The sequence below is a fragment of the Carcharhinus amblyrhynchos genome, chromosome 6 (genome assembly GCF_965287045.1).
Source record: "Carcharhinus amblyrhynchos chromosome 6, sCarAmb.v2.hapA, whole genome shotgun sequence".
Taxonomy (NCBI): Eukaryota; Metazoa; Chordata; class Chondrichthyes; order Carcharhiniformes; family Carcharhinidae; genus Carcharhinus; species Carcharhinus amblyrhynchos.
The window spans coordinates 91,918,337-92,179,791 of record NC_137329.1 but is presented as its reverse complement, the minus strand read 5'-3'; the positions used below and the strand labels follow the sequence as shown (position 1 = coordinate 92,179,791).

The window sequence follows — 261,455 nt, the reverse complement described above, 5'->3', positions numbered from 1 at the left end:
ACAGAGTACAAAACACTGATCCAGAGTACTAAACAGACTGAGTACTAAACACACTGATCCACAGAGTACTAAACACACAAAGCATTAAACACATGGAGCACTAAACACTCACCCCAAGTACTAAACACACAATACTAAACATACTGATCCAGAGTACTGAGTACCAAACACACTGATCCACAAAGTACTAAACACACTGATCCACAGACTACTAAACACACAGAGCACTAAACACACTGATCCACAGTGTAGCCAAAATGGGCTAGCTAAAATGGTGTTTTGTAAAGCACTCTGGGACAATTGGGCAAGAAGCTAAACCAACAGGCTAGTTTAAAGACAGACAGAGACAAACAGGCTGCAACCCTGACGACTGAATAAACAGGATATGGGTCATCTCCAGGATGAAAGAGACTTTCTGGTCACACTGGGTTGTGTGCCAGACATAGGGGCACCATGAACCCTTATTTAGGAGGAAGGTAAGTGACCTATGTGCCTCCAGCACCTACAGACATGGCTGCTGGGATCGGTGTGGGAGCACCTGATTGGACCCTTATAATCAGGGTCGTCAAGTCCTGATCGATTGATTGGCAATGGCCAAAAAGGGGCGTGAAACCAAACGGGGCATAAAGGGTGCTGCGCAACCAGGAATCTCTTTCTTTCTCTGACCCCATGAGCAAGCTACAACAATGGTGAACAGCGCCAGCACGAGGAGAGCCACCACACGAAGGAAGGAAAACCAGAGTCAGAGTACCAGACCAAGGGACCAGACTACACAGATGACTACCAAGACCAGCACACAGATAAAGGCCAATATCTGCTTGGGTACTTGCCAGTCACACAAAGTTAAGTAAAGATCTCATATTGGACTCAAAATTCTAGTATTTTCTGTAAGATAACTTATTGTTGGTCGGGTGGGTCATTATTGATTGTGGGTTTAAATAAATATTGGTTATACTAATAAGACGTCTACTCAAAGTTATTTGCCCACCATATAAGGGTTAAAACAGACTGAGCGGCAGGCAACAACAGAGTACTAAACACACTGATCCACAGAATACTAAATGCACTAAACACATTGATCCACAGAGTACTAAACGCACTGATCACTAAACACAGATCCACAGAGTACTAAACACACTGATCATTAAACACACTGAATGTTAAACTCACTGACAGAATACTAATACCACTGAGTACTAAATATACTGAGAATTAAACACACTGATCCACAGAGTACTAACAAAGTACTAAACACACCGAGTACTAAACCACAGAATATTAAATATTGATCCATACTGTATACTAAAATACTGACCTGCAGTGCACTAAAAGTACTGAACCATGCTGAATAACAAAATATTCATACACTGAGTACTAAAATACTGAGCCACACTGAGTACTCAAATACTGATCCACACACAGAGTACTAAAATATTGATCCAGCATACTGAGTACTGAAATATTGAACCACACACTGAATACTAAAATATTGATCCACGCAGAGTACAAAAATATTGAACAACAGAATACTAAACGTACTGATCCACACTGAATGCTAAAAAGACTGATCCATACTGAGGAGTTAAAAAAGTAGCAATAATAATAGAAAGGGCAAATAAAAGAAACATGCCTGACAGTGATGAATTTGAAAAGAAAAGAATCCCACTGAATCCCTACAGTGCAGGAGGAGGCCATTTGGCCCATCAAGTCTGTACTGCCTCTCCGAAAGAGCATCGCAAAATGAGAGTTACACACAAAAAGTTGAGTTTTTGACAGGTAGAAAGAAAGGCATATTGGGTGCATAAAAAGGGGCTGAGGTGCCTTATAGACCCCGATAATCACATTTTGATTTGACGTGTCTTAAGTTTCCTTTGTACCTTTTGTTTCTGTTCGGGCCGTTCCCCCTCCTTTCGGGGAGCTGCCCCCTTTTTCTTTGTCTGAACGTAATTTAAGTTTGTTTACTTGGTTTGACCCGAAAGATCATGACAAAGATGGTCAAATATTGTTTGAAAGGACACCAAAATGACAAGAGAAACAATGGTAGTTGGAAGGAATGCATTAGAATAAATTAGAATGAAGATTGAAGTGGATAGAATCACACTGGAACAAGTAATAATCATTGGTTCAAAATAGACAAACTTACCAAAAGATGGTAGATGCATTTGTTGCAAGTTCAGAAGGAAAAAGATAGCCAGAAGAAATGTCACGAAGATGAAGACTATATTATCAAGAAAACATCAAGAAAAATTCAAGCTTGTAACAAGGAAAAACATTATAAGATGCTATCATTTTCCTGTATGCCTCAGAAGGATATAAGAAAGTAGAAGTATAGGAAACATGGATGTTAAAATGTATGGTTAACATTTATAATGTTGCACAGTTATGATATTACAAATTTTAGTAAAATGACTGGAGGTCATAATTTAAAGAGAAAGCTTAGTCAGATTTTAAAGATTGTTCTTTAGATAGCTCCAGGCTACTAGATAAGAAGTGTGGATTTCAATTATCTTTCCCTAGCTCCCAAAACACTCGATCCATTCCACGGATGTATACATTTAAAATTTAATGAGTGTTCCAAAAGGGGAACCAGAAACTCGTAGACTCAATGGCTTTACCTCCAAACACAAAAGATAATTACTGGTAGGCAGCTATAGGGTGTGAACAATTTTGACTCTTTGCAGGCGGTAAAGAGGCTTCAGATAACTGGACTGGAATTATCACTTGCCTTACATGGATAGGGACTAAGCATTGTCATACAGATAATATGATAAGGGTGGCTATCCTATTTTACCCACAGTTTTCGCTGAGCAGAAACTGGTGGCCGGGTTCTGCGCACGAAGACGGACTTGTCTGGGATCTTGGGTTCATGTCACAATTTGCCTGGAGTTGCAAAATCTCACTAACTGTCCTGGCTGGAGACAATACACATCTCTTTAATCTGTGCTTAACCCTCTCTCCATTCACAATGTCTGTACCTTTAAGACTTGATTATCTATAAAGACTCACATTCCAACCATTATTTTGTAAATTGAGTTTGTGTCTTTATATGCCCTGTTTGTGAACAGAACTCCCACTCACCTGATGAAGGTGCGGTGCTCCGAAAGCTAGTGGCTTGTGATACCAAATAAACCTGTTGGACTTAACCTGGTGTTGTGAGACATCTTACTGTGCCTACCTATAAAAGGCATTGAAAAGGGCAGGAAAAAGACATATTCACAGAGAACCATCTAAAAGAAAAGGCTTCAACCCGGTGAAGTACTGAGAAAGGGATCTAAAAGCAGCTACTGGTCTAAATACCACACCTGCAAAACAGAAATGAGGAACCTTCTTTTCTCTTTATAAGCCCTGATTCCATCTATTACGCTCATCTGCTAAAGCAACCTACAGAAATTCAACAGTGGAAGCCCATCTCAGCTGTACAGACAATTCTACAACCTCACGACCTTCACTTCAGACAACACAACAACTCAACTTTAAAACATATTAGGTCTGCATTGAATACAGATTTATCTGTTCCTATTTTTATAAGCATCATTTATTTTCATTAGTAACTAATCTTTGTGTGCATGTTTTAGCAACTTTCTCTTTTCTTAGGTAATTTCCAGAATAAAAGAGTGAAATAAATCATTTTTTTAGCAACTGCTTTTAAATATCTTTCTCTGCCTCTCCCTAGGTTCAAGCCTTCCCTTTTAGATGGTTTTCTTTGGCTCCCCCTTTTTCCTGCCCTATTCAATGCTTCTTGTAGGTAAGGCAAGATAGCCACTCTTATATTACATGTACAACAATACTGAATCCTTATCCATGTGAAGCAAGTGATAATTCCAGTCATCCAAAGTCTCTTTACCCTGTAAAGGGTCAAGGTTCTTCATACCCTACTGTTGCCTATCAGTAATTATCTTTGTGTTTGCTGCTGGGTTATTAAAATAAATTATTTATTACAAGGGTAAAATCCAAATACATTGTTCACAGGCAACTTTCAGATATAGACCATAAGGCGAATAAAGACATGTTTGAAATTGTAAGAGCAAAACCAACCCTGAAATGTGGCATCCAGAAAAAAAAATGTCAATGTTTCAGCCATTTGATCAAAGCTGAAAAGTTACACAAAATTCTTCTAGAAGTTAAAGTGGGGAGGCAACAGAAAGTGAGGTCGACCTGGGTGCAGTTGGATGATGGACACCACAGAGCGATTGCAGATGAGTGACAATGGATGTGTTAAGGATGGCATAAAACAGACGAGCATGATGTAACAAGATAGCAGACTTCCTCGTAGGAATAACTAATTAGCAACAGCAACTGTTTAGTTAAATGCACTGAGAAGCTTAAAATTTCTTTAAAATTGTAGGCCTAAATTCTTATGATCACCAAACAATTAATTTTAAACTATGAAATGTAACATTAGAGATAATCTAGTTTTTATTATGATCCAGACCTTCAGAGCACTGTCCGTGCTGTCATCCCACTTACTCCCTGCATTGGACATCTCTAATGCCTCCCAAAGATACAGAAGGCCAACACACCCAGTCGTCCCATCGTATCAGGCAATGGGACCCTGTGTGAGAACCTCTCTGGCTACATTGAAGACATCCTGAAACCCACTGTACAAAGAACCCCCAGCTTCTGTCGTGACACTATGGACTTCCTGCAGAAACTCAGCACACATGAAGCAGTTGAACCAGGAGCACTCTCTGTCACAACGGATGTTTCGGCCCTCTACACCGACATCCCCCACGACGACGGCATTGCTGCAACTGCCAATCTCCAGGTGCAATTCTACAACTCATCCGCTTCATCCTGGACAACAATGTCTTCACCTTCAATAACCAGGTCGTCATCCAGACACACAGAACAGCTATGGGGACCAAATTTGCACCTCAGTATGCCAACATCTTCATGCACAGGTTTGAACAAGACCTCTTCACGCACAGGACCTTCAACCGATCTATGTACTGGATACATCGATGACATTTTTTTTTGGACTCATGGTGAACAATCACTGAAACAACTATATGATGACATCAACAAGTTCCATCCCACCATCAGACTCACCATGGACTACTCTCCAGAATCGGTTGCATTCTTGGACACACGCATCTCCATCAAGGACGGTCACTTCAGCACCTCACCGTACCGCAAGCCCACAGATAACCTCACAATGCTCCACTTCTACAGCTTTCACCCTAAACACGTTAAAAAGCCGTCCTCTATGGACAAGCCATCCATATACACAGGGTCTGCTCAGAGGAGGAGGATTGCAACAGACACCTACAGATGCTGAAAGACGCCCTCATAAGAACAGGATATGGCGCTCAACTCATCGATCGACTATTCCGATGCGCCGCAGCGAAAAACCGCACCAACTTCCTCAGAAGACAAAAACGGGACACGGTGGACAGGGTATCCTTTATCATCCAGTACTTTCTCAGAAGCTAGACATCTTCTCCCGAGCCTTCAACATGTCATCGCTGAAGACGAACGTCTTGCCAAGGCCATCCTCACTCCCACTTCTTGCCTTCAAACAACTGCACAACCTCAAACAGACCATTGTCCGCAGCAAAGTATTCACCCTTCAGAAGAACAGTGACCACAACACCACACAACCCTGCCACAGCAACCTCTGCAATACGTGCCAGATCATCAACATGGATGTCATTATCTGATGTGAGAACACCATCCACCACAGTACATATACTTGCGACTCAGCTGATGTCATCTACTTGATACGTTGCAGGAAAGGATGTCCTGAGGCAATGGTACACTGGGGAGACCATGCAGATGTTACGACAATGGATGAATGAACACCAATCGACAATCTCCAGGTGGGAGTGTTCCCTTCCTGTTGGGGAACACTTCAGCAGTCACGAGCATTCAGCCTCTGATCTTTGGGTAAGCATTCTCCAAGACAGCTTTCATGACACATGACAACACAGAATCACTGAACAGAGACTGATAGCCAAGTTCCGCACACAAGTACGGCCTCAACCGGGATCTTGGGTTCATGTTACACTATCTGTAACCCCCACAACTTGCCTGGGCTTGCAAAATCTCACGAAGTGTCCTGATTGGAGACAATACACATCTCTTTAACCTGTGCTTAACTCTCTCTCCACTCACATTGTCTGTACCTTTAAGACCTGATTACCTGTAAAGACTCACATTCCAATCATTATTCTGCAAATTGAGTTTGTGTCTTTATATGCCCTGTTTGTGAACACAACTTCCACTCACCTGATGAAGAGGCAGTCCTCCAAAAGCTTACGCTATCAAATAAACCTGTTGGACTTTAACCTTGTGTTGTGAGACTTCTTACTGTGCAATCCATTTAAGACAGGAAAGATCAAAGTTTAATAAGCAATTATAATAAGCAATTTGTATTTTCTAACTTCATATTTGTATGAAATTGAACAACAGAGGTGTGTTTTAGTTAAGCCATAAATCGTGAATAGCAGAAGGAAGGAAATTGTCCTCATGTAATCCATAATACTTCTTGTATATGCAAAGTACTAAGAACAGTATAGTAAGAATAAGGGATAGGGCAATAAAGCCTTTGGACAAATGATAATGCTGCAGGAAGTTAAGGCAAAAAGGAGGACCTTAATTGATTCTTCAGGATACTTCTCCTATTGGACAGAAATGCAGCATGCCTGAAAGTAGGAAAAGGCAGAAAAGTAATGGTGCTGCTGACCTTGACTGTCATGGAATAATTATCTGTACATAGCACATATTTCAGCACCTTGCTACCCAATCAGGAACTGGAGGAATCAATTCTCCATCACTTTTGCAAGGCGGGACCTGCAGGTACAGTTCATTGTGGCGTCATAGTATAGCCAATTTGCTGAATGTACCTCTACCAACTAGAAGACAAGGGCAGCAGATGCAAGGGAACACCTGCAAGTTCCCCTTGAAATCACACACTATCCTGTCTTGAAACTATATTGCTGTTTCTTCATTGTTGCTGAGTCAACATTCTGGAACTCTTTTCCTGACAGCACTGGGTGTACCTCCACCAATGGGTTACAGCAGTTCAAATAGGCAGCTCATCACCCCTTCCCATGGGCAAATAGGGATGATAAATAAACGCTAGCCTAAGCCACATCCTGTGAACAAATACGTAAAAGAAAAATTGGCTTTAAGAGCTGTTGATCTCTCTTGTATCAATCCAGTCACACAAAACGTTATTCGGAATGGTTTAATGCGACCCTCTACACTAAGATTAGCCAGAGTTTCATGATTGAACTAAAGCATTAAATTTGCAGTTCTGCTGTTTGGTTAGCAGAATGAGGCTGTACCCTGCGGCAAGAATATAACTGGAATTGATACAATGCCATTTTCTCTCAGGACTGCAATATTTTGTGAATCTCCACGAACACACAGTCCAGTGACTGTGGACAGAAAATACCTTCTCAGAACCACCTGAATGGCAAAAATGATAAGCTGATTCATTTCATGACCCAGCTGCTGCAGGTTCATAGCCACCTCAATCCTAAGGTAGTCACAAATATTACCAGACAAGAACTTTACTTGTAAGAATGCAATGTTAAACTGGACAGTATGTTAGGCACACAATGGAACCTGTTATACAAAATCATTTGACAGATGTAGCAAAGATACATTTCATATGTGGGGAAGGAAATTTGATGTTGACCATGACAAATCATCTTTCCTAATTCCTTCTGCAGTTTTTGGCAGTTGACCATGCCATCACCTCCCCGCCAATGCCTAGCTGGGTAGAATTTCCCTAGTTTGGTTTTATTTGCACCTGTCCAATTGTAATCACCTGCAATAGTTTCTCTTAAGAACATAAGAAATAGGAGCAGGAGTAGGCCAACTAGCCCTTTGAGCCTGCCCCGCCATTCAATAAGATCATGGCTGATCTGTTGTGGCTCAGTTCCACATTCCCGCCTTCTCCCCATAACCCTTAATCCCCTCTCTTATCAAAAACCCATCAACCCGCGTCTTAAAAATATTTAGCGAGGTAGCCTCCACCACTTCAACGGGCAGAGAATTCCAGGGATTCACCACCCTTTGAGTGAAGAAGTTCCTCCTCAACTCCGTTCTAAACTGCCCCCCCTTTATCTTGAGGCTGTGCCCCCTAGTCCTACTATCCTTTCTGAGCGGGAAGAGTCTCTCCACCTCCATCCTATCCATCCTATTCATCATCTTATACGTCTCAATGAGATCTCCCCTCATTCTTCTAAACTCTAACGAGTACAAGCCTAGTTTATTCAGCCTCTCCTCATAGCTCAACCCCTTCAACTCCAGCATCAGCCAAGTAAAACCTCCTCTGCACTCCCTCCAAGGCCAAAATATCCTTGCGTAAGTACGGTACCCAAAACTGCACACAGTACTCCAGCTGCGGCCTCACCAATGCCCTATACAGCCGCAGCAAGACCTCCCTACTTTTATATTCAATCCCCCTCGCTATGAAGGCCAGCATCCCATTAGCCTTCCTGACCACCTGCTGCACCTGCAAGCTGGGTTTTTGCGACTCATGCACAAGGACCCCGAGGTCCCTCTGCACCGTCGCCTGCTGCAGTTTTTCGCCACGTAAGTAATAATCCTTCCTACCATTATTCCTACCAAAGTGGACCACCTCTCTTCCTACTTGTTACCTTAGGAATTGTCCAAAGGTCTACTTGTGGCTGTCCTCTCTTTCTCATTTCCATATTCACTTGGCAATATCATCCAAACACATTTCAGATTCCATGTGTATGTTGATGATGCCCAGCTCTATCTCACTATTGTTTCCATGGATTGCTTTCCTATCCCTGATTCATCACACTGCTTGGCTGACATCCAATATTGGATGAGCAGAAAGCTCCCCCAACTAAATATTGGGAAGTCTGAAGCTACTGTCTTTGGCCCCTGTCACAAATTTCATTCTATGTTTAAAGTTTAATTATTTATTAATCACAAGTAAGGTTTATACTAACACTGCAATGAAGTTACTGTGAAATTCCTCTAGTCACCAACTTCAGCACCTGTTCAGGTCAATGCACCTAACCAGCACATCTTTCAGAATGTAGGAGGAAACCAGAGCACCCAGAGGAAACCCACGCAGACACGGGGAGAGTGTACAAAGACAGCATACCCAAGTTGGGTATTGAACCCAGGTCCCTGGCACTGTGAAGCAGCAGTAGTAACCATTGTGCTACCGTGCCTATGTGCTCCACTTCCTTCACTGGCAGCCATCTTAACCTGAGTAAGACCATTTGTAATCTTGGTGTTGAGCTTTCGGTCACATATCGGCACCAAGACTACCAACATCCATCTCCATAACATCGTCTCTAACCCTGCCTCAGCTCATTTGCCACTGAAACTCCCATCCATCCTCTTGATACCTCAATAGACATGTCTGTTCCAATGTTCATGAAGGTAGCCTCTCATCTTCTGCTCATCTGAAACTTTGCTCCCTGTATATTAACTTACTCCAAATCTCATTCATTCACCCATCATCAGTGATTCAATTGTTCCATGTTCACCAATGCCTCAATTTTAAAATCTTCGTCCACATTTTCAAATCCTTTCATAACCTTGTCCCTTTCTATTTTCATTGTCTGCTCCAGCCATTGCTCCTTCCAGTTCTGGCTCTTGTGCATCTCTAGTTTTAATTGCCCCATCACTGGAGGCTATTTCAGCTGCCTTGGCCTTACCTCTAATTCCCTCCCTAAATTCACCAGCTATCTCTCCCTGTTTTAAGATGTTCCTTACAACCTTATCAGGTTTTGGGTCAACTGGCTTGGTATTCCCTTGTTTCTCGGAGTCAAATATTTCTACATTGATGTCGCTCATGAAGGCCCTTGGGGTGTTTCAATTGTATGCTGTTTGAATTTCCACAATGTTAACATATTTACCATGTTATAATATAGCATATCTCATCAGCAGACAGATGAGGTGTAGACAGATGATTAAGCAATTTAGGTAAAGTATATTTGAGTGTGAAGATGCTGTAGAAAAGGCAATTATAGATAGATGAGGAAATTATCTTTTTAAATGCAATTCTGGCTGTAATCAGCAAAGATGCTTTTACAATGGGACCTTCAGGCTTCTTCTCTTAGAATTCTTGTTATAGTTGGTCTATTCTGAGTTACTGATTTAAATTTGATTTCAGATCAAGAGGGATAAATAATCAGTTTCAAAAAATAACTAATTAAATAGTATACAAGACTAGTGTATTTATCTATTGATATTTATAGTGGAAATCTAGCACCAGGGACAGTAAAGCTAATTATAACCTAAATATATAAGCATTTATTTGTAAATAAATTTATTAGTGATATAAATCTCAGTCAGCGGGGTTAAGTGCTTCACTTATGAGATCCGTGAGTCTTCAAGCGTTCTAGACGACTACACCTGCAGGAAGTATACCCAATTGCAGCTCCACACAGACTGCATGGATCGGCTGGAGCAGCAGTTGGATGCACTTAGGAGAATGAAAGTGGGAGAAAGCATCATAGATGGGAGCTTTAGAGACGTGGTCACACCCAAGGTGCAGGCAGATAGATGGGTGACTGCCAGAGAGGGCAGGCAGTCAGTGCAGGAAGCCCCTGTGGTTAACCCCTGTGGTATACCATTTTGGATACTGTTGGGAGGGATGGCCTATCAGGGGAAAACAGCAGAAGCCAGGGCAGTGGCACCACCGCTGGCTCCCTTGTTTAGCAGGGAGCATCAAGGCACAGAAGAGCAACAGTTGTAGGGGACTCTATAGGCAGGGGTGCAGACAGGCATTTCTGTGGCTGGGAAATAGACTCCAGGATGGTATGTTACCTCCCTGGTTCCAGGGCCAAGGATGTCTCTGAACGGGCATGGGACATTCTGAAAGGGGAGGTGAGCACCCAGACGTTGCGGTACACATTGATATTAACAACATAGGCAGGAAGAGTGATAAGGTCCTGCAAGGGGACTTCAGGGTGTTAGGTAGTAAGTTGAAAGCAGATGACCTCTAGGGTTGTAATCTCAAGATTAATTCCTGTGTTACATGCCAATAAGGCTAGGAATAGGAAGATAATGCAACTAAACATATGGTTAAAGAGCTGGCATAGGAGGGAGGGGTTCAAATATCTTGATCATTGGGATCTCATCCAGGACAGGTGAAATCTGTACAAGAAAGGTGGGTTACACCTAAACTGGAGGGGCACTAATATCCTGGAAGTAGATCTGCTAGAGTCACTCGGAAAGGTTTAAATCAATATAGTAGGGAGGGGGGAGGTAGGTGGTGGTGGGAACCAGAGCAGGAGGTCAGCAAGAGAAATAACTGATGGAGAGCTACAGACTAAAACCTGTAAGATTAAGAGGAAGAGCAGGCAGGAAGTAGTTGTTGAGCACAGCGGGACTGGAGGTCTGAGTGCATTTGTTTCAATGCAAGGATTATAACAGGTAAGACGGATGAATTTAGAGCTTGGATTAGTACTTGGAACTATGATGATGTTATTACAGAGACCTGGTTGAAAAAGGGACAGGATTGGCAGCTGAACATTCCAGGATTTAGATGCTTCAGGCAGGATATAAAAAGGATGGGGGTGTGGCATTACTGATTAAGGAGAACATCACAGCTATTTTGAGGGAGCACACCTTGGAGGGTTCACACAGCGAGACTATTTGGGTAGAGCTCAGGAACAGGAAGGATGCAGTCACAATGTTGGGGATTCATTACTAGCCTCCCAACAGCCAGCGGGAGTTGGAGGAGCACATACGCACAAAGATTTTGGAAAGATGCAAAACTAACAGGGTTGTTGTAGTGTGTAATTTTAACTTTCCCTATATTGACTGGGACTCACTTACTGCTAGGGCCTTGGGTGGGGCAGAACTTATAAGGCACAGAACTTATAAGGAGCATCCAGGGTGGTTTCTTGAAATAGTATGTGAATAGCCAACTCAGGAAGGAGCCACATTACACCTGGTATTGGGGAATGATGCCAGCCAGGTGATCGAAGTTTTAGTAAGAGAGCATTTTGGGAACAGTGATTATAATTCTGTAAGTTTTAAGGTGCCTGTGGATAAGGATGAGTGATCCTCAGACGAAGGTGTTAAATTGGGGGAAGACTAACTGCAACAACATTAGGCAAGATCTGGAGAGTTCAGATTAGGGGAGACTGCTTAAGGATAAACCAACATCCAACATATGGGATTCTTTCAAATGTCAGTTGATTGGAATTCAAGGCCAGTATGTACTTGTGAGGATGAAGCATAAGTGTGGCAAGTATCAGGAACCCTGGATAACAAGGGATATTATAGGCCTCGCCAAAAAGCAAAAGGAAGCATCTGTAAGGTCTAAAAGGCTTAGGACAGATGAAGCCCTTCAAAAACATAAAAACGTAGGAAGGAACTTGAAGGAGGAGTTAGGAGGACTAAAGAGAGTTATGAAAAGTCCTTGGCAAACAGGCTTAAGGAAAATCCTAAGCCATTTTCTATATATGTAAAGAGGGTAGCCAGGGAAAGGATTGGTCCATTCAAGAATAGTGGAGGGATGCTATGCTTGGAACAAAAGGATATGTGTGAGATACTAAATGAATACTTTGCCTTAGTATTCACCAAAGAGAGGGACTTGATTAATGAAGAGCCAAGGGTAGGGTGTATAGACATTCTGGGTCATGTCAATATTAAGAGGAGATGTTGGGCATCTTAAAAAGCATTAGAGTTGATAAGGCCCCTGGGCCTGATGGGATCTACCCCAGAATATTAAGGGAGGAAATTACCGGGGCCTTGACAGAAATCTTTGTATCCTCATTGACTAACATGAAGTTCCAAAAGACTGGAGGATAGCCAATAGTGTTCCATTGTTTCAGAAGGGCAGCAGGGATAATCTAGGAAAATACAGGTCGGTGAGACATTATTGGAAAAGATTCTTAGGATTTACTCACACTTGGAAACGAATGGACCTATTAGTGATAACATAGAATCCCTACACTGCAGGAGGAGGCATTTGACCATTGAGTCTGCATCAAACACAATTCCACCCAGGCGGTATCCCTGTAACTCCACACATTTACCCTAGCTAGTACCCCTGATGCTAAGGGACAATTTAGCATGGCCAATCAACATCTTTGAACGGTGGGAGGAAACTGGAGCACCTAGAAGAAACCCACACAGACACAGGAAAAACATACAAACTCCACACAGGAAACCGACAAGGGAATGTGCAAATTTCACCTTAGGCTGGAATCAAACCAGTAACCCTGGTGCTGTTAGGTTGCAGTGCTAACCCCTGTGCCGCCCATTTTGACATGATTTTGTGAAGTGGAGGTCATGCCTCACCAACTTAATTGAGTTTTTCGAGGAAGTGACGAAGATGATAGATGAGGGAAAGGCAATGGATTTTGTGTACACGAACTTGAGTAATGCCTTTGACAAGGTACCTTACGGCAAACTGGTGCAAAAAGTGGAGTCACATGAGATCAGAGGAGAACTGGCAAAATGGATAGATAACTGGCTTGGCCATAAAAGACAGGGTGTAGCAATAGAGAGGTGCTTTTCTGAATGGAAGGCTGTGACTAATAGTATTCCACAGGGATCAGGTCTGGGGCCTATGTTGTTCATGGTATATATAAATGATTTGGAAGAAAACGCAGCTGGTCTGATTAGTAAGTTCTCAGTGGCCTAGTACTTCATGTCGGTGTGTGTGCTTGATCCTGGACCGATAGACGGGCTCCACAACAGCTCAGTGACTAGCACTGCTAGCTGTGCAGATACATGGATTTGGGCCTGTGTCTGTGGGAGTTTGCGCATTCTCCCTGTGGTTGCGTGGGTTTCCTCCGGGCACTCCGGTTTCCTCCCACACCCCAAAGATGTACTCTTAGGCTAATTGGTTTCCACCAAATTGACACTATTTCTTCCCTGAATCTGACTGAGTAGGGTCCCATTCGTAGACATGCAGGGTAGAATAGGTGTAGGGCGATGCGGCGGCGCGGGCTCGTTGGGCCGAAGGGCCTGTTTCCCGTGCTGGGTTGTTCTTTGTTCTTTGTACAAATTGGTGGAGTTGCAGCTAGTGAAGAGGATTGTCAGAGGATACAGCATGGTATAGACCGGTTGGAGACTTGGGCAGGGAAATGGCAGATGAAGTTAGTAAACTCCATTTTGGAAGGTCCAATGCATGTCGGAATTATACACTAAATGGTAAAACCTTTAGGAGTATTGACAGGCAGAGTGTTCTGGGTGTACATATCCTCTGATCACAAAGTGGCAACGCAGGTCAATAAGGTAGTCAAGAAAGCATATGGCATGCTTGCCTTCAACAGTTGGGGCACTGAGTATAAAAATTGGCAGGTCATGCTGCAGCTGTACAGAACCTTATTTAGGCCTCATTTGGAATATTGTGTACAATTCTGGTTGCCACAATTCCAGAAGGATGTGGTGACCAGATGCTTTGGAAAGGGTACAGAAGATTATCAGGATGTTGCCTGGTCTGGCAGGATTAGCTTTGAGAGGTTAGATAAACTCGGTTTGTTCTCACTGGAACAATGGAGGTTGAGGGGTGACCTGATAGAGGTTTACATTATGAGTGGCAAGTGGATAGTCAGATGCTCTCTCTTGGGGTAGATAGGCTTAAGATACGTGCGGAAATGTTTAGAGGAGATGTGCGACAGTGGTGAAGAGGGTGGTGAACGTCTGAAACATGCTGCCCAGGGAGGTGGTGGGGCAGGTACGAAAGCAGCATTGAAGGGGCAACTGGACAAATACATGAAAAGATGGGAATGGTAGGATACCATCTCCGTAAGTGCATATGATTTTAGTTTAGACAGACATCATGATCGGTGCAGTTTTGAAGAACTGAACAGCCCATTCTTGTGCTGCTCTTTGTTTACCTTTCTCATCTGCAATCGAACATTGCATAATTATGCAATACGTAACGGGACAGTCCAAGAAACTTTGGCTGGTCAGTATCATAAAATATTTTCTGATTTGTCAAGGAATCTGAAAGGATCCTTTAACACGCTTATGGTATATTCGATGACTAAGGTAGCTCATGTAAACCTAATTATCCATGTTCTCAACAGGGCACATAAAGCTTTCATAAAGGTGCCAACTAGACACTGTTCCATAACGTAGTCTTTGGCCAGAATTCTCCGATCTCTGCTGCCAGCAAGAACAGAGTTTGACACTTAGCCAAATTTCCGTTCACAGCAGCATGACCAGATAATCCTAGCTGCGAGAGGGGTTGGAGAATTCTAGCCTTGTTTCTTCAAAACCAACATTACACTTCCCATTCTGAGGCAAATGAGATAGTGTAGATTATGTTTAAGGTAAAAACATAATGACTTTTAGAGAAGACCTGTATGATTGTGTAAGAGTGGTCAGTTCCAGAATACATAGTTATTATGTACAAGAGTTCAGTGGGGAATATGGCCTAATGATATGCTGGATCTAATCCTGGAATAATTGCACCTTCTGTTATCAGACATACTTAGTCCATGGGGAATGAGACTGTATTGCTTACTCTGGCAGAAAAGTCAGCTGCATTTGTGTAGCCTAGAATGAGTTCTACCAATCCCAATAAAACATACAATTTACTTTGTTTTTATAGTACTTTGAACCACAAATCATGTTCAATACAGCACCTAGAAATTGGATGTTTTATTAGTGCAATGTAGAAAAATGCAAGAATAGTGCAGATAATGCTTTTATAAGAAGCTTCACGTACAACAGTTTGTTTCCCAGTGTGTGTTTTCTGAAATGGAAGCCCAACTGGAAAGGAGCATAGTTTATTACAAAATGCAAAGCAAAACCACTACTGTGGTGTAAACATATTAATCCCTCCCAGAGACCATTGTTCAACAGGCCCAATCCTGAGCCTTCCTTATAAAGGCTGAGCTCCAGCTGGGCAGGCCACTGCCTGTTTCCAGTGAACCTCATTCTCAACGAGCCCCACAGGGAGATCAGTGATTCCCCCTCAACCTCGTAGGGGATATCATACTATCCATGCCTATATTCCCAGTCTGTTACATCAATTCCTATATACGTACATCCAGGGTGGAACCAGGAGAAAAAAAATCTACATTTTAATGGATATACAACACAGAAGTAGTCCATTCAGCTCAATCAGCCCATACTGGTATTTGTGTTCTACTCAAGCCTCCACCAGTCTCACCTAACACTGTCAGCACAATTACTTTCTTCTTCATATAATGATATAACTATCCCTTAATGCATCCATTCATTTCAATTTATTCCTCATGATAGCAAGATCCACATTCTTTGGCTAAAGAAGTTTCTAAATTTCCAATTCGATTTTGGTAACTATTTTATCTTAATGGCAACATTCTTCCGGTGTATAACAATTTTTAAATATTTTTAATGAAGTCACCCCTCTGCTTTGCTTTTCAAAATAAATATAACTCATTCATCCTGGTAAATTGTATCACCCTGTACCCTGTATCACCCTTGTAGATCTTTTTGTAATTTCTCCAGTGCCCCTTTTTTTTAAACATACGACAATCAGCATAGCCTATACTACTCCAGGGGTGGTCTAAACAGAATTTACTACAAATTTAACATGTTTTAAATCTATCTAGAAAGAGACTTGAGTGCTAATTTTCTTCCTTTATGACCCAGTTAGCCTGTAAAATTGATTTGTGTCCAATCTCAAATCCATGGCAGTGTGTAAAGTTTATTCATAAGTCACAAGTAAGGCTTATATTAACACTGCAATGAAGTTACTGTGAAATTTCCCTAATCACCACACTCCAGCACCTGTTCAGATCAATGCAACAACCAGAATGAGGGGGGAAACCGGAGCATCCAGAAGAAATCCACGCAGGCAGAGAGAAGGTGCAAATTCCACAGTGACCCAAGCCATGAATCGAACCCATGTCTCTGGCACTGTGAAGCAACAGTGTTAACCACTGTGTCACCCAAGTGTGCAGTGTACGCTGTTCTGAACAAAGCTTTGACTTTAAGTTGACATTCACCATCTGACAACTATTATCTCCATTTAACAGCTTTGAAAATCATTGTTTACTCATTCAAAGAGCAGTTATCTTTAAAGCAGGTTTTTAAAAATTATTTCATGGAAGAGGGCTTTGCTGGCTAGGCGAGCATTTATTGCCCATACCAAATTGCCCTTGTGAAGATGGCGGTGCTTTCTTGAACTGCTGTAATTCATATGTTGCAGGAACATCCATAGTACTGTGCAGACAGTGAAGGAAAAGTGATATAATTTCAAATCAAGATAGCGTGTGACTTAAAGATAACTTGAAGCTGATAATGCTTGAAGCAAATATCCATGCATCTGCTGCCTTTGTCTTTCTAGGTGGTGGCAATTACAAATTTGGAAGGTGCTGTTAATAGAACCTGGGTGAAATGCTGCAGTACATCTTGTAGATGGTACGCACTGCTGCTACTGTGTGTCAGTGGTGGAAGGAGTGAATGTTAAAGGTGCTGGATGTGGTACCATTCAAGTAGGCAATTTTGTCCTGGATGATGTTGAGCTTCTTGAATGTTGGAGCTGTACTCATTAAGGCAAATGGAGTGTATTCTAGTACAATCCTTGTAGAAGATACTCAAGACTGAAGATTCGTCATAAATGGCTTGACTGGAGGGAACATGAAAGATTAGACCTGTAATGAATTACAATAAATTCAATCATTCAACTCAGCAGTACTTTATAAAAATGGATAATTCAGAAACCAGATATTTCACAGTGACATTTTTTTTAACCAACTTGCTCATTCATTAGGAACATAAGAACATAAGAAATAGGAGCAGGAGTAGGCCAACTAGCCCTTCGAGCCTGCCCCGCCATTCAATAAGATCATGGCTGATCTGTCGTGGCTCAGTTCCACATTCCCGCCCTCTCCCCATAACCCTTAATCCCCTCTCTCATCAAAAACCCATCAACCCGCGTCTTAAAAATATTTAGCGAGGCAGCCTCCACCACTTCAACGGGCAGAGAACTCCAGAGATTCACCACCCTTTGAGTGAAGAAGTTCCTCCTCAACTCTGTTCTAAACTGCCCCCCCTTTATCTTGAGGCTATGCCCCCTAGTCCTACTATCCTTTCTGAGCAGGAAGAGTCTCTCCACCTCTATCCTATCCATCCTATTCATCATCTTATACGTCTCAATGAGATCTCCCCTCATTCTTCTAAACTCTAACGAGTACAAGCCTAATCTATTCAGCCTCTCCTCATAGCTCAACCCCCTCAACTCCGACATCAGCCTAGTAAACCTCCTCTGCGCTCCCTCCAAGGCTAAAATGTCCTTGCGTAAGTATGGCGCCCAAAACTGCGCACAGTACTCCAGCTGCGGCCTCACCAATGCCCTATACAGCCGCAGCAAGACCTCCCTACTTTTATATTCAATCCCCCTCGCAATGAAGGCCAGCATCCCATTCGCCTTCCTGACCACCTGCTGCACCTGCAAGCTGGGTTTTTGCGACTCATGCACAAGGACCCCGAGGTCCCTCTGCACCGTCGCCTGCTGCAGTTTTTCTCCACGTAAGTAATAATCCTTCCTACCATTATTCCTACCAAAGTGGACCACCTCGCACTTGCCAACATTAAATTCCATTTGCCATTTCCTGGCCCATTCGCCCAGCCTATCTAGATCCTTCTGTAGACTCTCCCCACCAAGCTTCTAAGAATGTAACTGTTAATACCACGTTGTATTCAATTCTCTTTTGTAACAGAATTAAGCACGTGGAAGTGCCTGCTTAATCGCAATATCCCATCAGCTAGGAACCAGGTGCTAGAAAGGATGAAAAATAACTGAGTTTTTGATTTTCTTCTGGATTTGCCTCGCCTATACCAAGGTGGAACGAGGTCCTTTTGCCTGCTCTAACAAAAGAATCATCAGCTGATGAATTAATCCAACTTTCACGTCTTCATAGATGCTGCCTGGGTACAGGAACATTGTGCTGGTGCACCAACGAGAAAGAAAATTTGAATTCTAATCTCAGTAGCAAGATAAAATTAAGGAGGTTTCAAAAATGTGAAATTCACAGTATCCCAGGAGCAGGACCAGGCATTCAGGGGCCAATCTGGTGAAGCTGCAGTACAGGCCTAGATGCCTGCTGAAAAGCTGGAGTATGGTACACAGAATAAAATGATCACATAAGCAGTGGATCAGGTCAAAGCCCTATATATAATTTACCATATTACTGCTGTCTCCATCATTTTCTGCTTTCTCTTTAGTGACTCACGCTGGGGTATAGTTTCACAAATATGGCAGCTACCCTTATGTATAATGTGTCGATAATCAAACTATTTGTCTGCAGCCAGCAAATACATGACTCTTGTTCTTACTCCATCAATCTCTCCAATTGACACAACTTTGGTATTCTATTTGATTCTAAACTGAGTTTTCAATCTGTCATTTGTCCTCCCACCAAAGCAATCACCTTTCATTTCTTGAATATTGCCTTTTGTACAATTCTATAACAGTTTGAAATTTTTAATCCCAAGACTTAATTTCTCCAATATTCATCTCATCAGTATCCTGAATTTGGGATTAGAATTCATGTCTCTGGATCATTAGTAGAGGCCTCTGAATTATTAGATCAGCAACATAATTGCTGTGCTATCATTCCCCATCAGTTATATTCAGTATTAAAATATTACTGAACTGTTGCTAAAGAGAACATTGCTGTAAACGTGTTGCTATGTTTAAAAAAAGGGAAAGTATAGCTGAGTTCACAATCATTTCTAAGATACTTTTCAGCATTTTGTACAGTCTTAATTAGGTAAAGAATAAAAAAAATGACATGCTCAAGTTACCAACCATTTCTGAATGATTCCAGTTTATTATGATTGTAGTCTACTTTATTCCAATAAAGTTATCTACTTACCTGGCATTAACACAGTTCCTCCATCCACTTCCAACATTGGGGATTGTCCAGCTTTGCATTTTAAAATCACAAGTCGACATCACTGTTACTACGTATAACTTCTAGTTTAATTTTCAGTGAAGATTGATTGGAAGGTTTTACAGAACAAAAAATTACCAAAAAAACTTATTTGTTGATTTAATTGGCGTACAATTCACCCATGCTTAGAGTGATTACAACCCACTCTTATGTCCCCTCTCCATATATTATATATATATTACATAATAATTTGAATCAGAATATTTTATGACATTGATAGAACAAAGTATCAACAAAATTTATCTTATTCACGTTTTTAAACAGTCCTTAGATTGAATAAGCAATGCAATTGAAAGCATTCTCTTTTCCAATTATCTTCATTCAAGTTGAAATTTTATATGTACAAATGCCTATGTAGTTTTTTCTTTAAATAATTCCAACAGTAAATTTAGTGTGGATCTTCAAATCTTTCAAAAGCTCTTCAATTGAGGAACTTGCTGAAGGTCGTACTAGCAAATGAAATAAATGGAACATTGATGTGTATTCTCTTCAAATGTTCACCATTTACAGGCAGTTTGTCTCCAAACCTAACCCCATTCTGAATATTACAGCATGTCCAAAATACATGGAAACCTACTTTCTGGAATCATATTAAAATCAACAAATTTTAGGAAACAGAGTGTTTGAATCTTAAGGCTGCACTTAAGGCTGAAATTGAGCTTTGAAGAAATAGGCAACATTGTAGTATGTAACTAAATACATATCCCAGTGTTTCCCTGACATGCTAATTATATGCAGTTGGCTGTATGAGGTTTTGCCTTCACATTAAAGCAGCACATGTTCTTGCATAAGGGTGAGGGATAAGTGATTGAATGGATGTGCACTTGGGGAAGAAATTAAAGCACAGCATGACCTCATACTTTCATACATCATATTATCTCATGCATATAAAAGAGATTTCTACTGAGCAGGACCTGCAAGAGAGCTGAATTCTATAAAGCTAATCAATGGATAAATATTGCGAGACCCACCTTTAAAAATAAAGTAAAAATCTGGTAACAACAAATATGTCATTTGTTTTTAAAATGAAAAGATATCAGGGGTATTACTTAAATAATATACAAAGAGTGAAATAGGTCAAGGATAAACATTTAAAATTAGTATTCAGCAGTCACACAAGGCAAGTTATTAAATCAATTTTTACAATCCTTTTGTCAATGCAACTGAAGCTGCCATAGCTATGGGCCGTAGATAATATTTAAAACGGTGAAGCTTCAGCTAAGAACTTCAAAATACAATACAGGAACCTGCTAAAATGCACATTTTTCACTCCAATGAATAGTAGATTCATCTCATCAAAGCAAAGCATTACCAGAAGTAATCATAATGCTCAATGTAATGAATATGTACATTCTCTACACCAATTCACCATTTTCATTTTTGTCATTTTTATTTAAGTTGATGTAACTGTATATTTAAATGTGAAACTGCTGTAGCATTTTCTTTGTTTCATTCTGCATCACGGGATTACTTCAACATAATTGGCAGGATACAAGCCAACTTGTCCATTCTCCAGTCGCCCCTTACACCAGCCCTGCTCATCTTCATCTTCTACCTTTGTCAGTTCATCACCTTTTACAAAAAGACAAGTGTGTTAGTCAGGATCAAGCAATGCACTTAAAGCAATCTTAAAAGGAAAACAAAGGACAATTCTTAAAACTAAAATAATATTCATCAAAATTGCAATTTCAATCATTAAGCAATGAATGCAAAGTTCAATTCTATTAATAATGTAACACACATCATAGTACAAATTATTTTAAATGTTTAACAGTAACCTATTAGAAATATTGCACAGGGAGTTTCTTACTTTGGTAGAAATAAGTAACTGTTTGGAATTGTTCACAGACTCAGCTCCTTTCTATTCAAAGGACTTGCATAATTTTATCTAGCTGATTTTTAACAAAGTATTAATTATAGAACAACCTCCACAAAAATCTATAGCAAATATATTTTGTTACAACATGTCATGAAGAAACTTTTGTCAAAACATTAATAAAATTCAGTGCATTCTGCCCTTTTACGAGAAAGCAATTTAAGGCTTTTGAAGTCCTGATGAAAGGTTATTGACCTGAAACGTTAGCTCTGTTTCTATGTTTAAAGTTTATTTATTAGTCACAAGTAAGACTTTCATTAACACTGCAATGAAGTTACTGTGAAATTCCCCTATTTGCCACATTCCAGTGCCTGTCTGAAGCAATGCACCTAACCAACATGTCTTTCAAACTGTGGGAGGAAACTGGAGCGCCCAGAGGAAACCCACACAGACATGGGGAAAAGGTGCAAACTCCACTCGGATAGTGACCCAAGCCGGGAATCGAACCTAGGTCTCTGGTGCTGTGAGGCAGCAATGTTAACTACTGCGCCGCCGTGCTGCCCCTGGCGGAGTATTTCTAGAATTTTCTGTTCCTCATTCAAGGTTTTTGTGGTGTGACTATAGTTTGTTAAAAAGATAGCTAATTACTGGCTTATGTGAAACTGGAGAAGACTTTCTCAGGTCATTATATATAGTGATTGTATTAATGTGTAGCCAAATGGGCCATCTAAAATGACATTTTGTAAAGCACTCTGGGACATCTGGGCAAGAAACTAAACCGACAGGCTGCAGTTTAAAGACAGAGACAAACAGGCTGCAACCTTGACGAGTGAATAAACAGGATATGGGTCATCTCCAGGATGAAAGCGACTTTATAATCACACTGGCTTGTTTCACACTTTCTGGTCACACTGGGTTGTGTACCTGACATAAGGGCACTGCGAACCCTTATTTAGGAGGGAAGTATGTGACCTGTGCCTCCAGCACCTATAGACATGGCTGGAGGTCACGCCCAGAGATCGGTGTGGGAGCACCTGATTGGCCTCTTATCAATCAGGGTGATCAAGTCCTGATCGACTGATTGGCAATGGCCAAAAAGGGGCGTGAAACCAAACGGGGCATGAAGGGTGCTGCGCAACCAGGAATCTCTCTCTCTTTCTGACCCCATGAACAAGCTACAACAATGGTGAACAGCGCCAGCACGAGGAGAGCCACCACACCCGAGAAGGAAGGAAAACCAGAATCAGAGTGCCAGACCAGACCAAAGAACCAGACTACGCAGACGACTACCAAGACCAGCACACAGATAAAGGTCAATAACTGCTTGGGTACTTGCCAGTCACACAAAGTCAAGGTCTCGCATTGGACTTGAACTTTAGTATTTTCCTGTAAGATAACTTATTGTTGGTTGGGTGGGTGATTATTGATTGTGTGGGTTTAAATAAATATTGGTTGTACTAACAAGATGTCTACTCATAGTTATTTGTCCACCGTATAAGGGTTAAAACAGGCTGTGCGGCATGCTACAGATGATTATTTCCTCTGGTCAGTAATACTTGTGAAAATCAACTCTAAATAAAAAGCTGCTTTCTGCTCAGCAAAATGAAGCAATGTCATGAATTTAGCATAATTCTCAATGAATATTTATTGACCAAAACCTTGAGTTGGCTACACAGTGACAAAAACAGATCATAAATTTCATTCTCAATTTATAAGATCTTAGTCTCTGTGAAATTAGTTGTGGTGGGGGCTGGTTGTGGCGAACAGAAAGAGGACCTGACCTGGCAGACCTGCTGAGTTTTTCAAGCATTCTCAGTTCTTGTTCCACAATAATGTGTTCATTCTGGAGAAATCAAGTGGAAATTATTCCTCCTAAAAATGTCTATCACACAGGCATTGCACAAATTTTAACAACTTGTAATAAATTAGCATTGTTCTAACTAAACTGAACTGAGAAACTACCTATGCCCTTGGTTACAAAAAGGTGTATCATACAGAGAAATTGCAAAAAAAGTAATGGGCAGAAAGAAGAGAATTTACATCAAATATACAATCTGCAATATTTTCAACTGGTGTGGCCATATGTAGAATAAAGTAAATAATGCAATCTTCAGGGTCATTCAATAAGGAATTTATTTCAAAGGTGGAAATAGGATGCGTTTTTCCCAAAAGGACAATTGAAGAAATCCATTTTAGTGAAATTAATATGATGTTTTTTTCCTATCCTCTTGCCTCCCAATCTTTAGATTCTCATGTCTTCATACACTTTTAAGTGTTAACTGCTGCGCTTTGAACAGTATTCACAAAAACTTGAGATAAATAGAACATAGAACAGTACAGGCTCTTCAGCCCTTGATGTCGTGCCAAGCTTTGTCCAAAAGCAAGATCGAGCTATCCCATTCCCCATCATTCTGGTGTGCTCCATGTGCCTATCCAATAACCACTTGAAAGTTCCTAAAGTATCCAACTCCACTATCATAGCAGTCTCCAAACACTCTGAGCAAGGAATCTTACCTCAGACATCCCTCCGAAATCTCCAATCATGAACCTTATAGTTATGCCCCCTAGCAACAGCTACATCCACCCAAGGAAACTGTCTCTGAACGTCCACTCTATCTATCCCCCTCATCATCTTATAAACCTCTATTAAATCACCTCTCAACCTCCTCCGCTCTAAAGAGAAAAGTCCTAGTTCCCTCAGTCTTTCCTCATAAGACCTACCCTCCAAACCAGGCAGTATCCTGGTAAATCTCCTCTGCACTCTCTCCAATACTTCCACATCCTTCTTATAACAAGGTGACCAGAACTGCACACAATATTCCAAATGCGGTCTCACCAAGGTCCTGTACAGTTGCAGCATAACCCCACGGCTCTTAAACTCAAACCCTCTGTTAATAAACGCTAACACACTATAGGCCTTCTTCACAGCTCTATCCACTTGAGTGGCAACCTTCAGAGATCTGTGGATATGAACCCCAAGATTTCTGTTCCTCCACATTCCTCAGAACCCTGCCATCGTCCCTGTAATCTGCATTCAAATTTGTCCTACCAAAATGAATCACCTCGCCCTTAGCAGGGTTAAGCTCCATCTGCCACTTTTTGGCCCAGCTCTGCATCTTATCAATGTCTCTTTGCAGCCTACAATAGCCCTTCATCTCATCCACTACTCCACCAATTTTGGTGTCTTCAGCAAATTTACTGACCCACCCTTCAGCCCCCTCCTCCAAGTCATTGGTACAACTAACAGAGGACCCAGCACTGATCCCTGTGGTACACCGCTGCTAATTGGTCTCCAGTCCGAAAATTTTCCTTTCTCTGTCTTCTATGAGATAGCCACTTACTTATCCAATTGGCCAAATATCCCTCTATCCCACACCTCCTTACTTTCTTCATGAGCCTACTATGGGGAACCTTATCAAACGCCTTACTAAAATTCATGTATATGACATCAACTGCTCTACCTTCATCTACACACTTAGTTAGCTCCTCAAAGAATTCAATCAAATTTGAGAGGCATGACTTACGCTTCACCAATCCGTGCTGACTATCCCAGATTAAGCTGCATCTTTCCAAATGGTCATAAATCCTATCCCTCAGGACCTTTTCCATTAACTTACTGACCACCAAAGAAAGACTAACCGGCCTATAATTACCAGGGTCATTCCTATTTCCTTTCTTGAACAGAGGAACAACATTCGCCACTCTCCAGTTCTTTGGCACTGTCCCCGTGGACACTGAGGACCCAAAGATCAAAGCCAAAGGCTCTGCAATCTGATCCCTTGCCTCTCAAAGAATCCTAGGATACATCCATCTGGCCCAGGGACTTATCAAATGTTCAGTAATAGTAGTTTTATCCAAAAGAATATCTTATCTATTAATTATTCTAAGCTACTTGAATGATACTATGTCTCCAATGCATCTTAGTTTATTCCTTAATAAGGGAGAACTGTATTTTTGGTTTGAGCTATTAAACATTGATTTAAAAATGAGCAAGTATTTATATATTTCATTAATCATTTCCCAGAAAGAAAATAAAAGGGTGATCCATACACTAAACTGTTCTTCCATAAGTAAATAGTTTTTATTCATTCATGGGATGTGGGCACCACTGGCAAGATTAATTTATTGTTCATCCCCAAATACCCTTGAGAAGTGGTAGTGAGCCACTTTCTTGAACTGCTTCAGTTTGTCTGGCAAAGTTACATCCACAGTGATGTTAGGAAGTGAGTTCCTGGATTTTTTACCCAGTGACAATGACAAATGGTGATATAGTTCCAATGCAGAATAATGTGCAACTTGAAGGGAAATCTGCATGTGGCAGTACTTGTACGAGCCTGCTGCCTTTATTCTCATAGATGCTAGAAGTCAAGGGTTTGCAAGGTGTTGTTGATGAAATCAGTTGTTGCAGTGCCCTTGTCCACTAAAGTCACAGCGGCCCAGTCTCAGCAGTGAAGGGACTGAAAGTTTAAAGTAAAGTTTATTTATTAGTCACAAGTAAGGCTTATGTTAACACCGCAATGAAGTTACTGTGAAATTCCCTCAGTCGCCACATTCCGGTGCCTGTTCAGGTCAATGCACCTAACCAGTATGTCTTTCAGACTGTGGGAAGAAACCGGAGCACCCAGAGGAAACCTACGCAGACACGGGCAGATGTGCAATCTCCACACAGTGACCCAAGCTGGGAATCAAACCTGGGACCCTGGCGCTGAGAGACTAACCATTGTGCCATCATGCCACCCATGGTGGTGCATGGGGTGTTAATCAAGCCTGGATGGTATCAAGTTAAGTGTTTTTGCTGCTGCATTTATCCAAACAAGCGGACAGTATTCTGTCACATGCTTTGTAGTTGGTGAAAAGGCTCCGGAGAGTTAGGCGATGAGTTACTTGCCAGAGAATTCCCAACTTCTGACTTGCTCTTGCAGCTAAGGTATTTATTTGGTAAGTTCATTATAAGTTTCTGATCAATAGCCACCACATGACGTTGATGGTGGATTACTCAGCATAGATAATGCTGTTGAATGTCATTGTCAAATTTTATGCCTTGATCTGAAAGGCAGTATCTCTCACCTCACATCTCGAATTCAGTTCTTCACGTTTGGACTAATGAAGTCTGGAGCTCAGTGGTCCTGGTGGAATCCAAAATAAGAAGTGATGAGCAGGTCATTGCTACGCAAGTGTCACTGAATGGACTCCCAGCCATTTGCTGATGATTGAGCGCAGGCTGATGGAAAGCAAACTGGCCAGATGGAATTTGCCCTGCTTTTTGTGGACTAGCCATACTGACAACTTTCCACTTTGTTGCAGTGTTTCAACTGTATTTTAACAGCTAAGAACGTGGCTAGTTCTGGAGCACAAATCCTCAATGCCACAGCTAGATATTGTCAGGCCCATAACATTTGCTGTATCCACTATCTTCAGCCATTTCCTGATATCATGTGGAGTGAATTGAATTAGCTGAAGTCTAGATTATTAGATGAGGCCAAGAATAATCATCTACTTGGCACCTCTGACTGAAGATAATTGTAACTGTTTCTGCCTTGCCTTTTGCACTTGCATACTGTGTTCCCCTCATTGAGGATGGGGATGTTTGTGGAAATTCTTCTTTTACTTAATTGTTTAATTGTCCGGCACACATTGGAAAGCAGAGTTTTGATTTGATTGTGGGTTGTTTAGTGCTCATAGGCCTATGTTGGAGCAGGTTGGCACCTCATTTTTCAGTATACCAGTTGCTGCTCCTGGCATGCTTATTTACAGTTGCTCTATAACCTAGGTTGGTCCCTTGGCTTGATGTTAATGATACAGTAATGTATATGCTAAGTCACAAATTTACTGATTGTGATCGAATACAATTCTGCTGCTGATGCTGGCCACAGCATCTCATGGATGTCTAGATTTGAGCTGCTAACTCTTTTCAGAATCTATTCCATTTAGCACATTGTAGCACATCCACATGGTGGATGTCTTCTCAGTGTGAAGACAGGACTTCACCTCCAAAAGAATGGTGCTTTGGTCATTCCTACTAGTATGTTCAGGACAGTTACATCTATGACAGATATATTGGTGAGGGTGTAGTCAGGTTGGCTTTCCCACCACCAAAGGGAAATTGTGTTTGAAAATTTATTAGATCTTCCTGAGGATGTAACAAGCAGGTTAGATAAAGAAGAACCAGTAGATTGGATTTCCAAAAGGTATTTTATAAGATGCCACATAAAAAGAACAAATTCATACTGTTGGGGCAATATATTAGCACAGGCAGAGGATTGGCTAATTAAGACAAAACTGAGTCAGGATAAGAGGATAACTTTCAAACCGGTGGAGTGCTTCATGGATCAGTGGTGGGACCTCAATTATTTATGATCTATAGTAATGGCTTGGATGATGGGACCGGCTGTTTTGTAGCCAAATTTGCTGATGATACAAAGATAGGCAGGCAAGCAATTTGTGGGGAGGATACAAAGAGTCTGCAAAGAGACCTAGTTAGTCTAAGTGAGTGAGCAAAACGTTTGACAGATGGAGTATAATGCTGGCAGGAAGAATAGAAAAGCAGAATATTATTTAAAGGGGGATTGCAGAATACTGCAGTTAAAAGGGATATGAGTGTCCTTGTTTATGAATCACAAAACTTCAGCATGCATATAGAGAAAGTAATTAAGAAGGCAAATTGAATATTGGCTTTTATTGCAATGGGGATGACATATAAAAGTAGGAGGTCTTGCTACAAACTGCTCAGTGTATTAGAATGCATCTAAAGTACTGGACGTAGTATTGGTCTCCTCACTTAAGGACGAACATAATTACATTACAAGCAATTTAAAGGCGGCTCACTTGGCTGATTCCAGGGATGAAGGGATTAGTTTACGAGGAAAGGTTGAAAGATGCAGCCTATACTCTTTAGGGTTTAGAATAACGAGGGGGGATCTTGAAACATAAAAGATTTGAGGGACTTGATAAGGTACATGCCAAAACAATACTTTCCCATGTGAGGGAATCTAGAACCAGAGGCACAATTTAAAAATAAGGGGCTTCCATTTAAAGTGGAGAAGAGCAGAACTTTTTCTCCGATGATCCCCAGACAGCAGTGGAGACAGGGTCATTGAATATATCCAAGGCTGAGTTGGACAGATTTTTGATATACAAAGGAGTCGAGTGTTATGAGATCTAGGAGGAAAGTGGAGTTAAGTCAGATTAGCAATAATTTTATTGAATGGCAGAGCAGGCTTGAGGGACATAATGGTCTCCTCTGGCTTCTATTTCTTAAGTCCAGCTGCCAGGGGACTACGATGGCAACTCTATCATCCAGAACTCAGCCAACTCAATCTGTAGTCATGCTAATGAGGCACTCCTGGAGATGAACAGTGAAGTCCTCAGGGCTACTATACAGTGTTCTTGCTACCCTCAGTGCTTCTTCCAAGTGTGACCCACATGGTCACTGATGGTACTGATTCTTCACCTGAGGGTGGGAGGTAGACGGTAATCAGCAGGAGAGTTCTTTGCCTATGTTTGGCTTCATGTCATAAAACTTCTGAGGGTCCAGAATCCTTTCCAAATGTATACCATTGTGCTGTCACCTCTGGTGAGTCTATCCCGCTACTGGGATATGACATCCCCAGGAATAGTGATGCAGTAATCTAGGACATTGACTAGAAGGTATGATTCTGTGACAGGCTATTGCTAAGTCAAGCTGTTGCTAACTAGTCTGAGACAGTTCTCCAATTTTGGCATAATTTCCCAGATTTGAAAGAGGAGTTCTTTGATCGGACTGGATGTGCCTTTGTTGGGTGGTATACCCAGACTGTTCTTATCTTGACTGAGCGAGAGCATTATCCCCAGTGTCCTGGCCAACATTTACACCATGATCAGCATCATCTTAAATATAAATAAATGGTCATTATCAAGAGGATAATCAGGAGCAATGTAGGCTCTTTGAAAACTATAATGATGATGTTGTCAATAAAAAATAAGGAAATAGCAGACATATTGGGGTGGCACAGTGGTTAACCTTTTGGCACTAGGGACCGAGGTTCAATTCAAGCCTTGAGTAACCATCTGTCTGGAGTTTGCACATTCTCCCCGTATCCTCATGGGTTTCCTCTGGATGCTCCGGTTTCCTCCCACAGTCCAAAGATGTGCAGATTAGGTGGAATGACAATGCTAAATTGTCCAAAGATGTATGGGGTAATTATGTGGGGTCATGGGGATAGGGCCTGGATAAGATGCTGTGTCGGAGAGTCGGTGCTGACTCGATGGGCCAAATGGCCTCCTTCTGCATTGGAGGTATTCTATTTTTCTATTCTAAATTGCTGTTTGTAATAGCTGCATGCAACTTGATTTGTAATGTAGGAAGTGCACACAGTGACCACACTCCCAAAGTACCTCACTGACTATATCGTATTTGGGACGTCCTGAAGTTGTGAAAGGCACTATATAAATGCTGATCTTTCTGGAATGTGTCTGTTCACTATGCACTTTCTGAATGATTGAAGACTTTAGATTTTCATAATTGCCAATCAGCATCAAAACAGAACCAATTACAAAATACATGTATATATAATTGCATACGTTAGTTCCTTTCCCAAACTTGTTGCCTTGAAAAAAAATTCTTTATGTAATTGAGATATTACAGAGCCCTAAGTTTTTATTTTTATGCCTGCATTAAAGGGGAACTGCTGGACCAACATAAAGTAAAGATGTTTCATTTTTGTCTGTGATACTCAAGTTCAATTTCATTAAACTCATGATAATTGTAAACTAAGCAGAATTCTGAATCAGTGCAGGCTTATTATGAAACTCAGTAATATGGTCAAATTCAACATAATGTTTGAAAGGAAAAAATGCAAAATAGCTATGAGGGTTCTAGTTTTTGACAAGGCTTCCTGCAATGGGATGTGACAGAGGCTGTTCATTGAAAACAATGCAAAGTAAAATGACACAAGATCAGTGTTAGATTGTTGAAAAAATAATTCAATGTGATTTGGTTTTTATATCTCTAAGGGGCAAAAGTTTTACTTGCCAAACTGACAAAACAAATAAGAGTTACAACACAGGAGTAATGAAAAGTAACCTGCAAGGGATATCAAAGTCAACAAAATATTTTTATAATTGTATTTGGAAAAAGAGGATGGTCAGGAGCAATGGAGGCTCCTTGAAAATTATATGATGTTGTCAATAGAAATAATAGCAGATACATTAGTGTAGATTTTCCATTCCTGCCCACTGTGGAAATCGTCACGGGTGGGATGAAAAAATTGACAGATCATTGAAAGGTCTGTTGACCTTGGGTGGGAAATTCCAGTCTCGGGATGGGCAGGATCAGGAAATCCTACCCACTGAATAATTACTTTGCAGCAATAACTGTACAGGAAGATGCCAATATGCCAGATTTCACAAGGAAACTAATATTGCATCAGGGATAGGGACTCATCAAAATTAAAGTAAACAAAGTAATATTAATGAAGGAATTAATGGCACTAAAGAGTGATAAATCCAAGGAGTCTGTTCACATTTTAAAGGAAGTCAGCGAAAACACTGTCGATGCCCCAACTACAATCTTCCAAAATTGTCTCGATTTGGAAACTATTCTTTTAAATTGGAAAATTGTGCATGTGACCCTACTATTTCAAAGAGGCAACAGAGGAAAACATTAAAATTATACACCAGTTAGCTATTTCAGAAAGGTAACAAAGAAAAAACAAGATGATCTGCTGTCATCAAGTTGCTGATGTCTGTAATTTATAGATGAATTCCACCCAAAGAGTGGTGTGCCGGTGGAATTCTTTACCACAGGGAGTAGTTGATGCCGAAACATCGACAGTATTCAAGAGGCAGCTAGATATAGCACATGGGGTGAATGGGATCGAAGGTTATGGGGAAGAGACAGGATTAGACTATTGAGTTGGACAATCAGCCATGATCATGATGAATGGCAGAACAGGCGCAAAAGGCCAGATGGCCACCTTCTGCTCCTAACTTCTATGTTTTATTTATAGGTGGTCAGGCACCTTGAAGGCTTTCAGCTAATCAGAAACAGCTAGTATGGATCTTGTGAAAGGTAGCTTATGTTTAAAAAATATGATACAGTTTTATTTTGAACAGGTGACCAAAGCAATACAGAGGAAAAGTCTACGGATGTTATTTATATGGACCTTCTGAAGGTCTTTGATAAAGGCCCCCATAAGAAATCATTAGCTGCAGCTGAAGCGCCAGGAATTGAAGGCAGATTATATATTGACTCAGAAAAGTAGAGTGGCAGAAGACAGAGAATTGGAATAGTAGGCATGTTCTAAAATTGGTTGTATGTGACCAGTGGTGTCTAGCATGGATCTGTGTTGAGGCCTCAATCATTCCATGTAGTTATTAACAAATTATATAGAATCCTTACAGTGCAGGAAGCCACTTGGTCCATCACATCTGCATTCACTCTCCAAAAGAGCATCACTTTGGAATATATAACGAATCTCAGGACCACGACAACTATCTGCAATTGCTGTAAAATACTTTCAGTTCACTAACGTCCTTCAGGGAAGGAACTCTGCTGTCTTTACCAGGTATGGCCTACATGTCACTCCAGATCCACAGTAACGTGGCTGGCTTTTAATTGATTTCTAAAATGGTTTAGCAAGGCACTCAGTTCAAGAGGCAATCAGGGTTGGACAACAAATGTTGGCCTGACCAGTGACATCCAGTTCCCATGAACAAAAAAAACCCCAATATCCACTATTTAATTCTGCATCCTTAACCTTGACAAAATAAATGCAACATCCCTGAAGTGAAAGTAAAAGTGTAAAAACAGAACTGGAACAAATTTAATAATGAATTTAAGATGGCAGAAGAACAGTGGTCAGTACAACAAAAGGTCCATTGTCATACTTTTGCCCAGATTCACGTGGTGAATGCACCTAAACTAACTCTCTGTTGAAATACAGAAAGTTCAAGCTCCTACATAATAAAATTATAAAATACTGCAGTGCAAAGGAGCTCAATGAGTCTTCACTGACTCTTTTGAAGAGCAATTCAGTTGGTCCTAATCCTCTTCTTTTCTCTTTCAAATATTTATCTAATTCCCTATAGAAAGCTACTATTGAATTTATTTCCACTACCCTGCCAGGTAGTGCATTCCAAATCCTGACCAGGACGATTTTTTCATGTCACCTCCAGTTTTTATGGCATTCACCTTATATCTGGGCCCTCCAGTTACCAACCCTTAAAACGTCAGAAACAGTTTCTCTTAATTTTTGCATCTGAATCCTTCATGATCCGAAACACATTTATCAAATCTTAGCCTTAGCCTTCTTTGCGCTAAGGACAACAACCTCCAGCTTCACCACTTCATCAACTAACGTAACAGTAATCCCGCAACTCTGGACTCTTCTAATTAATTTTTTCTGTACATTGTCCAAAGTACTTGCTTCCTCAAATGTGGTGCACAAGTTTTAACGCATCCTCCAGTTGTGGCTGAACTTGTTTTATATTGGTTGAGCATAACCTCCTGGCTTTTGTATTCTATGCCTCTATTTATATAATCCAGAATTTCACCTTCAACAGGAAGTCTGCTGACTCTCTTTCCACTCTCTTTCCTCTCAACTCTGATGGAGTCATCTTGACTCAAAACTCTCTCCACAAATGCTGTCAGACCTGCTGAGATTTTCCAGCATTTTTTCTGTTTTGTTTCAGATTCTAACATCCACAGTATTTTGCGTTTATCTTGGTGTTTAAAGTTGTTCCATTTAGGTTCTATTTATAATTCCATTGTCTCTCCTTATTTCTCCTACCAAAATGCATCATCTCACACATTTCTAAATTTGGTGTCATTTGCACATCTGAAATTGTGCTTTGTACCTCCAAGCCCAAGTCATGAATATATCTCAACAATTGCTGTGGTCCTAAAATTGAACCTAGGGAAACACTACTCAATATCCTCCTCTAGTCCAAAAAGACAACCAATCTACTTTCTATCCTTTAGCTAATTTTCTATTTTTTTAGTCAATTTTGCATTCTACAGGCTTCAACTTTGCTAGCAAGTTTGGTCTATGATACTTTATCAAATACCTTTTGAAGTTCATGTTCTTGTAGTTCATGTTTTCTTTGAACTTTGAAGTTCATGTTTTCTGTTACCTCATCAAAAAAACTCAATCGAATTAGTCAAACACGATTTCCCCTCAGCAAATCCATGCTCGCTCTCCTTTATAAGTCTATATTTACAGTCCTCAAGTTAAGGTGCTAAACTGGAGGAAGGCTAATTACAACAATATTAGGCAGGAACTGAAGAATTTAGATTCAGGGCAGATGTTTAAGGGCAAATCTGGCATCTGAGAGGCTTTCAAGTGTAAGTTGATAGGGATGCAGGACCGGCACATTCCTGTAAGGATGAAGGATAAGTATGGCAAGTTTTGGGAGCCTTGGATAATGAGAGATATTGTGAGCCTAATTAAAGAGAAAAAGGAAGCATTTGTCATTGCTGGGAATACACGAAGCAAGTGTGGAATACAAGGAAAGTAGAAAGAAACATAAGCAAGGAGTAAGAAGGGCTAAAAAAATCATTAGCCAGCAGGATTAAGGAAAATCCCAAGGCTTTTTATATACATATAAAAAACAAGAGAATAGCAAGGGAAAGGGTTGACCCACTCAAGGGCAGGGGAGGGAATCTATGCATGGAACCAGAGGAAATGGGTGAGGTATTAAGCGAGTACTTTTGTGTCAGTACTCACCAAAGAGAAAGACTTGAATGATGAAACTGGGAAAGCATGTGTAGGTAGTTTGAGTCATGTTGAGATCAAAAAGGTGGTGGTATTGGGGTTCTTAAGAAACATTAAGGTAGACAAGTCCCCAGGGCCTGACGGGATAGAACACAGAAAGAACATAGAAAAACTACAGCACAAACAGGCCCTTTGGTCCACAAGTTGCACCGATCATATCACTACCTACTAGGCTTACCTATAACCCTCAATCCTGTTAAGTCCCATGTACTCATCCAGAAGTCTCTATCGAATTTGCCTCCACCACCACTGACGGCAGCTGATTCCATGCACCCACCACCTTGAGTGAAAAACTTACCCCTGACATCTCCTCTGCACCTACTCCCCAGCACCCTAAACCTGTGCCCTCTTGTGGCAGCCATTTCAGCCCTGGGAAAAAGCCTCTGAGAATTCACCCAATCAATACCTCTCAACATCTTATACACCTCTATCAGGTCATCTCTCCAAAGAAAAAGACCGAGTTCTCTCAACCTATCCTCATAAGGCATGCCACCCAATCCAGGCAACATCCTTGTAAATCTCCTCTGCACCCTTTCAATGGCTTCCACATCCTTCTGTAATGAGGCGACCAGAACTGAGCACAGTACTCCAAGTGGGGTCTGACTAGGGTCTTTTAAAGCTGCAGCATTATCTCCCAACTTCTAAACTCAATTCCTCAATTGATGAAGGCCAGTACACCATATGCCTTCTTAACCACATCCTCTACCTGCGAGGCCTATTTAAGAGTCCTATGGACCTGGACCCCAAAGTCCTTCTGATCTTCCACACTGCTAAGAGTCTTACCCTTAATATTATATTCTTTCATCCCATTTGAGCTGCCAAAATGTACAACCACACGTTTATCCGGGTTGAATTCCATCTGCCACTTCTCCACCCAGTCTTGCATCCTATCTGTGTCACACTGCAATTTCTGACATCCCTCCAAACTATCCACAACACTTCTGACCTTCGTGTCATCGGCAAACTTACCAACCCATTCTCCACTTCCTTATCCAGGTCATTTATAAAAATCACAAACAGCAAGGGTCCCAGAACAGATCTCTGGGACACTCCACTGGTGACTGACCTCCATGCAGAAAAAGACCCATTTACAACCACTCTCTGCCTTCTGTGGGCAAGCCAGTTGTGGATCCACAAAGCAATGTCCCCTTGGATCCCATGCCCCCTCACTGTCTCAATAAGTCTTGCATGGGGGACCTTATCGAACGCCTTGCTGAAATCCATATAAACCACATCTACCGCTCTTCCTTCGTCAATGTGTTTAGTCACATTTTCAAAAAACTCAACCAGGCTCATAAGGCACGATCTGCCTTTGACAAAGCTGTGGTGACTACTTTTGATCATATTATACTTCTCTAAATGTTCATACATCCTGTCTCTCAGAATCTTCTCCATCAACTTACCAACCACTGAGATTAGACTCACCGGTCGATAATTTCCTGGGCTATCTCTATTCCCCTTCTTGAATATAGGAATATACCCCAAAATACTGGGGTATTCCAATATTTTGGGATATGCCCCAAAATACTGAGAGGCAAGGGAGGAAATTGCTGGGGCCTGGAGGGAAATCTTTGTATCCTCACTGGCTGCAGGGGAAGTCCCAGAGGATTAGAGAATAGCCAATGCTGTTCCTTTGTTTAAGAAGGGTGAGCAAGAATAATCCAAGTAATTACAGGCCAGTGACCCTTACGTCAGTGGTAGGGAAATTAATTCTTCGAGACAGGATTTACTCCCACTTGGAGATAAGTGGGCATATTAGTAAGAGGCAACATAGTTTTGTGAAGGGGAAGTCATGTCTCATTAACTTGATCAAGTTTTTCAAGGAAATGACAAAGATGACTGATGAGGATAGGGCAGTGGATGTTGTCTATATGGACTTCAGTAAGGCCTTTGATAAGGTCCCCCATGGCAGATTGATGCAGAAGGTGAAGTCGCATGGGATCAGAGATGAGCTGGCAAGATGGATACAGAACTGGCTCAGTCATAGAATGATGTGGATGTGCCGGCATTGGACTGGGGTAAACACAGTAAAAAGTCTGACAACACCAGGTTTTAGTCCAACCGATTTATTTGATAGTAAACGCACAAGCTTGTGCGTTTACTATCAAATAAATCGGTTGGACTAAAACCTGGTGTTGTCAGACTTTTTACTGTGTTCAGTCGTAGAAGACAGAGGATAGCAGTGTAAGGGTGTGCTTCTGAATGGAGGGCTGTGACAAGTGGTGTTCCTCAGGAATCAGTGTTGGGACTGTTGCTATTTGCGGATAGTGATGAGGACCATCAGAGGATACAGCAGGATATAGATCGATTGGAGACTTGGGCAGAGAGATGGCAGATGGAATTTAATCCAGACAAATATGAGGTAATGCATTTTGGAAGTCCAATACAGATAGGAAATATACAATAAATGGCAGAATCCTTACGAGTATGACAGACAGAGATATCTGGGTGTACAGGTACACAGCTCACGGAAAGTGGCAACACAGGTGGAGAAGGTAGTCAAGAAGGCATACAGCATGTTTGCCTTCCTCGGCTGGGCCAACGAGTTTAAAAATTGGTAAGTCGTGTTGCAGCTTTACAGAACCTTAGTTAAGCCACCCATGGAATATATTCTAGTTGCCACACTATCAGAAGGATGTGGAGGCTTTGGAGAGGTTACAGAAAAAATTTACCAGAATATTGCCTGGAATGGAGGGCATTAGCTATGAGGAGAGGCTGGAGAAACTTGGTTTGTTCTCACTGGAACAACAAAGATTGAGGGGCAACCTGATAGAAGTCTACAAGAGTATGAGGGGCATGGACAGAATGGATAGTCAGAAGCTTTTTCCCAGGGTGGAAGTCAATAAAAGGGGGCATAGGTTTAAGGTGCAAGGTTTAAAGGAGATATATGAGGCAAGATTTTTTTTTACACAGTGGGCGGCAGGTGCCTGGAACTCGCCTCCGGGGGAGGTAGTGGAAGCAGAGACGATAATGAGTTTCAAGGGGCAACTGTACCAATACAAGAATAGGATTGGAATAGAGGGATATGATCCCCAGAAGGGTAAGGGGTTTTAGTTCAGTCAGGCAGCATGGTCAGTGCAGGCTTGGAGGGTCGTAGGGCCTGTTCCTGTGTTGTAATTCTTTTTGTTCTTTGTATTTGTTCAAGTGGTGTTAATTTTCTCTTGCATTATTGTCGCTATAGGCTTATTAACCATCAACATGAGATTTACTGGCTTATGATTGACAGGAATATCCTTCTCTTCTTTTTGAGCAAGGATGTAACATTTGCAGTTCTCCAGTCCACTGGTACTCCACCTGCGTCGAAGGAAGATCATCAACAGCACCACTGCAAAATCCATCTTCCTTCCCTCATCAACCTAGGTGCATTCCTCTTGCCAGGTGACCTACCACTTAAGTACTGCCAGCCTTTTCAGTATCTCAATTTTTATCTTATCCAATATCTTGACAACCTTCCGCTTTTGCAAAGGCATATGGGGGACAGGATTTTCCAGCCGCGCTTGCCCCAAAACTGGAAAATCCCACCCGAAATCAAGGGACCTTTGCATAGTCCGCCCCCTGCCTGCTACGATTCCTGTGGCAGGTGGGATGGGAAAGTTCCCTCCTTGATCTGAACCCGAGAGAGTTATTTGCTGATTAAGGTGGCGTGCTTTTAAATTAAACCAAACATCCCTGGCAATTAAAAAAAAGGCAACCATCTTTTGAAATTGAGCATTCTTTTCACTATAAGCTAACTGAAAACATGAACTACCTTAATAATGCCTACCTATGACATGCAGTTCCATCTACTAGGATCCTGGAATAAAACTAGATTCAAGTTTAAAATACATGGATACTTACCCGCTTTAAAACTAAGCTCATCATGTTCTTGTCCTTCATAATCATACAATGCTCGCACTCTGACTTCTGATCCTGAATGATCCTCATCAAAAGGATTATCACCATTTGTTTCATTGCTGGTGAATGGATTGTTTGTTTCATCATCTGACCATTCTGTGGTGTAGTTTTGGTTCTTTTCTTGGCTGCTGACACTGAGATCCAAAATATAAAAAAATTAGTTACTATACTTGGCAATTAAATCATCAGGAGGATGTACATTTCTCAAACCAACTGAAACTGACTATTTTCTGACCTAATTTTCATCTCAAAACACACGGATTACAACTCAAACTGAACAGTGCATTATAAGAGCACAGGGTAATTGGCACTCTAACATCAGCAGTGGAAAAGTCCAGAGTAATCACTGAGCAATTCCCCACACAGTCATCCATCTAATCTCTGCCATAATTATGGGAACTCAGATCATGATGGGAAGGTGAGGGGCAAATAAAGAAGAGCAAGAAAGTAAGGAAATCACTCTAGTCACTTTCATATACTTTTGAACAACTGGTTGCAAGGACTAGCAGTAGGCCACTAGTCTTCATGTCTCCATTCCCAGTGATGGGCTACCACCAACAATCGTTACAAGTCCACTGACTCCCACAGCTACCTCAACTACAGCTCCTCACATGCTGTTTCCTGTAAAGACTGCATCCCATTCTTCCAGTTTCTCCATCGTTCTCATGATTCCACCTTTGAAAATGGGGCTTCTGATATGTCTGCATTTTTCTTGAACTGAGATTCAACCTTCTGATGAAGCATGTTTCAGCCCCCAGGAATTGAGTTCAACAACTTAAAACTGTGACGCTTCTCCTCAATCTTAATTTTTTTTTAACATCCCAATCATTTTTTCTTCCAATACAAAATCCTTCCCCACAATCTGTCACTTGTTCTTAAGTTTTGCTATATCTTTGTTGCAATCTCTACCAGCTCCCACTGATCCCTAACCTTACACTCTGATCCACCTCCTCTTATACAGTATATGATCCAATACATTTCCCTCTCTTTTATTCTGAAGAGGTGTCATATGGGCTGAAAATGTTAACTTTATCTTCTGTCCCTCCGGATGCTGCCAGACCTGCTTTCAAACCTGCAGCTTTTCCAACATTGTTTTTGTTTCAGTTTCCAGCATCTGCAATATCTTGCTTTTATTTAAGACATTATTCATTCTTGACTTTTCAGCTTTAGTGATGAGTATAACAACAGCTTTAATTCTTTTCCTCTCCTCCCACCAAACTGACTGAAATTTGCAAAAAGAATGAAAATTCCAGACGTTTTAAAAATTTCAATATGCAAACACACACCAAGTATTCACATTCGATAACGTGATAGATTGCACTAACTGAGAAGAGCCACAGGAAAGAATAAGATAACCATTGTTGAAATGGCAAGTAGTCCAACAAAGTTAGAAAAAAAAAAGCTGGTAAGTATAAAGATGACAACTCTCAGTTAAACATTTGTCTCAAAGACAGAAGGAAGGGATATATTTAGAGCAGCATCAATCATAGTGCACAAATCCATGCATTTGTCAGTACGCTGACTTTGTGGAACCTAGAATAAGGAAGTGTTAAGCAGCAGCATAAAAGTGTGAAGCTCATCAAAAACAATCTTTCACCAACTTTTTGGTTATTGTGTTCTCCTTCTCATCAACAGGTTTGCCATTCTCCTCTTCCTCAAATGGGTTACAACTGGAACGTATCGAATTAGTAGTACTCCGGGTAAAAAGACTGCCATTTGGGAAATAATATCATTAAGAGCAAGCTCTTTTCACAATAAAATTCGAACAATAACGTATTCCATTAGCTAACACACATATGTCAGTTATGTCACTGACCAGCTTCATAAATTACATTTGTTAAATACCATTATTGTGACTTGACTAAAGGCAAATAGATTCACCTGAACAACACAGGGCATTCTGTAATAACAGAAAAAATTTATTCCTACAAAATTAGATCCTGAAACTTAAATTCACACAAACCACCTTTTAAAAATTCTAAAAAGGGTGGAATTTTACACTAGTGGATTTTATGCCTCCACCACAATGGGGATGTAAAATTCCACTCCAACTTTGGTAGTAAAAGTTGGCATTCTGGGATCAAAACTTTCATGTGCAGCTGCATCACAAATTTTAGTCAAACTTCTGCAATTACTTAATCCAGAACTTCTGCACTAAGTAAAACTGTAATATCACTTGGTAGTGACATAACATAAATTTTCCAAGACCTTACTACATGGTCTTGTTCATAATGGGAAACTTACAGGGAGTTTTTGAGAGTGCTGCATGTGACTTTTCAAACCACACAGTATATGGAAATTCACTGGTGGTGAGGGACCTCCACCCTCTAAGTATGATTCAGGCACTAGTGGCAAGGTTGCACAAGTCACAAAAATGTGCATTATTTGCAAATTGGTCTTGATCGTAAAGTCAAACTGTATAAGGGGACTTCTGAAATGATAGATTTGAGAAGCCGCTGATTTTAATCACTGACCAATAATAATTTGCTGCAAAATTAAACAGAGCTATAAAAAATGTAATTATAGAATCATAGAACCCTACAGTACAGAGAGAGGCCCTTTGGCCCGAGTCTACACTGACCACAATCCCACCCAGGCCAGACCCCCATATCCCTACATATTTTACCCGCTAATCCCTCTAACCTATGCATCTCAGGACACTAAGGGGCAATTTCAGCATTGCCAATCGACTTAACCCGCACATCTTTGGACTGTGGGAGGGAACCGGAGCACCCGGAGGAAACCTGCGCAGACACGAGGAGAATGTGCAAACTCCACACAGACAGTGACCCAAGCTGGGAATCGAACCCAGATCCCTGGAGCTGTGAAGCAGCAGTGCTACCCACTGTGCTACCGTGTCATCTGTTGTAATTGAAGTATTTAGTGCAAATTATACAGAGGTGAATTTCAAAGTTACCAATAAAATAGACAATTCATGACTGAAGCATTAATCTTTTTGGTTCATTACTTCACAAAGTCATCTAGTTCTGCCTAAATCTGTTGAGAAGAACTGCAATAATTGCCTTAAAAAGTATCCAGTCTTCTGTATAAAATTCTCAAATCATAAGCACTATATAATTTGATACAAGGGAATTATTTACAATAAGCAAAAATTCATATGTATTTAGTTAGTACAAAGCTGCATAGTTTGCATTACCAGGTACAAATTCTTTGTTATTCCTCTCCTGTGAAATTGGAGACTGCAGAAACTTTGATGCTCTTACCTGTTGTATGTAGGTGGTTGGGACGCTTGATCTCCTGTCTGACTGATACTAGTCAATGTCACTCCATCCCCAGTCTTTTTAGGCTTTTCCCTTCTACTTAGTGTGCGATTGAGGTCGGCACACCATTCCTGTTTAATTATAGATATGAGTGCATAAAAAATAAAGAATTTTCTGGCCACAATGTTGTTTTGTTAAATTAAACATTTTCAAAATGATAAGAACTATGGCCATTTTATAGGTATAGCAAAGACTTCGTGTACTGTTTTTAAATGATGGGGTTCAGTTTCCATTACTCTGTATTACAAGCAAGAGAATTGAAAGTTTATGTTCAATGTGGCTACAGAATGCTATTTCTAACCCATTTCTTCCCTTCACCCCTCCAATCTAATCTTAAAGGTTTTCTTCAACTACTAACCTCCTGGAAGTGAATTCCACATCCTCACAACTTTCAATGTAAAGAAGTTCCTCCTGTCATCTATCCAAATCCCTTGCATTTAATCTTATATCAATGGGCAATCATTCTCGACCCTTGAGCTACTGGAAATGTCTGCATCTATCTGCCTTATCACATCCTTTCATAATTTGACACACCATATTAATATGTAGTCAAATTTTTCATAGCAATCAGAATCTAAAATAGTAAACAACTGCTAAGCACTATTTTTGAAAATATATTGCTGCATTTTTAACAACTGCACCCTAGCTTTTGGAGTTTTTGAGTTAAAAGTTTAACTCATAATAAAACACACATCCTCCCAGAAGGGAAAAAATAATTAGACCAGTCTTCTTGTTTCCACCTTTTACTGTTTTTTTCTTTCTGGGCTCATATTGCCATCAAAATTGAGACAGTTTTTGGGTTCCCACATTGCTCACATACAGCCGAAGACAAAACTTCCGATACACTCATTATTGACCATCGGCCTACCTCGAAATTTTTTCTTGGAGGTCTTCAAAAATATTGTTGTCACCCACCTCAGTTTATTTCTCTCTGTTCAGAACAATTTCCACTCTGCTCACAGCACTGAGACTAAAGTCACGAATGACATCCTCCGTGGCCGAGACATTGGTGTGTTAACCCACCTATCCTCTTCTACTTTCCTTGCAAATTTCAATATAGCCAATTATGCTATTCCTCTATACACTTCTTCTGTACAGCCTTCACATGTTCCAGTATTATCTGTCTGAATACAGCCAGCTTATTTCCAGCAAGGACTTCCCTGCCTGTCCTTTCATTAGTATGGATTGAGTTTTCACTCTCTTCTTCCTCATTCACAATATTCAGTAATGTCCCCAGCTGGCAAAGGATCAGCTTCCTGTTCACACTAAGATCTACCATTTCCTTTGACTCACAATCGCCTCTGTGCTGTCCGATGTCCTGTCTGAGCCATGTCATAAATAAATAAAATTCCAATTTCAGCTCCTGCCATAAACACAATTCCCTTGTCACTATTTCCTTCACCGGTCACCTGATCAGGCTAGATCATGTGCATCTTGTTTCACCCAAGTTTCAAACCCCATATCATGTCCATCAACAAGACCACTTAAATACACATTCACCTGTTCTGCTGTTGAAATCTTTATCCAGTGTTATCATCACTAGATTCAATTTTCTCAGTATCATTATTGCCAGCTTCTCAAACTGCATTCCTTCAGAGATTCTAACTCAGTTGATTGTGACCTGACTCACTCAGCTGAAACTCTTGTCTGGGGTGAGATTTTGGCTTCCTACCCACTAACCAATTGAATTAATCTAAATTCTGATTTTCAAATCATCCACAGCCTTGTCCAATTTCCCCAGCCTTACATTCCTTACTGCACCCTTCAACTGGTGAATTTCCACTGGTGACAGCCTTCAGCCTTCTTGGACCTAAAGTTTGGAACTCCTTCCCTCAGCCTTTCAACATCTTTCTACATCTTAAACTCAATTAAAATGCACCTTTTCAGTTAGGGTTTTGGTCACCTCTCCCAATGTCAAATCATTGCTCAGCTTTTCCCTTTTATTTTTGCCTTGCTGTGCTAAGCACCTTGGGACATTCTTCTGTCTATGGTCCCACCATAAACACTAGGAGGCACCACAGTCAAATTTGAGGCTGAAAGTGAACAAGTCACTATCAGCTTAAACAGTCTTCACTTGACCTCAATCACCAATTGCTGACAGGTTTTCCTACAATGTGCTTTTTAAAAAATAGACATACTCCTTTCCCTATGCTCCCTTTTAGGACTGCTAAAAGCCAAATTAGAAGAAGGGTCTTTCAAAACAGCATACAAAGAGCAGCTAAGAAAGAAACAGGGCAATGGTGTGTCAACTCGTAGCATTCTCACCTCTGGCTCACAAGGTTGCACTGTTCAAGCTACACACTTCCTTGTGTACAGTCTCAATGCAGAACTGCTGGAGCTTCCATCTTTTGGATGAGATTTAAATTAAGAAAAGCCCCACCACCTACCACTTCTGGGGCATTAAAAGATCCTACAAAAAATTTTGAAGAGTAAGGGTTTTGCCTGGTAATTTGGAGAGCACTTCAGCTTCATCCTATTGGCCATTTATTCACAAACTGTCTGTGGGAACTTTGCTGGTCAACAAGTTGTCTGCGTAACTAGTTGAATGATACTTCAAATTAGGCCACGATTGTAAACCACGTTAGGATGGAATGAGGAAACACTAAGTGCTGTATGAATGCATGCACATTGTTCCTTCAAGTGGGCTGTTTTTGCCTTTCACATTATTTTTCTGCTTCCCAGTGAAGAAACTACAGCTCGAGAGAATAGCCTCATTCAGGGGATGCATTCTGAACACTCAATCATTCTCTAAAGAAGATCTTTCAACAACTTGTGTGGTCTGTATTCAGCAGATCAGTGAACATAAGTAAACTGATTAAACACCGGCGTTATTTGAACCATGATAGAACATTCTCTCGTTTATAATATGAAATTTGCAAACCTGACAGGTTAAAGACTTACTTCATCCTGTTAAATGTTAGCCAGAAAAAGGAAAAAAAAGGTTAAAAAATGTATTACCTAGTCTATTGTTAAATAACTCTTGAAAATGTCAGTATATAGTATGCCAAGATGTTAGAATAAAGTTCAATTCATTAAATTTGATAATTGGCTTTTAAATAAAATTAAAGTACATGACATTTTTGAAAGAACCTGAACTCTTCAAACAGCACAAAGGTTTTAAAGATTAATTAAAATTGTTATCCTGGGTCTTGCAACAGTGACTACACTTCAAAAGTACTTAATTGACTGTAACACATTTTAGCAAGGTGTGATAGAAATGCAGTTTTTTTTGTAGGTGTATTGTATCTGGATTGTCAACAGGGCATTGGTAGGGTGCCCATAACAGACAGACAAATTGGGTCATAGAATGCAGAGTCAAGGTAGAATAGACTGCTTGTTGATGTCAAGCAGAAGGCAGAAAGTGGGAGTAAAGGGTAGTTATTCAGAGTGGCAGAAGGTGGGAAGTGGTATTTTACGAGGCTAAGTGTTGGTATCATTACTTTTCACAATTTATATTAACAATTTGAACTTTGGAATCAGAAACATAATTTCTAAATTTGCAGATGACATAAGTTGGAGGGAATAGTCAGTACTGAGGAGGACTAAAACATATTAGAGGAAAACATCAATAAACTTGCAGAATGGGCAAATAATTTGCAAATGAAGTTCAACGCAGATAAATGTGAGGTAGTATATTTTGCAATAATAGGGAGATAATTTACTGTATAAAAAGGGCGAGTCTAGGTGGGGTAGAGGAACATGGATCTCGAAACAGATATACATAAATCATTAAAAGTTGACCAAAGCCGTAATAAAAAAACTTTCATTTCCACTCTGGTTATACACAAAAGCAGAGACGTGGGACTAAGTACGAATGTTCCTTTACAGAGCCAGTGCCGGTACTCGCCCAGTCTGAATGACCTCCTTCTGAGTTGTAAGTTTCCAAGATTCTAAACAGAACAGTTTTACCACTAAAAGCCTGGTGATCTTCCACATAAACTATTGCACAGCATTTTATACAGACTAGCAATTCAGACTTGAGAAACATGCAATTATATGCAAGCATGCCTTTGAATAATTTTGAAGCATGCACACCATAACATCAATTGCAGTCTTAGACTTATCAAGGCAGCATGCGTTTGCAAAAGGAATTAGAAAAATGTATAAATCATATCTGAAAAATGCACAGAAAATGTCAAAACACACATGGAGCTCTTACATTTACTTCCAGCTGCAGTTGTATTCAAACTTAGCGTGTCTGCTGTATTGTAGTGACTGAGGACAGATTCAAAATTTCGTAGGATTTACAGCAGGGGTCTCAACCTTTTTCTTCTGAAAATCCCCCTCCCATGTTACAAAAAATCCAGAGACCCTTCTGTGACAAGTGTTTCTTAATAAAAATATTCTCTCAATATTGCTCCCACTATGATTTGCAACTGCTATTTTCCCAATATTACAAAAAAACTGGCTTCTTATACCTTTCCCACTTGCTGTTAATCTGCACACGAGCCCCAGTCACCTGAACGCAGTGTCTCTCTTCTTTTCGCAAACTCCAACTACTTAACTACCCGGTCCAGGTACGCCAGCCAGTCTCAGTTCTTGGTTTGATTGACAGCCAAATAACTATTTCCCCCCATACCACCATTTTCTTAATAACGGATAAACAAATAAAAATGGAACAAACATTGTCTCACTTTAATATCAAATAGCACATAGCAGTTTTCAGATCAATGTTTTATTCCTAGCGAGTCTGGGAAAATCCTGAACAGTTGAAATTCTAGCTGGGGAGGCAACACTGGGAAATGAGCAATCAGGTCTGCTTGAAACACTCCCTTTGAAATGAAAATAAAAACCGCTAACACTTGAGGGATATGCTTGCAGAAGAATGAACGAACTAAGGCTTCATAGGGCAAGAAGCGCCCTTGTAACCACAGAACACATGAAGACAGCAGGAGAGAAAATGGGGGCAAATTAATGCAGCATTTTAAAATGTGTTTGCACACAGTTTGCTGATAGTGTGTCAATCCTAATAGCTCTGTAACACTGACACATTCTGCTTTTTTCCCTCCACAAAGGCTTACTCACTGTTTGATACCATCAACTCCCCCTCTCTTTGCAGTTACCACTTATTGCCTTGTCCTGTTTTAACTGCACAAATAAAGAAATATAGAAAATAGGAAAGGGAGGCGGCGCGGCCATTTGGCGCTTCAAGCCTGCCATTCATTAGGATCATGGCTGATCATCCAATTCATTAGCCTGGTTGCTAGATGAAAACAATTTGAATATAACTGGTCACTATGATGAAAATAAATTAATGCAAATGATATGCAAAATCTGGGGCTGATACACAGATAGAAATCATAAAAGCAGAAATGTCATTTCGGCATAATTGGCCAGCATTCCTAACCTGTCCATTAAAGATTCACAATACTAAAATTTAAATTGGAATATGTCATTCTATTCCTCACATGCATTATTTGAAGTGCAGTGATATATGACAAATCATTCCCTAACCCCTCAAACAATAGGGACATCATTCAAAAAAAGGTCACTTTGGATTTAACAACTGCAATTTATGATAGTTGATAATCCCTCCGGGTACCATTTGCTTAGCATATTGGAATACTATGTTGAATGTATAGAATTTGTTAGTTTATAACATCAACTGGTCAAAGTCATATTGCTTGGATCATTTTCAAAGAAATTGCATACATTTTATTTTGGCTCTCTCCACAGAAACGTTTGGAAATTTTTTTTAGAAAGGTAGCGTCAATTATTTTGGCATAATTCTACTCAGATATTGAATTGAACATAATTGTTTCAAATAAATGTCCATTGATTTGAAACAGATGCATATCAGAAAAAATGCTCAAAAACTCAGTAAACATGTCTATCTTCACTATTTTTCCCATGACCTACATTATCCTCTATCATTGATAGTAAACAAAACATGCCAGAGATACAAACCTAACCAGTAAAACCTGGTGACTGCAGAACTTAGCTCAAATAACAAGACCAAAACACTGGCCTGCACGGTATGAAAGTTGACACAATCACAGCACTTGGGTAATTTACAAAAATCCTACAATAGTGACCTGTATGTAGAAAACTGTCAAAATAACTCTACTTGCATTCAAATTAACAAGGCTGTGGCCATGCAGCGACACAATATATAACTTTAACAGCATTTAATAGCAGTCACAAATTAATGAAAAGTTAATCTAAGGAGCAACTTCTGTTGCATGATGCCAGACATGAACGCAAAGATTCAGATGAACCACAATAACTTTGTAAAATTACCTTCCATGTAGGAAAATATGCCAAGACAATTCATAGGGGTGTAATCAAACACCAATTCAAAGGAGGGGATTTTAGAATAGTTGACCAAAGACTTGGTTGAAGAGGTAGGTGTTAAGAAGGGTTTTAAAGGAGGAAGAGATGGAAACGTTTTAAGGGGAGAATTCCAGAATTTAGGGCCTGTGTGGCTGAAGGCATGCCCACCAGGAACGCTATAAAGGGGGTGGAGGATGTACAAGAGACCAAAATTGGAGGAAGGCAGGGTATTTGGAGAGTCATAGCCTGAAGGTGGTGATGGAAATAGGAAGAAACAAGGCTATCATGGGATTGTACACGAGGGTGACAACTTTAAAATCATGTTATTGGTGGACCAGAAGCCAGTAATTAAGCCAAGGATGGATGGGGGAAATGAGATGAACATAAGAACAAACAAGGAATAGGCTATTCAACTCTTGAACCTGCTCCACCATTTAACAAGATCATGGCTAATCTGACAGTAACTCAAAGCTATTTTAACCACCTACCCCAGATAGCCTATCTTACTTACCAAGAATCTGCCTTAAAAATATTGAAAGATTCTGGAACTCTTTTCCAGAGAAAAGAGTTCCAGAAAGCAAAGACTCTCAACCCTCAGAAAAAAATTCACCTCATCTCCATTTTAAATTGTGATCCCTTATTTTTAAACAGTGACCCCTACTCCTAGATTCTCCTACAAAAGGAAATAACCTCTTCACATCCACCCTGTCAAGACCCCTCAGGATTCTGTATGTTGCGAGCAAATATGTTTCTAAACTCCAGTGGATACAAGCCTAGCTTGTCTAATCTTTCTTCTTAAGACAATGTGCCCATTCCAGGTATTAATCTGGTAAACCTTCTCTGAACAGCTTCTAGCGCATTAACGTCTTTCCTTTAATAAGATGACCAATACTATACACAGTACTCCAAATGTTATCTCACTCGCACTCTGCATGACTGAAGCATTACTTCCCTACTTCTGTATTCATGTTCCCTCGCAACAACTAATACATTCTATTAGCTTTCCTAATTACTTGTTATACATGCCTTTGTGATTCATGCATTAAGACACCCTGATCCCTCTGCATGAGTTCTGCAATTTCTCACCATTTAGATAACTTGCTTCTCTCTTATTCTTCCTGTCAAAATGGACTATTTTATGTTTTCCCACCTTAACCTACATTTTCCATATCATTGTCCACTCATTTAACCTACTTATTTCTGTAGCCTCTTTATGGCCTTATCATTGCCAAATTTGTGGCAGGTAATCATTCCATCCATTTCTTCGTTAAAGTTATTTATATAAATTGTAAAATCTGAGGTCCTAGCACTGATCCCTGCGGCACACAACACATTACATCTTGCTAACCTGGAAAGAGACCCATTTATGTCTACCCTCAGCTTCCTGTTGGCTAGCCAATCTTTTATCCATGCCAATATGTTAACCCCTATAGCAGGTGCTTTTATTTCCTGCAATAAGCTTTGATTAGCCCTTAACAGATGCCTTCTGGAAACGTCAGTACATCCACTGGTTTGCCCTTTGTTCACAGCACGCTACTTCTTCAAAAAAACTCCAATAAGTTGGTTAAACATGATTTCCCTTTCTCAAAATTATGTTGACTCTGCCTGGTTACCTTGAACTTATCCAAGTATCCTGTTAAAGGTTCTTTAATAATAGCTTCTAACATGACCTGATGCAAGTAGGATGAGATGAAGGGTATAAAATGAGTGACAGCATGGATAGCACTGGTATAGTTGAACCTAAGCCTACAGAATCCAGGATTAGGGTTTCAGCCACCAAAATGCTGGTAGATTGAAAGGAAAGTAATGTTAGAGTTGTAAATAGGCAGTCTTTATGATGGAGGGGATATGGATTTGAAACATACATAGAACACCACAGCACAACCAGGCCCTTCAGCCCACAAGTTGCGCCGATCATATCCATACCTACCAGGCCTATCTATAACTCTCAATCCCATTAAATCCCACGTACTCATCCAGAAGTCTCTTGAGACACCAGTGAGTTCGCCTCTACCACCACCGACGGCAGCCGATTCCACTCACTCACCACCCTCTGAGTGAAAAACTTACCCCTGACATCTCCTTTGTACCTTCTCCCCAGCACCTTAAACCTGTGTCCTCTCGCAGCAACCATTTCAGCCCTGGGAAATAGCCTCTGAGAATCCACGCTGTCTATACCTCTCAACATCTTATAAACCTCTATCAGGTCGTCTCTCAACCTTCGTCTCTCCAGGGAGGAGACCTAGCTCCCTCAACCTATCCTCATAAGGCATGCCTCCCAATCCAGGCAACATCCTTGTAAATCTCCTCTGCACCCTCTCAATAGCTTCCACATCTTTCTTGTAATGAGGTGACCAGAACTGCCCACAGTACTCCAAGTGGGGTCTGACAAGGGTCTTATAAAGTTGCATTACCTCCCAATTCCTAAACTCAATCCCTCGACTAATGAAGGCTAGCACACCACACGCCTTCTTGACCACATCCTCCACCTGCGAGGCCGATTTAAGAGTCCTATGGACCTGGACCCCAAGGTCCTTCTGCTCCTCATCACTGCTCAGAGTGATATTGTACTCCTTCATCCCATTGGACCTGCCAAAATGGACCACTACACATTTATCCAGGTTGAAGTCCATCTGCCACTTCTCCACCCAGTCTTGCATCCTATCTATGTCTCGCTGCAACTCCAGACTATCCACAACACCACCAACCTTTGTGTCATTGGCAACCTTACTAACCCATCCCTCCACTTCCTCATCCAGGTCATTTATGAAAATGACAAACAGCAAGGGTCCTAGAACAGATCCCTGGGGCACTCCACTGGTGACTGGCCTCCATGCAGAAAAAGACCCATCCACAACCACTCACTGCCTTCTGCAGGCAAGCCAGTTCCGGATCCACAAGGCAACAGCCCCTTGGATCCTATGCCCTCTCACCTTTTCAAGAACTCTTGCGTGAGGGACCTTATCAAAGGTCCTATAAGTGGACCTTATCCACTTATAGTGTCAAATGAGACTGCAAGGTTCCAAATAGTCTGGTTCAGCTTGACAAAATGGCAAGGGGACAAAGTTGGTGAACAAAGACAGTGGCTTTTGTCTTTTTCATTTTTATCTGGAGTGTACTGCAGCTATTTCAGTTGGACAAGAAGTTTGATAACATGGAGCTTGTGGAATCTGATGATGTTTTCAGATTGTGTTGCTGAAGCAAATTAGAGCAGAAATAGAAGGGGCCAAGATACATCTTGAAGGAACGCCAAAGGTAATGTCAAAAAGTCAATGATCTGAAATAAGCTGTGACAGTAAGTCTTCTACTTACTCACTAATGAATTATTTATTGATTCAGTCTAAATTTTATTTGTAATTAAGTTTTTTGGGCATACTTCATTCATTATTAACAAAATATTATGTTCAAATTATGACACAATGTTACTGAATTCTGATAATGACACAATAATGGGGTCAGTTAAGCACAAGTACAATTCGGTTGTAATGAAGTGACTATCATAAGAAATTAGAAACGTGCATAACAAATTGAAAAATCAAATATTTAATTTAAAAACTAATTATTTCTTATCAGGAAATAACTGCCATTAGAATGAATACCCTGTTGAGAATGCTGAACGACTGAAATAATTTTATTTCATCCAGTTAACTCACAGCAAGAAATGGAAGAGAAATAGACAAAACATGTACTCTAGCATTCAACTATAAGTATTATTAGGTGAAAGTAAACAAATTTGATGAAGTGGTAAATTTCTAACTGTGATATTGCAGTCAATTCAGATAACATACCTCAAATTGTGGCCAGTTCATGGGCATTCCTGGACCATGTGCACATCTGAACCATTTAAGATCCTCCTTGGGGTCTGCTGACTTAATAGAATGTTCCAGCTCTTGGTATATAGTGCTATAACTGTGGGGAAAAAAACCAAAGCTAATATCTGACAAAGGAATGGGTATTTATTAAATTCTCATCAGTCATTAGAAATCAAAGATTTTGTCTCTTCAGTATGGTAATATGCTACAATATTTGTGCAAATGTGATTCTCCCACCACCACCTCACTGTGCTGTTTGTAGAGCACATAATTCAAAATATATTTGTAAAAAGCTACTTTTATAGATCAAGACACTCAAGAATTAACAAATGGTTGTTCCTTTGTTAAAACCACAGAAAGATACAATGGTTTCCAGCAAGAAATAGCAAACAAGTGTTTTTTTTAAGCTGCAGGAAAATATATAATGGTTTCCAGTTTTAAAAACATCCACAGGCTTCTGCAGGTTCTGACTCGAGAAAATTCACCAAAAAGCAGAAACCTTCACAACTTCTGCAAGTCCAAATTATAAAATGAAACAAAATAATTACAAATACAAACATTTTTATAACTAGACAGATCTTTCAATGGAATTAAGCTGCCTGTAAATTCAGACATGAAATTAACTCAATTCAAATCACGGCTGATCATGCCAATGCACTCCCGCCCGGGGGCTTCCTGTCAGCGTAGAGTGACATCAATGGGAATTGCCATTAATAGCAGCAGAACCAGAGAATCTCACCACTAGCAAACAACATGCCACCTCCCGCCAGCAGGAAACACGCGGCTGGGAGGCTGGCAAATCTTGCCCAATACCTCTGTTTGGATGTGATCTGGACACAATAGTTGTAAAGTCTTGGTTTTAAATTGTCTCTGTTCCATCATTTTATAACCTTGAGTACCTCGTGCAAAGTGGCTTTTTTGAATAATTCTTCATAGTTCATCATGCAGCTTTAGCTTTATGCAAAAGACTAACTAATGGGTCAAATTTAAATGTATATGGACACTTGAAAAGATAAATAGTTAACAGTGGAGTAAATATCATTTCCATCATTGTAAATCAAAATTAATTTTATACATTTGGCCACTTTTGGCAATGTTGGAGGCAGTGAGAAACAGTAGACAACAATGAAGTGAAAGGAACCCCAATGCAATGGCATGAAAAAATGACTTATTGGTAGAGCATCAGAACCTGCTTGCTGGCTGACATAATGGCTTTGCACTTACATAAGAACATAAGAAATAGGAGCAGCAGTAGGCCATCCAGCCCTTCGAGCCTGCCCCGCCATTCAATAAGATCATGGCTGATCTGTCATGGCTCAGTTCCACATTCCCGCCCTCTCCCCATAACCCTTAATCCCCTCGCTTATCAAAAACCCATCAACCCGCGTCTTAAAAATATTTGGCGAGGCTGCCTCCACCACCTCAACGGGCAGAGAATTCCAGAGATTCACCACCCTTTGAGTGAAGAAGTTCCTCCTCAACTCCGTTCTAAACCGCACCCCCTTTATCTTGAGGCTGTGTCCCCTAGTCCTACTATCCTTTCTGAGCGGGAAGAGCCTCTCCACCTCTATCCTATCCATCCCATTCATCATCTTATACGTCTCAATGAGATCTCCCCTCATTCTTCTAAACTCTAACGAGTACAAGCCTAGTTTATTCAGCCTCTCCTCATAGCTCAACCCCCTCAACTCCGGTATCAGCCTAGTAAACCTCCTCTGCACTCCCTCCAAGGCCAAAATATCCTTGCGTAAGTACGGCGCCCAAAACTGCACACAGTACTCCAGCTGCGGCCTCACGAATGCCCTATACAGCCGCAGCAAGATCTCCCTACTTTTATATTCAATCCCCCTCGCTATGAAGGCCAGCATCCCATTTGCCTTCCTGACCACCTGCTGCACCTGCAGGCTGGGTTTTTGTGACTCATGCACAAGGACCCTGAGGTCCCTCTGCACCATTGCCTACTGCAGTTTTTCACCCCGTAAGTAATAGTCCTTCCCATGCGGTAGACACAGTGCCCAAATGCAATACATATTAGGGTACTCAAAAGATAACAGGAAAGCACCATTCTGCACAGACAGCAATAGGTTCAACACTTTAAACTACTTGCAACTCAAACAAGAAAAAAAGCACACTTCAAAAGGAATGTACTAGCTGTCTAATATTTACCCTTCAACCAACATTAGATTTCAATCAACATTGCTAAAATACTATCCACTCATTCATCCCTTCCGTTACTGTGGGATTTTGGTATGTGCAAAATGGCTGCCACATTTATCTACTTTACAACAGTAAAAGACACTGCAAAAGATATCAGTTTTGACACGTTGAGAATGTGAATGGAACTACAAAATAACAGGTATTTTTTTTAAATAGCTATAAAACATTATCTACTACCATGACTGAATTTTGCATAACACAAGGAATTTCCTGTTCCATATTTATTGTTTGCCCATGCCATGCCTCATTAAACCTTTATCATCTTCACTGCACCTCATGCTTGCCGACACCTCAATAGGGCACACCTCCAAGCAATAGCCATTCAGGCCATGAAGTCATTGTAAATAAAGTGAGCTGCATGAAATGCAATCATTTATTGAAAACTAGGTGGGAGTTGGCTGTGTGTGTTTGTCATTCAGAATGCATTCCCTTAACTGTTGTACAACATTCATAATATTGTAACATTTTTGGACTGTCTCTTGAACTTTGGGTAAAATGGAGTAGTAAAAGGGGCTCCTTTCTGTTCTAAATCCTGCTTGACAACAGTGGCTTTGTTGCTATAAGGGCTGAATTGATTTACTGGGAAGAAAATTAAGATGCTCACACCTGTAGACGAAGGCAAGGATGGCTGAATTGACTGCTAGTCTCCAAGTCACAGGGACGTGTTAGAAAGCTCACATTTTCAAAATGGTTACACTTTAAATTATCTATTAATTTCAAGATACAATGGAGGTTGGGGTTTGGGGGGTGCGGTGGTGGTTTGTAGGCAGCCCACAGAGGTGGGGTAGAATAGCCGGCTGCTCAGAGATGGACGGGAGGTTGCACAGACTGTTCCAGGCTCGAGGAAGCAGCTTAAGTAGTACAACAATAAAGACTATAATCCCAGGGTTACTACTGTAGCTACATGCTAGACTGTGCAGGGACAATTAGGTTAGAGAGGTGAATGCATGCATATTTTCTCTAGTGCTTATTTTAGGCTGACTCTCCAGTTCAATTCTGAGACAGCGCTGCACAGTGAAGTAAACAAAATATTTATATTCTCAAGATGGGGATCAATGTCCAGGGCATCACCTGAAGATCAAAAGGGCAGGTGAGGTCCTGTTTAAACGTCTCTCTCAATCAGCATTACAAAAATGTTTAATTTGTCACTTATCAGCCTGGTGTTATTGGGATCTTGCCATAAATAAATTGGCCCTTACATTTCCTTGTAAAAAAAAATTTACACACAAAAAGTATTTCATTGGCTGTAAAGTGTCTTGGGACATCCTAGGGTTGTGTACAGCCCTACATAAAAACAAGCATTTCTTCTGTAAATTTTATGTCATTTAAAATGTTGAATACAATTGTGTCCGAACCTATTTTAAGTAGTGCAAATATTCAGTGTTCAGTTCAACTTGCTTCACAGCACACATTACATTATTCTTTACCTGGTAGCAGAAAGGTCAAGATGTTGCTTCACCTCCAATAGGACCTCTCGAAAGAATTCTAGTCGCTTATTTTCAAAAAGCTGACACTGTTCAAAGACTTGCTCCATGTTTTCGATATATTGTGGCGTGGACTTATTCAGTTCATCTAGATTTTTCTCATACTTTTCCTTTGTCTAAACAATGAAAAAACCTTTAGTGAAATCCACTTCAGGGGATGTGCCATCTTCCAAACAGCATAATTCATGAAACACACAAGAAAGAATTGCAAAGTATTCTTACATGCAACAGTTCATTTCCATTATAGTAAACCAACCCTTTTGCTTTCAGCATTTAACATCTGAGATGAAAGTAAGTGGATGGCAATCTTCAATTCCTAACAGAGTCTCAATTTTTCACGTCTGTTTTGTAGCTATTCTTTTCAATATCATTTTGGGTAAGTATGGTTGCAACAAATAGATTGAGAAGGACAAAAGGGCAAAAAAGGACATTATTTCTTTTGCTCTAAGAGGCAAGCCAGGTAAGGAGTGCTGAGAAAACGTTACAAGCTTATGAATTAGGAACGGGAATAAGTTACTCGGCCCTACGAGCCTGCTCTGCCATTCAATAAGATCATGGCTGATCTGTTTTCAGCCTCAACTCCACATTCTTGCTTATCCCCAATAATCTTTCACTTCTTTGTTGATTAAGAACGTATTGACCTTTGCCTTAAAACATATTCAGGGACTCTGTCTTTCGAGAAACTGAGTTCCAAAGACTTCGCCCTCAGAAAAGATTTATCCTCATTTTCGGTCCGTTCAGGATAATTTTTTTTTTAAAACAGTACTAGTTTTTCCACAAAAGGAAACATCCTCTCCATTCCCAGTCTGTCAAGATCCCTCAGGATTTTATATGTTTCAATCAAGCCGCCTCTTCCTTTTCTGCAGACACGAACCTAGTTTGTCCATTCTTTCCTCACAAGACAACCTGCCCTTTCCAAGTATTCATTTAGCAAACCTTCTCTGAACTGCTTCCAACACATTACATCTTAAATGAAAACAATACTGTACATAGTATTCAACAATGTCCCAGGTAACTGAAGCATAACATTCCTACTTCTGCATTCAATTGCCCTCCCAATAAATGATAACATTTTATTTGCTTTCACAATCACTTAATGTACCTACATACTAGCCTTTTGCGATTCTTGCAAGACATTCAAGGCACCCAGATCCTTCTGCATCTGAGCTCTACAAACTTTCACCATTTAGATAATATGCTTTTTTATTTTTCCTGCCAAAATGAACAATTTTACACTTTCTCACGGTATATTCCATTTGCCAGCTTTTTGTCCAATCACCTAACCTATATACATCTCTGTGTAGTCTTATGTCCTCTTCACGTCTTACTACTCTAGTTACCGTTGTTCCATCAGCAAATTTAGCAACCATATCTTCAATCCTTCATCCAAGTCATTTACATAAATTGTAAAAAGTTGAGGCCCGGGCACTGATCCCTGTGGCACATTATGTGCTACCAACCAGAAAAAGGCCTATTTACTTATGTCAACCCTCTGTTTCCTGTTAGCTAGCCCAGTTTCAACAATACCCAATATATCACTCCGTATGGCTTGAACTTTTATTTTTCACAATTACTTACACTTTCAATGTGGCAACTTATCAAATTCCTTCCGGAAATCAAAGGACAGTACATTCCCTTTATCTACTGCACTTTACTTCCTCAAAGAACTCTGATAAATTGGTTAAACATGATTTCCCACTCAAAGCAATGTTGACTCTGCTTGATTAACCTGAATTTTTCTTAGTATTCTATCATTTCTACAGGGTGAAAAAGTTTTTAAAGAAGTAAAGAAACAACTTCTTTACCAAACTCACAGGCATGCATTCAGTTTCAAAGTTGCTCTCATTTGTTGTTAGACACTGAAAGGCCAGAGCCCCAAAACCGTCAAAGCCTTTGCTTCCTCCAACATGAAGGAGTTACGATTCATCAGTTTTGAGAGTGAGGGTGTTAGGTACAATAAGAGGGGATTTCTTGGATCTTGCTTAACCTGAAACCATGAGACTTCATGCAGTCTCGAATCAAGTTGGAATCTCAGAGTTAAGCCTGCCAGATTGACCGTAGAACCAGGATTTTCCAGCTATGTCTTTGATGGGCATTTTCCAGGCAGGACAGGAAAATTCGGAGAGCTGTTAGAAGTCAATCGTTCTCCAAATTTTCCTATCCTGTCTGCAATGATACCTGCTGGTGGTATGACAGGAAAATCCTGGTCCATATAACTGTTTTTCTCCCCAGGAGGTGAGCATTTTCTGCTTCAGAGGGGATAAACCCAGGGAGGATTATAGAGGGTTCTGGGTTATAATGATATTTGACTTGTTTAGCGAACAGTTTATTCAACCTCAACATCAGCATTTCAGGTACTATTGAGGGAGACTCTGTACAGTTAACTGGGATGGGATTGTCTGCATCTAATCTGTACCCAACATTTAGGTCATATTAAGTGGGTCAATCTGATACTTTTCTTTACAATGGTGTTCTGTCTTGATTTTCGTTAACTGAAGGGCTTGTTAGGCCACTTCACAGTCAACGGCGCATTATGAGATTGCAGTAATAAGCTCTAGGCTTGTTCAGGATGGGAGCTTTCCTTCCCTGAGGAAAATTAATGAATAAGTGGAGTTTGTAAACAATCCAATAGATGGTTATTTCACTTGGTGCTAACTCATGAACTACACATTTTACTGAATTTAATTACACAACATATGGAACAATGTCTGTGTAAAAATGCAGCAAGAGAAAGCTCTTAATACATTCCTGTGAGCACTATTTTCTAAATGACACCAATGCCTAAATGTTACTGAAGAGAATGCTGACTTGACTGGATTGGGATTGTATGACTGTGGCTCCTGATTCATTGGGCTATAACTTCCTCGGAGTGGCAATCAGCGATGGAATGTCATTCCATGCTAACTTACTTACACTTAAAGTCATTAAGTGCTTGTCACATCTGACCTTCCTGATTCAGGCCGAATGATAACAACAGGCCAGGGAAATAACACGCAAGCGAGTGGAATCTGGGGGTGTGTGTGTACAGGGTGCATGTGTAGAAGAGAGTCGGACAACAGGTGGTGTGGGTCAATGGGGGCTCACAAATCCCATATAGCTGTGCAAGAGGGGGCATGGGGAATAATGGCGTTGAAGGGGTGCTTAGTCGCTGTGGGCTGATCCCTTTGGAGATCAGGGATATGTGCAGTGTTCTAATTTCTAGCCTTGTATTCATCATCACTTTCTGCACAAATATTAGCAGAAGGTTCAAAGCCAAAGAGAATCATGTAATTGTCGCACATTTTATGGTATGTAGTGAAAGCTAATTCTTTTACCCTACTTCAAATAGAATTACTAGACTTCACATGGATAGAAATTCTAGTTTTCCCATTGTTTACCTTCTATTATCACCAAGACTGTAAACTAATACAAATTATCAAGTGATTTCAGCATTCAATGCAATTATTGAATGTAATACTAAATGAAGTCTCCACCAACAGATAAATTTAAACTTGCTGGATTATGTACATGCAAAGTGAAACAAGGGACTATGACACTGCTTTGTAAACTATCTTCAGTGTGACCCATTTTAACTCAGCATCTCATTCTGAAGAGCAACCAAGGATGGGCAGCAAACGTCCACAGCACATGAAGGAATGTATTTTAAAAAACTCTCACGGACTAATAGGACACTAAACACCAGCAAAACAGCAATAAAGCAGTTTACTAACATTTGGTATTTAATTAGTGTACTGTATAATATGAAAATCTGTGTTTTTAAAGTACTTCATAAAAATATTATTTTATATAATCTACTAGTTTTCAGCCTAGCTTTCACCCATCAACTGGCCCTGCCAAACCCTACTCATACTCAAGCACCACTGTTCTTTAAAGTTTAAAGTGTCACAAGTAAGCTTACATGAACAATGCAATGAAGTTACTGTGAAGATCCCCTAGTCGCAACACTCTGGCACCTGTTTGGGTACACTGAGGGAGAATTTAGAATGGCCAACGCGCATAAACAGTACGTCTTTCAGACTAGGGGAGGAAACCACAGCATCTGGAGGAAACTCACGCAGGTAAAAGGGAGAAGTTGCAGACTCCACACAGATAGTAACCCAAGCCAGGAAATGAACCTGGGCCCCTGGTGCTGTGGGGCAGCAATGCTAACCACTGTGCCATCATGCTGCTAAGACCTGGGCTCCACCAAGTGGCCAGTAGTAGAGTGCGCTCTCCCTATGGGATGAGTGGTGACTCCCCCAAGCCTGCTCCCCACTTAATCACTGGCAGAGATTTTGCAGGCTTTGAGATTCTCTCTTTCTGCCTTATGGTCACATTGAAAATGGCAGTGGTCGGGAGGAGCCAGAGGGTAAAAAGAAATTAAAAGGGCAGTACTCCATTTAGTTAGAAGTCAAAATTAAAGTCAAATAGTGGAATTTCTCAACTCTGAAGTCTCAGCCAATTGAGGATAGTATTCCTGCTTTCCTCTCAGTGATCTATATTTTCTTTCGAGTACATCTTAAATACCAAAATATTACTCTGCAATTTGGCATATCCATCCATTGCACAACAGTATGATCTATGGAATGCAAATGGTTGTGTATTCTACTGTGTTATGCAATTTGTCACCTTGGGATAGTTTGAGTACATAAAATAGTAGCATATTATTACCTTTTGAACATCCTGCTTGGACTTTTCTACTTTATCCTGCACTTTCTTCAGCTGTTCTGGATTTACATTTGAATCAGCTTTGCTGTTTGATTCCCTGGATATTGCTATTTTTTCTTCTTTACAAGCTAGATGATAGGCCTTCTTGGCAGCTTCCACCTCAAAAAAGCAAAAAAGTTGTTTAGTTAATTATCAATTAAACTTTCCTTTTAAAAATAAAACAAGCAAGATACAGCTTGTGAATTACCACATGTAAAACTCTGGCCATAAAAGGACATTTTTGGCAAAACTGGGTAAGAATTTGTAACACTGATCAAATAACAAATAAAATTTTATGGCAATTGTTTTCAATATGAGATTTATTCTTATAGAATTCTTGAACGGTTTACCTTTATCGGCAATTTACTGCTAGAATGACATGGAATTTACTGAAGCAAAACAAGGGCTTCCTCTCACTCCGTTTACTTCTTCTCATCCTATGAACACACTTCCTTTTTTGGTTTGCGGAATTTTTCTTTTAAACATCTTTTTCCTACATTTTTGGAGGCATTCATACAATAAATTACAGTGTTGATGAAAGTGGTTTCACTCTGCACTGGAGTAAGCCAGGATCAGAAAATATCACTTTCCTTTCAGAGCCTTTGTGCCAGTATATTCGCCTTTGTGCTAATCTTAAATTTATAGGGCATAACTGTATGATAGATTTCTCTGCATCTCTTCTGGCAGAAAGAATGGACAAGAAACTCATTAGTGGTCCTCTGTCAATTTCCCTCAAACAGTTTCATCTGAAGATAAATCACATGATTCTTCCTCACTCTGTGTCCAGATTGAAGACAGAACTTTGGTTTTCCTCTCCTTTTGTTGTCTTCACTCCGAACCTAGAAATTCACTTCAAATGTGTTTCTCAGAATGCATTTGAAAATGTTTGTGAAATGCTAATTATAGTCCAATTTTGACAAACCATTTGTTACTTCCTACCTCCTTCAATTTCTTGGCCCAGGGCTTCTGTGCCTTACGGAATCCATCATCTGCCTCCTTTGTTTCTTTGAAGTTTGCCATCATTTGTTTGTGGTAGGCCTCTTTCTGCCAGTTCTTGATTTTTTCAAAGTCTTCACTCATCAATGCACACTTGACCTCTAGGTGCAACTCACTGACCTTTTCTGCCTCAGTCATTAACGATAACCACGCTTTCTCTAAAGTTCCGTACTGTGGTCCTGCAATATCATACGTCAACAGATATAAAAAGGTTCAAGCAGATGTATGAATTATATTGGCTATTCTAAGCAATTCCCCAAAATATTACATTATCCACACAACTTCAATTTTACTTAATACAAAATTATATTTCTATTAAATAATGCAAAAAGGATGATTTGAACAGAAAGGACAAAAATATAATTTGGACAAAGCTCAACTGTACTCGGGCCTCCAATTATCGTGAGGTGGCAACAGGAGACACAGTTGATTACATTGGAAATGCAGCCTCCACATGGTTTATGGAAAAATCCTTAAAGTATCCGTTTAGATTAGTGTACTGGTTTGAGTCAGGAGCTCTCATTGTATTATGAAATTAAACAACTGTTCTCTACCCTGAGCATCAATCCCAGGTATCAACTACTTATAAAGTTAGAATTGGGTAAGACTTGATCAAGTGAGGTAGACAACATTCATTTTTAGAATATAAATACAAGTTACTGCAAAAGACTATTTTCTTTACCATGAGCAGAGGTGACAGTGTTTAAAATGCAAGTGGGATATTTGCTGCAAATTTTGTGAGAGCTTTAAAGATTGTTACCTATGCTCCAATTTCTTTCATGCACATTGGCCACCTGCATCATCAATCTCCACACAGCTTGTGTGAATGGCACTCGGAACCAGGAGTTGCATGGTAGAGGTTAACAAAAACTCTTCCAAGTTTCCATTTCCAATTTGGCATTTTAATGGGACATTAAAAACTCCTCATCATGAGGAGATCAAACCTACATAATACAATGCTAATGACACAGCATACGTTGGTCCTCTGTGCTCACGAGATAGGAATTAGGAGAAGTTTTTTGTTTCATTCATGGGGCATGGGTGTTGCTGGTTGGCCAGCATTTATTGCCCATCCCTGGTTGCCCTTGAGAAGGTGCTGGTGAGCTGCCTTATTGAATCGCTGCAGTCCATGTGCTAAGGGTTGACCCACAATGCCTTTGGGGGGTGGATTCCAGAATTTTTACCCAGCGACTGTGAAGGAGAGTGATATATTTCCAAGTCAGGATGATTTGGAGGGGAATTTGCAGGTGCAATGTTCCCACATATCTGCTGCTCTTGTCCTTCTAGATGGAAGTAGTCGTGGGTTTTTAAGATGCTGTGGGCAGGGCTTAGCGCGCCCAAAACTATCAGAGTACTGAACCGTGCATGCGCAGTTAGAAAAAATTTGAAAAAGCATGCCCGTTCAAGGTCTCAATGCACCAGCACAATCAGATGGCATAATAGAACACAATTGTTTATTTTTCTTCTTCCTGTTAATATGATGTGTTTTAGAGTAACCTGATGGAGATATATTAATATAGCTGAATATGGGTTGGATCACCACAAAGATTGTATTTTTAGTAAAGATGTCCAGCCCTCCACTGCGGGGAACTGGATTTAAAAATCACAAAGTAAAAAAACAATTTGAGAAGCTTTCTGGCCTGGTGCAATTGGTGAAATCTTTCTAATTTGACCTTGGGTGTAGCCAGCTTGTGAGCAGGATCAGAATCAGGCAAATTGAACCAATGGAAAAGATTATGGAAAACAGAAAAAGTTTAAGAATCTCCAATCTTTTGCATAGTTTCAACATATTTAAAAGTGGATAACACTGAATGCTGGTTAGGTATATTGACCATGCTAAATTCTCTCACAGTGTACTCGAACAGGCACCTGAGAGTGGCGCTACGGTATCTTCACAGTAATTTCACTGCAGTGTTAATGTAAACCTGCTTGTGACATTAATAAACAAACTTAAAAAAAAGTTTCAAATACTAAATATAACCAAAAAATATGTAATATATAGCTTTAATTGACAATAAAGCCTTTTCAAAACAATTTAATATGAATAATAATAAGGCAAAAACTTAACCTTTACCTTTCTCTAATATCTGTTTCCACTTTTTGGCCCATTCTGTAAGTTGTTGAGCATAACTCTTCTCTATCCGAGCACGGTCATGGAGGCAACTCATGAGGTCATTACAGAGTCTGTGGCCATCGTCAAAGCGCTTTACTGTGCGCTTATAATTTCCAACCTATACAAAGCAAGGAATAATAGTTTAATAGTACTTGGTAAAAAATTATTGGTGTTAGGTGGCTAACTGCAACGAAAATTAAACAGTCAACTGCACCACATTAGCATGAAGTGTTAAACTTTGGCTCAGTGGTAGCATTCTTGCCTTTGACTCAAAGTTGAAAGATCATATACCTATCCTCCACCCACTCCACGTAGTGTATAGAAGTGAGTGCTGCACACTTGCATGCACCATCTTTTGGATGAGACATTAAACCAAGACCTCAGTTTGTCTTCTCAAGTGGACAATGTAGATACAATGAATCTATGTTGAAGTAGTATTGGGCAGACTTCTCTCTGGTTTTCTGGCCAATGTTTAACCCTCAATCAGCATCTCCAAAATAAAACAGATGCAACAACATAGGCTAATTAGGGTATTACAGTTGATGGGATGCATTTGGATTTGCAAAAGCATTTGATAAGAGTACCACATTATAGTCCTGCCAGCTAGAAACCCATGGAATTAGAGAGATAGTGGCAGCAGGGATACAAAGTTAAATGAATAACAAGAAACAAAAACTGGTGGTAAACAGTTGTTTTTCAGACTGGGGGAAGATGGAGATCTCCAGAGATCAATAAATACTGGGGCCACTGTTGTTCCTCATTTATGCGTGTGCAAGTTATAATGTGGACAAATTACAAGTTGAATAGGATAGTAATAGACTACAAGATGACATAGGTTGATGGAATGGGCAGACACATAGCAGTTGAAATTTAGTTTTAGTGGGAAAACTAAGGAGAGGCATTAATGTAAAGGGTGCAATTCTAAAGGGGATGCAGAAATAAAGGCACTTGGGGTGTACATGCATAAACTTTAGAGAGTGGTGGGACAAGTTGGAAACAGCTAGTTAATGAGGCATTTGGGAACATGAGCTTTATAAATAGATGCATTGAGTACAAAAACAAGGAAGTTATGCAGAATCTTTACAAAGCACTGTGCCAACCTCAACTGTAGTACCATCCCAACTTTGGGCACTGCACATTAGGAAGGACATGAAGGCTTTGGTGAGGGTGCAGAAAGATTTAGGAGAAGGATAGATTGGAGATGCGTGGGTTGGAGAAGTAAGCTCCTCAGAGAAGGTTGAGAGGACATTTGCTTAAGCTAATCAAAATCATGAAGGATCGAGACAGAGTGGATAGAGAGAAACTATTCCCAGTGGCAGAAGGGCCAAGGATGAGAGGACACCAATAAAAACATAGAACCCCTACAGTTCAGAGCCATTAGCATAACCGAATTATCACTGCCTTAAGCAATTTACATTTTCCAAATATTTTTAAAATATACAACCAACAGAAAACGTTCTAATTTATTGTCATGTTTTCATGTCATTACCATTTTTCTAGCATGTTTTGTAACAATTCAATGATTCTATATAAAAAAAATGCAAAATATTTTGGTGGATTAAAGGTGACGAGCTATGCAAATATAGCAAACACTACTAATTACTGTAACTATTCTCCCTATTCCCAAGAAATTAGAAACAGAGGTAATTAGTTGGTACAACTGTTCTGAATTGCCAACTAGTGATTTGTACCAAATACTAGGCAGGCAGGGTCAGGATTGGTTGTGTTGCCTCCCCCTCCATTGCTGAATAGCATGTCAGGCTCTCAGATGAAAAATGGCCCTTAAGGTGCGGTACTAGACTAACGCTAGCAATAGTGGAGTTTGGTTCATTTAAAAGAGCATTCAACCATCTAAACACAAAATATACAAGAGGAGGAGCTGGTGACTCCATGTAATATTTAATGAAAATATTCTGAAGCTGCTCAAAATATGCTCTGGCTGGATTAGCATTCACAAGAGCAACAAAGGATGGCATTTTAGGTGTGACCCTTCAAAAAAAAATTCAGGAGGAGGAAATGTTAATAAGTTAAATGTTAAACTTTCTTCCTTTGTCAATTGCTATTTAATTGACACTGTAATTTCTACAGTAACAACTTTTGCTTTTGTCTCCCATATTTCCAATGCTTCTTTTTCTGCAATTTCAGCAGCCAGAAGGACAAATCGGATTCAAATCTTCATGATCTCACGGTCCTCAAAGCAAATCAGAGCTTCTAAGAAAGCAATCTGCAAAGCTCCAGTTTACAAGTAACTGTGTGCTGAAAAATATCACCTCACGTTACCTTAGTTTATCAAGTTTTGCAGCTTAGGACATCTTCACTCTAGCCATTGCATCTCAGCTGATTTTCTGAAAATGTTATTCCTTATCCATTCCCTGTAGCCTTTTGAGTTGACACCTCCAGATGCTGAAAGATACCCTCATAAGAATAGCATATGGCGCTCCACTCAATCAACAGTTCTGATGTGCCACAGCAAAAAACGGCACCAACGTCCTCAGAAGACAAACACGGGACACATGGGCAGAGTACCCTTCGTTGTCCAGTACTTCCCTGGAGCAGAGAAGCTACGACATCTTCTCCGGAGCCTTCAACATGCCATCGATGAAGACGAACATCTCGCCAAGGCCATCCCCACACCCCCACTTCTTGCCTTCAAACAACTGCACAACCTCAAACAGTTCATTGTCGCAGTAAACTACCCAGCCTTCAGGAGAACGGTGACCACGACACCATACAACCCTGCCACAGCAACCTCTGCAAGACATGGATCATCGACATGGATGCCATCATCTCACGTGAGAACACCATCCACCAAGTACACAGTACATACTCTTGCAACTCGGCCAATGTTGTCTACCTGAAAGCTGCAGGAAAGGATGTCCCAAAGAATGGTACACTGGGGAGACCATGCAGATGCTACAACAGCAGATGAATGAACACCGCTCGACAATCACCAGGCAAGAGTGTTCTCTTCCTGTTGGGGAACACTTCAGCAGTCATGGGCATTCAGCCTCTGATCTCTGGGAAAACATTCTGCCAAGGCTGCCTTCACAACACACGACAATGCAGAATCGCTAAGTAGAAACTGATAACCAAGCTCCGCACACTAGGACGGCCTCAACCAGGTTCTTGGGTTCATGTCACACTATCTGTAACCCCCACGGCTTACCTGAGCTTGCAAAATCTCACTAACTGTCCTGGCTGGAAACAATACACACCTCTTTAACCTATGCTTAACCCTCCCTCCACTCACATTGTCTGCATCTTCAAGACTTGATTATTTGTAAAGAATAGCATTCCAATCATTATTTTGTAAATTGTGTGTGTCTTTATATGCCCTGTTTGTGAACAGAACTCCCAGTTACCCGATGAAGGAGCAGCGCTCTGAAAGCTTGTGCCTTATGCTACCAATAAACCTGCTGGACTTTGACCTGGTGTCGTGGGACTTCTTACTGTGCCTTTTGAGTTAATATTTCAGTTAGAACTAATTCTACCAAGTTTCCAAAACCTGAATATTTCTTTTCTTGTGTTCTGATGTGGATGGATTTGTTGTGCATTTCTAACATTTTCTACTCTCATCTAAGAAGCATAATTATGGGGATAGGACCATAATGATCCAAGACTACAAAAAAGCACACTGTGCAAACATGGTTTCACTTGCTTGATCTTAAATGAGGTCTTTGCTTATCTTTCAAAGTTAATGACACTGCCCCAACTATTAAAGCTTCCCTAAAGCTGTGCCAAACAGCAATGATTTTTGTTCATTGGTGTACTACTTCCAGATGATACAAGCTGCAAGACAAATTTAGCTCTTTATAATAGTGATTAAAACATGCAGGCTAATGTTCCTAATTCCCCGCAAAGTGGTGAAAAACACTATATTTTATAGTAATATGTATGTTTTTCAACACTGTTGCAAAACAATTAATGCCATAAGCATCACATTTACAGTGCTTTGTATTTACAGAATGGAGTATTCCAAAATGTTAGCATTGTGCCAAAACTTCTTTTCAAAATATCACTGCAGCTAAATGACACTAAACCTGTTGGTTTTTAATGAGATCGATTGATACAGAGCAAGAGTTCGGGAAATTTACATGATATTTTCCTGTATGTTTTCTCTGTATGTGCGGGTAATTACTTAAACATTGTATTCAATATCAGATGTAATTGGTGACTGAGACCTTGATCAGATAATATTAAATGAAATACGCTCCAGCAGCAGGGATGCAACTACTAGAAATGCATATACCACTTAAAAAGGTCCGAGCTGTACCTCTGGCAATACTACATCATTAAAAACTTTCCATGTACTCTTCAGAAGATGAAAGTGTTGACGTTTCCTCCAATCGAGTTTTCCGTTTTCTTCTTCTATTCAGCCAAAAGCCAAAATGATACTTTGTTATGTTTCAAAGTATTGAATAGAAACCAAGTAAACTTATGCAAACATATTTAGCAATGAGATTCATTAATAATTTGTTACTTTAATTTTCACAAGAAACCTACCATATATACTTCATAATGGTCGATCTCATGTGAACATCAATCCCTGACTTTTGTACAAAAAAAAGTAACACTGTAGTTTTCATCTGCTTGTTACCAAGTCAAACTCACCCTGATGCAAACCTATTCATTAATAGAATCATAGAATAGTACACTAAAGGAGGCTGTTTCGTTCCTCGTGTCTGCTCAGTTCCTCCTGCCTGCACTTCTCATGTCCTCACTGGTGCACATTGTGTTACTGAAAGTGCCATGCTTTGTGGGGGGTGGAGTGTCAAGAACAAGGGGCCACAATTTTAAGATACGGGCTAGGCCATTTAGGACTGAGATGAGGAGAAACATACTCACTCAGAGCATAGTGAGCATGTGGAATTCTCTGCCAGGTAAGGCTTTGGAGGCCAAGTTTCAGAACATATTTAAGAAGAAAATAGATTTCTAGACATAAAGATATCAAGGGATGTGGGGAGAGCATAGGAGTGTGATGTTGAGTTAGAGGACCAACCAAGATCATAGTGAATGGTGAAGCAGGCTCGAAGAGACAAATGGCCTATGCCAGCTGCTATTTTCTGTGTTTCTAATATGGCAACATGGTGTCCAGAAGGAATGACAGATAAACAGCCCAGTTCAGGCATAAAGGTGAGATTGCTCAGCAGACAAAGACCCTTACAGTGGCTACAGAATCCAAGACATCAGAGAAAAATGTTGGGAGATTGGAGGAAACCGTCGACACTTCATGACACATAAAACGGCTATTTGGAAGCTCCTTGCACAGCTGTAACATCTCAATACTGTACACACCATCTTCTCCCCACTACTCAAGAACAACAAATTTGATGATTGAAGCTAAACTGCATGCATAAGAACATAAGAACATAAGAAATAGGAGCAGGAGTAGGCCATCTAGCCCTTCGAGCCTGCCCCGCCATTCAATAAGATCATGGCTGATCTGTCGTGGCTCAGTTCCACTTTCCTGCCCTCTCCCCATAACCCTTAATCCCCTCGCTTATCAAAAACCCATCAACCCGCTTCTTAAAAATATTTAGCGAGGCAGCCTCCACCACTTCAACTGGCAGAGAATTCCAGAGATTCACCACCCTTTGAGTGAAGAAGTTCCTCCTCAACTCCGTTCTAAACCACCTCCCCTTTATCTTGAGGCTGTGCCCCCTAGTCCTACTGCCTTTTTTGAGCGGGAAGACTCTCTCCACCTCTATCCTATCCATCCCATTCATCATCTTATACGTCTCAATGAGATCTCCCCTCATTCTTCTAAACTCTAACGAGTACAAGCCCAGTTTATTCAGCCTCTCCTCATAGCTCAATCCCCTCAACTCCGGTATCAGCCTAGTAAACCTCCTCTGCACTCCCTCCAGGGCTAAAATATCCTTGCGCAGGTGCGGCGCCCAAAACTGCACACAGTACTCCAGCTGCGGCCTCACCAATGCCCTATACAGCTGCAGCAAGACCTCCCTACTTTTATATTCAATCCCCCTCGCTGTGAAGGCCAGCATCCCATTCGCCTTCCTGACCACCTGCTGCACCTGCAAGCTGGGTTTTTGCAACTCATGCACAAGGACCCCGAGGTCCCTCTGCACCGTCGCCTGCTGCAGTTTTTCGCCACGTAAGTAATAGTCCTTCCTACCATTCTTCCTACCAAAGTGGACCACCTCACACTTGCCAACATTCAATTCCATTTGCCATTTCCTGGCCCATTCACCCAGCCTATCTAGATCCTTCTGCAGACTCTCCACACCCTCCGCACAATTTGCCTTTCCCCCAATCTTGGTGTCATCAGCAAATTTCGACACCCTGCACTCGGTTCCCTCCTCCAGATCATCTATATAAATGGTAAATAGCTGAGGCCCCAGCACCGACCCCTGGGGCACCCCACTAGTCACCAACCGCCAATCCGAATAGCACCCATTGACCCCCACTCTCTGCCTCCTATTTGACAACCAATCCTCTATCCACGCTAACACCCTACCCCCAACTCCATGTCCCCTGACCTTCTGCAATAACCTCTTGAGGTACCTTGTCAAACGCCTTCTGAAAAATCCAGAAAGACCACATCCACCGGCTCTCCTCTATCCACTGCCCTAGACACATCCTCATAGAACTCCAGTAAATTTGTCAGACACGACTTCCCTTTAATGAAACCGTGTTGCGTCCGCCCTATCAAGCAATTCCCTTCAAGATGCCTCGCAATTTCCTCCTTAATGACGGATTCTAACATTTTACCTACCACAGACGTTAAACTAACCGGCCTATAATTCCCCGCCTTTTGCCTGGCACCCTTCTTAAACAACGGCGTAACATTAGCCGTTTTCCAATCTTCCGGCACTTCCCCGGAATCCAGCGACGTCTGGAAAATAACCACCAAGGCATCCACTATAACCTCCGCCATTTCTTTCAGAACCCTCGGATGCATTCCATCCGGTCCTGGGGACTTGTCCACAATCAGCCCCTCCAGTCTGTCGAGCACCACCTCTCTAGTAACAGTAATGTCATTAAGACCCTCCATTCCTACCACCTTTCCATCGCTAACACCCGGCAAATTATTCACGTCCTCCTCCGTGAAGACAGAAACAAAAAAGTTATTCAAGACCTTAGCCATATCCCCATCCCCTACCACTAGCTCCCCATTCTCATCCTCTAAAGGACCAACGTTCACCCTAGCCAGCCTCTTCCTTTTTATATATTTATAAAAACTCTTGCTATCCTTTTTTATATTAAGTGCTAGCCCAGCCTCATAGCTTCTCCTACCCTCCTTTATCAACTTCTTTCAACAGCATCATGAACGCAGGTGATGACTTTCTAAGTTTTTAAACATTATTGATCTGCTTGCTGTTCTTCATGTACAAGTAAACTTGTGCTATATCGTGCTTTACAATATTTTGACAATGAAAAGCAACCTAATGAACAATAGAGATGACTTGAGAAAGCAATGACATTAGAATTAGTCGGATCCAGGATGGAACATAAGGAAGATAGCAGTTCAAACATACCTCCCAGAAGCTATCACTGGGTGCTTCATTCACAACTGAATCATCATATGACATGATTGTACTCAAGTGTTGCAGAGTTGGCAGTCAGCGATCTTCCAAAGCTAAAATAATAGTGGAAATATAATTATTAGTTGAAACATCACGTAAAATAACACCATAACTAATTTTCTAGCAGATTTGACAGATTTTTAGATTTTCTTGGCAAAATTTGAACTATTTAAGCAGAAAGTAAACAAATTGAGCAGCTTCCTGCTGTCAGTCATAGACCTTTACAGCACAGAAAGGGACCCTTCAGCCCACTGGCAGCTGGCACAGCCACCAACAGGATTAGAACAGAATTATCTATTCTAATCCCATTTTACAGCATTTAGCCCATAGCCTTGCATTTCAAGTACTCATCTAAATACTTCTTAAATGTTGAGAGGGTTCTCAGGGTGGCACAACGTTTAGCACCGCTCCCTCACAGTGCCAGGGACCCAGGTTTGATTCCCAGCTTAGGTCGCCGTCTGTGTGGAGTCTGCACATTCTCCCTGTGTCTGCATGGGTTTCCTTGGGTGCTCCAGTTTCCTCCCACAGTCCTAAAGATGTGCTGGTGAGGTGCATTGGCCATGTTTAATTCTCCCTCGGTGTCCCCGAACAGGCGCTATAGTGTGATGACGAAGGGATTTACAGTAATTTCATTGCTGTGTAAGCCCACTTGTGACAATAATAAATAAACTTCAAAAACTTTAAACTCTTTTCCCTTTCAGGCAGTGAGTTCCAGATTCCCACCATCCTCTGCATGAAAAAGATTTCTCTCATCACCTATAAGCTTCCTGCCCCTTAAATTAAATCTATGCCCTCTGGTTATTGATCTCTTTGCTAAAGGGAAAGTTCCTTCTTATCCACCTGATTTATGTCCCTCAATTTTATACACCTCATTCAGGTCCCTCTCAGCCTTCAGTGCTCCTAACCCCAACCTATCCAATCTCTCTTGATTGCTGAAATACTCCAGCCCAGGGAACATCCTGGTGAATCTCCTCTGCACCTTCTCTAGTGCAATCAATTCCTTCCTAGTGTGACAACCAGAACTGTACACAGTACTCCAGCTGTAGCCTAACCAGTGTTTTATACAGCTCTATCATAACCTCCCTGCTCTTATATTCATAGCCTTGGTTAATAAAGCCAAGAATCCCAAATACTCTCAATCACCTTATCTATCTGCCCTGCTGTCTCCAGAGATCACGCACCAAGCTCCTTCTAATCCTCTGCATTTACTAGGGTCCAACCATTCATTGTATATTTCCTAAAATTGTAAGCCTTCCCAAAATGCATTACCTCACAGTTTTCGTGGTTAAATTCTATTTGTCACTGTTCTGCCGATCTAATCAGCCAATCTATATCATTCCATAATCTAAGGATTTGCTCCTCACTATTCACCACATCACCAATCTTTGTGTAATTTGTGAACTTACTTATTTCCAACATTCACATCCCAATCATCAATGTACACTACAAACAAGGAGGGACCCAGCACCGATCCCTGCGTAACACCACTGGACACAGGCTTCCAGTCACAAAAACAACCTTCAACCATCACTCTCTGCCTCTTACCACAAAACCAATTTTGGATCCAGTTTGCCAAATTGCCCTGGATCCCATGGAATCTTACCTTCATCAGCCTCCAATTCAGGACTTTGTCAAAAGTCTTACTGAAGTCAATACAGAGTACCTCAACTGCACTATCCTCACTACCCTACAAACCTAACCATCTCCACGAAACATTTAGCCAAATTTATAACACATTATCTCCTTTTGACAAAACAATGCTGATTATCCTTGATCAATCCTTCCTTCCATGGGTGAGATTAATTCTGTCCCTCAGAATTTTTCCAATAGTTTCACTGCCACTAAAGTTTGACTCACTGACCTGTAATTTCCTGATTTTCCTACATCCTACATCTCTTCTAGCCCAGTCAGCAATGCCCACATCTCGAACAAAAATTGTTAAAAACTCTCAGCATTTTATCTCAAACTACAAGTTCCTGAATCATATTTTCTTAATGGAAAAACCCTGCAGTATTTGTTATGCCTGTGCTGTGACTAGTATTTACAGCATTGAAATCTGCAACATGCCCTAGAAATATGTGTACACATCATAGTTGATAATAGCATGAGAATCTGCAGGGAAACGTGATCCCAATCTCCAATTTAGATCAAGCTGCAGCAGGTTTATAAGAACCTGGACCTGTACAATGTGCAACCAACACTTCAGCATATCATAAAACTGATTATTTATAAGCCACATTCACTTTCACTAACCATTTCCTGAATCACAATGTTTTCACTTTTATGCCAGTATTGCAGTCCAACCTCTGTTTTGGTCAGAAAGAAATTATTTGCCTTAAATTGCCAAAACTATTCCCTTGCCTTGCCGGCCAATAATCTAAAACAGTAGTCATGTGGTAACACAGATAATTATATTGCAGTACTTAATTCCTGACTTTACAAGACATGTTCCAAATTGGTTGCCACCCTGTCCATGAACAGGAAAACACAGCAATTCCCCATCATCAAAATGGCTAACCAAGAATGAGAGAAGTTATGCTGCCATCATGTCCCCTCACATTAAGGAGGGAATTTAAAATCATGCTCCCTACCAGCAGTTCAATGTGCTATTTGAAATCTAGCCACCCAACTAAGCAATTAGTGAAGCCTGCTTTAGTTCACATTTCACACCCCAACACATCAAGATGAGGGCTGAATGTTTACCTTTGCCACAGTCCCCAATAGGGTGTCTAATGGAACTTCAATAACAGCTGTGGATGTACTGGAGGTTTTCAAATATGGAGTACTGGAAAAGATGGTTTCAGGCTGGGAAATGACAACATGCAGAGAAATGGGAGGTTAGAGTTTGCAAGGGTGGCGAGGTCAAGGATTTCTTTTCCAAAGGAGAGGTGATGAAAGTAAATTTCGAAGAGAGAGGGACAATACTTGGAGAGAAAGAACATGAACAAAAGTGGCTGTTGTGGGGACCAGGAGGTGAAGTTCGGCAATCAGCAGTTTAGTGGGGATAGGATCAAAGCAGCAAGAGGTGGGTCTCATGGACAGGATGAGCCCAGAAAACACATGAGGGGAGACAGGACAGAAACACAAGGAGGACGAGAGGTCAGGACTAAGAAAGGAGGGAGCTTGAGGGGAAACATGGCCCTGCAGACTTGGAGGGGGAATGCAAGAGGGGCAGCTGATCAGATGGTCTTGACAAAAAGGTCCCTGCACTTACTGTCGGAGGTGATGTGAACATGTAAGTTAGGAGCAGAAGCAAGCCCCTCAAGCTTGCTCTGCCATTAAGATCATAAGTGATCTGATTGTGGAGGAGAAAGCAGAAAGAGTTAAAAGACAAAAGAAATCACTATTTTTACTAATTAATTTTTTTTGAGGTGAATGATACTTTTAAAAATGTCAGGCAAGAGCAGATATATTCTACGATGCATTACCTTTCTTCCACAATTTGTTTCAGAGTTACAGCTGACATCTTTATTCTAACTTCTAATTGCATATTATAAATTCAGTAAGATGCACTGAGGAACACTGTCCTCCTCCCACCATCTAGCCCCTCCCTGGACCCCCATTGGATACCTCACACCCACATTTACCCCCGACACACCCCTTCCCCTCCCAACCGATCCACCCCTGACACACCCCTTCCCCTCCCAACCGATCCACCCCGACACACCCCTTCCCCTCCCAACCGATCCACCCTCACACACTCCTACTCCAATCAATCAATCCCCACACAATCCTTCCCCATCCCATCGATCAACCCCTACAATACCCTTCTCCCTCAACCGATCAGCGCCCAAACCCCCCACTGCATGACTGACCCCCCCGATCAACAGCCCCCCCTCCTGCCCCCACAAAGCAATCAACCCTACAACTCCTCCCTGCCCCCACCCCCCCAATCCGGGGAGTAATTTCTTCTCTTTCAGGTATGGCCATTTTACCATGGCTGTATTGTCTTGCAACTAGTTCAACAGCTTTTCAGATGCTCAGTTGGAATCTCTTATGGTGTTCCTCTGCTCAGGATAACTTCTGCTGGAACTTTTAAAAGCAGGTATAAACATGGCTGCCTTCACTATGTCACCTATAGAAGTTCAAAGAACCCTCCCAACTAAGATGTACATCCTGTGTTGCTGCCTTTCATATTCTGAAGCATTTTGAGATGCAGTACCATCACAATTCACTGAAAGGTTGATAAGGTGTATTTCACATTCGTTTAACAACCACCAAACTTTGATGTAATTGTTCATATTTTACTTGGGTATTTGGAGTTTCAGGAAATGTCCAGATCCAATATGGCCAAAATCACAATGTGTTGTCAGCCACCTTAAGAACTGCTGTAACCATTTTACAAAATACAGCCTTAAATTTTTTTTACCACCTTCATTCCTCTACTGGGCATGATAACATTTACTTTTAAAACATCAAATCCAATAGTTCTAGCCTAACAGTTTTTAACTAGATGATTCTGCTGTTTACATAGCAAACCTAGCTCTAGTCTTTTTAACACTTCAGTAATCACATACTAATGTTTTGGGCCTTCACAAATTTTTAACAGGAGCTGGGACTACGCAGTTCGAAATAAATTGCTATCATGTGGCCTTCAATCAAAGTTGTATTTATAGACAACTGGTTAACTGCCAAATCATTAGGTATGCTGAGCCAGCAACTACATTCAAATGTCGTAAAGGTAGATCTACATAATAGAGGCTTAAGCAAAATTTAACATATGGAATAAAAGGAAGTATTAGCTTCAATACTACTTCACCAGTTAATTTGTTTTGGTGTTGTTTGTGGAATAATTTAACATGAGAATACTCTTGGTTTCAAATTGTACCATAAGAAAGATGTTTTACCCAGGGCTTTCGGGTCTTCAGCGATAACGTGAGAACAGAATCTCTTAAGAATAATTCAGATCTTGCATCAGAGTGAATTGAGAGCAGATGATGTTCATTGTCACTTAAGAGCTGGTTTTTGCCCAGAGAGGAGATGCCTCTGGACAGAGAAAGGATTCAGAAGGGAAGATAGGAAACTGGTATTTGTACTGAACTATAGTAGAGTTGTGAAGCACAGAATGTCTTCTGCAGTCTGATTCAGTAAATTGATACTCACCTGTTTTAACACTTGGTTTAAGACAGGGTTGGTTAAATGGTAAGAAATGATGGACGAGTACAAGGAGATGCGATTGAAACATTTAGAAAAAGAACTGAATAATATAGACAGTGGATTATTAAAGATATAGAGTGTTAAGAATTAGCCCAGGCCTTAAGGGATTATCTTATGAACAAAGTCACGAACAACTGGACATATTTTCATTGGAGAAAAGGAGCCAAGGGGAAACACAGGACAGATTTTCAAAATAAATGAGATATATGCACAAAGGGGGAAAAAAAATCAATTATTCACTAGGGCAAGAGGTTAGAGGATACAAATTCACAAGTCATAAACTAAACTAGGAATTAGAAGCAGTCTTTCTCTTTCCTCCTGCTCTCTCACACCTCCCCCAACTGTAGCCCAATAAATATCCCCTGAAAAGTACTATGGATTGAGAAAATATTACATGCTTGATTTCCCTCTCGAGAATGGGGGTACATTGTTCCCTAAATCAATAGCGATATGGGACGGCACAGTGACACAGTGGTTAGCGCTGCTGCTACCTCACAGCGCCAGGGGCCCTAGTTCGATTCCCGGCTTGGGTCACTGTGTGGAGTTTGCACATTCTCTGTGTCCTGTATGGGTTTCCTCCGGGTGCTCTGGTTTCCTCCCACCATCCAAAGGTGTACACGTTAGGTGAATTCTCCCTCTGTGTACCCGAGAGAGAGGCGGGGGGTGGGGGACAAAAATATGAATTCTTCAAACATGTGTTTCTTGTGAAGGCGGCTATTTACGTTGATGGCTTACCTTGAGTCATTCTTCATCCAATGACACTAAGGTCTCAGTTGCCTCAAATCTCTAGTTTGTAATTTTTATTAATGATCTGGATGAGGGTATAGTTGGGTGGATTAGTAAGTTTGCTGATGACACCAAAGTCGGAGGTGTAGTAGATAGTGATGAAGGGTGTCATAGTTTGCAGGAAGACTTAGACAGGTTGCAGAGCTGGGCCGAGAGGTGGCGGATGGAGTTTAATGCGGAGAAGTGTGAGGTAATTCACTTTGGTAGGAATAACAGATGAGTCGAGTATAGGGCTAACGGGAGGACTTTGAATAGTGTGGATGAGCAGAGGGATCTAGGTGTATGTGTACATAGATCCCTGAAAGTTGGGAGTCAAGTAGATAAGGTTGTTAAGAAGGCATACGGTGTCTTGGCGTTTATTGGTAGGGGGATTGAATTTAGGAGTCGCAGCGTCATGTTGCAACTGTACACAACTCTGGTGCGGCCGCACTTGGAGTACTGTGTGCAGTTCTGGTCCCCACATTACAGGAAGGATGTGGAGGCTTTGGAGAGGGTGCAGAGGAGGTTTACCAGGATGTTGCCTGGTATGGAGGGGAGGTCCTATGAGGAGAGGCTGAGGGATTTGGGGTTGTTTTCGCTGGAAAGAAGGCGGCTAAGAGGGGATCTTATTGAAACATATAAGATGATTAGAGGTTTAGATAGGGTGGATAGTAATAGCCTTTTTCCTCTGATGGAGAAATCTAGCACGAGGGGGCATGGCTTTAAATTAAGGGGTGGTAGTTATAGGACGGATGTCAGGGGTAGGTTCTTTACCCAGAGCGTGGTGAGGGATTGGAATGCCCTGCCTGCTGCAGTTGTAAATGCGCCTAGTTTGGGGGCGTTTAAGAGATCCGTGGATAGGTTTATGGACGAGAAGGGATTGGTTTAGGTTAGTGGGTCATTGTTTTGTAACTGGTCGGCGCAACATCGTGGGCCGAAGGGCCTGTTCTGCACTGTAATGTTCTATGTTCTAGTGGAACTTAGGATGTATGATGACCCCTGTCTGCTTAATCCCTAAACTAACATTCATACCATGTTTTCTTTCCTTGTTCAGAAACCTTCACCTCTCCACAAAGCCCATGTAACATTCAAGTTATGAATCTTCAACTGGGAAATGAATCATTCATCAACCTTCTCACAATTGCAGATCAGATAACAAAAAACTTTTTATCCTACAGGTTGCCTATCGCCTTTGTTTCCCTATCCCTCTCCACATTTTTTAATCTGTCCTTTAGCATTACTGCTGCAGTCAGTGCTGGTCTAAAGATTTTTCTCAGCTTCAAATATGCTGTCCTACATTCCATATATACCTCCACTATGTTAGATGCAAGGGCTAATTAAAAGTTAATTTCCATTCCCATAAATACTTCTGTTAGCTTTCAAAAATATTGAACACCGGCATTCCAATCCAATTAGAAATGGATACTTTTTGTGTGGAAACACCTCTTCAATAACATGGTCAAATTCCTTATCTGTTGAATCGTGAATTAAGTGAAATGCCCACATCTGGCTATTTCCTGACAACACCAGAGAGGAGCTTCCATATTAAAAAATACACCAAACAGTGATTCATGCTTCAAAATATAATCAAATTAATTTGACTTGTTAATATGCAAACTCTGCAAACAATTTGCAAAATGCAATACATTTCTAGTTAAGTGATTCTGCATTGTTGATGTATCAAGTTTCCTGAATGCTCACTTTTAAGTTTCCCCTTCTAAAATCATTTAGTTACCGTGGAACAACTGCTGAAAATTACCTTTTACATCTGCAAAATATTTTCACTCTCTCTGCATATTTTAAACTGCTGAAACCACTTCACTTACTATTTGGCCCTGAGATTCACGACAATAATTTATAACGAAAAACCTTTCAATAATATCCTTAACAGTTTCAAAACACAACAGGCTGGCCTTCAAATAGATTTTATTTTTTTCTCCCTTTATTGCCAGTTTTCCTGGAGTAATTGAAAGCTGAGTTTCGAATTCATGAATTGCAATGCACATTAACATTGCAGTTTGCACACTGTGCAAAATCCAAATACTCCATTGTCTTGCAGCCATTTTGACCGCTCCTATTAATTCACTTAATAGTGAATTAATAGTGAATTCACTTAATAGTGAATTAATGGAGGGGGAGAGGGGGTTCCGATATGAAGAGAAAGCTTGGGAAGTCATTTGGAGTTCTATGGCTCTGGAAGTTTGGGAAATCCTGTCCTAAAGTACCTCACATCTTAGAGTACTTGAAAAGAGACTATAGAGAAATATTAAACAGAATGTACAAGAGATAAATTGGTGAGTGATCCAAAGGAGTAGCTGCCAGAGGGACAGGAAGAAGAATTGAATGATTATAGACCTTCCCAACTATTTAGACTTGAACAAAGGCGACAAATGACATTCGACACCATTAGCTACTGTAGTCTTCTACAATGTTATTTAAATCACATGTACAAACTGTATTCAATTATAAAGATATTAAATAGCAGAGTCACAATTTGATCTAAAGATGCAGTCCCTGTAACATGCCAAGTACAAGTTGACTGCATCACATGAAAGGTTCTGTTCACAACCAAGAACAGATGATTTAGCTCTGCTTATGTGGAAATAATTTCCAGAATATTTAAGTTCAACAGTTTTCAAGGGAAAACAAACTATTGTTGATTGGATATGCTCATATCCCAGATATCAATAGTAGAATCTCCAGTTCAGTTAAACAAGGTAATCTACACAAATATAAATTAAAAGAATGAAGTCAAGTGTTATAATAAAAAAAAGTAACTCAATCCACAGCCAATTATGGCTGATTTTCTACTTCAATTCCACTTTCCTCTCCCAATACATGCTGCCCCTTTAAATTACCATGCATGTGGACTGCATAAAAATCATCTAACAGGGTTCGCACTTAAGGAAATGATTTGTGCACTCAAAAACAAAGGAACATTGCTTGTGAGGCGGCCCAAAATGGGGGATGACAAAAGTAATTGCCAATAACTTTAACAAGGAATTCAAGATAAAGTTCGTCACTCAAGCTGGTTACAATGTGGAAGTCACTATACACATTGTTGAGGCACATTGCATGAATGCACTTAAGAGGATGCTAGACAAGTACATGAGGGAAAAAGTAACATTAGTATACGTTGATGGGGTTAGTCCAAGCAGGATGGAAGGAGGCTTGAGTGGAGCATTAACACCAGCACAGACCAACTAGAAAAATGGACCTGTGTTGTAACTTTTAGGTAATTCTACGTAATTTCTGCAAGTATATAAACAATCTAGATTTTGCAATCCTGAATAGAACACAGTCCTAAAGGGCTTCAAGTGGGGAACCACCCCAAGTGCTGGTCAGCGTATGAAATGTAGCCAACTTATTTTATGATTCACTTAACAATTTAATTAAGGTCCACTATCATCTCACCTGCATCTGTCTTTAATGGGCCCATTTGTCACTATCTCTTAACATATTTACAAAACCTCCTACTCCCTCTACTAGTTTCAAGCTTTCCCCTTCGTTCCTAACTCTTCCTGTTTCCTCCATGTATAACCACTTACTCCAAGCTAGTTTCTCATGGGGATTTTTCATTGCAGTGTTAAGGTAAGCCTCCTTGTGACACTAATAAATAAACTTGAAAAGTTATTACCTTTCATAGAACATTACAACACAGTACAGGCCCTTCAGCCCTTGAAGATTGGTTTCACAGGTTGTGAAACCAACAAACCTACACTATTCCAATATCATCCATATGTTTATCCAATGACCATTTAAATGCCCTTAAAATTGGCGAGTCCACTACTGTTGGAGGCAGGGCATTCAATGCCCTGAGCAAAGAGCTGAACTCTGACATCTGTTCTATATCTATCACCCCTCAATTTAAAGTTATGTCCCCTCATGCTAGCCATCACCACCCAAGGAAAAAGGCTCTCACTGTCCACCCTGTCTAATCCTTTGATCATCATGTATGCCTCTATTAAGTCACCTCTTACCCTTCTTCTCTCTAATAAAAACAGCGTCAAGTCCCTCAGCCTTTCCTCATAAGACCTTCCCATCATACCAGGGTAAACCTCCTCTGCACCCTTTCCAATGCTTCCACATCTTTCCTATAATGCAGCAACCACAAGTGTACGCAATACTCCAAGTGCGGCCGTACCAGCATTTTGTACAACTGCAACATGACCTCATGGCTCCGGAACTCAATCCCTCTACCAATAAAAACTAACACAATGTATGCCTTCTTAACAATCCTATTAACCTGAGTGCCAACTTTCAGGGATCTATGCACACGGACACAGATCTCTCTGCTCATCCAGACTACCAAGTATCTTACCATTCGCCCAGTACTCTGTATTCCTGTTACTCCTTCCAAAGTGGATCACCTCACACTTCTCTGCATTAAACTCCATGTGCCATCTCTCAGCCCAGCTCTGCAGCTTATCTGTGTCTCTTTGTAACCTGCAACATCCTTTCACACTGTCCACAACTCCGGCTTTAGTGTCATCCACAAATTTACTAACCCATCCTTCTACGTCCTCATCCAGGTCATTTAAAATGATAAACAGCAGTGGCCCCACAACAGATCCTTGCAGTACACCACTAGTAACTGAACTCCAGGATGAACATTTTCCATCGACCACTACCCTCTCTTCTTACAGCTAACCAATTTCTGATCCAAACCGCGAAATTACCCTCAATCCCATGCCTCCCATTTTCTGCAACAGCCTACCGTGGGGAACCTTATCAAACGCTGAAATCCATATACACCACATCAACTGCTTTACCCTCATCCACCTCTTTGGTCACCTTCTCAAAGAACTCAGTAAGGTTTGAGGCATGGCCTACCCTTCACAAAATTGTGTTGAGTATCCCTAATCAAATTATTTCTTTCTAGATGATTATAAATCCTATCTCTTATAATCCTTTCTAAAACTTTGCCCACAACAGAAGTAAGGCTCACTGATCTATAATTACCAGGGTTGTCTCTACTCCCTTCTTGAAAAAGGGGACATTTGCAATCCTCCAGTCTTCTGGCACTATTCCTGTAGACACTGACGACAAAGATCAGAGCCAAAGGCTCTGCAATCTCCTCCCTAGCTTCCCAGAGAATCCTAGGACTTAGCTATTTTCACACTTTCCAGAATTGCTAACACCTCCTCATGAACCTCAATCCCATCTAGTCTAATAGCCTGTATCTCAGTATTCTCCTCGACAACACTGTCTTTTTCCTGTATGAATACTGACAGAAAACATTCATTTAGCGCCTCTCCTATCTCTTCAGACTCCACACACAACTTCTCACCACTGTCGTAATCTTTTATTTCTGACATACCTATAGAAAGCTTTAGGGTTTTCCTTGATCCTAACTGCCAAAGACTTCTCATGTCACCTTCTGGCTTTTCTTAACACTCTCCTTAGTCCTTCCTGGCTAACTTGTAACTCTCAAGCACTCTAACTGAGCCTTTACATCTCATCTTAACACAAGTCTCCTTCTTCCTCTTCACAAGAGATTCAACTTGTTTAGTAAACCACGGTTCCCTCACTCGACCACTTCCTCCCTGCCTGACAGGTACATACTTATCAAGGATATGCAGTAGCTGTTCCTTGAACAAGCTCCACATTTCAATTGTGCCCACCCCCTGCAGTTTACTTCCACATTCTATATCTCACCTAATCGCATCATAATTACCTTTCCCCCAGGTATAACTCTTGCTCTGCGGTACATACCCATCCCTTTCCAAGTAAACAACCGAATTGTGGTCACTATCACCAAAGTGCTCACCTACCTCCAAATTTAACACCTGGCCTAGTTCATTATCCAGTACCAAATCCAATGTGGCATTGCCTCTTGTTGGCCTATCTACATACTGTGTCAGGAAACCCTCCTGCACACATTGGATAAAAACTGACCCATCTAAAGTACTCAAACTATAGCGTTTCTAGTCAATATTTGTAAAGTTATAGCCCCCCATAACAACTACCCTGTTACTTTCACTCCTATCCAGAATCATCTTTGGAACTTTTCAGAGACCTATAGAAAATTCCCAACAGGGTGACCTCTCCTTTCCCGTTTCTGACCTCAGCTTGTAGTACCTCAGTAGACAAATCCTCATCAAACATCCTTTCTGCCTTGACTGTATTAGTCAATACGGTCCTTGACTAACAATGCCACACCTCCCCCTCTTTTACCACCTTCCCTGATCTTACTGAAACATCTAAACCCCGGAACCTGCAACAACCATTCCTATCCCTGCTCTATCCGTGTCTCCGAAATGGTCACAACATCGAAGTCCCAGGTACCAAGTTCACCTACCTTATTCCGGATGCTCCTGGCGTTGAAGTAGACACACTTCAAACCACCGTCCTGCCTGCTGGTACACTCCTGCGACTTTGAAACCTTATTGACCTCGCTACTCTCAACCTCCTGTATACTGGACTTACAATTCAGGTTCCCACCCCCACTGCTGAATTAGTTTAAACCCTCCCGAACAGCATTAACAAACTTCCCCCCAGGTTCAGGTGTAGACCATCCCATTTGTAGATGTTCCACCTACCCCTGAATGACCCCCAATTATCCAGGTATCTGAATCCCTCCCTCCTGCACCATCCCTGTAGCCATGTGTTCAAGTGCTCTCTCTCCCTATTTCTCACTCCGCTAGCACGTGGCACAGGTAACAAATCAGAGATAACAATTCAGTTCTTCCACCCTAACTCCCTGAATTTCTGCCTTACACCCCCATCCCTTTTCCTGCCTATGTTGTTGGTGCCTATGTGGACAATGACTTGGGGCTGGTGCCCCTCCCCCTTAAGGATCCTGAAAACACGATCCAAGACGTCATGGACCCTGGCGCCTGGGAGGCAACACATCAACCACGAGTCTCTCTTGTTCCTACAGAATCTTTTATCTTTCCCCCTAACTATGGAGTCCCCAATGACTAATGCTCTACTCCTCTCCCCCCTTCTCTTTTGAGCAACAGGGACAGACTTTGTGCCACAGACCTGTACCCCATGGCTTGCCCCTGGTCATCCACAAAACATAAGTCAATCCCCCTCCCCCCGCCGCAACAGTATCCAAAATGGTATACTTGTACAGGCCGGTTAGTTTAACGTCTGTGGTAGGTAAAATGTTAGAATCCGTCATTAAGGAGGAAATTGCGAGGCATCTTGAAGGGAATTGCTTGATAGGGCAGACGCAACACGGTTTCATTAAAGGGAAGTCGTGTCTGACAAATTTACTGGAGTTCTATGAGGATGTGTCTAGGGCGGTGGATAGAGGAGAGCCGGTGGATGTGGTCTTTCTGGATTTTCAGAAGGCGTTTGATAAGGTACCTCACAAGAGGTTACTGCAGAAGGTCAGAGGACATGGAGTTGGGGGTAGGGTGTTAGCGTGGATAGAGGATTGGTTGTCAAATAGGAGGCAGAGAGTGGGGGTCAATGGGTGCTATTCGGATTGGCGGTTGGTGACTAGTGGGGTGCCCCAGGGGTCGGTGCTGGGGCCTCAGCTATTTACCATTTATATAGATGATCTGGAGGAGGGAACCGAGTGTAGGGTGTCGAAATTTGCTGATGACACCAAGATTGGGGGAAAGGCAAATTGTGCGGAGGGTGTGGAGAGTCTGCAGAAGGATCTAGATAGGCTGGGCGAATGGGCCAGGAAATGGCAAATGGAATTTAATGTTGGCAAGTGTGAGGTGGTCCACTTTGGTAGGAAGAATGGTAGGAAGGACTATTACTTACGTGGCGAAAAACTGCAGCAGGCGACGGTGCAGAGGGACCTCGGGGTCCTTGTGCATGAGTCGCAAAAACCCAGCCTGCAGGTGCAGCAGGTGGTCAGGAAGGCGAATGGGATGCTGGCCTTCATAGCGAGGGGGATTGAATATAAAAGTAGGGAGGTCTTGCTGCAGCTGTATAGGGCATTGGTGAGGCCGCAGCTGGAGTACTGTGTGCAGTTTTGGGCGCCGCACCTGCGCAAGGATATTTTGGCCTTGGAGGGAGTGCAGAGGAGGTTTACTAGGCTGATACCGGAGTTGAGGGGGTTGAGCTATGAGGAGAGGCTGAATAAACTAGGCTTGTACTCGTTAGAGTTTAGAAGAATGAGGGGAGATCTCATTGAGACGTATAAGATGATGAATGGGATGGATAGGATAGAGGTGGAAAGACTCTTCCCGCTCAAAAAAGACAGTAGGACTAGGGGGCACAGCCTCAAGATAAAGGGGGGGCGGTTCAGAACGGAGTTGAGGAGGAACTTCTTCACTCAAAGGGTGGTGAATCTCTGGAATTCTCTGCCCGTTGAAGTGGTGGAGGCTGCCTCGCTAAATATTTTTAAGAAGCGGGTTGATGGGTTCTTGATAAGAGAGGGGATTAAGGGTTATGGGGAGAGGGCGGGAAAGTGGAACTGAGCCACGACAGATCAGCCATGATCTTATTGAATGGCGGGGCAGGCTCGAAGGGCCAGATGGCCTACTCCTGCTCCTATTTCTTATGTTCTTATGTTCTTATGTTATACAGAGGAACAACATGGGATCACTGCGATGACTGCTTCTTACCCTTCTCGCAGTCACCCAAGTATCTTCATTTCTAGGAGTAATTACCTCCCTGTAGCTTTTATCTATAACTGTCTCTGCCTCCCAAATGATCCAGAGTTTGTCCAGTTCCAGCTCCAGTTCCCTAACACGGTCTTCAAGGAGCTGGAATTGGGTGCACTTCCTGCAGTGTATTCAGCTGGGACATTATATTATATATAATTATATATTATTATAACATATAATCTGGATACACAACATACTACTCTTTCCTCTGTGTCATTCTCACCTGTTGCTTCCTATCGTGACCAGTTTAGAAGCCTATTAAAGTTTGGAATTGGAGAAAACTTCCCACTAACTGGAGTGATATCTTGCACAAAGGAAGATAATTGTGGTTGTTGGAAGCCAATCATCTCAATCCTAGGACAGTGCTGCAGGACTGCCTCAGGGTCATGTCCCAGGCCCAACCATGCTGCTTCAATGAACTTCCCCTCCTTAAGATCAGAAGCCGAGATCACAGTGACTCCTGAGATATTAAAGCAATCCATGTTCACATGCAGCAAGATCTGGATAACATTTAAAGCTTAGAGTGACAAATAGCAACTAATCTTGGTGCCACGCAAGTGCCAGACTAATGATATCTCCAACAAGAAAGAATCAAACTATCTTCACTTGACATATAATGGCATTACAATTGCTGAATCCGCTCTTCCCCTCTCTCACAATCATGGGAAGTACCAGTGAACAGAAATTGAATTGGACCAGCCTTATAAATACTGTAGGTACAAGAGCAGGTCAGATACTAGAAATTCCATAGCAACTCACTTCAACTCCCCAAAGCCTGCCCAGCATCTAAAGGCATGTTAAGGAAGTCTGAGAATGCAGCTTCAACACTTAAACAGCTCAATAACATCCAAAGCAGCCTGCTTGGTCAGCACCCATCCGCCACCCTAATCATGCACTCCCTCTATCACTGGTGTAGTGGCACCAGTGTGTACATTTACAAGACATACTGTAGCAACTCACTAAAACTCTTCAACTGTACCTTCCAAACCTGCAATATGTAACACCTACAGCAGGCACATGTTAACACAACCATTAGCAAGTTCCCCTCCAAGTCACAAATCATCCAGACTTGGAAATATAACGTTGTTCCTTAACTGTTGCCGAGTTAAATTCTTGGAACTCCCTCCTTAGCAACAACGTGGGAGTGCCTACATCAGTTGTTCTGCACTGGTGCAAGACAACAGCTCATCACCTTCAAAGAGAATTAAGGATGAGCAATAAATATTGGCCTTGCCAGCGAATCCCATACCAAAAAAAAATAAAAACTTAATTCAATGCATCCTGTGGAGTGACAGTGCTGTGTATCTCTGTGCAAGAATTTTGTTTCCTTTTCTATAACGTGGACCAGTTGAATTCCAAGCATTCTGCTTTAAAGCACACTCTTCATATATGTCAAGCACATAGATATACCCTGCTTGGTCTGCAAATACAGGCATGGTCAAATTGAAGAAGCTGGGGTTCTTCGCCTTGAAGCGAAAGAGATTGATTGGAGTGCACAAGATTATAACACAAAAAAAGATGACCCCCGTTAGTTGATCATACAAGGATAGGGGACACAAATTTAAGGTTTTGATGCAAGGAAGAACATTTCATACAGCAACTGGTAATGACCTGGAATTCACTGCTCATGAAGGTGAAGACGTGGAGATGATAAATGACTTCAAAGGGGAATTGGCTGGGCATTTGATTGGAATAACCTTGTATGGCTACATGATGAGTGAGGTAATAGGGCCAACTGGATTACTCTCCAGAAAGTCAATATGGAATGAGGATGGACCATAGCTTTCTTAAATGCTGGAATAACTCCATGACCTGTACCTCCTGCAGCCATCAGATTAGGCATTTCAATTCTGTGCTCACTCATCACTTGGCCACAGATTTCGTTTGCTGTCTCTTTTTCTTTTTTGTCCTACAGAACTTCTGCAAAAACTTGAAACAATTTATTTTCCACACGTAGCCATTACCTTTTATAGCTGAAGTTTGGCTTCAGTCCTTCAGGCTTCCTGAATATAAATTTAACACCTTATTCCCTTTTGGCAAGATCGCAGGCCTTGCTCAAATTGGCCAAGCATGCATCATGGTTAAGTGCTACATCTGTCTAACGTACAATATCATTGGTTGCATAGTCAAAGTTGCTGAACGTTTACAAACCCAGATCAGCACTATTTATGCCTTGACCAACAGAGGTACTCCAAGATCCACTCTGTGGATAGCAGAAACAGATGAAAGCTGATGATGCATCCTTGTTGAACTCCAACGTAACAACAGAGAAAGCTGACAATATTAATTACCTTAAAAGTTCATTAGATATTGATGCTTCTGAAGAGGAGATACATCAATAAACTGAGATATGTTCTCTTGACATGTGGAAGTCAAGAACTGAACTAACAACCAAATTGCAGGCATCCCAATCAAGGTTCTGTCCAGACGTGTGCATACGTCAATAATGACCAGGAAGCACTTAGACCCAAAGGACTTTAAAAAACCTCAATTTAGGCTTCAACAATACATGAAACAGCACACAACTTTTAGGACTGGAAACACTGCATGTGCATTGGTAGGTCCCATTGATGGAGTGGACAAAGTTGGACTAGTCATATCCTCTTCACTTTCAAATCAATTACTATATCTCAACTATTGAGTAAATCCACATATAAAATCGCAAAAACGGCTAGTTATTGATTTTTGTTTGTATAGATCTTTCACTATATCTGAATACGAGTTATTGAGTCTTCTACCTCTCTTGACACACTGCGCCATCCCAAGCCAGTTAGATGCAAAATCTTAGTTGCAAAAATATTGCAAATTCAGTAATTCTCATCATCTTTGTGTACAAACACACACCACAAAATAATCAGAGTGAAATGACCATGTCATTTGTGTATGAAATAATAGTGATGGAAACAATACATGGTTCTGCTTGATAAACGTGCTGATATAAAGCACCTCTTTGAAAAGAAATGGCACAGAAAATTGCATAAAAATGAAAAAAGTTTAACAGGGTTCAGATGTATATTCCTCATGTTTCTGATCCATTATAAGGAATACCAGCTGATTATTAGGCTGCAATACCAAAAATGGAGATGGTATTTGACTGCACTTCAGCTGGCAGTTTTAAGAACATGGTTCAATTGAAATCTTGAGCTAAACCAAATACATTTATTGTGGTTTCCCTGTACGCTAGGAATGCAACATTGCTAACCCAGAAAATTACCAAGCATCAGCAAGGGTTGCATGTCCTTCAGCTCATTGGTCATCAAAATCAATTGGTATTGGAAAAATGAGAGACTAAGATGCTTTGAACAGCAAAAAATAGAGTAGAATTTTCCTGCAAGAAAAGAAAGAGTCACTCCATATATGGTGCTTAGTTTTGCAACTTCAGATCTGAAAGAACAGAGCTAAAGTGTTCCAATTCCAAAATGAGATTATCTTGGATTACTTTGCAGAATGTTAAGGTACCAATCTGGGACTGGAAAAATAATCACATCCTCATCCTTGGCATTCTTTCTGCACAAATGCCTGTCTCCACATCCAAGCCATGTATTTTACAGAAAATTACATGTCTTTTTTCCTTTTCTATCTCTCCACTCAAGAGAAAAATTGGACTGGAAATGTTTATATATAGATTAAAAATTGCTGTATGGTTTGTTGGAGACATTTTTCAGTGTTTATTGGGAAGAAATTTAATTTTCCTTGGAGTCATTTAGATCTGCATAACTCTTCCAAGACATGCCGAACTCCTTTTGTAAAAATACTGCTCACCAAGATAGGGGGTATAAAACTGTAGAACAGAACATTTTCTACCTCATGTACCATAAGTATGATTAGATTCTGCATAGTGCTTGAAGTATTGCCCCTTGTTTCAACTCTAAACTTACTTCCTTCATTTTCCACTTCAGCCACACAGACTTCCAAGTTAGTACTGAATGAAGAACAACTTCTGGTTCAGACAAGTTATCAGAAGAAACTTGATTGATAAATAAGAACGTGCACAATAATGTCATTTCAAATACAATGCTACAGCTATTTAGATCACAAACTTTTGTTCTAAGGCTAATATACAAATGCCTTTTAATGGCAAATACTTTGTAATATCGGCAATGAAATCTGCAAATGGGTGAAAAACTCTTCCTAATTTTACAATTGCTTGCCCATTTGAATCTGATCATCATAAAAAATGAAACTTTAAAAGAGAAAGACTGTACAGCAGTAATGAGATTTCAATTTTAATTTTAAACTGCAGCAATATCTTATGTTTCAGTGTAGCAATACTTGTCATTCCACATTCTGCACTGCAGAAGTTACATAAATTGTAACTTCACTTTCAAAAGGAAAAACTTTAATATCATCCTTACTTTGGAGACGGTATAACCTCTCTTTAAATCAGTGCACACTGTAAAGCAGCATTACAATTTAGGAAACAATGCTGATTTGTTTAGTCAAGATAATTTGCAATAAAATAATTCCAGCATTTTAAGTGAACAAGGTTTTTGGACCCATTTACATTGCGGCTGCCCACCTGAGTCCAGAAGCTGCCGTCCTGGTTCCAGCCAGACAAATCGCTGTTTATGTTGCCTGGCCCCTGCCCAGCTGAAACTGCCGCGTTTGTGAAACTGCTCTGCAAAGGTCTGAATAAATACATCAGCTGAGCTGCTTCCGGAAAATAGAAACTGAAATGTTTGAACAGAGGGAGATGGTACATTTGTGGCAGATCATTTCTAGAATAACTGATCCTTGCTGAGCATTTGTCAAATCACATTTAACATTGCAGTGGATTTACACTCCCTATAAAAATGAAGCATTGTGGAATTAGAACCAAAAAAATCACTTTGTGCTCATGCCAAGCTTGCAGTTTAAATGCACTCTTAACACAATAAAGCTTTTAAGCACAGGTTATTATTAAAGCAACATTGTGCATTAACAATTTAATTATTTGCACGAATCTTTGTTCAGATTTTTGCAAGTAAGTCTGACTGTCACATCAAATACAGTACGTACTCCAGTTAATGCTATGGTTGCTGCTTGCCTGAGACATGGCCGATGGGGGTGGGTGCCAAGAAACTTAAAATACTCAGCATATTCAGAAAATAATGATAATGTTGCAAGTGTTTCAAGAGTGATTCCCTGCACTTTGGATTTTAATTTTAGAATTAGGGAGACAACTACTGTTACGTTTTGCAGCTGAAGGCCAACCACACCACCCACTGGAATCATGGATATGTGTTTATGTATTGTCATCACGTTTTAAAGATTTCTTTAAAAACATTAAACTGCATTCTAACATATGATCTCAATCAATCCAGACGGCATAATCTCCTGGCATAATCAATGAGTCTCATTCTCTATTGTTTGAAATAGGGATAGACAGAGAGGCAATGATGAACATAGCAAAATCAAATATCGCAAATCAAAGACCCTCCTCAAAAAATAAACAACCTTTAATTTTCTGATTTCGATGGCATTCAATCAAGTGTAACTTAAAGTTTTAAATATGGATTCACTGCATTGATACTTAATTTTTTGCAAATTGCTGCTGTCATTCTAATGAGATGTTGTTTCTTATTGTTGTCAGGTTTATGGCTTATTTACTCAAACTGACTTAAGAAAGCAAATTCTTTGTTGGTAATGCACTCTTGCCCTGGTCCCTTTCATTGAGGAGGTTAGATCTACTCAACTCTGCCCAAAATCTGACTGTATTCACTTTCCAACTATTTTCTTTCCATCCTGGTTAAACCATTCCTGTTCAGGTTTGGACATTCCCCATAGGCATCTTAATACCCAACTTTACGCATCCAAGTTCCACATGGATAACTCCACAGTTCTCAGTTTATTAAAATATGACTAAAGACATAGTATTTTATATTACCAATGCTAATTTTATTTATTTTTGGTATTGCATAAGTTTCAAAAGTAAACATTTCAGAAATGCACTCAAGGAACACTGCTAATTTAAACAATTTCTAATCTTGTAGGAAATTATTTCATCAAAGTGGCTCTGAATAGTGCCATTATGCAATACTTAAAGAAAAAGCAAACTTGCATTTTATAGCCACAGCAATGTACTTTAAAAGTAAACTCACTATTTGGAAATGCAGCAGCCAATTAGCAGAGAGGGCTTTCATAAACAGCAAAGGTATAACAACCAGATAACCAGTTTTTCTGGTCTGCTGCTCTATGTAGAAATAAAATTGAGGCTGCCCTCTCTAAGTCACATTTATACAATGAAGCTACTTGTGAGAAACATTGTAGAGGACTACCAATTGCAGGTATTGGCAATAAATATGATTTCAGCTCTGACAAAGGGTCATCTAGGCTTGAACATTGGCTCTATTCTCTCCCCGCAGATGCTGTCAGACCTGCAAAGATTTTTCCAGCATTTTCTGTTTTTGTACACAACTTCATAGTCTGATTTTAGACAGTGTCGTGCCCTAAAGCAAAATTCTAAAAAGGTGAGTCTTTAATTGTCATGTCAGTATTGACTCAATAATTTTGACAAACTGAAATCAATTCCAAGTGTTTAGCACCCTTGACAGATTTTCCCCACTTACTATTTGTGTATAACGAAACATTCAACTTTTTGTGCTGGTCTAATTTTCTATCAATAATTTTCTAAACAAGAAAATAGATTTGTACAAGGGAATCATCTTTGGAAGGTATTGCAAACACCAAGCCACATACACAGTACTCTTCTGTGCTTAAATCTGTAGAAATATTGGCACAATGCTTTACATAGAAGGCTAAACCATCAAGGCAAAATTTGCTGCAGGACTGAATGTAACAACATCTGTTGTTTGTTAGATTCATCTTTGTCCATTTAATCTCAAACATCTTGTGTTACAAGCAGCTGTGTGTAGGAGCTGAAGAACTTGCAGCAAGGGAAACTGGTCATTTGTGAACATAGAAAGCAATCAGACTGGAGGATTACAAATGTACAAGAACCGAGAAGGACATGTAAATTAGTGTGGATGAATTAATTGCGAACCAAGACAAAAAGAGAAAATCAGCCAACTAGATATCAGATTGAGAAAAAAGGATAAAGTTTTAAAAAGTTTTATTTTATTTCAATTAAAACCTAAATGAATGTATTAAGTTAGTTTTTGATGCCATGGAGGTACATTGACAATAATTAATATTAAGTCATCTAAAGATCTGACAATAATTTCAGACTTAATCAAATGGCTCACAATACGATCCTTGCAACATTTCAAAGCAGCTCCAACTTAGTGGTGCATTTTGTTTGCAAGTAACATTGAAATTCTCATCCTTGTTTTTAAATCTCCCCATCACCTTTCCCTACCTCCATCATAAATAAAAATTAATTGCTAGAAATACTTAGCAAGTCCGGAGCATCTGTGGAAGGAGAAACGGAGTTAACATTTCAAGTCCAATGTGACTCTGAAATATGTGTGCCATTCTAATTCTAGGCCCTTGAGTATTATAGACTTTTGGTCCACTATTGGTGACTTTCACCTGCCAAGGTCTTAATCTCTGAAGTTCCCTCCCTACATCTCTCTGATTCTCTATCTTTATTTCTTCCTTTAAAATGCTCCATAAACCCACCTCCTTTGCCCTATTATCTCCTTATGGGATTCTGCAACTAACTTTGCTTTACAAAACTCCTGTGAATTTCCTCTAATGCAATACTTTCTGCTAGCAAAGGCCGTTCCAAATCTTTTAATTTTACTAGATGGACTTTCTTTCCAGACTGGAAATAATTTTAACCAGATGCTGCACAGTCTTCAATTATCAGACCTGACCATTAATACAGTGTTATCTTGAAAATTCAATTTACATTAACAAGGTACTACAGTATGCACACAGAAAACAGCATGAGGAACATTACAATGTGGGAAGATTTAAATAGAGTCTTATGAAAATCTGACTGATCCACAAGGTGACCAGGACAATTAGAGAGCCTTACATACACAAGCCTAACAACTGGAATACACATCCAAAAGGAAAAAAATATTATCTTGATTTAATTTACCAAATCTATCCTCCAGATCCTGCACAGAAAGCCAATTTTTCATTGTGGGAATGACTTAACACTACAAGTCCAACATCCAGAGCCAGCAAAAAAAGCAAACAAACTCTTAAATCTTTTGTTCCTCTTCTCGACTCCAACCCAGTCTCACTTCCTGTTTAATCAAAATCTTCCTGTGTTTAATTACAATTCCCAACCCTCATGGTGCTTTTTCCAAACAAGCACTTCTTGTTTTGAAATATGAATGTATTGACTCAGTTCACAAGGATTCATTCACGAGAAGCGATCCACAGTTCATCTAACAATGTGTCAGGAGAAAGGAGGGCGGGAAGCAAGACAGAGAGCCAGCATTTATCAGGGAAGTACATTAACAGTTTTTAAGATCATTAGTACCTGATATTAAATGCCTTAGTATGTCTCAGGAAAAAATGCTATTTTGTGTTCTTTTGCAATTGAGATAATTTCCAATGTGTGTCCCAACATAACCCAAGATAAGCCTCTCATTTTTAAGTGCAAATACCCAGCAATCACTTTCTTCTTCAATCACAACATAAATTTGATCAATGACTGCCACTCTTCGGCTTAGGACTTTCATGTCATCCCTTTGTTTTATAACCAAGGATCTAGTATTCACTCAAAACTGGGTAAACCAGCATCAAGATCAACAAATTTCAAGTCTTGGTATTCTGCAACACTTATTCAGTTTTCAGGATCTTTTATGCTGATTTAAAAACATCCTGAAACCACCCCATCCATAAAACTGATAGGGCCTCCAGATCAAATTAACAAGCGAAGCATGTTTCTGCCAACTGTGCCAGTTTGCAACTGTTCAAAGATGCTGTTCTAATGAAGATGGTTCTTTGGTGAAAAGTCACTAGTTTTAAAACTTAAATGTTAAACAGTAGTTTACCAAAAGAAACAGTACTATGCATCAGTGAAACTAACAAATGGTTTTCTATGTTGTGTTATTTTCAGTTATTTAAAATCTAGTTACTCAGATGATTGACTGGACAACAACGTATATTTATACTGTGCTGAAACTTACAATCCCAACTATTTGTGATAAACCCATTTCCAACTGTTTAACTAAAATGGTTCCAGGTCACTATTCTTTTTTTTAAAACGTTCAAACCTCTTGTATTAATGGGAAATCAAGGGGAAAATTTGAGAATTTTTTTTAAAATCATGATCTCTGCAGCTCTCTGTGTGTCTCATTCTCACAGTCTTAGGTGATGTCATTGTTGGGAGGAAAAAAGCTATGGAACAGGTCAGATGACAAGAGTTCATTTTCAAGGTTGGAGCTGCAGGTTTGAGTTTTTAACATAAGAACATAAGAAATAGGAGCAGGAGTAGGCCATCTAGCCCTTCGAGCCTGCCCCGCCATTCAATAAGATCATGGCTGATCTGTCGTGGCTCAGTTCCACTTTCCCGCCCTCTCCCCATAACCCTTAATCCCCTCTCTTATCAAGAACCCATCAACCCGCTTCTTAAAAATATTTAGCGAGGCAGCCTCCACCACTTCAACGGGCAGAGAATTCCAGAGATTCACCACCCTTTGAGTGAAGAAGTTCCTCCTCAACTCCGTTCTAAACCGCCTCCCCTTTATCTTGAGGCTGTGCCCCCTAGTCCTACTGTCTTTTTTGAGCGGGAAGAGTCTCTCCACCTCTATCCTATCCATCCCATTCATCATCTTATACGTCTCAATGAGATCTCCCCTCATTCTTCTAAACTCTAACGAGTACAAGCCTAGTTTATTCAGCCTCTCCTCATAGCTCAATCCCCTCAACTCCGGTATCAGCCTAGTAAACCTCCTCTGCACTCCCTCCAAGGCCAAAATATCCTTGCGCAGGTGTGGCGCCCAAAACTGCACACAGTACTCCAGCTGCGGCCTCACCAATGCCCTATACAGCTGCAGCAAGACCTCCCTACTTTTATATTCAATCCCCCTCGCTGTGAAGGCCAGCATCCCATTCGCCTTCCTGACCACCTGCTGCACCTGCAAGCTGGGTTTTTGCGACTCATGCACAAGGACCCCGAGGTCCCTCTGCACCGTCGCCTGCTGCAGTTTTTCGCCACGTAAGTAATAGTCCTTCCTACCATTCTTCCTACCAAAGTGGACCACCTCACACTTGCCAACATTAAATTCCATTTGCCATTTCCTGGCCCATTCGCCCAGCCTATCTAGATCCTTCTGCAGACTCTCCACACCCTCCGCACAATTTGCCTTTCCCCCAATCTTGGTGTCATCAGCAAATTTCGACACCCTACACTCGGTTCCCTCCTCCAGATCATCTATATAAATGGTAAATAGCTGAGGCCCCAGCACCGACCCCTGGGGCACTCCACTAGTCACCAACCGCCAATCCGAATAGCACCCATTGACCCCCACTCTCTGCCTCCTATTTGACAACCAATCCTCTATCCACGCTAACACCCTACCCCCAACTCCATGTCCCCTGACCTTCTGCAATAACCTCTTGTGAGGTACCTTGTCAAACGCCTTCTGAAAAATCCAGAAAGACCACATCCACCGGCTCTCCTCTATCCACTGCCCTAGACACATCCTCATAGAACTCCAGTAAATTTGTCAGACACGACTTCCCTTTAATGAAACCGTGTTGCGTCTGCCCTATCAAGCAATTCCCTTCAAGATGCCTCGCAATTTCCTCCTTAATGACGGATTCTAACATTTTACCTACCACAGACGTTAAACTAACCGGCCTATAATTCCCCGCCTTTTGCCTGGCACCCTTCTTAAACAACGGCGTAACATTAGCCGTTTTCCAATCTTCCGGCACTTCCCTGGGATCCAGCGACGTCTGGAAAATAACCACCAAGGCATCCACTATAACCTCCACCATTTCTTTCAGAACCCTCGGATGCATTCCATCCGGTCCTGGGGACTTGTCCATAATCAGCCCCTCCAGTCTGTCGAATTTTAGAAGGGACAGCAGGCTAAAAAGTGTTTTCCCACTCTCCCTGTTGTTTTCAGCAAACCATTGTTTGTTTGTTGAAAACAAGATCTTGTTTTCCTGAAGGGTGAAAGTTTGCTTTGTTGGGGGCTGGACCAGAGTGTCTCTGGTGTCCTGGGAAGCTGTCCTGGAATCTTCAAACTGTTCAAAGTCTCAAGAGCATTTGACTGCAGAATTTAACTAATAGCTTCAATCCCCGTTGTTACATATGCTTTAGTCTATGCTGCGTTGAACAATTTTAAAGGGGAACGTGTTTGATGGGTTTTTATGGAGGTTTGTTTTATTGGACAGCTTTGTATACGTTCATTAAGGGTTATACATTATTACAGTTGTCTTGTTTTTGTTGTAATTGTTAGAAGTTGTTTGTGGGCAGCACGGTAGCACAGTGGTTAACACTGCTGCTTCACAGCTCCAGGGACCTGGGTTTGATTCCCGGCTCGGGTCACTGTTTGTGTGGAGTCTGCACATTCTCCTCGTGTCTACGTGGGTTTCCTCCAGTTTCCTGCCACAGTCCAAAGACTGTGGGCCATGTAGGTTGGTTGGCCATGTTAAAAAATTGCCCCTTAGTGTCCTGAGATGCGTAGGTTAGAGGGATTAGTAGCTAAAATGTGTAGGAGTATAGTGGTAGGGCCTGGGTGGGATTGCGGTCGGTGCAGACTCGATGAGCCGAAGGGCTTCCTTCTGCACTGTAGGGATTCTATTATCTATGATTTTGCCAATTTTCCTTCCATACATATTAACTATATTCTTAAATAAACTTTGTTTGATAAAAGCTCCTTAGTAGGTCTGAAGAGGAACACATCATGCTTATCCTAGCCAAATTCAAGATGAAAACTTATAATTCAGATGGGCTTCATAAAACACTTTGGAGTTTCTAATCTGAATCATAAAACAAGGAATATTTTGTAATGGTGGGGGGAAAGGAGAGAAGAAAAATCATATTCACTTCAGAGAACTCACATAATTATGCACAATGACTGTTCAGAATGACAAGTGTGCTCTAAGTGGAAACGTACACCATTCATACCCAAATACATTTTATCAAAACATTATGATATGGTATCCTGTGTACAAAAAACCCAAACTCATGTCATGTGAAGAAAACATCTGGATCCATGATTTGTGATCAAATTTAATAAAACCAGGTTTTGGATTAAGGTGGAATTATTTTAAAGAGTTGACCATTTTAATCATTAAACTTGGATAGTGCAGCTGTTTTCTCCCAATGCAATTTTGCCCACTGTTGGTTTCAACCAAGAAATTGCATAAGTGTAGCTTTCAAGACCAGAAGGGACATTTTCAAAGAGAACTGTTGTGGTACATGGTGCACTTAACGTAGTTATAGAATTTTTCCTAAAACAATGCAAAAGTTGTATTCAGTGGTATCCATAACTTTGGATTTTGAACAGTAGCATAATTAGCTGCTCATTTGTCAAACTGTCTCTATTTATTGACTACTAAAATATTAAAATATAAAAAGCATTATATTTTCTAAAAATCTCTCAAAAATATTTAAATAGGTATTTAACATATTTAAAATTGCATGGGAATCGAACTTATAAATTAAAAGTTCTAGTCGAGAGATACATGTGGTGGAAACACATGAGGTGCAGAGGTGAATTTACCCTGTAAAATGTCACACCATTCTTTTTAATGCCAATGTTGCAAAACCAAATGCCAAGCTAGGCACCAACAATAGTTGTTGATAGGAGCAGTAGATCATTTGCACCTTGATTCTAAAATCCGCATGAACTGCTTACAAATTTCAACCTTGTTTGAACTATTGTATTATAGTCTTTTGTTACATCATCATAATATTTACAACTATTTTATTTCATATTGTGGAACTTTGTGTGTTCCATGAAACAATGCTGTGACGTTGAGAGCCTATGGTGAGCCTGTGAAATTCATTACCACATGAAGTAGTTGATGCCAAAACATTGAATGTATTCAAGAAGTGGTTAGATATAGCACTTGGGGTGAATGGGATTAAAGGTTATGGGGAGAAAGCAGGATTAGGCTACTGAGTTGGATGATCAGCCACAATCATAACGAACGTTGCTGCAGGTTTGAAGGGCCAAATGGCCCACTCCTGCTCCTATCTTCTACGTTTCTATGTTACAAGTTTAGATGAAAAAGAATTGGAGGGGGCTCAAATGGAGCATAACTGCCAGCATGGACCACTAGTCGACCAAATGGTCAACTTCTGCAAGACGCACTGATGGAACCTCAAAATTCCCCATGCACTCTTCTGCCCCCCTGCGCTCCTCCCCCCCACCCCAAACTCCCCACTGGACTCTCCCAACTACATCCTTAAGACTGTTCTGCATCCAATTACCCCCCGTGATCACACTCACCCCTCCGACTATCTCCTCAACTGACTTTCACCCCGTATGTCCCCGTCTCTAAAATCATCAACCACCCACCTGTCACCCTATTCCCTCACCCACTTCCCTTATACACAACTCTCTTCATAGCTTCTCAAAGTGGCTATTGGGTCCTTAAACATACAGAAATATGGCAGCTAGCCCTGTGGAAAGGGACATGTCTCACGTTCCCCCAAAGCTCCTACACCAAGAAAAAGGGCCCTATACTCCACATTTTTGAGAAGGTCATCTGCAGAATTCCAGATGAGAGATGTGGCGCTCTGATGCAAGGGAAGAGGAGCAGAGTGGCAATGTGTTGTATACCACTCCTCAGAAAATTCAGCCCTTTACATAACCAACACCATTAAACCAAAAACAGGTTAACTAGCCGTTCAATCCATTGTTATCCGTGGGACTCAACAATGTGGAAATCTACCACTGGTTTTGGCTACAAACAACAATGGCTGTAAAGGACTTGGAAATGTCTTGTTCCTTCTTTGATGATAGAATCCTTTATTTCAAGTTCATTTCACAATAATGCATTCTAAATATTGCTATTTACTATCCTTGTAAAAACATCGTCCAACATGTAAAATCCAAACAAATGCAAAGTAACATGACTTACAATATGCAAAGTCATCACAAACCCACTTTCCACACATTACATCTTGCACATGTACAACATTAGAAAGATTTCATGGAACTCAATAAAAACAGAGATCACACAATTCACCATAACATTTAAAGCCTATTGGATCTGATTAGATTGAAAGTTTTCTATCTAACTTTTAAGTCAATTTGACTGATAAAAAAAAGTACAGTGAATCGATTTCACATCAGAGCCAAAAGCAAAGAACTGTTAATGGAACTTATTTCAATAACTTATATTTCTTTCTCTAAATAATTGGGAATAAACCTATTTATAACTTAGTCTTTGCAAAATGCCCAGTAAAACAGATATGGTCTGAACTGATGAGCCGTAGAGGAAATTCAACAATCCTCTTACGTTATAGAGACAATCCCAGATTACTGTGTGTACAAAGTCTCACTACAGTCTATAGAAGGTACAGAGATATCTATAGGAATTAGTTTTTGGATGTGCAGGAGATATGTTTGCTGATAAAAGCAAGAACCGTAATAGTGCGCAACTCGAAGAACCTTCAATTTTGTAGTATAAAAATGGAGCTACTGTTTTGATGCCAACTAGAAAACAAGTAAATTCTGGAGAAAAAACAAGTACAGAAAACAAGCCTTTTTATCACCATAAAGTGTGGTCAACTGATAGATTGCAGTACAATTTTTTTAAACAGATGCTTTATTAGCAAACTGGTTTGTATAAGTTTTTTTTATGACTACTGCTGTGCTTAGAATCTCTAAAGTGCAGGAAGAGGCCATTTGGCCCATCAAGCCTGCACCAACAACAATCCCACCTAGGCTCTATCCCCATAACTCCACATATTTACCCTGCTAATCCCTTTGACACTAAGGGACAATTTAGCATGGCTAATCTGCCTAACCTATACATCATATGGTCAGGGAATCCCTAGGTTCAACTACATGCAGACTTCGCAGGGTCATTTATGGGCTCTATATTCTTATTTCTTTTTGATGCCCAGTCAAAATGGATCAAAGTGCATCAAATGGCCTCTATCGCTTACAACACCGTAAAACTCCAGCAATCATTTTGCACATATGGTATACCTGAAGTCCTCAATGGACAATGGGATCCCATTTACCTGCAGGGTGTTTCAACCCTTCATGAATACAAATGCAATGAGTCACATCTGCATGGCACCCTATCACCGAGCCTGGCTGACTGAGTGGTCTAGTTATTCAAAAGTAACATGAAAAAAAATGACGGCTCTTTGGAAATGAAGCTTGCATGTGTTCTTTTCAATTGTAGGGCAATATCGCACAAGACAACACGAGTAACCCTAGCAGAGCTACTGAGGGGCTGATCCATAACCTGAATTATCACACTGACGTTTGTGGGACATTGTTGTGCACAAATTAGTTGCTATGTTTTCCTACAACACGATACTTCAAAAAGTAATTAATTAGTTGTAAAGTACTTTGGTACATCCTGTGGACATGAGAGACACTATATAAATGTGAGCCTTTATCATGAACCCTGCTGATGTTAACCAAAAGTGTGTCCCAACTTGGAAACACTGGTTCATGGTGGTGAATAGTTTTGGCTCCAGGAATGGTATAAGGGGCCACATGTGATACCCAATGAAAACTACAACCAGCCCAAATCGTAGTATAACATTTACTAAAAACTATTTATTACAATAAGGAAAAAGACAAACATGCTTAATGGTATTTCACAGCCACTTCTATTTCTTCAATGCTGTAATTAAAAAAAAGCACATCACCCCTCTGCCAAAACAAGTACAAATATATACAAAACAAAAATTGTGCATCAATCCACTTCTGCTATGTCCATTCCCTAAATTCTAAAAAGCCTACAAACATTTGTGTTTCAAGGTTCAGACAGATGCTGAATCTCTCAAAAGCAGCCATGCAATTTCTTGTAATTACTAGGAGACAAAACTATCATTAAATGAAGACACTGATGTTTTTATTGGGCAGGTCCCTATGATTGTCTTCAAATAAACTCACCTAAACGACACATAGAAATGGTATGTACAGCATTTAAAGTTTTGCAACTTTGATTCTTGCTTGGACAGAGCGAAGAGGAAAAATAATGAAAAATATTTCATTGATCCACTGCAAAATAATCAAAGTTAGTGTGCAGCTAAAGCAAGCAGTTAGGAGTAAATGGAGGTAGTCTTTACAACAAAACAATTGGATATTAGAAGTAAATAAGTTTTACTACGATTATTCAGTGCCCTGGTAAGGTCATAAATTGAGTTCTGCATACAGATTTGATCTTACCTAACAAAGAGTATATTTGCTTTAGGGAGTGCAACAAAAGGTCACTGGACAACAACTAGGATGAGGAGATTATCCAAAGCGAGGGGACTGAGTACCTAGACCTATATTGTCTAGAGTTTAGAAGAATGAGGAGCAACATTTTGGTCAGGATTTTGCAGTATTAATGGGGGTGAATGCCGATAGTATCCCGGTCATTATTCCTCTGAATCTAACAGCAACTTCTGCAGTCTAGAGATATAGTTAATGAGGAAATCCAAAAATTGCTGTCAGGGATTCTATGCTTCTGTCCAGGATGAAATGTTGAAGTCCCACAACCCCAACCCCTTTTCCCAGACTGCAATAAAGGAGAAATCACTGTATTGATTTGGAACATCCCATTCCCAACTAAGTCCACTATTAAAAACAGATGAAAGTTAGACCTTCTTGAATGTAGCGTGAGAGTTTTTATGGACTCAGTACATCATTAATTAATAAACAGCCTCACTGGCCCTGAAAAAGCACAATTTGTATTTGTGGAATTTCAAATATTGCCAAATCACATTTGAAATTTCCACTTTCCCTGATCCCATGTCTATGTTTCAATCATTTATTTCACTCGCTGTAATATTTTAATTGAAAGTGGAAAAAATAGTGAATTTACTTCTTGGTTTGCTCTGAGAAAACGTTAATGACTCTCTGCACACCCTGCTTGACAACATCACTGTTGCTAGATGTTGGGAGATTCATTCGACTTGACGCCAGATTCAACCTGACATCAAGCATGGGGAAACCATGCTACTGACATCACTAGGTCTTTGTAGTTAGCTTTCATACGATCCCCACAGAGCAGAAGTAGGCCAGTCAGCCCACTGAGCCTGTAGCAACAACAATCCTACCCAGGCTCTATCCTGTAACCCTACATGTTTACCCCGCTAATCGCCCTAACATTAAGGGGCAATTTAGCATGCCCGATCAACCTAACCTACACATCTTTGAACTTTCAAAGTCAACAATTAATTTCGCTTCACCACTGTCTGCAAAACCTAGACTATAAAATTCTTAAGAAGCTTGAGAAGAGAACAGCTTGAGGTGATATTGCTTTCCCAACATGATACCTCAATTAAGCATTAAATGGAGAGGGGAATTTACAGAAACTAGGATATACTCCCAGAAATTTAAAAAATTAAAGGTGATTTGATCAATGTTTTCAAAATTAAGTGGACAGATAGTATAACAGAAATGAGTGTAAGGCTAGCATAATCCAAAAATTACAACCAGACATTTCTAGACAGGGAACACATGGATGATTATGACTTGGGGGGGGGGGGGGGGGGAATAAGTGTTGAGGAGCATTGCTATTAGACCAAATAAAGTTGCATTTATGTAGCACTTTTCATAAACACCTAATATCTCAAAGCACTTTACAGTCAATGATATGTTGTTGTGATGTAGGAAATGCCACAGCCAAATTGTACACGATAAAACTCTCAAAAACAGCAAGGTAATTGAAAGGGTTAAAAATCAAAAGTTTAAAAATCACATAAGCTGCAAGCTGAACCTCAATCACACAGGGAAAGCTATATGCAAATGACAGATTTTGATAAGGGTCAATGACTATCCAACTGAATGACATGCATCTGCAGTTCATAGCTGCCCATTAGACAAGGAACAACAGAAAGGAAGGTTGAGATACAATTGGTCAGAGTAAAAGCTATCATTTCTTGATAATATAACATGCATAAGTTTTAATTGGACGTTATATCCTTATGTATACATGATGTAACCTTAACTGTGATTGGATAGAGATAACTCCTGTACGTCTATTGGTATATATTAATTACTTGTAATCAAAGCTGAGACTTTAATTGCCTTTGTATTTTTCACTCTGGATGCTCTGAATGGACATTCAGGGTCCTATATCGTTTAATAAAGCATCTTGAAATCACTGTTACTTTGTTTGGCTACTTGAGAGGAACAATAGCTTTTAAACACAACAATCATCGTAACTGTCCCTAACAGCGATAATAAAAAACAAAGAACAAAAGAACAAAGAACAACCCAGCATGGGAAACAGGCCCTTCGGCCCAACAAGCCCACGCCGCCGCATCACCCTACACCTATTCTACCCTCCGTGTCTACGAATGGAACCCCTAACTTAGCCAGATTCAGGCTAAATGATCAGATTTTCTGTAATGCTGAGTGAGGGATAAACATTGGCCACAACACTGGGAATAGCTCCCCTGCTCTTCTCCAAAATACTGCCTTGGGATCTTTTACATCCCCAGAATAAACAGATGAGGCTTTGGTTAAAAACTTCATCAGAAAGACACCAACCACCTCCACACTGCTGCACTCCCTCAATGTTGCCTTGAAGCACAGCTTTAAATTTTTCTGCTCAAGCCTGGGTTGAGTTTTGAATTCAGGACCTTGTAACTCTCAGGCAAGGTTGCTACCAACTAAGTTATGGTTGACACTGCAGCGCCATGGCTGATAGACAGTTCAGCAGCACAGAAACAATGAATGGGTATTGTCAATATTCATGTGAAAACTAATGCTCTTACAATGTAATTAAAGCACCACATAAAGATGAAAAAAAAGGAGGCCAATGGTGGAACCTGGCGACACAAGTTAATGTGGGGCATACTTGAGTTAATTTGCAACTGCAGACAAGAAATGACTGCAAGAAATAAGCTGACAATGACAGAAATAGGAATGTCAATATGATAGAAAATACCACAGAGATGAATGACAGGAGATAAGTGGTGGAAAAGAATGGTGCAATTGGTGTCAAGGACTTCAGGAAGGTTAACAGGAGATATCACTCCTTAGGCATTATCACACAAAATGTCAGTGATGCCTTTGTCTAGGTTGGTTTCACTACTGTGGTTAAAATGGAATCCAGATTTATGGGACTCAAATAAGGTTCACATGATGGGCATGTATTTGAATAATGAAAAGAAATTCCAGAGCTTAAGTGAGGTTAAAAGTTGAAAATATTAGACAAAAGTGGTGATGGGTAGTTTATTTCAGAAGCAAGGCAACTGCACCAGTTTGAAAATGAGTGTATAGGTGGGCCTGTGCACCTGGGCCTTCGCACGTGGGCCTGTGCGTGCACACACCCGTGTCTGTGTGCCCGCCTGTGTGGGCATGTGCCCCTACCTGTGGGTCTGTGTGCATGCAAGTGGGCCTGCATACATGCATTTGGTGGATTTCCATGCACACAGGCATTCCTGGGTGCATGTCTGCATGCAGGCTTGCGCACATGTCAGCACGCACCAGCAAGTGTATGCATGCCTGCACATTTGTGTGTGCCGCCACATATATAGGTGTGTGTGTGCACGCGCTGATTATGAGGGAACAGTTAAGTATGTTAATGAGTATTGAGTTAAGGGTAAATTGAGAGGTCAGGACCAATATTAGCAATTCTGTAAGTGCAGTTTGTTTTTTTAAGTTCAAGAGCCTCATAGCTATGTGTTGGCAAGTCAAATCATTGGGCCAAATGAAAGGATCACATCTTTGGCAGAGTGGCAATGAGGAAAGACTACCTTAGTGAACAAGCTGTTACATGCTCAGTTCAATTTCACTAGTCCCAAAGTGGATGAAAGTGTATGCGATTGTATCCATTACATTGGTGGTACAGCTAGGAGGACTCATTAGGGATGAACATAAGGTAAGTTTGTCAGAGATATAGATGTGACAGAGCTCTGGAAATAAATGGAACTGTTATAGAAAGTAAATCTTCCATCAATTTCTTGTAATTGCAAGAATAAGATGGAAAAACAACATCAAAGTATTAAAATATGCACTAAGTACAAAAGTTTTCTTGGCATCTTGTCCTCTTTTGGCACTCCTAGAAAGTAAATCTTATACTTCTAGTGCTCATATCATCCACCATAAAATTCTCGACCATAAGATATAGGAGCAGAAGTAAACCACTTGCCCATCAAGTCTGCTCCACCATTCATCGAGATCATGACTGAGTTGATGTGATAATCCTAATCTAACCCAGCAAAGGTGAGAAAACATACTTTCATATGCTTTATTTCTTTAATGTGCAATACTGTTGTACCCCAAAACAATAATGTTCTCCCCATGTATGCTGTTTTTCAAACATTATTTCTTTTTGTTTCAGGGGTTTAACATGTGTGGATATTTTGCCTTTTACAGGTGATGAAATGTTAGATGTACTTACAGTTGAAAATACAACAATGTCAGTTTAACAACTGCAATCAAGACACTATTTTAATTGGCTACTTTCTGGAGGCCATGTGAACTTTTTCTAGATTATGTGTACACTATCGAATAGCATGGCCAGACTTGTGACAAAGAACAAAGAAGTGTCTACACTGTCAGCTGATATTGAGTTAGCTCAGCAGCAAATTAAAATTTGCAGAAGTCATCTGAGATCTGAAGACCAAACCCTAATTTTTTTTTAAAAAAGTGGTGCAACTAGTATGAAAAATATATTAACATACATTAGTGGACTTATCATAGTTAAGACTGCAATCTACAAAACATAAATTTAAAATCTTACCAATAAAAAAAGTTTTAATCGAACTGAAAACAAACTTCAAAATAAAAAAGCTGAAGGTCAACAGAAAATAGGTTGCCAGTATTGACACTTCAGTGATTGTGAAGTGTACAGTCATCTTAAAACACCTGTGTTTGAGGTTCTATTTCTATTGAGCCCAGAAATGGACTATTCCATTAAAAATATATTTCAGTCATATGGACTAGCAGCATGAGTTATTGCAGACCGCACCCTCCAAACTGGCTGCATGCCCATTTAGAACTGAAGTAAACAAGTTTTTAGAAAAAAGTTGTTCAGGGTTGAGTTTAAAATTTATTAATGTCACAAGTATGCTTACTTTAACATTGCAATAAAGTTGAAAATCCCTTAGACGCCACACTCCGGCCCCTGTTCGGATATACCGAGGGAGAATTTAGCATGGCCAATGCACCTAACCAGCACGTCTTTCAATCTGTGGGAGGAAACCAATGTGACTCAATGAAATGCATACAGTGCATTCAACAGTTCAACGTCATATCAGACTGCTATGCTACAATGCAAGTACTTTTACAATCAAATTTCAAGGAATAGTGGCCACTCTCATCCTTAAGGGCTTTACACAGAAACCGATGCAAATCTCCCATCAGAATCGCAAACGTCTTTTCAAACAATTATCTTCACTGTTCATTTTAGGGTTAAAAGCTGGACTCTGCTCTAACTGCAGATGTTCTAATATATGCAGAATTGCACAATGCACTACAATTGAAGTTTACATCATTCAGAAAACTCAAAACCATAAATCTCTCCCCAACACACACAGCATTGCTGTTCTTGCTATACAAAAGGGAAATTAGGGATGGGTAATAAATGACAGCCTGGCCAGTGATGCCCACACAGCATGAATGAATAAGCAACCATTTCCTCTGACATTCAGTGACATTACCATTGCTGAATCCCCCCACCAACATCCTGAGGGTTACCACTGACCTGAAACTGAACTGGACTAGTCTTATACTGTGGTTATAAGAGCAAGTCAGAGTCTGGGAATTCTGTGCAGAATACCTCATCTTCTGACTTCTCAAAGTCTGTCTGCCAGCCACAAGGCACAAGTCAGGAATGTGATGAAATGCTCTCTACTTGCCTGGATGAATGCAGCTCCAACACACTGAAGAAGGTCAATGCCAGCCACAACAAAACAGCCCACTTAATTGGCACCCACACACCATCTTAAATATTCACTCCCTCCAGAATTGCCACATGATGGCAGCAGCATGTACAATATACACACGAGGTGCACTGTAGCAACTTCTCCCAAACCTGCAGCCTCTAGCACCAAGAAGGACAAGGACAGCAAGGCACACGAGAACACTTAACAGCAAGTTCCACCCCAAGCTATCCTGACTTGGAACTATATCATCATTTCTTCACTGTCACTAGATCAAAATCCGAGAACTCCCTTCCTAAAAGCACAATAGGCGTACCTGCACCAGATTGCAGAGTTCAATGGAGCTACTTGCCACCACCTTTTCATAGGCAATTAGAGATGAGCAATATATGCCAATGATACCCACATCCATGAAATAATTGCTAAAGGACTGCAGTGAAAAAAGGCAGCAAAATGTAATAATTAAACTATGCTAAAAACTTCAATTCATTTGATTAATTCATCAATATACTTCATTATTTTTCAAGAAGGCAGAAAACCAATAGTCTGAATAAAGCCCACTGTTCAATATTTCCTTTGAGTATATTGAAAGAAAAATGAACAATGCATTCTCATCTCAAGACGGAGAAAACATTTACAATAACAAAACACACCCTATTATAATTCTACAAAAAAAGTTTCCCATCGCAACTGTTCATGCATTGTTTTCCAGCATTGCTATCCAGCTGTTACAAGCGGGTGGTGTTCACAAAAAATATGGTGAAGTCAGAGTTCCCAAATTAGGATCTGAAGTCAGACTGACATATACTTGCTGAATTGCTAAAGATGGTTCTTCCTGCCTTTGACTCATTAAAAGACCATACATACACATTTTTGAATTACATCCTTTATATGTCACACCAACTTGAATTTGCATAACACTTTTAATGTAGGAAACTATCAGTATTTCATTTCAAATAAAATTTGACACCAAGCCACACAGGAGTTCTGAGAACAAGTGGCCAAAAATACACAAACAAGTAGTTTTTTTTTAAACATTTTGACATGTTTTATGAATCTCCTATTTTACTACTGTATTGAGCTCTTCTTGTATGTATACATTATGTACATATTTATAAAATATATGTAGTTACAGAAATTATTCAACATAGTCCTTAGTCACCTGATCACAATAACCACTTCCATGGTCTCGCTCAGTAAGCATTAAAATCTACACACAAGCAGCTGCAAAAAAACAGATGACAGCAAGTGACCGTGAATATGGATTGCATAAATCCACAGAATTAAGACAGTTCTGAAAACAAATGGGGGAGTGAAGAGAAGCTGAGAGAAAGAATTCCAAGGCTTACAGACAACTGATGTCACTGCAGCCAATAGTGAAGTTTCAAAATAAAGAAATGCATCACAGGCCAGAATTTGAGGAGCGTAAATATTTTGAGGTCTTGTAAGTCTGGAGGGGAACACAAAGGGTGGGGCAAGGTCATGGAGGGATTTGCAATTATAAGTGAAAAATTCAAAATTTAGACCAGGAGCCATTATAGTTCAGTGAGCAAGGGTAATGGGTTAACTAGAATTATGACAAGAAGAATGACAATAATATGACCTCCATAGTTCTCCAAAATGAAGGATATGTACCTCTCACTGCTGATGAATAATGGAAAATGCTATTTCATCAACAAAGCCTGAAGCACAAGCATTAATGGAGATATCAAAACAAAAATAATAATGCATTATTTTAACATCTCATACAAGTAGTCTCCCACAAACTTTCTGGCAAATAAAAAAGAATGCATATGGTGAGAAAATTGTAATTCTTTATAAAAGTTTTATTTGTTAAAAAGATTTGCACCGTTTGAGATCATGACCTAGACACTGATCAAACCCAAACATGTGGCACTTCAGTAAATTAACCTATTTTGTTAGTTATTCTAACTAGCACGAATGAATACACTGTCAAGTAGTAACTAAATAATCATAAATTCCACAATTTCCAACTTCACATCTGCCCATTAATCCTAAATGAAATTTACCCAAATAGTATAATGATTAAACAAAGACCTGTTTATACAGTGGAATGACAGCAATTTATTGCAACTATGTCACTTGAGTTCATATTCAGACTTTTATGCATATAGTTTTTTTATTTTATTCTTTTGGTGACATAAGTAGGCTTTTATGAACACTGTAATGAAGTTACTGTGAAAATCCCTAGTCGCCACACTCCGGTGCCTGTTCAGATACCAAGAGAGAAACAATGCACCTAACTAACGTGTCTTTTGGACTGTGGAAGGAAACCAGAGTACCCGGGTGAAATCCACAGACATGGGGAGAACATGCAGACTCAAGCCAGGAATCAAATCTGGGTTCCTGGCACTGTGAGACAGCAGTGCCAATCACTGTGCCACCTTGCCGCAATTGAATGGCTTGCTAGGCCTTTCAGAGTGTTTAAGAATCAAACACACTGCTGAGCGTCTGGAGTCGCAAATAGGCCAGACCAGGTAAGGACAGCAGATTTCCTTCCCTAAAGGACATTACTGAACCAGATGAGTTTTTACAATCATCAACAACGGTTTCATGGACATAGTTAAACTATTTGGTGGAATTTTTAAAAATCTTAATAATACCTGAAATTCAAAGTTTAAAAATAAATAGTAGAGAATGCACATGGTGAGAAAATTGCAATTGCGATGAAAGTGAATGTGTTGCTCATTCAATCACGTTAGAAAAACCAGCAAAATAGGTTAGGTTACTGAAGTGCCACATGTTTGGGTTGGATCTGTGTCTCGGTCATGATCTCAAATGATGCAAATCTTTTTAAAATAAAAAACTACCTTGTAAGGAATTGCAATTTTCTCACCATGTGCGTCCTCTATTATTTAACATTAAAATTTAATTCTAGATATTTTTATTAAGTTTTTTAAAAATTCCACCATTTGTCAAAGATTCAAATCTGGAACCCCAGAGCATTGCACTGGGTCTCTGGATTACTAGTCAAACAACGAAACACTATGCACCGCTGCCCCCTCCTCACTTCCCCCATCATCAATCACAGACTGTCATTCAAAAAAAGAATGCCTCACTCAGAACACAATGTCAATAAAGAACAGTTGGTTAATTGATAATGAATTGCCTGAAGTAGAAAAATAGTTTAAGAAAAACTAATGCAAGTCAAGAATCTTACACAATCTTACAATTACTTTTCATCTCAATATTCCTTAATTTCACTCTCCTATCCCTAGACATGTGCAAATTAGAGACTTAGAACGATTGGTAAAATGCAGCCTGAAAGTATTCCCTGCTGAGAGATGACAATTTCTTTCTTTCATCTCTCGGTCATCAGTTTAACTAAAATGGAAAAATGCCAGAAAATGAAACTGGAGAGCAGTTTCAAGGCTTCCACTGGAAGATAAATGATCCTAGACTGAAATTGGTGAAGCTGACATGGCCTTAAGATTTCATTTAAAATTTGTGTCACTTTACTCTTTTGACTGAAGGGGAGAAAATAAAAGCGAGGGACAGAAAATCCAGGATTTCAAAGCTTTGGCAAAGGTCAAATTCCAATTCTCCGACACTTTTCCCCACCATTACCCCATAACTGAACACTGAGCCACTGTCTTTAAGGCTGCCAGTGGTCTCATTTCTCCTGGAAAGCTTTCCCCCACAACCTCCAAACCCACTTGTCTTCCTCCTTACCAAAATCCATAAACAAGACTGCCTTGGTCAACCCATTGTTTCAGCCTGCTCCTCCCTACTGAATTTATTTATATCTCAAATACACTTTTTCTCTCTTTTATACAGTCTCTTCTTGCCAACATCCATGACACTTCCAATGACCTATGTATATTCTCTCCACCCTCAGGGAGGGAATACACAGAAGGCTGAATTCATTGAAAGAATATGGGGTGGAGGGTAAGAGGATGGTGTAGTACAGAAGTTCACACAGAGATGTTGCTTTGGAGGATGGAGGAGTTGATCTACCAACGACAAACACAGGCTGAAGTGAACACATTTTGTGAAATGAGTGGGCTTTTTGGAACTGCCCAACTTTTCAATGCATAGTGGGAGGAGAAGTTGTGTTAAAGAGACTATATCTAGAATCTTCCCCAAAACGCAGTGTTAACTCAGGTGAGAAAACTAGACTGCACAGTCAGAGTTCAAATCCCACCAAGACAGATGGTGGAATTTGAATTCAAGTTTTAAAAATCTGGAATTAAGAATCTACTGATGATTACGAAACCATTGTTGATTGTCAGGAAAACCCATCTGGTTCATTAATGTCCTTTAGAGAAATAATCTGCCGACCTTACCTGGTCTGGCCTACATGTGACTCCAGAGCCACAGCAATGCAGTTGATTCTCGATTGCCCTGAAAGGGCAACTAGGGATGGGCAATCAATGCTGACCAGCCAGCAATGCTCATGTTCCATGAATAAAAGAAAGTCAGCTCGAGAGGCCTCAGAAAGCCAGCAATGCTTGTAAGGAGGGGCTCCAATCTCCGATTTAAATAAAAGGCACTCCCTCCTCATACTCACCAAAATCCTCCATGGACACATGTGTGACCCCACACACAAAGGGCAACTGCCCCACATCCACAGAGAAGGGCAAGGCCACTCTCAACCTCTAAGGATAAAGGGAACACCTTCAGGGAGTTCCCTGAAGGTCCCCTGGCAGTGTCAGAGGACAATGCTCAAGCATGTCCCATACTACCCTGGCACTGTATGTACTTGTGTGCTCCCTGGCGTTGTCAACACAGTTGGTTTTCATTTTTGAAAACCAGCGTTGATTCACGCCAGGGTAATGTCATGCCTGTTGGGTGGGATTTTAGGACAAGTTCAGAAGTAGTGGCATTAAGCTTACTTATACACTGTTAATTTATGCAAACCAGGCTCACACCTTTCTTGGGCAAGAATTTGATTATGCCACTGGCAGGAGGCAGGGAAGATCCCATTCTGAGATAAAAGCAAATTACTGTGGATGCTGGAATCTAAAACCAAAAGCAAAAACGCTGGAAAATCTCAGCAGGTCTGGCGGCATCTGTAAGAAAAGAGCTGACATTTCGAATCCAGATGCCCCTTTGTCAAAGCTCAATCTTGCTGGCACAAATTCAGTTTTTGGCCTTTTATAAGATTTAGTAGCCATTACAGGATTTGCACCTGCAGCTAATGTGGCCACGGACCACTGAGAATATCAAATAAATAACGTACACAAGCATGCATGGTCCCACTAAGCTTTATAATGGACTTTTTTTGCCCATGTTTGACCTGATGCTGAGATGTTATGGAGTCTAGAGTCAACTCTGAAGACTCCCGACGTCATTCCTTCCCAATTGTACACCACTATACCTCCAGCTCTGGCAAATCTTTCTGCCAGTGGTTCAAGACATATCCAGGGATGGTGGAGGCAGAGTATGATGGCAGGCTGTTGTTTGACTAGTCTCTGGGAAAGGTGACCTATTTTAGTACAAACTCCTAAATATTAGGGAGGAGAATTTTGCCTTGGTTGATGGTCCATCAGTTTGTTTGTCAGTTTGGTACAACTGAATAGTTTGCTAGACAGTTAACAGGAACCACATTTGGTGTGCAGCTGGAGTCACGTATTTGTAAGATAGGTGAAAGGATCGTAAATTACTTTCCTGAAAAGGACATTAGTAAATTAGATGGGTTTTCATAAAAATCCAGTAGTTTCATCATCACCATTACTGATAGTAGCTTTTATCTGAACTTAAACTCCCTCAATACCATGGTGGGAATGGAATTCATATCCAGTTTCATGGTTAATAGTTCACTAACATAATCACAATGCTACCATGCCCTGTTGTATTAATTGATATAAACATATTAAATAGGAGAGATAATATATTGTCAGCCTATAATTTTATGGAAAAAAATCAACATTACATTTTTCTAAGAGTATCATGATATATTTTAACAGTTTCATGATAAAAAGAGTTGTCAGATAAAATAAGAGGCTGCACATGTTGCAATTACTGAAAAGCTATATTTTGGATATAACACAATTGTTTTATTGCATGGGATCATTGCCAGATTCAGATATACTATTCTCCAAAATCAGCACGTTTCAAAGAATTTACAGGTTATTCGAGAATATTTAAAAGAATATGTTTCGAGGTTAATGTTCATTGCAGTTTCCACCATTCTGCTGAACAAAAAGTTACGATTGTTCAGCACATCACTGAGTGTAACAGTCCCTGTAAACAGGAAAATAGAGAATAAACTCCCTGAATATGGATCAATTCAATCAAAGTCAAACTGCGTAAAGTCACAATCATTAAGGTCAGGTTCTAGCATAACAAGATCTGCAAGAAAAACACCAGCTGTATCTTTATGATAATACAACTATTTTTGGAACCACTCACTGAACAAAAATAATTGCAAATTAACAAACTGCATCAGGTATTTTCCCCTTCAAACAAGTTATAGTTTCTAAATAAAGCTTAGAAATATCACATTATTTTTCATAGTTATTAAATGTTCATTCTAGCCAAAAAAAATTACCTATTTGTACAATTGAGATCACAAAATCATACAGCGCAAAAGAGGCCCTTCATAGAACATAGAACAGTACAGTACAGACCCTTCGGCACTCAGTGTTGTGCCGAGCTTTATCTGGAACCAGGATCAAGCTATCCCACTCTCTATCATTCTGGTGTGCTCCATGTGCCTATCCAATAACCGCTTGAAAGTTCCTAAAGTGTCCGACTCCACTATCACAGCAGGCAGTCCATTCCACACCCCAACCACTTTCGAGTCCGCACTGACATTAGAAACACCTGAAATCCCACCTAATCCTATTTGTCAGCACTTGACCCATAGTACTGAATGTTACAATATGCCAAGGCTCGTCTAGATCATTTTTTAAAGGATGTGAGGCAACCCGCCTCTATCACCCTCCCAGGCTGCAGATCCCAGACCGTCACCACCCTCTGGGTGAAAAAGGTTTTGCTCACATTCTCCCCTAAACCTCCTGTCCCTCACCTTGAACCTACGTTCCCTCATGACTGACCCTTCAAATAAGGGGAATAGCTGCTCCTTATCCTCTCTGCCCCTGTCCTTCAATCTTGTACACCTCAATCAGGTCATGTCTCAATCTTCCCTGCTCCAATGAAAACAACCCAAGCCTATCCAACCTCTCTTCACTACTTAAATGTTCTATCCCAGACAGCATTTTCGTGGATCTCCTCTGCACCCGCTCCAGCGCGATCACATCCTTCCTATAATGTGGTGACCCGAACTGCACACAGTATTCCAGCTGTGACCTCACCAAAGTTCTATACAACTCCAACATGACTTCCTTGCTTTTGTAATCTACGCCTTGAGTGATAAAGGCAAGTATCCCATATGCCTTTTTCACCATCCTACTAAAATGCCCTTCCACTTTCAGAGATCTATGGACAAACATGCCAAGGTCCCTTTGTCCCACAGTACTTCGTGACCTACCATTCATTGAGTACTTTCTTGTCAAATTACTCCTTCCAAAGTGTGTCACCTCATACTTTTCAGGGTTAAATGCCACTTGCCACTTGACCATTCTGTTTATATCTTCTTGTAGCCCAAGACACTCCGCCTCATTGTGAACCACCTGTCCAATCTTTGTGTCATCCGCAAATTTACTAATCCTACCCCCTCACATAATCATAGTTGGGAAAGTTGAAATCACCTAATGTATCACCTAATCACCTTACTGTTTTTACACACCTCCACAAACCAAGCATGTATTTGCTCTTCAATATCCCTCTTACTATCTGGCAGTCTATAATAAACATCTAACAACGTGGCTGCCCTTTTTTTTATTCCTAACCTCTACCCACAAAGCTTTACTTGATGCCCCTCCAATATCTTACTGCAGTAACTGACTCCTTAACTAATAATGCAATGCCCCCTCCACTTTTACCTCCTCTCTTGTCTCGCCTGAAGATTCTATATCCCAGAATGTTGAGTTGTCAATCGCGTACTTCCTTCAACAACGTCTCTGTGATGGGTACAATATTACACTTCCACATGTCAGCCGAAGGGCCTGTCTGTGCTGTAGTGTTCTATGTTCTATGTCAATCATTGCCCTCAACTCATCTGTTTTACCTATGATACTCTTGGTATTAAAATGAAGGCCATCCAGCCTGGTCTTACTCTCTTGAAACTTAACACAGCTGCACTCCCTCTGACTTGTTTTGCTGTATGATTCCACGCCTTTATCCTGCTAACAGTCTGCGTCCCCTCCTCTGCCAAATTAGTTTAAACTCTACCCAACAGCACTAGCAAAACATCCCGCAAGAATGAGAGCCCTGTTCTGGTTCAGATGTAGACCATCCTGTTTGTACAGGTCCCACCTTCCCCAGAAAAGGTCCTAGTGATCCAGGACTAATCAAAAAGATTTGCATTATTTGCCTGAACTGGGGATCACACTCTTTCTCTCTCTCTTGCTCTCCCCCACCCCCCCTTCCCCCACACACATCAAGGTAGCATAAAGAAAATCTCTTCGATTAGCACTTTTCCTTCAGGAGGCAGTTTGCACCAAATGTTGGAAGGTGAGAGACTTAGAATCATTGAATCCCTACAATGCAGAAGTAGGCCATTCAGCCCACCGAGTCTGCATCAACTCTCCAAAACAGCATTTAACTGATGCACTATCCGCTTAAACCTACGCATTTGCCTGCTAATCCCCTAACCTGCACATCTTCGGACTGTGGGAGGAAACCCAAGCAGACACAGCGAGAACGTGCAAACTCCATGCAGAGTCACCCAAGGCCAGAATTGAACCCAAGTCCCTGATGCTGTGAGGGAGCAGTGCTAACCACTGTGCTACCGTGTCACTCCTTGGTTGGGTGACTTCTTCCTTCTTGCATAGTAACTCTTACATTCTGCTCAGGACTTCCCCGTAGTATGACAAACATCAGAATGCACAAGGTGGGCAGATGAGAATCAAATAAGTACATTCAGCCTTATTATTGATTGTATCAATAAGTCATCTAATCTTGGTTTCTTAAGTTTGGTTAGCAAGTTTTATTAAATGACTTATCCCACTGTCCAATACATCTGCTGTCTTAATTTTGAGCCTCAGTATATACATGCTACCTTAGAACTGCAGTTGATTAACAGGCCCTTAGAAGGACAAAGGAAATGCATGCAAACAGCATCTCCTCTGAGCTCTCCCCCATGTCGCACACATCCCAGCTTGAACATCATCACATTGGATAAAGTCCTGGAACTCCCTACATAACTAAATTATGGGAGTACAGTCACCATTACATGGACAACAGCAGTTCAAGAAAACATCCCATTCCCTTCTCAAGAACAACTAAGGATGGCCAATAAATGCTGATTTGCCAGTGACATACGGAGGATGAATAAAAAGAGATTGTCATGTCCATACAAATAATTTTTGTATTTTTGTCTTGACTGAACATTCAACATTGAGGGAGGTCCATAGTTAAAAGCAAAAATTATTATACAAGTATAAACCACTAAAAAATAAAACTAGAAGTATCAGAGGACTGGTGAGCAAAGCAGCATTGAACCAATGCTGACTTTATGACTGACTAGTTGTTAAATAACCAGCTGGCCTTAGAAACTCAACACATGTTCTGTGGCTCTCATTTTAAAACAATGCCAGTGAGCAGAAAGAAATTCAGTAATTGGCAATTGTAAACCAACTAGTAAACAGCTCACAACTTCCTTCATTAGAGGTTGAGTAATATGCTACTTAAAACTGATGGGGAAAAGTAGTAAGATTTGCGATTATACAGCACTTTTCATGACAAAAGAACACCAAAAAGGAGGAAAAAAATGCTGAGTGAAACTAGAAAAAAAATTCACAACTGCTCAAAAATGTAGCTACAATCTGCACAACCATCCTGATAATGTAGCAATTTTGCTGCAATCAAATCACTTGCCCTATTAATAATGGCCTGGATTTTCTCAGTGGTAAAACAATGGCATTCACGGTTGACCTTGAAAAAGGCTGCCCACACCTAGCAATCTTTGTGAAATCAATTCACAGAAAGATCAGTAAAAAGACACAGTCTTAAGATAATTGGCAAAAGAAACAAATGAGATGAGAAGAACTGAGGAAAACATTCCTTATGCAACAAATTGTTGGGATCTGAATACTTGTGGCTGAAAATTTGCACGGTAATGACAATAGAGCAGGGGAACGGGACTGATTGGATAGCTCCTTCAAAAAGTCCTCACAGGCATCGTGGGCCAAATAGCCTCCTCCAGTGTCACATTATTCCATGTTACACATTCCCCAACATTCATTTGAACCAGAAGCCAAGTCAAAGGGATGAGTTGCCCCACACAGCGATGCCATCGTGTCCAGCCAACCACACGGAATAATTCTGACAGCAAATCAGGAAGTAAAAATGAAAACATTTCACGCGCACCAGTTCAGTAGTGGTTAGGATTTTGTGTAAACTTTAAACCTAGTTACACCTCATTAACAAGGTGAACCTTTGAGGGGTTTCAAAGCAATATTAGGGTAAAAAGGGGATGTTCTCATCAAGCTCAGTGATTTCTAATTGACTTCCAGATGCAGAAATGTCAACATTGTATCTCTGCAGGAGCACAGAATCACTGACTGCAATTTCTACAATTCTCATTTTACTGTACATATGCAGCCTCCAGAAGTTGTAGTTCTAGAGAAGCAATGACAGCAAATACTGAATTCTGACCACAACATCCGGGCTAAAGGATTTATTCATTTAAGTAGAACTACCTGATAGAGTAAATGAAAGAGGGCTCAAAGAAAATTTTAATGTAGGATAATCAGAACTTCAAATGATACTCTAAGTCACAAAACTAAAATTCAAGTAGTTTGTGACCACAATCCCTGCCCTAAAACCAGATACAGCCTTTTTTTTTAATATCTCCAATTTTTATTTCTCAATACAAAACATGAAACCAAAACAAATTTTCTCCATCGAACTTCTGCTGAGATCCGCACTTCCATTACTCTTCCCTGCAGGGGCAAGAGAGGAGAGATGGCTGTAGTTTTCATGTATACTTACATTAGTTCCAGGTACTTTCAACTTTGTGACATTGTTGCGAGTAACAACTGGACAGGGATGATGTTTAGGGAAGAGAATCAACTCGATTTTAGAACCAGAACCAGTTGGTCAGCTATTTCTAAATATGCAGGCCTTTCTTTAGGTATAAATTTGTCAACAAGATTACAAAAAAAATCTGTATATCAATAAATCTGCACAAAACAGTGGTAAAAGAGTAAAAATTAAGTTTGATAGGACTTTAGTCATCTCAAAGTGCAGTTAGTTTTTTTTAAATCGTGGGATGTGGCATCACTGTGTAGGCCAGCAATTATTGTCCTTCTCTGTTTCCCTCAAAATTAGTGGCTTGAGAGACCATTTCAGAGAGGAGTTAAGGGTCAACCGCATTGCTATGGATCTGGAGTGGCATGTAGGCCAGACAGGTTAAGGATAGCAGATTTCCTTCAATTTGTGATAGTCTCAGTAATAGTAACCATGAAACTAACTTTATATTCCAGATTTATTAATTGAATTTATATTCCACAAACTGCTGTAGTGACATTCAAAGCCTCTTGATTATCAGTTCAGCGACATTACCACCACGCCATCTCCCAACAAATGTAATATGGTCCCGCCTTGTCACAAGCATCAAAATTTTTTAAGTTCAAGGAGATCTACTTTAGGAATAAAGGTGAAACACTGACGCAATCTCTAATATTAGTTAAATTGATTATTGTTCAACAATAAATACGCCCATGTATGGAATTTATCGGCAGAACCACATTTAGGCGAGAATGATTTTATAAAACAAATACACATCCGAAATAAAAGCCAACCCTTATCGAAACCAATAAACAGAATCTACACGCCCTCTCGCAGAATCGTAAATGCATGAACTTCTGGTGGGGGGGGGGGGGGGGGGGGGAAACTCAATGACCCATCTGAAGTTCAGCTTCAGTCAAGATAAGGGAATGATTACTGAGCTAGTTAACTTTGTTGGCCGCTTTTTAAATTACACAGCATCGCTGGTTTATGACATCCAGAAACACATGCCAAAGACCTTGAAGTGGACATTAAAACCTTGTGTAATGTGTTTTTTAAAAAAACCTGTAATCATAAGACCTGGAGCAGGCGGAGAACTTCCGTTCAATGTTGTACAAATACAATTCCGTGACCTCGCAAAGGGATCTGTGACCTTGGAATAAATGAGAAGGTTGCACTGGTTTTTTTTGGGAGGTGGGGGGAACCCTACGACAACCTGGTGGTGAGCAGGGTGTCAGTTTGCAGGCTGGAACTGGACGTGTTCGCCGCTTGTAACACAGAACAAGGCAGAGCCAGGGAAAGGCTGAGAGCAGAACACATACCAACACAGTGGCGTCACCTGATGCAACGAGAAAACTCCCAGAACAAACTCTCACCTTTGAACTTTTTTTTCTGGGCTAGGGTGGGGCAGCTTGTATTTAATTAACTATCTAAAACAGTCACTCGCTGTATATATCCTGTCCCCGTTCCCCAGCCCGATCACCTGCTCCGACAATTCCCTCTTGCACTGACGACTACTTAGCGAGGCCTCTCCTCCCCCTCACCGCATCAACTCCCAGCAAAAAAAAACTCCCTTTACAAACCGCCCAGCAGCTCGAAGCTCAACTACCAAAATCTCACATTTCTTACCGTTGGCAGGCTGCTTTGTGTTGTTGTTGTTGTTGCTCGGTTTGTTCCTCACCCTGACTCTCACTGACAGACTCCACTACCTCCCGATCGCTTTCCGCTCTGGCAGCAACTCCCCGCGTACTCGCCGCCGCTCCCACCTCCTCCCTGCGTGCGCGCCGCCGCCCGGCCTCCTCCCTGCGTGCGCGCCGCCGCCCGGCCTCCTCCCTGCGTGCGCGCCGCCGCCCGGCCTCCTCCCTGCGTGCGCGCCGCCGGGGCGCCCTGCACGTGGGGGGCGCACTCCTGTGCTTCAGGCTGGACTGGTTGTGAGGTGAAACTCTTGTTGCTGTTGATATTTCACTCACTTTGACTGTTCTGATTTGATCTGATCTATTATTGTCACGTGTAATTGGATACAGTATTGCTTCATGAGCACCACACTGACAAAATATACCGTTCATAGAGTACGAAGGGGAGAAGGAAAGGAGAGGGTTGCAGTTACCAATAGGGTGAGGAGAAAGATCAGCTAAATATGAGGTAGGTCCACTCAAAAGGCGGCAGGGAAGAAACCGTTCTCGAGTTGGTTGGTACACGACCTCAGATTTTTGTATCCTTTTTTGGACCAGAAAAGCTGGAAGAGAGTGTGTCTGGGGTGTGTGGGGACCTTGGTTGTGCTGTCTGCTTTTCTGAGGCAGCGGGAAATGTAGACAGAGTCAATGGATGGTGGTAAAACATATAAAAAACTGCAGGAGCACAAAAACCTGGGCTTGAATGTACACAAATACTTGAAGATGGCAGGGCAAATTGGGAAAGCTGTGAAAAAGCTATACATGATCCCTGGATTTGTAATCAGAGGCAACAGAATACAAAAGCACAGATGTAATGCCAAACCTTTATAAACCATTGATGGCCCCCACCCCCAGCTGGAGAATTGCATCCAATTCTAGGCACCATACTTTAGGAAGGTTTAGAGGCAATTTACTAGAATGGTTTCAGACAAGAAAGACTTGACTTACATGGAGATGCTGGGGTTAAATCAAGAGTACCCGGTGATTTATACCTTTTTTATTCTTTCACAGGATGTGTATCACTGGCTGGGCTGGCATTTATTGCCCATCCCTAATTGGCTTTAAGAAGGTGATAGTGAGCTGCCTTCTTAAACTACTGCAAACCATGTGCTGCATCCTGCTCATTTAACTAAGTTGTCAAAAGAGATAATTTTCTTCAATTCCAGATGTACTCTGAAAGATTCAACAGTGTAGGAGACACATATGAATTGCGTAATCGATACATTCTACTTTTTTGCCTATTTTCTTATTACTCTTGACAATTAAGTTGTTGAAATGCATGCAAAACCTTACCATTGACAACAATATGATTTGACAATACAGATTTTCTCTGGCTTTTATTCAAAGTCACTTCAGTAACAGTTAGAAATGAAAGAAGTAGAGGAAAAATAATCTAAGGCTTCAGAATTCTGCAGCAGCCTCAAGATCAGGAAGGAAGCTGGCTTCTAAAAGTTTTGTAAAAGCAGAAGAACAGTAATGGTAAAACCATTGGGAAGGAAAATAATCAAGGATAGTATCGTAGTTGTGAATGCAAATAAGCTGCAATCAGGAAAAAAAAACCCACCTATCCCAATGATCAGCAAGATATACATCACTCTCAACCACAGAGCAAGAATTTCAACCCTCCACCCAGCCCTCCATCAAGAATAGCTGGAGAATATTTTTGGTCCAGTAGTCTGGATGAATAGGAGCAACAGACATAAAATGTGCAGCAAAGTGGATCAGTTTACTGCCCTCTTAGATAAGAAGCTAGATAAGAAACAATCCTGCTCCCACTTACCATGAGAAAGAATTGAGAACGTTCATGCCCATCCAGCACCTTAGCACCCAAAATTCTGGATAGAATAGCAACCTCACTTCCCCACGCTCTTGGGTCACCAACTCCAGCTGGAGGTAAAGTAACCTGATGTTCGAATCATGTGACACTTGTATTTATGTCATACTACTGCATAGCACCTGATCGTGTGATGTCCACAAATATTATTTATCTCTCTTCCTATTTCATTGGAGTCTGGTCTCTGTACAAAGATGGCAATTTTGAACTGGGAACCTCAAACAGTCTTGGACTTTACATGTCAAAATGAATTAGTTTGAAAGAACAACGGGCGGCATGGTGGCACAGTGGTTAGCACTGCTGCCTCACAGCATTGGGACCTGAGTTCAATTCCGGCCTCGGGTCAACGTATGTGTGGGGTTTGCACATTCTACATGTGTCTGCGTGGGTTTCCTCCAGGTGCTCTGGTTTCCTCCCACAGTCCAATGATGTGCGAGTTAGGTTGATTGGCTATGGTAAATTGACTCTAGCGCCAGAGGATTAGCAGGGTAAATGCATGGGTTCCAAGAATAGGGGCTGGATGAGATTGTGGTCGGTGCAGACTCTATGGGCCGAATGGCCTCCTTCTGCACTGTAGATATTCTATGATTCTAATGTGCTTCATGTTTAGAGCACTTCTCATTGAGAAAAGCATGGATGTTAGGGAACTTGGGGAAATAAATAGTGATGTCTTGAGGAGTGTACATATTACTGAGAAGGAGGTGCTGGAAGTCTTAAAGCGCATCAAGGTAAATAAATCTCCGGGATCTGATGAAGTGTATCCTAGGACATTGTGGGAGGCTACGGAGGAAATTCGGGTCCCCTAGCCGAGATATTCGAATCATCGATAGTCATGGTTGAGGGGCCTGAAGATTGGAAAGTGGCAAATGTGCCTTTGTTTAAAAAGGGCTGCAGGAAAAAAGCTTGGGAACTACAGGCCAGTGAGCCTGTCATGGGTAAGTTGTTGGAAGGTATTTTGAGAGACAGGATCTACAGGCATTTAGAGTTGCAAGGACTGATTAGGGACAATTAGCATGGCTTGTGAGTGGAAAATCATGTCTCACAAATTTGATTAGGTTTTTTAAAGGTATAACCAAGAAGATAGATGAGGGCAGTGCAATTGATGTTGTCTACATGGACTTTAGCAAGGCCTTTGACAAGGTACCGCACAGTAGGTTGTTGCATAAGGTTAAATCTCAGGGGATCCAGGGTGAGGTATCTAAATAGACACAAAATTGGCTTTTTGTCAGAATGCGGAGATGCTAGTATTGGACTGGGGTAAACACAGTAAGAAATCTCACAATACCAGGTTTGTAAATTGACTTTGTGTCTTTATATGCCCTGGTTTTGAACAGAACTCCTACTTACCTGATGAAGGTGCAGCATTCCAAAAGCTAGTGGCTTGTGCTACCAAATAATCCTGTTGGACTTTAACTTGGTGTTGTGAGACTCCTTACCCTTCTTGACAGAAGCCAGAGGGTGGTTGTAGAGGGTTGTTTTTTAAACTGGAGGCCTGTGACCAGCTGTGTGCCTCAGGGATCAGTGCTGGGTCCACTGTTATTTGTCATTTATATTAATGATTTGGATGAGAATATAGGAGGCATGATTAGTAAGTTTGCAGATGACACCAAGATTACTGCCATTGTGGACTGTGAAGAAAGTTACATCTCATTGCAACAGGATCTTGATCAATTGAGCCCATGGACTGACGAATGGCAGATGGTGCTTAATTTAGACAAATGCAAGATGATGCATTTTGGTAGATTGAACCAGGGCAGGACTTACTCAGTTAATGCTAGGGCACTGGGGAGATTACAGAACAAAGAGATCTAGGGGTACATGTTTATAGATCCTTGAAAGTGGAATCACAGGTGGACAGAGTAGTAAAGAAGGTATTCGTCATGCTTGGTTTCATTGATCAGAACATTGAATACAGGAGTTGGGACGTCTTGTTGAGGTTGTACAGGACATTGGTAAGGCCACACTTGGAATACTGCATGCAGTTCTGGTCACCCTATTATAGAAAGATTTTATTAAACTAGAAACAGTGCAGAAAAGATTTACTAAGGATGCTATAGGAACTTGATGGTTTGACTTATAAGGAGAGGCTGGATAGACTGAGACTTTTTTCTCTGGAGCATAGAAGGCTGACGGGTGATCTTATAGAGATCTATAAAATAATGAGGGGCATAGACAAGGTAGATAGTCAATATCTTTTCCCAAATGTAGGGGAGTCTAAAACTAGAGGCATAGGTTTAAGGTGAGGGGAGAGATACAAAAGTGTCCAGAGGGGCAATTTTTTCACACAGAGGGTGGTGAATGTCTGGAACAAGCTGCCAGAGGTAGTAGTAAAAGTGGTACAATTTTGTCTTTTAAAAACCATTTAGATATTACATGGATGAGATGAGTACAGAGGGATATGGGCCAAATGCGTGCAATTGGGATCAGCTTAGGGGTTTAAAAAAAAGGGCAGCATGGACAAGTTGGGCCAAAGGGCCTGTTTCCATGCTGTACATCTCTATGACTCTATGACACAGCAACTTAAATTCAACCCCCAGCCAACATTTTTAAATCACTCCCTGGACTTGAATTCAAATAGAGAACATAGAACATTACAGCACAGGACAGGCCCTTAGGCCCTCAGTGTTGTGCTGAGCTATGTCCTACCCAAGATCAAGCTGTCCCACTCCCTATCATTCTGGTGTGTTCCATGTGCCTATCCAATAACCACTTGAAATTTCCTAAAGTGTCTGACTCCACTATCACAGCAGGCAGTCCGTTCCACACCCCAGCCACTCTTTGAGTAAAGAATCTACCTCAGACATCCCTCCTGTATCTCTCACCATGAACGTTATAGTTATGCCCCCTAGTGACAGCTACATCCACCTGAGGAAATAATCTCTGAATGTTCACTCTATCTATCTGCCTCATCATCTTATAAACTTCTATTATGTCGCCTCTCATCCTCCTCCGCTCTAAAGAGAAAAGCCCCAGTTCCCTCAACCTTTCCTCATAAGACCTACCCACCAAACCAGGCAGCGTCCTGGTAAATTTCTTCTGCACTCTCTCCAATGCTTCCACATCCTTCTTATAATGAGGTGACCAGAACTGTACAAAATATTCCAAATGTGGTCTCACCAAGGTCCTGTATAGTTGCAGCATAACCCCACAACTCTTAAACTCAAACCCCCTGTTAATAAACACTAATACACTATAAGCCTTCTTCACAGCTCTATCCACTTGAGTAGCAACCTTCAGAGATCTGTGGATATGAACCCCAAGATCTCTCAGTTTCTCCATATTCCTCAGAACCCTGCCGTTGACCATGTAATCCACAATTCCATCTGCCACTTTTCGGCCCACCTAGTGTGGTGAGAGAACTAACAGTGGAAAAACTGGCTTGACCTCATCCTTCTCAATGTCTGTCACAATGTATGTGTCCATTAGTAGGAATGTCAACTGCACAGTACTTGTTGAGATGAAGTCCTGTCTTCATACGGAGAACACCCTCCATCACATCCATAAATTTACAAATTATGGTAGAATGCAATTCTACAGCTGCCTATGGCTCAGAACTCTCATGGATGTCCAATCTGAGCTAAAAGATCTGTTCTCAATCTATGCCATTGTTCACATTAATAGTGTCACATAATGTGATGGAGGATGTACTCAGCGTGAAAGCAGGACTTCATCTCCACAAGTACTACGTGGTGATCATTCCTATCAACGTCATAGGCACCTATGATCGGTAGATTGAGGAGAATAAGGTCAAATAGGCTTTTCCATTGTGTCGGTTCACTCACCATGCATCTCAGGCCCAGCTTGACAATTATGTTTTTCAGTACTAAGCTGGTTCAATCAATAATAGTGTTACTAAGCCACACTTGGTGATTGTCCTGATTTCATATTTGCTCTTAATCATAGTACTAAGAAATATTAATTATTCCTGGGATTTATTTGTTCAGTCTTTTCTAGACCAAAGGCATTTAAATATATCAAATATCACGTGCTTATCCTTAAGAACATAAGAACTAGGAGCAGGAGTAGGCCAACTAGCCCTTCGAGCCTGCCCCGCCATTCAATAAGATCATGGCTGATCTGTCGTGGCTCAGTTCCACATTCCCGCCCTCTCCCCATAACCCTTAATCCCCTCTCTCATCAAAAACCCATCAACCCGCGTCTTAAAAATATTTAGCGAGGCAGCCTCCACCACTTCAACGGGCAGAGAATTCCAAAGATTCACCACCCTTTGAGTGAAGAAGTTCCTCCTCAACTCTGTTCTAAACCGCCCCCCCCCTTTATCTTGAGGCTATGCCCCCTAGTCCTACTATCCTTTCTGAGCGGGAAGAGTCTCTCCACCTCTATCCTATCCATCCCATTCATCATCTTATATGTCTCAATGAGATCTCCCCTCATTCTTCTAAACTCTAACGAGTACAAGCCTAATCTATTCAGCCTCTCCTCATAGCTCTTAGTCTTAGCTCCAAGTGCATGTACGGTTTTTACCGTTTTATGTACTACTTCTTCTTACTGCTAGCATTTTTTTTACAATTCCAGCTGCTTTTTTGGCCCTTAGATCTGCTTCTAACCTGCTGATGTTTTACTTCTGGGTCATCCAACATTATCCGGTGAATACCGCCACTATTCTTTCTGTAGAGATCATTGTTCTTCCTCCTTTACTTATGAATAATCCATTTCAAGTCAAGCTTGGTTCTGACTGGTGACAACCACCTCTATCTTATCACCATCTTTCTTGACACCCTTCACAGTTCAAGTTGTCAGACTGCTCATCTGGTGGCCATTATTTAAACAGCAGAAATGTTCTCTAACTAAATATTGGGAAATTGACATTGTCATCAGTATCTGCCACATCCCTAGCCAATGACTGCATCCCATTCTCTCTAAACTATGAGGTTAATTCAGATTGTTTGCAATCCAGGTGTCATATTTGGCCCCAAATTCCAACCATATATGCTCATCATAACTGAGACCATCTGTTTTCACCTCAGTAACATGACTCAATTTCACCCCGCCTCACCTCTGCTGCTTCCGAAACCCTGCAAAATTCCAACGCATTCCTGGCCAGTCAAAACATTTACGGCCCATGTCCTAACTTAAACAAGACCTGTTCACACCGATCTGCATTGGCACTTTTAAGAACCAGCTCAATGTTAAAATTCCCATGCTCATTTCCAAATTGCTCCATTGCTGTGAACCTCCCTATCCCTATTCTTTAAGCCCTCAAATATTGGGACAGCATGGTAGCAGCAGTGCTAACCACTGTGCTTCACAGCTCCAGGGACCTGGGTTCGATTCCCGGCTTGGGTCACTGTCTGTGTGGAGTTTGCACATTCTCCTTGTGTCTGCATGGGTTTGCTCCGGTTTCCTTCCATAGCCCAAAGATGGGCAGGTTAGGTTGACTGGCTATGCTAAAATTGCCGTTGGTGTCCTGAGATGCATAGGTTAGAAGGATTAGTAGGGATACGGGGGATAGGGCTTTGGAGGGCTTGTAGTTGGTGCAGACTTGATAGGCCAAATGGCCTCTTTCTGCACTGTAGAGTTTCTATGTATGCTCCTTCAACTTTCAACAATCCAAGCTTAGTCACTGCACTGTGTCTTCAACGGTCAAGTCCCAAGCTCTCGACTTTCATCCTCAAACATAGCCACCCTTCTCTTTCCTCATTTAAGATACTCCTTAAAGTCATCTACCCTTATATCTTCTGTGGCTTTTTTTTTTGATAATGCTATGTAAAGCATCCTAAGAGTAGTTCATAAGTTGAGTCTATATTTGCTATTGTCATTTAGAACTGATTCTGCATGCTCAGGTGATGTCTATAAGATGTGCCACCTGATTTCCAATAGCATTTTGAAGTGAATGTCATCCAATTATGCAACTCCCTTTGTCTTCCACAAAGTTACCCAATTTAAAATTACACAGTAGCTCTGCAGTCTTCATTCCATGTAAATGACAGATTATGTGAAACTTTATTAGGTGATTGCATTATAATGAAGCTCAGCACTATTAGAGGTGTTTGATTCCATGGTTCTGGGGCAGGAGTGACAAATAAGTTTAAGAATCTGAAAACAGGATATACATTTTATAATTGCTATACAACTTTAGTCAAAGTTTATATAGCTCATCGTGAATCACAAAGAAATCTGAAATGCAAGGAGCTGATTCCAAATTTTACTACAAAATAACTGATTTTATTCTGACAAAGTTACAGGAAAAAAAAAGCATTTGATTGTATAAAACATTGGGGACAGTCTTGCATTCTCAGATGTCAGCAGCCAATATCTACAGAAAAATTTTCCATTTATATGCCACATTTCAATTTTTGATGGACTGCAATTGTTGGAAGAATGCCACAAAGTAGCTATTTGCTTCAGAATTTTTGTGTGGCTCCCCCCCCCCAACCCCAAACCTTCGTGATAAGTAAACTGTGCAGTCAAGATCAACATCGGTGAAAAACTTTTCCAACTCGCTTATGACTTCAAAAATTACTTCTTGGCATAAGTGATCTTCATGGCATGAGATGGTGTAATTCTGAATCCCTGTAATGCATCACGTGCAGCCCCAGCTTGTCCTTCATTCTCAAATTCCACGAAAGCTATGTCATGTCGGCCAGGTACCAAACGCACTTCTTTGAAACCAGGGAACCTGAGTTATGAAAATAGAAGCATCCTGATGTTAAAATATGCAAAATGCGTCAAACAAAACATACCTTTGATTAAATGAAATTTAAAAATGTCTGAGCATTTTTTGAACAAGCTTGGTCATGCAAAGCTTGCTTTGAGACAACTGAAATTCACTAACGTGAAAATTAGGTAATAGTGCCACTGCCAGATGAAACGGGAGATACGAGTTTATGTCTGCAACTCACCCAAACTGCTAAATTCCTGATTTCAGTTGTCCTAGTAAGGTGGGGTACCAAACAGAAAATAAACTTCCTAAAGGATGCTCCAAAATGAAAAAAAAAGACTCACTGACTAATGGAGAGAGGTAGCTGCTTGACCACAAATCAGCAGATTGCTGGGCAGACTTAGCTATAATTTTACCTATGCCAATGCTCCCACTGTCGACTGTGATCTTATTGAATAAACACAGTTCCTTAAGTGTAATAACCCAGGCTAACCACGTGGCATGGTGGTTAGCACTGCTGCCTCACAGCACTAGGGATCTGGGTTCAATTCCAGTCTTGGGTAACTGTCTGTGTGGCGTTTGCACGTTCCCCCCGTGTCTGGGTGGGTTTCCTCCAGATGCTCCGGTTTCCTCCCACAGTCCAAAGACGTGTAGGTTAGATGGATTGGCCATGCTAAATTGATTCTTAGGGTCAGGAGATTAACAGGATAAATTCGTGGGATTACGAGGATAGGGCCTGGTTGGGATTGTTGTTGGTGCAGCTGCGATGGGCCAAATGGCCTCCTGCACTGCAGGGATTCTATGGCACTGGCTCAAGTTGCATTTACCAGTTTCCCAACCAGATGCCTCCGTTTTTTCATAGTTACTTTAATTCTTAAAATTAAATATTTATGTTTTAGAATATAATTTATGAACTAATTTTTGCAACAATGTTTTCAGTAGATTGAAGCATCTGCATGTAATCTGAAATAACGCCATTTTACTTTACATGCAAAGCAGATGATCAGTTAAAAGAACCGCAAGAAACAAGGGCGCATAGTTTATTGAAAATATTATTTGTAAAATAGCTTACTTTTTAAAATTTGATAATTTGAAAATGTTACTTTTCCTTCTGCCACTGCTAGACAGAGCATGTGGCTCCATTGCAAATGGACACACAAATTCAAACCAGTTGGCTGAGTGAAACTGCCCAAGCTTGGTAAACCACCTTACAGGTATGGAAATTGTATCCTCAACCTGTGGCATAGTTTTCCAGTGTTGTTTAACTTCACAGTAGTCTCACATGGGAGTTAAGCTGCACTCCATTTGCCAACTGAGTTGCTCCTAAATGCTCTATGTAATGGACATTAAAGTTATAATAAAACACTTTATTCTTTCATTAAGTGAATAAATCAATGAATATATTAATCATGTCCATTAATAACAAGAATGTTTGTTTAGGAGAAAAATCCCAGTCTTTTTGCTACATTACATAAAATCAAATTAACATTTATTGGAATTTTCATAATTTCTACTTACTGATTAAACAACATGGACAACATCATTTCATTGGTCTCTTCAGGCAAATTAGTGAGGAATAGAATATAGTTGGGTGGATTATCTGGTACCTTTGAGACATAAAAACAGAATTCAGGCTAAAGATTTATTTCTATTTGGAAATATAAAATCAACTATAATTCATATATAAAAAATAACTTGATGAATTGGGATATCTAAAAACAGCTAGTTAATGTAATTCAATTCCTATTTTTACATCACAGATGAATAATGTAACTTAAATATATGTGTACATTTTGTATTATACAGATCCAATTTAACCAGAAGGCAACTGTGAAACCCAAGTTACTTGATAAAATCAGAATGTTTAAGATGCGTGTTTTTTTTCAGAGAATAGCATACATCCTATAGTAAAAGGCCGCATAAACAAACACTAGGGAAAATTTACCATATTTCTACCTGTGCTGTGACTTTCTCAGACTACCCAGTGGTCCAAGGGCTGTTTGATCTATTCCTAGCTTCAGTGGTGCTTCTCTGATGTCACTTCCAGAAAATGCGCAGTATGCAAGATTAGGAACCAAGACCTTGTCCCTCAATATCACCCAGATTAGAATCATTACACTGACCTAAAGAGCTGCCAACCATCCAGATAGGAGGGATTGAAAAGGAACAACAATAGACCAGCCTGTATGTGAACTCCTGAGGCCACTGAAAATGAGCATCTAGAGCAGCAGCTGAATGAACAATGCACAAGGGAATAAAATCTGATATCACAGGACAACAGGTAGGTGATTGGTTGGTGAATAGGACAGAGTTAATATTCCCTCCAAGACAAGAACTGTAAACATTCTATAAAGCTAAGTAATTTAAAACCAGATAAATTAATTAATAAAACCAAAATAATCAATTCAATGAAAATTAAGTACCAATACTCAAGTTTTCTTATCAATTTGGATTGTTTTAATTGCAGTTTAACAAGTGCATATGTAGGTGAGTGGTGCTTTGCACACAGTGGTATGAGCACTCAAAAGCACAAATGCTGCTCAGAGGCATCTGTTGGTAGTGGTTGGACAGTTGGTGAACAAAACAGTAGAAAGCAAGGGAGGCAATAGCCTAATGGTATTATCATTAGACTACTAATCCATAAACTCATCTTATGTTCTAGGGACCCGGGTTCAAATTGCGCCATGGGAGATGGTAGATTTGAATTCAATAAAAAATATCTGGAATTCAGAATCTACTGATGACCATGAAACCATTGTCAATTGTCAGAAAAACCCATCTGGTTCACTAATGTCCTTTAGGGAAAGAAATCTGCTGTCCTTACCAGGTCTGGCCTACATGTGACTCTAGAGTCAACAGCAGTGTGGTTGACTCAAATTGCCCTCAGCAGCTGGGAATTGGCAATAAATGCTGGCCAGCTAGCGATGCCCATGTCCCATGAATAAATAAAAAAGGACCCCAACAGTAAAGTTATCCTGTTGCAGAGATTATATCAGAGGAATGCGATTAATGGGACAGATGGGAATGGCATGGGAGGATGATGGAAGTAAATGTGACAAATGGCAGGGACAACTTGATAGAAATTTAAAAGCTATTATTTGTGCTAGAAAAACTGACTAGATTTAAATTAAAAGATTTTTATTTTAAAAACGATGCTAGATAAATTGTGTGGGAATGTGTTAACTCTGTAAAAAGATGAAGACAACAGTCTCTACACTCCAGTTTCTTCACAGTCCTACCTCAAAGGACATGGCATTGCACGTGCTTAAGACTTAGAGCAAAGAGTAGTTACAATGTTACTATGAAACTTGAATCCTAAAGAAGGGCTTTGTCATGGATCAAGATTGGCAGTTCGGAAGCTGTTCTCTTTAACCATAGATGCTGAAACTACAACAGGCAGATTTCAAGGAAATAATGACCTGAATCTTCTAATAAGGGAACAGCAAATTATTGAACTGAAGTCGCTGATACTCCTTGGAACCTGGAGGAAGTCCTGTAACATGTACATGCAATGTTACTTATGTGGAAAATTTAAATTCCCAACCACCAGTCTTATCCTGCCTGGATTGTTGCAAGATTTCCTACAACAATGGGAACAGATGACCAAGATCTTTTTTCTTTAAAAACAGATTTATTTGAAGTTTATCTTATCACATGTAAAGCCTGCTAAGGAGCAAAGCTCCAATTAAATACTCCCCTCCCCCATCAACTTCTGGAATTCCTGGCTCCAGTCTGGCCCATGCCAGAAGAACCAGTGAGGGGAAATGAGAATTTTTCAAGATGAACAAAGTCAGGGGGAGGGGGTTGGTGGTGAGGCAGAGGTGAACATTGTTGTTGGGGACTAGGGGTGGTGGCGAGGCTAAGCAGTTTGAAGTTGACAGATCTGTTTAAAAACAGTATATGCATCAATGAACTGAAAACAGACCTTGAGGAGCACGTCTTTAGTTCATGAGGAACAGGAGGTGTGGTTTTCTTGAAATAATACACCATTTAGCCTCCCATACTGTTCGTCACTGGGTTTTATCTGAAGCTGGAACCTGAAGGTACAAAGGCTCCAGTTTAAAATGATAAGTGGGTAGTCAGCAGCAGGCGCACCCATTCTGCTGGAATATCTGGACCAGTGTGTTTACTCCTCAAATAATATCAAGCCTATCAGATGTAAACCAGTCTCTTCAACTCAGGAGAAAACAGCTCCCAATTAGACTTTGTGTAAACAAGTCACAAGCCAGACTCTTGAAAATCATTTGTATTTATATTCCTCAAATTGTTTTCACACATGGATAGCTTTATGCAGTCTTTGCAGAGGGAGAAGTTTTGATTCAGTTGAAATATTTGTTGAAATAACTAGAATTCCTTTTCTTGTAGAACTACTGTTGCAATAAAATCACGAGTTTGACCCCAAGTGTTTTCCAGATCTGCGATTCAGATAATATACAGTTAGAAAGACATGGCAGTGCATGTGGTGTACAAAAACCACAGCATGGAGAAACAATGCTATTCAAGAAAGGAGGGAAGTATGACAATCATATAAATTAGGAGTAAGAGGCCACTCTGAAGAGCAGGCTCCGTCATTCAATTAGATCACAGCTGATCTGATTGTAACCTCAACCCACATTCCTGCTGACTCCCAATAGCCTTTCACCCCCTTGTTAATCAAGAATTTATCTAGCTTTGCCGTAAAAATATTCAAAGGCTCTGCTTTCACTACCTTTTAAAAGGAAGAGTTCCAGAAATTAATGACCTTCAGAATTTTGTTCCTCTCGTCTTAAACGAGCAACTCTTATTTTTAAACAGTGACCACTAGATCTAGATTTTCTCAACAGGAAACATCCTCTCCACATCCACCTTGTCAAGAGCCCTCAGGTTCTTAATCAAAACCTTTAAATCACTTCTTACTCTTCTATATTCCAGTGAACACAAGCCTAACCTGTCCAAGCTTTCCTCATAAGACAATCTGCCCACTACTGGTATTAGTCTAGTAAAACTTACTCACAAAACATATTTACATCTTTCCTTAAATAATGAGATCAATACGGTACATAGTATTCCAATTATGGTCATCTCATCAACACCCTATGGAACTCAAGCATAATCTCCCACCTTTGTAATCAATTCCCCCCATAAGAAACAATAACATTCTACCAGCCGGAAAATATTAAAGGACAAGGCTAGAATGATTAAGGAAACCAAAAACTCTAGTATGATCAGACAGAGCCAGCGTGAGTTTACAAAATTTAGAAATTTTTTGAGGATGAAATAGTGGGGTAGATAAAGGTGAAAACTAGTAATGTAATCTACTTGGATTTCTAAAAGATGTCACACATAAGCGGTTAATACTCCAGATAATGGCTCATTGGAGTTAGGAGTCATGTGTTAGCATTGAGGCAGAATGGGTAGCAGAAAGTAACAATAAACAGAGTGTTTTAAATTTGGCAAGCTGTAAATAATTGAGAATTGCTTCAAGAACCAGTGTTGAGCCTCTAGTATTTACAATTTATCAATGACTTACTGTGATTTACCAAGCTCATTAACAATTCAAAACTAAATGAAACGAACACAAGAATTAGCATCTGGAAAAGCCACCTTCCCCTTGAGCTTGCTATACTATAAGTAAGATCAGTAAGATCATGGCTGACTATAAGTATAAGTAAGATCATGATAGTATAAGTACTATCAGTAAGATCATGGCTGATCTGAATGTGGCCTTAAATCCAGTTTCCAGTCTGCTGTCTATTAACTTTCGATTCCCTTGTCAAAAATATACCAACTCAGTCTTGAATATTAAGTGACCCAGCCCCCACTCTCTCTGGAAAGTAAATTCCAGAGACAAACACTCAGGAAAAAATTCCTCACACCCCAATTTAAATGGGAGACACCTAATTTTAAAACTATGTCTCCTAGTTCTAGACTTCCCAACAAAAATCCTCTCAGCATCCACTGTATCAAATCCCTTCAGAATCTTTTCTGTCAAATCAGATCACCCCATCTTTCTAATTTGTTATTTATGCACCAGGACACCCAAAATTCTTGCTTCTTCAGGAGTACCGCAGTCTCCATTTAAACAATATTACTTTTCTATTCTTCCTGCCAAGTGGAAAAGTTCACATTTTCCTACATGATATATATCATCTGTTAAATTTTTGCTCATTCACTGACCATATCTAAATCCTTCTGACTCATGTCCTCTTAACTTATTATTCTACCCATCTTGAGTCATCAGCAAATTTATCTGCTATATACTTGGTCCCTTCATCCAAGTAATTGTTAGAGTGCAAATAGTTGAGACCTTAACAGTGATCCCTGTGGCATTCCACTAGACTCACTTACCAATACAAAATTGACCCATTTATCCTGACTCTCTGATGCAAGCTATTTTAACAAAGTGATGTAACTAATGAACTGACCTAAATGCAAGCTGTGTGGAAGAAAACTAAGAAGTTGCAAAGAGACACACAGACAGGCTACAAGTAGGTAATAAGGTGGTAGATGAGTATAATGTGGGGAAGGAAGGCTATTTTTAAAAGGCATGAAGCTTTTAAATGTGGATGCATTCTTACAAGGAATACGAAAACTTAGTATGCAGGTACAGAAAGGAATTAGGAAGGCAATTGGAAAGTTGACCCTTATTCTCATGTTAAATAAAGTGGCATGACTAAACTAATCAAGTCATTAAGCACAAAGCAATACTCTCCAAAACAATGTATTGGTATGGTATAATGCAATTAAACAGATTTTCAAATTTTCCATTTCAAAAGAAAATGTGCACCATAATTTAAAATATTTGAGTAAAACATTAAGTAGATGTCTGAGTTTTGTCAGTAGTGAGATTTATCTAAAGTAGCACGAAATCACTCATCCCCTTGCAATCTTGCTACAATTTTATAGTACTTTGGTGATCACACCTGGCTGTGCTGTTTTAAATCAGTACATGAACATGCACTAGATTGGTTCCTGGAACGAAAGGTTGTCCTATTGGAGAAGAGGCTGAATAAATTAAGCCTATGCTCTCTAGAACTTAAAAAGGATGAGGTGATCTCATACAAGACATACAAGAATATGAAGGGTAAACAGAGACAGTTTCCCCAGATTGGACAATCTAGGACACAGCCTCAGGAACAGATCTCAGGTCAATCAGGGGCGGCACAGCAGTGCAGTGGTTAGCACTGCTGCCTTACAGCTCCAGGAACCCGGGTTCAAATGTGGCGGTTAGAACGTAACCAGTGACAAATGTGTGTTGGATGTAATGTGACCAATGCGAACAAGATGCAAGGGTCAGCTGACCCAGTAAAACATGGAACCACAGTGATGTAATAGTCAGCTGACCAATTGATTCACTATAAATAAGTAACTATGTAGAATTGTGGGCAGCTTGGAGTGGCCCAAAGTGAGGCCCCAAATCTGAAGTAATGATGTTTCTTATAAATCAAAGAAAGGGTTTGATAAAAGTTGGAGCAATTTGTTATTGTTTCATTTGCTGCATTTTGAAGAGTTCTTTCTGAAGAAACACCAGCCTTGGGTGAGTGTGGAGTCTGCATGTTCTCTCCAACTGTCTGCATGGGTTTCTTCTGGGTGCTCTAGTTTCCTCCCACAGTCCGAAAAACGTGCTGATTAGGAGCACTGGGCATGGTAAATTCTCCCTCAGTGTCCCTGAACAGGTGCCAGAGTGTGGTGACTAGAGGATTTTCACAGTAACTTCACTGCAGTGTAAATGTAAGCTCACTTGTAAATGTAAAATTTATTTGTTACATTTGGGACTAAGATGAAAAACTTCTTCATTCAGTACACTTGGAATTCTCTAACCCCTGACCATTATGGATGTTCCATTGTTAGATATATTCAAGGCTAAGATGGACAGATTTCTGTTTTCTCAAGAAGTGAAGGGATAGGGGGAATGGGTAAGAAAGTGGAGTTGAGAAAGATAATCAGCCACAATCATATTAGATGTTGGGACAGGGTCAAGGGACAATATGATCTACTGCTGCTCCCATTTCTTATGTTTTTAAAGCATACCTGATTTGCTGAGGAGGTAGTCTGGTTAGAGTTTGAAGTTGCCATCTGTGACGCTCCCTAAAATGAAGAAGTAATTTTAAGTTCCAGACTATGCAGAAGTGCTTCCGAACAACAAGGAAATTAAGTTTGCTTCTCACCTTTAAACAAAGTGGCACGATTAAACCAACCAAATCATTAAGCACAAAGCTCCAAAACAAAGTATTGGTATGGTAAATTGCAGTTAAACAGATTTTCAAATTTTCTATTTCAAAACAAAATTTGCATCATAGTTTGAAATATTGAGTAAAACATTAAGTAGACGCCACAGAGTTTATCTCTCAGTAGTGAGATTTATCTAAAGTAGCATGAAAAGTACAATCCCTTTTGGACATAGCAATGAATATTAGACTGAAATAATTACATTTTAAAATGAAGTTGAGGCTCACTTGAACCATTAGGATTGTGTGTTTTATTTCAGTGAGAAAACCTCCAAGATTGGTGACAAATACGGCAACATTCAAAAGGTTACAAATTTCAGAGAGAGATATTTGGAAAAAATATATTTAATACAAAGGCACAGTTAACACTTCCATCTGATAGCTATTTCCAACCACAAATCAAGCTCCTTAGCCATAACTTATACAATTTGGGTAAATTACTCCAGAGGAAATACAAGCTCAACTTGCAATCTAACCAGCAACCCAAGCTCTACAGTACATTTAAATAAAAAACTTTTTATTTAATACATTTATCTGAATGAATTAACATATTTCATTTGTTCAGTGTCAAACATTTTAATTCACAATTATGAAATCCTTTGAAGGGTTTAAATTTTAACAGCTGCCTTGTCATAATTCTACTGGCATCTCACCAAATGCGAGATATGTTGGTACTCATGGCATCATCTTCAGGAAAGTTTTTTTCGGAAACAAGCATTTGTGGACATTCTAAGAACCATAAACTACAAAGACAACCACTGTAAAACCATCTCATCCTGTGAGTAGGAAATCAGAAATTAAGTGCAAGAATCCTCACCTGATTAGCCTTTTTGTTCGCTGCAGCTTGTTCTTGGGTTTTAGCCTTTTTCTTTTCTTTTTTCTTCTCTTTATCAGCAAAGGTGCCTCTCATTTTTGAAATTACATCAGAGTCAGTTTTTGCATACTGAATGCGCTGAGGAAAATACAAGTTATAGTTACATATTATTGTTTATGCCAACTGACACTTCCTGTTCACAATTCACTCTCCATCCAGAAGTAGTTTAGCTCTTACTAAGAAAAAGGTCTGATTTTAAAGCCAGAAAAGTCTAAAGAACATTGAACATTTGCAGATGATATACTACTTTTGTACACACATGCACTCCATTTTCATAGCCTCTTCTAATTCCAACTTCATAACTTGGGTCTCCATATATTGGGCAGAAAAGGCAGGGAAAAAAATTTTATTGATGTTTGCATTTAGATCATTAAATTGAAACTCTGGATTAGAATTTTGGACGGTTTCTGATTTGAAACAAATTGGAATTTATAATCATTACTTCCCAAATGATAAATAATTAGCATAGGAAACTCTCCTTTTTTTGGAAAACTAAATGAGGTTCTGGATTTAGTTTCAGTCACAAAAATGAAAAGAACTGCTTTCGTTAACCTTCAATTTTCAGTTGAGGCCCAGAAACTATTTTTGAATATGGAAACAGGAGAATGTTTCTTCAAAGCTTACAGCCAAAGAATGAACAAACTTGTATTTAACATATTTTGCAACTCCTGGATAACCCAGTACACTTTAGGAAATTAAGTACAACAGTCAAAGCTACATGGGTAAGTATGACAGGCATTTTATGCCCAGTAAGGGCCTATAAACATGTAAAGATTTAATAACAAGATAATCAATTTCTAGATGTTGGGAGGAGTGATCAATATTGACCAAAACACATTTGCAATGCTCTCTTTGAATAATGCCATGAAGCCTTTTATATCCACCCAAGAGGACAGAAAAGGTCTTGGTTTAATGTTTCCTCAAAAAGATAAGACCTTTGATATTTCAGCTATCAATCAGTATCATACTGAAGTGACAACCTAGGTTTTGGAGTGGGACTTGGATCCACAATCTTCTGACTCAGACGCTCGAGTGCTATACAGGTTCAAGATGTAATTATTAACAGCAGAAAATTTCACTGCAATACACACTCAGGCCACTGAGCCTGCACCAACAACAATCCCACCCAGCCTTTAACCCCATAACTCCATGTATTTACTTACCAAATGCTCTAACCAACACCTTGGGACATTAAGGGACAATTTAGCATGGCCAATCTACCTAACGCGCACATCTTCTCACTGTGCGAGGAAACCCAAGCAGACAGGGGGAGAACATGCAACTCCACAGTTGAAGGTCCTGTCGTCTACATGAGCAGGGGCAGGGGAGTCCTCAGCTGAGAGACAAAATGGATCTTAGAAGCACTCTTATGGAAAGTAGCAGCAGAACCAGGAGAATAGAGTCTTTACAGGATTTAAGGATGTTTAATCAAGGAAGTCACAGAGTCAATAGGCTTATAGTGAATATTAGCTAAGAAGACATAGAAATCATGGGAGGGAAGAGCTGGAGATGGTGAAACAGAGAGAAGGGTGGAAATTGAAAGCAAAGATGATTAAATTTTCCAATTCGGGGCAAGAGCAGAATGCAGCACTGATTCAGTCATCACTGAATGAATAAACGTAATCTGTGACATCATCACATTACAAAGCAACTCTTAGAGAAGCCTGGCTACATTTTAGAATTTGGATAGCTCACAGAGGTAATATTATCCAACGAAGATCACTTAGGTCTTCTACCCATATGATCATCCACAAAGGATCAAGGAGAAACTTTTGCTGGAACACAAACCTATTACAAGTTTCTAGTGCTTTGCCTCTCTCACAAAGTTAGAGTATAGGGAAATATGGACATGGAGATGAATTCATGAAGATGGGGACAAACACCTATGGATGCAATATCATACTCTTATTTTTAATACATAAAATAAAAAAAAGCGCAAATCTCCTCCTGAACAATGACTGATTTCTGAAACAATGGAAAGTTCTGAACCACAAAAATGTTAGTTTTAAGTTTATCAAGGGCAAATAGGGATGGACAATAAATGCCAGCCTAGTCAGCAACGCTGTAAAAGAATAAAAACGGCACTGATGAATAATGTGGCTTGTTCTGCTAGACAAGCTCTTTATTTCTGTGTCTTTGTAATGCAATACCAATCTTCTGTAGCTACTTACTTACCATAGGTTTGCCATAAAATGGAAATCCTTGCAACTGCCGTAAAGCACTTGTGGCACATGTTATCTCTTTAAAAATTACAAATGCTTGTCCTCTCATTTTCATAGTCTTCAACGCCACAATATCAATTATTTGACCAAATTGAGAAAATAGTGCATATAATGCTCTCTTCAGCTCTACAGAAAATAAAAATACATTATTTATTTGCTACAATCAGTTCTTTTAGAACTTGATATTTCAATAAATACATTCCATGACCAAGAATAATGTTTATATAACTAGAATGTGGGCTTGTACCCACATTCTACATTTTACTGATGTCATGATGCCCTATACCAGCATGCTCCTTTCATACACATTTTTGATTTTTAATTGCTTCAGCAAAATATTCTTCTCCCTAAATAGGTATGGGCATGCACATAAAGGAACTCAGAGGATTTAGTAATATTCCAAGCAGGTTTTAAGAAAATGGGCAGTACTAAAACATAGTAAACTCATGTGTAAATATTCCTTAATATAAAACAGCAACGATAAAGGCAGGAAGAACAAAACAGCATGTACGTGGCACTGTTTAAATCCTCAGGACATCCTAAAATGCTTTAGTGTCAATTAAATATGATTGAAATATACTGTGGACAAATGTAACAGCCAAACTGCTTACAGCAATATTCCACAAACAGCAAAAAGGTAAACGGCCAGTTAATCTCTCAATGGTATTTATTGATTGAGGGATGAATATTAATCAGATTTTTTTTCCCCATGCACATTTGGGATAAGCAGATAAATTATCTTCTAAAGGATAATCCAACCTCAATGCTGGAACAAATTGGTGGCCTAGATTGTGTGTAGAGCTGTCTGACAGAAGGCTTGTATTTAGGACCTTCCAAATCAAAGGCAATAATGTTACACAAAGCCCAATGTGCACTCATTTGAGTTCATGCAGTATCATTAACACAGTATTTCAGAGACATAAAATTAACATGTAGCTGGGGGAAGTTAGAAAGAGTGAAAAAAAAAAGCAATAGAGGTGGATTTTAAGCAGAAGAGGGAAACAAAGATTTAGGGATAGAATTCTAGTGTAGAGCCTAGATTGAACAAAGAGGGGGATGGAATCAGAGGAATTGAAAAGAGTAATGTTAATGGCTGGATGATGCAGAAATAGGAAGAGGGCAAAATCTTGTTTTTATACCATTAGATAGCACAAATTTAAGTTCACTGACACTTTATCACACAACATTCAAAACCATTAAGAATTTTTAAAATTTCTATTGATACAGAAGAATAGCCACTGTTTTTAACTGCATGTTGGCCTCTATTGCCCTGAGCCACCATTACCCTTATTCCATTACAAAAATATTAATTCTACAAAATGTGGTTGGATAACAATTTTAGGGCTGAGATGTTACTCAAATCAAATACAAGAATCTGGAGGGTGTGAACAACTATCATTGTGTTTGCATGGAGATTTGAAACCTTTGTGACAACATACACTGATTATGCTGTTTCCAGTGGTTCTCTGGCATGCCAGTAGTTCTCCTCAATATGTCCTAACATGCCACAAATGAAAGTAGCCCTACTGGTTTGTTTTCCACATCTTTTTTTTTAAAAATTGGAAATAGATTTTCCCTGCTTTCGCTACTCTCTTTTGCCTTGAATTGACTTTGACCCTTCAGTCTTCCTCATTTACTTGCCGATATGAACTACCTGACCCAGATCTGCTGTGGTTCGAGAACCACTTTATAGTCCTCTACCATAACTGCGGCTGTCCTTGCAGAGTTAACTTTTTGCTCAAAGAGCATTTTTATATTATGGGGGAGGCAAGTTGAGTTCCTTTAACAGTACCAATTCCCTTACCCCTTTGTAGGTACACTACTTCTAAATCATGAACCCACCAGTTGAACAATATTAAAATTCTTTCAAATTCCAAATAAGTCTATGTGGGCTTCTTACAGGAATTGCTAACGATAACTTCTGGGACAAACTCAAACACTGAGACCAACTCATGAGCACTAAGAATTGTGGCTTTGGTCTGTTTATAATTAATTGCCAATTCAGGGGATAGCGTGGAATAGATTTCGTAGGCCCTTCCTGATAGTTGACCCTGTGTGATGAGTGCCCACAATTCTTGCCGTCAATGTAGCTGATCAAATACGTTCTTAAAAATGACAAAAAAGTTTTCTACATCCTCTTGTCAAACCTGGGAATAAATTTGGAGAATTTCAGGGCCTTAAAACCTGTTTCTAGGTATGGGGATTTGCACTTCTACGGGGCAGAAAGATTTTCCTTAGCAGCCTCAACTCCATCTCCAATACTTGAAGCTGGGAAATGCCTCCTTTCTGTTTTCAACACAGCCCCAACAGCTGCATGTTGCACTAATCCCATTTTCTAGTTAAACATTAATCCTCCCAGAAATAACAATCATCCAAAGTAGTAATATGAACCATGAACTAGATATTCACAGCAGGATGCACATGCATTTATAATTGAAGATGCAAGTGCATATTAAGAGTAATTAGCAAGCCATATGGAATCCTTGGCATCAAAAATTAAGTACAAAAGCACGGGAATAATACCGCATCTTTATAAAGCACCGATTGAGCCACCATACAGTATCCAAATCTGGCCATCATATTTTAGGACCCCAAGAAAATGCAGGGGAGATTTGCCAGAACAATTCCAGGACTGGTTGTTTCAGTTACACAGTTATGTTGGAAAGGCTGTGATTGTTCTTCATGGGAAAAAGGAAATTGAAGAGAAATTTAAAAGTGGTGCACAAGATCATAACAGGTTTAAATAAGGTAGGCAAAGAACTGTCCCCATTTGTTGATAATGCAAGAGCTCGGAGACATAGATTTTACAGTCTTGGTTAAGAAATGTTGGGGAATGTGAGGATGACCCTTTTTTTAAAAAGCAGTGAGTGTTAATGACCTGGAACTTGACGCCTATGTAAGGTGAAGTGGAAACAATCAATGATTTTAAAAGAAAATAAAACTAAGGATTACAGGCATCAAGTGAGACTTAGTGAATTGCTGCACAGAGAGCAGGCATCGATTTAGTGGTCAAAAGGGTCCCATTTTATTACATAAATAACTCTACCTACACTGATTTAACATGTCTTAACCACAGGTGTTTTCTTCTCTTTCTTGAAAGGTTACAAAGATTTAAGTGGGGGTTCTTGTGATGCAGTGAGTAGTATCCCTGCCTGAGCCATAAACAATACGTTCCACTCCAGAACTTGATGGCCAAGGGGTGTGCATGTATGACATGGCCAGACAGATTTGAATGTCAATCTGCAAATCCTTTGACCATTTGCCATATGCCAATGGCAGGAGGCAAGAGTGGGAGAAATTCCTGGTTAGTCACATGATGGAGAGAAAACTAGTCTTTACCATCACTATTCATGATTCCAGGCTCCAACATGTATGCTAATATGCATGTTGCCACTGCAACTCAGACTCCTTGGCTCAGCTGGCTGGTGTTGATCAGACTGATGCCATTAACAGTGTCTGATTCCTGTTCCAGCTGATGTGGATTTGGAACCTACATCCTTTGTATAGTGGCACAAAGTGGAGATTGTGCCACTGAGAGTCAGACCTGCCTTCAGGCAGAGAACTGATAATGATTCAAGACTCATTTTTTTGTCGTCTAGATTTATACCTGGCTGATTAGTTCCCCACACAAAACAAAACCTGTGCATGTTACTACTCCAAATTCAATTAGTTAGACTGGACTTATTTCCACTTGAACTTAGAAAAGTAAGGCATGACTTAATTGAAGTGCATAAGTTGCTGACATGGTGGACGCAGAAAGGAACTTTCCTCTTGCAAGTGAGCCCAGAACTAGGGACAATGTTTTAAAATTAGGGCTCGTCTTTATAGGACAGATGAGGAGAATTTTTTTCTGAGAGTTGTGAGACTTGAAGTCTCTGCCTCTCTGAAGGCAGCGTCACTAAATATTTTTAAGGCAGAGGTAGATTGATTCCCTTGCCTAATGAGAATCTAAAACCTTATGGGTAAATGGAAATGTGGAATTTGAAACAAACAGATCAGGCACTATTTTACTGAATGGCAGAGCAGGCGCGAGGGGCTGAATGGCCTACTTCTGCTCTTATTTTGTATGTTTGAGTCTGTTTTTAAAAAATCTATCCCTTTCTCTTTCACAAATGTCACAAAATATTTACTAGGGCAAAGGATGTTGATAGAATACTTTAAACACCTCTTTTTTCCTCCATTCCTGTGACCCAAAAACCATAGAATTACATACAATATATAGCATGAAACCCACAATTTCAATAATTTATCACCACTTAACATTTTTCTTGAGAATTGGACTGTTTCCATTTTTTGTAGTTTCCATTTTTCTCAGCAGGAAACTCCACTTTTAACCAAAGGATTAAATTAAATGATTTGTTGTGGAAAATCCACCAATGTCAAATCTCAGTTTTGATTCTATAGAATAATTTTCTTTTCAGTGCTTCCTTTCATCAGCATTAATTTTAATCAGCTGTGTGTTTTAATATATAGATGTGCTGCATAAGAAGCAGCACAAAAAAGAGAAAGGAAGTAGTCAGATTGTTACTATAGGAGACCATACAACTGCTCAGCTTCATGTTAAAATGAGATTGAACATAGTGAGCAGAGCTGGGTTCCTATCGGAGAAATAACTTGAATTGTAAAAAGAATAACAGCCCCATGATTTTCTGTCTTTTTTTGCTTGTATCACATCTTATAAATAACGTTCCTGGAATGACAGTGAACATAAGTGAAGGAAACTTCAGAACTACTTACCTTCCTTTTTAACTTTATCATTAATGTTGTTAATATAAATTGTCTGATTAGGTCGGATATCCATTGCTTGCATCAAGTAGATCCAAACCTTAAGCTGAGAGGAAAAATATTAAATATTACAAAGAAACTACAACGACAACTGCTTAATTACAACAAGAAACCGACCCAACTCCATCACGTCAAGCCAAACTCACCTCCTTAACACTTAGTTTTCTCACTTCCAAAACCTCCAATCATTAGTTGTTGGCAGAAAAACTAAACTTCCTGTTCTGGTCTCCATGCTGGATGATAAAAGCAAGTTGTTTGCTCTAACCCTCAGATACTCTTGCCCTCACTAAAAAAAACCTCAAGCGTTAACCCTCAAAGAAAAACCTCAATCCCTCTTTCCTGGTAAACTATTACACCATCTCCAACCTCCTTTCTTCTCTCAAGTCCTTGAGTGTGCTTTCACTTCATCACATGCATATCCATCTTTCCAGAGACACTATTTCAATCTGTCTTTTACTCATTCATGGCACATGGGCATCGCTGGCTGGTCAGCATTTGTTACCCATCCCTAATTGCCCTTCAACAGAGTGACTTGCGAGACCATTTCAGAGTCAACCACATTGATCTGGAGTCACATGTAGGCCAGGCCAGGTAAAGATGACAGAATTATTTCCCTAGATGACATCAGTGAACCAGATTGATATTTTACAGCAATTGACAATGGTTTCATGGTTTTCATTAGACTTTTAATTCCAGATTTTTATAGGATTCAGATTTCACCAACTGCCATGATGGGTTTGAAAGCCAGGTCCCCAGAATGTCACCCTGGGTCTCTGGATTACTAGTCTTGTGACAGATGCCATCTCTCTGGCCTTACACTCAACCCTGGTACATCTAGATAACAAAAACCAATGTCTGACTCCTATTTATTGATTACATCTCAGTCTTCAGCACCATTATTCCTACAAAACTCATCTCCAAACTGCGAGGCCTGGGGTTCAGCTCCTCCCCCTGCAGCTGGGTCCTAGACTTCCTAACCCACAGACCACAATCAGTAAGGATAGGTAACAAACACCCCCTCCATGATCATCCTCAACACCAATGCCCCCACAAGGCTGTGTCCTCAGTCCCTTACTATACTCCTTATACATCTATGACTGTGTGGTCAAATTCCCCTTCAACTCAATTTTCAAGTTTGCTGATGACACCACTATAGTGGGTTAGATCTCAAACAATGACGAGACAGAGTACAGGAAAGAGATAGAGAATCTGGTGATCTGGTGTGATGACAATAATCTCTCCCTCAATATCAACAAAATGAAGGAGCTAGTCATCAACTTCAGCAAGCGTTGGAGGACATGTCCCTGTCTACATGAATGGTGACGAAGTAGAAATGGTCAAAAGCTTCAAGTTTTTAGGTGTCCAGATCATCAACACCTTATCCTGGTCCCTCCATGGCGACCCTATAGTTAAGGAAGCTCAATAATGCCTCTACTTTCTCAGAAGACTCAGGAAATTTGGCATGTCCACTACAACTTTCACCAAGTTGTATAGATACACTATAGAAAGCATTCTTTCTGCTTGTATCACAGCTTGGTAAGGCTCCTGCTCTGCCCAAGACCACAAGAAACTACAAAGGGCTGTAGACAAAGGCCAATCCATCATTCAAACCAACCTCCCTTCTATTGTCCACGCTTCTCGCTGGCTCAGAAAAGCAGCCAGTATAATCAAAGACCCCATGCACCCTGGACATACTCTCTTCCACAGGGAAAAAGATACAAAAGTCTGAAGTCATGTACCAACCGACTTAAGAACAGCTGCTATCAGACTTTTGAATGGACCTACCTCACATTAAATCGATCTTTCTCTACATCCTAGCTATGACTGGAATACTCCATTCTGCACTCTTTCCTTCTCTATGTACAGTATGCTTTGTCCATTTAGTGTGCAAGAAACAATACTTTTCACAATATACCCATAAATGTGACAATAATAAACCAAATCAAAATCTTGGCAAGATTTCAATCTTGCCAATCAAATTCCCATTCCTGTCTTAGTAGTGAAATGATCCTAACCATAGTCACAAATGATTCCCTTGGTTATTATTATCCTGGTGGATTATGCCATCTTGTCCTCGTCATCTTTGACAGTCAACTACACAGTCTCCTCCTGTGCCTCTGTCAGCTAGTTTAGCAATATTCTGCTGCTAGCTCACCTGAAGGCTGAGCATCTTCACACTACATTAAATGTTATCTCATTGTCACACCATTACCTCAGTAATCATCCATATATTTATCTTAGCATGTTCCCCCTCAATTACATGCTTCCACATGTGCAGAAACACCCAGCTCTACCTCTCCCAACCTCTCCACTGCACGTCACATTGTGCCTCAACCACAGCTGGATATAAGACGAACAATCTCTTTCAGTAAAAACGTAGCTGAAATCATTTCTATCTTTGAGATATTACCCAATGAAATCCTTATCCACACCGACTGCAACTATCCCAATATACTCTTGTTCAGCCTCCATACCCTGTAAATTCCAGATCACACAAAACTCTACTTGTTTCTCATCACAAGTCCTACTCTACTTCCACCCTGTCCTTATCACTAGAATGGTTTCTGGGCCACTCCTGTTTAAAATTATTGTGTATAAACCTTTTTGTGAATCACGCCTTTTCCCACCTCTAGCCAACTCCAAACATTCTTGTTCTCTGACCTTCTGAGCATTCCTCCTCCTTTAGTTACGCCATTGGCGGATATGCCTTTACCTCCCGTCATACTGCATTTCATTCACTATACTGTTCCATCACACTTTTTTAAACTACTAAAACCCATCTTTGGTCACCCGTCCCAATTTTTCTTTTATCTCTATCTATTTCGTTTCTGAAGGCCTCTGCAAAATGCCATGGGTCATTTCTCTGCATTAAAAAGGCAGTTGTTTTTGAAAGTCAATTATCTCCTCCCAATGTTCATTGATTTTAAATTTCCAGAACTCCCCCAATGCGTGCATGTTTTTCACTTTCCTCGACACTGTCTAAAAGAACACTCAGTGATGTTCCTGAGCAGATATGTCAATGATGAGCAGTAGATTGCAAGTGATTTTACTCAGGATTAATTGAATTTTGTTTAGCCCATTATATTTTCTTTCAATACCCTCTTTGTTAGCTCCACAATTAGGTAAGTATGATTGTTGAAGCACCAATATTGTCCCCAGCCAACACTATTCAAAATGTATTTGAGCAAATGGGTGCTGAAATCCCTGGCTATGATTTAAACCTTCAGTGTAGTGATGGGAGAAGCAGAATTGCTGCTGGTTGGACCACTCCCAACGCAGCTTTAAACATTCACACAACATGTGGCTGATCGTAAAGCGGCGCGATGCCAGGTCAATCCCGGGAGGGAATTTGAACGGAGTGGACCCAGTGGTAGCTCAGGTTTCCCGCCAGGCAGACTCGCATCGTCCGATGCGATGGACCCGCATTAAACAAAACCATGCCCACCTGTAACTGTAGGGAGGGCACCTCAAAGCTGGTAGTCCCCCAGTACCGCTCCGGCCTCGGGCTCCGCCACGCCACCCAGTCCCCTCTCTTCACCTCCCTGTCCCCGCTCCTCACCGCCGGGCCCTGTCCCCGCTCCTCCTCCTCCTCACCGCCGCTCCGCCGGGCCCTGTCCCCGCTCCTCCTCCTCCTCACCGCCGCTCCGCCGGGCCCTGTCCCCGCTCCTCCTCCTCCTCCTCACCGCCGCTCCGCCGGGCCCTGTCCCCGCTCCTCCTCCTCCTCACCGCCGCTCCGCCGGGCCCTGTCCCCGCTCCTCCTCCTCCTCCTCCTCACCGCCGCTCCGCCGGGCCCTGTCCCCGCTCCTCCTCCTCCTCCTCCTCACCGCCGCTCCGCCGGGCCCTGTCCCCGCTCCTCCTCCTTCTCACCGCCGCTCCGCCGGGCCCTGTCCCCGCTCCTCCTCCTCCTCACCGCCGGGCCCTGTCCCCGCTCCTCCTCCTCCTCCTCCTCACCGCCGCTCCGCCGGGCCCTGTCCCGGGTTTTTCTCGATGGTTCTGGGGCTCCTGCGGCGCACACTGATGACATCACCCAGAGGCTCTGAGCAGCTCCAACATTTTCAGTTTTTATTTCAGATTTCCTTCCCGCAGTGCAGATTGGGGGTTTAATGAGTTATTTTAAATTTAATCTGCTGATTATGTACATCAGTTACATTCAGCTAGGGATATATGAAAATTTAGTGTCTGCCACAGCCTGATGGAAGTTATGAACCAGAGCAGCAATTTCTGTTGCATATATTCTGCAGACTTATGAAAACAATGATGGAGAAGTTTCTATCATTGCCGGAAAGATTGGAGAAGGTGGCAGGCCTCGACCAAACACAACCAAAATGTAACAATAAATTTGCCAGACATATTACTGTGTCAGGCCTCACTATGAAGGCGAGCAGTGAGCAGGATAGTACATTGTTATTAGGTGATGGAGACTTCCTGATGATATTCTTGTCATACAGGATATCAACAAAGAGTAAAACAAAGTAATCAAAGCAACTGATAGATACTTCAATCTGAGAAAGAATATCATTGCTGAGTGGGCTAAGTTTAACAAATGTGCCCAATGTGAGGGGGAAAGCATTGATACTTACATAAATGACATATAAAATCCTACAGTGCAGAAAGAGGCCATTCAGCCCATTGAATTTGCACCAACCACAATCCAGCCCAGGCCCTACCCCCATAACCCCCTGCATTTACCCTAGCTAGTCCCCCTGACACTGAAGGGCAATTTAGCATGCCAATCCACCTCACTGCACATCTTGGGATTGTGGGAGGAAACAGGAATACCCAGAGGAAACCCATGCAGACACAGGGAGAATGTGCAAATTCCACACAGTCAATAACCCAAGCTGGGAATTGAACCTGGGTTCCTGGCACTGTAAGGTAGCAGTGTTAGTCACTGTGCCACCCATATAAACTTTCTGAGGTCTCTAAGTACTGCAGTTTGAAAGATAACTGATTGAAGACAGAATCATATTGGATCATGCCTTATTTGACCACTTGCAGTTGAGATGACCTAACCTTAATGAAGGTAATCCAACTGAACAGGTAAGCTGAGGTCAAGAAACCAAATCAATCTGTGATTTGAGGTGACAGGGAGACCCCTATCTCAAAAGCAGCAGATTATGTCAAATATAGAAAAGGAAAGCTGAAGACAGCATTCCACAAAACACTACGTCGAAAAACGGAAGTTCTGTGTGACTGTTCGCACCCAGCAAAGTTTATCATCCACCCTAACCAAAGGTAAAGGGGGAAATTGACTGTATGTTGAAGCAGGAGGTTATTTCACCTGTGACAGAATCAATAAGCTGGTTTTTTGAGATGGTCTGAGTGCTAAAATTCAATAAATCTGTTAGAATTTGAATAGATCATATACAGCTGAACAAAGCAGTTGGACGCAAAGTTCATATTGTTTGTGGCCAAGAGTTCAGCAACTTTGGAAAGGCCTCAATCTTCACAAAGCTAGATGCAAAAAATGTTTTTCGGCGACTGAAGTGTCTAATTTGCTCACAACCTTCATTATTCCATTTGAATTCTACCTTGAATTCAGCCAGTGGTGAGGGACAACAGGATGTGACCGAGTGAGGCAGATAGAGGGATCCAAGGGATAGTACTGCAGGAGACTGAGCTCTTGTCTCTGTCCAACAAATACAAGATTTTTGCTCGTGTGGATAAGAGAGGGAACTTTAGGAAGGATGCACAAACTGACCATGGCACAGTGTTCGGGGAGCTGTTCAAATGGTGGGGTGGGGCGGGGGGGGTGGTGGTGGAGGGGAGAAAAGACAAAAGTAGTCATGGTTGAGAATAGACACTGTTCTCTGTAGTCAGAATCAAGAGTCTTGAACAAAAGCAGACAATGCTGACAGCATCTGTGGAGGGAGAATAGAAAGAAGTCTCACAACACCCTGTTAAAGTTCAACATTTATTTGGTAGCACAAGCCACAAGCTTTCGGAGCGCTGCACCTTCATCATGTGACTGGGAGTTTTGTTCACAAACGGGACATATAAGGACACAAAGTCAATTTACGAATTAATGCTTGGAATGCGAGTCTTTACAGGTAATCAAGTCTTAAAGGTACAGACAATGTGAGTGGAGAGAGGGTTAAGCATAGGTTACAGAGATGTGTATTGTCTCCAGCCAGGACAGTTAGTGAGATTTTGCAAGCCCAGGCAAGTCTTGGGTGTTACAGATAGTGCGACATGAATCCAAGATCCCGTTTGAGGCCGTCCTCATATGTGTGAAACTTAGCTATCAGTCTCTGCTCTGCGTTGTTGTGTGTCGTGAAGGCCACCTTGGAGAACGATTACCTGAAGATCAGAGGCCAAATGCCCATGACTGCTGAAGTGTTACCCAACAGGAAGAGAACATTCTTGCCTGGTGATTGTTGGGCAGTGTTCATTCATCTGTTGTCGTAGCATCTGCATGGTCTCCCTAATGTACCATGCCTCGGGACATCCTTTCCTACAGCGTATCAGGTAGACAATGTTGGCCAAGTTGCAAGTGTATGTACCAAGTACCTGGTGGATGGTGTTCTCACGTAAGATGATGGCATCTGTGTCGATGATCCAGCACGTCTTGTAGAGGTCGCTGTGGCAGGGTTGTGTGGTGTCATGGTTACTGTTCTCCTGAAGGCTGGGTAGTTTGCTGCGGATAATGGTCTGTTAGAGGTTGTGCGGTTGTTTGAAGGCAAGAAGTGGGGTGTGAGGCTGGCCTTGGCAAGATGTTCATTCTTCATCGATGACATGTTGAAGACTCCGGAGAAGATGTCGTAGCTTTTCTGCTCCAGGGAAGTACTGGACGATGAAGGGTACTCTGTTTGCTGTGTCCCGTGTTTGTCTTCTGAGGAGGTTGATGTGGTTTTTCGCTGTGGCGTGTCGGAACTGTCAATCAATGAGTGGAGTGCCATAGCCTGTTCTTATGAGGGTATCTTTCAGCGTCTGGAGCTGTCTGTTTCAATCCTGCTCATCTGACCAGATCCTATATATATGGAGGGCTTGTCTCTAGAGGATGGCTTCTTTAACATTTTAGGGTGGAAGCTGGAGAAGTGGAGCATTGTGAGGTTATCTGTGGGCTTGCGGTACAGTGAAGTACTGAGGTGATTGTCCTTGATGGAGATGTGTGTGTCCAAGAATGCAACCGATTCCGGAGAGTAGTCCATGGTGAGTCTGATGGTGGGATGGAGTTTGTTGATGTCATCATATAGTTGTTTCAGTGATTGCTCACCATGAGTCCAAAGGAAGAAAATGTCATCAATGTATCTAGTATATAGCACCGGTTGAAGGTCCTGTGCAGTGAAGTGGTCTTGTTTGAACCTGTGCATGAAGATGTTGGCTTATTGACATGCGAATTTGGTCCCCATGGCTGTTCTGTGTATCTGGATGAAGAACCGATTGTTGAAAGTGAAGACAACAGGATCAAGCAGATGAGTTGTAAAATTGCATTTGGAGATTGGCAGTTGTCGGCGTTGAGCAATGAGGCAGTTGCAGCAATGCCGTCATCGTGGGGGATGCTGGTATAGAGTGCCGAGACATCCATTGTAACGAGGTGTGTTCCTGGTTCAACTGCTCCATGTGTGTTGAGTTTCTGTAGGAAGTCCATAGTGTCGTGACAAAAGCTGGGGATTCTTTGTTCAATGGGTTTCAGGATTCAGAATAGAATTGGATTCAGAGGTGACCACGACACCACACAATCCTGCCTCAGCAACCTCTGAAAGATGTGCCGGATCATCAACATAGATGCCATCATCTCACGTGAGAACACCGTCCACGGAACATACACTTGCAACTCGGCCAATGTTGTCCACCTGATACACTACAGGAAAGGATGTCCCAAGGCACGGTACATTGGAGAGACTATGCAGATGCTATGACAACAGATGAATGAACACTGCTCGACAATTACCAGGCAAGAGTGCTCTTTTCCTGTTGGGGAACACTTCAGCGGTCATGGGCATTCAGCCTCTGATCTTCGGGTAAGCCTTCATGACACACGAAAGCGCAGAGTCGCTGAGCAGAGACTGATAGCCAAGTTCCGCACACATGAGGACGGCCTCAACCAGGATCTTGGATCCATGTCACATTATCTGCAATCCCCATGACTTGCCTGGGCTTGCAAAATCTCACTAACTGTCCTGGATGGAGACAATATACATCTCTTTAATCTGTGCTTAACCCTCTCTCCACTCACATTGTCTGTACCTTTAAGCTTTGATTACCTGTAAAGACTCGCATTCCAAGCATTATTTTGTAAATTGAGTTTGTGTCCTTATCTGTTCTATTTGTGAACAGAACTCCCACTCGTGATGAAGGGGCAGCGCTCAGAAAGCTTGTGGCTTGAGCTACCAAATAAACCTGTTGGACCTTAACCTGGTGTTGTGAGACTTCTTACTGCGCTTATCCCAGTCCAACGCCGGCATCTCCACATCATGAGGGAGAATAGACCCGACGTTTCAAGTCTAGATAACAATCAGACTCGAAACATTGGCTCTATTCTCTCTCCACCGATGCTTTCAGACCTACTGAGATTTTCCAGCATTTTCTGCTTTTGTTTCAGATTCCAGCATCAGCAGTATTTTGCCCTTATCAGGTGTCTTGAAGACTATGCTGTCTGCCCGGTGCCAGGGTCCTTAATGTAAAGAAAAGAACCTGAAAACACTAGAAATATCAAAACTTAAGCCATGATCCCAATATTTTATCCAGCTCTTGATTTTAAAAAAAAGCCTCCAAGTGTCAAGCAATTATTTGGTTTAAAAGCCTAACCTATTTTCTCATTCACAAAATTAGGCACAACTCTACAATTTTAATTGATTTTCAATGTGTCATTCCTACTTAAGTATAATTTCTTCAAATTGCCAATGTTGGCAACAATGCTAATTGAAAATCCATTATTTCTTCTTCACTCGATATATATGAAGAATGCTGTAGGAAATATATGAATTAAGCCAGTTAGAATTTATTGCAGAAAATAATGTCCCAGATCACACATTGTTATTCTGATTTTTAAGGGAACTTTGAATATCATAATCATACTTTTGGCTACTGGCTGTATGGTGTTACTTCAATTCCCTAATTTGTACTTTACTACAAAAAACCAACTGTACAATAGTAATTCCTTGTCCACAACGCTATATTGGTATTAACAACTGGTTAATAAAAAGGTGATAGAGAGGAAATTTGATACTTATCACCACAAATATCTTTGGCACACTTAAATATTTTTTTCTTTTGTGAAATATGAGCATGCCTGGCAACAATCCCCAATTTCTTTGAATTGAGCAACTTGCAAGAGCAATTTCAGACAGCAGTTAAACATCAACCACGTGAGTCTAGAGTCACATGACCAGGTAAGGCCAGCAGATTTCCTCTCCTAAAGAGCACTAGTGAATCAGACTGGTTTTTATGGCAATTGGTGATAGTTTTGTGGTCACTATTCCTGAGATTATTCTCAGATTTTTGATAATCAACTGAATTTAAATTCAATTGGTGGGATAAGGGGAGATGGTGTAGTGGTAACGTCACTGGACTAGTAATCCTGGGGCATAGACTAATAGATAAAAACAGAAAGCAAAAGTTTCTACAGGTACATAAAACAAAAAAGAGTGGCTAAAGTAAACATTGGTCCTTTAGAGGGTGAGAAGGGAGATGTCGTAACTGGAAATAAGAAAATGGCTGAGGCATTGGACAGGTATTTTGTGTCGGCCTTCACAGTGGAAGACACAAATAACATGCCAAAAATTGATGACAGGAAAGCTATAGCAGATGAGGACTAGAAACTATCATTATTACAAAAGAGGTTGTGTTGGGCAAGCTAATGGGGCTAAAGGTAGAGATGGAATGCATCCTAGGGTACTAAAAGACATGGCAAGGGAAATAGCAAATGCACTAGTGGTAATTTACCAAAATTCGCTGGACTCTGGTGGGATGGTTCTTGCAATTTGGAAAACAGCAAATGTGACACCACTGTTTAAAAAAGGAGGTAGACAAAAAGCAGGTAACTTTGGACTGGTTAGCTTAATTTTTGTAGTTGGAAAAATACTTGAATTTATCATCAAGGAAGAAATAGCGAGACATCTGGACAAGATGCCACACCCAAGACTGCTGCGTAAGATTAAGGTGCATGGTTTTATATGTCTGTTGGGTTCAGTGTTGGGACTGCAAATTGTTTATGATTTACATAGATGATTTGTATGTCAAAATTCGCAGATGACACTAAGATGAGTGGCAGAGCAAAGTGTGCAGAAGACGCTGAAAGTCTGCAAAGGAATATAGATAGTCTCAGTGAGTGGACGAGGGTCTGGCAGATGGAGTACAATGTTGGTAAATGTGTGGTCATCCATTTTGGTAGGAATAACAGCAAAATGGACTTAAATGAAAAAGATTGCAGCATGCTGTTGTGCAGAGAAACATGGGTGTCCTTGTGCAGGAATCTCAAGGAGTTGGTTTGCAGGTGCAGCAGGTAATTAAGAAGGCAAATGGAATTTTGTCCTTCATTGCTAGAGGGATGTTGCAGCTATACAAGGTGCTGGTGAGTCCACACCTGGAGTACCGTGTACAGTTTTGGATATACTGGCACTGGAGGGGATACAGAGGAGATTCACTAGGTTGATTCCAGAGGAGAAACTGAGTAGACTGGGGCTGTACTCATTGGAATTCAGAAAAATGAGGGGAGATCTTATAATAACAGAGAAGATTACGAAGGGAATAGATAAGATTGAAGCAAAGAAGTTGTTTTCACTGGCGAGTGAAACTAGAACTAGGGGGCATGGCCTCAAAATAAGGGGGAGCAGATTAAGGACTGAGTTGAGAAGGAACTTCTTCACACAAAGGGTTGTGAATCTGTGGAATTCCCTGCCCAGTGAAGCAGTTGAGGCTACCTTATTGAATGTTTTTAAGGCAAGGTTAGATAAATTATTGAACAGCAAAGGAATTAAGGGTTATGGTGAGTGGGTGGGTAAGTGGAGCTGAGCCCACGAAAAGATCAGCCATGATCTTATTGAATGATGGAGCAGGCTGGAGGGACCAGATGGCCTACTGTTGCTCCTAGTTCTTATGCTTTGGGCACATGCGTCCAAATATCACCACAGTAATTCGTGGAGTTCTAATTCAATTAATAAATCTGGAATTATAAAGCTAGTTTCAGCAATGGTGACCATAACAACTATTATTGATTATTGTAAAAAACATCTGTTTCAGCGCATGTCCTTTAAGGGAAGGAAGTCTGCTATCCTTACTTGGTCTCGCCTATGTGTGACTTCAGACTGTGATTGATCCTTAAATATCCTCTGAACTGGTCTAGCAAGCTAAAGTTCAAGTAAATACAAATACAAGAGGACATGATTTAAGGGTGAGGGGGGAGAGATATAATTTGGATATGAGAGGAAGGTTCTTTACGCAGAGAGTTGTGGGGGTATGGAATGCGCTACCGAGTAGGGTGGTGGAGGCGGGAACATTGGACTCGTTTAAGGTTCAGTTAGATAGGCACATGAGTGAAACGAGGATGGAGGGTTATGGTAGGGGTTATTAAATAAGGGTTAGAACCTCGGGAGACACCGGAAAGGCAGGCTTGTGATTAACGTTTTTGTCTTTTATTCCGCAGGTGGAGGTCCACCTTGTTGTCAAACAAGGGGCATGCACACGGTGGGTCGTGCGTGGGCTACTCTTGGAGGTTCCAGGAGTGGCTTAGTACTTCGTGTCGGTGTGTGTGCTTGATCCTGGACCGGTAGAAGGGCGCCGCAACAGCTCGGTGACTAGCACTGCTAGCTGTGCAGATACATGGATTTGGGCCTGTGTCTGTGGGAGTTTGTGCATTCTCCCTGTGGATGCGTGGGTTTCCTCCGGGCGCTCCGGTTTCCTCCCACACCCCAAAGATGTGCTGTTAGGCTGATTGGTTTTACCAAATTGACACTATTCTCCCCTGAATCTGGCTAAGTCAGGGGTTCTATTAGTAGACACGCAGGGTAGAATAGGTGTAGGGTGATGCGGCGGCGCGGGCTTGTTGGGCCGAAGGGCCTGTTTCCCGTGCTGGGTTGTTCTTTGTTCTTTGTTCTTTGTAAATTAGGGATGAGCAACAAATGCTGGCCTTGCCAGGGTTGCCCACATCCCATGAAAGAAAACATAGCAATTTTAAACCTTCCCCAACCTCATCCAACACGTGACCTTACGTTTGAGGATTTAAAATGGAAGGAGGGCCTACAACCTCTGTGTCCCTATCATTCTGACCCCACCCTTCCCAATCATCGTAACTTACCAGAAAACATTCATCAGTGCAGCAGTCATTGTTGGCTGGTGAAATCAGGAAGCTTACGCAAGGTCGACCCTGAAATGCACCATGTTTGGAGTCATGCAAAAGGCCAAGTGCTCCCAGCACAATAGTTGTTCCTGCCCATTGGCAATCCTACTGGTTCTGAATGGGAGGCCTGGAGTTAAAATGGCTTTGGCCTGGGCTTCACTCTTTGCTCTCCCCAGGGGAAAATGCACAAAAAAATTTGAATGTTATATGGCTAAGTGGAATTTCAACCCCACAATGTTTATCCTGTTTTCTTCTAAACACTGAGTTAAGCATTATAGTGAGTTGTGTGATATAAGAACATAAGAACATAAGAAATAGGAGCAGGAGTAGGCCATCCAGCCCTTCGAGCCTGCCCCACCATTCAATAAGATCATGGCTGATCTGTCGTGTCTCAGTTCCACATTCCCGCCCTCTCTCCACAACCCTTAATCCCCTCGCTTATCAAAAACCCATCAACCCGCTTAAAATATGGTAGCAGTAACAAGAAGCAAATTGCAAACAGCAAATTACTTTTCATCATTCAGCTTGCACAGATAGGACAACTGCATTCCCAGACAGCATTGTTACAGTTCAGCTACTGCCCGAATTTTTCACTTTTTAATATTATTTCCAAATTGTGGTGACAGATCGTCCTAAATCTTTTGCTCTTCCAGCTTTTGAACCAAAAGTCTGACCCGGGCGATTTTTCATGTCACAGTCTGCTCCTTCAGCCATTGCTAATTCTTCATCACAACTGATAAAAGCAAAAAAAAAGAATTTGAACATAAGAACATAACATAAGAACATAAGAAGTAGGAGCAGGAGTAGGCCATCTAGCCCTTCGATATAAATCAAATTTATTTGATATAAATTGATTGTCTTTAAAGTTTAAAACAACTGTTTGTTTAGCCAAGGATTCATAAGTGATTTTGTGTTTTTCTAATGTGCTTTGGGTATGATGAATAATACATTGAGTATGGTGGTTAATACATCGGCTGCTATGAATGAGTTATCAGAGCCTGGTAAATAAATAAGGGGGACCTTTCCAATGGCATTAATCGATCTTTTCCTTTGGATCTTCAGGTGTTATTGCCACAATCTTTACAGAACATATGGAGAGACCTGTTTCCAGACACCTCTGTAACATATGGTAACATTGTAAAGTATTCTTATGGACTAGTTGTGTCTGAGAATCTAGACTGCTCTCCTTGGGCAGGAACATGATACTCAAAATCACAAGGTTACTGGCGGTCTTGTGCAGAGGAATGAATTGACCAAGCAGAGCACTTTATGATTTCTTAACATTGAATCTTTCTACCCAGAAGGGGTTTGTGAATTGGTTGAATGAGGAGTCCCTGCCAGGAAAATGGTGCCCACATCTGTGCAAGCCATCCCCACATGGAAGGTATAAAGTTCAGAACTGGAACAAAAACAGAAAATGCAGGAAAATCTCAGCAGGTCTGACAGTCTCGGTGGAGAGAGAATAGAGCTAACATTTCAAGTCTGGATAATCTTTTGTCAGAGCTTCGTCAGCATTTTCTGTTTTTGTTTCAGATTCCAGCATCTACAGTAATTTGCTTTTATCTTAAATTCAAAACTGGATTTGTTTCAAATAACTTTTTTAGGTAATGATTTTGGAGGTCTCCCTATGCCTCAAATTAATATTTACTCTTTGTTTTGAATGTTCATGGGAGACTGCAGTTTCAATGATACCAAGTCTCAGCTGACACCAGGGTTGCTTCAGCAGTATTATCCCAATCATTGCCAAACATGCTAAACAAAAGTTCCCCTTTCAGAGGGGAATTTTGTGTCACAAGATATTTCCTCTCAGTCAATAGGAATGATATCAAATTCCACAGAAAAACATATATAACATCTCTCTCACTTTGGTTAATAAAAACAGTGTGTGCGGAAATACTAAGCCAGCCTGACAGCATCTATGGAGTGAGAAATATGATTCTTCAGAACCCAATCTTTGGTTCTATAGCCACCACCTAAAGTTGGCCAACCAGGTGTCCTCCTGCTCAGTTCCCACTAACAATCCACATCCTGACCACAAACTCTGACCCTTCTCTGGTTCTGGCTGAGTTCAATTACATGTAACCTCAGTGCCTTGTTTGCTTCTAGTACCATGTGTTATTCAAATCAAGATATCTGTTTCCACCTCCAATAATACTGCTGATCTCTACCTTTCCCTTACACTTACTGCCATTCAAACCTTCATTCATGTCTTCATCATATAATTCTCAAATACTCTTCTTAACAACTCCCCAAGTTCCATCCTACATAACTACAATTATTTCAAAACTCTTCACCCCACACTAGCTCTGTTTTCACCCTTGTCTTTTGGCTTCCTTGTCCCAAACTCACTGAATACAACGTTTATCTTGATTCATAATTTGCTTATGGTCATTGTCTCTTCCTACCTGAGCAATCTTCCACAGCCCTGCAGATCAGCACAAATCCTTCGTTTTGGTCTCTTATGCATCCCTCCTTTCCACTTTTGATTGTTAAGGCCTCATATTCTGGAATGTTCTTGCTAAGCCTTAACAGTCTCCCATCCTTCAAATACTCCCTCAAAATCACCTCTTTGACAATGGCCCTGATTATACTGGTACGGCTGCCCTACGCTCGTAAGATTGTGCCTGAGGCTAACAGAGAACGTTGTTCTGTGAGCCTCACCCGTGCCAATTCTGGGATGGCCATGCAGTAAAATCAGGGTCCATATCTCTGTTCAACCTAACTCTCCTCCCACTCCTTCTTGGGATTAATTTTCTCCCCTTGAAATACTTTGTATATTTTACCATGTTAAAAGTACTATGGGCCTGATCCTCCTGAACCAGGACTAAGTGCCCATGCCAGCAAGAAAACCAGTGGCTGTCAGATGGGATGCTCCCAACTGATGGATGTAAATCCATGCATCATTCAATTTACACTGGTCATCCTGGTTTTTCAGAGATCACAGCACACTTAGCTGATTTTAAGATGCTGAAAAACACTTTGCTGATTTTAAGTTGCCTGCAGTTGTGATCACAAGCAGCTGCAGGCAACTTCCAAAGAGCTGGGTGCTTTTCATTTCCTCTTTTGTGTAAACATTGAAGTTACGAACATTGAGGGTACTTGAGATGCATTCAAGCATGAAGGGAAAGGTAAACGAACACAGCTGACTAGAGAATGAGTAGAGAACCATTAAGCAGTCAATCAAATGAGAATTAAAAGGCCTGGAGTGAAAATGAAAGGAAACAAAGGTTTTCAAAGGGTTGGAAGGTGTTTCAAAGACTGTGAGCTTTTTTATGAAGGCTGAGAGATTTCAAATGAAAGTTGTGTGAATAGGATGGGGCTGAGTGAACAGTTGTGGAGAAGGGACACCCCTCTCCTGCCACCATAAAAGTGACATCTCCTCCCTGTCAGGGGACTTCAAAGGGTTCTATTCACATCTGCAGCTTCTGAGAGTGAGAAAGGGAAATCCCTAAATCAGAGTAAAGTTCTACTATGATTTAAAAACCTACTGGGGAATTAAATTCACTAGGCTACTTCACAGCTGATGGCAAGAACAAAGATGTTGATCACAGAGCTGTCTGAAATCATCCTGGGGTGATCTTCAGGTTTGGCAAGTCTAGGAGGAATAGTCCAGCCACAGGATTTCTATCCCAGGGATCAGTGCCCTTACCCCCCAGCCAGATCCCACTCAATCCCCAGCAACTTTTGGGGACCTTCCTCTGTGGCTTGGCAGCAGCAGAGGGCAAATGGTCTGCACTGGATCTACCTCCTTGACCCCCTTCAGGATCCAACACACTGGTCATTACCAGCACCAAAGCCCACCTAGTACATTTCCTGCTGGAGAGGTGGGTGCATGGCAGGAGGCACTGAATGGGCGTCAAGCCTGCTAATTGTATTACTGATGGCGGGTTCACATAATTTTTGGTGGGAACCCAATCAGGGCCAATGGGGTGGATCTGGTGAATCCAGATTGTCTTGATACCCAGCAAGAATCCCAGTTTTTGGCTAATGCCCCACTCAGTGGAGTATCAGGATTCCCACAGTCCATGTGATGCGGCTGGAGAATCCCTCCTATATAAATAGAAGCTGCACATGTTCCTCCTTGGATGGATAAGATTTAACATATCTCTTGTTTTAGATTAATCTTACTGCCTGTCAGTGCTGACATTTCTTCAGTGACAATCAAATGTTCATGACCTATCAATGTCAGTTGGTGCCATTGAATTTCTAATACCTAACGGTTTAAAAACACCTTTCCCCTGCTCAATGGTGGCTCTGTTTCAGGGTTGTCTCTCACTAATGTGTGCAAGTCCTAACTGGACGTGGCTACATTGTCTAATCTCACTATCACTACATATCCTGTTTGGTGTAATACAGGAAGTAGCTGTTCATAAACTCAATGCAAGGTTAGTAAGTCACAGTATCATGCTTAGACCTTGTTACAAGCTTTGTTAATTGATTGAGCAAATATCTTTTACCCAAGAACTATTGAACTAGTGCACTATTACAGTTTCTGGAATTTCATATCATTTAGAAATAAGAGATCACATGTTGCATCACCAGTTTGCAACATCAAGCCAACTTTTTCATGTAAAATCTTTCCCCAGAACTTATCAAACTGGACAATATTTTTATTGCTTACAGTGATTGCAGAAGAAACATCATTTGGCTTGGATTTATTTTCAAGCTACATCTTAAAGGTTGTAAAACTCAACCAACTATTTTGTATTTTTTTCTCAAAGTTTTGAGACATATATAATTTCATTAATATTTTTATATCCAAAAGTTTTATCCAAAGTTTTAGATTATTATTTGTGAATAACTTACAGGATGTCATAATTTCCAAGAGCTTCTTTGGAAGGGTTTTTGTTCAACTTGCAATCTGGTATGTCACCATTAGGTACAACAATGTTTAACGTGTCATTGATGAGATTGTATTTCATGATTCGGTCATTAGCTGTGCTGGATGCCAGTGAAGGAGAAGCATTCACCTGTATGGGGGAGAAACCATTTTGTAAGAATAGAAATATTTGGAACATATGAAGCTAAAAATTGCAAATTTTCAAGTATGGGGATTGTAATGCATAATTACCTTACACCCAATTAAGGGGATGTAAGAAACAGGCAAACTTCATACCACCTATTCACCACCATTGTGATGCAGCCCAGTTCTGCTAACTGACTACACATGTGACAGGGGGACAGCTGTCTGTGTGATTAGTATATGTTAAGTATAGCCTACACTTCCTAAAACCAGACTGCACCTCTTAAAGAGGAGGTGTAGCAGGTGATAGAACTTCGTCCAAAAATGTTCTTCAGAAGAATAAAATTCCAATGAAACAGCAGGCTAGAGAGATGGCTCCTAGGTTCTCTGGCAAGGCACCAGAGGCTTTCCTCCAGGAGGTGCCATATCCTACTCACTGCAATACTAACATCACGTCACTCAGGGCACCATACACCCACCCCTCACCCATCAGTAATCTCTAGCAATGAGGACCATCTCTAATATTTATGTGCTCCATTTCACTCTCATGTCCTAGGACTGCTGTAAGCCTTGCACTCACATCTTGCGGCTTTCACATACATTCAGCTATACAGATGTGATAGGCCAAGCACATGGCAACACACTCACCAACATTCTTTGTTCTCTCATGAAAGATAAGGTGGCATATGACATGAGGGTGCACCAGAGATCTGACAAGGGCCAGGCCTGAGCTCCTCAGAGAAGGCTTTCCTTATTCGTTCAGGGGATGTGAGTGTTTGCTGGCTGGGCTAGCATTTATTGTCCATCCCTAATTGCCCTTGAGCTAAGTGATTTGCTCGACTATTTCGGAGGACATTTAAGAGTCAACCACATTGCTGTGAATCTGGAGCCACATGTAGGCCAGACCAGGTAAGAGTGGCAGATTTCCAACCCTTGAGAGCATTGGTAAACTAAATGGCTTTTAACAACAATCATCAATGGTTTCATGGTCATCATTAGACTTTTCATTCCAAATTATACCATTTGTCATGGTGGGATTGGAAGTCATGTTCCCAGAACATTACCCTGGGTCTCGTTATTACTAATCCAGTGACAATGCCATTACCCCACCACCTCCCTACTAGACTGCACTGCACATTATTGAGACCATCCATGATGAAGGTATATTCCTGTCTTATGCATCTTCCCAAGTTCCACTTCACCCTCATCCTGCTATCTGTCATGAATTACAAGCCACAGATATGTGATAACCAATCTCTTCCTGTCCAGTCATGCCCCAACCTTTCCCTTCTGCATTTATGCTTTCAGATACTCAAAGAACTGCCACTGGTCACTCTGTACAGCCTGACATTGAAGCAACTGAGCAAAATCAGACATCTGAAGAAGAACCATTGCATGTACTAACAATCACAGCCATCACTTGGGTATTGACACTATGTATGTTTTAGAGAGTAGTTTGAGTTGGGAGCAGCACTTGGTGAGCCACAGGCACAAATAGGTTCTAGCTGTGATACCACAAAGGTGATAAAAGAGTAGCATAATGTTACCTTCTAGAATATTATCACCATTCAGGATTTTCTTTTATTAAGAGTAATCTTAAAGCAGCATGGTACAAAACACAATTAGAGCTCTTTTTAATATGAACAGTATAATTCAGCCTTCATATTTTAATGGTGGTCAGTTGTAGGCCACATTGTGTCCTGTGTCCTGTCATGGACTCTCTTTCAAATCCTGCCTGTAATATGGGTTTTCAAACCCTTAGTAAAGACAGCCAATCAGAACAATCGAGTCGCTGGTGGAGTCAGTAGTCTAAAAAATGGTTTACCAGCACCACCTTTCCCCGGTGAGTATCCAAAATGTACCCACAGTAATGTGGCTATCTATCATTGTCATAGCAAGTAGATGATCGGAGTGCTCAAAGGGTTCAGAGATCACTGTGGTTCTTTTCTGGAACTGAATTAAGCTGTCAACAACAGTAATAAACCACCAAATTGTAGTAATATCAATCTTCAGTTATTTAGTGCCATTTACCTCAATAAGCCAAGGCTTCAGTTTGCTATCAATAATAATGTCATAGCCGTAACATTCAAAGCAGTGTTTGTCATTCATCATCACTGGCTGAAAAAACACAAAGAATAACATTTTCAGATGAAATATCATAACCTATTTGAATGTTTAAATATGACAATTCACACACAAGTACTGGTTTGTCTTTTGTGCAAGACTTGCCATTAAATGAACATTGCTTCTGCAGTTACCATTTGATACAAAATGGTAAGGAGCTGTAAATTAGAGACACTGTTAATACAGTTTTGCAAAATAAGCGAATTCAGGCCTCATCAACTACTTAAGGGTGGAAATAATACCAGGTTAGCCCTTGATAGGCATGTGTAACTAGACCAAATGTGACCTAGGACAGCTTCCTTATCTCTGAAGACTACCACAATTTACACAAAAATATGGCAGAGAGTAACAGTTAATGGAAAGGAATTTGGGCCCACATTTCATGGTGGAAAATATACATGTTTCAACACACTTGGAAGAAAAACAACCAGGATGCCAAGAGATGGGATTCAGAGATGTTTTGGCAATGCAATAACTCTGCCTTCAGTAGTGGCATGCAGATTCAGAGGAATAGGACAGTGCTTTTTAAGTTCTTTATCAGCACGTGGCTTTACGGAAGAGACAGTAAAAATATCTCAGTGCATGTGGGCTCCACAATAGGGCAAGCTGTGTCTGTACTTTGTATCCCTGAATTTCAGCCAGCTTGGTCTGTAGTGGTGTTACCGAGCTACTCTTAGTGATGGGCAATGAAGTCTCCCAACCAGGGTACACTTTGTGCCCTTGCTTCTCTCAGTTCTTTTTCCAAGTGGTGTAAAAGTGACTCAGTAGAACCACAACTGACTGAACTGAAGGACATAATCACCAGACAAGGCCTGCACTGGGAGTGAGGGACCCAACAAAAGGGAAAATTCTGCTGGATCGGATCCTCGTAATTTGCCATTTACAAATCCACTCTGGCTCTCCTTAATTAACTCAAGCCTCTCCGATTGATGATTTCCCTGATAATGGATCCAAAACCTTACCCCCTACTGATCATAAACAAAGTGACCAGTAGTTACTGGGACTGTCTTATGTCCCGTCCAGAGACCGGAAGGAAATAGATATATGTGTATGTCAATCTGGCTACTTTATAAAATTATTATTTTAACTTTAAAATGGACAATGGTTTTACCCTGACATGCCTGACTAGCTATGACTGGTACCAAAATAATTTCTAAGCTTCAGAAACCGGGACCTCATTATCTTTAAAGATGCACTCATACCCCCCTGTGACTGCAGAATGTCAAATTCCAAAAAAAAACACTATCAACATCCTTGGATTACCATTAACCAGAAACTGAACTGGCCTACCCATATAAATGCCATGGCCTCTATAACAGAAGGCAGGCTGGGTATTCTACATTGAATAACTCACCTCCGGACACCCCAAAGCCTGTCTATTTACAAGGCATAAGTTAAGACTGTGATGGAATACTCTCAACTTGCTTGGATGAACACAGCTCCAAGACTGCTAGAGAAGTTTGACACCATCTTAGACAATGCAGCCTACTTGATTGGCACCCCACCCATCACCTTAAACATTCACTCCTCCCACCAGCAATGTAGACCAATTGCACAATTTACTAAGCTCTTCTGACAGCAGCTTCTAAACTTGCCACCTCTGCCATCCAGAAGGACAATTAGCAGCAGATGCATAGAAACATCACAACTTGCAGTTTCTCTGCAAGCCACATACGCCATCCTGACTTAGAAATATATCGCTGTTCTTTCACTATCACTAGGTCAGAAACCTGGAATTCGCTCCCTAACTGCACTGTGGATATATGCACAACATATGGACAGTGGCTTGGTTGTCCACCTTTGGCAGCATAGTGAAATAGTGGTTAGCATTGCTGCCTCACAGCTCCAGGGACCCAGGGTCGATTCCTGGCTTAGGTCAACGTCTTTGCGGAGTGTGCACGTTCTCACCGTGTCTGCATGGATTTCCTCCAGGTGCTCCTATTTCCTGCCACAGTTTGAAAGATATGCCGGTTAAGTGCATTGGCCATACCAACTTCTCCCTCAGTGTACCAGAACAGATGCTAAAGGCTGGCAACTAGGGAATTTTCACAGTAACTTCATTGTAGTGTTAATGTATGCCTACTTGTGACACTAATAAATAAACTTTCAAAATAGTCTTACCTCTATTTAAATCTAAAGTTGGTATGTTCAAGGTTGATTGGGTTCAAGTTTGACATTTTTAAAATATTCACACCCAACCTGACTCAAATCCACTCATTCTTTGGTGGTTAAAATTCTCCTCACGCTTGGTTACATATGAATGTCCTTTTCACATCCCTTCCTCTTCTGGATACTCATTAATTTCAAAGTTATACTCACAGCTACAGCTTTGAGTGACTGTACAATCATCCAGTAGATTTCATCAAACAGTTTATCAGTGATCTTCTTCCCTCGAGTGCTCTCCAGGTAGAGCTTCAGATTTGCCACACTCCACTTTCCACCATGAATAGGATTATAGTCATCCTTCAAAAAATAAAAGAAAAGCACATTTTAAAAGATTTTGTTATTGCTTACGCAAAGGCCTGAATTCTTGATCGCAGATCAGCAGTGAGTCAGGACCATTGCAAACCTTAGTCTTGAAAAACTGCCTTGTAAGTTCTGATTTTTGTTGGTAATGGGGTTTTGTAATGGAAGTTGTTTCTGACAACTCCAGAAACAGTTTTGGGGCAGCATAGGGGCTTCAAGATGCAGAGTGGCCTGGGCAAAAAGCCAGCCTCGGTGATCCAGCACTTTGACCCAGGTGCAAAGAAAAACAATAAGACAAAGAAAACCAGCCCTTTAGTCCCCACATCCACCTCATGCCCCCACCCAATCCTCATGCTCCTTTATAGCCCCTCATGTCAATCAATGCCCCCCACCCATCACCATTTTCCCTTATACTTCCAAGCCAATGCACCCAGACCTCAGGACCATGCTGAGAGGAAATAAAATAAATTATTAATGAATTTACTATTTAAAAAAAACTCTCATTACTAAAAACCTGTCACTGCATTTAAATTCCTTCAACCATTTAATCTCTTATAACAACAAGCATCTGTAATCATAGTCCTGCTTCAAATACTTCATAACCACATGGCGCTGTCAATCAAACTGTAAACTGGCAAGCACTCTATAGTGATAGTAAGTTATGAAATCAGTCATGTAGAACTAATCCAATGATGATAGACTTGTGTGAATAGAGTGAAATAGCAAACTAATTTTTTAACACCGTGGACATTTTTTAAAATAATATTTAAAGGGAAGGGGATTTAAATGCCTTGACAGTTCCCGTGATAGTTCCCTTGATGGTTTGAATGGGTTTATCCACTTTTTATGCAAATTTATTTATACTTTTAACAATACCAAAGAACACATGACCTCTCTCGAAAGCATCTTATCTCTCCAAAGGTGCATCTCTCCTCTCTCAAAGATGTCTGGGAACATATCCAAAAGGCTATCATGCCTCTCCAAAAGGATTCCATATTTTTCCAAATAAGTCTGCAGCTAACTTTAGACCTTCTCCTGATAGGACTAAAGTGTAAGTGTCATGTTTTTGACATCACAGTGATGAAAACTGGATTTTACTGAAGGCAGCTGCACTTTAACATGTGCATTTGCTTCAGTGAACTATGGCCATGCAAAGTAGAAACTGACCCAGTTACCCCCTTATGAAAGTGGTGAGGGATGGGTTCAGGGGCGTGATTTCTTGATTTGGGCCTCCAGCATCATTCTGGCTAAGCCAGGGACCCTTTCCACTTAAATTAAAATCCAAGCCTAAGAATTTAATATAGTGTGAAACGAACATGAAGTCCTCTCACAAAATTCTCCATAATTTGCCACTAATTGACACCAAATTGGTAATCATGTTCGAAGAAGCCAATGATGGAGACATGGAAAACAGAATATTCATTAAGCAGGTTTGGTCTTCTCAGGTTGTGGTTAAAGGACAAATTAAGAGAATTTTATGTTTCATCCTATTCATGCAGTCTTATTCATCAGGAAAAAGGATGGAAACATGAACTTATTCTCTGGCATGTATGCTCCTCACTTTTGTGAAAACAAAAGTCACCGGAAAAAACATTTTGCAGGTTTGTGTCTACCCCTCAGACAACTGCAGGTCACCTACTGGAATTTGGAGCATGTGATCCCCTGCGCAGATGTCTAGAATTATCTTGGAGGCCTAGCTTTGTGATTGATTTCATTGCAACCAGGCCTTACCCCATGTTTCTGTATGGCAACATTTGTCAGATGCACAAACATGTTGTCTAGTTCATTGATATTTGGAGTGTATTTGACAGTGCAGAAGCGACAAAAACCCAGTTTATACCTAGAAAATAGATTTTAAAAGATGTATTTTCAATACACAAAATAATGCACAAATAAAGACTTTGGTATCACATGAAAATAGTTCCAGTTTACATCCTTGTAATCTTAGGTATCAGTGGCTTAGAAAACTTGTAAAAAAAAACCTGGCTGCAGTTTACAAATGCAAAACAAAACTTACTTTCTGATACTGTAATCTTGCTCCAACATATGGAGGCATTCAAGGACTCTTGCTGGATCCAGGAAGCACTCTTGCCCTTTCTGCTTTACAAGGATCCCACATAAGAGTGACATTTTAAAACTTACCATAGTTTCTGCTGGTCTATCCATGGACTTCAGCCAAGCTGTTTGATGTTAGCTCTCACACTCACCGTTCCCACTAAATGGGGAGGGAGTTAAAATTAATCCCACAGTTTGTATACCCAAGCTTATTTCTCTTTTGCATTGTCAGGTGTTTGCAGCTCAGTATTTGCAACAGGTTTTTATGAAATAAAATTCCAATGAATGTCTAAATGTATTTGAAAGATGCATTCTGTTTAGATGCATCCAAGGATCAAATTTAATAAGCTGCAGTATCACTAACTGAGAGTAATGTGGTTGAAGTTTGAAACCAAACTTACATGTAACATTTTAATGGACGAACTGAAGTTACTAGCACATAGAAGCGCAGGTCAAACTTCTTTCCACCAATTAGTAATGGACTGTCTATGTAGAGTGAGATGACGTAAGTTTCCTTGCAAGGGGTAGACACAAAACTGCAAAATAAATGAAAATCAATAGTGACATCCAGGACACTTGCGTGTGGGTCTTGCAGTTAGGGTCCCCTCAGACTGGAGGGCCTGAGGAAGTGAAGAAGTAAGGCGAAGAAGCCCTAAAAGATAAGTCTGACTTTTTACAGGAATCCCTTTGGGTTTCGTAACTGCTTTTCTCCAGCTGCTGTCTTTTGAAGTACTTGTGTTCTTTCCACTATACTAGAATGTGACTGAGCCATACCAATGATCCAGCCTAATAAATAGGCATTCTGCCAATCTAAAACCTGGGCAAAGAAACAGTAGCAATATCAGGGACATGAATCCCATTTTGGGTGTCTTAATTGAAAAAGAATGTCAAAGCCATTGAAACAGACTGGAAGAGATTCACTAAACTGATATCAGAGATGACAGCCTTCAGTTATGGGGAAATAATGGGGAACAAGGGACCTTTTTCAGTACAGCGAAGAAGGTTTATTATAGATGGTCTGAGAGAGGTGTTCTAAACTATTTGTGTTCATTAATAAGGTAAAAGGGGGAAACAATTTACATTTGGTGGTGAGTCTCTGTGCTCCATTCTCTTCTGTTCCTCTGTCTTTTTTGTTTCTTATTTCCCTTTGGGTGAGCAATGGTGCATGGGACAATATGGTGTGGCAAGGAAAATAGCCATCAGCAGCTATAAACAACATATGTGGTTGGAATTGAAAGGAAATGTAATAGGCAGAGTACAAGAGCAATGGCCTTGGTCTTGATAGTATAGTCAGAAAACTGTGAACACAGGTCTTTGTGTAGTAGCTGTTCAGTTACTCTATTGTGTCATTAATGAAGTGCATTCTTCAAACACAGAGCTCCTCACCAAGTCTTCCTCAGACCTGTGTGGACCCCTTGGCAGGATGTGGGGAATGGTGCAGGGGGATGGTGAAATATTGAAGGGTACATCATTTTCATGTGGAATTTCACTCCTCTTTCCCTTATTCTCTTTTGCTGTTGTTTCTCCTCCATTATAATAGCAGCAAATCTTTGTCCATTGAACATCCCATACTTGGTCCTCTCATTGTGGGTGGGGAAATATATCCTGAAGTCTTGAAGTTCAACATGGTCTGTGACAAGTATAACATTGTAAATGGGGGAAAAACACAAAAAACAATACTTGCATAGTTCTTTCTCATCTCCAGTAATTGGTGGACCAGTGTTTCAGCACTCCAAACTCAAATGTTCCTCAATTCCACCAGTCTCAGCTGTTACTGGCAACAGGTACATCCTAAAAAATCATGCTACGTTACCTCTTTTATTGCAAGCTTAGGTCCTGAAATTGCAACACACCAACTCCACTGTGTCATATTTTAACATATTTAAATAAGCACTATGAAATCTCCCAGCAATTCTTATTTACTTTCATGGAGTTAAACCAAGCCATATATTTCTATACTTACTTAGGGCCTTTGTTATCACGAGACCATTTCTTGATTTGTGAGAGCTTATTGATAAGGAATATTCCTTTTCCCTGAGCTTTTCCACAGGGTTTCATGATCCAGGTGCTGTTTGGATTTTTCCTAAATTCTTCCACAAACATGTTATAGTCTGCTGGTAGCATAAACGTAACTGGAACAAAATCTTTAAAAATAAAACATGAATTGTTTAAAACTTACATAACATAAGAACATAACATAAGAAATAGGAGCAGGAGTAGGCCATCCAGCCCTTCGAGCCTGCCCCGCCATTCAATAAGATCATGGCTGATCTGTCGTTGCTCAGTTCCACTTTCCCGCCCTCTCCCCATAACCCTTAATCCCCTCTCCTATCAAAAACCCATCAACCCGCGTCTTAAAAATATTTAGCGAGGCAGCCTCCACCACTTCAACGGGCAGAGAATTCCAGAGATTCACCACCCTTTGAGTGAAGAAGTTCCTCCTCAACTCCGTTCTAAACCGCCCCCCCTTTATCTTGAGGCTGTGCCCCCTAGTCCTACTGTCTTTTTTGAGCGGGAAGAGTCTTTCCACCTCTATCCTATCCATCCCATTCATCATCTTATACGTCTCAATGAGATCTCCTCTCATTCTTCTAAACTCTAACGAGTACAAGCCCAGTTTATTCAGCCTCTCCTCATAGCTCAACCCCCTCAACTCCGGTATCAGCCTAGTAAACCTCCTCTGCACTCCCTCCAAGGCCAAAATATCTTTGCGCAGGTGCGGCGCCCAAAAATGCACACAGTACTCCAGTTGTGGCCTCACCAATGCCCTATACAGCTGCAGCAAGACCTCCCTACTTTTATATTCAATCCCCCTCTCTATGAAGGCCAGCATCCCATTCGCCTTCCTGACCACCTGTTGCACCTGCAAGCTGGGTTTTTGCGACTCATGCACAAGGACCCCGAGGTCCCTCTGCACCGTCGCCTGCTGCAGTTTTTCGCCACGTAAGTAATAGTCCTTCCTACCATTCTTCCTACCAAAGTGGACCACCTCACACTTGCCAACATTAAATTCCATTTGCCATTTCCTGGCCCATTCGCCCAGCCTATCTAGATCCTTCTGCAGACTCTCCACACCCTCCGCACAATTTGCCGTTCCCCCAATCTTGGTGTCATCAGCAAATTTCGACACTCTACACTCGGTTCCCTCCTCCAGATCATCTATATAAATGGTAAAAGCTGAGGCCCCAGCACCGACCCCTGGGGCACTCCACTAGTCACCATCCGCCAATCCGAATAGCACCCGTTGACCCCCACTCTCTGCCTCCTATTTGACAACCAATCCTCTATCCACGCTAACACCCTACCCCCAACTCCATGTCCCTCGACCTTCTGCAATAACCTCTTGTGAGGTACTTTGTCAAACGCCTTCTGAAAATCTAGAAAGACCACATCCACCGGCTCTCCTCTATCCACCGCCCTAGACACCTCCTCATAGAACTCCAGTAAATTTGTCAGACACGACTTCCCTTTAATGAAACCGTGCTGCGTCTGCTCTATCAAGCAATTCCCTTCAAGATGCCTCGCAATTTCTTCCTTAATGACAGATTCTAACATTTTACCTACCACAGACGTTAAACTAACCGGCCTATAATTCCCCGCCTTTTGCCTGGCACCCTTCTTAAACAACGGCGTAACATTAGCCGTTTTCCAATCATCCGGCACTTCCCCGGAATCCAGCGACGTTTGGAAAATAACCACCAAGGCATCCACTATCACCTCCGCCATTTCTTTCAGAACCCTCGGATGCATTCCATCCGGTCCTGGGGACTTGTCCACAATCAGCCCCTCCAGTCTGTTGAGCACCGCCTTTCTAGTAACAGTAATGTCATTAAGACCCTCCAGTCCTACCACCTTTCCATCGCTAACACCCGGCAAATTATTCACGTCCTCCTCCGTGAAGACAGAAACAAAAAAGTTATTCAATACCTTAGCCATATCCCCATCCCCTACCACTAGGTCCCCTTTCTCATCCTCCAAAGGACCAACATTCACCCTAGCCAGCCTCTTCCTTTTTATATATTTATAAAAACTCTTGCTATCCTTTTTTATATTAAGCGCTAGCCCAGCTTCATAGTTTCTCCTACCCTTCCTTATCAACTTCTTTGTCAATCTTTGTTGACATTTAAACCTCTCCCAATCCTCTTCTCGCCCACTACTCTTAGCTACTCTAAATTCCTCCGCTTTTAGTTTAACACTTTCCTTCACCTCCTTTGTTATCCACGGCTTATTACCTCTCCTCCTACTATCCTTTTTGACCATCGGAATAAATTTCCGTTGAGCACCAAGAAAGATCTCCTTAAAGATCCTCCACTGCTCCTCAACAGACCCTCCCTCCAACGCGCTCTCCCAGTCCACATTCGCCAATTCTTCTCTCATCCTACCGTACTCCCCTCTATTCAAACAAAGGACGCGTGTCCGGGAACCCACTTTCTCCTCCTCCATCTGCACCAGAAACTCCACCATACAATGATCACTCTCCCCAAGAGGATCCTTCACCACAAGATACCTAATTCTACCCGCTTCATTACATAGCACCAGATCCAAGATAGCTCGCTCCCTCGTCGGCTCCAACACACACTGTTCGAGGAAACTATCCCGGCAGCATTCCAAGAACTCTTCCTCGAGCCCCCCACGTCCAACATGGGTCGACCAATCAATATGCAGATTGAAATCCCCCATAACTACGGCCGTCCCATTCCTGCACGCCGCACTTATTTGCGCGTTAACAGTCCGCCCCATCTCCAGATCATTATTCGGGGGCCTATTGAAAATCAGATTGCATCAGTGTAAAAGTACCACCTGTAACTTATTAACCAACTGGGTAAAACAACATCAACCACGTTGGTGCAAGATTTGCAACACTTGGACTTAAGGATTAGGAACTTAAAGTATTGTTTTCACATGTTTGTTATCACTGGCATGAAGCCATAATAGTTTAGTGGTTAAATATACTAGAGGGATTGTGCCAGTTTTTAGGTGTGAGAATAATGAAGCATAGTTACCATGTGCCTGATTATTATGATATTGGCAGCATGGGGACAGGAATATGTGTGACTAGCAAATTCAAGCCTCCATTTCTTAAAGCCAACCTGCAAACTTACCACTGTTATAAACCTCACACCTGCCTCTCGTCTCTTTCATGTATAGCCAACTGTTCAGTTATGACTAACGCATCAAATACGTAGCAACACATTCACTGGTGCTCTTCCTTCTCTCTTGCAACACAAAGTAGCACATAGCATGCAGGAGAGAACAACAGAGAATTGGCAAGTGACAGGCACGCTCCTATTTTCTGAGCTCCTCAGAGGAGATAATGCTGGGAATTATTGGGCCAGCATTGAACCATGCCATTACAACTGGTGTTGCAGGAAACATCTAGGGTCACAGTATGTACCCAAGAACGGTTAGTGCCAGGGTAGCCTCAAGATGAAGAATACGAACATACGACAGATAAAGGCATGCTAGAAGGCATGCTGCCATTCGACCTGACACTTACAGTGTCCAACTCAGATACTGGCACTATTTTAGAAAGCTGTGTAGAGGCAGGATCAGATCAGCACATTGTAAATGAATGGCCATAAGTGGACTGAGCTAGATCAGGGGAAAGGATAGTGCATGTGCTAGCTAACGAGAGGGTGAGGTTGCAACTGAGTTCTGCTACGAGTTGTTACGGATTTTTTTTTGCATTGTCTTTTATTTCAGAATTTTGGTCGGAAGGACATCAATGAGGCAGTGTACAAGAAAAGGCAGATGGGCACATACACAGAGATGGTTGCTGCATTGGTAAGTCAGCTGAAAAGCCTGCTTTGATGTCAAAGAATATAGACAGCTGCATCTCCAGCATGGCACAGACTTCACACAGGACTCGGAGTCCAACTTTCTAAGGTGGAAATAGTGGCCAATTCCATGACAGAGCATGTGAGCCCAGACAAGATGAAGGATTTGGTAGCCGATGCCTCAGCTTTCATGGTAGCAGAGTCAGAATCACCCATTATGCTGCAATGGAAGATCAAACTGCGGTCATGATACCCATCTTTGGCATGCAAGCCCAGTTTGGTGCCATGCAGGCCCAGAGTGTTGCAATCATGGTTGTAGATACCAATGCTCACAGAGGCCTTAGGACTTTTACAGCAGTCCAGCAGTTTATGCTGCAGCAGATTATCAGGATTGCGGAGTGATTCCATGATGCAAGAACTAACTGTCCTCTCATTTTTCATCCAAGATGGCACCAGAGCGTGGTGACTTTTTGCAAGCTATGCCCAGCATACCCTCTAATTCTATCTTTTATGCTCATTCTATGCTTTTAAAACTCTTTTCTAACTCTTTCAAACTCTGTACCAATGTTTTAATTCAATACACCCTAGCTCTGACTGTAACACTACATCCTGCACACTCTCCTTCTCTATGCATGGTATGCTCTGTCTGTATACTGCACAAGAAACAATACTTTTCACTGTATACACATATAGGTGACAATAATAAATCAAATCAAACCATGCTTCCACTACTATCATTATTCCGGTGCCCCTGCTGACCCCTCTCAGCCAACCAATCCAGACTTGTTTTTTAAGGCAAGGATAGATAAATTTTTGATTTTAAGGCAAGGATAGATACATTTTTGAACAGTAAAGGAATTAGGGGTTATGGTGAGCAGGCAGGTAAGTGGAGCTGAGTCCACGAACAGATCAGCCATGACCTTATTGAATGGCGAAGCAGGCTCGAGGGGCCAGATGGCCCACTGCTGCTCCTAGTTCTTATGTTCTTATGTTTTCTCCTATGCAGAGATGATGCCTGGGTCTCAAAGTTCTGAGCTGCTCGAAGTTATTCTGCAAGCCAATTGCCATATCCCCAGAGAAAGACAGGAGCCTTCCACCAGCCATACTGCCATGGGGGTAATACTGTGAAGAACCACTAGACCTGACATAGGCAACCACAAGCTAGGAATGAAGGGAAAAAACAAGGGTGAATAGTTCAACTTTGTATCTATTACTGGATGTGTTGTTGGATAAAGTTGTAATGGAATTGTTTACTGCATTCTCTTTTACAAAAGACAATGCAGAAAACAAAAGCAGGGTAGCAGGATGGGAAAATTGCCCCCATGTTTCCTTAAACATGTGAATCAAAACTGCACATAGTGTTCTAGGTATAGTCTCACCAAAGCCTTGTACAATTGTAATGAGACTTCTTTATCTTTTACTCAAATCCACTTGCAATAAGGACCAACATGCCACTTGCTTTCCAAATTGCTTTGCCTGCATGCCAATCTTTTGTTTTCTAGTTATGATACATGCTTTTTATATTAATGGTTCTACACCAATGTGTTTTGAAAATCTTAAAGGTGGGTAATTTTTCTTTGGTGGCAGCGTAAGAGGGCAGTATTGCACTGGCCTTTCTTATACCCACTGTCTAATATTCAATTCCATTCAAGTCACTTGAAACCAAACAATGGTGACCAATGTGATATTATGCATTCTGCACTACCAACACAGATGAATCCTTATCTTAATATTTTTCCTTTCAGGTGACAAAGCAAATATACATAATAAACTATAGTTAAAATACTTATGCTTTTAAAAGTACATTATTGCAATAAAAATATTAATTTAACAAAATATGTAAGCTTTCTACAACCCTCAGTCTAGCAGTAATAACTCCAATTTTGTACGATGTAGACTGCAAGTTGGAATTTGACTAGTTCTGTGCAGTAACTGAAATATATGAAAATCTTAAGTAAATCCTACCTTACTGCAGTGTGTGCAATCAGCAATGTTAAGTCTTATCCGTTAGGCAAATGCTGATGTTAGAGGAAGCTTATGTTTGGCAGCTGTATGAATTTGGAAAAGATAGTTCCAAAGGCTCACAGCACATACCAAATGCAATACAAATAACATTTTTATCAATTGAGTGTTATCTGTTTAAATTTGCACTCCCTAAAACATAACTTCCTAAATTGACACAATTTCAAAAGGCAATTTTTTAAGATTACAGAGTTAAAGTTTTATTTTTCTTGAAAAGCATATCAATCATGTTAAGACTTATCGAGATGATAAATGCACAAGATTTGTAAATAAGCAATATGCAAAAAAATGACAGCGTGACTTTATTAGCCAAAGAAGATGGGATTCAAATAAAATGGTGTAGAAGGATAAGGTTTACTACACTGTACCTTTAACTTTTTTTCTGTTTTTATCCAACACAGAAGGAGGCAGTGCTGGATCCAGTGATCTTAAATTCAGAGAGGAAAAGGAAAGAACAAAAGGATGGAAGGAAGGTTTAACTTACATTTATATGATGTAACTGGTGGATTAGAAGACAATCATTGCACCATATTTTACTACACCTCTTGCTCCTCACATTCACACATAGCAAACTCCAGCTGCTTTAAACATGCACTCCTTCTGCTCTCTGCCCTTTACACAGCAAACTAAATTTGTTCCTCATCTTCATTTCAGTTGCGAGAATGTTGACACCTGTCTGCTAATGGAGGAAGTGAAAGAAGATAGACCATTTCTTGGTTTTGCTCATGATAGCAATTGCTCATATACTGACACAATGCTCTTTTATAGAGTAGGTTCAAGCAGAGATCTGCATGTAGTGGGTCATGGGGAGCAAGCATGCAGGAGTTAAGAGTAAGGGTTTAGGAGACTACAAATTACAGATTACTGAGATGCATATCAATTCTGCTAGCAGACTCAGCTGCTGCCTTTGGTGGACCAAACTACCGAAAAAGATTAATGAACATTGAGTTGGAAACGTTCCACATGATAGAACACATCATGATGGAGGATCTTATAACAACTCTTGACAGCTTCCATTGTAACATTATGGAGCCATTTTCTAGGCTGTTGGTTTTGAGTATGTTGAGTAACTTCTTAATTAAGCCACTAGAGAGCAAGATTCATTTTAAGGACTAAGAAATTTTGTATTTTCTTCTTGTGATAAGCAATCAGTGATTGACCACAAAAACTGACAGGTGTATTTGCACTGTTGGATGGAAAATTATTAAAAAGCACAGCAATTTTCCCAACAGAGTATAGTTCCACAAACTAGCAGAAGCAGTACAATAATGATTAGGCAGATTACACCATCCAATTCATGCAATTCCGTCATGAACTATTCATGTTATCAAACTAAGAAAGGATGGTTCCTTGATTATTAATGTAGAATTTGAACAGTTGTTTTCTGATAGCTCATTTCAGAAAATAAGTGGCCAATGTGGAACTCAACAAGGTTCAAACACCAGTATGTGCTGAGCTAAGAATTATGAAAAATCTGACAGTATCCCTACTCAAAATGACAGTGTCTCTGCCAGCGAGTATTCATGTAGAGATATCAGGTGAAGACAGGACTTCAATGTTCTCCAAATCCAGCTGTCTGCTGACAAAACTCACACGAGGAATAGCCATGAAAGAATGGACTGTACCCCAACATCTTCAGGAAAGATGAAGAAGTTTGATAGAAGCTGCAGTATTAGTTTGGTAGGATGGTGAATAGTATAACATTTATGGGGGCGATTGTGTTTTTTTCTGTTTCTGTTGATGGCAATTTTTTGGCTAAAACACTCCACATTATTGATACTTTTTACATTGAAGAGTAGTAATTGCAATATATATGCTGAATCCTACAATTTTTCAGTTTTGATCATTCAATAAAAAAAGTGAGCAGGATTCTCCCATCTCATCAATGGCAAGACCCATTGTGAGCAGGAATGGAAAATTTGATGTTCTGGCCAAAACTCGTTTCATTTTCAGCAGCACTGGCAAACTTCAACCATGAACAAGGATGGAAGATTTTAGCCAGTATATTGTTTTACACATATTGCTAATTAAATAAGTTACAATATTTTTCGCTTTGATCCTAAATAACAATAGGATATACAACATGATTACCTAAGTGAACAAATTTGCCATTTTCATCCTTTTCTGCTAGAGGACTTCCCTCTTTTTCGAGCTCTTTGCGATAACGCTTTATGTTCTTAACCATCAGGTCCTTCCTGGTTAGTTCAGAGTGATTAGGGAAATGGTTTACTATCTGATCATCTGAAAGACGATAGCCATTTTCAACACTGAAAACATTCCGGACAGTTTGTACACTCATCCTGCATGGTAAAAATAAAACCAGAAAATTGGTGGAATCTCATTTTCTATTAGGAAAAATAAGAGGCAACATAAAATGCCAGTACATCCCAAGGCCATTTGATTAACAGCTGGGTGAAATGGGAAAAAAATCATAATGATACAGAAAGTTTATGTCACACTATCAGGATGTAAGTGACACTGGTAAATATATTACTATTTGCTCATCCCAGTTGACCTAAGAAGGTGCTGATCGGCCTTCATCTTGAGCCATTGCAGTACATTCCTGTAAAGACTTTAGTGAATCAGTTGGATTTTACAACAATCCAGTCACTGGTACAAATCTTTTTTAAAAATTATTATGTCTTAAACAAAATTTAAATTCTCAAACTTCCAGGTGAGATTGAAACTTTCATTCTACTGGAATATTTGATCAGATTTCTGGAATGCATGACCACTACCTGATCATATCCATGTTACAATGCAGCTAAGATACTTTTTGTTGGAATAGAACACTGCAACATAACCTTGAATCGTTTGACATTCTCACAAAGTGAATAAAAAATTTGACATCCCTGACTCCAACAAACAAACAATAGACATTCTGTGGAAATATAAACAGGATTATTTTGTAAAGTGTTAAGTTCTCCACTTGCATAGATATTAATGGATGGTAGATTACCATGATCAAGGTATGTTTCATTACACTGTGGCACTGTGGTATGGTTTTCAAGAGTGGTAATTCTGTCTTATGTATGGAATGGGGACAAGATGTGGCTAATTACTGTCTTTGGAGGTGAAAGAACTAATTATGGTGTGCGAGGGAGAGAAGGCTAATTACAGTATGTTGGGTAGAGAGGGCTAATTACTGGGGGAGAGGGAGCTAATTACAGAGTGGAGGGGAAATCAGGCTAATTACTTTGTGTGGGGGGGGAGAGAGGGTCTAATTATTGTGTGGGGAGGTGGGGCTAATTATTCTGTGGAGGAGCTGGACCTACATACTGTCAGTGGGAGAGAATAGTAATTATTGTGTGGCAAGAGAGGGCCCAATTATTATTTCTGGGGAGAGAGAGCTAATTATAGTGTGCGGGCAAGACAGGGATAATTACACTGTGTGGGAGAGGGGGATAATTATAGTGTGTGAGGGATGGGGGATAATTTTAGTGTGTGACGGAGAAGGTGCAATTATAGTGGGTGTGGGGAGAGGGGATAATTATAGTGTGTGGGGGAGATGAGGATAATTATATTATGTGAGGGGAAAGGGAATCATTATAGTGTGTGGGGGAGAGGGGATAATTATAGTGTGTGGGAAAAGGGGATAATTACAGTGTGTGGGAAAAGGGGATAATTACAGTGTGTGGGGAGAGGGGATAATTATAGTGTGTGGGGAGAGGGGGATAATTATACTGTGTGGGGGAAAGGGGATAATTATAGTGTATGGGGGGAGGGGGATAATTACAGTGTGTGGGGAGAGGGGATAATTATAGTGTGTGGGGAGAGGGGGATAATTATAGTGTGTGGGGGAGAGGGGATAATTACAGTGTGTGGAGAGAGGGGATAATTATGTTGCGTGGGAAGAGGGGATAATTATAGTGTGTGGGGAGAGGGGAATAATTATAGTGTGTGGGGAGAGGGGGATAATTATAGTGTGTGGGGAGAGGGGGATAATTATAGTGTGTGGGGGAGTGGGGATAATTATAGTGTGTGGGGAGAGGGGGATAATTATAGTGTGTGGGGGAGAGGGGATAATTATAGTGTGTGGGGAGAGGGGATAATTATAGTGTGTGGGGGAGAGGAGGATAATTATAGTGTGTGGGGAGAGGGGGATAATTATATTGTGTGCAGAGTGGGGATCATTATAATGTGTGGGGAGAAGGGGATAATTATAGTGTGTGGGGAGAGGGGATAATTATAGTGTGTGGGGGAGAGGGGATAATTACAGTGTGTGGGGAGAGGGGATAATTATATTGCGTGGGAAGAGGGGATAATTGTAGTGTGTGGGGGAGAGGGGATAATTATAGTCTGTGGGGAGAGGGGATAATTATAGTGTGTGGGGGAGAGGGGATAATTATAGTGTGTGGGGAGAGGGGGATAATTATAGTGTGTGGGGAAAGGGGATAATTATAGTGTGTGGGGAGAGGGGATAATTATAGTGTCTGGGGAGAGGGGATAATTATAGTGTATGGGGGAGGGGATAATTATAGTGTATGGGGGAGGGGATAATTACTGTGTGGGGAGAGGGGGATAATTATAGTGTGTGGGGAGAGGGGGATAATTATAGTGTGTGGGGAGAGGGGATAATTACAGCGTGTGGGGAGAGGGGGATAATTATAGTGTGTGGGGGTGAGGGGATAATTATCGTGTGTGGGGAGAGGGAATAATTATAGTGTGTGAGGGAGAGGGGATAATTACAGTGTGTGGGGAGAGGGGGATAATTATAGTGTGTGGGGAAAGGGGATAATTATAGTGTGTGGGGAGAGGGGGATAATTATAGTGTGTGGGGAGAGGGGGATAATTATAGTGTGTGGGGAGAGGGGGATAATTATAGTGTGTGGGGAAAGGGGATAATTATAGTGTGTGGGGAGAGGGGGTAATTACAGTGTGTGGGGAGAGGGGATAATTATAGTGTGTGGGGGAGAGGGGATAATTATAGTGTGTGGGGGAGAGGGGATAATTATAGTGTGTGGGGGAGAGGGGATAATTATAGTGTGTGGGGAGAGGGGGATAATTATAGTGTGTGGGGGAGAGGGGATAATTATAGTGTGTGGGGAGAGGGGGATAATTATAGTGTGTGGGGAGAGGGGTTAATTACAGTGTGTGGGGGAGAGGGGGATAATTATAGTGTGTGGGGGAGAGGGGATAATTACAGTGTGTGGGGGAGAGGGGGATAATTACAGTGTGTGAGGGAGAGGGGGATAATTATAGTGTGTGGGGGAGAGGGGATAATTATAGTGTGTGGGGAGAGTGGGATAATTATAGTGTGTGGGGAGAGGGAATAATTACAGTGTGTGGGGGAGAGGGGATAATTATAGTGTGTGGGGAGAGGGGGATAATTATAGTGTGTGGGGAGAGGGGGATAATTATAGTGTGTGGGGAGAGGGGGATAATTATAGTGTGTGGGGAAAGGGGATAATTATAGTGTGTGGGGGAGAGGGGATAATTATAGTGTGTGGGGGAGAGGGGATAATTATAGTGTGTGGGGAAAGGGGATAATTATAGTGTGTGGGGGAGAGGGGATAATTATAGTGTGTGGGGAGAGGGGGATAATTATAGTGTGTGGGGGAGAGGGGATAATTATAGTGTGTGGGGAGAGGGGGATAATTATAGTGTGTGGGGAGAGGGGGATAATTATAGTGTGTGGGGAAAGGGGATAATTATAGTGTGTGGGGGAAAGGGGATAATTATAGTGTGTGGGGGAGAGGGGATAATTATAGTGTGTGGGGGAGAGGGGATAATTATAGTGTGTGGGGAGAGGGGATAATTATAGTGTGTGGGGAGAGGGGGATCATTATAGTGTGTGGGGAAAGGGGATAATTATAGTGTGTGGGGGAGAGGGGATAATTATAGTGTGTGGGGAGAGGGGGATAACTATAGTGTGTGGGGAGAGGGGATAATTATAGTGTGTGGGGGGAGAGGGGATAATTATAGTGTGTGGGGAGAGGGGGATAATTATAGTGTGTGGGGGAGAGGGGATAATTATAGTGTGTGGGGAGAGGGGGATAATTATAGTGTGTGGGGGAGAGGGGATAATTATAGTGTGTGGGGAGAGGGGATAATTATAGTGTGTGAGGGAAAGGGAGATATTTATAATACCATTCCTTTTGCATCTTTTTTCCTTTTGCACAGGTATAAATAAACATTATGGGCACTAGAGCCTGTAAGGTAATATGATATAATGAAATAATTACTGAACTGTTGTAGAAACCAAGTGCAAACAAAGCAAACCTCAGTCACCTTCACAGTTCAAGTGTGACTTCCAAATTTTTGTTAAACTTCATCGCCTATACTATGGCCGACTTACTGACAAGATGTTGAATTCTCTTATTTGCTATTTGGGCATTGTGTGCTGAGTTAAGTTTCATAAGATGAAACATTATTGGCATGCTTCCGAATCTGTAATTCTCAGTAGCTCCAACCAGCCACGTTTATTTCAGTACAGCCAAGGGCAAGTGCAGAAAGCATCGAGGTATGTTTTCTGACTGTCATGTGATGAATGTCAGAGGAATTGAGTAATCTGGAGCTGGATAATCGGTCACATGTACATTTGCTGGATTTTTGGCATTTTTCATGGCGCTTCTAGCTGAACTTTTAACAGAGCCTGACAGGGATCAATGCCATATCTTCCTGCTCTATCCTCATTAAGCATGCATCCGGGGGTTGATTGCAGTGTCCTGTCATATTTAAAAATCTCCTGACATAAGTAACTCTCTGTTGAAGAAAGAAGTTGGGTCTCCAGGAGCACTTTGAGGTTGGAGGACACTGAAGGTGAAGATCAACCTGATCCCCTTTCAAACAGGTATATCGTTTTGGATACTGTTGGGGGGATACCCTGTTAGGGGGAGATACCAGCAGCAACCAGGCCTGTGACACCACAGCTGGTTCTGCTGTGAGACAGGGTTGGGCAAAGAGCAAGTGAGCAGTAGTAATAGGGGACTCGCTAGTTAGAGGCACAGATAGGCATTTCTGTGGCCGCAATAGACAATCCAGGATGGTGTGTTGCCTCCCTGGTGCCAGGGTCAAGGACGTCTCTGATTGATTGCAGAACATTCTTAAAGGGGAGGGTGAGCAGCCAGAGGCCGCTGTACATACTGGTACCAACGACATAGGTAGGAAAAGAGATGAGGTCCTGAAGTGTGAATATGGAAAGTTAGGCAGAAGACTAAAGTGCAGTACCTCAACTGCACTTGAGATACTGAAATTACTACAGAGTAATTTTAGGAACACTGCCGCTGCCACATGCTAGTGAGTATGAATTGTAGGATTAGGCAGATGAATGTGTGGCTTGAGAGCTGGTGCAAGGGGCAGGGATTTAGATTTGTGGATTATTGGGATCTCTTTTGGGGCAGGGCTGACCTGTTTAAGAGGGACGTGGTTATACCTGAATTGGAGGGGTCTAACATTCTGGTGGGAAGATTTACCCTAGCTACTCAGGAGGGTTTAAGTTAGTTTGGCAGGGGAATGGGGATCCAAAGCAGTAGGGAGACATAACAGAAGTTTGAGAACAGCACAGAAGTTAAAGAGAGCACATTAAGTCGTAAAGGCAGTGTTAGTAATCCTAGTGCCAGACAGATCAGGCAAAAGCAGGACAGAGATCAAGGGAAATCCAGATTTAACTGCATTTATTTCAATGCAAGAGGCCTGATGGGCAAGGCAGATGAACTCAGGGCATGGATGGGTATGTGGGACTGAGATAAGAACATAAGAACATAAGAAATAGGAGCAGGAGTAGGCCATCTGGCCCTTCGAGCCTGCCCCGCCATTCAATAAGATCATGGCTGATCTGTCGTGGCTCAGTTCCACTTTCTCGCCCTCTCCCCATAACCCTTAATCCCTTCTCTTATCAAGAACCCATCAACCCGCTTCTTAAAAATATTTAGCGAGGCAGCCTCCACCACTTCAACGGGCAGAGAATTCCAGAGATTCACCACCCTTTGAGTGAAGAAGTTCCTCCTCAACTCCGTTCTGAACCGCCCCCCCTTTATCTTGAGGCTGTGCCCCCTAGTCCTACTGTCTTTTTTGAGCGGGAAGAGTCTTTCCACCTCTATCCTATCCATCCCATTCATCATCTTATACGTCTCAATGAGATCTCCCCTCATTCTTCTAAACTCTAACGAGTACAAGCCCAGTTTATTCAGCCTCTCCTCATAGCTCAACCCCCTCAACTCCGGTATCAGCCTAGTAAACCTCCTCTGCACTCCCTCCAAGGCCAAAATATCCTTGCGCAGGTGCGGCGCCCAAAACTGCACACAGTACTCCAGCTGCGGCCTCACCAATGCCCTATACAGCTGCAGCAAGACCTCCCTACTTTTATATTCAATCCCCCTCGCTATGAAGGCCAGCATCCCATTCGCCTTCCTGACCACCTGCTGCACCTGCAGGCTGGGTTTTTGCGACTCATGCACAAGGACCCCGAGGTCCCTCTGCACCGTCGCCTGCTGCAGTTTTTCGCCACGTAAGTAATAGTCCTTCCTACCATTCTTCCTACCAAAGTGGACCACCTCACACTTGCCAACATTAAATTCCATTTGCCATTTCCTGGCCCATTCGCCCAGCCTATCTAGATCCTTCTGCAGACTCTCCACACCCTCCGCACAATTTGCCTTTCCCCCAATCTTGGTGTCATCAGCAAATTTCGACACCCTACACTCGGTTCCCTCCTCCAGATCATCTATATAAATGGTAAATAGCTGAGGCCCCAGCACCGACCCCTGGGGCACCCCACTAGTCACCAACCGCCAATCCGAATAGCACCCATTGACCCCCACTCTCTGCCTCCTATTTGACAACCAATCCTCTATCCACGCTAACACCCTACCCCCAACTCCATGTCCTCTGACCTTCTGCAGTAACCTCTTGTGAGGTACCTTATCAAACGCCTTCTGAAAATCCAGAAAGACCACATCCACCGGCTCTCCTCTATCCACCGCCCTAGACACATCCTCATAGAACTCCAGTAAATTTGTCAGACACGACTTCCCTTTAATGAAACCGTGTTGCGTCTGCCCTATCAAGCAATTCCCTTCAAGATGCCTCGCAATTTCCTCCTTAATGACGGATTCTAACATTTTACCTACCACAGACGTTAAACTAACCGGCCTGTAATTCCCCGCCTTTTGCCTGGCACCCTTCTTAAACAACGGCGTAACATTAGCCGTTTTCCAATCCTCCGGCACTTCCCCGGAATCCAGCGACGTCTGGAAAATAACCACCAAGGCATCCACTATCACCTCCGCCATTTCTTTCAGAACCCTCGGATGCATTCCATCCGGTCCTGGGGACTTGTCCACAATCAGCCCCTCCAGTCTGTTGCGCACCACCTCTCTAGTAACAGTAATGTCATTAAGACCCTCCAGTCCTACCACCTTTCCATCGCTAACACCCGGCAAATTATTCACGTCCTCCTCCGTGAAGACAGAAACAAAAAAGTTATTCAAGACCTTAGCCATATCCCCATCCCCTACCACTAGGTCCCCTTTCTCATCCGCTAAGGGACCAACGTTCACCCTAGCCAGCCTCTTCCTTTTTATATATTTATAAAAACTCTTGCTATCCTTTTTTATATTAAGCGCTAGCCCAGCTTCATAGCTTCTTCTACCCTCCTTTATCAACTTTTTTGTCAATCTTTGTTGACATTTAAACCTCTCCCAATCCTCTTCTCGCCCACTGCTCTTAGCTACTCTAAATTCCTCCGCTTTTAATTTAACACTTTCCTTCACCTCCTTCGTTATCCACGGCTTATTACCTCTCTTCCTACTGTCCTTTTTAACCATCGGAATAAATTTCTGCTGAGCACCAAGAAAGATCTCCTTAAAGATCCTCCACTGCTCCTCAGCAGACCTACCTTCCAACGCGCTCCCCCAGTCCACATTCGCCAATTCTTCTCTCATCCTACCATACTCCCCTCTATTCAAACAAAGGACACGTGTCCGGGAACCCACTTTCTCCTCCTCCATCTGCAACAGAAACTCCACCATACAATGATCACTCTCTCCAAGAGGATCCTTCACCTCAAGGTCCCTAATTCTACCCGCCTCATTACATAGCACCAGATCCAAGATAGCTCGCTCCCTCGTCGGCTCCAACACACACTGTTCCAGGAAACTATCCCGGCAGCATTCCAAGAACTCCTCCTCGAGCCCACCTCGTCCAACATGGGTCGACCAATCAATATGCAGATTGAAATCCCCCATAACTACTGCCGTCCCATTCCTGCACGCCGCACTTATTTGCGCGTTAACAGCCCGCCCCACCTCCAGATCATTATTCGGGGGCCTATAGACGACACCCACCAGCGTCTTCCTCCCTTTGCTGTTCCTAATCTCCACCCACAACGATTCCACTTTCTGCTCTTTGGCTCCGATATCATCCCTTGCTACCACCTTGATGCTGTCCTTAATCAGCAGAGCTACGCCACCCCCTCTTTCCTCCTGCCTATCCTTCCTAAACACTTGATAGCCCTGTACATTCATCTCCCAGTCCCTGTCACCTTGCAGCCACGTCTCTGTAATGGCCACCAGATCGTATCCATTTGTGTCGATCTGCGCCACCAGCTCATCCACTTTATTCCGAATGCTTCGTGCATTCAGATAAAGCGCTTTCATCCCAGCCTTCTTCTGGACCCTATTTGCCGTAACGCCACCACTTGGGACATCCTCAGCCTCTTCCCTTACCTGTACCCTATCCTTAACTGTAGACCTCCTAACATCACCTACCCTCGCACCCTCCCCCCCCCCTAATTAGTTTAAAGCCCTGTCTACAGTCCTCTTTACTCGATTCGCCAGCACTCTGGTCCCAGCACGATTCAGACCAACCCCATCCCGCCCGAACAAGTCCCACCTACCCCAATACTGGTGCCAATGCCCCATAAATTCGAACCCATTCCTCCCACACCAATCTCTGAGCCACCCATTCACTTCCTTTATCCTGTCAACCCTACGCCCGTCTGCACTCGGTTCAGGCAGTAGCCCAGAGAAGACCACCTTGTCGGTTCTACTTTTTAATTCCATTCCCAGCTTCTCATACTCCCTCCCCAGATCCTCAGTCCGCACTTTGCCTACGTCGATATTATAGCAATTACTAAAACATGGCTAAGGGAGGGACAGGACTGGCAGCTCAATGTTCCAGGATACAGATGCTATCGGAAAGATAGAACAGGAGGTAAGAGAGGAGGGGGAGTTGTACTTTTGATTAGGGAAAGCATCATGGCCATACTGAGAGGGGATATATCCGAGGGTTCGACCACTGAGTCTATATAGGTAGATCTGAGAAATAAGAAGGGGGAAATCACTTTGATAGGGTTGTATTATAGGCCCCCAAATAGTCAGCGGGAAATTGAGGAGCAAATATCTAAGGAGATTGCAGATAGTTCCAAGAAAAATAGGGTGGTAATAGAGATTTTAACTTTCCCAACATTGACTGTGACAGCCATAGTATTAGAGAGTTGGATGGAGAGAAATTTGTTGAGTGTATTCAGGAGGAATTTCTCATTCAGTATGTGGATGGCCTGACTAGAGAGGGGGCAAAAAATGACCTCCTGTTGGGAAATAAGGAAGGGGAGGTGACAGAAGTGTTAGTGAGGGATCACTTTGGGATCAGGGATCATAATTCTATTGGTTTTAAGATAGCTACGGAGAATGATAGATCTGGCCCAAAAGTTAAAATTCTAAATTGGGGCAAGGCCAATTTTGATGGTTTCAGCCAGGAACTTTCAAAAGTTAACTGGGGCAGTCTGTGGGAAGACAAAGGGACGTTGGGTAAGTGGGAGGCTTTCAAAAGTATGTTAACCAGGGTTCAGGGTAAACATATTCCTCTTAGAGTGAAGGGCAAGGCTGGCAGAAGTACAGAACCCTGGATGACTCGGAATATTGAGGCCCTGGTCAAGAAGAAGAAAGAGGCACATGACACCTATAGGCAGCTGGGATCATGTGAATCCCTTGAAGAGTAAAGGGAGTGGAGAAGTAGAGTTAAGAGAGAAATAAGAAGGACAAAAAGGGGACACGAGATTGTTTTGGCAGATAAGGCAAAGGAGAATCCAAAGAGCTTCTCCAAATACATAAAGGGCAAAAGAAAAACAAGGGAGAGAGTAGAGCCTCTTAAGGATCAACAAGGTCACCTATGTGCAGATCCACAAGAGATCCTAAATGAATATTTCTCATCAGTATTTAGAAAAGCATGGATGTTAGGGAACTTCGGGAAATAAATAGTGATGTCTTGAGGAGTGTACATATTACAGAGGAGGCGCTGGAAGTCTTAAAGCGCATCAAGATACATAAATCCAGCGGACCTGATGAAGTGTACCCTAGGATACTGTGGCAGGCTAGGAAGGAAATTGTGGGTCCCCTAGCTGAAATATTTGAATCATCGATAGTCAAGAGTGAGATGTCTGAAGATTGGAGAGTGGCAAATGTTGTGCCTTTATTTAAAAATGGCTGCAGGGAAAAGACTGGGAACTACAGGCCAGTGAGTGTCACATCTGTGGTGGGTAAATTGTTGGTAGGTATTTTGAGAGACAGGATCTACAGACATTAAGAGACGCAAGTACTGATTAGGGACAGTCTGCATGGCTTTGCGAGTGGAAAATCATGTCTCACAAATTTGATTGAGTTTTTTGAAGGGGTAACCAAGAAGGTAGATGAGGACAGTGTAGTTGATGGACTTTAGCAAGGCCTTTGACAAGATACTGCATGGTAGGTTGTTGCTTAAGGTTAAATCTCACGAGATCCAGGATGAAGTACCTAAATAGATACAAAATTGGCTTCTTGACAGAAGCCAGAGGGTGGTTATAGAGAATTGTTTTTCAAATTGGAGGCCTGTGACCAGTGGTGTGCCTCAGGGATCGGTGCTGGGTCCACTGTTATTTGTCATTTATATTAATGAGTTGGATGAGAATATAAGAGGCATGGTTAGTAAGTTTGCAGGTGACACTAAGATTGGAGGCATAGTGGACAGTGAAGAAAGTTATCTCCAATTGCAATGGGATCTTGATCAATTAGGCCAGTGGGCTGATGAATGACAGATGGAGTTTAATTTAGACAAATGCGAGGTGATGCATTTTGGTAGATTGATCCAGGGCAAGACTTACTCAGTTAATGGTAGGGAGTTGGGAAGAGTTACAGAACACAGAGATCTAGGGGTACAGATTCATAGCTCCTTGAAAGTGGAGTCACAGGTAGACAGAATGGTTGGTTTCATCGGTCAGAACATTGAATACAGGAGTTGGTATGTCTTGTTGAAGTTGTACAAAATATTGGTAAGGCCACACTTGGAATACTGTGTGCAATTTTGGTCACCATATTATATGGAAGGATACTATTAAACTAGAAAGAGTGCAGAAAAGATTTACTAGGATGCTACCAGGACTTGATGGATTGAGTTATGAGAGGCTGGATAGACTGGGACTTTTTTCTCTGAAGCATAGGGGGCTGAGGGGTGATCTTATAGAGTCTATAAAACAATGAGGGGCACAGATCAGCTAGATAGTCAATATCTAGGGGAGTCTAAAACTAGAGGGCATAAGTTTAAGGTGAGAGGGGAGAGATACAAAAGTGTCCAGGCGGCCAATTTTTTTCACATAGAGGGTGATGAGTGTCTGGAACAAGCGTTCCAGAGGTAGTCGTAGAGGTGGGTACAATTTTGTCTCTTAAAAAGCATTTAGATAGTTACATGGGTATGATGGGTAGCGAGGAATATGGGCCAAATGCAGGTAATTAGGATTAACTTAGGGGTTTAAAAAAAAGGGTGGCATGGACAAGTTGGGCCAAAGGGCCTGTTTCCATAATGTAAACCTCTATGACTCTGTGATAGATGCCCCCCCCCCCCCACCCACTGCTGTGGTGTTTCAGGGGACAGGGTTGTTGCTGGCAACCTCCATCCTAAACTCTGAGGCAGCCCTATGCATTCTTCAGGTAAACCCCAACTGCTAATGCCATGTTGATTCAGACATGTTCCAGACCAACATGTTTTCCCTCTGCCTTCACAGAGAGTTTGGGGTGGGCTGCAGATTCCAGCCAGGCCTTCATTTGCATCGCCTTTGGAGGATGCAAATCAGTTTTACATTGGCCACCCGTGGGATTTTTGTACATAAACCTAAGCCAAGATCAAAGCAGTACTCGCAAAAACTAATTGGATTTTGAACTACAAAATCAAAACAACAAAATGTAAGTCAGAGGAAATATGACCAAATTGAGTGGTGTGTTGGCTGTTATTAGCAAGGGTCTGAGTTACCAAAAAAGACTAAAGAGACTTGGGCTTTCAAAGTGGTGTCTAAGAGCGGAATTTAAATTTGTTAAATGTACAGACTTCTATGACTTTAAATTAAACTCAGGAATAGAACTGGGGACACAAGTTGGTGGTTTAAGGAAATGTCTGGAAATGCTTCTTTACAGTCAGCTGGAAGCTCCATGCAAAAATGGCAAAAATCCAGCAATATGGATCTGTGACTGAATATCCAGCTCCCAATTCCTGTGACACAGTCACAGTGTAACAGAGTGTTACAATCAGAATGATCAATGCCTGGAGTAAACTTTTCCATTGTCCAGTGGAGTTGAGAACTCAGGAATCATTTTTAAGATACTACAGTTGGATGCTACAATGGGAGGACATTAGGATTAATGTGGGTAGATAACTTTCTTTTCCATAATTATCATTTGTATGTCACTGTGATTTTGATTCTGAACATTGGTGTCTTTGCTCTTGGCCATTGCCTTTGTATATAATGATAAAAAGTTTTGTTTCAGTTTAGTTTATTCACAAGTAGGCTTACAATAACACTGCAATGAAGTTATTGTGAAAATCCTCTGGGGGAAAAAAGTAGCTTGATGTTAGAATGCTGTCTCCAAAGTGCACCAGAAGTTACTACATTACATGGTTATTTGTGTATTTCATGTGAGTGAGAAGTTAGTAAGATGTAATAATTGGAGTAACTAACCCTGAACTTGGGGAAGATCTCTAGATACATTTCACCCTACTCCCTCCATGTTTGCATACGTGATGAGGTCCAGGGCTTATAATTTATTGGGCCCTCCCTTCCTCAGTTCAAGCCAACTTGCTTGTTTGTTTTGTCATTGAAACAGAACACCGTCAGCTGAAGGAGTACAAATACAATAAAAGATATGTGCTGAACCTCCAGCTTATAATGCGCATTGCTGCTAGGTTACATAGTAACTAAGCAATCTGGTGGAAAAGTTTGTTATGTTCATTGGTCAGCGGTATTACACTATTTTTATTTGGAACATTTGAAAGGATCAATGTGCTGAGATTTTCAGTTGTAAGTTGCACCTAGAATGAGTGTTGTACTGGAGCAAGTTTATTTGTGATAAACTATAAAAGATCTGTAAAGTTGTATGAGCAGTAATTGTGGGCCGAACTGAAAGGTAACACTTCACAATACACATACTTAGGGGTGTCCACGGTGACACTTACTGCCACCTTCCATCAGACATGCTGTCCTGCTGTTCTTTTGAGGATATTGTTCTGGAATTCCAGGCTTTCCTTCATGCACAAATCACCAATCATCAGAGACTTTGTGTGGTGTTGTAGTCCTTTAAGGAATGTTTCCCTGAAGCGATCAAACAATCTGATGGTTCAATCTGGAGCCTTGTTAGAGACTTGCCTTGGCTTGATCCAGGAGTCTAAGTTTTGGGCCTGTGGAGTTTAAGACCTTTTTCCTTGCTCTGGATTTTTTTTAGCTTTTTTTTCATAAACCTTGGTTAGTTTGTTGTCCAGAATTTGAGCCTTACCTTGCTACACTGCACTTTAGATGTTGCGTCATCCCATCATTTACTCTCAAGTGCTGTTTGTTTCCCTCATATTCTCCCCATACACTGGCTTTTGTCAAACACTTCTTCCTCCTTCTGCTGCAGCTTACTTGCAGCCTTTAGAAAAGCTGAACTAGGTTTTATTCACAGACTACTTAAGTGCATAATTGAATCCCTACAATACAGAAGGAGACAATTTGGCCTATGCAGTCTGTACTGACCACCATTCCACCTAGGCCCTATTCCTGTAACCCATGCACTTACCCTGCTCATCCCCTTGACACTTTGGTCAATTTAGCATAACCAATCAAACTAACCCGCACATCTTTTGAACTATGGGAGGAAATCGGAGCAGCCGGAGGAAACCCACATAGACACAGGGAGAATGTGCAAACCCTACACAGACTGTGACCCGACGCCAGAATTGAACTGTGGAATCTGGTGCTGTGAGGCAGCAGTGCTAACCATTGTGCCATCGTGCCACCCATAATTCTTTCTTATCTCGCTACTTTGTGGAGCATCAGTGCCAGGAAATATGTTGTGCAATTCATGGCTAAATTGGGCGAGATTTCAGAACATCCTAATGAAGGTGGGCAAATGATCCAAGTATAAAATACACTTTGCTCTAGTTACACTGCTTCACCATATGGTCTTAGAAACCTTGCAGGGATGAACACCATAAAATGGGCAACACGGTGGCATGGTGGTTATCACTGCTGTCTCCTAACGCCAGGAACTTGAGTTCAATTCCAGCCTTGGGTGACTGTCTGTGTGGAGTTTGCACATTCTGCCCATGTCTACATGGATTTTCTCTGGGTCCTCCTGTTCTCCCCCACACAGGTAGATTGGCCATGATAAATTGCCCCTTAATGTCAAAGGGATTAGTGGGTAATAATGTATGGAGTTACATGGATAGGGCCTGGGTGGGATTGTTGTCAGTACAGACACAAGGAGCTGAATGGCCTCCTTCTGCACTGTAGGATTCTATGATTTAATGAAAACATCATTGCTCTGGGAAATTGCTTTCAGCAAGTTCAATGATTTTGATCTATAAGCTAACATTAAACTTTTTTAAAAAAACCTTTCATTCTAAAAACTGCATTGTACTCACCAATAGAAATTCCAGTCTTCACTTGCTGAAACCTGGATCCAGCCTCTTTTTTCAAAGTTATTTAAAAGCACAGATTTGTCAATATCCGTTACCCATTTCACTTTCCCTGTCATGATTTTCCTGAAGCATGTGAACGGCCACAAATTGAAATAACACTGTCAAAGAAAGACCCAAAAACAACAATGATCTGTAGGAATTCTGTCAAATCTTAAATACAGGCCACACAGTAGCACAGTGGTTAGCACTGCTGCCTCACAGTGCCAGGAAGCCAGCTTTGATTCCCGGCTTGGGTCACTGAGTGTGTGGGTTTCCCCTGGGTGCTCTGGTTTCCTCCCACACTCTGAAAGACGTGCTGGTTAGGGTGTATCAGCCATGCTAAATTCTCCCTCAGCATACTCAAACAGGTGCCGAAGTGTGGCAACTAGAGAATTTTCACAGTGACGTCTTTGCAGTGTTAGTGTAAGCCTATTTGTGACCCCAATAAATAAACTTTAAAAAAATCCTAAATCCATGGATTTTTGTTATTTCTTGGGGGAAAACTTTTAACATTCTATTTTTGTAATTCAAGGATATGAATGTGTTCAAAACCCATCATGGCACTTTGTGAATTTTAATTCCATTTTGAAATTCTGGAAGTAAAACTTTTCAGAACCAGTTGTAACTGTAGTTTCACATGAGCATGGTTGACTCCTAATTGTCCTCCAAAGTGGTGTAGCAAGCCACATAGTTGTACTAAATTGCTCAATGAAAAGACCCTCCACCATTTTCTCAAGGGTAAATAGGGAAAAGCAACGAATGCCAGCCTTGCCAGTGATATGCATAATTGGAGAATGAATAATTGAAATACATTTGCCACTTGCAAATTGGACTAGCCATGTGACTTCTTTAGGTACCATACATTCTCCATTTATAATACCCAGTTCAGTTCAGTAGCAGCATTTTTGCTATTGTGTTAGAGGGTTCAAGTCCTGCTCCAGAAAATTAAGTATATAAAGCAGGCTGATACTCCAATGCAGTATTGTGAGAGTGCTGTGCTGCCTTGATAAAATATTAAACTAAGTGACTGTTTGCAGGTTGATATGAAAGATCATTACTTCAGATTAGACAGTATTCCCCATTGTCTTGGCCAAATGTAATCCTTCAATCAAAATCAATAAAACCGGTTCCTCTGGATTATGTGATATCAATAATACTGAGGCTGTGAGCACTTACCATTTTTATGGACCAAATTAGACAGCAACTTCAATAGTCTGCACATGTGCAGTTACATGCAAAAACATGGAATTTGGTGTCAGATTTGCTCCCCTCTCCCTCAAGCTTTATGACACCAGTACCTCGCTGATAGAGTCAGCAGTAACACGAAGGAAGGGTAGATAGCCACCAAACACATAGAAAACATTAGGGTTGATGTGCTCAGCTGTAAGTACATATTTAAGTTTTAATTACTGCCAAACAACCAGTCTGTCACCGAAAAAATCATTTTATAAATGTGGAGTTCCATTTCTTCATCATTTAGTTATTTTTGGAGATATAAAATAAAACTTTTTCTTTATGTCATCCTTCTCACCCTTGCTTAATCCCAACTTTCTTTTGCTCACTTTTGTCTTCTACACATGATTGTGTACTGAATTAACCATTCTGATTCCTGGTTTCGACACAGCATGACTCAGCCACAGCCTGATTTTTGAGAAGCCACAATTTCTTGCTTTGCTCAAATAGTCCCCTGATTCCCAATAAAGGGCTCACAACACTGGAAAAGATCTCAATAATGTCAGTTGTGGAGGCTACAGTGGTTCAAGAAAGCAGTTCACCATCTTCTCAAGGGCATTTGGGAGTTGGAAATAAACGTTGGCCTTGTCAGCAATGCCTACGTTCTGTGAATGAATTGAAAAGTCTTTGAGTAGCTTTGCTGTTGACCCAGTCCAATATCTAGTCACCGTCACTTTGTTGTTTGAGGGAATGTGTGTAAACTGACGGCTGCATTCCGGCATTACAGCAGCGACTACAGCTCAGAAGTATTTAACCGCTTGTAAAGTGCTTTGGGATATCCTGCCTTCGTGAAAAGCGCTACGGAAATGCTTCAGTGAGTGCTGGGAAAAAAAACTCAGCAGGTTTAGCAGCATCTGTGTTTCAAGTCGAATTCTTCGGAACTTTTGCTTTTATTATATAAAGGGGCGTTTCTGTTCCTGTTTTAAAACCAGTCTGACACTCAATGCAGCTTCCCAAGTCTTTGCAACAGCAGAGCTTGTTACTATTGATTGCCACCTATCACTCATTCCCATGCTTTCTCAGTAGTTTTGATGCCATTAGTAGGTACATTTCCAGATAAGAGTTCTCTGTATTTTACAGCAGCGACTTCGGCCTATCCCGTTAGTCGAAAATAGCCACACCAAAGTTATTTTCCAAATATGTTTTTCCTAGTAATCCGGTCCTTTCCCTTCTTCCTCCTCCCTCCTCTTTGACGGGGATCAGTTCCAGTAACCTTTTGAAAGGGAAAAGTTGTTTTCTGCACAACCCCGTGATTCTACCTAAATTGATCATTTACTGCACCCACATCGCTCGATCAAAACTTACCAGGGCGAAGAGCAGCGGGGAAAATTCTAAGCACCAACGTTTCTTTGCATTTTAAGCTGTTCCTTAGCAACCCAGGAGAGGCTGGGAGCGCATGAGCTGTAGGGTTGCCAGGATTTCAGATTTCAATGTAGAAGAAAATAAATACATTGCGAAGCCATTTAGAAGATTGGCTTCAGCTTGTTTACATATTATATCGTGTTGTTTGGCTATTAGTTGTCATATTTTTGACCTTTTTTTGAGGCTTAAAATCTTAAATAATGCGCAAATATCTGTATCCTTCTTTGAATCCAGTATTGTGGTCATGCTGAATATGTAGAAACATTATAACTGACAGAATAATCTAAAGGATATAGAATAATCTAAGGGATATACAGTTACAATATTTTTGTAGTGAAATACATGGAAGGAGGTTACATTTCTTCACCAAAACAGTGTCGGTCCATGGAAAAAAAATCCGAAACTGTTAAATTACACCACCACTTACTACCACCTAGCTTTTCCATTGTGTGGGTATATTTCAGAATCAGCAACTGGCATCGATAATTTTCATTTTAAAAATTGGACAAAATGACAGAGTGCAATTCTCAGCTTTTAATACCCCATAACTCTCAACAATCATCAGAAAAGAGAGGTTGTGTCTATTTTGATCAGTGATGGGCAACCTGCAGCCCGGGGACCACATGTAGCCATTAGCTTTCAGAGTGTAATCCATTCCTGGTCTTCCTGACTATATTAGTGACCGAGACTGTGGTGTCCAGGGCATGATTTTAAAATTTCTCCCTACTCATTCACAGACCTCTGTTGTTAGCTCCCTTGCTTTTTGCCTTTGTTAAAATGTACCTGGTCTGTACCTGAAGCATCTCTTCCTTAAAGATCACCCATTGTTACGTTACAGTTTTTCCAATCAGTCTCTGTTTTAACCTGGCAATGACCCTTCTCGTCACATTAACATATCATCTTCCAATTTGGAAGTTTTACGTTAGATCATTCTTTGTTCACCTTCATTACAAATCTTAACTTTCTTACTACTTGAGCCATCTCAGTTCTTGACACCAGATCTAGCAATGCCTCCTTCCCAATTGATCAGAAAACATAGTAATCAAGGAGGTTCTCCTGAACACTTTTCATAAATTCTTCCACCTCATTAGCCTGAACTTGAACATTGATCCTCCCACTGCTTTGCTTCGACAGATTAGTGTTTAGCAAAAAAAGGACTTGTTTACAATCAAGATGATACCTGGCCTAGAGGAAGCGCAACAGAAGTTCACTAAACTGGCTCCTGGGATTGTTCCATGCGGAGAGATTGAGCAAACTAGGTCGAAATTCCCTAAAGTTTAGAAGAATGAGAGGTGATCTAATGGAAACATGTACAACTCTTAAAGGGCTTGACAGGGTAAATGTTGGAAAGAAGTACCCACTGGCTGCAGTGGCCATGAGGTGAGCTAGGTGGTTGCTTGGGGGGCCAAAATTTGCAGGGAGTGAGGGGTTAGACAAAAAATTGTCAGTTTTTTAAAAGTAATCAGAATCTAATTTGGTCGGATGAGTATTGCATTGATGAGCAACATGTTTCCAGCAGATGAGGTTATTCATCCTGAAAGGAAGGGATTGTGTCTAGTACTGCAGCTGTGTTTTCCTTTTAGAAATAGTGGTAACGTTTTATCTTGGTCACTGAATAGGAAATAGCATGAAAATTTGAATTGAACTTTATTGATGGACAATTAGTTTATGGTATTTATTTCTATTTGATAGTATTTGTACTATGTACTTTTCATTTCTGCAACTAAATGCTGTGCATGTTTTACTAACCTATTAAAATGAATTGTGGACCTTTAGTGTGACAATGTACTTGGTCACCCATCGCCTCTCGGACTCTTGCCAAGGCTGACACATTCAACCACATCTTCTCCTTGTTAAGTAGAAGCTTAGGCATTTTTGATATGGAACTGCCCTTCGGTCCATAATCAATGTGGTACCACATGTCTCAATTTAATTAGTTGTGAATTGAGGCATCTTTTAGTTGTAGTCAATGCACTATTGAAAAGCAGTTAACGTAATGCAGATTGCAATACTGTTACAAGACTGATAAATAGGAGTTAAAACTACCTTGAAGTGACTTTTTAAGTGCCTCTGTTGTTCAACTTAAAGGAGCTTTTGTGTTTTATTTCTCTTCCAAAATGTAGTATGGAAGAGTTGGGACAGATTAGCATAGCAGAGGCCAATGCAACTGGATTTTGTAACACATATGAAAATGAAAAGCAAGTCTTTTAAATTAAACTTCTAATAAGAATTCAAGGTCTAGCAGCTGAACATCGATATTTTAAAATGATAACATTAAAGATAGCTTTTCAGTTTTGAGTGTTTTTTGCCTGAGTGCAATGCTTTTGGAACTTGACAAGTCTGATACACATTTTGAGATCTCTGTTAAATGGCAATAAACATTTGCTGGATGAAGATGTAAATTAATATTTTCCTTCATGGATATCCTAGCCTCAAAATTATTTGTTTTCAAATATATTTCAAAACCTTTTTTTAAACTTATTACTTGTACTAGAATAATTGTTGATTTCTATGTGGATCGTTTGTTCAATATGATCGCAAAGGAGTTTGGGAATTGCAGCACAATATTGTATCAGTGAGATTAAGATATACCTATGAAAAGGAGAAGCAGTCAGGATTCGTTACTTGGAATAAGGGAAACAGAATTGTTTGTATTCAAAACTACAAAATCAATAGTTGAATTATGATTTGGAATTTGTGACTGTCAAAGAAATCACATTTTAGGTTTGCAATTATTTTGAAGTGGCAGTACACAGCCAGATAAGGTGATGCTGCAAAAAAGAAAAATCACATGAAGGTACTGGAGTACTTTTAGATATTATACATGCATTAACCATTTGCATTTTTAACAGCAATTATAGGCACATCTTGGGGCATCAATGAGTTTAGCAACACAATTTCATTAGGTTTATAAAGGAAAAGAAAATGATGTGTGAGAAATTGTTGGCAGAACAATTTGAATTATGTTTCAAAACACTTTAAATGATCAGATATTTCGTTATGAAATCAGCTCTAATGTGTGTGTGTGAGGTGGGAGGTGAGCAGTGTGCTGTATGTGTGTGAGGATAGGAGGTGAGCAGTACACTGAGATGTGCTGTATGTGTGAGCTGGGAAGATGGGAGGCGGTCAGTGTGCTGTGCTATGTGTGTATGAGAGGATGGGAGGTGAGTAGAGCACTGAGATGTGCGATGTGTGAGCTGGGAGGTGAGCAGAGCACTGAGCTGTGCTGTGTGTGAGAACGGGAGGATGGGAGGTAGTCAGTGTGCTGTGCTATGTGTGTATGAGAGGATGGGAGGTGAGCAGAGCACGGAGCTGTGCTGTGTGTGAGGACGGGAGGATGGGAGGTAGTCAGTGTGCTGTGCTATGTGTGTATGAGAGGATGGGAGGTGAGCAGAGCACGGAGCTGTGCTGTATGTGAGGATGGGAGGTGAGCAGTGCACAGAGCTGTGCTATGTGTGAGCTGGGAGGATGGGAGGTGGGCAGTATTCTGTGATGTGTGTGTTTGAGGATGGGAGGTGGGCACTGAGATGTGATGTGTGTGTTTGAGGATGGGAGGGGGGCAGCGTACAGTAATGTGTGTGTTTGAGGATGGGAGGGGGGCAGTGTCCTCTCCTGCGTGTGTTTGAAGATGGGAGGTGGGCAGTCAGCTGTGATGTGTGTGTTTGAGGTTGGGAGGTGGGCAGTGTGCTGTGATGTGTGTGTTTGAGGATGGGAGGTGGGCAGTGTGCTGTGATGTGTGTGTTTGAAGGTGGGAGGTGGGCACTGAGCTGTGATGTGTGTGTTTGAGGATGGGAGGTGGGCACTGAGCTGTGATGTGTGTGTTTGAGGATGGGAGGTGGGCAGTGAGCTGTGATGTGTGTGTTTGAGGATGGGAGGTGGGCACTGAGCTGTGATGTGTGTGTTTGAGGATGGGAGGTGGGCAGTGAGCTGTGATGTGTGTGTTTGAGGATGGGAGGGGGGCACTGTGCTGTGATGTGTGTGTTTGAGGATGGGAGGTGGGCACTGTACAGTGATGTGTGTGTTTGAGGATGGGAGGGGGGCAGTGTGCTGTGATGTGTGTGTGAAGATGGGAGGTGGGCAGTGTGCTGTGATGTGTGTGTTTGAGGATGGGAGGTGGGCACTGAGCTGCGATGTGTGTGTTTGAGGATGGGAGGTGGGCAGTGTGCTGTGATGTGTGTGTTTGAGGATGGGAGGTGGGCACTGAGCTGTGATGTGTGTGTTTGAGGATGGGAGGGGGGCAGTGTACTGTGATGTGTGTGTTTGAGGATGGGAGCGGGGCAGTGTACTGTGATGTGTGTGTTTGAGGATGGGAGGTGGGCAGTGTGCTGTGATGTGTGTGTTTGAGGATGGGAGGTGGGCAGTGTGCTGTGATGTGTGTGTTTGAGGATGGGAGGTGGGCAGTGTGCTGTGATGTGTGTGTTTGAGGATGGGAGGGGGGCAGTGTGCTGTGATGTGTGTGTTTGAGGATGGGAGGTGGGCAGTGTGCTGTGATGTGTGTGTTTGAGGATGGGAGGTGGGCAGTGTGCTGTGATGTGTGTGTTTGAGGATGGGAGGTGGGCAGTGTGCTGTGATGTGTGTGTTTGAGGATGGGAGGGGGGCAGTGAGCTGTGATGTGTGTGTTTGAGGATGGGAGGGGGGCAGTGTGCTGTGATGTGTGTGTTTGAGGATGGGAGGTGGGCTGTGTGCTGTGATGTGTGTGTTTGAGGATGGGAGGGGGGCAGTGAGCTGTGATGTGTGTGTTTGAGGATGGGAGGGGGGCAGTGTGCTGTGATGTGTGTGTTTGAGGATTGGAGGTGGGCAGTGTGCTGTGATGTGTGTGTTTGAGGATGGGAGGGGGGCAGTGTGCTGTGATGTGTGTGTTTGAGGATGGGAGGGGGGCAGTGTGCTGTGATCTGTGTGTTTGAGGATGGGAGGTGGGCACTGAGCTGTGATCTGTGTGTTTGAGGATGGGAGGGGGGCAGTGAGCTGTGATGTGTGTGTTTGAGGATGGGAGGTGGGCAGTGAGCTGTGATGTGTGTGTTTGAGGATGGGAGGGGGGCAGTGAGCTGTGATGTGTGTGTTTGAGGATGGGAGGGGGGCAGTGAGCTGTGATGTGTGTGTTTGAGGATGGGAGGGGGGCAGTGAGCTGTGATGTGTGTGTTTGAGGATGGGAGGGGGGCAGTGAGCTGTGATGTGTGTGTTTGAGGATGGGAGGTGGGCAGTGTGCTGTGATGTGTGTGTTTGAGGATGGGAGGGGGGCAGTGAGCTGTGATGTGTGTGTTTGAGGATGGGAGGGGGGCAGTGTGCTGTGATGTGTGTGTTTGAGGATGGGAGGTGGGCAGTGTGCTGTGATGTGTGTGTTTGAGGATGGGAGGGGGGCAGTGTACTGTGATGTGTGTGTTTGAGGATGGGAGGGGGGCAGTGTGCTGTGATGTGTATGTTGAGGATGGGAGGTGGGCAGTGAGCTGTGATGTGTGTGTTTGAGGATGGGAGGTGGGCAGTGTGCTGTGATGTGTGTGTTTGAGGATGGGAGGTGGGCAGTGTGCTGTGATGTGTGTGTTTGAGGATGGGAGGGGGGCAGTGTGCTGTGATGTGTGTGTTTGAGGATTGGAGGTGGGCAGTGTGCTGTGATGTGTGTGTTTGAGGATGGGAGGTGGGCAGTGTGCTGCGATGTGTGTGTTTGAGGATGGGAGGTGGGCACTGAGCTGTGATGTGTGTGTTTGAGGATGGGAGGTGGGCACTGAGCTGTGATGTGTGTGTTTGAGGATGGGAGGTGGGCAGTGTGCTGTGATGTGTGTGTTTGAGGATGGGAGGGGGCAGTGTGCTGTGATGTGTGTGTGTGAGGATGGGAGGGGGCAGTGTGCTGTGATGTGTGTGTTTGAGGATGGGAGGGGGGCAGTGTGCTGTGATGTGTGTGTTTGAGGATGGGAGGGGGGCTGTGTGCTGTGATGTGTGTGTTTGAGGATGGGAGGGGGGCAGTGTGCTGTGATGTGTGTGTTTGAGGATGGGAGGGGGGCTGTGTGCTGTGATGTGTGTGTTTGAGGATGGGAGGGGGGCAGTGTGCTGTGATGTGTGTGTTTGAGGATGGGAGGGGGGCAGTGTGCTGTGATGTGTGTGTTTGAGGATGGGAGGTGGGCACTGAGCTGTGATGTGTGTGTTTGAGGATGGGAGGGGGGCAGTGTGCTGTGATGTGTGTGTGTGATCTGGGAGGATGGGAGGTGAGCTGAGCTGTGCACTCACACACTGTGATGTGTGTGTGTGTGTATGAACTGGGAGGTGCCAGCACTGTTTGTTCAGGTGCAGTAGCTCCAGGTGCAGCCTGTAGGTGAGAAGCTGTTTAGAGTGACGCTGCTGTGAGTATCGCCAGTTTTTGACATGGAAAATCAAAATAAATCCTTCCATAATAACCAGCTGAAATGTAATTTGCTGCTTTTTTATCGTTCCTACAGGGCGGCTGTCGCTATCTAGACGTTGAAAAGGTAAGGGGCAATCAGTCTGATAGTATGAAGCGCTGGTTTGGGAAAGGTGTGGCAAGTTCTGCTTTGGTGTTGTTTGCTACGTTGTGAACAAAGAGAAGCTACAGATCAGGGCGATGGGTGGTTTCATTTGGCGAGGTGGAGAGCAGTTCATTCTGATCTCTCTAGCTGATGCTGATCTCTGTTTAGCAGATTTGGAGTCTGAATTTGTAGGGGTGGGCTGAACAGTGGATGGTGGGGAGGCAGAAAGGAGGTGAAGGTTGAGGAGCTTTGCGGGGAGGTGAGGGTTGGGGAGATTTGGGGGGAGGTAAGGGTTGGGGATGTGAGCGTTGGGGAGGTATGAGGGAGGTGAGGGTTGGGGAAGTATGAGGGAGCTGAGAGATGGGGAGGTATGAGGGAGGTGAGAGTTGGGGAGGTATGAGGGAGGTGAGAGTTGGGGAGGTATGAGGGAGGTGAGAGTTGGGGAGGTATGAGGGAGGTGAGAGTTGGGGAGGTATGAGGGAGCTGAGAGATGGGGAGGTATGAGGGAGGTGAGAGATGGAGAGGTATGAGGGAGGTGAGAGATGGAGAGGTATGAGGGAGGTGAGAGTTGGGGAGGTATGAGGGAGGTGAGAGTTGGGGAGGTATGAGGGAGGTGAGAGTTGGGGAGGTATGAGGGAGCTGAGAGATGGGGAGGTATGAGGGAGGTGAGAGATGGAGAGGTATGAGGGAGGTGAGAGATGGAGAGGTATGAGGGAGGTGAGAGTTGGGGAGGTATGAGGGAGGTGAGAGTTGGGGAGGTATGAGGGAGGTGAGAGTTGGGGAGGTATGAGGGAGCTGAGAGATGGGGAGGTATGAGGGAGGTGAGAGGTGGGGAGGTATGAGGGAGGTGAGAGTTGGGGAGGTATGAGGGAGGTGAGAGATGGAGAGGCATGAGGGAGGTGAGAGATGGAGAGGTATGAGGGAGGTGAGAGTTGGGGAGGTATGAGGGAGGTGAGAGATGGAGAGGTATGAGGGAGGTGAGAGATGGAGAGGTATGAGGGAGGTGAGAGTTGGGGAGGTATGAGGGAGGTGAGAGTTGGGGAGGTATGAGGGAGGTGAGAGTTGGGGAGGTATGAGGGAGGTGAGAGTTGGGGAGGTATGAGGGAGGTGAGAGGTGGGGAGGTATGAGGGAGGTGAGAGGTGGGGAGGTATGAGGGAGGTGAGAGGTGGGGAGGTATGAGGGAGGTGAGAGTTGGGGAGGTATGAGGGAGGTGAGAGGTGGGGAGGTATGAGGGAGGTGAGAGGTGGGGAGGTATGAGGGAGGTGAGGGTTGGGGAGGTATGAGGGAGGTGAGGGTTGGGGAGGTGTGAGGGTTGGGGAGGTATGAGGGAGGTGAGAGATGGGGAGGTATGAGGGAGGTGAGAGCTGGGGAGGTATGAGGGAGGTGAGGGTTGGGGAGGTATGAGGGAGGTGAGGGTTGGGGAGGTATGAGGGAGGTGAGAGTTGGGGAGGTATGAGGGAGGTGAGAGTTGGGGAGGTATGAGGGAGGTGAGAGTTGGGGAGGTATGAGGGAGGTGAGAGTTGGGGAGGTATGAGGGAGGTGAGGGTTGGGGAGGTATGAGGGAGGTGAGTGATGGAGAGGTATGAGGGAGGTGAGAGTTGGGGAGGTATGAGGGAGGTGAGAGTTGGGGAGGTATGAGGGAGGTGAGAGATGGAGAGGTATGAGGGAAGTGAGAGTTGGGGAGGTATGAGGGAGGTGAGGGTTGGGGAGGTATGAGGGAGGTGAGGGTTGGGGAGGTATGAGGGAGGTAAGAGTTGGGGAGGTATGAGGGAGGTAAGAGTTGGGGAGGTATGAGGGAGGTGAGAGATGGAGAGGTATGAGGGAGGTGAGAGATGGAGAGGTATGAGGGAGGTGAGGGTTGGGGAGGTATGAGGGAGGTGAGAGATGGAGAGGTATGAGGGAGGTGAGGGTTGGGGAGGTATGAGGGAGGTGAGGGTTGGGGAGGTATGAGGGAGGTGAGAGATGGAGAGGTATGAGGGAGGTGAGAGTTGGGGAGGTATGAGGGATGTGAGGGTTGGGGAGGTATGAGGGAGGTGAGAGATGGAGAGGTATGAGGGAGGTGAGAGTTGGGGAGGTATGAGGGAGGTGAGAGTTGGGGAGGTATGAGGGAGGTGAGGGTTGGGGAGGTATGAGGGAGGTGAGCATTGTGGATGTTAGAGTGAGGTGAGCATTGGGGATGTTAGAGGGAGATGAGCATTGAGGAGGCTAGAGGGAGGTGAGGGTTGGAGAGGTGAGGGTTGGGGAGGTTAGAGGGAGGTGAGGGTTGCGGACGTTGGAAGGAGGTGAGGTTTGGAGAGGTTGAAGGGAGGTGAGGGTCAGAGGTTGGAGAGGATTGGGGAGGTTGGAGGGAGGTGAGGGTCGGGGAGGTTGGAGGGAGGTGAGGGTCGGGGAGGTTGGAGGGAGGTGAGGGTCGGGGAGGTTGGAGGGAGGTGAGGGTCGGGGAAGTTGGAGGGAGGTGAGGGTCGGGGAAGTTGGAGGGAGGTGAGGGCCGGGGAAGTTGGAGGGAGGTGAGGGTCAGGGAGGTTGGAGGGAGGTGAGGGTCGGGGAGGTTGGAGGGAGGTGAGGGTCAGACCGTGTGGTGGGAGTGAAAATGGAGGTGGGGAGAAGATGCAACTGGATTTTGATGGAGATCTGAATGTTTTGCAAGTAGCTGAATGTTCTTTTTTTATTAACGTTACATTAATTGTCACTATTTAAATTTACAGCCATCATCTTTGCAGCTGCACCTCTGAAACTAAACAAAAATACCTTACTTTAAAATTTCTCCCATTGGTTTTGCTTCGTTTTAAACCAATACCACTAAGGTTTAATAGGCACAGATCAAAAAAAGTTGTGGAGAGAAACTTTCTGCACCCTTCCAAAAAAAATACACTAAATTTGATAGCTCCTGAAAATAGGTGATTATTCTGCACTTGTTTAATGTAATGCAGACAGCGTGCCAGGTTGGTGCTTTCTGCTCTTGCTACTTGCAGCCAATGTTAACTACACAGTTTATTGGCTGCACACATCAGCAGGGGGCACAACATCATAACTTGATAGCACCAGTTAAAGCTAGTCTACACTACTTACAGCTAGCCTGCTCCTCGTAAAGGTGAGGTGCATTGTGACTGGAGCAAATAATGGCAGTTGTGCAGGAAATGAATTTTACTGGGAAACAATGAATAATGGCACAACATGGGAGATAGTGTGTTCCCAAGTTCTTCAGACATTACACCAGAGGCTTTGATGGAGGAGATGGAAAAGAGATGTTCTCTATCCACCAGGACAGAGAGCTAGGATGTAATGCAGAAAAATGTTCGATGGTCTTGTACAAATGGTCAGGTCAGTGAATATATTTTCAAGTCTCATGTCCTGCCAGCTGCTCTGAGCTGCCCAGTTCGCCACACTGTCTGAAATCCCACATGCAGAATATTCCATCTTTCTTCCTTCAGACACTTAGAACTGCAGCAAGCCTCACTACCACACTGCCAACTCTACAACCATGACAAGCAGATTACCAAAAAGATTGCACAAAGCTCTGGCATACTTCCCCTTCTCTGGCCAAACACGTGACACAAAATCAGAATCAACAGCAATGCATCAGAGAGGAACAGGCATGTCTGATGTCCTAACCATCATGGAAGGGAGAATGCTGGTCATTAGTAGGACACCCATTGCTGAGGCTAGCGGTATAGCATAGAAACTATCGAGGACAGTAGCAACCTCATACCTACTCCTGTTCTCAGAGAGCAATATAGCACATTTACATTCTTACATGAGTAGTTTAATAGGGCATCCTACAAGAATACTGTTGGTTCTGCACAACAAAGATAAAGGTACATTGGAAAGCCTGCCAGAACCTGCAGTCAGTGTCAAGCAACTGGGGGGAGGCTAGTCTTATCTTGACACAAGTTTTGAAACCCATTCATTCCAGAATGGAAGTTGTGGCTAACTCTGTTCATATACTTCTCAACCCAACTATAATGCAGTGTCTGATGGCTGATGTCTCAGCTGCCATTATAGCAAAAGCTGGAACTGCCCAACATCTTAGTGCTGCAGTATAAGCTTAGACTTCCGTGATGGGTGTTCAGATACAGCCATCACAGCTGTGCAAGGGAGTTTGCAGAGTGTCACAGTAGTCCAGCAATCTGTCCTCTCAACCAATCACTAAGATTTCTGATGTGTCACCTTGGGGAGTGGCAGTGGCTTCATGGGGAGCAAACCTGCCACTCTCTTTCTGCTGTGTTCATACTGTTGCTTGTTCAGCAGTCAATCCATTTAACTGCTGCCCCTGTCAAAATGATGCATTCTGTACCTTTGTCCTTCTAGACATACAGTAGCTTGGGGTCATTAGTGAGACCATCTAAGGTCTCCTCCCCTAAAAGCCTGCAGCCTCCCATCAACTATATTGCAGGCACTGGGGTACCTCTGCTTAGGAGCAGTAGGACAGGCAAGGATACGAAGATAATGCACAAGGATGATTTGTTAACTTTCGTATACAGTATGGTATGATTTCATTTTTAAAATTTGGTTTGAATGTTTATTTTGTGGTGGCTTTTTGTTTTTGCATTGTAGTCAAGCAGACACTGTCATGATCAGTGGCAGAGGGAAGGTAAGGTGGGGTTTTCGTGAACCTAAAAGGTCTGTTTAGGTTGCCTCCTCCTCTTCCACCACCACCTCAGCTGATTAGTTGGTGGCAGCTGGTAGCTCCTTATGTTTGTGGGTTGTGCGGCATGCAGCAAACTGCCAGCATCTCAACACTATATTTAGAATTGCAGGGCTTGTAAAGGGCTGTCCAGATAGCAGAAACATTCCTTACATTTTTTATTGCAGGAAAGCTATCACTGTATGCATTCTATGCAGAGATACATAATCTTAGAATCCTTACAGAACAGTAGGAGGCCATTTGGCCCATCCAGTCTGCACTGACAAAATCCCACCCAGGCCCTATCCCTGTAACTCCACATATTTACCCCGCTAATTCCTCTAACCTATGCATCGTGGGATACTAAGGGGCAATTTAGCATGGCCAATCAACCTAACCCACACATCTTTGGACCATAGGAGGGACTGAAGCACCCGGAGGAAACTCACGCAGACACAGGGAGAATGTGCTCAGACAGTGACCCAAGCTGAGAATTAAACTCAGGTCCCTGGAGCTGTGAGACAGCAGTGCTAATCATTGTGCTGCCGTAAGTTGGGTACTTGAGTCATGTGCCATGAGGTCAAGGGAGAATATTATTGCTCAGAAACCACTCTGGTTCACTGTGGTGGTGCAAGTGCAGCTGGCACAGTGACTGCTGCAGCTTGAAGGCATTATGAGTGCTGTCAGGATGCTGGCATTAATCTGTTGTCTATGGTCACACCAGCTGGATTCTGAGTGGGTGGAATCCCTTTTTATTCCAGTATTGGGTGGTGTTGATGGGACACCTGCAAAATGATGCACATACAGTTACCCTACAGTTACTAGGATAAAGCCTGCAATCCTCACAAACCCTTTGCTGACCCTGCCTGCTTGTCTCTGGCAAGGATAACAAAGTGTAGTTAAATTTTATTGAATAGAGGGCCCCAGTGACGCTGTCTCTTGCACAATGGTGAATGGTAAACTGTAGGATGTTGCAAACTTCTGCAGCTCCAACCTGGAAGGAGTCAGTTGCATAACAGCTAATTGCCACGGTTGGCTTTACAACCTCTCTGAGATTGCAGTTATGGCTGTAACAGGCAGCAGATTTCAGTGAGAATATTCTGACTGAAGTGCAGATGTCTCACATTGTTCTTCACTGAAATGTGGATAGGAGAATTGTTCTCTGAATACCCTGGGCACATATAGTTGCCTGCTGAGACTTTCTTTCTTTCTCCACCCCAACTTCGTCCTCACCTAGAATTTTGTCCTGTTCTGTGCAATCTCTGTTAAATCTCCAAGCCATGCTATATTCCATGGGATATGCTTGCTGATACACCTATTTATGGGAGTAAATGATTTGTGCAGAAGCCTTGAAGTCAGCAGAGTTGTCCCTCAGCAACTGCCATACCATTCCCTGCAGACTCTTGGAGCAACATTAAATCCAGATTGTATTTATAAAATAGCTTCAATGTAATAAAATGGCCTAAGTCATTTCACAGCAGCGATCGCAAGCAAAATTAGACTCACCAAGCCAATTAAGAAAATGTTAGGGCATTTGGTGAACAATGTTTTAAGGAGCATCTTAAAAAAGGAGTGTTAGAAAGTTGGAGAGTTTAATTCCAGCATGTTGGGGCTAGGCAGCTGATGGCATGACTGCCAATGGTAGAACAATTAAAATTGGGAATGCTCAAGAAGCTGGAATTAGGTGAATGGAAATATATTGGAGGGTGAAGGTGATTACAAAGATAGGGAGGCCATGGAGGGAATTTGAAATGTAAAATGAGAATTCTAAAATCAAGTGTGTTTGACTGGGAGCTAATGTAGGTCAGTGAGTACAGAGGTAACAGTGAAAGAGTTTGCAAATAACACTTAAGGAACTAAACACACATTGACCTGTAGCAGCAGCCAGAAGAAATAAACTAGCAGTTAAGTAGATGATTCTTTTAAATAACAGTAATGGGTGGAGGTGGGAGTGGTGCTGAACACATGTTCAGCTGTACATGGTTAAGAGAGGATCCAGCCCGTGCATACATTATTGTCTGCCTGTTCCACATTGTTTCAGCAGATATTTAATACATGAATGCTAATCCCCTTGCCTTGTGACATCCAGCATGGTTCACCCATGTGGATGGGTGCTGTAGATGCAGTTGTAGGACTCTAAGGGTACTTGCAGTACTCAAGAAACAAGTGCTGTGCAACCACCCCCCCCCACACTTTTAATCCATAATGCCTTAGTTTAGGTGGGTATCTTTTTGTCACTTAAGGTTATAATAATACATTTCTTTTTATCAGTTCTTTGTCAGTTCATTTGTTTTGTTTCCTGTCCTGAGTCTGGATCCTAATATATGACGGGATTTTATGGCCTCACTTGTCCCAAAACCGTAAAATCCTGCTCAAGGTCAACGGACCTCCCCATTGTTCGCTCCTCACCCACTCTGATTCCCGTGGTTGGTGGGGCGGTAGAATTCCATCTACAGCCTCTGCCAATGTCATTGGGCAACCAGCAAGGGAGATGCTTTAAATGTGAACATTTCATAGGGAAAAAGTACCTGAATTTCTTCCTAATGCCACATGAGATCCAGACATGGTTATCACATATGTCATAAGACCTCCAGCCTGGCAGCTTTTAATTCATTCCTGGATATGGCATTGCTGGTGAGGGCGACATTTATTGCTGTATAATTGCTCTTGAGAAAGTGGTGGTAAGCCTTAAACCGCTGCAGTTAGTTTGTTAAAGATGAAAGTTATTCCATAGCATTTGGGAATTTCAGAATTTTGACCCAGTATGATGAAGGAACAGTAATGTATTTCCAAGTTAGAATGGTGCATAACCGAGAGAGAGAGAGAGAGACATTTGTAGGTGGTGGTATCCCCATACACCTATTGCTCGTATCTTTCTGGATGATAACAATCATGGGCTGAAGTTCCCTTTTCTGCACTGCATCTAGAAAATGTGGTACACACTGCAGCTAGTGTGGTGGAGGGAGTGAAAGTTTATGGTGGGGAACAGGATGCCGATTAAATGGGATGTTTTGTCCTGGATGGTGTCAATTTTCTTTGCTGTTGGATTTGTATTCATGCAGGCAAGTGGAGAGTATTCAGTCACACTCCTGATTTCTGCCTGCAGAAAGTAGAAAGACATTGGGGGGAAGTTAGGAAATAAGTCACTTGCTACAAAATTTCCAGCCTTTGACTTGGTTTGCATGGGGCTGATTGAGTTAAGTTTCTGGACAGAGGTAACATCCAGGCATTGGTGGTGGTAAATTTGACAATGGTAACTCTGTTGAATATCAAGGGGAGGTTGATAGGCTCTCTCTTGTGAGAATGGTCATTTTCTGTACTTGCGCAGTATGAATTTACCGGTTAATTCTCAGCCCAAGGCTGGATGTTGTCCAGGTCTTATTGTATGCGACACCATCTGGAGAGTTGGGAATGGTATTGAACACTGAGCAATCCTTTTAGTTTATTTATTTTGATTAGTGTCACAAGAAGGCTTACATTATTTGATTTGATTTTAATTTGATTTATTATTGTCACATGTATTAACATACAGTGAATTGTTTCTTGCGCGCTATATGGGCAAAACATACCATTCATAGAGAAGGAAACGAGAGAGTGCAGAATGTAGGGTTACATTCATAGCTAGGGTTAGAGAAAGATCAACTTTAATGCAAGGTAAATCCATTCAAAAGTCTGACAGCAGCAGGGACAAAGCTGTTCTTGAGTCAGTTGGTACGTGACCACAGACTTTAGTATCTTTTTCCTGAAGGAAGATGGAAGACAGTGTGTCCAGGATGCATGGCAGCTTTGCCGAGGCAACAGGAAGTGTAGACAGAGTCTATGGATGGGAGGCTGGTTTGCGTGATGGATTGGGCTACATTTGTGACCTTTTGTAGTTCCTTGCAGTCTTGGGCAGAGCAGGAGCTATACCAAGCTGTGACACAACCAGAAAGAATGTTAACACTTCAATGAAGTTATTATGAAAATCTTCTAGGCTCCACATTCCTGTTTGGGTATACCAAGTGAGAATGTAGTATGGACAGTGCACGTAACCAGCGTGTCTTTCAGACTATGGGAGGAAACCAGAGCACCCAGAGGAAACCCAGGCAGACATGGGGAGAATGTACAGACTCCGCACAGACAGTGACCCAAGCAAGGAATTGAACCTTGGTCCCTGGTGCTGTGAGGCAGCAGTGTTAACCAGAAAGGTTTACCTCGTTTCCTTAGAATACAACCCCTGGATTCCCCCACCATCGGGATTCTCCCTGCATCGATTTTGTCTAGAACTGTTAGATTTTTGATAGGTTTCTACTAGACTCCCCCTTCCATTTTTCTGAACTCCAGTGAATCTCTATCTTAAAGATACTCAATGACTGAACTTTCACAACCCTCTGAGATAGAGAATTTCAAACAGTCTCAACCCTCTGTGGAAAGAAATTTCCCCTCATCTTGGGCCCATATGGCTTTTCCCTTACTTTGGGATTGTGTCCCCTGGTTCTAGACTCCCCAACCAGGGGATACATCTTGCCCGCATATCCCGCTGTTTGTTCCTTGAAGTATTTGTTTTTCATGGTTGTGCTGGGTCTTCGATCATTGAGCATGGGGATGTCCATGAAGTCTCCTCCCTTCTGTTTCTTGCTTAATGACCAGATTTGATAGGACTGCAAAGCTTTGATCTAGTTTGACTCATCAATTGTGGGACTTCTTAGCCCCTGTTTGTAGCCAACTATATCTGTTGTTCAGCAGGCATTTAGCACTGTGCTGTAACTTCACCAGGTTGACACCTTGCTCTTTGGTATGCCTGGATATCACTCAAGTAAAGTACTAATATCTGGATGTTGCATTGTTAGGCTGGGTCAACTTAACGTTATATTTCATTATTAAATCAGACCATTGAGTGGGTTTCAGTGTAGTTCATATTTAGTAGTTACTATTGATATTGTGATTCTTTGTACGTGAAATTCCAGGCATAACAAGGATATCACTCAAATAAAAGTGCTTTTCTCAATTAATTGCATTTGCTTTCTTGCACCTTGGGATGTTTCAAATTACTTCACATTCCGTCAGTTGCTTTAGAAGTTCTGTCCTAATTGCTTTGCAGTAAATTTGTGTAAATCAATTTTTCATTATGCAGAAATGAGAAGACTTCCCAATTAAAGTGTTTTTGGTGCATTGATTGGAGAAATGTAGGTTAAAACACTGGAAGAGCTCCCTGCTGTCAGTTGCATATTATCATTATCTCCTTAACATTCTTTAAACCATTGTAATGTACAGATGGGGTCAAAAATCAACATCCCTGAGAATGAGAGTTTATGAAATATTGCATCAAGGCAACCTAGATTATATTATTCTGGTTCTTGAGGGGAGCTTAAAGAACCACAACAGTTTGCATTTTTTATAGTGCCTTTCACATTGCAAATCATTCCAAAGTACACCAAAATATTTGACACCAAGCTACGTGAGAAAGGACAGATGCATGAACATAAGGAGCATCTTAGAAAAGCAAAGAGAGGTAGATGGGGGGGAGGGGTGGAGCAGTGGATTTCAAAGTTTAAGGCCATGGCAGCTGAAAGCATAGCCAGCAATGGTGAAGTTATTGAAATAGGAGAAGCCAGAATTGGAGGAGTGCAGAGATCCTGGAGGGCTGTAGGGTTAGAGGAGATTAGGGATGGGGAGGGTGAAGCCATTGAGGGTTTGGAAACAGTGCTGTAAATTTTAAGATTGGCTGCCACTTTGGCAGCATCTCAGTGGAGATCAGTGAGCACAGGGATGATGGGCAAAGAGTACTTGGTGGATTTATTGTTTAAAGATTGGAATCTCCAGCCAAGCTAAGCAGTGGCTGTGGAGTGGAGCTGGGATGGGAACTCTTTACATTGGGAATTTCCACACCTTGGGTTGGAAAAGGATCTGATAAATGGAGACTGGTAGTCTCCATAATTGTGCATGTGTGTTCCTAGACCATGAAAGAGAGGCAATTAAAGATCTTTTACTGGATCAGCTCCCCAGCACAGTCATGGGTGGAAAGGGTCTTGTCAAAAACTGGACATGGAATCTCAGCAATTGTGATAGATAGGTACCGGAAATACATTCAACATTTACTTGGTCCAGCCTAGTCCATGCTAGTTTGTTGCCCTTCCAGGTGGAGTTCAGCATTGGAGGTCTTTGGGATTGTGACCTATGGATTTCAGCCCATAAATGTTTATTTCCAATGGGCAACACAGTGGCACAGTGGTTAGCATTGCTGTGTCACAGCACCAAGTACCCAGGTTCAATTCCGGCCTCAGGTCTGTCTGGAGTTTGCACGTTCTTCCCATATCTGCATGTTTTTCCTCTGTGTGCTCCGGTTTCCTCCCACAATCCAAAGATGTGGGTTAGGTAGATTGGCCATGTCAATTGCTCTTAGTATCAGGCAGACTAGCAGGGTAAGTACATGAGGTTCTGGGCCAGGGCCTGGGTGGGGTTGTTTGTTGATGCAGGCTCAGTGGGCCAAATGGCCTCCTGTAGGGGTTCTATGAATTCGATGAGAATATGCTGGGATGTGGCGTTTTAGAAAGTGGGATGTTTTCTCTGGATGTTTAGCCAGCAGACAGTGTACTTCTTAACAGTTTCAATGGAAATTGGAGGAACCTCGACACATAAAATGCTATTCTAGAAAAAGAGGGAATTTGGCAGTCAATTGCTAAAAGTTACTTGCACTGTTCCCTGATGAAGCATTGTTATTTGAGACAATCTGTTTCCTTTTTTACCAGAAATTACAACATGGCAACTGGAAACAATGGTGATCCATGCAGGTCATGGTCACCAAACGAAAAGAAGATCAATGATATCGATTCAGGTTTGTCTCTATTTAATGTAAATGCAATAAGGGACGGGCATTTAGAAATTGGGTCATTTCAAGTGCACCTCAATAATTCAAGATTACAAATTAATCACAGCTGTGGGAAGTTTGTCTTAATTCATCCATCCATCTCCAGAGATCGTGATAGATCCCACACTGGAGCTTCCAGAATGGCTCCTTGAGTAATATCAGAATATTTTTGTCTTCACATTCTATCTGGTGTTCATTCCACTTGTTGATCACTCTCTGTAAAGGAAAATATTTTGATATAAGTCCTGTAAGTAACTTTTGCCAATATGGACATGTACCTCTTGGTTTTACTTCCAGGCTTCAAAATAATCTATATTTTTCTATACCCTCAGCCGACATGTACAATTTGCTAAAATCAAATTTCTGGTTTCTCTTTCTCAGACTAAATAGCCCAAATTTCTCCAGTCTTCTGATAACGCATATCCCTGAGATTAAGGCTATGCCTCATGTCTCCTTGAACTCCAGCAGTTGAATGTTTTGTTTCTTGATCACCAGAAATGGGTGCAATTTTCCAACTATGGTCTGACCACAGTGTTTTAATTATTATTACCTGCTCTACTATGTAGCTCAATATGCAATTAGCTTTATTCTTGTGGCTCTACATTCACTGGGTATGATTGACATTGCATCTACGAATACTTTCTCTTCATATGTGTAGTGCTTTACACTTGTCCACATTAAAACAAGAGGTAACTTTCATAATCTCAGACTGTTCCAGAACAATTTATGGCCAGAGAACTTCTTTTTGAAATGTAATCACTCTTGTAATGTAAGGAAATGTGGCAGCCAATTTTCATGTTGCAAGTTCCCACAAAAACCATGAGATAAACAGCCAGATAATTTATTTTTAGTGATGTTAGTGAGGCATAAATATTTGCCAGGACGCTGGGTAAACTCTCCCGATATTCTTTGAAAGTGCCATGAGATTTCTCACATCCACCTGAATAGACAGATCTATTTAAATTCTCATTCGAAAGAGGGAATCTTTGATAGTACAGCTCTCCCTCAGAACTGCACTTGAGTGTCACCTTGTATTATGTGCTCAAGTCCTTGAAGTGTATGAACCCATAATCCACTAAGTTTCATCTACCAATGTTCGGCCTTACCTTTTGGTATCTTTTAAAAAATTGATCATTTTGCATAATGTTTCTGAATTCACTACAGTTTTATATAAGTTAGCACAGAGCGCTGTCGTACCCCATTCACTCCTCACTCTGAAATAAATCCTCTGAGTACTCATTGTTTCCTACCCATCAATCAGTTTGTTATTATTTTCCAGCTTTTAATCTGAATCCCCATATCTTTCTATTCAGTTAAACTTTATCAGATGTCATTGGAAACTGAGGTACAAGGAGCTCCCCGCTTGGGGTTTGCCACTTCCTCATGAATTTGACGAGTTTTGTCAAGCAGCATCCTCCCCCCTCTGAATCCATATGGGCTATTGTTTGCTTGATTATCCTACAAATAACCTTCATCTTTGCGCATCTGTCAGCCTTGTACAAGGTTTAAAATCAAGTTAAACTACTGAGAAGAACTAAGCAAAGAAGAACTGTAAACAAAGAGTTAAATATTTTATTCTTTATTGTAAAATACATATTTAAAAATATAAAATTGTGGTAGCTGACACTTGTTGAGAGGAATGAAGTGGGGACAGAATGTTATGGTCCCGTCAGCAGGTTTGAACATATGTTGGGGAGTGGGTTCCAGTAATGTTCCCAAGGAGGCTTACCTGCTGCCTGTCTGCGCTTCTCTATCATAGGTTGAATGGAGTCTGGGGCTGTCTGCCATCATCCCAACTGAAGTCCCTAAAAGTTTCTTCCTGATGGAGGTTAGCAGGAGGGGTTCAACAACAGGGTGAGATGTCCAGCTTGGGCCTTGAATGAGAAAAGGGTGCTATCTCCTTTATGGTGACACTCTTTCCACATGAGGCAACCAGCCCAAGCATCTGGCACCCATGATTGCACCTTCTTTCCTGTAACCTCCCCACCTCTCTCTTTAGTGAGATTCCCCCACACTTAACTGATCCTGGACCTGGGACTTTGAATCAGGGGACAGGTTATAGTCCCAGCCCTGGCCAGTGCTGCCACTGGTGCTGCTGAACCTCCGATCGGATTGATTGGCAGCTCTCTAGGGTGAGATTTCTAATTGTTTGCTGTATCTGCATGTTAACTTTTTATGTTGTTGCCTGTGTGAGCAGAGGTGGATTGACACTTTCTGCCATTGTGTTAGGAGCCCCCCCATGACATCATGACAAACCCCCCGCACCCCCCCCCCCCCACCACCACCGAACACCTAAGCTCCTAGGTGTACTGGCACCTCACTGGCTATCTGACTGCTGCTGGCCCTAGCTTTATCTGGCCAGGCCTCTGCTCTTTCTTTGGTTGGTTGCCCACCTGCTCTATTCAGCGCTGGCCTACAGGTCGAGAGTTGCCCTGCTGCTCCCTTCAACAGCCATTGGCCAGCACTGCCTCCTCGGTCACCTCACTGAAGGCCTTGCAAGTACAGATCCGATGTAAGGTTGGTGACCTCATTGACCTCAGAGGGCAGCACGGTGGTTAGCACTGATGCCTCACTATGCCAGGGACCTGGGTTTGAGTCCAGCCTTGGGTCACTGTCTGTGTGGAGTTTGCACATTCTCCCTATGCCTGAGTGGGTTTCCTCTGGGTGCTTTGGTTTCCTCCCACAGTCCAAAGATCTGCAGGGTTAGATGGATTGGCCGTGTTAAATTGCTCCTCAGTGTCAGGGGGACTAGCAAGGTAAATACACAGGGATAGGGCCTCAGTGGGATTGTTGATGGTGCAGGCTCGATGGGCCAAATGGCCACCTTCTGCACTATGATTCAATGTTTCCTCAGGCTGCCTGCCTGAATGTTGGACCGCTGCCGTTTTATGTACCTCCCCAACTCCTGCCCTCCCCAGTGACCAGGGCCCAAGCTGCAGCACTGTATTTTTCATTGTAAGCCCACCTCTGTGTATATCTGAATATCAATGTTTAAAGCTTGGAGCCTCTGACTCTGACTACTCCAGCCGCTGCAGTGGAGGGGAGTGGGGGGGGGGGGGGGGGGGGGACGAGGGGGGAGGCACATCCATTAGGTAGGCAGCCTCTCCATGCAATTGGGGTCAGTCTTCAATAGTAAAACACCTGCAGCTCCAAAATATGGCCCACAGTAAGATCTTTAATGATGAAAATTGGCTGCCCATTGCCCTGGAATGACTAGTCAAGCTGCATTACAGCCCTTCACTGGGAAAATGCCCTGGCAGCAAGACTGGGTCCTGGAGACATCCCACTGTGTTTTCCTGCTATTTAGCAGTCCACACCATCACACCCAACACCTTTCAACATGCCATCTGGGTGCTGATAAAATACAGCCCGATGTTGCAGCATAATGACCTTTAATCTCGTGAAGACTAGTGTTTACTGTAATACAAGATGATGTAATCTGTGTTCGAATGGGAACAGGTGATCCTTGGACTTGCAAAAACCTGGCTAGTGCCAGGATTTGTTTAACATTTGTATTTTTATTTGCATTGACCAGTGCATGACTATTAAACAAGAGCAAATCCGTGGGGCATGAAACAAGTTCAAATATTATTCTTTGCAAGAATTCTCCTTCACGATTGGTTACTGAGATTGATATGAGTCCGTTCAAAAGCCATCAAAAACATCAGAGAGGAGATTTTCCCTGTGGAATACAATCCAATAAACCTGCTTATAATGAATCTTTCTATTGATTTATTTACACATAGCACAATGAGGAAATCTTCTCAATGTCAGAACATTACAATATGTGACTGGGTTTCTAACAGCAATTGTTACGAATGCAAATATTATTTGCTGAACATGGGCTTATCACAGCTTCATTCTGGCTCATACGAACACATTCTATCATTTGCGTTGATGTCAGCAGGAATTTATGTTTTAGAACTAAGTACTAGAAACCAGTTTATAAACAGCTTGCATTACAAAACACCTTTAACTAATACAATGACTCTATGATTCTACGATTCTATAACATTCTAAGGCATTTCAAAGCAAGTTTTGCCATTGAGCCACACGAGACTTTAGGCCAGATAACCAAAAACTTGATCAAGAGGTATGCATGATGGTGCAAGTGTGGAACAAGAGGTATAGGTAGGCAGAAAGAATTAAAGGGTGAATTCCAGAGCTTTAAAACCTTCCAGGTGAAGGCATGGCCACCACTGCTGGAGTTAATAAAGTCAATTGGAGGGTAGCTAATGTAACCCTACTATTTAAAAAGGGAGGTAGAGAAAAAATAGGGAATTATAAATGAATCAGCCTGACACCGGTAGTGGGGAAAATTCTAGAGTCCATTATTGAAGATTTAATAGCAGAGCACTTGGGAAACAGTGGTAAAATTGGGCTGAGTCAGCATGGATTTATGAAAGGGAAATTGTGCTTAGCAAATCCACTGAAATTTGAGGATGTAATTAGTAGAGTTGATGAGGGGGAGCCAGTGGATGTGGTTTATTTGGACTTTCAGTAAGCTTTTGACAAAAATTCCACATGAGAGATTACAGTGTAAAATTAAAATGCATGGGACTAGGGATAGTGCACTGAGATGGATAGAAAATTGGTAGGCAAACAGGAAATTGAAAGTGTAGGAATAAGTGGATCTTTTTTCAAATGGCAGGCAGTGACTAGAGTGGTACTGCAGAGATCAGTGCTGGGACTCCAAATAATCGCAATATATATTCATGATTTAGATCAGGGAACTCATATAATGTAATATCTCCAAATTTGCTAATAACACATAACTGGGTGGGAGGGTGAGCTGTGAGGATGTAGAGATGATTCATTATAAACTGGTCAAACTGAGTGAGTGAGCAAGTGCATGGCAGATGCAATATAATGTGGATAAATGTGAGGTTATCCACTTTGGTTACAAAAAGAGAAAGGCAAATTATTATCTGAATGGCTATAAATTAAGAGAAGGAAATGAGCGCAAGACGTGGGTGACCTCATACACCAGTCCCTGAAGGTAAGCATGCAGATGCAGCAGGCAGTAAAGGAAGAAAATGATACACTGGTCTTCATAGTGAGAGGGTTCGAATACAGAGGCAAGGATGTCTGGCTACAGTTATACAGGGCCTTGGTGTGGCCACACCTGGAATATTGTGCACAGTTTTGGTCTCCTTATCTTATCCCCCTTGCCATAGAGGGAGTGCTGCGAAGTTTACAAGACTGATTCCAGGGATGGCAGAACAGATGTATGAGGAGAAATTGACTCGGTTAGGATTATATTCATTGGAGTTCAGAAGAATGGAGCCGGGGGGGGTGCCTCTCATAGAAACCTATAAAAATTTAACAGGTCTAGACAAAGTGTATGCAAAAAGAATCCCAATGGCGGGGGAATCCAGGGGTTATACTTTAAGGATATGAGGTAAACCTTTCAGGTTGGCACAGTGGTTAGCACTGCTGCCTCACAGTGTCAGGGACCCACGTTCCATTTCCAGCTTGGGTCACTATGTGAGTCCGCACATTTTCCTCGTGTCTGCCTGGGTTTCTTCCAGGTGCTCCAGCTTCCTTGCACAGTCCGAAAGTTGTGCAGGTTAGGCACACTGGCCACACTAAATTCTTCCTCAGTGTACCCAAACAGGTGCAGGAGTATGGTGACTAGGGGATTTTCACAGTAATTTCATTGCAGTGTTAATATAAGCCTACTTGTGACACTAAGAAACAAACTCTTAATTTTAAAAAGACTGAGATGAGAAGAAATTTCTGCACTCAGAGAGTGGTAAGCTATGGAATTTGGTACCACAGAAAGCAGATGAGGCCAAAACATTGTGATCAGGATTCCCTAAAAATATTCTAAGTTCCTAACGTGTGAGAAAGTGGGAGTAAATCCCACTGGTTTTTTTTAACATGATTTCCAGGATGAATCTCTGACACTCTGTGCATCTGTCAACATGGAGATTAGTGCACGCACAGAGCTGCATTGCTGGTCTCCAGATCGCTGGCTTTCCTGATTGCTGGCCAGCGCAGCGACTGCCCATCATCACTGATTGTGACCTCTCCTCCACCCCACCCCCGATCACTGGCCTCCCAGACCTCCCCGGGCCTGCCCCATTATCCCTGACCACTCCCCCTCAGCCCCCCACCTAGCCAGCCCAATCTCCTCAATCCCACCTGGCCAGTCCTGATCTCCCAACCCTACCGATGAACATTCCCGACCCCCCCAGCACCCCCCCACTCCACCCCACCCCACACCCAGATGGCCGGCCCTGATCACCCTCTTCCCTCCCTTTCCCACTGATCCCGATTGTAGAGTAGCAGGGGGTCCACCCCACACCCACCAATCATCCCCCCTGGATCTGCCCCCTTGGAACTGCCCGATGCCTGATGGGCAGTGTCAAGGTGCCCTTGGGTAGTGCCAGTGTGCCAGGCTGGCAATGCCAAGGGACACCTCCCCCTTATCCTGGACCTCCCGGGGCAGCTTCAATGGCCTCTCTTCCTTCCAACAGGGTTGGCCACAAGTTCCCTGTTAGTAGGGAGCAGGAGTAAATCCTGCTGGAGTCAACCACTCCTGGCCGGTGGTGGATGGGGGTAGGGCGGGAGACGCTAGTGAGCCCAGACACTTTAGTCCCAGGCCTGCTAATCAGCTGGAAATTACTGTTTCCATATTGTAATCAGCTCCACACTGATTTCTGGCGTGGAGTTGATTCTGCTTAAAATCTTGATCATGGAGACTAGAGCAATGCAGCAGGTTGGAGAATTGCCCCCTGTATGTTTTAAGGAGGAGTTAGATATAGCTCTTGGGGCAACAAGGATCAAAGAGTACGTGGTGGGAGGAAAGGCGGGATCAAACTATTCAATTTGAATGTCAGCTATGATCATAATGAATGGCGGAGCTGGTTCAAAGGGTTGAATGGCCTACTCTACCTATTTTCTATGTTTCTCAGTCATGATGGTGACTAGGTGCTGATGTTTGTAGATATCTGCTGCTCTTGTCCTTCTAGATGGTGGTGGTTGTGTGTTTGGAGGGTGCTGCCAAAGGAAACTTGGTGAATTTCTGCAGTGCACCTTGTCAATGGTATACACTGCTGCTAATGAGCGTCAGTGGTGGAGAAGCTGAATGTTTGTGGAAGGGATAGCAATCAAGTGGGCAGCTTTTTCCTGGATGGTGTTGAACATTTTAATTATTGGTGCAGTACAAATCCTTGCAAATGAAGAATATTCCATTATACTCCTGACTTGTGTCAGGGTTCGGGGCCTGAACCCCTAAGGTATATTATGAAGCAAGACTAGATTGCAACAATGTTTCTATTTTTGCATAAATGTACGAATAGGATACTTCGCTCCAGGTAATTCTACTGACAAATTAGGGATCTTTTATCAAAACCAGCTTCATTCATAACCTAATTTAAATATAAATGAAGTAGTTTAACTTTTGACAGTTGAACAATGGCTTAAAAAATGAAAGGAAACAACTTTAATTTCTAGCTTATCACTATTTCCATTCCAAATAAGTAATGGCCCTCTTAAATTCAAATACCACTTTAAATACAACTAGCAAACCTAAGTATACTTGCTATAAATTGTGTTAGCACCTTTGAAGCTCTTAAGAAGGTTTTGATTTGCAGAGCAGCTGCAGACTGTGTCGTGGTTCCCCAGGACGACAACTTATGTAGCCCGATTGAAACAGAGAGTCTGAGTTGTAATCTTCCAAGCAGTAGACTTTATTTTCCAGTACAAGAGAATAAAGCCGGGAGGTCCGGAACACTCCACAGAGCCCTCGGCTTACAGTCTTTTTATGCACATTTCAGCTCCATATCTCAAGATTCTTATCTTGTCTTTACAATGCGACCTCGTTTAGCCACCATTGTTTCTGTACTGACCCCTTATTTACCTTGCTTGAGATTGGTCACCCATTGTTACGTCTCTTTTCCTCTCGAAACCATGGTGGTTACATCCTTTGCCCTTATCTTTACGACTCTGCTTGTACAATAGTGGTTTAGCTGACTTAGGCCGAATGTGAAGAAAAACATGCTCACTTTATTCTTTCTTGCTTGTTACGATCATATATTAAGCTGGACAGCTGTATAGTACCCATTGTCTCCCCAAGTGACTGCTGTTTGCATTTGCTAATAAGTAACTGCTATACTACTTCTCTGGGTCTCCTGTTCTGATCACATTTGCTATACTTGATTATATTAGGTTACAAATCAGCTATACTTGATTACCCATCCCAATTCTACTTACCCATCCTAATTCTACTTCAAGGAAGACACTCTAATACTATCCGTGATTCCATATTTCATACCCAGTTTAGGTACAATTGTTCAGTACAAATTCTCTAAGTACTAACATGCTTACATATTGAGTACAAATTTCCTTACATATCCCCCCTTTGAGACTATCCCCTAGTCTCATCCCAATTACCAAGGCCAGCTCAGATAGTCCCCCTTGTTTGGCCCTGTTCACATGCACATATTTAATCACACTTGTAGGCAACGTGGGGGAGCCAAGTACTTTGGCCAGGGATCAATGTCCCCATTCTAGTCTTATCATGGCTTGTCTAGCAAAAGTCCTGATTTTTAGGTTGCTCCCCCAGATTGCCTGCCCCTAACAGTCATCAGCCAAAAACCTTCCCACCCTTGTCTAGGGAAGGGAAAAAGACTGATTCCTGTGTACAGACTAAGTCTCTTGGTCTCCGTAGGCATCGGTGAGGTTGTAGAACAATCCTCCACTAGTGCAGCTATTTCGCAAACTGACAGGTTTCAATTTCGACCAGGGTCATTGTGAATTCATCCAGCGGGGGCAGTTCAATGTTTCCCCATTCCTTAGTTGTCCCTCCCAAACGTGGGTTGCTTGTCACTTGTGTCACCATTTGTCGCACTGCCAATCTGGCAAGGAGAGATCTCAGGACAGGTAAAAAACAGCAAAATATTAATCCCAGGATGGTTATTGTCATGGCTGTCACAACTCCAGCTTTAGCAAACCAGACCCCCCATCTTCCTAACATATTGTCCAGCCAATTCCATACCCCATTGTGACTGTGGCTGCCTTTTCGTATGCCCACCAAGCTGCTGCCAGACCTTGATAGCAAGGAGGATACCCCATTGCTACGTCGTCTAGCTTGGTGCTGTAATATGCTACAGCCTGCCTTCGTCTGCCCTTGCAATTCTCCTGCATTAACACTGCTGTAGCAAATCCTGCTTCTCTGTTACTCACAAATAAGTCAAAAGGTTTGTCATAGGTTGGTAAAGCCAATGCTGGTGCCTGTGCCATTTCCTTCTTTATATTCTCAAATGCGTCTGAAGCATCTTTATCCCATTTTAGTTTGGCTTTTAATTCTTCACACCCTGCCTCCTTCATTATTTTCCATAGTGCCTGTGTTTTTTCTGCATAGCTTTCCACCCATTCTGAACTGAATCCCGTCATTCCCAAAAATGTCATCATTTGCCCCACCGTCTGTGGTTTCGGAACTTTCAGTACTGCTTCTATTTGCTGTGAAGCTATCCCCTTGTGCCCTGCTGATATCTCTCTCCCCAAATATTCTACTTTTTCCTGGCACAACTGCAGCTTTCTCCTGGATACTTTGTGACCCCCTTCTGCTAATCTTTCCAATAGTTTTAAACTGTCCTTCCTGCATTGCTCTCTTGTCTCTGCGCATAATAATAAATCATCCACATACTGTATCAATGTTCCCTCCAACTGTATCCCCTCCAAATCTGCCCTCAACACCTGGTTGAATGCATGTGGGGAATGCTTGAATCCTTGGGGCATCCTGTTATACGTGTATTGTTTCCCGTCAAATGTAAATGCAAAGAGATACTGGCTTTCTTGAGCTAGCGGCACGCTAAAAAATGCTGAGCATAGGTCTACTACAGTGAACCATCTGCTTTCAGGCGGTATATTAGTCAACAGGGTGTAGGGGTTGGGAACCTCTACTGGCATGTCTTCCACTACCTCATTTACTGCCCTCAAGTCATGCACCAATCTCCATTTTTCCCCGTCCGCCTTTTTTACCGGTAGCAGTGGTGTGTTACACTTGCTCCGAGTTTCCTTTAATACCCCTGCTTCTATCAGTCCCCTAATTGTTCCTCTAATTCCTTCAATTGCTTCTGCCTTAATCGGATACTGTGGTCTGTAAGGTCCTTGTCGTCCGGTCTTTAGTCTAACCTCCACTGGATTAGCATTTTTAACCCTCCCTACATCAGTGTCCTGTCTGGACCACAACTCCTGTGGGAGGGAATTCAAATCCTTTTCTAAGCTCTCTCTCCACTCCTGCTCCTGCTTCTCAATCTCTGCCTCTATTTTTACCTGTTTTGGCTTCCCGATCATTTTAACATCCACGATCATCTTCAACATTTGTCCATTACTGGACGTCCAAATATCTACGTTTTCTGTCTGAACAAATTCTAATTCTTGTGCTCTCAGCACCATTGGTCCTAGGTCTTTTGATCTGTGTCCCGGATTCACTTTTAATGTAACATGTGGTTCCGACCCAGACACAGAGAACCATTTGTTAACCCATTCATCCCTCACGACCGTGAGGGCCGCTCCCTCTGGGCCAACTAAAATACTTTCCGACCTTATCTCCTGTTCTCGTCCTGCCTCCTTTTCCCATTTCTCCTGTATCTCGGGTTTCTGTTCTTCATCAAATATCATTGTGCTGTGCAGTTCTGTCCTTGGCCATTCGGCCTGTGGAACCCAAGTATCTATCAGCTCCCCCCAAACTTCCCATACCTGTTTTTTAACTTGCTCCTCTATGTCTCCCAACCAGTACACATTAACCCCTTCCTTTCCTGGTACTCCGAGTAAATACACTCCCATCAAATCAATTCCTTGTTCTGTACATTCTAATTTTAGTCCTAAACCTAGGATTGCATCTCTTCCTAATAAATTTAATGGCATTCTATCACACACTAATATAGGTACATGAGTAGTTTTGCTTCCAATGGTGACAGGTACCGTTGTCATCTGAGTTAACGTTACTTTCCCCGAGAACCCCACAGTTTTCACAAACTGGTTTGACAATGGTAGGTGATTCGCATATTTTGTTTGTATGCACGTACACGTGGCGCCGGTGTCTATCATCATGGGGACCTCAACCCCTCCTACTCTAACCCCAATTATGGGTTCCTGATCTGCTGTATCTGTTATTTGTACGTACTGTCCTGCCATTTCAGGGTTCTCTGGGCCCCCCTATAGGGAGCTCTGAAAATTCACAGGTCCCTGCAGCACGGGGGTGTTATTCAACGGCATTTGCTGGCCTATCTGCTGCTGGTTTTCTCCCTGCCTGTGAGAGTTCTGTGGGCAATTTCTTTTTATATGTCCTGCTTCCCCGCACCCCCAGCATACGCCTGGAGGGCCAGGCGGCGGTCCCTGCCTTGGAAGTTGCTGATTTCCCTGTCCCTGTCCTCTCTGATTCTGATAGGGTGGCCTGCCACTTCCCTGTCCTTTCTCATTTCTATTCCAGTCAGTCTGATTTTGTGGAGCATAAGGGTTTTGATAATTTAAGCCATAGCCTCCTGGGTTCATGGACAGCGGGAAGGCAGAAATGTTATAGGTTATGATGGGCTGGCCTCCATCTCCGTTCCTCCCTAGCATCGGTGCAGGTATTTCCTCTGTCTTTTGGTTCACCACCATCGGTGCTATTTTCTTGGGTGTGGGGTCTTCTTTCACTTTCAGCTTTTCCTTACTTTTAATTTCTTCCAGCTGGGCTTGCAGGAGTTTGCGTTGTATCTCCTTCAACTGTTTGTCTGCATTTTTTTCCTCCCTGCGGTGTCTCTCCACTGCGTGGGCAACATAATCCACAAACTCTCAGTAGTTTTTCGAATCCAGGCCCAACACTTCTTCCAGTCTTGCCTTAGCTGAAGTCGGCAGGCCTTCTAGGATTGCGGCTCGGAACAGGGAGTTGGTTAGTGGATCTGTTAGAATGTCCCTCTCCGTGTCCCTTCTCCACCTTCTTAATTGGTTTTCTATGTACACGGCCGCATTCTCTTCCTCACCCAACGGTTCCCCTCTCAGAGTTTTTATATCCATCCGATTGGGGTACATATCCCGTAGTGCTTGCCAAATGTCGTGGCGGTATGGGTCCATTAGTGTTCCATCCACATCCGGGTCATAGGCTGCAGTCGGGATGCCAGCACGTCTCATTATTTCAGCCATTTGGTCCATTCCTAACACTTTTGTCAGGAGAGCTTTGATGTCACCCAGCGCCATCCTCTTTCCCACCATTCCAGCCTCCAGCTGTCCAATCCACCTCCCAGCTCCGTCCAAAATATTGGGTAATTCGTTAATTAAATTGGGCAAGTCCTGACCTGACCAAGGGATATATTGCAGTCTGCCACCCTTCAAAATCACCGGGAACACCCCTTTCTGCCTTCGTTCCTCGGCTGGATATTTTACAGGTTGGTGTCTTTTCCGCATTGATTTTCTTCGTCCCCCTAACACTGACTGTCTCTCCTCCTCTTCACTACTTTCTTCTGTCCCTTCTTCCATTCTTTCTCTCTCTGGGTGCTTCCATGTCCATGCTCTCCCAAACTTTCGTCTGTCACCCCCTCTTTGTACTTCCCAGCATTTTTCCTCTGTGTTTCTTTCTTTCTCTTTTTCCTCTTTCCTCACTCCGACTCTCTTTCCTTCTATCTTTTCTTGTGATATCTCACTTTCACATTCGTGGAGATCCTCTCTCATTTTCTGCTCGCATTCTTTCCTGGCCCCAGTCCCTTCTCTTTCGTGCCTCTTGTCTCCTTCTCCTTCTATTACCTTTTTTGCCCATTCCAAAAGATCTACCGCGTTTACTTCTGCCTCTAACTGCCTCCTCCTTTGAATTAACCCATCCAGGTTTTCTTCCATCCTCTTAGACTCTTCCTCAATACCTTGTCTCCTTTCTTCCTCCTTCTGTGCCCACTGTTCCTTTGTCATTTGCTTCACGTCAAACTCTCCCTCAAAATTCATTGTACCTGATATAACTGGGTACAGTCCTACGGGATTTGACCCTTCCAGGTATGGGGGTGGGGCTACGTTTGGGTCTTCCAGCTCCTTCTTCTCCTGAGTCTGGACTGGCATTAGCATCCTACCCCCCCCCCATGCTCTTCTTCTCTCTCTCCCTTCTTCTTCGAACAATGCCAATATCTCTAACTCCTTTTCTCGCTTCTCCCTTCTTTTGCTCGATCTATCCTTGATTTTATAGTTCTTTATCATTCCCTTCTGATCCTCACACCTCTCTATGCACCATGTGCCTTCCTCCGGCCACTGTGTATTTGTCTTACTTGTTCTTTTAGCCCACTTCTTAGAGATGTGTTCTATATCCCCCCTGAGGGCTGGGAACTTATCCCCTAACATCTCCACTGGTGTTTTAGCTTTGCTTGCCATTATTTGTACTCTCGTCTCGCTCCTGTAATTCTTATCGTTTAATTTGTCAGAGTTTGGTATCACAGTGATTATTACCCGCTGTATTGTTTTTCCGTGGTCAGTCCCCTGTTCACTTTTCCCCTGTGATTCCCCTGCCAGTATTTGTAACTCTAACCGGGGTTCCGATATCCACTTCCCCGTAGCCCCCTGTCCTGGCACTATCTTTCTTTCCCGGGCTAGAGGATAGTAGGTTTTCACCTGCTCATCTATATGTATAAATACCCTATACCGATCAGATCCCTTTACTAGTTTTTCTAAGGTTTCCAATTTTATTTTGTCTATCCAATTCCTACCTGCTATTCCTTCCCAATTTACATATGGCCACTCACTTTTTACCTCTTCTAAGTTAGTTATATGTGTGATCTTTTCCCAATCCAGTGTCGCTTCCGTTTTTGCTTTTTCCCTTTCAGTCCCCTGACTGGCCTTCCCTTTTAACTGAATGTACCGACTTCGCCACTAAGTGGTTTTGTCAGCGTAGTTTCTCCAAGTTGTTAGTTATCACCCTAATTGTGTTCCAAGTCTCCCTTTTATCTCTATTCTCCAAGCTGCTGTCTCAAATCTATCTGTCTTTCACTCCCTTTACTCCAATCGCTCGCCTTCTCCCCTTACTTTTAACTACCGTATTAGGTAAGAGAGCAATCTCTCACAGATCTCTCTCCCTCTCGGTTGACGTCTTTTCCCCGAGGTCCTGGGTAGGTTCGGACTGGCAGGCCTTCCTACACTTACTCTCCTTGGGCAAGTCGTAACCTGGAATCCCGCTCCAAACCGCTTGACTTAACCTAGTTGCATCAATTAGCGTTCGGTTCTTTTTGCGTCGCGCTTTTTACCCATTCACAGACAACACAGTATTTGCAGCGCGCTTTGCATGCAAAACTCTACCCTTCAGATCAGACTCAGTCTCTCAAAATGTTTTCCCAATTTAGTTTTACCTATGCAGGATGTTCTTTGGGTTGGGGAGATCTAGGACCAGCAGAGAGCCGGGTGCGCTGGGCCTCGAGATCCCTTTTTCCGACAACAAGGATTTACATGCAATATAAGTCTGCTCACCTTGCTGTCAGAATGCCGGCTTTGGGATGTCCAGCCCCGGTCGGACCACCGTCTCCGCTACTCCTTCCAGATGCTATTTTCTGGGCGATTTCCCACAACACCCTGCTCGCAGCGCCAATTTTGTCGTGGTTCCCCAGGACGACAACTTATGTAGCCCGATTGAAACAGAGAGTCTGAGTTGTAATCTTCCAAGCAGTAGACTTTATTTTCCAGTACAAGAGAATAAAGCCGGGAGGTCCGGAACACTCCACAGAGCCCTCGGCTTACAGTCTTTTTATGCACATTTCAGCTCCATATCTCAAGATTCTTATCTTGTCTTTACAATGCGACCTCGTTTAGCCACCATTGTTTCTGTACTGACCCCTTATTTACCTTGCTTGAGATTGGTCACCCATTGTTACGTCTCTTTTCCTCTCGAAACCATGGTGGTTACATCCTTTGCCCTTATCTTTACGACTCTGCTTGTACAATAGTGGTTTAGCTGACTTAGGCCGAATGTGAAGAAAAACATGCTCACTTTATTCTTTCTTGCTTGTTACGATCATATATTAAGCTGGACAGCTGTATAGTACCCATTGTCTCCCCAAGTGACTGCTGTTTGCATTTGCTAATAAGTAACTGCTATACTACTTCTCTGGGTCTCCTGTTCTGATCACATTTGCTACACTTGATTACATTAGGTTACAAATCAGCTATACTTGATTACCCATCCCAACACCCATCCTAATTCTACTTCAAGGAAGACACTCTAATACTATCCGTGATTCCATATTTCATACCCAGTTTAGGTACAATTGTTCAGTACAAATTCTCTAAGTACTAACATGCTTACATATTGAGTACAAATTTCCTTACAACTGCAATCCCAGTCAGAAACTGAACAGAAAGCTGTTACTCTCTCTGCTACATACGTGGCTCCTTTCATTAACCATAGTAACACATGACCCTATATATTAAAAAACACCAGCTTCCACTTCTTTAATTAAAAAAAACCCAGGGGAAATATTTTGCAAAGAAGAACCCATTAGTTCTCCCCTACACAAACAGTATATGGCTAAAATGAGTAATTATCCTACGCTCCGAGCATTTGAGCTGCATTCCTACCAGACATACCAACTGCCTGTAAAAAAAACTGAATTTAAGACATTCCTCTTAAACATCAAATATTTCAATAGTGCAATATCATCACACACTTTTCCATTGTCGATGATGGACAGGATTTGGAGGGGGGTGGTCAGGAGTTGAGTTACTTGCTGCAAAATTCCTAATCTTTGACCTGCACTGGAAGCCACAGTATTTATATGGCTAGCCCAGTTCAATTTCTGGTCAATGGAAGTATGGGAGACAGACTAAGGTGTGATCTGGTGTTATGTGCCATACCACCACATTGACTGTATAAGCAGGGCAGTGCTGGAATGTGTCACTAAGCAGAGACTTCATTAAGGGGAAAGTGTTGCTACCACCCATCCACGTTTCCATCAAGGTTTGATATTGATGCAGTCATCCACAATATGTTTATGTTTATGACAGCCTTATTCATGGTGAATGGGTATTCTGGGTGGTGCAAGTTGATCCATTTTCAGAGTCCACATGGTTAGCTGCGGGATGGGTGTGTTGGATAGGGAAGAGATTGGCATGATTCGCCTCCATGGTGAATGCTAGGTGAACAGGTCTATGAGAGAGTAGAATGGGGCTGGTAGGGTTGCTGCTCATAAGGAGGCACGGCCATTCATAGCTGTCAAGAGAGGCACTGAGGGAAGCTTATCTAAGAGTGGGTCAAGACTTGGATTGGAGCAGGTGAGTGGGAAGATTCAGGACTATTGAAGGGTTGGATTAGGAATTTGGGAGGGATGAAATGAGCAGAGGCACAGTGACAGGTGAGAGGGGTCTAGAAGAGGTAAACATAAAATAAAGCACAAGAGAAACTGGAAATAAAAATGTTGGCATCCAGCCATGTCTGTGCATAGACATAGGGAAACTCAAATCATATAAGCTTGGTTAAGTAGCAATTATTATGTTATATAAAACCTGAAGAGTAGAAGTGAGTCCGAATTAATGCCAGAGGTTCTGTGATGGGTAGATGTAGGCAGGATGGAGTTGATATGGAACAGTGACGGAGTTGGAGACAAGTACAGGTGAGTGAGGTCCAGATGCTATTAGAAGAGTCATTAGCGGAGGACACAATGACAGAGGGATTTCTGTGGGAATATAGATCTCGGAAATGTGCCAAGTCAGTTGGAGGGCTGAAATATGATGGCAAGTAGGAGGTCATTGTAAGGTTTGGAAGCAGCAGCAACCCAGGTCAAAAACAGCCTAGCTGTAATAGACAGTAAAACCAATTGTTCAAACACGGGTTCAGCAGCGGACAGCGGTGGTGGGGAAACAGGCTGTAAATTGATTAGTTATTTTAGTATACAGGCCACAGAGCAGCTGATGAGAGACAGCAATTGAGTGCAGTAGTACAGTCCAGTTCAGAAATGTAGTTATGATCAGAGAATCACAGAATCCCTACAGTGTAGAAAGATGTTCTGTGATATCCAGAAATTTTGAAACTAAATTTGAGAGAATAGCAGAGCTCCATTGGCATGGCCTGGGGATAGAAGTTTAAACTAGTTAACTCCTAGTTGTGGTAAAATAGGCACCCACAATGGAAGAGAAAAGAGACTGACTGAGAAACAGCAAAGGATATCAACAGATGGCCAAAGATTGAGGGGCACAGTGATATGCTCCCTTGTCATCTTGCAAAAAGCACCAGGAATGGGAAAGGAGCAGACACAGGGGATTAATCAGATTGCTCTCTCAAAGAGCCAGCAAAGACACGATGGACTGAATAGCCTTGAGCTGTGTGCTATTTCATTCTAACTACCTTCAAGAAATTCCTGACTATTGAAAATGCATTGGATTCATGGGAGTTTTAAACATAATGGACAGGATGATATGGCCTCGCTTATCCTGAAACTGTAAAATTCTGGCCAGACCTTCCATTGCTGCACTCTTCACCCGCTCCAATTCCCGTGGAGGGTGGGCCGGTAAAATTCCGGTCAATGTGTAATGTGTTTGATGTCAACAGATATCGAGTAGCCACAATAGCTCGTTCCCAACATCAACATTTAAGGTTGTAACAGGAGCTCTATGCATTGGGCAGAGTGATTAATGATCTACCTGCAGGGACTGTGTGTGGTCTGTATCAGTTTAAGTCTGACAGGAACACTCGCAGTGGTGTTCTAATTGATATTCATCTTGAGTTTGTAACAATTGAGTCTCTTGCAATGAGGCCTGGCTGCAGTGTCGAAGCAAAGCAATATAGAAGATGAATGCTAAACTTATTCTCAATTCTGGATTACTAAGACAGATGCTGCATTTTAACAACATCAGCCTCTGCAGAACTAACTGTTGTTCTAGGAGCAAACAAAACCCTTTGCACTCGAGCCTGCTGATGAATAATCTTCTGTCAGTTGGATCTCCCTAGGCACTGTGTGTATCTGCCTTCATTTGCATTAATATTCAAACAAATTCAGAATTTGAACTTCTGGTCTTTGTTATATACGGTAAGATGTCTCACAACACTAGGTTAATGTCCAACAGGTTTGTTTGCTAGCAAAAGCCACTAGCTTTCAGAGCGCTTGCTGCCCCTTTGTCAGGTGAGTGGGAGTTCTATTCACAAACAGGACATATAAAGACACAAACTCAATTTACAAAATAATGGTTGGAATGTGAGTCTTTACAGATAATCAAGCCATAAAGATACAGACAATGTGAATGGAAAGAGGGTTAAGCACAGGGTAAAGAGATGTGTATTGTCTCCAGACAGGACATTTAGTGAGATTTTGCAAGCCCAGGTAAGTCGTGGGGGTTACAGATAGTGTGACATGAACCCAAGATCCCAGTTGAGGCCATTCTCATGTGTGCGGAACGTGGCTATCAGTTTCTGCTCAGCGACTCTGTTATGTGTTGTGAAGGCTGCCTCAGAGAACTTTGGCTTACCTGAAGATTCTCTGATCTGTCCAGATTGTCCTGTCTGGGGACAATACACATCTCTTTAACCAGTGCTTAACGCTCTCTCCATTCACATTGTCTGTACCTTTTAGACTCGATTACCTGTAAAGACTCACATTCCAACCATTATTTTGTAAATTGAGTTTGAGTCTTTATATGCCCTGTTTGTGAATAGAACTCCCACTCACCTGATGAAGGAGAAGTACTCTGAAAGCTAGTGGCTTTTGCTACAAAATAAACCTGTTGGACTTTAACCTAATGTTGTGAGACTTCTTACTGTGTTTACCCCCATCTAATGCCGGCATCTCCACATCTTTGTTATATAAACATGATTGGACTGGCTACTTATGAACCATGGACATGTAGATTACAGAGTGTATTGTATTGCTCATAACTTTCGGGTGGAGCCTGAATCTTTTGGTTTACGTAAGTCTTATATCCTGTGTATTTTTGTGTACATTGTCTATTTGTTTCATATAATCTCTTCCCTTTGGCTCCCTGCCATGATATTGCTGCATGTTGTATTTCTAGTAGTGAATCAGCATGGGATATCTTTCCTAATGGAGGTTCTGCTGCCTCTGCTCAGTGCCCTACTTTGTTCAACAATTCAATGCTTCCTTCCTTGATGATGGTCAGACCAGGGAATGAGCCGAGTGACTTCATGTTGTGTTCACCCCTCCTCAATGATGTTGTTCATTCATGTACTAATGTTCTGAGCTGTGTACATCATTACAACTTACCCCAGTAGCACAAGGACCTTTTTATCATTTGCCTGTTATATCCTTAGAAGAAGGTGCCGTGCATGTCTGTGATGAGGACAAAAACAATGCTTGTCACAATATTTATAATGTCCATTCCACCAATCAGCTGAAATTGAAAATGCTATTCTGGCATTAGTGTGTTTTCCTTCTGATGTCGACAAGCCCAAAATATTTTTAATTTTCTTAATAAAATAGTCTTTTAAAGAAAATTAGTTTTGGTTTCTTCCACAGTATATTGGATGGTATATTGAGTATATTGAGGAATCATTATCTCAGTTCATCCAGCAGGAATGGGCTCCTTCATTGCACAAGCTCTAATATGATGTTAAAAATGTGTTAGTTTTTTTTCCTGCTCGCAAATTCTCTGGATTAGAAATCATTTTGGTTGTTGGTGCAAAAGTGACAGTGTGGGATTGGCTGCCCATTTTACATAACCTGAAACAAACTTCCTATCCCTTTGATCATAGTATGGCTACCAGCAGAACTGACCTTACTGTAAAAAGATCAATAAAACAAATCAAACCAATGGTAAAGTCTCCAACGTCAGAAATGTGGAAATAAAGTGTTTAAGTTAAACTCAAATAATTTTTAGCAATGACCTAAATGACCTCTCCCTGGACGAACAGCAGAAACATCTATGATTCCTGAATACAATCCAACTAATAATTTCATTAGTGAGATTAAAATTCACTTATTATTTGAAAAAGATAGTTTTAAAGATGTTTATTCATTTGAACATTTTGCTATTAAATGGTTTTTGCTTTAATTTTCAGTTCTAGAAAAGTAAAATAGAGTTGCATGAAGAATTTCAAAAATTACAGATGGTAACAGAGTCAAAAAGACCACTGACAATTCTTCGAGGTGATGACCTAATCAGGTCTAATTATCTTGAGATCAAGATGACTGAATAAAAAGAAAGCTTCACATTTATAAGCCTCTTTTGACAACCACTGGTGTCTATAAATGCTTTACATCCAATTAATTTCCTTAAAAGTGTCGTCAGTGTAGGAAACAAAGCAGCCACTTTGCACAAACAGCAATGTGACGATGACCAAAAAAATCAATATTTTTATGATATTGATTGGGAGATAAATATTGTGATATTGATTGGGAGATAAATATTGGCCAGGATATCAGGGATCGCTCCAATTCTCTCCTTTGGAATAGTGCCAAGGGATCTTTTGCATTCACCTGAACAGGCAGGTGGAGCCTCAATTTAACGTCTCATCTGAAAGTTGACACTGGCATGTCAACCTGAGTTTTGCACTTGAGCCAAGGTATAGTAATAAAACCAAAACACATTGACTCAGAGATGAGGGTGCTGTCAACTGTGCTGTAGCTGACTCTTAATACCAGCTGCTAGGTGTGATAACCTCATGTCTGTTCCTATTGACGATACACAAGAAGTCTGCACTTGCTCCCTTATTGTCTTGTGCAAGCTAAAGCATTCCAACTGACCTCTGCATTTTGGACTTCTGTAATGCTAACACTAGAGAGCTAAAATTCATGACCATAAATGTTATTTTTGTAATTACATGATTATGTAACACTGCTAAGGAGACCCACTTTGCTGGTTGTAAAACATGGGGATGCTGTACAATTGCCTTTAATTGGGGTCTCAGTCACTTTAACTGGCTGCCCGCCTTCATGGAGCCAGCAGCCAATCCTTTTCTCAACAGCCCCTCTTCTACACCAGCTTCTCTCTTGTATGCAACTGTCCCAACCTTCCCCCCCTTCCCCCAACTCTCATCGAACATCTGTGCCCATCCAACACAACACAGCAGGATGCAGAGCAGTTCCACACCAGCCTCTTGGGGGAATCGAGATCTCCCATGGTGGGTATTATCATATGACCCTGTTGCCATTTCATGCAGGTGTGAAACCAACTTTTTTTTTCTGACCTCTCATTGAATTCCCTCCACCTCCTCCCCCACTGGCCCAACCAGCGGGGGCATGGGAAAATTCCTATTACAAGCTTTAAAAATTACATAAGATTTTGATAGTAACTGTGGGCATTTTCTGCAATATGGAAGTTGTTAAGGGTAAAATTAACTGAATCAAGTTGCTGCAATTAATGGATTGTGTTTGGAGGTGCACTGCTTTACCTGCTGTGTAGTCAAATTATACAAAACGCTCAATGTGAATGGGAAACATTACACCATTCTCCTCCCAGATCAGTATGCTGTGATCAAGTCAAACAGCTGAAGCCTCTATTTATTCACTTAAGAAATAACTCTGCCTGCTCTGACTCAGCAATCTCTAATATAGTCCCATTGACTCTGCTAGAGGTCATCAGATCTTGAGGGACATCATTGGTGATCTATAATCCTTGTGTTTTCAAAACACAGCCTCATCTTTACAGGTTCGGAAATCCTGAGATAATCGATCTCCTTATTCCCTGAGAGGCCTGGAATTCCTGAGTGTAAACTGGAATGTGTTCCCTATTTCTGCTAAAGTTGCTGACTCTTGCTTGTGTACATGTCCACAGACTAGATTACGTGGAAGGTGAAAACCTTCCAGTATTCAGTCAAGTGATGCATTCTTCATGTGAACAAGGAGAATGAATACTGATCAGCTATTCCATTATGGAGATTATCACAGCCATTCCTGATCCTATCCCCATGTGCCGATGCTACACATGCATTTTCTATCAGCATCTTTGGTTGGTCATCCTTCTCTGTAACATGTGAGATACTACTAGTTGTAGTAAACCCAATGAATGTCCTGGTTAAAGTCAGCCAGCTCAACTAAAACCAGTTATCAAACCAGGTACAAATCTGGCTGTGGTTCAGTTCAGTACAAGCTGTTTATTTACTCAGAATTTGATTCAATAGTAAAATTCTAATAGCTAAAATTCAGTTCCTCTCACTTTTTTCCCTTTTAATTTGTCTTTAACTTGCTGAATATCCATATTGTGGAGCCCCTGAAGCCAAAGATGAGGTACAGCAATAATGTTTATGCATAATGTGACTGGAACACTAAATTGGAAATATTTTGTTTTCATATTGTAGGATTATATAGAACAGTAGTTTCATATGTCATGGCACAACTCTACACTATAAAAAAAACGTTGAGGCACACCTTTTATTTTCTCTGAACTGCTCTCCAGCAAAAAAACTTCTTTGGGGTGATTTTTAGCACGTGTTAACCGTTGGTGAGAAGGGCAACATGGGCATAAATCTGGAGAGAACCAGGAAATGTGAGTTTCCATGTTTTACTGTGCACATGTGGATGCCAAAAATCTGATTTCCACCGTAATAATGGGCACTGACAGATCCAGTTCTAGTTACCGTAAAACTTAGACCATTGACTTGGAAAAATGTAAAAAAAATGTACATTATATAAAGGGAACCTTGATTTGCTCAAAAACACAGTTCATTAATGTATCCAGTTCATATAAGATTTAATATTTTGAAGCAATTACCAGCATGAATGTAGACTGCTTCCCTCCACAGATGCTGCCTAGTTGTGCATTTTTCTACCATTTTTCTTCTTATTGTCAGATTTCTGCAGTGGTTTGCTTTTATATTAATATTTTGAGTACAATTATCTCAGGTAATAAAGTGAAGTGAGCAAAAAGTGGTAACAGTTAAAAAAGAAAGAGGGGAAAGCTGAATTGCAGGTCAGAAGTCTCGGCATAATGCTAATCTCATTTGGAGTCGTAGAGGTTTACAGCATGGAAACAGGCCTTTCGGCCCAACTTGTCCATGCCACCCCTTTTTTTAAACCCTGAAGCTATATCTAGGCATTAGCTAAATATAAATATGGATACAAGTTATTAGCATGGTTTCAATGTTATGATTTTCAGGACAGCAAATGCCATTTTTGATTTCTTTATTTTCCCTGCTTGATTTCTTCGTAATTCTCATGTTGATGTCTCTAGTTTTACTCTTCCCCACAAGTGAAAATGCTCTCTCTGTATCCACTCAATTAAAACCTTTCATCATTTTAAAGACCTCTATTAGGTCACCCCTTAGCCTTTTTTTTTAGGAGAATAGGGATCCAGCCTGAAGGGCATAATCTCTCCTTTCTGGTCTCTTCTTTGTCACCAATGCCAGTACTCCAGTAATACTTTCATAACATGGTGATCAGAACCGTACACAATACTCCAAGAACAAAATTTTCCATTTTCCGTGCAGAGTATGTTGGCTGAGGCAGGAAAACCAGTGTGGAGCTCACAGGCTGCACAGACAGCCGGCTTTTCTTGCCAGATGATCCAGATGTGCAGCTGTAGGCGTGGCCCAAGCCATCACACTGACAGGGCAGGGCCGTGAGGGCCCCACAGAAAGCACAGGAACCCTCTCATCCCCATGCACAAGAGAAACCCCCTACAGACACAGGGGATTCTCTCCATACCCCCACATGCACATCCCCTCCAATGGATCACACCAGAGGGTAGAGTGCCAGGGTGCAATGCCAGAATATTGCCAGGACCGTGCCTTCTGGTTTGTGGGAGGGGGGGGTTGCTATGTTTGTGTATCCCTTCACCTGGTTCCTGTTTTTAAAAAAGCAGAATTCCTAATGTGAGGGTGTCAATACAATAAGGAAGCCGCTACTTATATTTAAAAACATTGAACTGAGGTTCCCGACCTTCACGGGTCGGAACGTCAGTACATCACCAGGGGGAGAATTGGAAATGAGATCTTGCCGACAAAATTCTCAGTTTCTGAGTTTTGTGGTATTTTCTGCCTATGTGCCATTTGCAGTTGTGGCAAAAGCAGGCTCAAAATCACAGCACAAGTGTTCAACCACAGTTCAATACAGGGCTAGCATGACATTTCTATCTTTCATTTCTGTCCCTCTAGAAATAAGCCCAAGTGCAAGGTCTGGCTTTTTTATGGTTTTATTAACTGATGTTGCCGCTTTAATGATTTGTATATATGTCATCTATCTCATTTAGTTTTTTTGTTTTTTAACATGTGGCCTCCTTATACCTGTTCACTTGCCAGCTAAATGTCCATTTTCAAAATGTATTAATGCTTCCTTATAATTTAATGCAATTGTCCTCAGCATATCCCCCCACCAGAACCTTTAGAAACTGGATTTTTTTAGTGTGCTACAGTCCCCTTTTTCCTTGCACCCCCTCCCTCCACCAGTGACAATGTGGGTGGTGAGACTGAACCCATTCTGGCAGGATGTTCCTTCATTCAGTCCCCAAGTCCATGGAGGCAAAGCTAAAGGTGGGCAGGTGAGAGTGTGGGTGCTGCTTCTCACTGGCTGGCACCTTGTTGATGGGATTGGGGTTCAGGGTAGAGAGGGCAGCAGATGGAAGGGGAACATTATCAGAAGACCCAGTGGGTGTGGTCCACATTGGGCCCTGTTTGCCCATTAAGGAACATTGTCCGCCCCACCAGTCCTCCAAGCTACTTGTTTGGCTTGGAGCACTGCTGCTGCTACTTAAATCCCAGCAAAGGTAGGAGGAGGCCCTTGGGGGACCATTAATTGACCTCATAAGGGCCTCAAGTAGCCCGGGGAAGGCCTCCCTAAAGCACTGCTGCTGGTAGTGGCTAGATATGCCTTGGAGGAGCGTGTAGAAATTCAAAAGGACATAGGCAAATTAGTGGAATGGGAGAACAGTTGGCAGATGAAATTCAATGTGGAGAAACATGACATGGTTCATTTTGGAAGGAAGAACATGGAGAGACAATACAAAATAAAATACAACTCGAAAGGGAGTGCAGGAGCAGAGGGACCTGGGTGTATATGTGTATTGAAAGTGATAGTATCGACTGAAAGAGTGTTACCAAAGCAAATATCCAAGGTTTTAGAATACAAGAGAAAGGAGAATACATTGAACTTATACAGGGCATTAGTTTGGTCTCAGCTGGAGTATTGCACCCAATTCTGGGTGCCACACATTAAGTAAAATGTGTAAGCATTATCAAGGGGGCAGAAAAGATTCATGAAGATAGATTGAAGATGTTAGAACTGTTTCCTTGGAGAAAAGAAGAGCTGAGAGGTGATATGATAGAGCTACTCAAAATCATGAGATGACTGGACAGGGGACAAACTGTTCCCATTCATGAAAAGCAAACAGATGCAGGTTGAAATTGAATATATACCTGGGAGTTTGAAAATGGTTTTCACTCTACCAAAGAAAAAGATGCTTGCTGTTTGAGTATCGGGTGAATGCTTAACGTCTATTTCTAAAGTTTGGAATAGTACAGAAACTGGTGGTGAGGTTAATAAAATATATAAAAAAGGAAAATCAATAATTTAATATAATTAATTAAAATACATTAAGGATGACAGGACAGGCGATGTGCCAAGGCTGCACGTCATGGATAAAAACATAGGTGGGTGGATTAGATTACACAAAAATAGGTGGAGTTGTAGATAGTTAAGGAAAAGGTGGAGGGGTGACCTAAGTCAAGGAACCAGGGTGTAGAAGGTACTTGTGGGTAGAAATGAGAAATGATAAAGGCATGAAGTCACTTGTTGGAATGATGTACAGGCCTTCTAAAGTAATTACATGGTAAGACAAAGCATAAAGGAAGGAAGTTTGCCGATAATCATGGGGAATTTTAATCTACATATTGACTGGAAAAATCAGATGGGAAAAAAGAGATGCGGCGTTCATAGAATATTTTCAAAATAGTTTCTCAGACCAGCAGGCCATAGTGGACATAATATTGTGCAATGAGCTCGGATTAATTAATGACCTCATAGTGAAAGCAGCCCTAGGTAGTTGTGATTATAAGATGATTGAATTTTATATTTTATATTTTGAGAGAGAAAAGGGTGGGTCCAAGATTGGTATTTTAAGCTTAAATAAAGGCAATTATGAGGTCCTGAACATAGATCTAGCTAAAGTGAACTGGTAAATTAGGTTAAGAAATAGGTCAATAGAGATGAGTTGCAATCATTTAAGCGGATACTTTGGATTGCACAGAATTGATACAGAAAGAAAAATTCCATGGAGTGGACTAACCATCTGTGGTTAACTAAAAAAGAGTTAAAGATAATATCAAACTTAAAGAAAAAGAATATAATTGCACAAAGATAAGTGTTGGGTCAAAGAGTTGACAGAATATAAGAAACAGTAAAGAATGACTAAAAGACCAGAAGCTATTGGAACAGAATTAAGCCATTCAGCCCATCAAGTCTGCTCTGCCATTCGATCTTGGTTGCTATGCTTCTCAACCCCATTCTCCTACCTTTTCCCCATAACCTTTGATTTCCTTTCCAGTCTTTCTGTCTTAAGTGCACACAGTGACTTGGCTACCACAGCCTTCTCTGGCAATGAACTCCACAGATTCACCACCTTCTGACTGAAGAAATTCCTCCTCATCTCAATTCTAAAGGCTCATCCCTTTACCCTGAGGCTGTGCCCTTGGATCCTTGTGTCTCCAGGAGTGGAAATATCTTCTCCATGACCATTCTATCCAGATCTTTCAGTATTTTATAAGTTTCAAAGAGATTCCCCCATCATCCTTCTAAACTCCATCGAGTAAAGACCCAGAGTCCTCAAATGCATCTCATATGTCAAGCTTTTCATTTCTGGGATCATTCCAGTAGACCATATCTAAGCCAGGGGCTTCAGGAGGAGGCCAAGATGGATTATCCACTCAGGACTTCAGCCTCAAGATTGTTCCAAGTGCTTCAGTCTTGTCATTTGTACTGATGTGCTGGGGCTTCTGCATTATTGAGGATGGGTATATTTGTGAAGCCTTATCCTCCACCCTCTCTTTCATGGCTGGATGTGGCAGGACTGCTGAGCTGCTTAGATCTGGTGAAATGGTTGTGGAAGCACTTGGCTTTTTCTATCACAGGCTGCTTCTATTGTTTGGCATCTGATTAGTCCTGTGTTATAGCTTCAGGTTGGTTCCTCATTTTTAGGCATGTATGGTGCTGCTTCTGGCATGTCCTCCCACACTCTTCATTGAACCAGGATTGATACCCGGGCTTGATGGTAGCGGTTACCGTACCTACTCATAGAATTCAAGAAATTTTTTAAGTAAGACTTTCTCTTTTGAAATCCATGCTGATTAACCATCATTATATTTTTTGCGTTATTACACTTGTGACACAAGTGATAATCAGGTACAATATATGGTATCTTAGACAGTATGCAGTGTTTATATAAGCAGAAGCCATTACCAGGACATAAAAAACATTTTGAAGCAACAATGATCACCAAATTATTCCCTTCAAGCTGACATGTAAGTACTGATGCATGACAGAATTTGCTGTGAAAATCTAGTCAGATGGGCAACAGATAAAGTCCAACAGATACAGTACAGATGCATGAAAAGCTGCTAAAGTTTGTTTTCTTAATCATATTCTGGCCTTGTAAGTTCATAGATTTTACATAACAGCAACCCTGTGGTAGTATAAGGCAAGAACAAGATTTCACTCTCAGCCCGGTGAGACCAAAAGATCTGATCCATTTAGTGGGTATGAGAGAGACCACATTTCTTCCAAAGATGGTAAAAACATTGGGATTGGAGGAGACCATTCAGCTCCTTCAGCCCGTTTCATCAATCAGTCAGATCCTAACTGATCTGTATCCTAACTACATCCATGTTGCCTCAGCTTCACATCACTAAATGGCTTTGCCTAGCTATTTATTAATCTCATATTTCAACTTATTAATTCAACTAGTACCTATTATGTTTTGTGGAAGAATTTGTTTTCTGATTTCTCTCGTGAATGAACTTATTCTGATCTTAAGATTCTGTTTCCTTCAATTAGAGTCCCCCACTCATGCAAGTAGTTTCTATCTACCTTATAAATTTCTTTTAAAATCCTAAAGACTTTAAATCACTCCTTAACTTTCATTATTTTAGTAAGTACAAGTTTAGTTTACATATTAATTGACACAAATGGGGTTTTGAAATGCAAGTCAACCCACTCTCGTGTATGACAGAACCACTAGTCATGAGTATTGTTTGCATTTTTAAGTCTTATTAAGGGTGATCGCTGAGGATTCCTGTTCTTTTGTCTGTCCTGCAGCGGGGAGGAGTTAACTCAACAGTGTTCTTGCTCATCATTATGCAGCACAGCTGATTTTGTATTGTACAATTTGTTTACCTTGCATCTCCCACCAATTATGAGTGCACAGGAAACATGATACAGGAAGTAATGGAAACTTGTAATTTGCAAACACAGGCCTGCATGGTAGCAGTGGCTGGCACTGCTGCTTCACAGTGCCAGATAGCTGGGTTTGATTCTGGTCTTGGGTGACTGTGTGGAATTTGCATGTTCTCCCTGTGTCTGCGTGGGTTACCTCCTACAGTCAAAAGATGTGCAGGTTAGGTGAATTGGCCATGTTAAATTGCCCGTTAATGTCCAAAGATGTACAGGCCAGATGGATTAGCCATGGTAAATGTGCAGGGTTACAGATTTAGGGCAGGAGGTGTGGGCCTGGGCAAAATGCTCTAACAGAGAGGAATTTATAGAAGTATTATTTTTATAAGAATGGAGAATTATCATTCATAAGAATAACTTTGCTTCTTCCAATTTTGGTGGTAGCATTAACCTTGCTTGGGCTCATGTGCATTTTCACATGAGAAGAAAGGCTGTTTTTTGGCATCCTAGCTTTTTTAAATAGAATTTAGAATTCTCTTGACAATTCATTTTGCAAACATACAGCTCGGGATAGAACTGAACAATATAGATCCTGTTCCCTATCCAGTTCCCCATGCTAAAAATCTGTCCGTTGCTCTCAGATTAGGAAGGGAAATGTAAGTGCTGTGGATGTATGTGATGAGTCACCTGAGCCCACTGGACAAATGGACTGTTCGGTTAATATGTTTATTTAAAATCAGCTCATCACTGGAGTTGTTTCCTGGTTACAATGCCAACTCGTGTACAGCTCCAACCACAACCCTTGTCCCGGCACAATACTGTTCTGATACAACTTTACACTACATGGTATTCTACTTTCTGGGAGAGTTTAGATTTGCTTCCTTCATGTCACCGCAAAGTTCCAAATGTGCTGAGAAAGTTGAAGCTTCAGAAAGTGACACCAAATATAAATTTTACAAAATGAGCAGTTGAACATTTCTAATCAATCCCAGTTGTTTGAAGTAAGATTTTCTCAGGTAATTAGTCAGCATTTAAATGATGCCAGGATTTGAAATTGACTTTCAGTGGATGATTGAACAGTTGAGGATCTTGTCTGCCATTTCCCAACATGAGACAATGGTGGTCTTGACTGGAAAGGATTTTGACATCAGTGGCAGATGAAGAGGCCATGAAAGACAGTAACCTGCCTCTCCAAGCTGTTTGTCCAGTCAGACCTGGCTGCTGCTTGAGGTTGAAGTGTGAAGGAGAGGCTGCCTCCGTTGAGACACTCTCGAGGAGCCAGTGTGAATTATTTTTCAATATACAGACTCCAGGTAGACAAACACTGGTGATTGGAGAGGCGAAACATCCTGCGGCAGCATAGGAGCCATGGGGCGGCCATTACAGACTGCAGGCCTTTGTGTGGGCTCTTGAGCATTGATAAATGAGGACATCCCCAGGAAATCACTGGGAAGTCACCATGACATATGTGTCTTCTCCCTTGGAAACAAGATGTCATTCTGATATGAAATGGCTGCGAACAGGCCAGTTAATTAAACTGGCCACCTTACTTCAGTCAGCATGGAGTGAAGCTATTGCTGTTCCCAGCTTCAGAAATCACCCATGGTGATGAATATGTTGGGCACATGCCCCTTCCAACATCATTTTACCAGCCCTCCTGTCCCGCACTAAAATGCCAGCCCTTGTTTGGTAAGCCAGCAGCTGATAGGTTTTTCTAAAACAGTAAAACACATAGTAAATACTGCAGATGGTGAAACTGTGAAATAAAAACAGTGGGCTCAAACTTACAAAACAAATTCAAAGTGATGAATGAGCGAGAAAATGGGAGAGAATTGCACAGGTTTTTTGGGCAGGCCGTAAGTTGCAATCTTATGGCTTTTAGTGCAAAAAAAAACTTGGATGCAATTCTTGCCAGTAGAGGGGGACAGACCCTAAGCTTGCTGGTGAAGCCGGCTGCTGGCAGCTCTGGTCGCCATTGCGCAGGTGCCCCACTATCTCAGCGTACTGGGAGATCATTTGCCACCCCCCACCACCTGCCTCACCATTATCCTCCCCCACACCCTCACCTAACACTGGCTGTTTACTCCCCCTCTCCCCCCCAACCCCGCCTCACTGCTGATCACCACCCTTGCATAGTTTCCCCTGGCTGATCGCCATATTCCCCGCTAGTGGGGACCAGCTGTGATTTTCACCAGGGTGAAGCTTGACTGGCAAGAAGGAAATAGTGAGCCCGTATTACAGTGTCCAGGACTCTCTAATGATATGCTAAGCATCTCATAAATATTTTAATCTGCTTCATGCCAGTTCTGGATGCAAAGCTGATTTCGCTTTGATGTCAAAACAGGGCTGGTATGGTCAGGTGAGAAACTGGGTACAAAACCTGAATTTTTGCCTTTCACCCAATCTTACCACCTTGCCTTGCCGAACAACAGGGGGAATGAGGTCATAACATTGTGTGCACTATATGTAGGAAGGAGCTTTACAAATGCAAATGAAAGATCATAAAGAAATAATCAGAGAAATGGCAGTTAGCCTAACAAGAGGGCCAGTACTTATCAAGCAAACCTAGCATGCATTTGTTTGACTTTACACCTGTTGCCGCTTGCTTATGCCTGGAGGGGACAGGTTCATTATGTAAACACCTGTAGACTTTGCTCTGTTTATATTTCATTGCGCAGTTCAGCACTGTCTGCTGTGTGACCAAGTGAGATTACGGCATATGGAAAATAATTTTATATAACGCATTTTGGCTAGAACACACAGATTGCAACAGTTACCAGGTATGTACTATGAAGAAGTAAAGGTCTACTAGTCTTTCAGGAGCCACTGATCCTTCTCCACATTTCTCATATAAGTATCTGACAGGGCTGGATAGACTGGGTGTTGGATGTTGTTTTCTCTAGCTGGGGAGGGGTGGGGTGTCCAGAGTAAAAGGTCACAATTTCAAGATGTGGGATAGGTCATTTAGGACTGAGATGAGGAGAACGTTCTTCACTCAGAAGGTGATGAACCTGTGGAATTCTCTACCACAGAAGGCATGGAGGCTAAGTTACAGAATATATTTATGAAGGAGATAGATTTCTAGTCTCTAAAGGTGTCAAGGGTTGTGGAGAGCACGTAAAGATGTGGTGCTTAGATAGAGGGTCAGCCATGATCATGTTGAATGGTGGAGCAGGCTTGAAGGACCGAATGGCCTACTCCTGCTACTATCTTCTATGTTTCTACATCGACAGCTCTTCTACTAGTGTCTGTCATGGGCCAGTAGTGTCAATACAGTCAGCATGTATTTGGGACATGCTTGAGGAATGGCTAGAAGGCTTGGCTGCTGGTGGCTAGAAGGCAAAGTAGCTGTGTGGGGCAGGTCTGATGGACCAGAGAGACTTTTCCTGGCCTCCATTTTAAAATATTGACATACAGATATGTTCAAAGATGCTACTGTTGGGTTTGATAACGATCTGTTGTTTCACTAATGATTCAAAAGTGATCATTATAAATAACAAGAATAGAAGAAATGGCAGCAGGGAGTAAACTATTTGCCTCTCAGACTTGCTCCACCATTCAGTACCACCATGGCTGATCTTCTTCTTTAACTCTACTTTTCCACCCATTCCCGAAATCCCGTGATTCCCTGGGAGATTAAAAATCTGTCTATATCTGAGGAAAGAGACAGGGATATGGTGTAAAATGTTGGATGCTATGGGTGGAATTTTACAGCCTCACTCATCCCGAAACCATAAAATCCCATCTGAGGTCAACAGGCCTTCCCATGTTCCATCCCTTGCCCGCTCCGATTCCTGTGGCAGGTGGGGTGATAAAATTCCAGCCAATGGCTGTGAATAACACAAGCAGTATAATTAACCAGACCTAGTTTAGCAAAGGAGAGAGTGGCTAGGTAGCATGAAGAATTGGAAATGCATGTCTCTGCATTGAGCTTGTAGCAGTGGCTTGGGCCTCTATTTAAGAAAGGATTTTTCAAATTGTTGTTTGTGTCATTAAAAAAAAAGTAATTATTGTTTCTCCAAATAACAATCTGTAATCATCATTAATTTTCTTATACTCATTTTAAATATACAAGATTTCACCAAACAATATTGTCTTTCAACTGGGATTCTCTGGAACCCAAGAGTTATATGAGCATCCTTTAAAGTATTCATGCAATTTTCAGGTTTCTCTCTGTTTCTCTCGCCTGCCAACAAGATTTAGTTTCCCACATTTTCCCCAGCAGGATAAGAATCACCACTAAATGAGATTCATCCTAGGACAATTTGAACACATTGTTTGCAACTTTCAAAGTTCTCGAACTCTGAATCAATGTTCCAGGCTCCAACTCCAGCTCAGTCTCTGCAACTTTGAGCAAGTCCAATGCAAAACCCCCTTGAAAGCCACTGACACAGCAATTAAAACCCAAAATATCCAAGAAGCAAAATGCACAGAATGAGAAATAATCATTTAAAAATTTTGCAGTTCCATTCACCTGTCAATAATGTTTTACTTTATGTTGATTTTTGATACAGCGGGGAGAGAGGTTTTGGAGATTCCTTCAAATTTCACAAATTATAGGGTTACTTAACTAAAGCAAGTCTGAAAGCACTGCAACAGAGGCAGAATTTATTGAAACTTTGAACATTACTCATCTTTTCAAGTTCCAATCTCAAAATGACAATGCAGCACATCTAGAAACAAGGAAGGTACCATAGATTATGTTATACACACACTTCAGCTTTTAAAGTTCATGCTAAAATGTTTGTGCATGATATGAATTTCAGAATTTTGTATATCGTATTAATGGAACATGTGAGGCAAGTGATAAAAATACAACAATCTGTTCCAAGATATGGCCATCAAAATGTATAATCAGTGGTGGGGGGGGCGGGGGGGGGGGGCGTCATGTATAATTGAATCGGAATTGGAAGAGATTACTTCAAAATTAATTAAGTGCAACATGAATAATGCAATTAGGCAACTGACTAGATCCTGATTGGTTTGAAGAAATGTCAGTCTGAAATGGAGATTGTTCATGTATATTGATTGTGACAAAAATTGTACAGATTTCTATGTTGAAAGAGAAATTCTCGATTATAATAAAATGTTTCCTATCTTGCCAACTAAAAAAAATAGAAATTGAGTTGCTGAGTTTCAAGTTATTTTTAAGTCTTGTTTTTGCTTTCTTGTTTGAAGCTGTTATTCAGAATGCCCACAGGGTTATAATGACCTGGATTTTACATCCAGATCAAATAGTGCCAGCCTTTCATTGCATTTACATTTCCTCACGGTCTTTCCACAGGTTTTTGCGCCACAGCTTGCAATAACTTGAGAGTTATAACACCCACTATAAATGTAGTTATCAATAAGTTGTTTATTAATCTAGAAGTATTTTAGCTGTTTGTGTCATTGATAAATGTATTTCTCTGTATATTGACCAGTGTGTATTTATGTATCTTTCTATTAGTTGTAAATGTAATTATATCCAGATAAAATACTGCAGATGCTGGAATCTGAAACAAAAACAGAAAATGCTGGGAAATATCAGTTTTTGTGGAGAGAGAATAGAACCAATGTTTCAAGTCTGCCCTGACTTGAAGCATTGATTCTATCCTCTCTCTCTTCACAGATGTTGTTAGGCCTGCTGAGATTTCCCAACATTTTCTGTTTCTGTGTAATAGCGTGCAGCACTGTTATTTGTTAATGTATTTGACTTTATCTGTTCTTTTTGAATATATTTGTATCTCTTTTTGAATGTATTTTCTCATTTCTCTATTATTTCAAATCCCAGCCTCTCCCACCAGTTGTGAGATGACAACAACAACTTGTACTTATACCATCAGCCATCAGAAGTAGCACTCACAGGCTACTGGAAAACTGCAGCACAGGTGGCTAGATTGAATTTAGAACAAGAGAAACTGGCATGGAGCTGGAGCCCAAGCCTCAGCCCAGACAGCAGTTCTAACACAAAGCAACTCAAACCCTACTCCACCATTCCCAGAGCTGGGACCTGGGAAGCCAGCCTGGAGAACAGGTGGATATCAGGCATAGCTTGGATCCGGGCAACAAGGTAGCCTGGGTTTTATGGTTTGTACATACCCCTGTCACATCCTAAAATTGCAAAACCCTCTCGCCACACCTTGAGGGAAGGTGAATTTTAATTGGACCCGAACATCATGATCATGAATAGTCAGGTGACTCCCTGGTTTTCCTTTATATTGCCTGTGTAAAATGGGCAGTGAAGTACAGGCAGTTCAATAATGTTCACATAGTTACATTATAAAAAGTGAGTGTAGAGAGACAGTGTATGTGAAACAGAAGAATAATAAAAGGCTTGTTGTTGTCCTGAGCTTGAGTTACACTTCCAGTTTCATGCAGTCACAGGATTTGCAGTTGTTCCTTCAAGACAGCCCATATTGCAGGTTCCCTCTCTGTACAGACCAGGGGGAGATGCCATGGGTCCTGGTGCTTCTCCTGTTTCTGGGCTCATTGATAATGTTATGTAACAAATTTAAATTATTGCAATTAAATAAGTTTGACCATTCTGCTTGTTTTGAAATTTCAGTTTATTTGCATGCAAAGCTAAATTGATCTACACTCACTGGCCTTAGCGTCAAAGGTGGCAAAGCTTTCGCTGTGTCTGGTATTGTACCATTGGCATAACTTTTCGTGGAGGTTCAGCCTCACTGCTTGGTGCTGCATGCCAATCCAATATCAGATCCTTAAGCACGTCCAGGTACCAGATGGGTTTTTACAACAATTGTTTCATAGTCATTATTAAACTTTTATTTTCTGTATTTTATTGAATTCAAATTTCAAATAGCATGCTGACACCATTTCATTGTGAGATATCACCTTAATTTAAATAATATGGTTACGTTTCCAGTCCATTTTGGATCTGGTTTTGACAGTTCACCAAGGAGAGGACTATCTGGCTGCTTGGGTGAAAAAAGATCACACCAATGTTTTCTGTATTGAAGAACATCTGCCATGGTGCGATTTGAACCTATGTCCTCAGTGTTATCCTGGGTCTCTAGATTACACGTTCAGTGACAATACCACTACATCACCCCTCCCTACAGTACCTCATACCAGTGTTAATGGAGCTCACTCAACTCAACCCTCTCTACCAACTCTCACTGTACCTCAGCAGCCTCTGTGCTGCTAGCCTCCTCATCCTTGATCTAGTCTTAAACTGTAATATCCTGTGGTTATGTTAAAACAGCACTATTCCATCTCGCTCGCTACTCACTATCACAAGCTGAACCAATTGTAGTCTTAGTGTCCAATTCAATCCTGAATTGAGCTTTCCATCACAAAATGCCTAAGATACCATACTGGATACATTATACATGTAATAAATGTTCGACTAACACAGCTTTAAAGGGGAATGCAATCCACTTTTATTCATTAAATAATGGCCTGTGTTCCACTGCTTGGATTGTATAAAATGCTCTCATAACATAAAACAGCAAGTATAAGAGAACATCAGCAATCGCTCGAGTATCAGTTATTTGCGTGCTTTTAAAAAAAGCAATTTTATTTCATTTTGGGACCCATTCCAGTGAGGGCTTTTAAAGTTACTCCCAAACCTGTAAAGTGTATGATCATGTTCAACGGTTACCTACCAGGAGTTAGACATTCAGAATAATTTAAAATGTACTGTAATGGTGTTGTCCAATTGATATTTAACAAAATCCATCATCTCAAATTTTACTTTTAATTACGTTTGTACAGTGCCCAGCATATTGCAAGTCACAGCAAATTTACATTTTATAGGCCTAAATAGATGAGCAGTTTGAGAGGAATGATAATGCATCAAGTATGAGTTTTTTTTACATTTCAGAATCTGCACAGAAATTGAGATCTTAGCTTATGTGAAGCAGTTAAAGTCCAAAGGAATTCAGCTAATTTGTAGATTCACCACTAGATTTTGCCTTTCCAGTGTCTGGTGTTGCAGCCAGTGCTTTAATTCCTCTGCCCGCAGGTCCATACCTGCTTGCACTGCCTAACGAATCATGTGCGGATGTTTGATTGGTGACCAGTACCACAAACTAATGGAATATAGAAACTTCTCATCAATCCAGCGCAACTCCCTGCCCTCTCCACAGCACTCTGCTATCTATGCCCACTTGTCACAAGCAGAGAAAATAAGTGACAAGGAAAGGAAATAAGAGATCATTTTGAAAAGATTAACTGATGATGTGTGGCATTGACCTTTTGTATAGAAAAGGAGGAGTTGAGTCCGGGCTCCCTTGGGCCCTGGTGTTTAGCATCTTGTGCACCCACACTCCTGAGCCTTGTATATAGGTTTGCTCCTGTATGATGTTGAGTGTTGTTTTGTTCTACAAGCAGTGAACCAGTGTAGAAAGGTTGGAAGAACTGAGACATTAACATACAAGTATCTACTTTGCATCACAGAACGTGAGTGTATGGACATGCAACACTTTATTAGATCTGTAGTAAGCTTGCCTTACTCGCCTTTGCAATTCCTTCTGTGACGATATTTCTGGTTTTAAATAACAAAGGTTGCAGCAACAGCAAGTTAAGCAATGAAAGAGTGTATAATAAGAAAGTACATTACACGCAGCTTGAATCACTGCAACCAGTCGAGAGGAATTTTGTTTTGTGCTTTTTGTGTACTTTGTAGAAAAGTGCTGGCTCGTGTTCTCCCAGATTTTGTGAGGTTAGCAAACTTCCTCTGGATATTGGAAATGCAGTCATCACTTACTTTATCTCTTGCATGGCTGTCCTGTTGAGTGGGTGTCCTAATAAATCCTTTCAGTGTATTCCTCTGTCTGTCTGCACTCTAGGTGCAGCTGCATCTTGAAGTTTTGATAGCATTCATCAACTTGATTTTTGTACCTAAGCTTTTCTATCTGCCTAGTAAAAGAAAAATACTTCTATGGCAATGGTAGTCTTTTAAAATCTGCAACTGTTTCAATTTCCCATTGCTTACATGAACTGAGCACCCTTCATCAGGTCACTGTGTTATTTCTTCCCACACAGAGCAAGACAAGGAGGAAGAAGCAAAGGATCTCTATCAGAACTACGCTTCCTATCGAAATCAGAATGAGATGGAAGAGAATATAGATAATGAAGTGCCTACTGTGCCAACAACCACAGACCAGTTGCGGTCAAGTCCCAGGTATGTGAAATGTGATTCAATTGCTAAATACAAAGAAATATTTTCATACGTACAGAGAACACTACAGATAAAATACTTGAGAAAAGAAGAGTGCAGGAGGGCATGCCGATGAAGCATCAGGCATACCCAAAAATGAAGTGTCAACCTGGTGAAGCTACAGCTTAGGACCACTTGTGTGCTAAACAGTATCAGTAATATGTGATGGATAGACTGTGAAGAGACGGTGATGTGGTGGTATTGTCACTGGACCAGAGATCCAGGGCAAGATCTGGGGACCTGGGTTCAAATCCCAGCATAGCAGATGGTGAAATTTGAATTCAATATAAATCTGGAATTAAAAGTCTAAAGATAACCATGAAATGTTAATTCTGGTAAAAACCATCTGTCATCCTTACCTGGCCTACATGTGCCTCCAGATCCATAGCAATGTGGTTGACTCTCAAAATGGATAATACCAACTGACTTTTAGCTTGACAGCATTACATGAGAGTTTACATTTTCTCAGCACAGAGCTGTAGAATTACTCTGCTGAGAATAGGGCATCAACTCTGATCCAAAGGATAAAAATAATTTCTAATGGGAAAATGAATTAGCAGGTGAAGAGTTCTGGTCATCACAGGCATAGTGGAGAGGAGGAATCTAATTCAGCAGTAACTTGTCCCTAGTTTGAACAAGAACAAATGTTGAAAATATCACAGAAACCCATTTCTCATAACTTGTGAAGTATAAAGCTTAAAAACTTCCCTTACAATTTAAAATATTGCATACAGCCCTAAATTCTGCTGCAAAATCCAACAATCTGACTGCAGGCACTTAAATATCAAACTGAGCAAATTGAGGAAAAGGCGGTGACATATAGGGCTGGATATTAATTCGGAGTCAGGGACGGAATGGAGAAGGGGGCTGTTTGAGTTTGGGAAACCCCAGAGTATGGGCTGTCAAAGCAGCGCAATTAGCAAAACAGGCTGAACCAATGAAACAGAGCTGAGTTTTAATCCAAGACAATAGAGAATCTTTATAAAATCAGACCACTGATTCAATCCAGTTTGTGAGCAATAGGGGCATTAGTCCATTGACTGAAAAGCAGACCCTAAAGGGAGAGGGAACAGTTGCTGCTATTATTGGTGCTCCCAATTGTGAAATGAGAAAACCCCATTGGTGCAAAGACTGTCTTGCCACAAATATAACGTGTCATTTGAAGCAGAAAGCTTTCAAATTCATTCAAATTTCAAATTCAGTCAGGTCAAACAGTCTCCAAGAAATACAAGAAACTGACAAACATGAAGTGCCTTTCTTGGGAGAGGCTGCAAAGTCCAAGGCGGAATTCTTGGAGTGCAGATATTATGGTCATGGCCTCAAGATGAATTTTAAATTCAAATTGGAGTAGGGGTATCAATTCTTTCTGCTGCAGTACAGTGGCTGCACCCTGCATTTCTCCAGCCATCTACCATTTGACTACATGGTCTGGGGGCAAGGGACATGACTCCTGCATTTTGAGGTATTGGAAGGGAAATTACCACGCCTGATACATTATTCATAATCAAGATTGTACATTATTAAGCAAAAAAGCTTGTGTAGTGTGGAAGGTCCTTTATTTATATAGAATTAAACATAGAATGATAGATATTTGAGAATGAAATCCTATTTTGTCCTTGAATAAATATGAAATCTGAGATGTGTACCAGACTTTATGGTGAAATAGGGGCTTTTTCCTGACATGTTATTTAATTATTCCCATGGTATCAAAATTCCATCAAAAATCTGCATTCTGAGTTACTTGAAGTATACCTGTGATGGGAGAAGGACAGAAATAACAGCTATGGATTGAAGATGAGAAGTTGAGGGCGCGAAATGGAGTTAGTGAGATTTGTTAACAATGTCCACTTGCGGTCATTAGATACAGGCTACCTTATTTTTGTTCACACAGTATAGTATGAAGCTTTGGGATTTTCTGACTGAGTCTTAATGTTAATGTCACAGTTCCGCTATGGAAATAGGACGTCAGCTGGCGATCATTGGAGATGAGCTTAATCATCAAAAGAGCTGGGAATCTCAAGGTATGCAGGCATACCTTCCTCTCCCATCTGAGCACGGGAATGATTCCTTCTACAGAGTTGCTGAAAGGTAGGTTTCCAATTTGCTGTCAGTAGTTTTCATAAAAATCTAATAAGTAGCAGTGGTTTATCTGAACTGTAATTACTCGAGAATCTATTACAACCAGGTCATCAGTCACATTGCCAACCTCGAGTGCTGAATGGAGCCAAACATTGGCAAGGCAATGGCCAAGTGATATTATCACTATACTATTAATCCAGAGATTCGGCTAATGTTCTGGGGGCCCAGATTCGAATCCCACCATGGCAGATGGTGGAATTTGAATTCAGTAAAAAATTTCTGGACTTAAGAATCCACTGATGATCATGAAACCATTGTTGATTGTTGAAAAAACCCATCTGGTTCACTAATGTCTTTTAGGGAAGGAAATCTGCCATCCTTACCCAGTCTGGCCACATGTGACTCCAGAGTCACAGCAATGTGGTTGAATGTCAACTGACCTCAGGCAACTAGGAATGAGTAATAAATGCTGGTCAGCGACACCCATGTCCCATTAGTGAATTAATAAAAAATTGTGTTTTCTGTGATGAAGTGCTTTCAAAGCTTGTATGTTTTTGACACAATCCCCAACTGAAACTGAAACCCAAGTTCCAGGTTTCCTTGGTGTGTGATGGGGAGTGGCAATGGTGGGTGGTATTGTTAATTGAATTTTCTGGCTGTTACAATAAACATCTGAGAAATTAGCCTATGGCTGGGGTTTCTAGGGAGATGAGAACCATATAAGGGACAGAGCCATGACCTGGACTGTGAGGTTAGGTTGCAAGGGAAACAGGAGTTGATTGGAGAATAAACACACTTAAGACTCTCGGGCATTACGGAGCATCCAGGCGTGCTGAAGAGCTGGGTGTTTTCTTTACCTGGGGGATATTGAGTTGTTGGATGAAGGGGATTCTGAGGAAGCATCGCTATTTGAACTGTCATGAATAGAGTGAAGAAGGTTTTGCAGAAGTCCGCCTTTTTGGCAATAATCATATCCATGGAACTTCGATGGAGTGAAATTGTTAGTGATGGATACACAAAGGTAAATCTCTCAGATTTCTCCAATAACTCTGTTAGCACATTGATGGCAAGGTGGTAACATAGTGGTATAATCACTGAACTAGTGATAAAGAGACTCAGGGTAGTGCTCTGGGGACCTGGGTAAAATCCCTCCACAGCAGATGGACGAATTTAGTTCAATAAAAATCCAGAATTAAAAGTTTAATGATGACATAAAATCATTGATTATATTGGAAAAAAAGCTGCTTCCCTTTTAGGGAAGGAAATCTGCTTCCTTACCTGGTCTGGTCTACATGTGACTCCCCACCCATGGTAACGGGATTGACTTTTAAATGCTCTCTGAAATAGCCTGGCAATCTACACAGTGTATCTAACTGCTAAAAGTCTATGAAAAGGAATGAAACCTGTCAACCTTGCAAAGTCCTCCTTACTAACATCTGGGGGGTTGCTTGTGCCAAAATTGGGGAAGATGTCCCACTGATCAGTCAAGCGTCATACTAACAGAACCATACCTTACAGATAATGTCTGAGAAATTACATCCTTGCGTATGCCCTGTCCCACTGGCACAATGGTTTACTGCTGGGACCCCATGAAGTCTCAAGGCATCAGGTCAAACATGAGCAAAGAAGATTCCTGCTTAACGCTATCCAGGACAAAGCAGCTGGCTTGACTGGTGCAAATATTCACTCCCTCCACTGCCAGCATAAGTAGCAGCAGTGTGTACTATCTGCAAGATGCACTGCAGGAATTCACCAAGGCTCCTTAGACAACGTCCTCCAAACCCACAACCGCTATCATCTAAAAGGCCATGGGCAACAAATATATGGGAACACCACCATCTAGAATTTCCTCCCACCCCAAGCCACATATCATCCTAACTTGGAAATATAATGTCACTCCTTCCCTGTCACTGGGTCAAAATCCTCGAACACTCTTCCAAACAGCGCTGTGGATGCACCTATACCTCGCAGCAGTTCATGAAGCCAGCTCACTGCCAAACTCTCGAGGGCAACCAGGGATGGGCAGTGAATGCTGCCTAGCCAACTACCTACATTGTATGATTCAATAAAAAAAGGCAGTCAAAAGTTATTTACAACTCTGTCAGATATGTTTTGTCATAATCACCTTTGCAGAAACGGCATCTGCCTATGCAGTAAGTTAGCACTTTCTTCAAAGTCAATTCCATTAACTTTACAGTAAATACAGCACATTTCATGTCCTAATTTAGTTTCTCCTCATAATTTTCCTAGACTTGCATCTTACTGAGATAAGCTTCCTTTTCCTATCAAAACTCCTTTGATTATTTCCTCTGCTTTTCAACATTTATGTATGTGTCCACTCGTGTCTCCAGTAGAGTTGAAACGATCTTTGTAACGTAAAATTTGACCATCAAATAGCCTCTAACAACGTATTTGTTGATTAAATCCCATGTGACGAAGAGCAGTTCACCTCCACTGGAGGAATCATGAAGGACTTTGGGACTACAGTAATGCCACGTATGTGCTAAAAAGGGTTGCCTGAGAAATCTGAGATTTACCTTTGTGGTATCAGCTATTCAAAACATTAATGATGGTTTCTATTGAGTATAATTTGCCAATTGGTGTTTATTTTATGGTTAGTTTTGATTTGATTATCACAGTAAACAAAAATATAAAAGTGAAATCTTGTCTATTAGGTTTTTCTATTCAGTTATTTAGAAAGTTCTGTTCTTCCACATTATTGGTCTCCACAGGGATTGTGACATTTATCTCCAGTGTTTGAGAATGGTTAGAAGCATATGGTGATCTTCATTACATATCTTCACAGAACAAATAAAGTTGGAAGGGGTGGGGGGGGGGCATGGCGAGACTAAAAGAATGTGATCAGTGAAAGAGAGTAAAATGAATGAATAAAATAAACTAAAAAAAAGGAATCTTTGTAAATTTGTGCCCAGCATGTTTGACAATCTTGGAAGTGGAATATGTAGTCTGTTTTTTAAAGAGAATAATATAACTATTAAGTGTTATTCCTGTATTGATATGATTGTTTTAATGACACTAACTAACTGAACAGATGTAACAGTTTTGTTGTTAAAGTGCATCAACTTTCTGCTACACAGATTATATGACAATGGAATAAACTGGAGCCAAACTATTGCCCTGTTGAGTTTCGGCTACGAAATGATGACTTACGTCTATCAGAGAGGAATTATGGAATGTTTTGGCAAAGTTACAAAATCTGTCACAAAGCTGATTGCAAAAAATCAAATTGCTGAATGGACTGTTGAGCAGGGAGGCTGGGTAAGTGTATGTCATGCTGTGGGAGTGTATTGTTTTTGAGTCAGAAAACCTGCCTTGTTGCAACTGTATTTTTTCGGAATGTTCCAACTGATTGTCTTTCCCAGCTGCTTTGTTTTAAATTGAGAAATTCAGAAAGAAAACAGCGTCAATCCAGTGAGTTGTGAAGTTGTGCAGAAAATGGAAAGAGTTTAATTCGGGAAGTGTGCATTTGAAGAAATCCAGCTGGCAAACAAAAAAAACTGGTGAATGTGGAATGGTCTCGAACCTTATCAGAATATATTAATCCATATTTGTTACTCGAGGAAGAGGCAGTTGCTTTGAAAAGGGAAGCAGCAGAATTGGCAAGGCCACCATTTTTTGAATTCCAAAAGGGTAATAGTATTCTGCTTTTCTACATACTGTAGCATTTTCCATTCCTTGCTTTCCTTCCCAGTGTATATTATCTCACTCTACTTCACTTTAAATTGCATCTTCTGCCTGATGCACAGTATCTTTAGATGGATGAAATGCTAGGTAAGTGGCATTATTACACTCATGTAATCCTCTCCACCAGATCTTTCTCCATGACCAGCACACAGGTGATCCATTACACCAAAAGACAAGAAGAAGAATAATGTCTGCCCTATTTTTCAATTTGACTTATTTTATTATGACAAATTTGTACTTGTTGGAAATTATTTTTGGAAATTATTTAATCAGAATGGAGCCTGCATATCAGAGGAGCCTCTGCTGTTTGTAATAATATTTCTTTGTATGTGTAATGTTAACTGTCCATTTTGTATGTACTGATGCTTGAAATTCTAGCTGTTTGATGATTACATTTACCATTCCTTTCCTATGGTTCACATTGAGCTGCTGTGAACTGATTGTAGAAGGCAGCTTCTTAAGGTTGATTTTGTTCTTGCCTGGTGGCTCTGTTTTATATGAGTGTTTATGATGCTGTATTTACTTAATTTTAATGAGTGTGATCACTTTGAACATCCTGCAAGATAACAGCTTGGCCACACACTATACATCCAAAGTTTGTAGTTTCCACAATACATAAAGCATTTGTACAAGAAAATGGTGGTAGAATACAGAGTTTTAATGACCACAGATCTAATTATATGTTTGACTGTACTAACATAATTGACAGACAAGAAATCAGAATACATTAAAAGCCAGTGTTACAAGTGTACTAGTTACTGCTTATAACTCATGCTATTATCACATAAATAAGAAATTGAATCTGTATTACACTTTGTATAGCCTTGACATATCACAAAGTTCTTCACAGGTAATGAGATATGTTTGAAGTTTTGTCACTGTTGCAGAGACATGCAGCAAGCTACTTGCACACAATAAAGGCCCGTAAACAACAATTAAATAAATGATCAGATATTTTTGTCATGATCGCCTTTGCAGAAAGGGCATCAGCCTGTCCAGTAAGTTAGCACTTTCTTCATAGTCAATTCCATAAACTTTACAGTAAATAAAGCACATTTCATGTTCTAATTTAATTTCTCCTCATAATTTTCCTGGATGTCCATCTTATTCAGATAAGCTTTCTTTTCCTATCAAAACTCCTTGATTGTTCCCCCTGCTTTTCAACACTTATATATGTGTCCACATCTTACCTTGTGGTCACTTGTTGCTAGATGGTCTCACAAAATTCACATTATCCGCTCGATCCATTTAATTTCCACAAACTAAATTAAGAACTGTTGTATGCAAAAATGAATTGATATTCCAATAGAGGAACTGCTTGCCATTGTTCTACTTAATAATTGCTGCAGGAGGAGTCCAACACCAGAGAGGCTGCAACTTGGGTTTGGTGACTGGAGATTTTGTTTTCTATGTTTTACAGACCACTGCTCTTTCCATCAAGGATGCCAACCTGAAGTGGCTGCTTGGACTCTTAGTGGCTGTCATGCTGGGCATGGCGATTGCCCACAAGATTTACGAATGTGAATAGTCCCACGTGCTGTGCTTAATCGTCAAAGCTGGTCTTAGACCAAGCAGCGTACCTGCTGGAATACTACACCCTGGTGGTGGAGATTTTTTTATTACCAAATTTGCATACTAGAAATAATGTTTTCCAAATATTTTTGTTTTGGATATTTAAGATTTTTTTGGGAAAAGTGCTGGGCCACACTTTATATTTTCTAAACTTTAATAATATAACATTATGAAATTGAATGTCTGACTATTACTGATAACTGTCTGGGTTGATTGCTTAATTGGATGTTTGCTGTAGTTTCTCCTGTTCTGTACAAGGTTACAATGATGACCCTATCGGCCAGGCTGTTGTTGTGTTGGACCAGGTAGCTTGAGAAAAAATAAAATTACAGAAGGAGTTTAAAAAGATGATGGCCCATTTCCAGATGGAACTTTCAATTTATGAAATTGTGTGGTTTGATATTGATGTAAAACACTTTGCCTATGATTTTGACCTGTCTGGATTAATACCTCCTGCCATAGAATGAGGCAGAATGCCATACAAATACATTAATCTTGATTTTAAACCACTTACCTGACAAGAACCAGACAGATAGGAGCAGAGTATAACCAAGCAGATAAGCCATGCTCCCATCATATTTTAACACTGAGGTTTGGGACGCGATCAGAGATCTCACCATAGGCAGACTGAGAGCATAGAAATATGCAGAGAATGGGAGTCTATGATACACTTAGCCTGTGATTTTAACCTGGGTAATACTCAGTGCTACCAGTAAAACCTGGTGGCTTGGCAGGAGCAGAACCTAAAGAGGTCCAGGAAGATATGTTGTTTAAAAAAAAATTTGCTATTTTTCTTATGTGCTGGAACCAAGATCCCAAGAAAATATGGGACCTTTTCTGCCCCAGGCTTCCTTTGTCCACCATTTAACTTAGCTCTGTAAACTGTTTCCACTATCCCAGCAGCTGCCTATTCCAGCTCCTCTATATCCCACCCACGCACTGTCCATCTAACAGTTCCCGCTAGGTTTGACCCAGAGTCCAACCTTAAAATGGAACTGAGGCATGGGAGTTAAAATCTCTGCATCTTCCCCTCATGCTGTGGCGTGCACCTAATGCTTGGCTGAGCCCTCTTGTACCCCCAGTTAAAATCAGGGCTTTGAAATGTTTCACAAAGCCAATATCGCACAAACGTGATCTCATTCCAGAAAGATCTAGAAAAGGCATAAAGGCAGCTTGATTAACATATTCATTAACTCCAAATTTGAACAATTTTAAGAAGTATGTTTGGATAGTATAATGGACATGCCAGGAAATTCTTAAAAAACTGCTCAAGTCTTTTATGGGTCAAATCAAAGAAAAAACAACAAAAGGATTCTGTACAAGTAAGCAGCACTATTGTGAACAGAAGCCTTCATTACCAGAGAGGTATGTTTTGGAAATGGTGACTCGAATATTTTAATTGGTGTTCTGAATGCGTCCTCTGTTCCGGTAAACAGAATAAATGAATTCTGTTGTATTAAATGTATTTTCTTACCCCCCACACACACACACCACCCCCACCCCCTCAATCACATTTCCCTTCCTCTTACGATCTAAAACTCTGCATTACATTCTGATTTTTCCAATCTATTCTCTCCGACTCTTTTCGACCCTGTGACAAGATGCCTGTGTCTATTTTTCACTTCAAGATTCAAGCTGAGGTGATGATCATTAAATGTGGCCTAGGAAACTGCAGTTTACTTGATCTGATGTTCTGCTTTGTAGATTAAATTCCTTTGACATTTTCTATTAAATAACACTGTGTTGAAAGTGTAACAGCATTTTATCAGTGTCATTTGTCGTCCACATATCTATTCACATCTCAACAAAGACCTTGTGTTCATGCATGGCCCATCTACAAAAGCCTTCTTCCTGTTTACATATTTTAGCCATACTTATGGGTTAGCTTTGCTATTATAAATTCAGATTTTCCATAAAGAACCCAGGTGAACTTGTCACCGTGTAGCTGCATAATCTGACCACTTGATAGTGCTATATTATCATTTCCCCACTGAATGTGATGTTCTTAGATTTAATGCAATTTAAAGGATTAAATGGCATTTGTACTGACTCTTGTACACCTCACTTGTTACACTTTCTTATGTTTTGATGTGTTTGTATGTCCTATTTATAGGGGTTGGGAGGTGCGGGGTAGTGTCTGAATATAGGTAAATAATATCTATGACTGACACTCACTACACTACTGATCTAGGAGTGTAATTCAGTGACATTTTCCTCATTAAAAATATCTATGCATTTTACCTACAATCGCAATGCAGCATTACATTTATAGGAACTTAGAGAAAATATGTCTTGGATTTTGTGGAACCCAATCTCATCAACTGCCACGTCACACAGGCAAAACATTTCACATGCAAAATTCAGTATGCAAAATGTTAGGATCAGGTGACGAGGGATCGAATGGCTCCCTGCTTCTCATGTGACCACAACAGGTTTTTAAAAAAGGATATACTTGCCAATTCAGTGCACAGTTAACTGTTTATATGCCATGATCATAAAAGAACGAACAAACAGATTTTCTTGAGTTTAGCAGAGAACAAGGTTAGCTTTATTATACTTAAACCATCCTAAGTAACAAAATCCACTTGATTTCTATGCACATGCACATATACATGTACACACATACACAGGAAGTTCATACATATACACAAATAGATTACAGAATGGGAACAGGAAAATTTGAGTTCAGTGAAATAAACGGGGTAGAGTCTGTCATTACTGAGTTGGCTGGCAGCAGGATGAATTTGGTGGTCTTGTGACTTTCCTTCCGATGCTTCCGAAATAAAAGGTGTACATGGCTGATTTACTTGTTCTCCTGGAGACAGTAGCACCGCCTTAAATCCTTTAAAGAAGCCTCTCTCTGCAGCAGCCATTCTTGAATGGTCACAGTCAGCAAACTGAGTTCGAAGCTTACAATGTGGGTTAGAGGGTGAGTGTTGAAGAAAGGACTCCACTTGGGTCTTCTCTCATCAGCGCCTCCATTACTTGTCCTCTTAACGCAGAGGGATCAGAAGTTTAAACACACAAAAAGTGAGCCTATCACATGATCATCACCCAGTAATTCAAACATGGTCATGACTAGTATATTCCGTCCTGTAACTTAATCAGTGCATGTCTGGGAATGCTCTCTCTCCGCCAGTGCCCTGTTGTTGTTCAAGTGATTTGGGTTTAGTGTATTCCCTTTGTAGCTGGTTGAGTCCATGTCTAGAAACCTCTATTTAGTATCCCATG

The 261,455-nt window shown here is 41.5% G+C and overlaps 4 protein-coding genes across 16 annotated transcripts; 1 reads left to right on the top strand and 3 right to left on the bottom strand.

The window, feature by feature from the left end:
• Window positions 1-19,863: 19,863 nt before the first annotated feature.
• Window positions 19,864-119,889, bottom strand: LOC145344105 (protein kinase C and casein kinase substrate in neurons protein 2-like). Of its 10 annotated transcripts, none has more exons than XM_080190946.1 (12): window positions 119,772-119,888; window positions 70,680-70,780; window positions 63,142-63,298; window positions 61,011-61,246; window positions 60,036-60,191; window positions 55,329-55,501; window positions 51,661-51,781; window positions 41,543-41,670; window positions 39,920-40,027; window positions 38,262-38,452; window positions 37,634-37,718; window positions 21,314-21,428 (listed from the first exon to the last, which is right to left on the bottom strand). In XM_080190946.1, the coding sequence occupies exons 2-12, from the start codon at window positions 70,731-70,733 to the stop codon at window positions 21,425-21,427; spliced, it is 1,413 nt and encodes a 470-aa protein (XP_080047072.1). In that variant the 5' UTR covers window positions 70,734-70,780; window positions 119,772-119,888; the 3' UTR covers window positions 21,314-21,424. The 10 variants fall into 10 exon arrangements, with proteins under 10 accessions (XP_080047071.1, XP_080047070.1, XP_080047077.1 ...); XM_080190948.1 differs by lacking the exon at window positions 37,634-37,718 and adding an exon at window positions 26,740-26,798 and having other exon boundaries at window positions 21,384-21,428; window positions 119,772-119,887; XM_080190943.1 differs by lacking the exon at window positions 21,314-21,428 and adding an exon at window positions 26,084-26,129.
• A 7,924-nt stretch (window positions 119,890-127,813) lies between these two features.
• On the bottom strand, window positions 127,814-148,328 carry snrpb2 (small nuclear ribonucleoprotein polypeptide B2). 4 transcript variants are annotated; one of them, XM_080190937.1, is made up of 7 exons: window positions 148,311-148,328; window positions 144,312-144,405; window positions 139,528-139,700; window positions 137,296-137,430; window positions 136,282-136,338; window positions 129,790-129,878; window positions 127,814-128,289 (listed from the first exon to the last, which is right to left on the bottom strand). In XM_080190937.1, exons 2-7 carry the CDS (start codon window positions 144,382-144,384, stop codon window positions 128,130-128,132), a joined length of 687 nt encoding a protein of 228 aa, XP_080047063.1. In that variant the 5' UTR covers window positions 144,385-144,405; window positions 148,311-148,328; the 3' UTR covers window positions 127,814-128,129. The 4 variants fall into 4 exon arrangements, with proteins under 4 accessions (XP_080047063.1, XP_080047059.1, XP_080047058.1 ...); XM_080190933.1 differs by lacking the exon at window positions 148,311-148,328 and adding an exon at window positions 147,954-147,987; XM_080190932.1 differs by lacking the exon at window positions 148,311-148,328 and adding an exon at window positions 147,954-147,982 and having other exon boundaries at window positions 144,312-144,399.
• An 8,845-nt stretch (window positions 148,329-157,173) lies between these two features.
• LOC145344516 (polyglutamylase complex subunit TTLL1-like) lies at window positions 157,174-195,550 on the bottom strand. Its single transcript, XM_080191698.1, has 10 exons — window positions 195,484-195,550; window positions 192,910-193,064; window positions 178,138-178,346; window positions 170,211-170,391; window positions 168,649-168,783; window positions 167,924-168,032; window positions 166,046-166,189; window positions 163,634-163,720; window positions 161,446-161,609; window positions 157,174-157,372 (listed from the first exon to the last, which is right to left on the bottom strand). The coding sequence occupies exons 2-10, from the start codon at window positions 193,020-193,022 to the stop codon at window positions 157,243-157,245; spliced, it is 1,272 nt and encodes a 423-aa protein (XP_080047824.1). The 5' UTR covers window positions 193,023-193,064; window positions 195,484-195,550; the 3' UTR covers window positions 157,174-157,242.
• A 17,816-nt stretch (window positions 195,551-213,366) lies between these two features.
• LOC145344515 (bcl-2 homologous antagonist/killer-like) lies at window positions 213,367-260,316 on the top strand. Its single transcript, XM_080191697.1, has 5 exons — window positions 213,367-213,455; window positions 250,694-250,832; window positions 252,813-252,956; window positions 256,046-256,226; window positions 258,073-260,316. Exons 1-5 carry the CDS (start codon window positions 213,380-213,382, stop codon window positions 258,178-258,180), a joined length of 648 nt encoding a protein of 215 aa, XP_080047823.1. The 5' UTR covers window positions 213,367-213,379; the 3' UTR covers window positions 258,181-260,316.
• The last annotated feature ends 1,139 nt before the right edge of the window (window positions 260,317-261,455 follow it).

What these genes read in the sequence shown, in the direction of transcription:
- LOC145344515 (XM_080191697.1), top strand. Translation starts at nt 213,380, where the DNA reads ATGGCAACTGGAAACAATGGTGATCCATGCAGGTCATGGTCACCAAAC. An exon ending in GATCAATGATATCGATTCAG is followed by an intron (nt 213,456 to 250,693) that starts GTTTGTCTCTAT and finishes CTTCCCACACAG; the next exon opens with AGCAAGACAAGGAGGAAGAA. An exon ending in CAGTTGCGGTCAAGTCCCAG is followed by an intron (nt 250,833 to 252,812) that starts GTATGTGAAATG and finishes TTAATGTCACAG; the next exon opens with TTCCGCTATGGAAATAGGAC.
- LOC145344105 (XM_080190943.1), bottom strand. Translation starts at nt 70,733, where the DNA reads ATGTCATATGATGATTCAGTTGTGAATGAAGCACCCAGTGATAGCTTC. An exon ending in TGAACTGGCCACAATTTGAG is followed by an intron (nt 41,671 to 51,660) that starts GTATGTTATCTG and finishes ATAATTAAACAG; the next exon opens with GAATGGTGTGCCGACCTCAA. An exon ending in TTCCTGTCAATCATAAGCCA is followed by an intron (nt 26,130 to 37,633) that starts GTAAATCTCATG and finishes TTAAACTTTCAG; the next exon opens with TCCCTTCACTGCTGAGACTG.
- LOC145344516 (XM_080191698.1), bottom strand. Translation starts at nt 193,022, where the DNA reads ATGACAGGGAAAGTGAAATGGGTAACGGATATTGACAAATCTGTGCTT. An exon ending in TGGCAAATTTGTTCACTTAG is followed by an intron (nt 170,392 to 178,137) that starts GTAATCATGTTG and finishes TTATTTTTAAAG; the next exon opens with ATTTTGTTCCAGTTACGTTT. An exon ending in TTGCCATACAGAAACATGGG is followed by an intron (nt 166,190 to 167,923) that starts GTAAGGCCTGGT and finishes TATTTTTTGAAG; the next exon opens with GATGACTATAATCCTATTCA.
- snrpb2 (XM_080190937.1), bottom strand. Translation starts at nt 144,384, where the DNA reads ATGCAAGCAATGGATATCCGACCTAATCAGACAATTTATATTAACAAC. An exon ending in TGATAAAGTTAAAAAGGAAG is followed by an intron (nt 139,701 to 144,311) that starts GTAAGTAGTTCT and finishes TATTTTCTGTAG; the next exon opens with AGCTGAAGAGAGCATTATAT. An exon ending in TTGTCCATGTTGTTTAATCA is followed by an intron (nt 128,290 to 129,789) that starts GTAAGTAGAAAT and finishes TTCATAACTCAG; the next exon opens with GTTCCCTGGTTTCAAAGAAG.